At 43.2% G+C, this 288358-nt stretch overlaps 5 protein-coding genes and 1 long non-coding RNA gene across 16 annotated transcripts in view; 3 read left to right on the forward strand and 3 right to left on the reverse strand.

Moving 5' to 3' along the window:
* CACNA1B (calcium voltage-gated channel subunit alpha1 B) overlaps positions 1–68496 on the forward strand; it is a 353504-nt gene extending 285008 nt beyond the window's left edge. For 4 of the 9 annotated variants that reach the window (XM_067471870.1, XM_067471873.1, XM_067471874.1 and 1 more), the window contains 16 exons: positions 2804–2887; positions 18914–19030; positions 21618–21683; positions 23058–23149; positions 25828–25978; positions 27729–27856; positions 37755–37851; positions 47873–47981; positions 49840–49944; positions 50061–50173; positions 52555–52673; positions 52843–52984; positions 55142–55252; positions 58651–58852; positions 59459–59661; positions 66053–68496. In XM_067471870.1, the coding sequence (XP_067327971.1) occupies positions 2804–2887; positions 18914–19030; positions 21618–21683; positions 23058–23149; positions 25828–25978; positions 27729–27856; positions 37755–37851; positions 47873–47981; positions 49840–49944; positions 50061–50173; positions 52555–52673; positions 52843–52984; positions 55142–55252; positions 58651–58852; positions 59459–59661; positions 66053–66595 (2382 nt within the window). In that variant the 3' untranslated portion in view covers positions 66596–68496. Of the gene's footprint in view, positions 1–2803; positions 2888–18913; positions 19031–21617; positions 21684–23057; positions 23150–25827; positions 25979–27728; positions 27857–32739; positions 32837–37754; positions 37852–47872; positions 47982–49839; positions 49945–50060; positions 50174–52554; positions 52674–52842; positions 52985–55141; positions 55253–58650; positions 58853–59458; positions 59662–66052 lie in introns of all 9 variants that reach the window. The other 5 variants (XM_067471871.1, XM_067471877.1, XM_067471878.1 and 2 more) reach the window with 3 other exon arrangements.
* Positions 68497–72770: 4274 nt separating this feature from the next.
* Positions 72771–84636, reverse strand: LOC137097681 (keratin-associated protein 9-7-like). The gene is made up of 3 exons (XM_067472232.1): positions 84463–84636; positions 73098–73727; positions 72771–72812 (listed from the first exon to the last, which is right to left on the reverse strand). Exons 1-3 carry the CDS (start codon positions 84634–84636, stop codon positions 72771–72773), a joined length of 846 nt encoding a protein of 281 aa, XP_067328333.1.
* Positions 84637–88649: 4013 nt separating this feature from the next.
* NIBAN2 (niban apoptosis regulator 2) lies at positions 88650–214390 on the forward strand. The gene is made up of 14 exons (XM_060757337.2): positions 88650–88891; positions 151870–152000; positions 169713–169841; positions 171608–171713; positions 174111–174278; positions 186191–186306; positions 187007–187111; positions 188390–188552; positions 192277–192464; positions 199296–199451; positions 204446–204562; positions 206331–206438; positions 208902–209013; positions 210544–214390. The coding sequence occupies exons 1-14, from the start codon at positions 88837–88839 to the stop codon at positions 211239–211241; spliced, it is 2352 nt and encodes a 783-aa protein (XP_060613320.2). The 5' UTR covers positions 88650–88836; the 3' UTR covers positions 211242–214390.
* A 2106-nt stretch (positions 214391–216496) lies between these two features.
* SLC31A2 (solute carrier family 31 member 2) lies at positions 216497–235444 on the reverse strand. 2 transcript variants are annotated; one of them, XM_060757335.2, is made up of 4 exons: positions 235313–235444; positions 224121–224187; positions 219127–219316; positions 216497–217299 (listed from the first exon to the last, which is right to left on the reverse strand). In XM_060757335.2, the coding sequence occupies exons 1-4, from the start codon at positions 235319–235321 to the stop codon at positions 217131–217133; spliced, it is 435 nt and encodes a 144-aa protein (XP_060613318.2). In that variant the 5' UTR covers positions 235322–235444; the 3' UTR covers positions 216497–217130. The 2 variants fall into 2 exon arrangements, with proteins under 2 accessions (XP_060613318.2, XP_067327980.1); XM_067471879.1 differs by lacking the exons at positions 224121–224187; positions 235313–235444 and adding an exon at positions 222746–222813.
* LOC137097663 (uncharacterized) lies at positions 217752–218700 on the reverse strand. Its single transcript, XR_010910335.1, has 2 exons — positions 218083–218700; positions 217752–217972 (listed from the first exon to the last, which is right to left on the reverse strand). It is a non-coding gene; the product is annotated as an uncharacterized lncRNA (long non-coding RNA).
* Positions 235445–243189: 7745 nt separating the features above from the next.
* Positions 243190–288358, forward strand: part of LOC132763657 (syntaxin-binding protein 1) — a 75342-nt gene continuing 30173 nt past the window's right edge. The window contains exons 1-10 of one of the 2 annotated variants that reach the window (XM_060757333.2): positions 243190–243361; positions 268732–268781; positions 268918–268999; positions 271810–271886; positions 274141–274219; positions 275952–276055; positions 281593–281741; positions 283100–283184; positions 287792–287922; positions 288066–288173. In XM_060757333.2, coding sequence (XP_060613316.2) covers positions 243325–243361; positions 268732–268781; positions 268918–268999; positions 271810–271886; positions 274141–274219; positions 275952–276055; positions 281593–281741; positions 283100–283184; positions 287792–287922; positions 288066–288173 — 902 coding nt within the window. In that variant the 5' untranslated portion in view covers positions 243190–243324. The remainder of the gene's footprint in view (positions 243362–268731; positions 268782–268917; positions 269000–271809; positions 271887–274140; positions 274220–275951; positions 276056–281592; positions 281742–283099; positions 283185–287791; positions 287923–288065; positions 288174–288358) is intronic. The other variant, XM_060757334.2, reaches the window with a different exon arrangement.

The following is a 288358-nucleotide window of genomic DNA, read 5'->3' on the forward strand; positions in this document are numbered from 1 at the left end:
GCAGGAGACAAGATGGAACTGTCCCTTGCCCCCCCTCTCTTCACTCAGGCCCAGAGCAGCAGGTGGTGCTGGAGGGAGGTGTCCCCAGGTGATGACATAGGCAGGAGACAAGATGGAACTGTCCCTTGCCCCCTCTCTCTTCACTCTGGCCCAGAGCAGCATGTGGTGCTGGAGGGAGGTGTCCCCAGGTGATGACATAGGCAGGAGACAAGATGGAACTGTCCCTTGCCCCCTCTCTCTTCACTCTGGCCCAGAGCAGCAGTTGGTGCTGGAGGGAGGTGTCCCCAGGTGATGACATAGGCAGGAGACAAGATGGAACTGTCCCTTGCCCCCTCTCTCTTCACTCTGGCCCAGAGCAGCATGTGGTGCTGGAGGGAGGTGTCCCCAGGTGATGACATAGGCAGGAGACAAGATGGAACTGTCCCTTGCCCCCTCTCTCTTCACTCTGGCCCAGAGCAGCAGGTGGTGCTGGAGGGAGGTGTCCCCAGGTGATGACATGGGCAGGAGACAAGATGGAACTGTCCCTTGCCCCCTCTCTCTTCACTCTGGCCCAGAGCAGCAGGTGGTGCTGGAGGGAGGTGTCCCCAGGTGATGACATGGGCAGGAGACAAGATGGAACTGTCCCTTGCCCCCTCTCTCTTCACTCTGGCCCAGAGCAGCAGGTGGTGCTGGAGGGAGGTGTCCCCAGGTGATGACATAGGCAGGAGACAAGATGGAACTGTCCCTTGCCCCCTCTCTCTTCACTCTGGCCCAGAGCAGCATGTGGTGCTGGAGGGAGGTGTCCCCAGGTGATGACATAGGCAGGAGACAAGATGGAACTGTCCCTTGCCCCCTCTCTCTTCACTCTGGCCCAGAGCAGCAGGTGGTGCTGGAGGGAGGTGTCCCCAGGTGATGACATAGGCAGGAGACAAGATGGAACTGTCCCTTGCCCCCCCTCTCTTCACTCAGGCCCAGAGCAGCAGGTGGTGCTGGAGGGAGGTGTCCCCAGGTGATGACATAGGCAGGAGACAAGATGGAACTGTCCCTTGCCCCCTCTCTCTTCACTCTGGCCCAGAGCAGCATGTGGTGCTGGAGGGAGGTGTCCCCAGGTGATGACATAGGCAGGAGACAAGATGGAACTGTCCCTTGCCCCCTCTCTCTTCACTCTGGCCCAGAGCAGCAGGTGGTGCTGGAGGGAGGTGTCCCCAGGTGATGACATGGGCAGGAGACAAGATGGAACTGTCCCTTGCCCCCTCTCTCTTCACTCTGGCCCAGAGCAGCAGGTGGTGCTGGAGGGAGGTGTCCCCAGGTGATGACATGGGCAGGAGACAAGATGGAACTGTCCCTTGCCCCCTCTCTCTTCACTCTGGCCCAGAGCAGCAGGTGGTGCTGGAGGGAGGTGTCCCCAGGTGATGACATAGGCAGGAGACAAGATGGAACTGTCCCTTGCCCCCTCTCTCTTCACTCTGGCCCAGAGCAGCAGGTGGTGCTGGAGGGAGGTGTCCCCAGGTGATGACATGGGCAGGAGACAAGATGGAACTGTCCCTTGCCCCCTCTCTCTTCATTCGGGCCCAGAGCGGCAGTTGGTGCTGGAGGGAGGTGTCCCCAGCTGGTGACATATGCCGGAGATAAGATGGAACTGTCCCCTGGCCCCCTCTCTCTTCACTCGGGCCCAAAGCAGCAGTTGGTGCTGGGGATAGGTGTCCCCAGCTGATGACATAAACAGGAGACAAGATGGAACTGTCCCCTGGCCCCCTCTATCTTCACTCTGGCCAGAGCAGCAGTTGGTGCTGGGGAGAGGGTTCCCCATCTGATGAAATAAGCAGGAGACAAAATGGAACTGTCCCCTGGCTACACATACACTCTTGGAGTGTGTTGAAGTGTGTTGAAGGGCATGCATGGTGGAGTATGCAGGCAGACATGGAGCACACTTGCATCTGAACACTTCTTACTCTAGAGTAAAAGACACTCAGCTGCAGGCACTGCAAGGCATGTGCATTTTCCAGGCCTGCCTGCACGCCCTGCCACACACACACTCCCTTTCCAAGGAGAGTGCATGTGTGGCAGGGCATGCAGGCAGGCCTGGAAAGTACATATGCCTGGCAGCGTCTGCAGCTGAGAGCCTCTTACTCTAGAGTAGAAATAGCACGTTCCAGGTAAGAAGAACATACGCCAGAAAGGAGAGCCAGTGGGTGGGAAGCGTCCCCCCATCATGGTTCGATTTTCAGGCCCCGGAAGAACTGAAAACGACCCTTCCAATTTCGAGAGGCTTACAAAAAATGGATTGGGGCCCCCAGTGAAAGCTGGGACATGAAATGGGACAAGGTTTCCCCAGATGCACATGTCTAATATGGATATGGACCTAGGACCAAAGAACTACCACTCCAGCGTCCCCCCAGCAACAGCAAGGGTATCCCTCTGGGCAGCTAGATCAGGGTCTTTCTCCAGGGGCAAACCAAGAATGGGCAACTTGGAAGTCCCCAAACAGACTCAGAAGTGGAGTGGGCAGATCAAAAGACAACCTGGCAAAATGGCACTACCTAAAAGAATCCCTCACCTTATGTGACTGTGGAGCAGAACAGACAACTCTGCATCAGTATGCTTATCCACTGCGCCCTGCCTCATGTACAGAAGAAGAATTGTTGGAGGCTGCAGACAATGCCGTTGCTGTTGCCCATTTTTGGTGAAAAGATATTTAGCCACCTGCGCTCCTTCTATTTTTATCAGTTTTATACTAATTTATGCAATGCTTTTGATACAAAATAAATAACCAAAATGATTTTGGTCCCATTGAATGATTCAAGACGTTGTGCTTCTCTTCCAGAATTATTTCCGTGATGCCTGGAACATCTTTGATTTTGTCACAGTCTTGGGAAGTATTACTGATATTTTAGTAACAGAGATTGCGGTGAGTACAGATAGGGCTAGTCTGGTTTCTTTTCTTTCTGTCTTTTGCAATTTTTTGTCTGCGCTTTGGAGACTCCTCGGTCCAAATTAAGCTGACCTATTTCCCCCCAAAATCACAATTACTTGATGTCTCTCTCTCTCTGGAAATTATTAGTATGAAGCTAATTGGAAGGTTCACATTCTGTTGGTTGGGATGTCAATTCAGGATCAATATTAGAAGCAACTCTCTTGTTAAGCACTGTCTAATAAGCTCCTTATGGGATACTTGTCTACTATAGGGAATGTTTGGATATAACATAAAATAGGCTTTAATTAGAGTAAGGAAAAGAAGTAGCCTGTGGATTCACCCGCACTATACATATAATGCAGTTTGACACTACTTGAACTATCCTGGCACAATGCTATAGAATCATGGGACTTGTAGTTTGACAAAGTATGTGTGAAAAAGATCTTGGAGTCCTTGTGGGCAACAAGTTAAACATGAGCCAACAATGTGATGTGGCAGCAAAAGAAGCCAATGGGATTTTGGCCTGCATCAATAGGAGCATAGTGTCTAGATCTAGGGAAGTCATGCTCCCCATGCTCTATTCCGCTTTGGTTAGACCACACCTGGAATATTGTGTCCAATTCTGGGCAGCACAATTCAAGAGAGATATTGACAAGCTGGAATGTGTCCAGGGGAGGGTGACTAAAACAGTCAAGGGTCTGGAGAACAAGCCCTATGAGGAGTGGCTTAAGGAGCTGGGCATGTTTAGCCTGAAGAAGAGAAGGCTGAGAGGAGATATGATAGCCATGTATAAATATGTGAGAGGAAGCCACAGGGAGGAGGGAGCAAGCTTGTTTTCTGCTTCCCTGGAGACTAGGACGCCGAACAATGGCTTCAAACTACAAGAGAGGAGACTCCATCTGAACATGAGGAAGAACTTCCTGACTTTGAGAGCCGTTCAGCAGTGGAACTCTCTGCCTCGGAGTGTGGTGGAGGCTCCTTCTTTGGAAGCTTTTAAGCAGAGGCTGGATGACCAACTGTCAGGGATGATTTGAATGCAATGTTCTTGCTTTTTGGCAGAATGGGGTTGGACTGGATGGCCCATGAGGTCTCTTCCAACTCTTTGATTCTTTGATTCTATGAAAGTCAATAATAATAATAATAATAATAATAATAATAATAATAATAATAATGGCTACCTTACTTGGATCTGCACGCATCATTCGAAAATGCATCACACAGTCCTAGACGCTTGAGAAGTGTTCGACTTGTGATTTTGTGATACAAAATCCAGCATATCGATCTCATTTGCTGTGACATACTGTGCTTTTGTGTCAGAATAATAATAATTCACATTTATATTCCTCTCTAACTCCTCGAGGGTACTCAGAGTGAATTACAGGCTGTGCTTGACTCAGCCATGAGGAGGAACTGCCATTTATTATGAAATTTTGAGAGTTTTGTTAGAGTTCTGAAATTTTCACCACCAGAACTTTAGTTTTGTAAGTACTTTAGAACCATTTAGAACCATGGATTGCCCAAGCCTAATGCTGGAATCTCAACCATGACAGCCTTTGGTTGGCTGATTGTAGCTCCTATTTCATGAGTTGGTGATTTGCTATGGGTCATAGTCTGAACAAGATGGGTTTACCATTTATTTTGGGAGACGGTGTGACATCAGATATTGAGACTAAGCCACAGAATGGATTCACAGAACCTACAGTCATGGGAATGCCTAGATGGGGTGTTCTATACCAGTCTTGAGAATTTCTTCTAGAGATGGTCAAAACTTAGCTCAAAACCTATGCTTTGTATGAATTGTGAGATGCATAACTGTTGGATGGGATTTGGGGTGGATTTGTAAACATTGCTGATTATTAAAAAATATTGTGTTTGCTGGTATGCCATTGTGCCAAGCTTTTTACAGGGACGTCAACCATTTTTGGAGATCTGCTTTGGCCAACTTGAGACCAATGAAACTGGTTCTTCTTCCCCCAGTGTGCATTTTCTAGAGCTCAAACCTCCCTCTCTTTTTCTCAACCTCAAGAATTTTGTCTTGATTTTAAAAAGATTAGCTTTTCTAGACGACTAACCACCGTATCGTAAGAGGCTCAGCAACCAGAAAAAGTATAAAGGGGGAAATGTGTTAACAAACTGGCTTTTGTTCTTACTTCATAGTTGTGTCGTACGTAATTTCCTGTTGTGGATGCTTTGAATATGTTCTTCCTCTCTTTTTTATTTCTCTAGACAAAAATGTGTATGTCAGTTTTCAAAGTGGGTTTTCAAAGCTAAGATTCATCAGCTCATTAATTACTTTTTGAGCTGGTTCCTCGGTGGCACTAAATCTTAATTCATAGGAAATCATGTTCATCAATTGAGACTTTGCAGGCTTGTGTCTACTTTGCTAGTGTCACAAGGCAAAGGAAATGTGTTCAAGATGAGTTCCCCTTCTTCCAGTTAGCAATAACTTTGGGTTATTAGGCTGTAAGTCCTCTTACATGTTCTTCTGTATCCTCAAAGAATCAACAAAGGCAAGGTTTTAGTGCCAGACATGTTCATTTAAAATGCATTGAGTCATTACAGTGATTAATTAATTACAAGTAGATGATCATTTAGTGCAAAAGCTTTTTAACTATTGATGGATCGTCCATCAACGTTGCCTCCACTCATACCTTAGTTTTCATCCCAAAGACCAAATCAAAACATATTTTGGAAATCAAAATAGTCCCCATGGCAAGTGTGCTATTAGTGCAAATATTGTCCTACTCCAACATGGGAACCAACACAGTAATAGTCTCCCTAAGGCAGTGTTTCTCAACCTGGTGGTCGGGACCCTGAGGGGGTCGTGAGGGGGTGTCAGAGGGGTTACCAAAGACCATCGGAAAACACAGTATTTTTTGGGTTGTTGTAGTTTTTTCTGGGCTATATGGCCATGTTCTGGAGGCATTTTCTCCTGACGTTTCACCTCCAGAAAATGCCTCCAGAACATGGCCGTATAGCCCGGAAAAACCTACAACAACCCAGTGATTCCGGCCATGAAAGCCTTCGACAATAGAGTATTTTTTGTTGGGCATTGGGGTTCTGTGTGGGAAGTTTGGCCCAATTCTATCATTTCTGGGGTTCAGAATGCTCTTTGATTGTAGGTGAACTATAAATCCCAGCAACTACAACTCCCAAATGTCAAGGTTTGTTTTCCCCAAACTCCACCAGTGTTCACATTTGGGCATATTGAGTATTCATGCCAAGTTTGGTTCAGATTTACCATTGTTTGAGTCCACAAACTACAATTCCAAAACTCATAATTAATGCCCACCAAACCTTTCCAGTATTTTCTGTTGGTCATGGGAGTTCTGTGTGCCAAGTTTGGTTCAATTCCATCATTGGTGGAGTTCAGAATGCTGTTTGATTGTAGGTGAACTACAAATCCCAGCAACTATAACTTCCAAATGACAAAATAAACCCCTCCCCAACCCCACCAATATTCAAATTTGGACATATCGGGCATTTGTGCCAAATTTGGTCTGGTGAATGAAAATACATCCTGCATATCATATATTTACATTATGATTCATAACAGTAGCATAGTTACAGTTATGAAGTAGCACAAAAATAAGTTTATGGTTGGGGGTCACCACAACATGGGAAACTGTATTAAGGGGCTGCGGCATTAAGAAGGTTGAGAACCACTGCCCTAAGGGGACTCAGAGCAAATTGCAGCATATAAACAGTCACAGGCAAACATTCAGTGCCTTGTTACAACAAAATACAATGAAACACAAATAGACAGACAAAGGCAAAGGCTTCTGCTTTCATTTCCGGCTCTGGAGACAGTGCTCAACTCCGGCTCTGGGGGAGGTACTCTTTCTCCATTTCCAAGCTGAGGAGGCCATGTCCCCAGACACCTCCTGGTTACTGCTTCGAGCATTTTTTTGCCTTTTCCTGCTTAAGTGGTACCTATTGATCTACTCACATTTGCATGTTTTTGAACTACTAGGTTTGCAGGAGCTAGGGCTAACAGGGATAGCCAAATAGAATTATATAGAACTATACATAGTTAAAACCAATATTTATTTATTTATCGTGTCATCAGCAACCAGACATTTGTATTACATTTTTAACAAAAACAAAACAAACAAGCAGACAAAACACAGAATTTGCAAGCTTGGTAGTTGATTAAATGTCCTTTGACCAGTATCTGGCCACTTGGAGTGCCTCCGGTGTTGCTGCAAGAAGGTCCTCCATTGTGCATGTGGCAGGGCTCAGGGTGCATTGCAGCAGGGGGTCAGTGGTTTGCTCTTCTCCACACTCTCATGTCGTGGATTCCACTTTGTAGCCCCATTTCTTGAGCTTGGCTCTGCATCTCGTGGTGCCAGAGCGCAGTCTGTTCAGCACCTTCCAAGTCACCCAGTCTTCTGTGTGCCCAGGGGGGAGTCTCTAATTTGGTATCAGCCATTGATTTAGGTTCTCAGTTTGAGCCCGCTACTTTTGGACTCTCTCTTGCTGGGGTGTTCCAGCGAGTGTCTCTGTAGATCTTAGAAAACTATTTATTGATTTAAGTCATTGACGTGCTGGCTGATACCCAAACAGGGGATGAGCTGGAGATGTCTCTGCCTTGGTCCTTTCACTATTGGCTGCTACTTCCCGGCAAATGTCAGGTGGTGCGATACCGGCTAGACAGTGTAATTTCTCCAGTGGTGCAGGGCGCAGACACCCAGTAATAATGCAGCATGTCTCATTAAGAGCCACAACCACCGTTTTAGCGTGGTGATATGTGTTCCACACTGGGCATGCATACTCAGCAGCAGAGTAGCATAGCACAAGGGCAGATGTCTTCACTGTGTCTGGTTGTGATCCCCAGGTTGTGCCAGTCAGCTTTCGTATGATAATGTTTCTAGCACCCACTTTTTGCTTGATGTTCAGGCAGTGCTTTTTGTAGGTCAGAGCACGGTCCAGAGTGACTCCCAGGTATTTGGGTGCGCTGCAATGCTCCAGTGGGATTCCTTCCCAGGTGATCCTTAGAGCTTGGGATGCTTGTCTCTTCTTAAGGTGAAAGGCACATGTCTGTGTTTTAGATGGATTAGGGATCAGCTGGTTTTCCCTGTAATAGGCAGTAAGAGCACCTAGAGCTTCGGAGAGCTTCTGTTCAACCATCTCAAAGCTCCCTGCTTGAGCAGTAAACCAATAAGACCATTAAAAACACTACTATACTATTTCAAGTCATCAGTTAAGCAGAAAACGGTTTAACCCATTGTGCCACCACAGCCCCTTATGTTACCCACTTCCCTTCATGGACCACTATGGAAAAATCTGGTGTTTTAGTTTTCATTCGCCATTTTTACAAACAAAACTTGAATACTTTCTATCCTGAAATCTGCAAGCGCTAATCCTTCTTATTATGTTTTTGAGACAGATGCAGGAAGCAACTGTCTTGTCAAATCAAGGGACTGTGAAAAATGCCTATGACAGGGTCATTTCCCGAGATACCACTTCCGAAACTGACATCTCTACTTTTGTTTGAGAATAAAAAATATATATATCTCTATACAGATATTGACAATTAAAGGTGTTTGTGAAGTGTCTTTAAATTTGCATTGCACTATGAAATGCAAATACTTGACTGCACTGTGTTTCCTTCCAGGTATGATCATTGTTACACAAGAAGTGATTTATTTTTTTGTATACGCATCTAATGTTTCTCCCCCAGTACAATATATAGTGCTTTTGTTCTTTGCTTGTCCTGATGACTCATTTTTCTCTTTTTGTTTTTGTTTTCTGTTTTTTCTTTCATTCATTGACCCCTCTTCCCTTCCTGCTGAATCACGTCATCCAATCAACATACAATGCGAACAAAATATATACATATCCATGTCTCCGTCTGTATGTTGCGTCCCTGCTGGTCCAAACCAAAACCAAATGCAAAATTGCCTAAACTCAAAACTTGTAAATAACCTTGCCAATATTCATCCATGAAAACATCACATATAGGACACGGTTGGTTCCATTGATTTTTCTCCCCAAATATCTATTTATCTATTTTGATTTTTTTTCTTTGCTTTTTTCCCCTTCCTGACTTGTTTTGCTTCACTTCTCTTTTAACCTTGTTTGAGATTTCTGACTGCACCAAGTGGGGAAAAATCAAATGCTTCTCTGTCTGTCTTTCTGCACTGTGGCTCTGACCGGATTTGCTTGTCCCTCGTCTTTCAGTTGGCTACTTGGTAATTGGATGCCAACCCACCGTTGCCAGTAGTCTCCTTCATTTTTTGTCTCTCTGTCTTCAAGGAGAGGGGAAACTCACATCTGCATTCTGGAGTTCACAATGAAGAGATTGTGGGTGTTTTTGAGCTTGGAACATATGGATTTAATTACACTATATAACACAACTTTTGTTCCTGAGCTATACATGTCATTTCCTAATTGGTCCTATCATAAAAACATGGACAAAGTTTACTAAACTGCAAAAACTTTTTTTGTTTTTGCAGCACCTTTTGCTCTAGTTTTTCAGTGAGTATCTCATAGAGTCTCAACCAATCCAACCTAGTTTGTGGCAGCCACAAAAATGAAATTTCTGGAGTAGGACAACTATTTTCAAAGTAAGGCCTGCACAGTTTAACAGAAAATAACATTTTCAAACAAAGAACATATTTTTTCAAATTTTGTTACATAGTGTTATTTGCAAAATTGCAGAATATCTGGATCCTCCTATGCAAAACCCCTTCCACAGGAAGTGCAATGGAAAAGCAAACAACCAATTTATCATGGATGAAATTTAAATATTGTCACTCAATATTAATGGCCTATCATCTCCTGTCAAAAAGTATAATCTCTGTAGATTGTAGGGCTGGGCGGTTTCGTTTCGTTAATTCGTAATTCGTTAATAATTCGTTAATTTTTTCAATTACAAAACGATAACGAACCATTCTGGAGCAATTATTAAAAAAAACGAATTTTCAAAAACGTTTTGTAAATGCTTCGTATTTCGATATTGTATTCGTTTCGTTATTGTTTTGAGGTCGTTTCATTATTATTTCCGCATGTCTGGGCCAGTTTTATGGTTTAATTAGTGAAAAAAAATTATAATATCACACCAACAGTCAAGAACAGAGGGAGAGGGAAGCTTCAGAAGGTTTTGGAGGTTTTTTAGAGTATTTCGCGGTTGCGTCCGCCATTAACGAATCGATTCGTTATTGTTTCGGAAATCGATTCGTTAATTTTTTACCATTTACGAAATTTCGTAAATATCGAACTTTTTAAAAGGAAAATTTTGTAATTATTTTAAATATCGAAACAAAAAAACCCCCCAAATACAAATCGATTTTAGAAACAATTTTTTCCGTTGTTACCCAGGCCTAGTAGATTGTTACTAGATCAGCCCATTGATATATGTATAATTCAGGAGACTCACCAAAAAAAAAAGGATAAGATGAAATTGTTGAACTTAAAAAGTTGGGACCTACAATACGAATTGAGAGGACCAAACAAGTCTAGAGGCGTGGCAATTATAATAAAGGATACTAATAGATTTAAGTTAGAGAAGATATCAGACAAGGAAGGTAGACTCATAATGATAAGAGGGAAACTAAACAACAGGTTTTTTAAATGTCAGGAGTGACTTGAGAAACTGCAAGTCACTTCTGGTGTGAGAGAATTGGCCGTCTGCAAGGACATTGCCCAGGGGACGGCTAAATGTTTTACCATCCTGTGGAAACTTCTCTCATGTCCATGCATGGGTAACTAGAGCTGACAGACAGGAGCTCACCCTGCTTGTTGGATTTGAACCGCTGACCTTTTGGTCAGCAGTCCTGCTGGCACAAGGGTTTAACCCATTGGACCACTGAGGGCTTCACTAAACAACAGTGATATTTCCAGAGCAAGTGTTTATGCTCCAAACAAAAATAAAGATTCATAAACAGACCATTTGCCAAAACTGAAAAACATGCAAAGGGTGATGTAAATATTGGAAGAGATTTAAATATGGAGCTATACATAAAGAGAAGAAGCTTGGGAATTAACCCCACAGAGCTAGAATCTAAAATCAGCTTTTAAAAAGGAAACTCAATTGAGGCCCATAATAGAATAGGTGAAAAAGGTATGATACTAAGGTATGATACTAAGACTAAGGTATGATATTAAGTCTAATTGTGTCCAACTCTGGGGGGTAGTGCTCCTTTCCATTTCTAAGCCGAAGAACCGGTGTTGTCCGTAGACGCCTCCTAGGTCATGTGGCTGGCATGACTGCATGGACTGCTGTTACCTACCCGCAGAAGCGGTACCTATTGATCTATTCAAATTTGAATGTTTTTGAACTGCTAGGTTGGCAGTGAAAAAAGAGTATTCTCTTGTACATTCCACAAATATATAAACCTCACTTGCTTAGTTGCCAACAGACCTCAAAACCTCTGAGGATGCCTGCCATAGATGTAGGTGAAACGTCAGGAGAGAATGCTTCTGGAACATGGCCGGACAGCCCAGAAAACTCACAGCAACCCAAAAAGGGTATTGTTTAATTTAATTTTTAAGAGACAAAATTCTAACAAATGCAAAAACCTATTTTGACATACATGATTTTCAATGCTGTTGAATGCAAGAAATGCAGATGTGTTGAGTTTCCCCCTCTCCGTGCATGCTGCCAACTCCCTGGGTCCTTTGGCTGGGAGATGGATGGGGATGGTCCGTGTATCGGTCTTTGTCAGCTGTTTCTGTTGCTCGTGCATATTCAAGCCGAGGATGGTCCTTCTGGAGTTTTCTCAATGTTTTCCAACATTAATTTTCCAAGGCTGCATTTTAGATCTAGTGTTGGGTGTGGTCTGGACAACATTTTGTGGAAAGGAGTGATATATTTCGGTCAACTGATGGTCTGGAGTTAGAGCAGTGGCTCCCAACCTTTGGTCTTCCAGATGTTTTGGACTTCAACTCCCAAAAACCTCAGGCAGCTTACCAGTTGTTAGGAATTGTGGGAGCAGAAATCCAAAACACCTGGAGGACTAAAGTTTGGGAACCATTGGATTAGAGCAGTGGTTCCCAACCTTTGGTCTTCCAGATGTTTTGGACTTCAACTCCCAGAAACTTCAGGAAGCTTACCAATTGTTAGGAATTGTGGGAACAGAAATCCAAAACACCTGGAGGACTAAAGTTTGGGAACCATTGGGTTAGAGTAGTGGTTCCCAACCTTTGGTCTTCCAGATGTTTTGGACTTCAACTCCCAGAAACCTCAGGAAGCTTACCAGTTGTTAGGAATTGTGGGAGAAGAAATCCAAAACACCTGGAGGACCAAAGTTTGGAACCATTTTGTTAGAGCAGTTGTTCTCAACCTGTGGATCCCCAGGTGTTTTGGCCCACAACTTCCAGAAATCCTAGCCAGTTTACCAGCTGTTAGGATTTCTGGGAGTTGAAGGACAAAACATCTAGGAACCCACAGGTTGAGATCCACTGGGTTAGAGGGATTTGTTGGAGTCTCCTTCTCTGGAGAATGGCTATCTTTCCAGAGAGGTTTTTCAATGGCAGAATGGGGTGAGACTGGATGGACCTTGTGGTCTCTTCCAACTCTGGGATTCTATGATGTTATGAAGTTCTAACTGCTCAACCAATAGAATCTTGCACAAAATCCTGTGGCATCAATTGCATCCTTTAGGCCAGTGGTTCTCAACCTGGGGTCCCCAGATGTTTTTGGCCTACAACTCCCAGAAATCCTAACAGCTGGTAAACTAGCTGGGATTTCTGGGAGTTGTAGGCCAAAAACATCTGGGGACCCCAGGTTGAGAACCACTGCTTTAGGCGATGCCAAGGATGCCACAAGCATATACTAATGATACTAATACCAATACTAAAACTAATCCTAAAACTAATCCTAAAACTAATCCTAAAACTGATACTACTAACAATAGATCTTGCATGGCAGGGGGTTGAACTGGATGGTAGGTTTGGTCTCTTCTGTGATTCTATAATTCCCTCTGCTTTCTCTGTTTCCCTCCTCTTTGCATTCTCCTCCTCCTCTTCTTCCTCTTTCTGTTTCTCTTCCTTCCTCTTCCTCCACCTCCACCATCCCACCGGCCTGATATTTTAATATCTTGCACACTGATCATTACATGTATATTCTGTTGATATTCAGCCATGAAGAATCTTCCTCATTGAGGCTACGTCTTTGCTCTGCTTTAATTTTTGGTCCAAGGACTTGATCCCCAGAGTTTTAGTTCCAACCTTGAAACAAAACACTTGTAGAGCTTTTCTAGTTTTAATCTATCTAGATCAGTGGTTCCCAACCTTCTTTTGACCAGGGACCACTCTCCAACATTAGTACCAAAATCAGTTTGTGGTCAACTTTAGATTCGGTTTGGTTATTTGGGGTGCTGATTCAGAAAATTGCATTGTATAGACCACATGAGCTCTAGTTTCTGATACAGAACATATGCCATCCAGTAGTCACCATCTGCATGCCAACAAAAAACCAAATTTAAGATTTAAGATCATCTGGAGAGGCCCTGCTCTCGATCCCACCGACCTCACAAACGCGACTGGTGGGGAGGATGGAGAGGGCCTTCTCTGCAGTGGCCCCCATCTGCGGAACTCCCTCTCCAAGGACATCAGATTGGCCACAGAAAACCATGTTTAACAAACCTCGTAAATAAAAAGGGTTTTCGCGAGACCAGTCACTCTTGTTGCAACGGTGAGACCCGGACCATATTTTAGTACTTGCGGACCACTCATGGTCCACAGAACACAGGTTGGGAACCACTGATCTAGATGCTAATCAGGTGATAATTTAAAGTTATGCAATATGTAAACTCATGAATAAAAAGGTAGATTTGCCGTGGCGTAAATTTAGAAATTCAATCCAGTCCAGACTATATATTTATCTTCTTTCCTGAAGGTTGTCTTTCAGTAGAAATTAATTGAATTCATTTAAAAACAAGGACAGAAAGACCGTATTTCAGAGAAAGGTATAATAATAATAATAATAATAATAATAATAATAATTAATAATAATAATAATAATACAACAGCAATAAGAAAAGCTTACATGATACGAGGATTTCAAGATTGAACAGTCATGGTGGTCCCAGTGGTGATTGGCACACTGGGTGCAGTGCCTAAAGGCCTTGGCCTGCACTTAAAAACAATCAGTGTTGACAAAATTACAATCTACCAGCTGCAAAAGGCCACCCTACTCATATCTGCATGCATTATTCACAGATACATTATGCAGTCCTAGACACTTGGGAAGCCCCCGGTGGCGCAGTGGGTTACACCCCTGTGCCGGCAGGACTGCAGACTGACAGGTCGCAGGTTCAAATCCGGGGAGAGGCGGATGAGCTCCCTCTATCAGCTCCAGCTCCTCATGGGGGGACATGAGAGAAGCCTCCCACAAGGATGATAAAAACATCAAATCATCTGGGCGTCCCCTGGGCAACGTCCTTGCAGACGACCAATTCTCTCACACCAGAAGTGACTTGCAGTTTCTCAAGTCGCTCCTGACACGACCAAAAAAAAAAAACTTGGGAAGTGTCCAGCGTGTGATGAAATACAAAAGCCAGCATAGTGATCTTGTTTGCTGTCTACTAATCTTGTTGTATATCAAATAATAATAATAATAATATCAACAATAATAATTAATTTGTAGATCATACTATTTCCCCAAAACAACTCAGGGTGATTTCCAACACATGTGGCAAACATTCAGTGCCTACAAAGTACATATTCACAAATTACATCAAAACAAGATAAATCAAACAATATACAAGCAACCTAACTATAAGCTTAATACCAAATTAAAAAATTAACCAAAAAATACGGCTTAAATAACTCATTGACAAAATTACCTAGGAAAATCTTATAAAATTCATAGCGTCATTATAGATTGAGGATGGATTGTATATTAAACACACCAAGAAATGAGTATTGTGTTGATGTTAATGCTGTTTGGGGGTTCTCTGCTACTGTGAAGCTGTACAACAATAGGGCAGGCAACTTGTTGAACTACGTCTCCCATCATCCCTTGATGTCACCTAAGACTGATGGGAGGTACGGTCCAATACTACTTAGGAGGACCCAAGTTGCCCATCTTTATTGTTGGTAAGCAATTGGGATATGATTTCAAGAGAAAGCCAACGCAGGACCCACACTCCTTAATGCATTTCCCAAAGTAGCCCTGGAAAATTTCTGTTCATCGATTTGCCTTGCTTGGTGTCGTTTCCTTGTTTGGTAGACATCTTTTTGCTTTTCTCTTCCTGTGAAGGTTCAGTCTCAAGGAGGTATGGGATGAACGCCCCGATCTGAGCACTGCTTGCATCTTTATTTATTTTTTGAAAGGAAAAGCCAGCCAAGCTCAATGCATGTCAGCAGTTGAGTTTTGATAGTAGTGATGGAATGGCGCGTTGCTGGCACAATATCTGGCTGGCTGGCATCGGATGAAGCCACGGACCTCATGTGTTTGGATTAGCAAGGCGCCCAAAGAGTGGCTTTCCTCTTGGCAGGCATCTGTTAGTTTCTTTAAAATGGCTGGGTGGGAACAAGCAAGATTGCTTTGTCTGTCTTATAAGGCCTCTCTCTGAATGTGACACCTCCCTCTCCCCACTTCTCAAGGAAATGTCAAACTTGTAATGGAGCTTTCGACAAAGAAAAGGCTCTCACATTTCCGGCTCAGGTGAATTGGCTTCCCAAGCCACAAGGCGGTTTGATCAATCGATGCAGTGGACAGGTTCTCTAACAGGATTTTTAGACTTTAAAAAAAATCAAGAGACATAAAAATACAGAACCAACCGTGAAAGATTGGGAGAAGTGGTGACCATCCAACAAGTGGCGAAATATCAAAGCTCACCTTTAACATAGCTTTGAACTATGAGCTTTGAAAGAGCTATAGATGTTCCCAACTTGTTGTGAAGTTGTCTCGACCTTCTACAAGACTATTTACTAAAAGTCTCCCATGAATTTCCAAGGATATTTCTGAGAAATATCAAAGCTCACCTTTAAGATACTATTGAACGATGAGTTTTGAAAGGGCTATAGATGTTCCCAACTTGTTGTGAAGTTGTCTTGATCTTCTACAAGACCATTTACTAAAAGTCTCCCATGAATTTCCAAAATATTTCTGAGAAATATCAAAGCTCACCTTTAAGATACCGTTGAACGATGAGTTTTGAAAGAGCTATAGATGTTCCCAACTTGTTGTGAAGTTGTCTTGACCTTCTACAAAAACCATTTACTAAAAGTCTCCCATGAATTTCCAAGGATATTTCCAAGAAATATCAAATCTCACCTTTAAGATACCGTTGAACAATGAGTTTTGAAAGATCTATAGATGTTCCCAACTTGTTGTGAAGTTGTCTTGACCTTCTACAAGAACAATTTACTAAAAATCTCCCATGAATTTCCAAGGATATTTCCAAGAAATATCAAATCTCACCTTTAAGATACCGTTGAACAATGAGTTTTGAAAGATCTATAGATGTTCCCAACTTGTTGTGAAGTTGTCTTGACCTTCTACAAGAACAATTTACTAAAAATCTCCCATGAATTTCCAAGGATATTTCCAAGAAATATCAAAGCTTGCCTTTAACCTGACTTTGATCTATGAGCTTTGAAAGAGCTATAGATGTTCCCAACTTCTTGTGAAGTTTTCTTGACCTTCTACAAGAACCATTTACTAGAAGTCTCCCATGAATTTCCAAGGATATTTCCAAGAAATATCAAAGCTCACCTTTAAGATACCGTTGAACGATGAGTTTTGAAAGAGCTATAGATGTTCCCAACTTGTTGTGAAGTTGTCTTGACCTTCTACAAGATGACTTCACAACCTCTGAGGATGCGAGATGACCTCACAACCTCTGAGGATGCTTGCTATAGATGCAGGCTCAATATCAGGAGAGAATGCCTCTAGAAAATGGCCGTACAGCCCAAAAAAAACCTACAACAAATAAATGGCCTTTAACATAGCTTTGAACTATGAGCTTTGAAGATAGCGTTGCACTATGAAGTTGTCTTGACCTTCTACAGGAACCATTTACTAGAAGTCTCCCATGAATTTGCAAGGATATTTCCAAGAAATATCAAAGCTCGCCTTTAACATAGCTTTGAACTATGAACTTCAAAAGAGCTATAGATGTTGTGAAGTTGTCTTGACCTTCTACAAGAACCATTTACTAAAAGTCTCCCATGAATTTCCAAGGCCTTCATATCCAGGCCTTGTCTTGGGTGCTTATCAGCATTCACCAAAGAGGACGAGTTAAAGTTGTGGCTAACGTTATAGCTCTGCCTACCTACCTACCTAGGCTCCTTCTATTCTGCCCTTATATTTCAGGGAGTGTCCAGACAATATCTTTATCCCAGGAGCTTCTGCAGCAAACAGGAGGGTGGCCAGACGCCATTCCTTATAAATGCGGAAGAAATCACTACAAACGGCAAAAATGTGAGATTTTCAGGTGCGGGAATATCCCGGTTCTGTGCCAAAAATCCGCATCTTCAAATGCCTGTATTTGGAAATCGCAGGATTTTTTATTTGTTTTTGTTCCTGGGTTTTAGATACTTGTTCCTGATTGTTCAGTTCCTAACAAGAAAGTGACAGTTGAGTAAAATGCAAAAACTTTGTTTGTGTGTCAGAGACTTCATGAAATGTGTGGAGAGCACATTTTCTCTCACCAGGACAAAGTTGTCAACATTGTACATCTTTTCACAATAAGAGCAATCAAGAACAGACATGTATAACCCAGGAACAGCACCCTGTTTGTACAGATGGCCCGGCAACTTATATAACCCAGGAATTGAATTTATACAGTGATTCGGGTCTTCACATATTTTCATCTTAAGTTTTTTTTAAATTAAAAACCCATTGAAATTTCCAATGGAAGTCTTGCGGTGGACATCTTGGAAGCCTCTAAATCATGCAATGAAGGAGTAAGTATGGATGATGGAGGAGAAATCCCAGAATGAATAGGTCTGTATATGGACCTCTTCTGAAGTCCCGAGATTTTTTGCCCCTGATTAAAACCCCTTGATTTGCTGCTGTCCGGAAGTTCCCTCAGGATCTGATCCCAGATTATCTGTTTATCCCAGGTTATCTGGAAGTGGGAGCTCATATAATCCAGTTTAAAATGGATAATCTGGGATGAGATCCTGGGATATAGGGTTCCAGGATTTCATCTCATATTATCTGCTTAGGGATTGAAAGATGTCCATCCACCAGTCCCTAAGTTCAAGGATACAGCAATGAAAGTCTTGCTTGAAAAAGTAACCTATGAAAGTCTACTCCCAAAGGCAAGGAGTCAGTCACAGTGCTACACAAACTTCTGAAAGCTCTAATCAACAATGTTGCTTGTTGCTGAAGGTCCTACAACCTATTTAATAGATCAATGGTGCTCCTTTGGAAGGAGGCACTTCATGGCCAGGTTCTGTCCAGAAGATGTAGGACTGCAGAAAGAGATTTATGGAGTTGCTTATGCTTTCCATCCATTTTTATGGGAGCACAACACATTGGTGTCTTCTCAGACTACTCCATGAAGTTATGAGGGTCTCCTGTAAGACAACCAGTGCGTTGAAACTAATGTTCCCTGCAGACAATATGGAGAAATTGGGATTGGAGCCCCTTCCAGCTCCCTCGGTTCCCAAAAACTCCTCTTTGATGAAGGTCTGTAGAGGATGTTCATTTCCTCCTCCAAATTAAGATGTTTGAAGGAAGTCCAAAGATGGAAGGAGCTCATGGCTGACCCCTCTTGCCATTGTTTTGGCAGGTTAAAGCCTCGGTGCATGTTTCTCTCAGTGTAGAACCCACCAGCCTTCCTTACTAGATAATGTAGGGTTCTCTGTCTTCGCCCCCCCCCCCTTTTTGCCATCTTACCCATAGCTGAGGGAGGGACTCTCATGGAGAGAGGTTTTCTCAAAACGTGCTGCATGTGGAGAGTGACCTGCACTGACAAATGTTTCTTTTGGAAGGTTTTCTGGTGGCCGATTTGCTGCTTAGAACGCAAAGCCGGTAATTTTCTTTTCTTTTTTGCGGGCTGCGGCTTCCGATTCCATCCGTGTCTGAAGGACACAAAACCCTTTTCCTCTTTGCAGGACAATTTCATCAACCTCAGCTTCCTCCGGCTCTTCCGGGCGGCCAGGCTGATCAAGCTCCTTCGCCAGGGATATACCATCCGGATCCTGCTCTGGACCTTCGTACAGTCTTTCAAGGTAAGGCAAAGACGAGCCCAAGAGCCTCTTCTCAGGTTGATATGATTGTAGAAGATGCCCTTGACCGCCGACACCTTGCCTCACTCCTCCTTCCACAATCCCAGGATCAATTTCGTAACTGTTATGAAAAACTATACTTTCCCCTTAAGACGGGAATGCATTACACCATGTAACAAACTTAGGAAAAAAAATGCTCTTTGAGAGCATTTTTGAGACTAGTTGTCCTTATTAAAGAACATAGCCTTTTAGAGAAGAGCCAAAAGAGCAGGATCTCCTCAAATATAATTATGCTAGGCAATGGGTTCAATTGTTAGACTGAATAACCTGACATCTCTGATCTGTCAGGAAGACAGAGATTTGCCAGTGCGTAAGAACAGCAGGGCTTTAGAGGTGTTCTCTTTTTCAGTGCCCCAAAAGGTACTCTCCCATAAAACAACTTGTTTCATATCATCCACTCAAGAGACAAAAATGAAGTAAACTTTCATGGAAATAACATATTTGATTTACTCACAACTTTCATGTGTTCAGCATACACAGGTACTAGGCTTGGTTGATCTGGCTCGGAAGTTTCTAAAATCGGAATGAATTCGTATTTAAATGACTTTTAAAACAATTTCGAGCCATGCTGGAATAGTGTGAGGAGTAATAACGAATTGAAACAATTTACCCATTTTTCGGAATTATTTTCGTATGTCTGGTCAAGGTTTACAATCTCGTAGTTTCCCTGGCACCCCTGGCGACAAACAGCGATGCGGAAGGGTGAGGTGGGTGTGGCCATGCCCAGCTCTTCCTGAAGGCCATGCCCCCAGTGGCCGTCAAGAAGAGCTGGACGTAGCCACACCCACCTCATTCCCCTGCCTGCCATCCATCGCCCTTTGCAGTCACACGGAGAAGGGAAACTGCAGGCAGGGGAATGAGGTGGGAGTGGCTACGCCCAGGTGACTGCAAAGGACCGATGGATGGCAGAGGGAGGAGGTGGGTGTGGCCATGCCCAGCTCTTCTTGACGGCCACTGGGGGAAACCGCATCACCGCTTGTCGCCAGGGAGGCCAGGGAAACTGCGAGATTTTAAACGAACGGGGCAGGGCACCTTCCATTAACGAAGTAAATGAAGCTATTCAGATTTTTGCTATTTCCGATCTTTTTCTCAAGAAAATTTGAGAAATAATTTTAAAATCGAAACGCCAGCGCCCCCTATATACGAAACGAGTTTAGAACCATTTTTTTCTTGATCAACCAAGCCTAACAGGTACAAAAACTTATTAGTCCAGTTTCAAATATCTTTGAGATTGTTCCCTGTGCCAGCTCGCCAGGGTAACAAAACAGCTATCAACAGTTCACATAGTCAAAAGGAGAGAGAGAGAGAAAAAGCACGTGATAGTAGCCCCTCTTATAACTTCTCGGAAACCATAGAACAAAGGAAGCTGCATAGCAGAACATACATACAAGATGTTGCACCCTAGCACTGAGGCACCCATTCACCCAGAATCACACCAGAAGCCAGTAGTCCAGTCATAAAATGTTTACTGAAAAAATAATATAAATATAAATGGGGGGGGGGGGAGTCAAATCCAAAAAGAGACAGTCAGGATATAAATGTAGTATTCGAAATAAGCCAGAGTTCAATAGCAATAATTCAAAGATGCCAGGGGAAAATATCAGAACCAAGAAATTCCAAAATATAGAAATAATCCAAGGTAATTTCCATGAATATGAACACAAGAATCTGTCTCAGGTAAACTTCTCAAAGGTATATAGGCAAAGAAAGGAACATGAAACAGGAATCTTGACAATTTAGGAACCAGGAACTTGGAAACATGAACAGGAGAATGTTTCCCTTCTAGCAATGTTATCGCCTCTGAAATGCTTGAAGCCAAGCCACTTAATTTAAGTTTGTTCAGATTCCCATGAAATCATGTCTAAGGCACCTGGATTTCAGAGCCTTATCTCAGATGTGCTGGGAAGACCTAGTTTGCCTATTTTTCACACCCTTTGTTCTAAGATCTAATCTAAACTCCCTTGAAACCTCCTCAACCTCCTTGTCATCCCAAGGCCTTTCACTTCCCCTAGTTGCCTGGTAACAATCTAAAGGATAGAAAGCATCGGCTGGGAGAGCCTGACCTTCTGCAATTCTCCCTTCTTCATTTTGTAACTCCTCATCCTCAGAATGCTCTGGTGCTTGCCAGACTACAACACAGGAAACAGTAAGCAACAAGATCATAGACAAACAGATTGCTAGAGAAGGCTTGATGAAGGTTGTCATTTCCAACAGTCCTCCTTCAGAAACTTTGTTTTTGTGGCTGGCACAAACTAGGTTGCATTGGCTGTGACTTGATGAGAGATTAATTGAAAAACTAAAATGTGGTGCAGGATGTCCCTCCCACAAAGACAAAGTTGTTGCAGTTTAATTTAAAAAATTCCACATTTTAAGATAGATCCAATTAGGAAATGATATTTATTACTCAGGAGCAAAAATCATGTTGCATAGTGTTATTTATGGATCTTTGTCCAGGTATAACCATGTAGAAAATGTGTTGTGCGAGCTATTGTCAACATCTATCTTTTTTTCCCCTTTTCCTCTCTTGCAGGCCTTGCCATATGTCTGCCTCCTCATTGCCATGCTCTTCTTCATTTACGCGATTATTGGCATGCAGGTAAATTCCATTCCATTGTTGGTGGAGTTCAGAATGCTCTTTGATTGTAGGTTAACTACAAATCCCAGCAACTACAACTCCCAAATGACAAAATCAACCCCCTCCCATGCCCACCAGTATTCAAATTTGGGCCAGTGAATGAAAATACATCCTGTATCACAGATATTTACATGACGATTCATAACAGTAGCAAAATTACAGTTATGAAGTAACTGTCAGCGGAAGGATTGCTAGATCAGCAGACATTGTGTTTCAGAAATCAGGACTCTGCAGACTTTCAGTTACAATAGAACACTAAGTTTACTAAGTACATCTATACATGTCTATTCATAGCAAGCATCAGACAGTAACTACAAAGCACAACACAACAGTTTCTGAACATGTGCTTATCTGACTTCTGGCTGAGACCAGATCCTCCCTCTTCTTCCCAGCCAAAGAACACGTTATCTCATTTCTGTCAAGGTTACATTTTCTCTGCCTCAGCCAGCATGTTTAATACACAAAAGAGTAAAATAGAATCCATCTTGAAATACAACTTAATCCATCTTGAATGACATAGAAACACATTGAAAAACACACATGCATAACTCAATAATCCTGACAGTAGCAATGAAAATAGTGTTGTGGTTGGGGATCACCACAACATGAGGAATTGTGTTAAGGGGTTGCGCCATTAGGAAGGTTGAGAAACCTTCCTATCCGATGCCATATATCAGTCGCCATTTGCTCACCCATAGAAAACAATGATAACCGTATCTAAGAAACTAGAGCCAATGCTGGAATTTTCTGAAACATTGTCCCAAATAACCTGGAAACAACTTATAAACCAAGACATAAATATTTTATTTTGTTGAGCTGCGTTGTAATTGTCATTGTTGCTATTATTGTTCACTGTCACATGGATGACACCAGCCACTAGGAACAAAGGAAGCTTTGATTCACGGAATAAGTTCCCCATTACAGCATTTACTGCACAGAAAAGGTTTTTCAGCACAGAAAACAATATTTTCGATTCTGTTTTCTGTGCAAATTAAGCATGTGTGAATTTTTCACAGAATCTAACTCAAATTGTGAAAATTCTCATTAGGCCACAGTTCTTCTGGTCAGATTGTCATGACTCTTGAAAAATACGTTTTTCAATATTTTTTTCAAATATTTTCAAATGTTCATTCTAACTCTATATGGACATTGTAATCCAGCACATTTGGAGGTGCCTTGTTGGACCATGTCGGTATAAATGAGTACTTCCTGTTCCATGCCTTTCCCATCCTTGGGACCACCGCCAACACATATTCCTTCCCTTTTAATGTTGACTTCTCATGATGACAAACAACCTTTCTCATAATCTCATTTTGTCTCCTTTTGCAATCCCAGGTATTTGGAAACATCGCTTTAGATGACGACGGTGCCATCAATCGACACAACAACTTTCAAACTTTTTTGCAAGCCTTGATGCTTCTTTTCCGGTAAATGAGATGTAATGTAATGAACTGCTCCAACTTTTATGAGGGTGGAGAATTAGAGAAAGCTTAATTCATTCTCATAGTTGGAGTTCTCTAGTACTTCATGTGTTTTTTGATTTTTTGTTGTTGTTTTTGGTCTGAAATATGGAGGAAAATGAACATTTGGCTCAGTTCTTCTAGAACATAGAACTGAAACAATCTTGGTCACCTTAATGGAACCTGACAGGGGGAGTGTGTTCCTGTTGGTTCTCCTGGACCTCTCAGCAGTCTTCGATACTGTAGACTATAGCATCCTTCTGAGACACCTTTTGGGAATGGGGCTTGGAGTATTTATTTGTCTGTGTTTTAGATGGATTAGGGATCAGCTGGTTATTACAGGGAAAACCAGCTGATCCCTAATCCATCTTAAACACAGACAGTAAGAGCACCTAGAGCTTCGGAAAGCTTCTGTTCCACCATCTCAAAGCTCCCTGCTTGAGCAGTAATGGCACGATCATCAGCATAGATGAAACTCTCTGTCCCTTCTGGCAGTGGCTGGTCATTTGTGTAGATGTTGAACATGGATGGAGCAAGCACGCTCCCCTGAGGCAGGCCGTTCTTCTGTTTCCACCATCTGCTTCTCTGGCCCTAGAACTCAACAAAAAAGCTCCTGTTTTGTAGCAGGTTTCCTATGAGGCAGGTGAGGTGGTAGTCCTTTATGATATTATACATTTTTCTCAGGAGGAGGCGGTGGTTCACAGCATCATAGGCTACTGACAGGTCTATGAAGGCAGCTCCTGTGATCTGCTGCCTTTCAAAGCCATCTTCTATGTGCTGAGTCAGGTTCAGCACTTGCGATGTGCATCCTTTGCCTTTCCTGAAGCCAGCTTGCTGTGGGATCAGACATGGGTTTATTTTTTCCATAATTCTATGCAAAATAAGTCTCTCCAGAACTTGGAGTTTCTGTTCTACAGTTTCTCTGGTCCTCCCTGGAGGGCTGTTCTCAGAAGGTGTTGTTGGGTTAGGGTTAGGGGACCCCACAGGCTTTGTCCTGTGGGGTCCCACAGAGTTCAGTATTGTCCCCATATTATTTAACATCTACACAAAGCCACTGGAAGAGAGCATCCGGAGTTTTGGAGTTCGATGCCATCTGTACACAGATGACATCCAGCTCTATCACTCCTTTCCAACTGCTGCTAAGGAGGCTGTCCAGGTCCTGAACTGGTGCTTGTCAACTGTGATGGTTTGGATAAAGGTGAATAAATTGAAATTGAATCCAGACAAGATGGAGGTACTCCTGGTTAGTCGCAAGGCCAAACAGGGTATAGGATTACTGTTGAAGCTGTTTGCAATTTATAATGTAGATTTCAAAGTATGCATGTATGTTTAAAATGCAGTAGCTATGTGCTGAGTGTAATGTATTCCTGTGTGGAAAGAGTTAACTGAACCATGGAGGGAACGGCATTCCTAGAGAGGCCATAAATCAAGTGTGTAGAGCAAATGGACGTGGCATCATACATCATACGTCACTCTGGAATGCAGGAGGTGTGGACTAGTACTGATAACAGTTGAAGTGTTCCCGATGTTACGATCTACGATCAGACTGTAAAGAAGCAAGTTTACGATGTGCTGAGTGTTAAGTAGCTTCTTATCTATATAGCTGTAAAATAAAGTAGTTTATAGCCTAGGTGGCTGTGATTGATCTGTTCCTGTCTTGCTGTGCTGCCGATGTCACTGACAGTTACAGCAGTGTTGAACGGGGTTACACTCCCCCTGAAGACACAGGTTCACACTTCGGAGTGATCGTGAACTTCTCGCTGAGCCTGGAACCCCAGGTTTCAACGGTGGCCAGGGGAGCTTTCGCACAACTAAAACTTGTGCGCCTGCTGTGCCCCTACCTTGGGAAGTGAGACTTGGCCACAGTTGTCCTTGTTCTCATTACTTCCTGAATATAATACTGCAAGGCACTCTACATGGGGTTGCCTTTGAAGAGTGTTTGGAAGCTTCAAATGGTCCAAGGGGCAGCAATCAGATTTCTCCCCAGAGCGGCATACAGGGAGCATACAACCCCACTGTTACGTCAGCTCCGCTAGCTGCCAGTTTGCTATGGAGCACAATTCAAAGTGCTAGCTTTAGCCCATAAAGCTCTCAACAATTCCAGCCAGCTTACCTGTCTGAATGTATCTCCCCCTATGAACCATCTTCTGAGGGGGCCCTGCTATCGGTCTCTCCTCCTTTGCAGGCGCGACTGGTGGGAACGAGGGACAGGGCCTTCTAAGTGGTGGCCCCTCAACTATGGAGATCCCTAGTGAAATCAGAACAGCTCCTTCCCTCCTGGTCTTTAGAAAGAAAGTAAAAACATGGCCGTGGGACCAAGACTTTGGATAATAATGTAGTGCAATAAATGGAAATGGACTATGTGCAATGGTGACTGGAATGGTTCCAGACTACGATATTGGATTGTGTGCTTTTAATAATTGGTTTGATGTTTAGATGTTTCAATTCTTTGGTTTTGATGTAAATGTTTATTTTAATTGTATGTCTGTTTTATGTGGCATTAAATTGTTGCCTACTTGTAAGGCTGCTTTAAGTCCCCCTCGGGGTGAGAAGAGCAGGGTATAAATATGGTAAATAAATAATAAATAAAATCTGAAAGTCAGTGTTGACCTTATTGAGCTTACATGTGCCCTTTGTGCCCACAGGAGCGCAACCGGAGAAGCCTGGCATGAAATCATGCTTGCGTGCCTAAGCAACCGGGCCTGCGACAAGCTCTCCAACCTCAACAAAAACGAATGTGGCAGTGATTTTGCCTATTTTTACTTTGTCTCCTTCATCTTCCTCTGCTCCTTTCTGGTGAGTTAGTCCATCCGCTTGAGCTCAGCTTACCTTTGCAGCGATGAACCTTCCACATTCCCATTCATGGAATCATAGAGTTGGAAGAGACCTTGTGGGCCATCCAGTCCAACCCCATTCTGCCAAGAAGGAGGAAAATCGCATTCAAAGCACCCCCGACGGATGGCCATCCAGCCTCTGTTTAAAAACCTCCAAAGAAGGAGCCTCCACCACACTTGGTTCCTCTGCGTAGAGGTCAAGGAAATCATAAAACCCTAGGAATATCCATAATTGTTTGATGTATATACGCTCCGGGATTCAGTAGAAGTTAATTGTGGGGCTGAGAAAGAAATGGATGGGATTGAAGAAGTTTTATCTCCACAGTCAAGTCTTAGGAGAAGCACCAATGTTTCTTGTTCAGTCAACTAATGGGTTCATTTGTTGTTGACCCTACAATCCTAATCTTCCTTAATAGAGAAATGGAAGTTCCTCAAAGTACAAATCCAAGTTTGGCAAGAGCTACTCTTGGTTTTCCAGGAGATATCCAAAGTTCTCAACTCTCTAGTGCAGTGATTCTCAACCTGGGGGTCAGGACCCCTATGGGGGTCACGAGGGGGTGTCAGAGAGGTCGCCAAAGACCATCAGAAAGCAGTATTTTCTGTTGGTCATGGGGGTTCTGTGTGGGAAGTTTGGACCAATTCTATCGTTAGTGGGGTTTGGAATGCTCTTAGGTTGTAGGTGAACTATAAATCCCAGAACTACAACTCCCAAATGTCAAGGTCTATTCCCCCTAAACTCCACCAGTGTTCACATTGGGGCATATTGAGTATTCATGCCAGGGTTGGACCAGATCTATCATTGTTTGAGTCCATGGTGCTCTCTGAATGTAGGTGAACTACAACTCTAAAACCAAAGGTCAATACCTACCAAACCCTTCCAGTATTTTCTGTTGGTCATGGGGGTTCTGTGTGGGAAGTTTGGCCCAATTCTATCGTTAGTGGGGTTCAGAATGCTCCATCACTGATGAAGTTCAGAAGGCTCTTTGATTTAAGTTGAACTATAAATCCCAACAACTACAACTCCAAAATGGCAAGGTCTATTTTCTCCAAACTCTACAAGTGTTCACATTTGGGCAGATTGAGTATTTGTGCCAAGTTTGATCCAGATCCATCATCGCTTGTGTCCATAGTGCTCTTTGGATGTGGGTGAACTACAACTCCCAAACTCAAGGTCAATACCCACCAAACCCTTCTAGTGTTTTCTAGAAGTCTGGATATAGGTGAACTACAACTCCAAAAACTCAAGATCAATGTCCACCAGACCTTCCCAATATTTTCTCTTGGTCATGGGAATTCTGTGTGCCATGTTTGATTCAATTCCATCATTGGTGGAGTTCAGAAGGCTCTTTGATGTAAGGTGAACTATAAATCCCAGCAACTCCAGCATTACCAAATGACAAAATCAATACCCCCCAACCCCACTAGTATTCAAATTTTGGGCGTATCGGGTATTTGTGCCAAATTTGGTCCAGTGACTGAAAATACATCCTGCATCTCAGATATTTACATGACGATTCATAACAGTAGCAAAATTACAGTTATGAAGTAACAACAAAAATAACATTATGGTTGGGGGTCACCACAACATGAGGACCTGTACTAAGGGGTCGCGGCGTTAGGAAGATTGAGAACCACTGCTATAAGGAGTTAATGTCTTTCTTCCTCCCTCCTCTCCGTCCGATCTCATCTTCCTCACTCCATCCCCTTTGCAGATGTTGAACCTCTTTGTGGCTGTGATCATGGACAACTTTGAGTACTTGACACGCGACTCTTCCATCCTAGGACCCCACCATCTTGATGAGTTTATTCGAGTGTGGGCAGAATATGACCCAGCTGCCTGGTAGGTATATTCTCTTCCCTATAACCTATCACCTTCAAAAAAAACTAGCTCTAGAGTAATGCATCTACTTCTTATTCCAGGTGCCCTTTGTCCAATCCCATCCATACTCAACTAGTGAGACTTTTAGGCATTTCTAGGATTTCAGTGCTCACTTATTCCCTCTGAAGGCTTTATTTGGTTATGTTTTGTTGGAATTTGTAAATTTCAGCCAGCGTTGACATTAGGCAAAGTGGGTGTTGCTGCCCAAACAAGAACTCAGATGCCATAAACGTTGAACGTATTGCTATTTGCTTTGCCTTTGTTATATTTTTCCTTGTTTCCTGTCTTGTATGCCAAATAACTTGGATGATGGACATCATTATCCAAGCCAATGGTGGGGTACCAGGTTTGGGGCAGGTTACCTTTTTACTTCTATGGCTTAGCAGGAATGCTCTGTAGATATATATGGCAATAATATTATAATGTAATGCAATATAATGCAATATAATACTAATAACAATAATAATAATAATATGTAATGCAATATAATCTATATAAATAAAAATGTAATGTTCGTTTGTGGTATTCACAGAACTCAAAAACCACTGGGGCAATTGGCACCAAATTTGGACATGATACCCCTAACAACCCAATGTATGTTCTCCACTCAAAAAAAACCACGAAAACAAAAAGCATTTAACTCCCTCCCTCCCTCCCTCTCTTTCTCTCCTATTAACATCCAGACCCGGTGGTAGCTGCCTCTGCCACACACCACTCCTTCTCTCCCTCACTCCCTTCCCTTCTTTACTCCCTTTCTTTCCTTTTCTTCCTTCCTCTTCCTTTCCTTCCCCCTCCTTCCTTCCTGTCCCTCGCTCCTTCCTTCCCTTCCTTCTCCTTCCTTTCCTTCTTTCCCTCCTTCCCTTCCTTCCTGTCTCTTCTTCATTTCCTTCCTCCCGTCCTTTCCTCCTTCTTTCCCTTTCTTCATTCCCTTCCCCTTAATTTCCTTCCCTCCCTCCTTTCTTCATCCCCCCTTCCTTTCCCTCTTCCTTCCTTCCTCCTTCCTTCCTTTTCCCTTCCTTCCTGTTCCTCCTTCTTTCCTTTCCATCCTTCCCTTCGTTCCCTCCTCCCTTCCCTCCCTAACCTTTTCCTTTCTTCCATCTTCCTTTCCTTCTTTCTATGTAAGATATAAATACAATATTTTATATATTGTTATATTCATTACTATATAATATGTTAGTATTATATATTATTACATAATACAAATTGAATATCCTTACAGAATAGAGTTGGAAAGGACAGTCGAGAAGTAACGAGAGAAGGAGGGAAAGAGGGAAGGAATGAAGGCGGGAAAGGGGGAAAGACAGAAGGAGGGAGGGAAAGAGGGAAGGAAAGAAAGAAAGAAAGAAAGAAAGGTAGAGAAGCAAGAAAGGAGAGAAGGAAATAAAATAGTGAAAGGAAAAATACAGGGAAGGAAGGATGTAACCAAAAAACAAACAAAGGGAGGAAAGAAACAGGTAGAGATGGAAGAAAGAAGAAGATAAATAGGAAGGGAAAGAAAAAGAGGAAAGGAAGGAGAGAAAGAGGGAGGGAAGGTTGGCCACAGCAACGCATGGCGGGTACACCTAGTAGTAGTAATAATAATAATAATAATAATACTGTACTACACCATTATAGTGTAATATTATAAGTAATATTACATGTAATATAAATATAGTAATGTTACATGAAATATAAATATATAATTATAATATCATATTATTATATTTATATTACATGTAATATTACTAATAATATTACAATATAATGGTATAGTACAATATAGTAATATATAATACTGATATTGCACCACCTGTAGTTATATTACAGGCGGTGCAATGCTGGCTAAACAGTAATAATATTACAATATAATGGTATAGTACAATATAGCAATATATAATACTGATACTGTACTATGCTAATAATATACTATATTGTATGTTTATATATCTTGTAAACCACTCTGAGTCCCCTTCGGGGTGAGGAAGGCAGCATAAATAAATAATAAATAATAAATATTATTATTATTATATTTATTATTTTAGGCTATTTATTATTATTACATTTATTATTTTACTATATATTTTTACTATATTTTACTATATTTTATAGGCCGCCCTTCTCACCCCGAAGGGGGCTCAGGGCGGCTTACAAGTTATATATACGTACAATATATTCTATTATTAGCATAGTACAATATCAGTATTAAATATGGAGCCCCCGGTGGCGGATGAGCTCCCTCTATCAGCTACAGCTCCTCATGCGAGGACATGAGAGAAGCCTCCCACAAGGATAATAAAAACATCAAAATTATCCGGGCATCCCCTGGGCAACGTCCTTGCAGATGGCCAATTCTCTCACACCAGAAGCGACTTGCAGTTTCTCAAGTTGCTCCTGATACGACAAAACAAAGTATTAAATATTAATATATTGTACTATAGCATTATATTGGAATATTATCAGTAATATTACATGTAATATAAATATATAATTTTAATATCATATTATTAGTAATATTATATTGCATTACATTATAATATTATAAATAATATATGTATATACAATATATTATATTACATTATAATATATATTTAGCATAGCACAGAAGACAAGATGGAACTGTCCCCTGGCCCCCTCTCTCTTTGCTCTGGCCCAGAGCGGCAGTTGGTGCTGGGGGGAGGGGTCCCCAGCTGATGACATATGCAGGAGACAAGGTGGAACTGTCCCCTGGCCCCCTCTATCTTCACTCTGGCCCAGAGCGGCAGTTGGTGCTGCGGGGAGGAGTCCCCAGCTGATGACATAAGAAGGAGACAAGATGTAACTGTCCCCTGGCCCCCTCTCTCTCCACTCTGGCCCAGAGCGGCAGTTGGTGCTTGGGGGAGTGGTCCCCAGCTGATGACATATGCAGGAGACAAGATGGAACTGCCCCCTGCCCCCTTTCTCTTCACTCTGGCCCAGAGCGGCAGTTGGTGCTGCGGGGAGGGGTCCCCAGCTGATGACATATACAGAAGACAAGATGGAACTGCCCCCTGCCCCCTTTCTCTTCACTCTGGCCCAGAGCGGCAGTTGGTGCTACGGGGAGGGGTCCCCAGCTGATGACATATACAGAAGACAAGATGGAACTGCCCCCTGCCCCCTTTCTCTTCACTCTGGCCCAGAGCGGCAGTTGGTGCTGCGGGGAGGGGTCCCCAGCTGATGACATATACAGAAGACAAGATGGAACTGCCCCCTGCCCCCTTTCTCTTCACTCTGGCCCAGAGCGGCAGTTGGTGCTGCGGGGAGGAGTCCCCAGCTGATGACATAAGAAGGAGACAAGATGTAACTGTCCCCTGGCCCCCTCTCTCTCCACTCTGGCCCAGAGCGGCAGTTGGTGCTTGGGGGAGTGGTCCCCAGCTGATGACATATGCAGGAGACAAGATGGAACTGCCCCCTGCCCCCTTTCTCTTCACTCTGGCCCAGAGCGGCAGTTGGTGCTGCGGGGAGGGGTCCCCAGCTGATGACATATACAGAAGACAAGATGGAACTGCCCCCTGCCCCCTTTCTCTTCACTCTGGCCCAGAGCGGCAGTTGGTGCTACGGGGAGGGGTCCCCAGCTGATGACATATACAGAAGACAAGATGGAACTGCCCCCTGCCCCCTTTCTCTTCACTCTGGCCCAGAGCGGCAGTTGGTGCTGCGGGGAGGGGTCCCCAGCTGATGACATATGCAGGAGACAAGATGGAACTGTCCCCTGGACCCCTGTCTCTTCATTCTGGCCCAGAGTGGCAGTTGATGCTGTGGGGAGGGGTCCCCAACTGATGACATATGCAGGAGACAAGATGGAACTGTCCCCTGGCCCCCTCTCTCTTCACTCTGGCCCAGAGCGGCAGTTGGTGCTTGGGGGAGGGGTCCCCATCTGATGACATATGCAGGAGACAAGATGGAACTGTCCCCTGGACCCCTTTCTCTTCGCTCTGGCCCAGAGCGGCAGTTGGTGCTGCGGGGAGGGGTCCCCAGCTGATGACATATGCAGGAAACAAGGTGGAACTGTCCCCTGGCCCCCTCTATCTTCACTCTGGCCCAGAGCGGCAGTTGGTGCTGCGGGGAGGAGTCCCCAGCTGATGACATAAGAAGGAGACAAGATGTAACTGTCCCCTGGCCCCCTCTCTCTCCACTCTGGCCCAGAGCGGCAGTTGGTGCTTGGGGGAGGGGTTCCCAGCTAATGACATATGCAGGAGACAAGATGGAACTGTCCCCTGGTCCCCTCTCTCTTTACTCTGGCCCAGAGCAGCAGTTAGTGCTTGGGGGAGTGGTCCCCAGCTGATGACATATGCAGGAGACAAGATGGAACTGCCCCCTGCCCCCTTTCTCTTCACTCTGGCCCAGAGCGGCAGTTGGTGCTGCGGGGAGGGGTCCCCAGCTGATGACATATACAGAAGACAAGATGGAACTGCCCCCTGCCCCCTTTCTCTTCACTCTGGCCCAGAGCGGCAGTTTGTGCTGCAGGGAGGGGTCCCCAGCAGATGACATATGCAGGAGACAAGATGGAACTGTCCCCTGGCCCCCTCTCTTTTTACTCTGGCCCAGAGCAGCAGTTGGTGCTGGGGAGAGGGGTCCCCAGCTAATGACATATGCAGGAGACAAGATGGAACTGTCCCCTGCCCCCCCCCCTCTCTTCTCTCCAGCCCAGAGCAGCAATTGGTGCTGGGGGGAGAGGTCCCCAGCTGATGACATAGGCAGGAGACATGATGGAACTGTCCCCTTTTCTCCTTTTCATTTGGTTGTGTGTGTGTGTGTTTTAGGGGGATTACAATCTAACCCATTGAGAAGGCTCTCTTTCTCCTCACCTGTTGTGACACCACTTAATAACATGTTTTTTCCCTTTTCAGTTGCCGGATACACTATAAGGAAATGTACAATTTATTGCGAGCTATCGCTCCACCTCTGGGCTTAGGAAAGCAGTGCCCTCACAGGGTGGCATACAAGGTTTGGCATTTCAGAAGGAAAAACAAAAAAAAAACCCTGTCCAGTATATGGTTTTTAAACATCTTTTTGCCTGGATTTAGACCTTTTTTGAGAAAATAAAAATCAAAAAGTCTGAATTGTTGAAGGCAAAGAAGAAGACCCATCCGGAATGTGAACTAACCCTTTGCCTGAACATGAATGATTGTCCCCACGTCCCTTTCCCCCCTTGATGCATCTCTATTCATGCACTCTTTTAATCCCATTGGTCTGGATGAGAGAGTCTTATGAGAGAGTCAGCTTCCAAAAGTATATTATTAATCCTGGGATTAGGAGTGGGAAGGAATGACAATGTGGAGCTGATATGGAAGCCACTAGCTGCTAAGGCGAGGTCTTGGAAGGGCAGCTGTGAAGGAACAACAACAATCAAGGTGGTCAGTTGAAACATTCACACCTAGCTCCAGTAGACAAGAGTCCTTTGTCCCACCCTGGTCATTCCACGGATATATAAACCCTTTTTCCTAGTCAGAAGCGGCCCTAGGTAATTTTCAACGGTAAGCAAACAGTATTTTGGCGCCCCCCCCCCCCAACCAATCATTGATATATATTTTCTGTTCATCGTGGGAGTTCTGTGTGCCATATTTGGTTCAATTCCATCATTGGTGGAGTTCAGAATGCTCTTTGATTGTAGGTGAACTATACATCCCAGTAACTACACTTGCCGCACTTGCTCCCTTGCCTGGCCTGCTTTGGGTCCGGAGGCATGCCTGAAGACCCCGGCATGTGCACCAAAAGTCACCTCTTCTCCTGGCTTTCTTCTCAGTCATTGGGACCGAGAGAGAGAGAGAGAGAGGTGGAGATGCCCACCTTTCCTGAAGGTAGGCGCAAAAACAAAGGAGGGAGCGGAGGTGGGAGATACCTCCAGCCGGAGGGGCTCTCTCTCTCTCTCTCTCGGTCCCAATGGCTGAAGAGAAAGTCAGAAGAAGAGGTGACTTTTGGTGCGCACACTGGGGTCTTCAGACAGGCCTCTGGACCCAAAGCGGGCCAGGTGCGGCGGCTCCACCCCTTGGCCCACCTGTGGATTGGGGAGAGGAGAGGAGGCGGGTGGAGCGCTGGGGGATCGGGAAAGGAAGCCGGTCATGGGGAAGGGATCAAAAGCGGAGAACGATTGAGCGCTGGCTCTGCTCGCTCACCCGGTGGCCAGGTGGAGCAGGAATGAGAGGGGCTAGGTGAGGCTCAAGGGCCCGGCCCCTTTGGGAAAAGATTCGCCTGGCAGCAAGGCAAGAAAGCCGAGGCTCCCCCCGGACTGCTAGGGCTGTTGTGAGCTGAGGGGGCGCTCCTCAAGTGGCGGTCGAGGGGCATTTACAGAGGCGCCTCTGCGCCCCTGGCAAAAAAAGTGTTCTGCGACTGCTTACTTTGCGTAATGGATGAGCCGCCCCTGTTCCTAGTTCCAACAGACCTCACTACCTCTGAGGATGCTTGCCATAGAAGCAGGCGAAACGTCAGGAGAGAATGCCTCTAGACCATGGCCATATAACCCGAAAAAAACTACAACAAGCCTTCAACAATACAACAACAACAATATTTATTACCCTCCATAGAACCATCAGTAAACAACAGTCATTTTAAATTCAGAACAGATAAGATCCAGCTGTGTATAGGTACATAATTGAGCGTTGGGAAGGCCCAAGCCATTGTATTTCCTATTTCTATGAAGAGCTAGACAATGAAGAAAGTGGGTCGTTGTACTTTTTTTCGGGCTATATGGCCATGTTCTAGAGGCATTCTCTCCTGACGTTTTTCCTGCATCTATGGCAAGCATCCTCAGAGGTAGTGAGGTCTGTTGGAACTAGGCAAATGGGTTTATATTGTCAGAGATTGACAATGGCCAGCGGAAGGAAGATCAAACAAATAAGGACTCTGTAAGCCAGTGGTTCTCAACCTGGGGGTCGGGACCCCTGGAAGGGGTCACGAGGGAATGTCAGAGGGGTCACTAAAGACCACCAGAAAACACAGTATTTTCTGTTGGTCATGGGTGTTCTATGTGGGAAGTTGGGCCAAATTTGCCATTAGTGGGGTTCAGAATGCTCTTTGATTGTAGGTGAACTACAAATCCCAGCAACTTCAACTCCCAAAATGTCAAGGACTATTTCCCCCCAACTCCACCAATGTTCACATTTGGGCATGTGAGTATTCGTGCCAAGTTTGGTCCAGATCCATCATCGTTTGAGTCCACATTGCTCTCTGGAGGTAGGCGAACTACAACTCCAAAACTCAAGGTCAATGCCCACCAAGCCCTTCCAATATTTTCTGTTTGCCATGGGAGTTCTGTGTGCCAAGTTTGGTTCAATTCAGTTGTTGGTAGAGTTCAGAATGCTCTTTGATTGCAGGTGAACTACAAATCCCAGCAACCACAAGTCCCAAATGACAAATCACCCCCCTCCCCCAAACCCACCAGTATTCAAATGTGGGCCTATCGGGTATTTGTGCTAAATAATAATAATCTTTATTTATACCCCGCCACCATCTCCCCAATGGAGACTCGGATTGGCTTACACGGGGCCAAGTCCAGACAACAAATTACAACAAAATAAAACCAGAGCATAAACAATAAACAACATCGGGGTTGTTGTAGGTTTTTTCGGGCTATATGGCCATGGTCTAGAGGCATTCTCTCCTGAGGTTTCGCCTGCATCTATGGCAAGCATCCTCAGAGGTAGTGAGGTCTGTTGGAACTAGGAAAAAGGGTTTATATATCTGTGGAATGACCAGGGTGGGACAAAGGACTCTTGTCTGCTGGAGCTAGGTGTGAATGTTTCAACTGACCACCTTGATTAGCATATAATGGCCTGACAACATCATCAAATTACATCAAGAAAAAAATTATAAACACAGTCATAAAATAACATGCCAATAAGCACAATCACAATAACAATGGGCGGGCCACATGTACAGGATAAAAATGATTCAAAGACTCTAATGGGATAAAAATAGGAGCAAGTTATCTGCAAGGAACTCTTAAAAACACACATAGTTGTGAAGCTAAACTTCCCATTTGGAGGGCGTGTATTCCAGTGGGAAGAGCATTGAGGGGTGCAGTGGTGTCATATTGTGCACCTACTCACCAAAGGCGCAGTGGAAGAGCCAGGTTTTAAGGTTCTTTTTGAACATAGACGGGCACCTACTTATTGTGTACATATTGTGCACCTACTGCCAAAGGCACAGCGGAAGAGCCAGGTTTTAAGGTTCTTTTTGAACATAGACAGGCACCTATTTATTGTGTACATATTGTGCACCTACTCACCAAAGGCACAGCGGAAGAGCCAGGTTTTAAGGTTCTTTTTGAACATAGACGGGCACCTACTTATTGTGTACATATTGTGCACCTACTACCAAAGGCACAGCGGAAGAGCCAGGTTTTAAGGTTCTTTTTGAACATAGACAGGCACCTATTTATTGTGTACATATTGTGCAACTACACACCAAAGACATAGCGGAAGAGCCAGGTTTTAAGGTTCTTTTTGAACATAGACGGGCATCTATTTATTGTGTACATATTGTGCACCTACTCGCCAAAGGCGCAGCGGAAGAGCCAGGTTTTAAGGCTCTTTTTGAACAAAGAGGGGCATCTATTTATTGTGTACATATTGTGCACCTACTTGCCAAAGGCGCAGCGGAAGAGCCAGGTTTTAAGGTTCTTTTTGAACAAAGAGGGGCATCTATTTATTGTGTACATATTGTGCACCTACTTGCCAAAGGCGCAGCGGAAGAGCCAGGTTTTAAGGTTCTTTTTGAACATAGACGGGCATCTATTTATTGTGTACATATTGTGCACCTACTCGCCAAAGATGTAGCAGAAGAGCCAGGTTTTAAGGTTCTTTTTGAACATAGACGGGTACCTACTTATTGTGTACATATTGTGCACCTATGCACCAAAGACGTAGCGGAAGAGCCAGGTTTTAAGGTTCTTTTTGAACATAGACGGGCATCTATTTATTGTGTACATATGGTGCACCTACTCGCCAAAGGCGTAGCGGAAGAGCCAGGTTTTAAGGTTCTTTTTGAACATAGACGGGCATCTATTTATTGTGTACATATGGTGCACCTACTCGCCAAAGGCGTAGCGGAAGAGCCAGGTTTTAAGGTTCTTTTTGAACATAGACGGGCATCTATTTATTGTGTACATATGGTGCACCTACTCGCCAAAGGCGTAGCGGAAGAGCCAGGTTTTAAGGTTCTTTTTGAACATCCAGGGCTACCGCTTTTCCTAGTTCATGTAACAAGGCAACTGGTTTTGTTTCTCCCGGTATTGGTCATGGATGAAAGGATCGCAATCACAGCAGCTTGTGTAGAAGAGAGACTTTTTAGAAACGCTTCCTAATTGTCAGTGCAAGGACTGGTCCAATCTAGATGACAACCTAATTTAGGGTGGGGATTTGAATGCTAAAAGCTTGAGGTAAGAAAACTGTTTCGCTTCCTTCTGAGCTGACTGCCTCATAATGCTCCCAACCAGCACTTTTTGGCATGACAAGGATGACCACTTGACAGATGCAAACAAAACGCGTGGAAGTGCAGACGTGCCCAGTTCTGACCTAATTCTGCCCCAGTTGTGGTTCCTTCCCATTCCTTGGCCCAGCGTCGGTCCTTTTGCCTTGCTACCGCAGGAGGATTCAACCCTCTTTATTTTTCATTTTTTTAGTTCCTTTATCAGATGGAACGAGATACCTAAAGAGATGAAACTGGAGAAACCATCTGACTGAACCCTCCTCTTTGCTTTCTGTTGAAAACAAACAAGCAAACCGATTAATTGATCTTTCTCTCTCCCTCCCTCCTTCCCCTTTGCATTTCACGTCCCCCTCGTTTTCTTTTTTTGGTTGAATTGTTTGTTTCCCTCCTTCCTCCTTTTGCTTCTTTCTCTCTTTCCCCTCCATCCGATTTCAAGTGGGCGCATCAGTTACACAGACATGTATGAGATGCTGAGACACATGTCTCCACCACTTGGACTGGGAAAGAAATGCCCAGCTCGGGTAGCCTATAAGGTTAGACCATCTTTCCGGGCCACCGGTGACATCCATGCGTCATGTGGCTAAGCTGAATGCCCTCTCTCTTTCTTCTTTCTCTCTGTGATGTTTGTGGTTTCCACTGGGCGCTTTCATCTGCTTTTCTCATCTAGTTCAGGGGTGTCCAACATTTTGAAGACCTCCACATTCCCAACACATTCCCGACACTCCTTTCGGAGGGGGAGCAATCTGTTGCAGGCCTGAGGACACCTATGACCACAACACCACAGAAGAGTCCAGAATATAAGCAAACAGTTAATTGTTTAAAATTATAGGGAAAAAAACAGAAATAAAGAAGGAAAATACATAATCCAAAAAGGTTTAGCAGTAGGTGATAATTCAACAGGAATCCAATAATAATAATAATAATAATAATAATAATAATAATAATAATCTTTATTTATACCCCGCTACCATCTCCCGCACGACTCGGTGCGGCTTGCAAGAGGCCGAGCCCAAATACATAAAAAAAACACGACAACAATACAACAATAAATAACTCATAAACAGGAGCCCCCGGTGGCACAGTGGGTTAAACCCTTGTGTGTTGGCAGGACTGAAGATTGACAGGTCGCAGGTTCGAATCCGGGGAGAGGTGGATGAGCTCCCTCTATCCAGCTTCTCATGTGGGGACATGAGAGAAGCCTCCCACAAGGATGATAAAACATCAAAAAATCATCCAGGCGTCCCCTGGGCAACGTCCTTGCAGATGGCCAATTCTCTCACACCAGAAGCGACTTGCAGTTTCTCAGGTCACTCCTGATACGACAAAAAAGTAGTAAATTTTATTCATTAGGCCTTAGGCCATATCACAGTACATTTTTTTCTAAAAACTAGAAGGGATGAGGCCTGCCTGACGTCACTGGGGAGGAAGTTCCACAGCCAAGGGGCCACCACTGAGAAGGCTCTGCCTCTCATCCCACCAATCACACTTGCATAGAGGGTGGGACTGACAGCAGAGCCTCCCCAGATGATCTTAAAGTTCTAGTAGGCTCATACAAGGAGATGCTACACACACACACTTAGCCAAAAGGCCAACAAGGAGATACATGAAATGCCATGAAAGCATTTCGTTTCCCATGAATTCTCTCCACAACTTTTCCACATAATCGCTCTGACATGTGATGCCTATTTTCTGCTCTGATCTGTAAACAAAGACCTTTGTTGATTTCTGTATCTCCAGTTTTTTTTTCTCCTGGGAGTCTTCTATATCACTTAATTCTACGCCCGACTCCTTATCTAATGCTGCAGTTTCTGGCTCCTCTGACTGACCTTGAAGCCCTGTGCTTTCCGAGTCAGATTTCTCACAGAGAGAAGCATCATTTCCCTGACTTGAATCTTCCCGCAGACAATCCCACAATCCTCTCTAAATCATCAGTGAACCCATCAGCCTCAGGAGCCTCAGACTGATCTGCAGCACAAACATTCCTGTGAATGTCATGCAATCATCATTCTTTCAGAAAGCAGGGATGGCCATTTGCCGTTTCGAGCATCCGAACGAAACGGATAAGCCAAGTGGTCAAAGGGACCAGCTAAAAATGGATCTGTGCACATGTCTACTCACCAGGTGTAACTCCCTGCTAATTAAAGCATTGTGATGCTTGGGCACCGCAATTCCCTGTCTTAACTGTCAGAGTGAGACCCTGGGCTCTACGCGCAGCAGAGATGAGGTTACTAGATCACACAGACACAAAACAGGACACTGCAGTCTGCCAGTCTTAGAAAATAACAAAGTTTACTTAGCACATCTTAATACACGTCTACTTCCAAGCGAGCTTAATCAGGAACTACAACAGGAACTACAAAGCACAACTATAGTACGGTTACAGAACATCTGCTTATCAGTTTCACTTTGGCTGTAAGCCGGCTACTCTCTAATTCTTCCCAGACAGAGAAAACTTATTATCTTACTTTTGCCAAGGTCTCTTCTCTCTCTACCCGTCTGTCTCACACAACAACAATTCCAGCGTACAATTGAACATAACTGAATCCATCTTGAATGCATATGAACACCATTGTTGAGCACATTGAAACACATTGAAAAAACATACATGCATACTTTCAATAATCCTGACATTAACCACAACACTAACTGTAGGACTGTAAGGTGAAAGAATAGGGCTGGGGGAAACAAGGGACTCTACACCTTTTTGGTGGGCATACATACATAAGAGTTTAGGAGAACCTCCAACTTCCTGAATCAGGGGACATCCCATCAGAGGGTTGAGGGTCATCATGTATTAAGGGTCATCATGGCACCCTTACTCGTTGCTCCTTATACACAACAGGAGAGGAAGGGACCATGTTGAATTGGTTTTACCTGTGTGGAAAATTGTGGATAGAGTCTCTTGATCAATGCAACCCTCTGATCCCTGGGAGTTTGGCACCCCTGTCCTAGTTCTCAGCATTCCACCCATCAGTCATTGCAGCTGTGGTGATGCCTTTCTAGCTACCTGAATCTCTCACACACATTTCTCTTGACTCCGATTACCTTTTCTCTTTTACCTGGCTCAGGTGATAGAGCATGAATCTGTGACTTGACCTGTGTTGACACAAACATTGAGCAGATCTATTATTGCAGTGGCAGCTGGTGGCTTCCATGACAGTGGGACCATGTAATGTTTTGGAGCTTTCCAAGGTGCTGGATCTTGTTGAAAGATAAGGTTCAGCACATTGGAGAGCTAAGGACCCAGTTGAAACTTGGAGTGGATTTCACGACAGAACTGACATGGGAGTCGCCAGCAACGACTACTCTGTGTCATAGAATTAGAACTGTAGAGTGGGTCATCGTGTTGAACCCTCTCCGTTGCAGGGATTCATAAGAAAAGCATATAGGAGGACAACAGGTGGGCCATTGCATCATCGATATAGATCCTTTAGTTCCTTTTCTCAATGAGACAACGTCTGCTTCCTATTTATTTCTTGAATTATATGAGTCCGCGTCGCAATCCCTTCCTCTCCATCCCCTCACCATTTCAGAGGAACTAGGCCACCAAGGAGGATTTCTCCGTCTCTCTTCCGCTAGCAACCCGCTTTCTGTGTCTACATGGCATTTCTCTTCCACAGCCTCCTTAAGGGATGCTTTCTCTCCGCTCCTGTCTTCCTGCTTGTTTGATCACCACATCCTTCTATAGGCACGTAGGGCTATGTGTCTGTGTGTCGGCATTCACCAGTCCTTGCCAAATTGTCGGTGCATGACCCTTTTCCTTGCTTGTTTCGAGTGCATGCATTATTATCTTGATGGCTTGATTCTGTAACAACATGGGAGAGCTATATCCCAAAGATGGGCTGGGGGGGAGGGGGCTTCCGAAGGACGGCTCTCTTTCCCAAAAATGGGGGATCATATGTGCATCCTGACTCCATCTGAATCTGGCGTGAACCAAAAAATATAGAAAGAAGACTTGCACATGTAGACTGATAGGCGAAATCCAAAACCATGTATGGTTGGAGGATCTCAATGATGTTTGAAGCCCCTGTTGACTTATTCCACGTTATCAGCTGTGTGGGGAGAGGCAGAGGATATATTCTGCAACAGCTGGCTTGACATATCTATTCCTTCATTTTCTATTGGAATATTTGTTCAAGTCCATAACTGTATTGAAATAAAAGCAATATCCTATGCTCCCCCTACCTCCTGGGATGGGATTCTCACTGATCCCTAGGATTAGAATGCTCTATTTAGTGTGAAACTATAAAAAAGCAAACTAATATTGGAGATGGGTACATTTGTTACAATAATAATACACTAGATAGATAGATAGATAGATAGATAGATAGATAGATATTAGGCTTGGGTAACCACGGAAAAATTTGGTTCTAAACTCGCTTCATTTTTAGGGGGGCCCTTGCGTTTCGTTTTTTTAAAGAATTCCGAAATTTTCCTTTAAAAAAGTTCGAAATATACGAAATTTCGTAAAATTACGAATCGATTCGTTAATGGCGGACGCGATTGCGCAATATGCTAAAAAACCCTCCAAATGGGACAGGGGGAACTTCTGAAGCTTCCCTCTCCCTCTGTTGTTGACTGTTGGTGTGATAATTTATTTTTTATCACTGATAAAACAAACAACAACCGTAAAACTTGCACCAGACATACGGAAAAAATTACGAAACAATTACGAAACAATTTTGAAACAATTTTGAACCAATTACGAAACAATACAAAATAAATTGGAAAAATTGTTTCGATTTTTAATTACTCCTCACAGTAGTCCTGCGTGGCTCAATATTGGATCGTAAGCTAATTTAAATACGAATTAATAACGAATTACGAAATTAACGAATGAAACCGCCAAGCCTAATAGATATGGTTTGGTTGATCCAGTTCGTTAATTTCTTAATTTGTTATTAATTCGTTAAATAATTATCTTTAGAAGCGATATCGACGCATTTTGGCAACCCGGAAGTGTTTTTGCCATATCGAAGCCGCGCCCCCATCTTCCTTACGACTTCGACCAGTGAATCGTAAATGCTGGGGGCATGGCCTTTAGGAACAGCTGTTCTTACCCATGCCCACCTCCTTCCTCTTTGCAACAGCGGCTTTGCGAGGTGGGCGTGACTACCTCCCTGGCGACAAGTGGCGATGTGGAAGAGCTGGCCGTAGCCTCGCCCACCTCGCAAAGCCACCGATGCAAAGAGGAAGGAGGTGGGCATGGCCAAGCACAGCACTCCTCGCTCCGAGGAGGGCTGTGCTTGGCCATGCCCACCTCTCCCTTCTGCCGCAAGGGAAGGAAGGGAAACTGTGAGATTTTAATGGTTCTGGAGGGAGGGAAGGGCACCTTCCATTAACGAAACAAAGGAAACGATTCGTATTTCCTGATAATTTTGATCTTTTTTCAAAGAAAATTTCGGAAATAATTTAAAAATCGAACCTCCAGCGCCCCCTACATATGAAACGAGTTTAGAACCATTTTTTTCTTGATCAACCAAGCCTAATATATATATATTCCGCCTGTCTTAAACCAGAGCAGGAACACCTCTGATCTTAAACACCACACTAGCTTGGTAAAATCAGCACACGGTTTATTGAAGAATATATGTATGTATTTATTTATTTCCAGTATTTATATTCCGTTCTTCTCACCCTGCAGGGGATTCAGGAATGATTACAATGTACATATACATGGCAAACATTCAGTGCCATAGACACACAACATATATAGACAGACACAGAGGCAATTTAACATTCCAACTTTTCATGAGGGTATTCTGGCCACCAGGGGAGCTGTCGCTTCACCGTCCATTGGTGACACTGATGGAATACTTCCTCATTTTTTGCATGTTTGCTGGAGATTTTTATGGCATTGTAAATTAGTTAAATTAGCCTCCCCGCATAAGCGGTACCTAAATTTCCTACTTGACAGATGCAACTGTCTTTCGGCCTGCAAAGGTTGACAGCAAGCTACACAAATTGGTTGGACACTCAATCATCTCTCTAATCTGTCAAGATCGTTTTGAATCCTGCTCCTGTCATCTGGAGTATTGGCTATTCCCCCCCCCCCCCCAATTTGGTGTCGTCTGCAAACTTGATGATCATGCCTTCTAACCCTTCATCTAAGTCATTAATAAAGATCCTGAACAGGACCGGGCCCAGGACGGAACCCTGCGGCACTCCGCTCATCACTTCTTTCCATGATGAAGAGTAAACATTGGGGAGAATCGCCTTCTGGGTTTGTCCATTTAATCAATTACAGATCCACCTCACCGTAGTTTTGCCTAGCCCACATTGGACTAGTTTCCTTGCCAGAAGGTCATGGGGGACCTTGTCGAAGGCCTTACTGAAATCCAGGTACGCTACATCCACGGCATTCTCCGCATCTACCCAGCTTGTAACTCTATCGAAAAAAGAGATCAGATTAGTCTGGCATGATTTGTTTTTGACAAATCCGTGTTGACTATTAGTGATGACCGCATTTGTTTCTAAGTGTTTGCAGACCACTTACAAATAGATTTTACAAAGAATGCTCAACTGAATGGAGATGGCGTTCTGCAGCCCGCATATTACAGATCAAGAAACCGGAGGAGGTTAGTCATAAATTCATTATATCCCAAAATGTGACGGTTTTGTCTCTGTGAGTCATACTCCAGTATTTCATTCTGCCTCTTATCTGGACCGACTCCTTCCTAGAATTGCCAAGGTTGCATTAAGAAATCATCACATTCACACTGCCCCCCAGCCCGTGCTTAGCTTTCCCTCCAAGCTCAGAATGCCTTTTGACTGCAGAAATATCCACAGGCTTGCTGTCACCGTGACAAAAGTTGCGCCGTGCTGCCTTGCCTCTGGCTTTCTCCTGCTCCGAAAATGAAATGTCAGTGAAACAGCCTAATTGGAAGCAAGGGACTTGGGCACTCTCGACTGAAGAGTCTCTAATCATCTTCTCATGTAGATAGTACTACTCCAAAACGACTACTCTAGGGCGCTCGTGTCACATGGCAACTCTTGGCCTATTTTTCTGGCTGCTAGTTCAGTACATTGGAGGCCATCAGGAGCAGGCAGAACTCAAAAGCAACTGCAAAAGCTCTTCTACATTTCGTCCTAGTTCTCCCTCCAACTTCGCCGGAGGCTACTTTAACTGGCATGGTTCAATGCCATGTGGTCAGTGGGACTTGGGGACCTTCTCTGCCAAAGAATGTTGATACCGCACCAACGCACAGCCTTGAAGATGCCATACTATTGAGCTGTGGTAGTTAAAGTGGAATCAAACTACATCAGTTCTACAATGCTGATGCTCCTGGAGAGGATAAGCATAACAACAACAACAACAACAACAAGCCATCAGAACAAATGCATCAAAGCTGTGCTGGTACAGCTGTACCAGGAGCTCCAATTTTATTTGCTTTGTATTGTTTGCTTGCAGTCCAAGGTTTCAGAGTCTGCAGAAAGGTGGCTTCCTTTGGTTGCAGTCATAGGGCAAGTCACCTCTCCATCATCGTTAAGTTTTAGTTCCGCCCCTTGCTCAGGGCAATTGGGAAGGGAGCCATTTTTAGTTAGTCTCAGCAAGGAAAGCTAATGTACAGGACGTGTACAAGCTTCTCCTGTACAAAAGCTTCAACCCTTAAGACTTTCCGGGGGAGAACAGTCTTAAGAGTCTCCAAAGATTTCCAGGGAAACAGCCCTAAACCAAAGAACTCCAGCTGGAGAATCTACTAACCTTACTGGTAGGTCCACTCGGCGTTCGAGACGCAATTCGACCCGGTAGCGGAGCCCACATCAGTAAGAATTAAGATTACAGTCAGCCTGGGAGAAGTTAAAAAGGGGATTTTCCTTTAAAGCAAAGAATTAATTACTGAAGACAATTGCCTGTCCTTTGTGGACAAGATTAGGAAGCCACCAGTTACATAAAAGCCTGGAATCATTTGTTTATCTTTACTGAAGACAAGAGAAGTTTCTGTTTGATTATTCATTAATAAAGGACTTTGTTATACTTCACAAGCCATCTAAAGACCATTTGTGGTGGAAAACCTCTGAGAACTTCTCTTCGGGGGGTCCCTGGCTTCCCGCTGGGCTCAAGTCGCATGTCCTATTTAAAGACAATTATTTACAGGCCCAGAGCGCGACAGAACAAAAGCCAAAATTGAAAAGTCAACGACAGATCCCAAGTATAAACTCTGCAAGGAAGCAGATGAAACGATAGATGACATCCTCAGCTGCTGCAAGAAGATCGCACAGACAGACTACAAGCAGAAGCATAACAACATTGCTCAGATGATCCATTGGAACTTGTGCCACAAATAACATCTGCCTGCGACGAAGAACTGATGGGATCACAAGCCGGAAAAGGTTACAGAGAATGAAAATGTCAAGCTACTCTGGGACTTCAGGATACAGACAGTGAGAGTTTTGGAGCACAATACTCCTGACCTCACAATCGTGTTAAAAAACTAAGTATGGATCGTCGATTTTGCCATCCCAAGTGACAGCAGGATTGAAGGGAAACAACTGAAAAAGCTTACATGATATGAGGGTTTAAAGACTGAACTGCAAACACTCTGGCACAAGCCGGTAAAGGTGGTCCCAGTGGTGATCGGCACACTGAGAGCAGTGCCTAAAGGCCTTGACCTGCAGTTAAACACAATTGGCACTGACAAAATTACCATCTGTCAGCTGCAAAAGGCCACCCTACTGGGATCTGCACGCATTATTTGCCGATACATCACATAGTCTTAGACACTTGGGAAGTGTCCGATGTGTGATCCAATACAACAGCCAGCAGAGTGATCTTGTTTGCTGTGTACTCATCTTGTTTTGTTTCAAATAATAATAATAATAACACTTTATTTATATTCCACCCCATCTCTCCAAGGAGACTCAGAGGGGGGGTCACAGTACACATACATGTTGTTTTGGACAGACAGGACAGAGACAAGACAGAACAGAAAGGAGGTCTGTTGTGTTGCAGTCCAGCTTTTTGGCTCCTTGGAGGTTGTGCACGAATCCAGCCACAGGCGGGTGCTGCGGCTCCATCCTCTATGACGAAGAGCCATCAGGGCTTCCTCCCTCCTTTTGGTCCCTGGCATTTTCTGGTCTTTTCCTTTTATGGTGTCATAAAATACCTTCCCTGCTTGTTTAGCGGTACCTAATTTCTCTACTTACAGCTCTAACATGTTTTTGAACTGCTTAGGTAAACAGTGAGCTGGGCTGACAGTCAGGAGCTCACGACAACCTGGGGATTCGAACTAGCAACCTTTTGTTTGGTAGATCTTATCATTGCTGGTGATTTACCAGCTGTGCTAAAGCCCAGCCCAACAACAACTTTATTTATATTCCACCCTTCTCCCTGAAGGGACTCAAACGGATTACAGCATATAAACAGACACAGGTTAAACTGCTGAGCTGCTGAACTTGCTGACTGAAAGGTCAACAGTTCAAATCAGGGGAGCAAGGGGAGCTCCCACAGTTAGACCCAGCTTCTGCCAACCTAGCAGTTCAAAAACATGCAAATGTGAGTAGATCAATAGGTACCGCTTCAAGGGGAAGGTAACGGCGCTCCATGCAGTCATGCTGGCCACATGACCTTGGAGGTGTCTATGGACAACACTGGCTCTTCGGCTTAGAAATGGAGATGAGCACCACTCCCCAGAGTTGGACATGACTAGACTTAATGTCAAGGGGGAACCTTTATATATACCTTAAACAGACACAGGTAAACATTCAATGCCTTGTTACAGTGAAACACAATGAGACACACAAACACAGACAAAGGTAAAGGCTTCTCCTTTCATTTCCGGCTCATCTCCAGCTCTGGAGGAGGTGCTTGTTTCTATTTCCAAGCTAAGGAACCTGGGTTGTCTGTAGACCTCCTTGCATCACGTGAGAAGACCACGGAGGAGGTCCAAATGGGGGAAACCAAATGGGAAAGATAGTGACTTTCGAGTAATGGTCAGACATGTCAATCGTGTGGATGGCATCTTAAATTATCTATATATTTGGCACTGGTTCTCCAACTAGGATAGAGCTCTCCTAGCAGAACCGTTCCCTGCTTGCTTTTCACTGCTATGCATCTTCCTCTCTCTTTTTTTTTCTTGCTCCACTCTTCCTTTCTTGCTTGAAATGGTTTCGGTGGGACCCTCTGAGTAAGTCTGAACTATTCAGTTGGACTACTTAGTTGCATATATCTGTGTTGCTAATTTTTCCTGTACTGACGGTAGGGAACTCAGCTGGAATAGCTTCTTTTTGAGAGGAGAACCGTTCCTGATAGGTGCTATTCCTGGCTTTGGACAAGGAATGAGAAACATGCATGGGTATATACATGCATGTTGTTCACTTATTCTACCTGTTGTGAAAAAATGTAGGAAGCCAAGCACAGGGAGATAAGCCCAGGTTGTGTTTGAGGGGCTGGAAAGAGTTGCGGGCCTTATTCTTGGTCCATTGAGTCAGTACAGGAAAGATTCGTACTCTACAGGCTCTTGGTAGTCATTCTGTTGATCTTCTGGGTGGAAGTGGAGTTTGGGAGGGAAGTGGCGTTGGCCGATCTTGATAGAGAACCTGTCTCTTTCTCAGCGCTTGGTAAGAATGAACATGCCCATTTCAAACGACGACTTAAGTGTCCACTTCACATCCACGTTGATGGCCTTGATCCGGACGGCTCTGGAGATCAAACTTGCATCAGGTGAGAAGACCACAGAGAAGGTCCAAATGGGGGGAACCAAATGGGAAATATAGTGACCTTCTAGTAATGGTCAGACATGTCCATTGTTTGTTATCCTAACTTCAATTGTTGATTCTATGAGGGTTGAATGAAAAGTAATGCTTCCACCTTCGTAACTCCTCAACAGATGGCAGTACTGGTATGCGACAGGTACTGGCTTGTTCAGTAGACTCTCCTCTACAGTTCCATTTTGGCAGGAAGCCTTAACATTGAACGGTTGTGGTGTTAAAGTGCAAAGTATGGAACCCTGTGCAGATGGTTGGTCAATGCAACTTAAGCAACGTGCAGTCAGGCCTGTAGCCACCCCCCCCCCCCAATTTTTCAGGTTAAAAAAAATAAACCTGGTTTACTCATGAATTTTAACTGGTTAACCAAATCCCCATGCTAAGTCTATGAGATGCAAAAAATTAAGAGTTCCTCCAGAAAATAATAATAATAATAATAATAATAATAATAATAATCCTTTATTTATACCCTGCTAACATCTCCCGAAGGACTCAGTGCGGCTTACAAAAGGCCAAGGCCCAATACATCAATAAAACAACAGCATAACAAATACTGAAATGGCAGGGGAAAGGGTTTGAGGAAAGGAGACACAAAGAGAGGTCTTGGAGGTCTGAAAAGCACGGATTTATTTATCCAGCTGGGGCCCTGGAGTGGACTAGTGCCCAAAAGCAAACCAGAGCAAATTATAGAGGCATTGACTGTGCCTTTTATAGTTTCCAATCGGAGTCAAACAAAGAAACATGCTACTACATACATTAATGTAATTCCTACGTCATCTTAGCATCATAAGAATATCAAGTTCTACCTTCCAACATGCAAAAAGGTATGTCTGTGTATTTCTAGGAGCAGCCTGCATCCATCAGTCAAGAGGCCCACTTTGAGTTGTCAGGAGGGAGGGGAGATTGGCTCCTTCCTTAGAGCCTAGTTGTACCAGCTAGGACGGGGTTATCTCCTGGAATGTAGAGATAACATGCCCCCCTTCTCCTCCCTCCTGCCATGCCTTGGACACAGCTTGCTTGTCCTGTTAGCTTGAGTTTCTTTCTATACACACAGAGAGCCTGGTTTGACTATGCATTTCAGTGTTTGTAAAGTACTTACAATTTTATGCATAAATCAATACATATCTATATTTCCAATATCTCCTCATTAATACAACAATAAATAAACTCATAAAACAAAACAATACACATTAAACAATAGCAATAAACATTAGACAATAACACCACGACGCATTTAAAAACTAAGTCCGGGCCAAATGTCTAGCAAATATCTCAAGCAAATATTGACAATTTATTTACACTGTCATTACTTGCAGCAATAGCCGAAGTAGTGAAGCAACCAAGTTGGGAGGGGGGGTGTTGAATGCTCTCATTAAGGAGGCCTGACTTGTTGGAAGTGGTTGAGAGGGGCGGAGCTGCAGGCTTCAACCCCCCCCCCCCCAATTTTCAACCCTCCCCGAAAAATTTTTCTGGCTACGGCCCTGCGTGCAGTCATTGAATTCTTGACAGCAGAAAGTGTCACCCCAGAGGAGATTCATCAGAGAATGCAAGCTGTTTATGGTGATTATGTTGGTGTGGGTACTGTGCATCGTTGGGCAATTAAGTTTAAAGATGTTGAGGTGCAAACATTTGACTTGCGTGATGAACAAAGTGTTGCATAATGTAATAATAATTGTATTTGGGAGTTGGGGAGATTGTGGGCCCTGGCAGGAGAGCTGCAGAAGTGGGATGCATTGGCCTGCACCATGGATTAGTCTGCTCAAACTGTGTCTTCCTTCTGAATTCTTGTCTGAGATGTTCTTCATCCTCATCAGGAGTCCTGCAACACCAGTGTGATGCTGAGTTAAGGAAGGAGATCTCGCTTGTGTGGCCCAATCTGTCCCCAAAGACCTTGGATCTGTTGGTACCACCTCATAAAGGTGAATGTCCATTTTCCTTCAGTCCGGGCAATAGTTCTGTTTCTTTTCCCATTTTAGTCATTCGTCCTTTCTGTTCTCACCCTCTCGGCTCTATTAATATCTTTTTCCCCTTCCAGCAGAAGCAATGACCGTGGGCAAAGTCTATGCAGCCCTCATGATCTTTGACTTCTATAAACAGAATAAAAACACACGGGACCCTGCACACCCAGCCTCGGGAGGTCTTCGCCAGGTAAATCCTTCTCTCTTGCCTCCCACCCCACCATCAAAACACAGCAGAGCCTACGTTTGAGGTCTCCATTCCTGCTTGTGTTGCATAAAACTATTCCAGTGTAGCCCTGTTACATGAAATCAAGCGGTATAATGGTCTGAAACCCACTGACTGGCCATGGGTGAGACATACACTCTCTGCCTCAGAAAACTATGCTATAAGGTTGCTTTAGGGTTGCCATGGTAGAGTTGCCATAAATGGTAAGATTGCCTTAAGGTTGCCAAGCATGGTAGAGCTGTTTTAGTTGCCTTAGAGTTATGATAAGTTGTAGGGTTCCTGTAAGTGGCAGGATTATCTTTGGCTTGCCATGAATTATAGAGTTGCTTTAGAGTTGCCTTAGGGTTGCCATAAATTTATTTATTTACTTCATTTATATACCACTTTTCTCAGCCCTCAGACGACTCAAAGCGGTTAACAACAGCAAAATTCAATGCTAAACATCATAAAACAATTAAGGGACAGTTAAAACAATAGCATCATCAACAATTAAACATCAATATAAAAGATCATTAGCGTCTCATCAGTAAAATCAAAATCCAATCTCATAATCCGTTATTCCATTTTCCTATATTCTTTACACTGCTTAATCGAATGCCTGTTCGAACAGCCAGGTCTTCCCTTTCCTCCGAAATGCCAATAGGGAGGGGGCCGATCTGATATCTGTAGGAAGGACGTTCCACAGCCAAGGTGCCACCACTGAGAAGGCCCTGTCTCTCGTTCCGGCCAGGCATGCCTGTGATGCAGGCGGGACTGAGAGCAGGGCCTCCCCAGATGATCTTAAATGGTAGGGTAGCATAAGTTGTAGGGTTGCCTTATGGTTGCCATGAATGGTAGAGTTGCTTAGAGTTTCCTTGGGGTTGCCATGAATTGTCATGAATTGTAGAGTTGCTTTTGAGTTGCCTTAGGATTGTCATGAATGGTAGAGTTGCTTTAGAATTGCCTTAGGGTTGCCATAAGTGGTAGGGTTGCCCTACGGTTGCCATGAATGGTAGAGTTGCTTTAGAGTTGCCTTAGGGTAGCCATAAGTGGTAGGGTTGCCCTAGGGTTGCCATAAATGGTAGCGTTGCTTTAGAGTTGCCTCAGGGTTCCCTTAAGTGGTAGGGTTATCTTAGGGTTGTTATGAATGGTAGAGTTGCTTTAGAGTTGCCTTAGGGTTGCCATAAGTGGTAGGGTTGTTTTAGGGTTTTCATGAATGGTAGAGTTGCTTTAGAATTGCTTTAGGGTTCCCTTAAGTGGTAGGGTTATCTTAGGGTTGTCATGAATGGTAGAGTTGCTTTAGAGTCGCCTTAGGATTCTCATGAATGGTAGAGTTGCTTTAGAGTTGCCTTAGGGTTGTCATAAGTGGTAGGGTTGTTTTAGGGTTGTCATGAATGGTAGAGTTGCTTTAGAGTTGCCTTAGGGTTGCCATAAGTGGTTGGGTTGTTTTAGGGTTGTCATGAATGGTAGAGTTGCTTTAGAGTTGCCTTAGGGTTGCCATAAGTGATAGGGTTATCTTAGGGTTGTTATGAATGGTAGAGTTGCTTTAGAGTTGCCTTAGGATTCTCATGAATGGTAGAGTTGCTTTAGAGTTGCCTTAGGGTTCCCTTAAGTGGTAGGGTTATCTTAGGATTCTCATGAATGGTAGAGTTGCTTTAGAGTTGCCTTAGGGTTGCCATAAGTGGTAGGGTTGTTTTAGGGTTGTCATGAATTATGCTTGCCATAGATGCAGGCGAAACATCAGGAGAAATGCCTCTAGAACATGGCCATATAGCCCGAAAAAACCCACAAGAACCTAATGGTAGAGTTGCTTTAGAGTTGCCTTAGGGTAGCCATAAGTGGTAGGGTTATCTTAGGGTTGTTATGAATGGTAGAGTTGCTTTAGTCGCCTTAGGATTCTCATGAATGGTAGAGTTGCTTTAGAGTTGCCTTAGGGTTGCCATAAGTGGCAGGGTTGTCTTAGGGTTGTCATGAATGGTAGAGTTGCTTTAGAGTTCTTTAGGATTGCCATGAATGATAGAGTTGCTTTAGAGTTGCTTTAGGGTTGCCATAATTAGTAGGGTTGTCTTAGCATTGCCATGAATGCTAGAGTTGCTTTGGAGTTGCCTTCGGGTTGCCATAAGTAGTAAGTTTGTCTTAGGCTTGCAATCCCTCTCCCCAAACCTCCAAAAATGGCAAAACCTCTAACTCAGATCTTGTTCACATTGCATGTTTATAGCAGTAGTATTCCACTTGAAGTTCTATAGCAACATCCTATGGGATTCTGCAGTCTATAGTTTGATGATGCCCTAGAACTCTCTTGCAAAGAATTCTCCATGCTCTATAGTATGCATGATAACACCATGTTTCTCTTTGTTTTCTTGCAGACTGGGACAGTTTCTCTCTTCCAGCCATTGAAAGCAGCCCTTGAGCAAAGCCAACCAGTGTTCCCCAATGCTTTCCTTCGGCAGAAGAGCTCGGCTTCGCTAAACAATGGAGGTGCACTGTGAGTAGGCAGAAATATCTTTTTCTTGCCCTCATATAAGACCATAAGTTAGGGCTAGAGCTATCCCAGGAAGTGAGGAGACTCATCCATTTCTCCATTCACAAATTCTATAGAATTATATGTATCTCAGGAATCCTAATATTTCTGCTATGTCTCTCTTTTCTAACAGGCCAACGCCAGAGGTAGGAGGCATCAAAGAATCTGTCTCGTGGGGCACTCAGCGGACCCAGGATGTGTTTTATGAAACAAGGACACCAGCTTTTGAGCGTGGCCGTTCTGAAGAAAGTTCCATCCAACCGAAAAGCAAACAGGTGAACATTCAGCAGGACAGGAAGAAGAAAACTCTCCTAGAAGAGGGTTCTTGCTTCAAACCTTCCAACCGTTTCAGTTGGGCAGGGAAGATCCAAATAAATTCCCTGTCATCCCATTCTTGGAGCTGCTTTTAAAATGCCCCAGTTTAGGGATACCATGTCAGGACCGTCTTAGATCTTTAAATTTCAGGGCCATCACCTGAATCCTAGAGACTAGGGTTGTGCATTCAGGGTAAACCTTGACCTGTTTCATGTCTGGCTTTCGGTGGGGGCCCTGATCAATTTTTTGGGAGCCTCCTGAAATTGGGAGGACAGATATCAGTTTTCACTCTGAGGTGCCAAAAGATTTGTTTTCTATTGGTCTATTATAAAAGGGGCTTCCCTGGAGCCCCCTTCCCATCATTTTAGGCATTTAAACTGTTTTACTCTAGAGGAGAGGCGCTCAGCTGCAGGCAGGTGTGTGCTGTAAGGAGGCTTCTTACCTGTTTTTTACTCTAGAGGAGGCGCTTGGCTACAGGCAGGCACTCACGCTTTCTGGGCTTGCACACACTGTCTAAGGCAAGGAGGCAGGGGCGGCCCAACCCATTACGCAAAGTAAGCATTTGCAGTATAGTTGATTTTGCCCAGGGGCGCTCTTGAGGCGCTCTTGGGGGAAAATAGACCTTGACATATGCGAGTTGTAGTTACTGGGATGTATAGTTCACTTACAATCAAAGAGCATTCAGAACTCTGCCAATGATGTAATTGAACCAAATATGGCACACAGAACACCCACGACAAACAGAATATATATATATCAGTGATTGGTTGGTAGGGGGGGGGGGGGCAAAATACTGTTTGCTTACCATTGAAAATTACCTAGGGCCGCCTCTGCAAGGAGGCAAGTTCTCATTCTTACTCTAGAGGAGGCACATGACTGCAGGCAGGTGCACATGGTTTCTGGACCTGCACGCCTCACACACAATCTTTCCAAGGCAAAGAGGCATGGAACACCACATGCTAATGAAAAGCAGGCAAGGAGCCGGGATCGGCTCCCACTTGCTTTCGTCATGATCTGATTTTCGTACCGGGAGGGGCTTTCCCAAAGGTAACGAAAGAATGGATGAAACAAAGGAAAACAGTTCCACACACAACCCTACTAGAGACAAGCTCTTGTAACATCCCAGAAGCCAAACCCTGGTGATAGCTCCTCATGATCCCATTAAGCACAAGATTTTGAACAGATTTATGTATTTATTTCATATCAAAAGCATTGCATAAATTAGTATATAACTGATAAAAATAGGAGCGCAGGTGGCTAAATGTCTTTTGACCAAAAACCAGTAACAGCAATGGCATTGTCTGTAGCCTCCAACAATTCCTCCTCTGTATATGAGGCAAGGCATAGTGGACAAGCATACAGATGCGAAGTTGTCTATACTGCTCCATAGTAACACATATTTTTTAATATGATTTTATTTTGCATACATCTACATATAAAATACAGAACAAAACACAAAGCAGATACATACACCTACATACATCTACATATAAATATACAGGATAGTTACAGGAGGGTAAAAATGGGTGGGGAGGGGTGGGTGGGAGAGGGTATTGTGGAGGGGAGAGGAGAGTATGGGGCAGGGTTAGATAGACGAGGGAGTGTTGGCACTTCCAGGTACATCCAGAAAGATCTAAATCTTTTTATTTTTACATACATCACACATTTTTAGAGAGACAAAAAGAGACAGAGCACAGATGCCGTTCAGCCAGAATAGCTGCTAAAAACGCTGAGCTAATTGGGAGATACCCTTGCACCTCCTGCATAGGGAATTCAGGGCTATAAATCAGAGGCAGTAGTCAGCTTTCACTGGTAACAACGACCCTGATACTGCTGTTTCCCCGCCTATGGAATCTGCTTTGTGTCTGCTGCTAAGAACTTAGTTCATCATCCATTGTCTGATGGAAGACTGGTGTTTCTTTTGGGACTTTGTAAGAGACTTCAATTTGTGTCTGGATTAAGACTTCCTTGTTTTCTTTGTGCACTTTTCAATTGCATTTGCTTATCCTTTGTGTTTGCTGGAGTAAAGCATTTTTCTTTTACTTTCAAAATTGTTTAAAGGCTGTTTTTTTGAAGGGCAACTCAGGACACTATGCTTCTGCTCCTGTTCCTCTTAGGGAGTTGAAATGCGAGAGATCAGCCCGACTCAGGTCAATGGAGAACACCAACTTGGCCTGGAGAGCCAGGGGCGGGCAGCTTCCATGCCACGCTTGGCGGCCGAAACTCAGGTGAGTGTGGGAGGCTTAACTGGCCATGGGGGACCGACAGGAAGTCATCAATTCAGCCCAGCTTCCTTTCCAAATGTTGCATCAATAAGGTATTTACTTGGGACAGATGTGTTTTGCAATGGGCGACTTGGTTCATAGCAATCCTCCTAGGTGTTGTTGCTGTGCAGCCTTGCCTCATGTTCAAGGGATTTCGGGTTGGGGAGATGCACAGCAGTATTAGTACTTGATGGATCATCCCACCTCTCCCTCCATTTCCTTGTTCTAGAGATATTTGGGTAAATCTCATCTGATATCGAACCATGCAAGTGTTTGGATTGTCGCTCTTGGGCTTCCACCTTGTTCCATGGATAACATTGCACTAACATCCATTTCTGTCTCTTGTCTCCATCCACCCTCCTCCCCTTGGCTTGTCTGATTGCTCTTGTTTCCTCACCCCTCTTTCCTTCCCGTTCTCACCGTTGGCCCCTTCTCACTTCCGTCATCATCATCATCATCGTCTTCTGGCAATGGCTGTACTGACTGGGGATGCTTCCCATCTTGTTTCTGTCCGGATTGCTTCCAGAGGAGCAAAACGCGGTCACCGGGGCGTTACCTGGCAGTATGTAGCCTGCTTGAACTCAGTTGCGTCTTCTAAAGTGGGCTTAAGGAGTCATTTGTCCAACTGTCATTCCTAATCCTTTGACTTGTTTGTTTGCGCCCACATCTTGGACTGCAAGACTTCCAAAGAATCTGTGTTGGAAATACAGTTGCCATGATTCACAGGGCACACTCCTAAGGCCGTGTTTCTCAACCTTCCTAATGCCGCGACCCCTTAATCCAGTTCCTCATGTTGTGGTGACACCCAACCATAACATTATTTTTGTTGCACCTTCATAACTGTAATGTTACTACTGTTATGAATATATCTGATACTAGCCATTAGGCTTGGGCAATCCATGGTTCTAAATAGTTCTAAAGTACTTACAAAACTAAAGTTCTGGTGGTGAAAATTTCAGAACTCTAACAAAACTTTCAAAATTTAATTATTATTTCATTATTGGTGATTTTAATGACAGAACCAATTAGGAACTGCCATTTATTATGAAATTTGAGAGTTTTGTTAGAGTTCTGAAATTTTCACCACCAGAACTTTAGTTTTGTAAGTACTTTAGAACCATTTAGAACCATGGATTGCCCAAGCCTACTAGCCATCCCCTGCCATGCGTTGCTCTCGCCCATTCTGGTGGTCATGGGGGTTCTGTGTGGGAGGTTTGGCCCAATTCTATCATTGGTGGGGTTGAGAATGCTCTTGGATTGTAGGTGAACTATAAATCCCAGCAACTACAACTCCCAAATGTCAAGATTCTATTTTCCCCAAACTCCACTAGTGTTCACATTTGGGCATGTTGAGTATTCGTAGAATTTGGTCCAGATCCATCAATGTTTGAGCCCACAGTGCTCTCTGGATGTAGGTGAACTACAACTCCAAAACAAAAGGACACTGCCCACCAAACCTTTCCAGTACTTTCTGTTGGTCATGGGAGAACTGTGTGCCAAGTTTGGTTCAATTCCATCGTTGGTGGGGTTCAGAATGCTCTTTGATTGTAGGTGAACTATAAATCCCAGCAACTACAATGCCCAAATGACAAAATCAATTTTTTGAGTGAAGGACATACATTGGGCTGTTTGGTACCTTGTGTCCAAATTTGGTGTCAATTCGTCCAGTGGTTTTTGAGTTCTGTTAATCCCACAAATGAACATTACATTTATATATATATAGATGCAAGATGTATTTTCATTCACTGGACCAAATTTGGCACACGTTCTTAATATGCCCAAATTTGAATACTGGTCAAATTGTGGGGTGGATTGATTTTGTCATTTGGGAGTTGTAGTTGCTAGGATTTATAGTACAATCTAAGACCATTCTGAACTCCACCAACGATAGAATTAGGCCAAACTTGGCACACAGAACTAGCATGACCAGCAGAAAATACTGGAAGGGTTTGGTTGGTACTGACCTTGAATTTTGGAGTTGTAGTTCACCTACATCCAGAGAGCACTGTGGACTCAAACAATGATGGATCTGGACCAAACATGGCATGAATACTCAATATGTCCAAATGTGAAAACTGGTGGAGTTTGGGGAAAATAGACCTTGACATTTGGGAATTGTAGTTGCTGGGATTGATAGTTCACCTACAATCAAACAGCATTCTGAACCCCACCAATGGGAGAATTTGGCCAAACTTCCTACACAGAACCCTCATGATTAACATAAAATACTGTGTTTTCAACCCCTCACAACCCCCCCCCCCCATGGGTCTCGACCCCCAGGTTGAGAAACACTGTCCTAAGGGATCTTTAACAACTGTGGCACCATCAGAATATATCCGGGGGTGGGGTGGGGGAAGTTAGTTCTTTCTATTTAACCAAGATATAAGATCCATAATTTCCACTGGGATCCTTCCCTTCCAGGAATTTGCTCAGAACTATCCACTCAATTAGTTTGAGTTCCACAGTTTAATGATTTATTTATTTATGGTATTTCTACCCCGTCTCTTCTCTACTCAGGACAGCTTACATTTAGTCACGGTACAGTGCCGCTACATGACAATTACAATAATATAATATAGCCACAATTAAATACAAAACAATCCTCAAAACAGTACATTCAACATTAATTAAAAACAGTATCCTCAGTCGTGTCGCCACTCTAGCCAATGTCCCGGTAAAGTGCTAATTATGTCTGCAGACCGAAATCCTGGTCCCAAAACCACAATTTTAATTTCTTCCTGAAGTCTAGGCGGGATGGAATCGATTGTATTTCATTTGGGAGCACGTTCCACAGGCGGGGGTCACAGCTGAGAAGGCCCCGTCTTTTGTCCCCGTCAAACACATTTGCAATGTTGATGGGAGTGAGAGCAGGGCCTCCCCAGATGATCTTAGATTATGAGGCAGATGCATTCAGACAAGTAAGCTGGGCCAGAACCGTATGATGCACTGTATCTTTCCTACTGCCCTTCTGAGGATGGGGAGAAGTGTTAGGTGTGATCAGGGGCGGCTCAACCCATTACGCAAAGTAAGCATTTGCAGTATAGTTGATTTTGCCCAGGGGCGCTCTTGATGCGCTCTTGGTAGGAAAATAGACCTTGACATATGCAAGTTGTAGTTACTGGGATGTATAGTTCACCAACAATCAAAGAGCATTCTGAACTCCAGCAATGATGGAATTGAACCAAATATGGCACACAGAACTCCCATGACAAACAGAAAATATATATCAGTGATTGGTTTGGGGGGGGGGGCACCAAAATACTATTTGCTTACCGTTGAAAATTACCTAGGGCCTCTGGGTGTGATTGGATCCTGCATCCACTGAACCTCCTCTCCTCTTTCCACCCCACATTTATCTGCAGCCCATCCCGGACACAAGTCCCATGAAGCGTTCCATCTCCACGTTGAACCCGCAGCGTCCCCATGCCACGCACCTCTATGAACATTCCCGACCAGCTGAACACACTCACCACCATCACCACCATCGCTGCCACCGAAGGAAAGAAAGGAAACAAAAGTCTGTGGACAAGCCGCCCAACCACATGGCTGACGGCGATGCTCCTGGTGAGTGAAATGTGTTGTTTCCCTCCTTCTCCAAGCCACACTCTCCCACAATAACACTGTGAGAATGATATCGAGCTCTTTTGTGAGGGGTCTTCCCAAAGGGAGATCCCTGAGGACCGAGCCAAAAAGGGTCCTGGAAACCTTGGTGAGAGCCAGCGGGAGCCAATTTCAGCAATAAAATAATTAAAATCAATAACCCTCATCAAAGTGGAAGAAGTTTTTCAAGCAATCGAGGTGTCTTTATTAGCGATTCAGCTGAGATCGGATGCATTGCAGGGATCATTCCACCACAAGCATAAAGCTAGGCATGTTACAAGCATTTTTATAGACGAAAATTCAAAGGAAAAGGTTTCAAAATTCCCGCCCACCCCCTTGCCGGCCGGCTTTTTGCTGATTGGCTGATGGCCGAACAGCTGGGAGGAGGCTTGGCAGCCCGCCCCGCTTCCGAGCCAATCAGCGCACTTCTCCGCCTCTAGAGGGACAATCACCGCATTCCTCTCGCTCCTAGAAATGGACGAATCAGGAGAGGGGAAGCGGGACAATCTCAAAACAATGGGGAAATGATGGGATGGTGTCACTCAGTGGGTTTCCTTTTGGTCCTTCCAGGAGCTGATCCTGCATCCAAAGTGAAGAAGCAAGAGCGGGGTCGGTCCCAAGAACGGAAGCTTCACTCCTCTTCTTCCTCCGAAAAGCAGCGCTTCTACTCCTGCGACCGATATGGAAGCCGAGAGCACTCTCAGCCCAAGCCGTCGGAGCGCAGTCGGCCAACCTCCCCCAATGGCGGGCAGGAGCATGAGACACAGAAACAGGTGAGAATCCAAGGCCAATCTGCACTAGCCTTGAAAGAGACCTTGTGCCTACTTCCCATGGATGCCTAGGTGGCCCTTCAACCAAGAGAGTTCAGAATCTGGAAGAGCCTTTCCCAGCTTGGGTCCCTTAGGAGGTTGTTGGACTCCATCACCCATCATTCATCCTGAGGTGCCTCCTGTCCGGACTGAAGAAGGTTGCCTTTTGTTGTCAGTGAAGTGGAGAGCATCAAGAAGCAATCCCATGATGGGTTGGAGGACTTGGTGTCTCAGAGTCTTTTCTAATATGGGGAGGAGGGCATATGTTCTGGACTACAGTCTCCATCAACTCAAAGATCCAGTATAGCGAGACAGGCAGTGCGGAAATACCAGAGTGGCCTCATAATACTTGACTAACACAGTGGCAGATAATCTGGTGCCTTTGACATATTTGGGCACAGAGTGACCATTGCTCAACACAAGCAGAGATTCGTATCAAAATAGGAGATAGGAGTGTCTGCTTGTGTTGCCTGCCCCTAATCCCGCAGATCAAATTTGTAATCCAACCAGTTGGAATACGGTGAAGGACAAAGTTGTGGTCCTTTTCACACTATACAATGATGACCTCATGATTTTAATGGCCAGGATTCCTATGGAATCTGGGGGTTGCCTACTAGGAAGATGCACCTTCAAAATGAGGTCGTATATTTTCAGGGAAATAGGGTATTATCTTGACATTTTCCCCAACTTCGGCGTCCTGGAGGTGGTGCTTGATTCCGGCCACAGGGGGTGCTGTCGCTCCATCCGCTATGGTGAAGAGCCTTGATCACAGACTTCCTCCTTCCTTTGATCACCGGAATTTTTTGGTATTTCTAGTAAAGGTTTTCCCCGACATTAAGTCCAGTCGTGTCCGACTCTGGGGGTTGGTGCTCATCTCCATTTCTAAGCTGAAGAGCCGGCGTTGTCCATAGACACCTCCAAGGTCATGTGGCCGGCATGACTGTATGGATCACCATTACCATCCCACTGTTACCTTCCCAGTACCTATTGTTTCTGAACTGCTAGGTTGGCAGAAGCTGGGGCTAAAAGCGGGAGCTCACGCCGCTACCCGATTTCTTTTTATGGTGCCGTACAATACCTCCCTGCTTAAGCGGTGCCTAATTTCTCTACTCACAACTCACAACCATTTTCGAACAACTTAGGTGGATAGTAAACTAGGCAGAAAGTCCCAAGCTTCAAACTACCAGTCTTTCGATTAGTAAGATCTATTCCTGCTGGTGATTAACCAGGTATGCTAAAGCCCGGCTCATTGAATCTGAAACCACATAGGTTGTCTTTCAGAGGCACAAACAGGTAAAACTCAGAAGGTGCCAAATCATAAACATTCTTTAAGCGACGATGCATTTCCTTAGGTTCACAACCTTCTTTTGCCAGAAATTCAATGACGACTCTCTTTTAGTTTCAGATTCATGGTTTTAATCAGTCAATCAGAAAACGAAAAAAACGGTATCAGTAGAGTAAGGTTACTTCTATCATATCATGCATAGATAGTAGCTGTGAAAGAAAGAAAGGTTAGAGCAATGGAGGCAATACTTTTTCACCCACCATTACCTTGAAATATATAGATCTTGTTTTGGGTTGTTGTAGGCTTTTTCGGGCTATATGGACATGTTCTAGAGGCATTCTCTCCTGACCTTTCGCCTGCATCTATGGCAAGCATCCTCAGAGGTAGTGAGGTCTGTTGGAACTAGGACAATTGGGTTTATATATCTGTGGAAAGACCAGGGTGGGACAAAGGACTCTTGTCTGTTAGAGCTAGGTGTGAATGTTTCAACTGACCACCTTGATTAGCATTTGATAGCCTGGAAGTGCCTGGAGCAATCTTTTGTTGAGAGGTGATTAGATGTCCCTGATTGTTTTCCCTCTGCTGTTTTGATGTTTTAATTTTAGAGTTTTTTAATACTGGTAGCCAGGTGTGGTGTCTGCGACCGGGACCATGGTAAATAGAGACACCACATCGAAGCTGATCAGTTGAATGAACAAAATGAATAAAATCTGGCTACCAGTATTAAAAAAACTCTAAAATTAAAACAGCAAAACAGCAGAGGGAAAACCATCAGAGAGGTCAACCCTAATGTTTAAGGAGCTCCATTGGCTGCCATTCATTTTCCAGGCCCAATTCAAGGTGCAGGCGCTTACCTACAAAGCCCTAAATGGTTTGGGACCCATCTACCTTCGCGTCCGCATTTCTGTATACAAACCCACACGATCTCTTCGCTCATCTGGTGAGGCCCTGCTCATGATCCCACCTGCCTGACAGGCGCGATTGGTGGGAACGAGGGACAGGACCTTCTTGGTGGTGGCCCCGTGACTCTGGAACTCCCTTCCCAAAGACATCAGGCAGGCCCCAACATTGGCAGTCTGTAGAAGGAGCTTGAAAGCGTGAATGTTCCAGTGTGCCTTCCCAGAATAAGGAACCCTAAGCGATATGTCCTCAATGCACTTTATGAGAGATTTAGAACTATCTGCACGTCTACCTTTCCCAAAATATTCCTCCTATCCCCTTTAAAATTCCCAGCTTTTAACTTTTAAAACCTTTACATTTGGCCCGCCTCATGTTTTTAAAATGTGTTGTGTTATTATTGCATTGTTCTTGCTTTTTATGAGTTATTTATTGTTTTGTTGTTGCTGTTTTCATGATGTTGTTGGGCTTGGCCTCTTGTAAGCCGCACCGAGTCCTGCGGGAGATGGTAGCGGGGTATAAGAACAACAAATAAATAAATAAACAAGGACATCTAATCCCCTCTCAACAAAAGATTGCTCCAGGCACTTCCAGGTTATCAAATGCTAATCAAGCTGGTCAGTTGAAACATTCACACCTAGCTCCAGCAGACAAGAGTCCTTTGTCCCACCTTGGTCTTTCCACAATATAAACCCTTTTGCCTAGTTCCAACAGACCTCACTACCTCTGAGGATGCTTGCCATAGATGCAGGTGAAACGTCAGAAGAGAATGCCTCTAGAACAGGCATGGGGAACCTTCGGCTCTCCAGGTGTGGTGGACTTCAACTCCCACAATTCCTTGAGGCCAAGGTAAGCCTTTGGGGTAAATGCCGAGCCTCAAGGAATTGTGGGAGTTGAAGTCCACCACACCTGGAGAGCCGAAGGTTCCTGACCCCTGCTCTAGAACATGGCCATATAGCCCGAAAAAACCTACAACAACCCAGTGATTCCGGCCATGAAAGCCTTCGACAATACAGATCTTGTTTTGTTTGCTTGCTTGCTTGGATGACATACTGTGGCTCATGCTTGATGTCTCATTCCAATGACATCATCAGTGGTCCCAGCCTTGGAATTACATGGTCTGGAATGGTACTGCCATAGTTCTGTCCCATTTTCATGTTACATGTCGAAGTGTTTTTGAAAGATTAGGATGAGCAAGCAACAGTGGTATCCTATCCCCCAAATAGGGCCAGAACCATGGATAGCTCTTTAAAACCCTGAGTAGATTCACCACTCTACTCACATGGAAATTGTCAGCCACAATAACTTCCAGTTGATGGCATGTAGCTCTTTGGGGTCTTTCAGCTTCCTATGTCCCTATGCTTCTATGTTCTTCTATTTTCCCTGTCTTTGGTTTCCTGGGTCTAGATCAGCGTTTCTCAACCTGGGGGTCGGGACCCCTGGGGGGTCGCGAGGGGGAATCCAGAGGGGTCACCAAAGACCATCAGAAAACACAGTATTTTCTGTTTGGATTTATAATTCACCTAGAATCAAAGAGCATTCTGAACTCCACCAATGATGGAATTGAAAATGACCAACAGAAAATACTGAAAGGGTATGGTGACCATTGACCTTTACTTTTGGAGTTGTAGTTCACTTACATCCAAAGAGCACTGAGGGATCAAACAATGATGGATCTGGACCAATCTTCCCAAATGTGAACACTGGTGGAGTTTGGAGGAAATACACCTTGACATTTGGGAGTTGTAGTTGCTGGGATTTATAGTTCACCTACAATCAAAGAGCATTCTAAACTTCACCAATGATGGAATTGAACTAATCTTGCCACACAGAACTCACATGACCAAATACTGGAAGGGTTTGGTGGGCATTGACCTTGAGTTTTGGAGTTGTAGTTCAGATACATAGATAGATAGATAGATAGATAGATAGATAGATAGATAGATAGATAGAGTTGTAGTTGCTGGGATTTATAGTTCACCTACAATCAAATAGCATTATAGAATAGAATCAACTGGGGCATACAGGACTCCCATGACCAACAGAAAACACTAGAAGGGTTTGGTGGGCATTGACCTTGAGTTTTGGAGTTGTAGTTCACCTACACCCAGAGAGCACTGTGGGATCGAACAATGATGGATCTGGACCAAACTTGGCACGGATACGCAATCTTCCCAAATGTGAACACTGGTGGGGTTTGGAGGAAATTGACCTTCACATTTAGGAGTTGTAGTCGCTGGGATTTATAGTTCACCTACAATCAAAGAGCATTCTGAACTTCACCAATGATGGAATTGAACCTATCTTGGCACACAGAACTCACGTGACCAAGAGAAAATACTGGAAGGGTTTGGTGGGCATTGACCTTGAGTTTTGGAGTTGTAGTTCACCTACACCCAGAGAGCACTGTGGGATCAAACAATGAAGGATCTGGACCAAACTTGGCATGGATACACAATCTTCCCAACTGTGAACACTGGTGGAGTTTGGAGGAAATTGACCTTCACATTTAGGAGTTGTAGTTGCTGGGATTTATAGTTCACCTACAATCAAAGAGTATTCTGAACCCCACCAGTGATAGAATTGGGCTAAACTTCCCACACATAACCCCTATGCCAGTGGTTCTCAATCTTTCTAATGCCGTGACCCCTAAATAAAGTTCCTCATGTTTTGGTGACCCCCAACCATATTTTCGTTGCTACTTCATAATGGTAATTTTGCTACTCTTATGATGCATAATGGAAATATCTGATATGCAGGATTATTTTCATTGTTACAAATTTAACATCATTAAAGCATAGCGATTGATCACAAAAACAATATGCTCAGGGAGTATGGACAATGGATGATGGGATTTGCAGTACCTTCAACAGATTCGGCTCTGACTTCCACAGACCACTGAGACCCCCACAAATTATAGCCCTGGAACAAACTTGGCACACAGAACTCCCATGACCAACAGAAAATACTGGAGGAATTTGGGAGGAATTGACTCTGATTTACGGGATATGTAGTTCACCTATATACGGAGAGCACTGTGAACCCAAATAACTGCATTTGGACCAAACTTGGCACAAATACTCAATATGCCCAAATTTGAACACTGGTGGAGTTGGGGGAAAACAGACCTCGACATTTGGGAGTTGCAGTTGCTGAAAATGGCAGCCCTCCGCCTCCCCCCTGCACTCCTCCCAGCTGGAAAAGGCGCGGGGGTCGGGCAGAAAGGCTGCCCAAACGGCAGGGCCATGAGGGCAACCATCCGCCTGGCCCCCGCGCCTTGCTCTAGTGGCAAGGTGAACCTTCTTCCCACTCGCACCTTTTCCTGCAAGCTCCTCCTCTTGGCACCACACAGCCCTGTGGGAAGAGCAGGAGGATGAGCTAATCAGGAGTCCTAGCTTTTTGGCTGGTGCAGGGGGTTGGCAGCCATTTCAGAGGGGGGCGGGGCCATCCAAGGCACCTTCGCGACCCCCCAAAAATGGCCCAACGACCCCTCCTGGGGTCGCGACCCTCAGGTTGAGAACCACTGCCCTATGCCTTGTTAGGACTTGCTGGCGTGAGCTTCCCTCCAGCCTCGCACGCTCTCCTTCACACACACATGCTCACCACCCTGCCATGCGCTGAGCATGCCTGCTCTCCCCTCCTTGCTTGGGGTCTCAGAAACAGCTGTCCCCTTCTGAGAGGCCAGCTGAGAGACTGACCAATCACAGTAGTAGTGGGAAGATTCGCCGTCTGTTTCCAAAAAGGAAGAGAAGGACAGGCGGAGAGACCTTGTATCTTCCCTACCAAAGGGGCTCCTAAGACCATCAGAAATATATGTTTTCTGATAGTCTTTGGTGACCCCTCTGAAACCTGCTCACAACCCTTCAGTGGTCCCAACCCCCAGGTTGGGAAATGCTGGTCTAGATTGTTCCTTAACCACCTCCTCCCCTCATTCCCTGATTGTGCCCGTCTAAACTCTCTCCTTTGCTTTTTCTTTCATCTTCTGACATGCCCTTCCATTCATGTCACTTGTTCTTCTGTTGTTTGGTTGCCCCCTACCTACCCACCCACCTACCCACTCTACCATGTGCCTTCGTGTTTGTCCGGTATGTTTTCTTTTGCCTTTTCCCCACCCCGGTTATTATTTTTTTCCCGTTCTTTTTGTTCATTTGCTTTGTTCCAATTTTCATGTAGGGCAGTGGCTCAGTTAATGGGAGCCCCTTGCTGTCGACCTCTGGTGCTAGCACCCCGTGCCGTGGCCGGAGACAGCTGCCGCAGACGCCGCTGACCCCGCGCCCCAGCATCACGTACAAGACCGCCAATTCCTCGCCAGTGCACTTCTCGGGTTACCAGACTGGCCTGCCGACCTTCTCCCCGGGACGCCTGAGCCGGGGCCTCTCTGAGCACAACGCTTTGCTGCATGGTGACTCCCAGGGCCCTTCCTCGCAGACCCTGGTGGCGCGGATCGGTTCGGACCCTTACCTGGTCCATCGGGAGGACAGCGACAGCCCCTACCATGTGGTGCCTGAGGACACGCTCACCTTCGAGGAGGCCCTTGCCACGAATTCAGGAAGGTCCTCTCGGACATCTTACGTCTCCTCGCTGACGTCCCAATCCCATCAAATCCGTAGAGTCCCCAACGGATTCCACTATACCTTGGGTCTCAGCGCTGGCCCGGGGGGAAGCACTCGGGCGCGTAGCTATTACCACGAACGAGACGAAGATGATTGGTGCTAGCAGGAACCAACCCATTCTCTGCGCACTGGGAATTGATGAGTTTTATCATCGAGGAAGCTCCGTGTCTGTGCTTGCACGCATGCTCAGCCCCATGGTATCTGGGCTGGAAGGGGAAAGAGGAGGCGACAAGTCCCTCCTTGTGGGAAACCCACACACACCAAGACGACTGCCCTACGATGCACCTACGAGACCATGGGAGATGACACCTGCCTCTCTGGTAGCACCTCATCTCTTTTTGGGCACTAGAGAGCGCTTGATCAAATTGGAGGAGGAAAGTCCATTCCTTGGAAGGCCAAGGTGGGAGGAGCTGGCTCCCACTTTGCTCCATCTTTGCCTCATTGAGGTCAACTTCTTCCCTTGCCTGCCCACCCAGATGACAAACCTGTCATGAAAGCAAAGAACCAAGAGGGAGGAAGCCCAAACTTGGTTCTGTGGACCTTCCTGGTAGTAGAACCTCTTCACAGCTGGTGGGAAGGAGAAGACACTTGCACCCAAACTCCAGAAGCTAGTTTCTCTTCTCCACTCTTTCTCAGTAGGGAGGTTGCTCACCTAGACATGTGGGCTTCTTCCTTGCTGACCAACAATCCTTTTCAATGGAGCCAGAAACACAACAAGAAGCACCAAGTTGCCATTCATGATCCGTTGGATTCCTTTGTTTCATTTTCACATTGAGGTCAACGTGTTGGGACGTTCCCAAGGGGAGCAGTTTTGGGAGCAAGGACAGCTTCCAAGCTGCTGCTCCCTGCGGCTAACTTATTTGAGATCTCCTCTGTGTGAACACAAGATGACTCTTTGATCACTTCATCTTGTTTACAAATCCGTGTTTGTGCGAAGACAAGAGGGGGGAAAACCAGGAGAGGGAAAGCAGGGGAGTGGCAGGCGAAGGCAATGTAACGCAGGTTTTCTATCGAGCGATTAGATAAACTTTAACTTTCCATTGTGTGCATTCTTTTTGGTAAAACGTGCAGTCAAAGAAGAAGCAAACGAAACAAACAAAAAAACACAGTCCTCCACTGTAGAGAACTAATCCGGTTGTCATTCCAGCCCTACCGTTGTTGTTTTTTCTTACTGGAGGCGCCAGTTCTTCACTTCTTAAGTGCCTAACCTTGAGAATCTCTCACAGTGACGATGCAGTCTAACGTTGAGGACGCATCATTGAGGACATGAGAAGAGAGGCAGGGAAGATAATGTCCCACATTATGGGGTGGGGAAGCTGTTTTGGTAGGGCTCTGAGCTCGATTCGGAGCGGAGTGAATCTTTTTGTTGTACCAGGTTGGAAAGCTATCAGCAGGGAGGGTCAAAACGTTGAGATGTAGTCGTAACCAGAGATTTTCGGGTCAAACAACCATACTTTTGCGAGAAAGTGGGACCCTTTTGCGCTGGATTTGCTCTTCACTTGGTTGCAGACTAGGCTCCGAATGTTATTCATATCAAGGGCAATTGGAGGGGGACCTTCAGCTCTGTGAGAGAGGTGAGATAGAGAAAGGAGGGAACCCAATTCCGATTCTCAGGGATGAGATTTCTGTTTTGGTTTTGTTTCTCTTTTTCTTTGATCCGTGTGCGTGTGTGCATGCATGTGTGTGTTGGCTTTTTTCTTTGGTGTATGTGTGTATTTCTGTATATGCACATGCTCGTCGCAAACCTGGGGATGATATTATTAATGAAACAAAGATGTTCAGAGGCCTGTCCCATCATTGTGGGTAGAGATTCAACCTGAAAGGGGCATTACAGTAGAGTGTCGCTTATCCGACCTTCACTTATCCGACATTTTGTCTTATCCGCCGTTCTCATCTGACACCCTCCTTTTCCTCCAGCATTTCCCCTTCAATTAAAGGAGTGCTCCCCAACTCTCTCTCCATTCCCAATAAGCAAAAAAAGCAAGACAAGGAGGAGGAGGAGGAGGAGGAGGAGGAGGAGGAGGAGGAGGAGGAGGAGGAGGAGGAGGAGGGAGGAAAGGAGGAAAAGAGGAAAAGAGGCAGGACCGGAAGTGGAAGCTTCCTCCCTCCTTCCCTCCCTCTTCCACATCTGGGCACGTCCTGCTGGGCCACTCTAGCCCTGAGGCGTTGCCTTGCTTTAACTCTTTGATTCCCTGTTGTTAGTATTCTAGGTATCTAGCGCCGCGTCGAATGAGTAACAGTTCAAGTTTCCATATTATCCGACATTGTCATTTATACGACATACTGCTGGCCTATTTATGTTGGATAAGCGAGACTCTACTGCATAACTATGCTTGGAGACTGAACAGATGAGAGAGAGGCGGTAGTGACAAAATGGACTTGTAAGAAAAATGTGGTGAAAAGTTCTATGAGAAGTTATAATTTTCGGAGGATGTAATGTATTGGTGCCCAAAAAACATCTGTGTTAATATAGGGATCATAGGGTTGTTGTAGGTTTTTTCAGGCTATATGGCCATGTTCTGGAAGCATTCTCTCCTGACGTTTCACCTGCATCTATGGCAAGAATCCTCAGAGGTAGTGAGGATGCTTGTCGTAGATGCAGGCGAAACTTCAGGAGAGAATGCCTCTAGAACATGGCCATATAGCCCAAAAAAACCTACAACAACCCAGTGATTCCGGCCATGACAATATAGGGATCATACATTGTGTGGTCAAGGAGTTGGGACTGAGTATACACCTGAAAGGCCTGTGGGCAGACAACCCGCGGGCCGCATACAGCACCGCAAAAGGTTTCGGGTTACCCCAAAAGGCTGCCACTCTCTCACCAGTTCCCCGCATGTTGTTCCCCTTTAAGGAAAGAAGAAGCTCTGAGCATTGATGTCTCAGCCATGCTAAGTGCATGTTCTATGCTAAGAGGTGTAAGGGTATCCTAATGATATAATACAGGGCAGGGGAGAGCACTTGTCGGAGTTGCATACTGCTGTTTTCTATTACAGCAGCCTTGTCTATCCATCATATTTTGAAAGCTTAAAAAAATCCCTATTAATCTTCTCTGGGGTGATTTCCGTACCCCACCTGCACCCCCATGTTTTAGGTCCAGGAAGAGGTTTTATAACCGAACCAGAGTCTATAAATAGATGCAACATTTGCCCTCTTCCAATCTGTTTGGACTTCTCCTGCCCTCTAGACCAATGCTTCCCAACCTGTGGTCCTCAGACCACCAGTGGTCTGCAAGAACTAAAAACTAAATTACGGACTACACCCTTCCTCATAGCCATGCGTTCATGGCGAAGAGGTGAAAGAAAGCTGTTAGAGAAAGTTTCTTGGATCTCACGTTCCACTTTTTCAACCTCAGCCCCCCTCTTTTTTCTTTACACAAGTGTTAACAAAATCCACAGAGAATAACACAGCCCAACCAAAAAAAATATATTTTTTTCTTGGTGTTTTCATTTTTAGGCCTGTTCCCGAGGTTATTTGGGGTGCTGGTTCAGAATATCGCATTATAGTTTTGTTTTTTCCTATGAGAGCAATTGGGATGAGTTAGTTGCAAAAGCTATCCCTGTTTATTTTTCGAAAAGTTGGTGCTTTATATGGACACTAGGTGTTGCTGCAGGGCTTTTTATTGAGCAAAAATGATTCAGAATCAGAACTGCTAGTGGAAAGAAGAGGGGGGGGGGGGAAGCATCCAAAGCTACTTCTGAAAGCTTGTATAGCAGGCATGGGCAAACCCAGGCCCAGAGGCCGGATGTGGCCCCTTGGGCTCTTTTCTCAGGCCCTCCTCTGTCTCAACATCCTTTCCTTCCTTCTCTCTTTCCTTCCTCCTTCCCTCCCTCTTTCTCCCTCCATCCTTCCTTCACTTACACTCTTTTGTCCTTCCTTCCTTGCCTCTTTCCGTCTCCTTCCCTCTTTCTCCTTCCTTCCTTCCATCCTCCCTTTCTTCCCTTTTGTCTTCTCCCTTCCCTCCCTCTTTCTTCCTCCCTCCCTCCCTCCATTTCCTTCTTTCCTTCCTTCTCTCTTTCCTTCTTTCTTCCCTACCTTCCAGCCACTCTTCTTCCTTTTCTTCACTCTTTCATTCCTTCTTCCCTTCCTTTCTTCCACCTTTTCATCAGTCCTTCGTTTCGCTTTGTCTTTTCTTCCTTCTCTAATTTCTTCCGATTTCCCTCCCTCACGTCCTTATTTCCCTCTTTGTCCTTCCTTCCTTCCCTTCCACACTTCCATCCATCTTTCCTTCTTTCTCCTTCCTTTGTTCCTTCCTTCTTTCCTTCCCTTTTGTCTTTACTTCCTTCCCTCTTTCTCCCTCCCTCCATTCCCTTCCACCTTTTTGTCCTTCCTTCCTTCTTTCTTTTCTTCCTCCTTCCCTTCTTCCTTCCATCCTTCCCTTCCTCCCTTTCGTTCTTCCTTCTCTCTTTCCTTCCTCCTTTCCTTCCTTCCTTCCATTCTTCCCTTCCACACTTTTGTCCTTCCTTCCTTCTCTCTTTCCTTCCTCCCTACCTCCCTCCTTCCCTCTCTCCCTCTTTCTCTGTCCATCCTTCCCTTCCTCCCTTTCACCCTTCTTTCTCTTTTTCCCTCCTCCTTCCCTTCCTTCCTTCCATCCTTCCAAATTTTTGTCCTTCCTTCCTTTTTTGTCCTTTGTTCCTTATCTCTTTCCTTCCTTCTTACCTTCCTCCCTCTTTCTCTGTCCATTATTACTTTCCTCCCTTTCATTTTTCCTTCCTTCCCTCTTTCCTTCCTCCTTCCCTTCCTCCCTTCAATTATTTATTTGTTTGTTTGTTTATTTACTATATTTGTATACTGCCCTTCTCAGCCCTTAGGCGACTCAGGGCGGTTTACAATGGCAATCCTTCCCTTCCACATTTTGGTTTGCCCATACCCGTTATATAGACTTTGAGGAGGTCCTTGATATGATTTGAGAATCCCAAATTGTAATATCAAAATACCTATAGGTATGACTTTGAAGTGAATAGGAGAACGCATCCGTTTTGAGATTGAGTGCAAACTTTAAGGTTCCAAGAGATGCTCTTTCCGCAATACAAGCGGAAGCAGAGCAAGGCAACGGAAGGCCATACACACACATTCCAAATGTGTTTTCTTTATTTCTGTCCTCCAATTGATCTCATCCCTATGCTTTGAACATCCTCTTGCTGCTCCCTTTTCTCTTTCTAAGGAATCCACATAGGACTTTCAGTGTGGAAATTTGGGATCTGCCGAGGGATCTTCTCTCTTTGAAGCTCTCTCTGCTTGTGAGGCTGGGATTGAAAGCAATCTTAGGGGTCCCAGGAATGGGGAAGCCTTGGTTCCTTGTAGTGGCCCATTGGGCACAAAGGTTCATTGGGTTGGAAGACATTCTATCCAAATCATGAGTGGACAACCGCATGGAAGCTTGGCAATCCTCCCCTTTGTGCATTGCAACCCCAACAGTGGCCCTAGATACACTCCTGTGTCCAACCAAGTCCTTCTCAAAATGGCAACCGGATGTGAGATCGCATTTGGGTGCCATGTTGAGAAGGATTCAAACACAAATAGAAGTATGAAGTTGAATGGTTTGAATGCTTTCTGGGGCTCTGGAACTGCATGTGGCCCACACCCTGTACTTTTTACAGGTCTGATGTTAGTCATTATTTATGCATTTGCATCTCGACATATGAAATGGCGTATGCAAAGTGATGCAAATTGGTGTCCTCTTCCAGGACAGGGCAAGTTTGTGAAGCCAGGAGGATCTGTTGTTTATGGATTGTGGATGTGATTTCTTTTTTTGTTCTTCTCGAAACCACCAACAACAATGTTGTAGGGCTATGCAACAGGAAGAAGCTTTTTCACAAATGGAAACCAATCCGAGCGGGCAAGTTGGGAGGGAAGAGAGGCCAATGAGCAAAAAAAGTAGATACAGACTCCTCGTCATCCATTCTGGAGCTTTCCCTGCTGGGTTCTCCCCCTCCTGTTTCAGGCGACAGCATGACCGTGACCAAATGTTTTCTACATTTTACTCTGTCAAAGGCACAATAACTTTTCTTGGGGGGAATTTTTTTAAAAAAACAGGAAAACCTTTTCTAAGACGATTCCATTCGACTCCAGGAGATCGTGGGGTGGAAACACTCCTCCGACCGTGCATGCAATCAATACGAGATGAAGGCAAATGGCTTTTTTTTCTCTTCGTAATGGTCTCTCGATTAATTCCAGTCTCTCCTCCCCATCTTTGTATGTGTCCGTTTAATGTGACAGACCCACTGAAAGGGATGGGGTTCGTAGCCACAAAGCAAGCCCCCATCTACACTGGCCATTTAACGCACTTCAGAGCTAGCTAGTTGGAAGCGAGCTTCGAGCTATGCGATAAGAAAATGAACTTCCATTACAGGAAGGAAGGAAAAATTAGGGAAGGCAAAAAAGAAAGAAAAAAGAAGGAAGGAAGGCAGGAAAGAATGAAAAGGAAGAAGGGAGAAGAAAATTATGGAAGGAAAGAAGCAAGAAACGCATGGCAAGGCAGACAGCCAGGCAAGAAGGCAGGTGAGCAAGAAAGCTGGCAAGCAGGCAAATAGGTAGGTAGGAAGCTGGTAAGCAAGCAGGCAAACAGGCAAGCAGGTAGGTTGGCAAGCTGGTAAGCAACAGGCCGGCAAACAGGCAGGCAGGTTGGAAAGCTGGTAAGCAACAAGCAGGCAAACAGGCAGGCAGGTAGGTTGGCAAGCTGGTAAGCAACAAGCAGGCAAACAGGTAGGTTGGCAAGCTGGTAAGCAGCAAACAGGCAGGCAGATTGGCAAGCTGGTAAGCAACACGCAGGCAAACAGGTAGGTTGGCAAGCTGGTAAGCAGCAAACAGGCAGGCAGATTGGCAAGCTGGTAAGCAACACGCAGGCAGGCAGGCAGGTTGGCAAGCTGGTAAGCAACAAGCAGGTAAACAGGCAAGCAGGTAGGTTGGCAAGCTGGTAAGCAACAAGCAGGCAAACAGGCAGTCAGGTTGGCAAGCTGGTAAGCAACAAGCAGGCAAACAGGCAGGCAGGTTGGCAAGCTGGTAAGCAACAAGCTGGCAAACAGGCAGGCAGGTTGGCAAGCTGGTAAGCAACAAGCAGGCAAACAGGCAGGTAGGTTGGCAAGCTGGTAAGCAACAAGCAGGCAAACAGGCAGGCAGGTAGGTTGGCAAGCTGGTAAGCAACAAGAAAGCAAACAGGCAGGCAGGTAGGTTGGCAAGCTGGTAAGCAAACAAGCTGGCAAGCAAGCAAACAGGCAAGTAGCTATGCTGGCAATCTAATAAGCAAGCAAGCTGACAGGAAGGTAAGCAAGCAGGCAAGCAAGCAGGAAGGCATGCAAACAGGCAGGCAGGCAGGCAATTTGGCAAACTAAAGACAGGCAACCTGGCAAGCAAGCAGGAAAGCAGGCTGGCAAGCTGATAAGCAAGCAGGAAAGCATGCAGGTAGGCAATAGACTTGGGTGCGGAATTCGTTTCTTCTATTTCCCTCATTTCTTTTGGTAGCTTCGGTACTTCAGGAGCCCATAACTGTCAGGGCCCTCCCAATAGAAAAACCTGTCTGACACTAATAATAATAATAATAATAATAATAATAATAATAATAATAATAGCAACAAGTGGGAGCCGATCTTGGCTCCTCCACTGCTTTTCGGCATCACAGTTTAATCTTTTTTATTAATCTCCCAGCAAACAAAAGGAAAACCCTCATTCCCTGAAAACTACTACCAGTTACCTCTCCTCTTCCAGGAGGTCATCACTCTTCCTTACCTGGAAGTGGGAAGCCTCCTTAAAGGAAAAAGTGGAAAGAGTGTGTGGTGCAGCCCGGGAGAGAAAGTATGTGCACATGCCAGCACCTCTCCTCTAGAATAGACAACTTTAAGAACGAGACGCTTCCTTAAAGTGTGCATGCCTGTCTGCAGCCAAGCATCTCTTCTCTAGAGTAAGAAACAGAGTTGGAAGAGACCTCATGGGGCATCCAGTCCAACCCCCTGCCAAGAAGCAGGAATATTGCATTCAAATCACCCCTCACAGATGGCCATCCAGCCTCTGTTTAAAAGCTTCCAAAGAAGGAGCCTCCACCACACTCGAGGGCAGAGAGTTCCACTGCTGAACGCCTCTCACAGTCAGGAAGTTCTTCCTCATGTTCAGATGGAATCTCCTTTCTTGTAGTTTGAAGCCATTGTTCTGCATCCTAGTCTCCAGGGAAGCAGAAAACAAGCTTGCTCCCTCCTCCCTGTGGCTTCCTCTCACATATTTATACATGGCTATCATGTCTCCTCTCAGCCTTCTCTTCTTCAGGCTAAACATGAGAAGCACAGGTAGGAAAGAAGGAAGGCAGGGAAGAAGGAAGAAAGAAAAAGGAGGAAGTGGGGGGAGAGCAAGGAAGGAAGAATTGCAGCAAGAAGAAAGTGGGGAAATGGGGAGAGGGAGCAAGGAAGGAAGGAAGGAAGGAAGGAAGGAAGGAAGGAAGGAAGGAAGGAAGGAAGGAAGGAAGGAAGAGGACGGGTGGGCGGGCAGGCAGACAGGCAAGGAGCAAGGAAGGAAGAATGGGGAGAGAGAACAGAGAAGGAAAGTGGAAGAAAAGAAAGGAAAGAAGAAAGAAAAGGTAGCAACCCGATTGGCAAGACCACCTCACCAAAGGTGAGGAACGCTGGGAGTTGCATCCCAGCAGCAACGTTATGGAAGGTCAGTAAGTAGATAGTAGGAGAAGAAAGATATCAGGAAGGAAGAAAAGGAAGGAAGGAAGAGGACGGGTGGGCGGCATCCCAGCAGCAATGTTATGGAAGGTCAATAAGTAGATAGTAGGAGAAGAAAGAGGTCAGGAAGGAAGAAAAGGAAGGAAGGAAGGAAGAAAGGAAGGATGGAAGGAAGGAAGGAAGGAAGGAAGGAAGGAAGGAAGGAAGGAAGAGGACAGGTGGGCGGGCAGGCAGACAGGCAAGGAAGGAAGAATGGGGAGAGAGACCAGAGAAGGAAAGTGGAAGAAAAGAAAGGAAAGAAGAAAGACAAGGTAGCAACCCGATTGGCAAGACCACCTCACCAAAGATGAGGAACGCTGGGAGTTGCATTCCAGCAGCAACGTTATGGAAGGTCAGTAAGTAGATAGTAGAAGAAAGAGGTCAGGAAGGAAGGAAGGAAGGAAGGAAGGAAGGAAGGAAGGAAGGAAGGAAGAGGACGGGTGGGTGGGCAGGCAGACAGGCAAGGAGCAAGGAAGGAAGAATGGGGAGAGAGACCAGAGAAGGAAAGTAGAAGAAAAGAAAGGAAAGAAGAAAGAAAAGGTAGCAATCCAATTGGCAAGACCACCTCTTCAAAGGTGAGGAACGCTGGGAGTTGCATCCCAGCAGCAACGTTATGGAAGGTCAGTAAGTAGATAGTAGGAGAAGAAAGATGTCAAGAAGGAAGAAAAGGAAGGAAGGAATGCAACTCTCAGCAGCAACGTTATGGAAGGTCAGTGGGTAGATAGTAGGAGAAGAAAGATGTCAGGAAGGAAGAAAAGGAAGGAAGGAAGGAAGGAAGGAAGGAAGGAAGGAAGGAAGGAAGGAAGGAAGGGGACGGGTGGGCGGGTGGGCAGGCAAACAGGCAAGGAGCAAGGAAGGAAGAATGGGGAGAGAGACCAGAGAAGGAAAGTGGAAGAAGAGAAAGGAAAGAAGAAATAAAAGGTAGCAATCCAATTGGCAAGACCACCTCACCAAAGGTGAGGAACGCTGGGAGTTGCATCCCAGCAGCAACGTTATGGAAGGTCAGTAAGTAGATAGTAGGAGAAGAAAGAGGTCAGTGCCCTTCTCCGATGGCGGGGGAGATGAATGCTTGGTGTATGAACAGCCTTAACGTCGTCTTTCTCTGTCAATGCACAGCCAAGGCTCTGTTGCAGTTAAAGTTCTTTCACGACTATGTCTCATCCAAAGCACAGCGGTGCCTTCGAGGTACTCGATTGGGGTCCCGCTCCGTCAAAGGATTGCATTTGAAACCAAAAAAAATCCGATTTGGAAGACCAATTTTCTTCCCAGGTCCCAGTTTTTTTTTAAGAAAAACACAACTGAATATGGAGTCTGTAGTTGAAAACCACGACATTTTTGCACAACGGAGACCGAGTCGTCAATGAGGCTTGAATGAGTCCTGACTTGAATGTTCTCTGGGTTCAATGGGACATAGTTTGTACTAACTTTAGCTCCATCAAGGCCCAAATATCTCCCAATTGCCAAAACTTGAAGTACAACACTCCCATTTTCTGCATCCCAAATTCAATCTAGTGGTGGCTGTATTTTGAACAAGTAATGTTTGCATGTAAAAAAAATTATATATACATATGATATAAATATATACATACTATATATATATATAGTATATATATAAATACAAAAAAAACTGTGCATGGGAAAATGTTTATCTTCATACTTTTTGATACCATGTATTCTTCGGTTGTTAATTTTTAATTATATTTGATATCAACTTCGGGGGTTTGTTGCAAAACTTTATATTGAAAACCAATAAAACAGTGTTATAAAAAAAATACAAGAAAAGAAAATGGAAAGAAAACCCGGAAAGGTTCCAAACATGCAACACAATCGGAACTTCACGGGGCGGGAAATGAGTTCTGTGATCGACAATTTGAGGAATATTTACCTGCTGCCTGAGTTATATTTATCAGCCAAACTTTGAATTCTGCTGTCATTTCTAAAATTACATTTTGTATGAAGCAAAGTTCCTTGAATTAAAATAAAACCTTAGGGGGAAAAAAATAATCCATCGAATGTGATGTGTGATAAACACTGATGTGATTGTGCAATGTGCGCTTTCTCTCTCTCTCTCTAGATCTATCTATCTATCTATCTATCTGCTCTGTGCATTATGAGTGCCTTAAAAACAAAAGAACCAATGAACGAAATCACACCAAATTTGGCAACAAAACATCTCACTACACAAAGAGTGACCATCACTCAAAAAATTATGATTTTGTCATTTGGGAGTTGTAGCTGCTGGGATTTATAGTTCGCCTAAAATCAAAGATCATTCTGAACTCCATCAACAATGGAATTGAACCAAACTTGGCACACAGAACTCCCTTGACCAACAGAAAATACTGGAAGGGTTTGGTGGGCATTGAGCTTGAGTTTGGGAGTTGTAGTTCACCTACATCCAGAGAACACTGTGGACTCAAACAATGATGGACCAAACTTGGCTCGAATATTCCATATGCCCAAATATGAACACAGATGGAGTTTGGGGGAAATAGACCTTGACATTTGGGAGTTGTAGTTACTGGGATTCATAGTTCACCTACAATCAAAGAGCATTCTGAACCCCACCAACGACAGAATTGGGGCAACAGGTAAACAGTTCAGCAGCACAAGGGTTTAGACCAGGGGTCCTCAAACTAAGACTCGAGGGCCGAATATGGCCCTCAAAGGTCATTTACCCAGCCCTCACTCAGGGTCAACCTAAGTCTGAATTTTTTTTTGTCATGTCAGAAGCAACTTGAGAACCTGCAAGTCGCTTCTGGTGTGAGAGAATTGGCCGTCTGCAAGGACGTTGCCCAGGGGACACCTGGATGATTTGATGTTTTTATCATCCTTGTGGGAGGGTTCTCTCATGTCCCTGCATGAGGAGCTGGAGCTGATAGAGGGAGCTCATCCGCCTCCCCCCGGATTCGAACCTGCGACCTATTAATCTTCAGTCCTGCTGGCACAGGGATTTAACCCACTGCACCAACAAGGGCTCCTTATACTCCACAATTTCTGCTTTGTACTGGATTGTATGTCAGTGTCGACTTAGGGCCCTTTCTTACAGCCGGATAACTCAGAACATCAAGGCAGGTCATCTGCAATGTCTGCTTTGAACTGGGTTATCTGAATCCAGATTGCCGTGTATCCCAGTTCAATGTGGATCGTATACAGGTGTGTGGAATAAACTACACTCAAAGAAAGACACAGGGTGCCCAAAGGAGCCCCAATGAAGTAAATAATAAACATACAGCAGCATTCCCGTGGGTGGGGATGGCATTGGAGGAGGAATGGAGGGAGGGAGGGCTGCCACTCTCAGATGAGACAATGATTGACAGCAAGGGCTTATTAAAGGAGAGGGTGCTATGAAGTTAAGGAAACCCAATTCAGGGGGTCGTGATGCGCATGCCTTTGCAGCCAAATAAACACACAGAGCCCAAGAGGCCTAGCACATTCCCTCTTCCTCGGGCGCAACCGGACTGAGGCAGAGAAACAGTGTTAAGGGGGGAAAGCGAAGGCACGACCCCGAGGCCCACCCCGCCGCACACCCTTGTGCAATCCCACCTCCTTCAGGGCAGAGCGATCAGCACTGATGCGAAGAAGGACAACAATAAACTACACTCAAGAAGTGAATGCTAAGGTAAACAACACAACTCAATTCCAATGCAATGTCACACAAAACAATTCCATCTAAATGAAACTAAATCTATTTAACAATGCCTTCAGAAACATTTAAATGGAATCGTAAAATACGTAGTATAATGTGTGTTGCTTTGACGTCCAACAGATGGCACTGTTTTTCCAAAAACTATATCTTTACCTGTCACAGGTGTGACATGTATATAGTAGTAGGTATGTAAAAGCATAAAAACATGCGACTATTCGAATGCTATGTTGCGTCCAAATTTCAAAGCAATCGGTGGTGAATTTTGGGAGATTTGAGATTTTGAACAAACTAACATTTACATTTTTATTTATATCGATATCTATATTGATACTAGTGTATATACCCAGCATTGCATGGGTGTCGTTGAGACCGCTGCCAGTCTACTTTCTCCTTTCTTCAGCTCTGAGACAGCCTACTTTCTTCCCTTCTTTCTTTCCTCGCTTCCCTTCATGTCTTCCCCTTCCTTCCTTCCTTCCTTCCTTCCTTCCTTCCTTCCTTCCTTCCTTCCTTCCTTCTTTTTCTCTTCCTTCTTTTCCCTTCCTTTTCTATTGTTCCTCCCTTCCCTTGCCCTTCCTTCCTTCCTTTCTTTCTTTCTTTCTTTCTTTCTTTCTTTCTTTCTTTCTTTCTTCCTTTCCACCCCTCATACCTTTTTCTCTTTTCTTTCTGTTTCTCAATAATAATAATAATAATAATAATAATAATAATAATAATGCTGACAGGATATGAGGATTTAAAGATCGAACTGCAAAGACTCTGGCACAAACCAGTAAAGGTGGTCCCAGTGGTGATCGGCACACTGGGTGCAGAGCCTAAAGACCTTGGCCTGCACTTAAACACAATCAGCGCTGACAAGATTACCATCTGCCAGCTGCAGAAGGCTACCTTACTGGGATCTGCACGCATTATTCGCTGATAATTCACACAATCCTAGACACTTGGGAAGTGTCCGACATGTGATCCAATACAACAGCCAGCAGAGTGTCTGCTGTGGACTCATCTTGTTGTGTTTCAAATAATAATAATAATAATAATAATAATAATAATAATAATAATAATAATGACAACAACAACAACAACAATAATAATTAATAATAATAATATACTTTATTTATATTCTGCCATTCTCCCCTAGGAAACTCAGAACAGATTCCAGCATTTACATAATATCCAAACATTCAATGCCTTTACAATAATACACAATGAGACACACAAACAAAGGCAGAGGCTTCTCCTTTCATTTCCGGCTTCTGGAGGCAGTGCTCATTTCTGGTTCTGGGAAAGTGCTTTCTCCATTCTCAAGCCAACGTGCCTATGTTGTCACCTCCTGGTTGTGTGACCAGCAAGATTTCTTCCCCTTTTCTGCTGAAGCGGTACCTATTTATCTACTCACATTTGCATATTTTTGAACTGCTAGTTTGGCAGGAGCTGGAGCTGGCAGATAGGAGCTCACCCCATCTCAGGGAGTCGAGCTGCCGACCTTCAGGTCAGTAGTTCACCCAACCTTCAGGTCAACAGTCCAGCAGCACAAGGTTTTAAACCAGGGGTCCTCAAACTTTTTAAACAGAGGGCCAGGTCACAGTCCTTCAAACTGTTGGAGGGCCAGATTATAATTTGAAAAAAAACATGAATGAATTCCTTTGCACACTGCACATATCCATCTGAACATGAGGAAGAACTTCCTGACTTTGAGAGCCGTTCAGCAGTGGAACTCTCTGCCCCAGCGTGTGGTGGAGGCTCCTTCTTTGGAAGCTTTTAAACAGAGGCTGGATGGCCATCTGTCAGGGGTGATTTGAATGCAATATTCCTGCTTCTGGGCAGAATGGGGTTGGACTGGATGGCCCATGAGGTCTCTTCCAACTCTTTGATTCTATGATTTGTAGTGCAAAAAAACCCACTTAAAAACAATACAACAATTAAAATGAACAGTTTTAACAAATATAAACTTATTCGTATTTCAATGGAAAGTGTGCTTTTGGCTGATGAGATAGGATTGTTGTTGTTGTGTGCTTTCAAGTCATTTCAGATTTAGGTTGACCCTGAGCGAGGGCCGGGTAAATGGCCTTGGAGGGCCGTATGCGGCCCGCGGGCCTTAGTTTGAGGACCTATTCTTTTTCATTTCCCTCCTTTCAGCCTTCGTTTTTCCCATACACATCTCCCTTAGTAGCAGCCAATCTACTTCATCCCTTTCTTTCCCAAAAGGGAAGGAAAATACCAATGCACTCTGCAGAGTTCCATCAATTCAAATTCAGAAATGGTTGGAAAAGTTTCACCTGGCACATTCGGCAGAATATTCCACTGCTCTGTCTGCCAAGGAAAGCAATGCCAGGGAGAAGAGACAGTGTACTTCGTGTGCTGGGCAGCCATGCATCAGACCACAGCATCCCACCCGTATGCCAATGGGGCCGGCGCTTGGTAAACATTCCCACTGGGTTTGGAGAAAAAGAGCCTTCACAGCATCCTGGAGAACTTTCTCACATTCTCCTCCTTTGCTCTTTGGCCACTGTCTCAGACCAGGTCAAAGCATTTGTTGTGGTGGAGCAGTGGTTCTCAACCTTCCTAATTCCGCGACCCCTTCATACCGTTCCTCATGTTGTGGTGACCCCCCAACCCTAAAATTGTTTTCGTTGCTACTTCATAACTGGAATTTTGCTGCTGTTATGAATCGACATGTAAATATCTGATAGACAAGATGTATTTTCATTCTTGGGAGCTTGGGAGTTGTAGTTGCTGGGATTTATAGTTCACCTACAATCAATCCATCTCTGAATTCCACCAGAGATGGAATTCACCCAAACTTGGCACACAGAACGCCCATGATTAGCAAAAAATAATGAAAGGGATAGGTAAGCATTGGCCTTGAGCTTGGGAGTTGTAGTTCACCTATATCCAGAAAGCACAGTGGACTCAAACAATGATGTAAATATCTGATAGGCAGGATGTATTTTCATTCTCTGGACCTTGGGAGTTGTAGTTGCTGGGATTTATAGTTCACCTACAATCAATCCATCTCTGAACTCCACCAGAGATGGAATTGGCCCAAACTTGGCACACAGAATGCCCATGACTAGCAAAAAATATTGAAAGGGGTAGGTAAGCATTGGCCTTGAGCTTGGGAGTTGTAGTTCACCTATATCCAGAAAGCACTATGGACTCAAACAATGATAGATCTTGACTAAACTTGGTACGAATGCTCAATATGCCCAAATGTGAACACTGGTCGAGTTTGGGGAAAATAGACCTTGACATTTGGAAGTTGTAGTTGCTGGGATTTATAGTTCACCAACAATCAGAGACCATTCTGAACCCCACCAACAATAGAATTGGGCCAGACTTCCCACACAGAACTCCCATGACTAGCAGAAAATACTGTGTATCCTGATGGTCTTTGGCGACCCCTCCGACACCCCCTCGCGACCCCCCTAGGGGTCCCGACCCCCAGGTTGAGAAACACTGTGGTGGAGGAACAGTGCTTTTCCCTTGTCCTGCCCTATGCTTGGATCAAACATTGTCATAGCACAAGCATGGGCAAACTTCAGCACTCCCAGGTGTTTTGGACTTCAACTCCCACAATTCTAGGAGTGGGAAGTCTGAAGCAAGATCTCCCTCACTTCCAAGGTTTTTGAGCATTGAGCTATAGCAGTTCAAGTGGTGTCAACGTGCATTAATTCTACAGTATAGGTTTTATTATTTATTTATTGACATTTATATGCCGCCCTTCTCACCCCGAAGGGGACTCAGAGCAGCTTACAAGATATATATACATAGTATATGTTATATTATTAGCATAAGACAATTATATATTACTATATTGTACTACACCATTATATTGTAATATTATTAGTAATATTACATGTAATATAAAATATATAATTATAATATTGCATTATTATTATTTGTATTATATTGTATTACGTTATAATGGATGGATGGTATCCTTGAAGTGACTGGATTGACCTTGAAGGAGCTGGGGGTGGTGATGACTGACAGGGAGCTCTGGTGTGGACTGGTCCATGAAGTCACGAAGAGTCAGAAACGACTGAACAAATGAACAACAACAAACATTATAATATATTTCAGTATATTCTAGATGACTCATAAGAGCGGACAAGAGCAGCCTCGAGGCCCAGCACTATGAGGGGTGTTAAAGATTTCCCCTGAGTCCCCGGTGACGCAGTGGGTTAAACCCTTGTGCCAGCAGGACTGAAGACTGACAGGTCGCAGGGTCGAATCTGGGGAGAGTTTGGATGAGCTCCCTCTGTCAGCTCCAGCTCTCCATGCGGGAACATGAAAGAAGCCTCCCACAAAGATGGTAGAACATCAAAAACATCCGGGCAATGTCCCCTGGGCAACGTCCTTGCAGATGGCCAATTCTCTCACACCAGAAGCGATTTGCAGTTTCTCAAGTTGCTTCTGACACGGAAAAAAAAACTCTTAAGAGAGGGCATGAGCAGCCTTGAGGCACAACACTATGTTACTTAGGCAATCCCTCGTACTCCAAGGATGATGGTCCTCCGAGTGTAGTATCCTGGCGGTGGGTCCGTAGGTGACTATGGAGTCCTATTCTTGATCTGCATCTTCTCCCATAGTGAGGGCATCCGTTTCCAGGTGGAAGGTGGTCACGGTCAGGGTTGGCTTGACGCGCTTTCCTCTTGGCACATTTCTCTCTTTTACCCTCCATTCGTGCCTCTTCAAATTCTGGAGCACTGCTGGTCACAGCTGATCTCCAACTGGAGTGCTCAAAGGCCAGGGCTTTCCAGTTCTCAGTGTCTGTGCCAGAGTTTTTAAGGTTGGCTTTGAGCTCAAAGCCAGCACTATGAGGGGTGTTCATTAAAGATTTCCCCTGACCCACTTCCTGTGGACTGTGAGCAATGAAACTTGCCACAGTTATTAGTCATTCTCTCCATGAGTGCCACCTAGGGACACACATCTTTTCAAGCAACTGTAAACACCTTGCTTGTAGAAGTTGACAGGTTGCTCCAAAAGCCACCTCGTGACTGCAGAAATCAGAGTCTCCTCATCTGAAAAATGCTTACCCTTCAAAAAACAATGCTTGCCCTTGTTGGAAAGAAGTGGAAGTCCAATGGTGCGAGGTCAGGTGAATAAAGGGGATGCAATAGAATTGCAAAGTTACAGAAGCATGCTTTTTCCATTTGGGCAACAAGTGAGTTGTGAATGGGTGCATTGTCTTGCAGAAGGCAGACACCTTGGTGAGCAAGCCATGTCTCTTGGTTTGGATGGTCTTCCACAATCCCTGGAGCAATGAAGCCTAGTCTGCTCCAGTGATCATGCTCCCCTTTGCTAGGAAATCCATCAGTACTACTCCATGCTGGTCCCAAAATACTGTTGAGTATCAGAGTTGGACACGTGCCTTCTTTGGAGGAAGTGAGTCAGGATGCTTCCATTGTGTTGACTGGACTTTAGTCTTAGGATCAGAGTGATGGACCCAGCTTTCCTCCTGTGTGATCAGTCTATTGACAAAGTGGCCACTTTTGATGAGCATGCCACATTGTTTCTTGGTTGGATGGCCTCCCACAATGTCCACAGCAGTGAAGCCTAGACTGCCCCAGTGATCAGGGTCCCCTTTGTTAGGAAATCCATCCATCCTCCTCCGTGCTGGTCCCAAAATACTGTGAGCATGACCTTGCCTTCCGAGAGCTGGGCACGTGCCTTCTTTGGAGGTGGTGAGTCAGGATGCTTCCATTGTGTTGACTGGACTTTAGTCTTAGGATCAGAGTGATGGACCCAGCTTTCCTCCTGTGTGATCAGTCTGCTGACAAAGTACTCCTGGTTTCCATGGCACATCACTGTCAAGAGATCTTGAGAGTATTTGACTCATTCCTGCTTCCGGAAAGGTGTGAGCCTCCAGGGGACCCAGTGAGTGGATACCTTATGCATGAGAAGATGGGTGATTTTTTCCACGGACCACACACTCATCTTGACATTTTGGGCTAGGTGGCGAATGGTTACGTGGTGATTTTCTAAAATGGTGCCCTCCACTTGCTGGATGGTGTGTTCATCAATAGCAGAGAGGAGTCACCCTGGAATGGGAGATGTTTCCACCAAAGTCCAACCACACTGGAATGGACAATGCCAGTTCTTGACTCTATCATATGATGAGGAATCATCACCATAATCCTCTTTCATCTCATCGAACGTCTCCTTTGGTGTGCAGACTTTCGAGTAAAGGAACTTGAGGACTGCTCTGTATTCCACTGGATCCATTTTCAAACCTCACTCCACTTCAGCACCTGTAACATCAAGACCGTTATCAGTTCTGAGTTGTAAATCGGCACGTAACATATAGAGACTGATATCATGACACATGTGCAGTTTCAGCATCCTGTGATAAACAGAAGTGGGTCAGGGGACATCTTTAATTAATTCCCCTCGTACATGTCACCCAACCCATCTCTAGTTTGCTGCAAATAGGACATCGCCATTTATCTGCACTACCTACTTCATAATGGAAATATTTGGAGAAAGAAGAGAGGAATTCACAAGTTAATATGTAAGATATGTGTACTTATTGCTTATATGTATGTGAAAAGCGAACATGAGTTTCAGATTGTTGTCCCGGGCAGACGGAGAAGATGGAGTTGTCGAAGGCTTTCATGGCTGGAATCACTGGGTTGTCGTGAGTCTTCCTTGGTGGAGGCTCCTTCTTTGGAAGCTTTTAAACAGAGGCTGGATGGCCATCTGTCAGGGGTGATTTGAATGCAATATTCCTGCTTCTTGGCAGAATGGGGTTGTACTGGATGGCCCATGAGGTCTCTTCCAACTCTAGGATTCAATGATTCTATGACTCTATGATTCTATGATTCCGGGCTGTCTGGCCACGTTCCAGAAGCATTCTCTCCTGACGTTTCACCCACATCTATGGCAGGCATCCTCAGAGGTTGGGAGGTCTATTGGAAATGAGGCAAATGAGGAGAAGATGGAGCTGTAAGGCTGCCAGAAATCTCTCTGCACTTCCATCCCCAAATCCTCCTCCACCTTCCCTCAGATCTTCGCTGGGGCTTTGGTTCCCATCCGCCTACCTCTTTTTTGCTTTCTGTTCCATATCCGATCTCAGCAAGACACACCTGGAGATTAGGCAGGGACAAAACTGAGCTGGCACTACAGGTTTCACGGAGAGAATGACTCCAGGCGGGCTGGGATGGGCGTCTCTCAAAATCACAACCGAAGCCAAGCCAGTGCCAAAAAGGCATCGCCAGCATCAGCCACGGAGACGGGCAGAGCTGCAAAGGCCCTTCTTATGGCTGTGCCAGAGAAGGCTGTGAGTCGCAAAGAAGAGCCATGTTTACCCTATGTGGCATTGAGCATCAGCATCCAAGTTGCGTCTTGGTTAAATAATTTAGGGTCATCTACACTCTAGGCCCCCTGGTGGTGCAGCGGGTTAAACTGCTGAGCTGCTGAACTTGCTGATTGAAAGGTCGCAGGTTCGAATCTGGGGAGTGGCATGAGCTCCCGCTGTTAGCCCCAGCTTCTGCCAACCTAGCAGTTCGAAAACATGCAAATGTAAGTAGATCCAATAGACCTCACAACCTCTGCCATGCCTGCCATAGATGTGGGCAAAACATCAGGAGAGAATGCTTCTGGCGCATGGCCAGACAGACCGGAAAACTCACAGCAACTCAGTGATTCCGGCCATGAAAGCCTTGGACAACACAAAGTGTGTAATAGATAGATAGAATCATAGAATCCTAGAGTTGGAAGAGACCTTGTGGGCCATCCAGTCCAACCCCATACTTCCAAGAAGCAGCAAAATCACATTCAAAGCACTCCCGACAGATGGCCATCTAGCCTCTGTTTAAAAGCCTCCAAAGAAGGAACCTCCACCACATGCAGGGGCAGAGAGTTACACTGCTGAACAACTCTCACAGTCAGGAAGTTCTTCCTAATGTTCAAATGGAATCCCCTTTCTTGTAGTTTGATGGGGAGAGAGAGGGGGGGGAGGGAGAGGGGAGGGAGAGAGAGGGAGAGAGAGGGGGAGGGAGAGGGGGAGGGGAGAGAGGGATGGAGAGGGAAGGAAAGGGGGAGAGGGAGGGAGACATAGGGAGACGTAGAGAGAGGGAGAGTGGGGGGAGGGAGGGAGAGAGAGAGGGAGAGAGGGGGGAAAGGGTGGGGTAGGGAGAGGTAGGGAGAGAGAGAGAGGGAAGGGGAGGGGGAGGGAGAGAGGGAGGGAAAGAGAGGGAGGAGTAGGGAGAGAGGGAGGGTGTGGGAGGGAAAGGGAGAAAGGGGGGAGATAGAGGGAGAGAGAGAAAAAGAGGGAGGGAGGGGTAGGGAGATGTAGGGAGAGGGAGAAAGGGGGGAGGGAGGAGAGATGGAGGGGAGGGAGGGAGAGAAAGAGAGAGAGGGAGGAGGGGTAGGGAGAGGGAGCGAGAGGGGGATGGAGAGAGAGAAAAAGCTAGAGAGGGAGTCAGGGAGACAGAGAGAGGGAGAGCTGGGGAGGGAGAGAGAGAGGGAGATGGAGAGAGAGGGGGGAGAGGGAGGGAGAAAGAGAGAGGGGGAGAGGGAGGGAGAAAGAGAGAGAGGGAGATGGAGAGAGAGGGGGGAGAGGGAGGGAGAAAGAGAGAGGGGGAGAGGGAGGGAGAAAGAGAGAGAGGGAGATGGAGAGAGAGGGGGGAGAGGGAGGGAGAAAGAGAGAGGGGGAGAGGGAGGGAGAAAGAGAGAGAGGGAGATGGAGAGAGAGGGGGAGAGGGAGGGAGAAAGAGAGAGGGGGAGAGGGAGGGAGGGAGAGAGAGAGGGAGATGGAGAGAGAGGGGGGAGAGGGAGGGAGAAAGAGAGAGGGGGAGAGGGAGGGAGAAAGAGAGAGAGGGAGATGGAGAGAGAGGGGGGAGAGGGAGGGAGAAAGAGAGAGGGGGAGAGGGAGGGAGAAAGAGAGAGAGGGAGATGGAGAGAGAGGGGGAGAGGGAGGGAGAAAGAGAGAGGGGGAGAGGGAGGGAGAAAGAGAGAGAGGGAGATGGAGAGAGAGGGGGGAGAGGGAGGGAGAAAGAGAGAGGGGGAGAGGGAGGGAGAAAGAGAGAGAGGGAGATGGAGAGAGAGGGGGATAGGGAGGGAGAAAGAGAGGGAGGGAGGGAGAGGGGGAGAGGGAGGGGTAGGGAGAGAGAAAGAGGGGAGGGGGAGAAGGAGGGAGAGAGGGAGGGAAAGAGGGGGAGAGGGAGAGGTAGGGAAAGAGGGAGGGTGAGGGAGGGAAAGGGAGAGGAAGAAAGGGAGGGAGAGAGAGGGAGGGAGAGGGAAAGAGGGAGAGAGAGAAAAAAAGAGGGAGGGAAAGAGGGGGAGAGGGAGAGAAGGGGGAGGGAGAGGGGGGAAGATGGAGGGAGGGAGAGGGAGAAAGAGAGAGAGGAAGGGAGGGGTAGAGAGGGAGAGGGAGTGAGAAGGCAAGGGTGGGAGAGAAGGGGAGGGTGGGAGAGGGAGGGAGGGAGAGAGAGAGAGAGAGAGAGGGATGGTGGGGGAGGGGAAGGAGGGTGGGAGAAAGGGAGAGGGGGAGGGAGGGACAGAGGGAGAGAGGGAGGGAGAGAGAGAAAAGAGAGGGAGGGATAGGGGGAGAGAGGTGGAGATGGAGGGAGGGAGGGAGAGGGTGAAGGGGAGAGAGAGAAATCAACTTTGGAACTTCAATCCTTCCTGGAACCCAAGCCGGGAAAGGAAGAAGGCAAAGGAGGGGAGGGGAGGGGGAATCTGGATTTGCAAAAAGGGGAGGAGAAAGTGAGCCTCCGAGAAAGGCGTCTCCTTCCTGAGAAGAGGAGGAGGAAGGAAGGAAAGAAGGGAGGGAGGGAGAAGGGGGAGGAGGGAAGCGGGAGGGCGAGGCGCTGAGAGAGAGAGAGAGAGAGAGAGGGAGGGAGGGGGGCTCTCTTCTTTGGGCGAGCAGCTTGTTCCTTCTCCTGGCCAGTGAGCGGCTGATGGCCAAGCCCCGCCAGGCCTGGCCCCCTGCCCTTCTCCGCTAGCCAGAGAGACTCTTTCCTTCCTTCCCTCCTCGCCTGGGTCTCTGCCTCTTCCTCCGCCATGGGAGACGTCCTCTCGGCACACCTGGACGAGAGCCGCCGGCAATTCATCGCAGGTGAGTGAGGGAGCGAGGCAGCCTTTGCAAACGCCGAAGGGAAGGAAGCGTGGGAGGGGTCCTGTGGGGTCCCCTGTGGCCTCCACTCCCAGCTCAAGTGTTGCTTCCTGCACTAGATGCCTCCCCAAGGGCCCCCCTTGCCCCCACTCTCTCCTTAGGGACCGAGAAGAGGGGCTGCATGGGTTCAAAGGGGTCCCCCCCCCCATAGAGAGGGGCCAGCCTGGGTGGCTTTGACACATGGGGGACACTGATGCTTGCCCACAGTCTCTTGGAGTCCATAGGTTGCTTGCATCAGCATTGGGACCTTAGGCTGGAGCTACACTTCCCTATATCCCAGGATCTGAACCCATATGATGTGCTTTGAACCGGATTATAGGAGTCTCCACTGCCAAATAATCTGGGATAAGTGGATAACACTATGTCCCCTTCCACACTGCCCCTATAAACCAGGATCTGATCCCAGATTATCTGCTTTGAACCAGATTGCAGGTGTCTCCACTGCCAGATAATCTGGGATAAGCGGGTAACACTATGTCCCCTTCCACACTGCCCCTATAAACCAGGATCTGATCCCAGATTATCTGCTTTGAACCAGATTGCAGGTGTCTCCACTGCCAGATAATCTGGGATAAGCGGGTAACACTATGTCCCCTTCCACACTGCCCCTATAAACCAGGATCTGATCCCAGATTATCTGCTTTGAACCAGATTGCAGGTGTCTCCACTGCCAGATAATCTGGGATAAGCGGGTAACACTATGTCCCCTTCCACACTGCCCCTATAAACCAGGATCTGATCCCAGATTATCTGCTTTGAACCAGATTGCAGGTGTCTCCACTGCCAGATAATCTGGGATAAGCGGGTAACACTATGTCCCCTTCCACACTGCCCCTATAAACCAGGATCTGATCCCAGATTATCTGCTTTGAACCAGATTGCAGGTGTCTCCACTGCCAGATAATCTGGGATAAGCGGGTAACACTATGTCCCCTTCCACACTGCCCCTATAAACCAGGATCTCATCCTGTAGTATCAGTTTTGAACTGAATTATATGAGTCTCCACTGCCAAATAATCTGGGATAAGTGGATAACACTATGACCCCATCCACACTGCCCTATATGCCAGGATCTGATCCTGGATGATCAGTTTTGAACCGGATTATAGAACTCTCCACTGCCAGATAATCTGGGATAAGTGAGTAACACTATGTCCCCTCCCACACTACCACTATATCCCAGGATCCGATCTCAGATGATCTGATTTGAGGAAGAACTTCTTGACTGTGAGAGCTGTTCAGCAGTGGAACTCTCTGCCCCAGAGTGTGGTGGAGGAGGCTCCTTCTTTGGAAGCTTTTAAACAGAGGCTGGATGGCCATCTGTCAGGGGTGATTTGAATGCAATATTCCTGCTTCTTGGCAGAATGGGGTTGGACTGGATGGCCCAGGAGGTCTCTTCCAACTCTAGGATTCTATGATTCTATGAACCGGATTATGTGAGTCTACACTACCAGATAATCTGGGATAAGTGGGTAACACTATATCCCCTTCTACACTGCCACGATATCCCAGGATCCGATTCCAGATGATTGGCGTTGAACTGGATTATAGGAGTCCATACTACCAAATAATCTGGGTTAAACAGAAAACCTGGGATCGGATCCTGGGATATAGAGCAGTGTAGACGGCGCCTTGGATCGCTTTTCTCCAGCCTTGTGACATGGGAGCCCAACCTATGGATATGCAGATCCTATTGGGAACCGCCCTAGGGGTTATTATCATTAATATTAATAGTCATATCTGAATTTTGGAATGCTCCCATAGCCAAAATGATCCACCTGGGTGGCCGAGATGGTGACATGGTTGCTTTGTGGTGAATCGTTGGGCGTAGATGTGAAACTTTGTCTCGGGTACAAAATATTGTGTATCAAATGGTCTTTTTTGTGTGTGTGTGACCAGTCTCTCTTGTTGCAACAGTGTAGGCCTTGGACTATATTTTTTTACGAAATGTTAGGAGGGAGCCGATCTAATATCCACAGCCGAGGGGCCACCACCGAGAAGGCCCTGTCTCTTGTCCCCGCCAAGGTCGTCCCATAGATCTCATATTTGCCTGTTACACTGGATTTGCAAATGCTTGCTCAGGTTTTAACTTTTTTTACGAAATGTTAGGAGGGAGGGAGCCGATCTAATATCCACAGCTGAAGGGCCACCACCGAGAAGGCCCTGTCTCTCGTCCCTGCCAAACACACCTGCGAAGAAGGCAGGACCGAGAGTAGGGCCTCCTCAGACGATCTTAAGATGGTTCATAAGGAGAGATACGTTCGGACAGGTAAGCAGTACCAACCAATATAAACCCTTTTTCCTAGTTCCAACAGACCTCACTACCTCTGAGGATGCTTGTCATAGATGCAGGCGAAATGTCAGGAGAGAATGCCTCTAGACTATGGCCATACAGCCCAAAAAAACCTACAACTCAGTACCAACATCAACAATCAGATACACCTGTGACACTAAGATGCACCCAGTTTTAAGAGAGATTTTTAAAATATTTAAATATTTTAATTTTTATTGGCATCTTAAGAATGGAAGAAATATAGTATTGGGTTGATGTGAGTTTTAGGGCTGTCTGGCCATGCTCCAGAAGCATTCTTTCCTGGCGTTTCGCCCACATCTATGGCAGGCATCCTCAGAGGTTGTAAGGTCTGTTGGAAACAAGGCAAGAGGGGGTTATATTTATTATTATTATTATTATTATTATTAATAATAATAATAATAATAATAATAATTTATATACCACCTTCCTCAGCCTCCAGGCAACCCGAAGCGGTCAACAATAGCAAAATTAAATGCTCAACATCACAAAAAGAGTCAAAAAACAGTGAAAAACAATGACACAATAAACAATCAGTTACACACAATTGCAACATCTCACCAGCATCCCATAGGCACAATCAAGATCCAATCTCATAATCTGTCGTTCCATAATAATAATAATAATTATAATTATAATTATTATTATTATATATCTGGAAAAAATGTCCAAAGTGGGAGAAAGAGCTCTTATCTGTTTGAGGCAAGTGTGAATGTTGCAATTGGCCACCTGAATAGCCTTGCAGCCTCAAAGCCTGGCTGCTTCCTGCCCGGGGGAATACTTTGTTGCAAGATTTTATTTATTTATTTATTTAGACGTTTTATATACTGGTCTTCTCACCTCCAAGGAGGGACTCAGGCCGGTTCACAACATGTGTTCATATACAGTAATATACAAAACAGCACAATGCATCATAATTACACATTAAAATATAAGTACAATAAAAACAACATCATCACATTACACAAGCCAAGTCGTCAATACAATCACAATTCATCATCATCCTTCCATGTGGACGCGGGTTATTGACTCAATCCTCAAATACCATATTCCAAAGCCAGGTTTTTGTTAGTTTTCTAAAGGTCAGGAGGGAGGGAGCAGATCTAATCTCTTGTGGGAGGGAATTCCAAAGCCGAGGAGCCACCACCGAGAAGGCCCTGTCCCTCGTTCCCACCAAACGCGATTGCTGTTTGGTGGGAATGTTAGCTGGCCCTGATTGTTTCCTGCCTGGAATTCCCCTGGTTTTTTTTTTGTGTGTGTTCTTTATTTACTGTTTTGCCATAAGGGACAGAGAATTTCATCTACGCTGATGATTGTGCCATCACCACCCAAGCAGGGAGCTTTGAAATGGTTGAACAGATGCTCTCTGAAGCTTTAGGTGCTCTTACTGCCTATTACAGGGAAAACCAGCTGATTCCTAAATCCATCTAAAATGCAGATGTGTATGAAAGAGCAGCATCTTGAGCTCTGAGGATTACCTGGGAAGGAATCCCACTGCAGCATTGCAGCACACCAAAATATCTTTTTATCCTTGCTATCAGCCCTGCTCACTGTGATTTATTTTCTGTGCTTAATTATTGTGATTTTACATTGCTTGATGTGCTTATTTATACTTATTTTTACTTTTTTTACTGTTGTTATATGTTGTTTATTTGCATTGCTGTATTGTTGGGCTTGGCCTCCTGTAAGCCGCCCTAAGTCCCCTTGGGGAGATGGTGGCAGGACATAAATAAAGATTATTATTATTATTATTATTATTATTATTATTATTATTATATCTGGGAGTTACCATGGACCATCAGTTTGAGGCAAGTGTGAATGTTGCCATTGGCCAGCTTGGTTAGCATTGGATTGTTGTAGGTTTTTTCGGGCTGTATGGCCATGGTCTAGAGGCATTCTCTCCTGACGTTTCACCTGCATCTATGGCAAGCATCCTCAGAGGTAGTGAGGACGCTTGCCATAGATGCAGGCGAAACATCAGGAGAGAATGCCTTGTCTAGAACATGGCCATATAGCCCGAAAAAACCTACAACAACCCAGTGATTCCGGCCATGAAAGCCTTCGACAATTCATTGGTTAACATTGAATAACCTTGCAGCTTCAAAGCCTGGCTGCTTCCTGCCTGGGGGAATCCTTTGTTGGGAGGTGTTTTATATATAGTATCAACAATGTTGTATTGTTAGTGGTATTCATCGCTGCCATTCTGAAGCATTGCGCACTGTTGCTGCAATTATTATTCTCGGTTTGGAGGGACGTTTAGAAAAATGAGCCAAAAGTAAAAGGCTCCCTGAAACCTACAACTCACCTCCTTTAAATAAATTTATTATAAATTTATTTGTTTATTTACGACATTTATATGCCTCCCATCTCACCCCAAAGGGGAGTCAGAATGGCTTACAAGATATATATACATGCAATATATTATATTGAATTGTTGTAGGTCAGGGGTCCTCAAACTAAGGCCCGGGGCCGGATACGGCCCTCCGAGGTCATTTACCCGGCCCTCGCTCAAGGTCAACCTAATTCTGAAACGACTTGAAAGCACACAATAACAACAACAATAATCCTATCTCATCAGCCAAAAGCAGGCCCACACTTCATTTTAATTATTGTATCGTTTTTAAGTGTTTTTTGCACTACAAATAAGACATGTGCAGTGTGCATAGAAATTCATTCATGTTTTTTTCAAATTATAATCCGGCCCTCCAACAGTTTGAGGGACTGTGACCTGGCCCTCTCTTTAAAAAGTTTGATGATCCCTGTTGTAGGTTTTTGGGGGCTATATGGTCATGTTCTAGAGGCATTCTCTCCTGATGTTTCGCCTGCATCTATGGCAAGCATCCTCAGAGGTAGTGAGGTCTGTTGGAACTAGGAAAAGAGGTTTATATCTGTGGAAAGACCAGAGTGGGACAAAGGACTCTTGTCTGCTGGAGCTAGGTATGAATGTTTCAACTGACCACCTTAATTAGCATTTGATGGCCTGGAAGTGCCTGGAGCAATCTTTTGTTGAGAGGTGATTAGCTGTCCCTGATTGTATTCCCTCTGCTGTTTTGCTGTTTTAATTTCAGTTGGTCAGTTGAAACATTCACACCTCGCTCCAGCAGACAAGAGCATTCTGAACTCCACCAGCGATGGAATTGAACCAAACTTGGCACAAAGAGCTCCAATGACCAACAGAAAACACTGGAAGGGTTTGGTGGACATTGACTTTGAATTTTGGAAGTTGTAGTTCACCTATATCCGGAGAGCACTGTAGACTCATGCAATGATGGATCTGGACCAAACTTGGCACGAATACTCAATAAGCCCAAATCTAAACACTAGTGGGGTTTGAGGGAAAATAGACCTTGACATTTGAGAGTTGTAAGCAATGCGTGGCGGGTACAGCTAGTCTATATAAATAAAAATGTAATGTAAGTTTGTGGGATTAACAGAACTCAAAAACCACTGGACCCATTGACACCAAATTTGGACTCAAGACACCTAACAACCCAATGTATGTCCTTCACTTAAAAAAAAATGATTTTGTCACTTGGGAGTTGTAGTTGCTGGGATTTATAGTTCACCTACAATCAAAGAGCATTCTGAACCCTACCAACGATTGAATTGGGCTAAACTTCCCACACTGAATCTCCATGACCAATAGAAAATATTGTGTTTTCTGGTGGTCTTTGGTGACCCCTCTGACACCCCCTCGCGACCCCTCCAGGGGTCCCAACACCCAGTTTGAGAACCACTGGACTATGCCATTATATTGTAATATTATTAGTAATATTACATGGAATATTAAAATATATAATTATAATATTATTATTATTATAAATATTCTATTGCATTACATTATAATATAAATATTACGTGTATATACAATATATTATAATTATAGAGTGGGACTTTTCCAGGTTTGCTTTGCTTGGAAGGAGGCTTTTCCTCCAGCCCTTCCTCCTCTTTTCCTCTCCACGTTGCAAGACTCCTCTCAAATGGAAATCCTCCCCCCTTTTTCCCTCCTCCTTGCCTCTGCCTCTCCTTGTTGCTTCTGGAGAAGGAGGGAAGGGGCTTGGCCTGCCAAAGCAAGTCTGGGCAAAGAGCTCTTTCACTGGGGTGAAGGGAAGGGGGGAAAGAGTGGGAAAGGAGGAGTGAAAGAGAGAGAGAGAGAGAGAGAGAGAGAGAGAGAGATCTGCCTTTCCTTCCTTTGGCACTTTGCCTCTCCAGTTACACCTACTTATGGCAGGCGCCTGTTGGCACCCGTCTTCACCTTCCTGGCAACGTGGTGCCTTTTCAGAGTTGTTCCTTTGGGTTCGAGTGTTGGACGAAAGGTGCGTCTACATTGCGGAATTAATGCGGTTTGATACCACTTTAATTGTGCTGTGGAATCATAAAAGTTTGACAAGCACTGTTGACCTTCTCTGCCAAAGAAGGCCAACCTTTCTCAAAATTTCTTCCATAAAACCTACCTTTTCCATTCATTCTGTTGTCGAAAGCTTTCCTGGCTTGCTGTCAGTTTTCTGGGCTGTCTGGCTACGTTCCAGAAGCATTCTCTCCTGACATTTCACCCACATCTGTGGCAGGCATCCTCACAACCAGGGGCGGCTCAACCATTACGCAAAGTAAGCGTTTGCAGTATAGTTGATTTTGCCCAGGGGGGCTCTTGAGGCACTCTTGGGGGAAAATAGACCTTGACATATGCGAGTTGTAGTTACTGGGATGTATAGTTCACCTACAATCAAAGAGCATTCTGAACTCCACCAGTGATGGAATTGAACCAAATATGGCACACAGAACTCCCATGACGAATAGAAAATATATATCAGTGATTGGTTTGGGGGGGGGGGGGGGGCGGGGATACTGTTTGCTTACCATAGAAAATTACCTAGGGCGGCCTCTGCTCACAACCTCTGGCATAGATGTGTTTTTGTTGGGTTTTTTTTGTCGTGTCAAGAGCAACTTGAGAAACTGCAAGTCACTTCTGGTGTGAGAGAATTGGCCGTCTGCAAGGTCGTTGCCCAGGGGATGGCCAGATGTTTTGATGTTTTTACCATCCTTGTGGGAGGCTCCTCTCATGTCCCTGCATGAGGAGCTGGAGCTGATAGAGGGAGCTTATCCACGGTCTCCCCGGATTCGAACCTGCGACCTGTCGGTATTGATGTTTGAGCCCCTGGTGGTGCAGTGGGTTAAACCCCTGTGCTGGCAGGACTGAAGACCGACAGATACAGGTTCGAATCCGGGGAGAGGCGGATGAGCTCCCTCTATCAGCTCCAGCTCCTCATGCGAGGACATGAGAGAAGCCTTCCACAAGTCTGATAGATGTGGGTGAAACTTCAGGAGAGAATGCTTCTGGGAATCCCGGAAAACTAACAGCAATCCAATAGTATTATAATTAACTAGCCGTCTCCTGCCACGCATTGCTGTGGCCCAGTCTGCGTATATGTTTTTTGTGTGTTTATATTTGTGTATATGTGTATATATGTGTGTTTGTTTTATATATGTGTGTGTGTGTGTGTGTATGTGTGTATATATATATATATATATATATATATATATCTCAAACACTTATCTACGCAAATATATACTCACAAAAAACATAAAAATTACAACGTATGCGCAAAACAACAAAAATTACAATGCATGCACAAAACCATATATATATATGTGTGTGTGTGTGTGTGTGTGTGTGTGTGTGGTTTTGCGCGTGTGTTGTAATTTATTTGTGTTTTTTAGCTTTTAAAGTCCCTTCCACTGTGTTTTTCAGTGTTTTTATGAGTGATGGTCACTTGTTGGCCTGAGAGGAATCTTGTGTCCAAATTTGGTGTCAATGTCAGGAGAGAGTGCTTCTGGAAGATGGCCAGACAGCCCGGAAAACTCACAGCAAACCTAATGCATTCATTAGTCCAAATAAAGTAAGCCTGAGAAGGAGAGAGAGTTAGAGTAACCAAAAGTCACCCAATGAGATTGACTTCTAGGCACAGAGGGAACCTTGATCTAACCGGCTTCCTGTTCATTTCACTTCCATATCAACAAAAGTCACGAAGTCCTTTTATATAGAGTATAAGGGAACATGTGCAGACCAGATTTGTCTGGGCGGTTCGCTAAGAAGAACTTCAGCAATGTAAAGTTATATGTGCATTTGATGGTTCCGGACGGTTTTCCCACCTCCCTTCAATTTCATCTCATCAGTATTATTTAGCTTGAGTCTTCAAATTCTACAGCACTGCTGGTCACAGCTGACCTCCAGTTGGAGCATTCAAGGGCCAGGACTTCCCAGTTCTCAGTGTCTATTCCAGAGTTTTTAAGGTTGGCTTTGAGCCCATCTTTGAATCTCTTTTCTGTTTTCCGTTATTGAGATCGGAATAGAGCAACTGCTTTGGGAGTCGGTGGTCAGGCATCCGGACAATGTGGTCGGTCAACATTGATGGCAGAGGAGCATCGCTTCAGTGCTGGTGGTCTTTGCTTCTTCCAGCATGCTGACATTTGTCCGTTTGTCTTCCCAAGAGATTTGCAGGATTTTCTGGCACTGATGGAATTGTTCCAGGAGTTGCATGTGACGTCTGTAGACAGTCTACGTTTCGTAGGCATATAGCAAGGTTGGGAGGACAATAGCTTTATAGACAAGCACCTTGGTATCCCTACGGATGTCCCGGTCCTCAAACACTCTCTGCTTCATTTGGAAAAAAGCTGCACTCGCAGAGCTCAGGCGGTGTTGAATTTCAGTGTCAATGTTGACTTTTGTGGAGAGGTGGCTGCCAAGGGAACTGTATTTCTGGCATTGGAGAGGGATTGGCTTTGGAATGAATGCAATTTGACACAACCTTTGGAAATGGCCGTGGAATCATGAGAGTTGTTGCTTACAGAGACTTCGTAAACATATAACCCCCACGATTCCATATCATTATGCCCTTAAAGTTCAAGTGCTTCCAAACTGCATTCATTTTACAGTGCAGACGGCTAGACGCACCCAAGGAGCTTGGGAGCACATTTATCTGCTAATTGCTGAAGGTTGTTACGCACAGACACACATAGTCACACTTTCCTTCTGCAACAAGTCCAGAAGTCTAAAAGAAATGCCACTCCCTGGTTTTACGGTCAGAGTGTCCTACGTTTACAAATACTGCCCTCTGCACAATAGCCATTTTGCTCTATGATGATGATTGTTATTATTAGATACACAACAGGATTAGTACACAGTAAACAAGATCACTAAGTTGGCTTTTGTGTTTGAGCACACATCGGACCCTTCCCAAGTGTCTAGGACTGTGTGATGTATTGGCGAATAAGGCATGCAGATACCAGTAGGGTGGCCTTTTGCAGCTGACAGATGGTAATTTTGTCAGTGCCGATTGTTATTAAGTGCAGGCCAAGGTCTTGAGGTACTGCACCCAGTGTGCCGATCACCACTGGGACCACCTTAATTGGCTTGTGTTGTTGTTGTTATTGTTGTTTGATACATAACGAGATTAATACACAGCAAACATGATCACTATGCTGGCTCTTGCATTTGGGAAAGGTCCATACACATTGGACCTTTCCCAAGTGTCTAGGAATCTGTGATGTATTGGCGAATAATGCGTGCAGATCCAAGTAGGGTGGTCTTTTGCTGCTGACAGACGGCAAGTTTGTCAGCACAAATTGTTTTTAAGTGCAGGCCAAGACCTTGAAGCACTGCACCCAGTGTGCCGATCACCACTGGGACCAGGTTGACTGGCTTGTGCCAGAGTCTTGGCAGTTTATCTTTAAATCCTCATAATAATAATCCTCATAATAATAATAATAATAGTAATAATAATAATAATAATAATATCCTCATAATAATAATAATAATAATTATTATTATTATTATTATTATTATTTGAAACATAACAAGATTAGTACACAGCAAACAAGATCACTATGTTGGGTTTTGCATTTGTTTATTGATGTGCTGGGGACTTGGCCTCATGTAAGCCGCACCGAGTCCCTTGGGGAGATGGTAGCGGGGTACAAATAAAGTATTATTATTATTATTATTATTATTAATTATTTGACCACACGTTGGACCTTTCCCAAGCTTCTAGGACTGTGTGATGTATCAGTGAATAATGCATGCAGATCCGTGTAGGGTGGCCTTTTGCTGCTGACAGATGGCGAGTTTTTCATCACAGATTGTTTTTAAGTGTAGACCAAGGTCTTGAGGCACTGCACCCAGTGTGCTGATCACCACTGGGACCAGCTTGGCTGACTTGTGCCAGAGTTTTTGCAGCTCTATCTTTAAATCCTCATAATAATAATAATAATAATAATAATAATACATCACACAGTCCTAAATGCTTGGGAAGTGTTCGACTTGTGATTTTGTGATATGAAATCCAACATATAGATCTCATTTGCTGTGACATACTGTGTTTTTGTGTCAGTAAAAAAATTTGAAACATAACAAGATTAGTACACAGCAAACAAGATCACAGTGCTGGTTGTTGTATCGGATCACATATCAGACACTTCCCAAGTGACTAGGACTATGTAATGCGTCTGTGAATAATGCGTGCAGATCTGAGTAGAGTGGCTTTTTACAGCTGACAGATGGTAATTTTGTCAGTGCCGATTGTTTTTAAGTGCAGGCCATGGTCTTGAGGTACTGCACCCAGTGTGTCGATCACCACTGGGACCACCTTGACTGGTTTGTGCCAGAGTCTTGGCAGTCTATCTTTAAATCCTCATAATAATAATAATAATAATAATAATAATAATAAATATATTATTATTATTATTATCATTTGAAACATTTGAAACATAACAAGATTAGTACACAGCAAACAAGATCACTATGTTGGCTTTTGCATTTGACCACACATTGGACCTTTCTCAAGCGTCTAGGACTGTCTGATGTATTGGCAAATAAAGCATGCAGATAGGGTGACCTTCCACTGCTGACAGATGGCGAGTTTGTCAGCACGAATTGTTTTTAAGTGTAGACCAAGGTCTTGAGGCACTCCACCCAGTGTCCCGATCACCACTGGGACCACCTTGACTGGTTTGTGGCAGAGTCTTTGCAGTTGATCTTTAAATTCTAGTAATAATAATGTTATTTGAAACACAACAAGAGTAGTACACAGTACCGATTGTTTTTAAGTGCAGGCCAAGGTCTTGAGGTACAGCACCCAGTGTGCCGATCACCAGTGGGACCACCTTGACTGGCTTGTGCCAGAGTCTTTGCAGTCTATCTGTAAATCCTAATAATAATAATAATAATAATAATAATAATACTATGGCAGGGCATTTGGGAGGCCTGGCTAATGGTTGCCTGCAGTCACTGGGCTGACCCTAAAGCAGAGGATGCTATCTGTACTTCTTCCCAGTCCCTTTGTTGCTGTCTGTCTCCTTCCCTGTCCCTCTTCGATGGCCCCAGACGCTCCGTCATTGCCGTCCATCCCTTTGCCTTGACCTCTCGCCTTTATAGGCTCGACTTCCCACTTCTTAAGTCGGTGGAGGGTCATTGGAGGAATGCAGGGCTTAAATGGACAAATGGGGAAGCATAGAGTGGCCGTCCTTAGTGGAAGCCCTCAAATTGGACTCGGATCTCACACCTTCCCTGGTGGTGGTGGTGGTGGTGGTGGGGGGGGGGGGATTGGGAGTTATAGTTGCTGGGATTTATAGTTCACCTACAATCAAAGATCACTTTGAACTCCACCAATGATAGAACTTGGCACACAGAACTTGAATGACCAACAGAAAATACTGGAAGGGTTTGGTGGGCATTGACCTTGAATTTGGGAGATGTAGTTCACCTACATCCAGAGAGCACCGTGGACTCAGACAATGATGGATCTGGACCAAACATGGCATAAATACTCAATATGCCAAAATTTGATAACTAGAGGAGTTTGGGGGAAACTTACTTTTTTTTTCTGGGAGTTGTAGTTCATCCACAACCAGAGAAACTGTGACTTCCACCGATGATGGAACTGGACCGAACTTGGCACACAGAACCTCAATGTCTAGATCAACCTACTGGAGTTGTTGTTGTTGCTATTATTATTATTATTATTTGAAACACAACAAGATGAATATACAGCAAACAAGGTCACTATGCTGGTTGTTGTATTGGATCACATGTCGGACACTTCCCGAGTGTCTAGGACTATGTGATGTATTGACAAATAATGCGTGCAGATGGCCTTTTGCTGCTGGCAGATGATAATTTTGTCGGCACTGATTGTGCTTAAGTGCAGGCCAAGGTCTTGAGGCACTGCACCCAGTGTCATGATCAATGGAAAATACTGAAAGGGTTAGGTTGGCACAAATATTTAACCCAATACGCCCAAATTTGAATACTGGTGGGGTTGGGGGGGGGGGATTGCTTTTGTCATTTGAGAGTTGTAGTTGCTGGGATTTACAGTTCACCTACAAAGAGCATTCTGAACTCCACCAATGAGAGAACTTGGCACACAGAACTTGAATGACTAACAGGAAATACTGGAAGGGTTTGGTGGGCATTGACCTTGAGTTTGGGAGATGTAGTTCACCTATATCCAGAGAGCACTGTGGACTCAAACAATGATGGATCAGGACCAAACTTGGCACAAATACTGCCCAGAGTCCCCCCTCTGGGATTGAAAGGGTAGGATAGGAATATTGGAGATGTGTGTGTGTGTGTGTGTGTGTATATATATGCTCTGTGTGTAATGAGTACCTTAAAAACAAAATTACTACTGGGCCAAATGACCCCAAATTTGGCAACAAACTCCTCACAATCCAAGGAGTGACCATCACTGAAAAAAAACCCCACAAAAATACCTTTAAATTCAAAATATTACTATATTAAATAGACTCCTAGAATAGAGTTAGAAGGGACTCCACATAGTATTGCAAGAGAACAGACAGGAAGGAAGGAGAGAAGAAAGGAGGGAGGGAAAAGGGAAGGAATGACGGAGGGAAAGGGGGAAGGAAGGAAGGAAAGAGAGAAGGAGGGAGGGAAAGAAGGAAAGAGGGAAGGAAAGGAGAGAAGGAAGGAAGGAAGGAAGGAAAGAGATACCGAAGGAAGGAAGAATACAAAGTAGAAAGGAAAGAAAAAGGGGAGGAAAGGCAGGAAAGAGGTAAAGAAGGAAGGAAGGAGAAATAAAAAGTGAAAGAAGGAAGGAAATGGAGGGAAGAAAGGAAAGAAAGGAAGAAGTAGAGAAAGGACGAAGGAAGGAAGAGAAGAGAGAAGGAGGGAGGGAAAGAAGGAAGGAGAGAAGGAAAAAGGGAAGGAAGGGAGAGAAGGAAGTAAAGAAAGAGGCATCAAAGGAAGGAAGAATACAAAGTAGAAAGGAAAGAAAAAGGGGAGGAAAGGCAGGAAAGAGGTAAAGAAGGAAGGAAGGAGAAATAAAAAGTGAAAGAAGGAAGGAAACGGAGGGAAGAAAGGAAGAAGTAGAGAAAGGGCGAAGGAAGGAAGGGAAGAGAGAAGGAGGGAGGGAAAGAAGGAAGGAGAGAAGGAAAAAGGGAAGGAAGGGAGAGAAGGAAGGAAAGAAAGAGGCATCGAAGGAAGGAAGAATACAAAGTAGAAAGGAAAGAAAAAGGGGAGGAAAGGCAGGAAAGAGGTAAAGAAGGAAGGAAGGAGAAATAAAAAGTGAAAGAAGGAAGGAAACAGAGGGAAGAAAGGAAGAAGTAGAGAAAGGGCGGAGGAAGGAAGGGAAGAGAGAAGGAGGGAGGGAAAGAAGGAAGGAGAGAAGGAAAAAGGGAAGGAAGGGAGAGAAGGAAGGAAAGAAAGAGGTATCGAAGGAAGGAAGAATACAAAGTAGAAAGGAAAGGAAAGGGGGAGGAAAGGCAGGAAAGAGGTAAAGAAGGAAGGAAGGAAGGAGAAATAAAAAGTGTAAGAAGGAAGGAAACAGGGAGGGAAGAAAGGAGAGAAAGGAAGAAGTAGAGAAAGGGAGAAGGAAGGAAGGAAAGAGAGAAGGAAGGATGAAACCAAAGAGCAAAAGAAGGAATGAAAAAAGAAGTAGAGAAGGTGGGACAAAGGACTTTTGTCTGCTGTTTCAACTGACCACCTTAATTAGCATTTAATGGCTTGGAAGTGCCTGGGGGGAATCTTTCGTTGAGAGTGATTTGATGTGCCTGATTATTTACTCTCTGTTGTTTTGCTGTTGTAATTTTTGAGTTTTTTAGTCAGTTGAAACATTCACACCTAGCTCCAGCAGACAAGAGTCCTTTGTCTCACCCTGGTCATTCCACAGATATATAAACCCATTTTCCTACTTCCAACAGACCTCACTACCTCTGAGGATGCTTGCCATAGATGCAGGCGAAATGTCAGGAGAAAATGCCTCTAGAACATGGCCATATAGCCCGGAGAAACCTACAACAACCCAGAATTAATATAGTTTGGCCCCACTTTGACTTCCATGGCTCTGGATGCCCCAGTTCTGTCCCCAGTTCAACTATAGCATTTAGGTAGACCCACTTCGAGGTAATAATACCATGCTGGCTCTCTTTTAGCGTGTTATTTTTGAAATTAATATTTTCCTATGTTTTTCCCCGCTTTGTCCTTGGTGCCATGGTTATTTTCAATGATTTCTGGCCCCGGGGTGACTTTTAGCCTGTAGTTAGTTATACGAGCAAGCTGTTACAGAAAGTGTATTTACCGCAACAATTTTGGTCTTTCGTGCAATTTGAACCTGTTATTATTTGAAAATGTATTTACGGCACTTGTTTCCGGCCCCGGTGCATGAAATGCATATTTGGCTCCTCCGTGACGGCTGTTTATGGAACACAGAAAGCACACCTTTGCCACAAAGGCAGGAGCAGCCCTTGCGTGAATGAGATCATACCTATTTGGGGCTGAAGGTGACTCTGATTCATCCCATGCTCCATTCATCGATGCTACCCAACCAGTTCCTACTTTCCTCCCTGCATCTAAATGCAGGGAAATAGTAGCCAAAAAATGGGGCTACCCACTATGTTTCACTTTTCTGTGGGTCATATCAAAATCAAACCTGCCCTTGACATATATTTATTTAGTAAAAGTAAAAAGTTAAGTCCAGTTGTGTCCGACTCTAAGAGTTGGTGCTCATCTCCATTTCTAAGCCAAAGAGCCGGCGTTGTCCATAGACACCTCCAAGGTCATGTGGCCGGCATGACTGCATGGCGTACCCTTACCTCCCTGCCAGAGCAATACCTAGTGATCTGCTCACATTTGCATGTTTTCGAACGGCTAAATTGGCAGAAGCTGGGGCTAACAGCAGGAGCTCACGCAGCTCCTCGGATTCGAACCTGTGAATATTTATTTGTTTACCACTCCGAAGGGGACTCAATATATTTATTTATTTATTTATTTAGAACATTTATATACCGGTCTTCTCAACCTCCGCAGAGGGACTCAGGCCGGTTTACAACAAAAGATTTATTTATTATTATTTACTAGCTGCCCCCTGCCACGCGTTGCTGTGGCCCAGTCTGGTGATCTAGAAAATAAAGTAATGAGAAAGTGTTGGTTTGTAATAGATGTAATTCCTTTATGCTTGTGAGTAAACACTACTTCTTGTTGTTTCTTTGTCAGTGTTGATGTGGAGAGTGTCTGGTTTGCCTACTCTGGAATATGCAACATATCATAGTCCTTCTTTAAGGGCCTCTTTCAAATCTATGATACTATATCTGTGTGTGTGAGAGAGAATCATATCTATCTATCTATCTATCTATCTCTATCTATATTTATGACTGTAGGTAAACTACAACTCCCAAACTCAAGGTCAATGCCCACCAAACCCTTCCAGTGTGTTCTGTTGGTCATGGAAGTCCTGTATGCCATGTTTGGTTCAGTTCCATCATTGGTGGAATTCAGAATGCTCTTTGATTGTAGGTGAACTATAAATCCCAGCAACTACAACTCCCAAATGACAAAATCATAATTTTTAAAGTGATGGTCACTCCTTGTGTTGTGAGACTCCTCTGGATATAGGTGGACCACAACTCCCAAACTCAAGGTCAATGCCCACCAAATCCTTCCAGTGTGTTCTGTTGGTCATGGAAGTCCTGTATGCCATGTTTGGTTCAATTCCATCATTGGTGGAGTTCAGAATGCCCTTTGATTGTAGGTGAACTATAAATCCCAATAAATACAAATCCTAAATGTCAAGGTCTATTTCCTCCAAATTCCATCTGTGTTCATATTTGGGCATATGGAATATTTGTGTCAAGTTTGGTCCAGATCCATCATTGTTTGAGTCCTCAGTGCTCTCTAGATGTAGGTGAACTAGAACTCCAAAACCCAAGGTCAATGCTCACCAAACCCTTCTAGTATTTTCTGTTGGTCAGGGGAGTCCTGTGTGCCAAGTTTGGTTCAATTCGATTGCTGGTGGAGTTCAGAATGCTCTTTGATTATAGGTGAACTATAAATCCCAGCGGGAGCCCCCGGTGGCGCAGTGGGTTAAAGCACTGAGTTACTGAGCTTGTTGATCGAAAGGTCGCAGGTTCGATTCCAGGGAGCGGCATGAGCTTCCGCTGTCAGCCCTAGCTTCTGCCAACCTAGCAGTTCGAAAACATGCAAATGTGAGTAGATCAATAGGTACCGCTCTGGCTCCATGCAGTCATGCCGGCCACATGACCTTGGAGGTGTCTACGGACAACGCCGGCTCTTCGGCTTAGAAATGGAGATGAGCACCATACCCCAGAGTCGGACATGACTGGACAATGTCAGGGGACTACCTTTACCTTTACCTTATAAATCCCAGCAACTACAACTCCCAAATGACAAAAATCATAATTTTTAAAGTGATGGTCACTCCTTGTGTTGTGAGACGTTTTGCTGCCAAATTTGGTGTGATTTCGTTCATTGGTTCTTTTGTTTTTAAGGTACTCATTATGCACAGAGCATTTATATATAGAGAGAGAGATAATAGATAATGCGGACACTAGCAAAAGTTGCTCCCGATCCCTGACATGTCTGTGATGCTGATGCCCAACTGCGTCGACCCTGATGATGCCCAACTTCCAGAAAAGTATGAATCACCCTCTGCAAAGGGGAAGGAATGGGGGAGAGTCTGAAATGGTTCTCATTCCTTTTCCCACTAAGTGGACGACTCATCTGTTCCACTCGGTCACATGAAGACAGAGCATCTTGAGTCATGGAGAGGATGGACCCTTTCTTGTGAATCAGCCCCATTGCTTTGACCAAAGAAACACACACCCCCAACACACCAACATCACAGCTGGCTTAGATATCCATGGAAAGAAGGAGTGCATTCTGAACATGCTCAGAAACACCTCAAAGAGAGGGAGTAAGTGCCTTTGTTGATCTTTTTGCAGCAGCTGAGGATGTGATCTTTTGTTTCACCTGATTTCTTGCAGACAGGGGCGGCTCGTCCATTACGCGAAGTAAGCGGTCGCAGAACACTTTTTTTTTTGCCAGGGGCGCAGAGGCACCTCTGTAAATGCCCCTCGACTGCCACTTGAGGAGCGGCCCTCGACTGCCACTTGAGGAGCGCCCCCTCAGCTCACAACAGCCCTAGCAGTCCGGGGGGGGGAGCCTCGGCTTTCTTGCCTCGCTGCCGGGCGATCCTCTTCCCAAAGGAGCCTCGCCTCACCCCTCTCGTTCCTGCTCCACATGGCCACCAGGTGCGCGAGCAGAGCCGGCGCTCAATCGTTCTCCACGTTCGATCCCTTCCCCATGACCGGCTCCCTTTCCCGATCCCCCGGCGCTCCACCCGCCTCCTCTCCTCTCCTCTCCCAAATCCGCGGGTGGGCCAAGGGGTGGAGCCACCGCATCTGGCCCGCTTCGGGTCCGGAGGCGTGTCTGAAGACCCCAGCGTGCGCACCAAAAGTCACCTCTTCTCCTGACTTTCTCTTCAGCCATTGGCACCAAGAGAGAGAGAGAGAGAGCCCCTCCGGCTAGAGGTATCTCCCACCTCCGCTCCCTCCTTTGTTTTTGCACCTACTGCTGACCTTTGTCCACCTGTCTTGCCAAGAGATTTGCTGTATTTTTTTGGAGGCAATGCTGATGGAAGCATTCCAAGAGCTTAGTGTGATGTCTGTAGACAGTTCACGCTTTGCAGGTATAGAACAGGGTTGGGGGGACAATAGGTTTGTAAACAAGCAGTTTGGATGTCCCGGTCCTCAAACACTCTCTGCTTCATTTGGAAAAATGCTGCACTTGCAGAGCTCAGGTGGTGTTGTATTTCAGTGTCAGTGTTGACTTTTGTAGAGCAGTGGCTGCCAAGATAGCAGAAATGGTCAACATTTTCTAACTTCACACCATTAAGCTGTATTTCTGGCATTGCAGAAGGACTGGCTGGTGCTTGCTGGAAGATCACTTTGATTTTCTCAATGTTCAATGAGAGGCCGAGGTGTTTAGAGCGGCTTGTAGGTCTTCTTCTGAATGTGCACAGACTGTTATCATCGGCATATTGGAGTTCTATAACATATGTTGTTGTGCCCTGATGGTACAATAATATGGAAAACATGCATGCATGCTTGGAGTCAATCAACCCAAAGGTCTTAGCAGATAGCCACTTTTTTACTTAGTGCTGAAATCAAACCAGAGTTGGTGCTGTTGGCACTTCTTCCAGCATGCTGCATTTGTTCGCCTGTCTTCCCAAGAGATTTGCAGGATTTTTCGGAGACAACTCTGATGGAATCGTTCCAGGAGTTTTTTATGACATCTATAGACAGTCCACGTTTCACAGGCTTATAGCAGGGTTGGGAGGACAATGGCTTTATAAGTACCACTGTACTGCAATATTATTAGTAATATTACATGTAATATATAATATACAATTATTATATTGTATTATTACTAGTAGTTTGAGTGTTCGGCTACAACTGTGGAGACCAGGATTCAAATCCCTGCTCAGCCATGAAAAGCCAAAAGGTGACCCTTGCCCAAGTCACATATTCTCAGCCCCAGAAAACCTTGCAATAGGTTGGTGTACATTGCAAACCACAGCAACAAGACAGGCCTGTGGAGCTGGTATGCAAAAACCTTTGACTCCTCTGTTTTGCTACTTTGCGACTCCAGCTCCTTCCTAGATGGTACATGTATATTCATTAGCAGTTGCAAACTTATGGAAGCACAAGGCATTTCGATAGATAGGATACACAACCTGTTGATTTACTTACTTAGGCAATCCCTCGTAGCTCGAGGGTGATTGTCTTTTCAGATGTGGTGTCTTGGCGGTGGTTCCGTAGGTGGCCGTGAAGCCCTATTTTTGATCCACATGTTCTCCCGCAGTGAGGATATCCGTTTCCAGATGGAATGCGTCCCTGGTCAGGGTTGGCTTGACATGACATCCTCTTGGCACGTTTCTCCCTTTCACCCTCCATTCATACCTCTTTGAATTCTGCAGCACTGCTGGTCACAGCTGACCTCCAGTTAGAGCACTCAAGGGCTAGGGCTTCCCAGTTCTCGGTGTTTATGCCACAGTTTTTGAGTTTGGCTTTAATAGCATCCTCTTGGCACATTTCTACCTTTCACCCTCCATTCACGCCTCTTTGAATTCTGCAGCACTGCTGGTCACAGCTGACCTCCAGTTAGAACGCTCAAGCATCAGGCCTTCCCAGTTCTCAGTGTCTATGCCACAGTTTTTGAGTTTGGCTTTAATCCCATCTTTCAATCCCTTTTCCTGCCCACCACAATTCCATTTTCCATTTTTGAGTTCGGAGTAGAGCAACTGCTTTGGGAGACGGTAGTCGGGCATCCGGACAACGTGGCCGGTCCAGCGGAGTTGATGGCAGAGGACCATCGCTTCAATCCTGGTGGTCTTTGCTTCTTCCAGCACGCTGACATTTGCCTGCCTGCCTTGCCAAGAGATTTGCGGATTTTTCAGAGACAGCGCTAATGAAATCGTTCCAGGAGTTGTGTATGTCTATAGACAGTCCACGTATAACAGGGTTGGGAGGACAATCTATATAAATAAAAATGTACTGTTCGTTTGTGGGATTAACAGAACTCAAAACAAATTGACACCAAATTTGGGCACAATACATCTATCAGGCCAACAAGTGACCATCACTCATAAAAACCCTGAAAAACACAGCAGAAGAGCCCTGGCTCTTGTGCGATCTAACTGGAGGTCAGCTGTGACCAGCAGTGCTGTGAAATTCAAAGAGGCATGAGAACCGTGCCAAGAGGATGGCATGTCAAGCCAACCCTGACCGGGATCGTCTTTCGTCTGGAAACAGATGCCCTCACCGCGGGAGAACATGCGTACTAAAAAAAAAAATTGATTTTGTCATTTGGTAGTTGTAGCTGCTGGGATTTATAGTTCCCCTACAATCAAAGAGCATTCTGAACCCCACCAATGATGGACCAACAGAAAATACTGGAAGGGTTTGGTGGGCAGTGTCCTTTGGTTTTGGAGTTGTAGTTCACCTACATCCAGAGATCACTGTGGACACAAACAATGATGGATCTGGACCAAACTCTATAAGAATACTCAATATGTCCAAATGTAAACAATGGTGGAATTTGGGGAAAATAGAATCTTGACATTGGGGGGGTTGTAGTTGCTGGGATTTATAGTTCACCTACAATCAAAGAGCATTCTGAACCCCACCAATGATGGACCAACAGAAAATACTGGAAGGGTTTGGTGGGCAGTGTCCTTTGGTTTTGGAGTTGTAGTTGACCTACATCCAGAGATCACTGTGGACTCAAACAATGATGGATCTGGACCAACCTCTATAAGAATACTCAGTATGTCCACATGTAAACACAGAACTCCCATGACGAACAGAAAATACTGGAAGGGTATGATGGGCATTGACCTTGAGTTTTGGCATTGTAGTTCACCTACATCCAGAGATCACTGTGGACTCAAACAATGATGGATCTGGACCAAACTCTATAAGAATACCCAATATGTCCAAAAGTGAACACTGGTGGAGTTTGGGGAAAATAGAATCTTGACATTTGGGAGTTGTAGTTGCTGGGATTTATAGTTCACCTACAATCGCAGAGCATTCTGACCCCCACCAACAATAGAATTGGGCCAGATTCCCACACAGAACCTCCATGTGGGCCACAGCAACGCGTGGAACGGGTTTTATAAACAAGCCCCTTGGTCTACCTATCAATGTCCTAGTCCTCAAACACTTTTTGCTTCATTCGGAAGAATGCTGCACTTGCAGAGCTCAGGCAGTGTTGTATTTCGGTTGTTGATTTGATTAACATTCCTAAATGTTAACAAAAGTAAACCCGGCCCAATTCAGACATTTAATATTGAAGGTTTTGCGATGATGAAAATGGCCACGGATGCTTCCTCGCTCTTGTCGGAGGAAATCTGGACTCAAAATAAAGTAGAGTAGAAGACCTCTTTCTTTCTGGCTGGTCACATTCTCCTCCAACTTTGGATCTTTCAATGTTTTGGACTTCAGCTCCCAGATTTCCCGCTGGCATGGGGATATTGGAAGCTGAAGTCCAAAATGACTCCAGGGCTGGAAAGCCTTGCTCTGTAGGAATGTGATTGATCGCCCCTTTGCGCCAGCTTCCTCTTTGCAAGGGCACACCTAATGCAACCCTGTGCCAAAAACACCAAACAAAACAGGTTTGCAGGCATAGTTGCCATTGTAGGTGGATTCGTAATGAACCTGCGTGGATTTGCATGCAAAATGTGAGGTATGGCCCCAACTTAGGAGTCAGGATAATTACTCGTTAGTATTGCTAGAGTGCCTCGTCAGGTTAATGCCAGTGCTTAAAATAAAGCACAGTTTTCGCCCGGAGGCTGAAGCCCAGATCAGCCACCCTGTAAATGTATATTGTTTACTGCAGGACTGCAAACCCCATCATTTCTTACAATTGCAGGACTGAATTGGGTGGAGGCATTGTACCACCCAGCTGGCAGACTGGCTTTAAACGTGGTGATTGAATTGAGAAGGCTTTGGTCTCTAAATATCTTCCAGTGCTATTGACCATGTTAGGCGATCCCTCATAGTCCGAGGATGATAGTCCTCCAAGTTCGGTGTTCTGGTGGTGGGTCCATAGGTGACTGTGGAGCCCGATTTTTGCATCTTCTCCCACAGTGTGGGCATTGGTTTCCAGATGGAAGGCGGTCTCGGTCGGGGTTGGCTTGACGTACCTTCCTCTTGGCATGTTTCTCTCTTTCACCCTCCATTCGTACCTCTTCAAATTCTGCAGCACTGTTGGTCACAGCTGACCTCCAACTAGAGCACTCAAGAGCCAGGTCTTCCCAGTTCTCGGTGTCTATGCCAGAGTTTTTAAGTTTGGCTTTGAGGCCATCTTTCAATCTCTTTTCCTGCCCACCAACATTCCCTTTTCCGTTCTTGACTTTGGAATAGAGCAACTGCTTTGGGAGACGGTGGTCGGGCATCCGGATAACATGGCCAGTCTAGAGGAGTTGATGGCGGAGGACCATCGCTCCAATGCTGGTGGTCTTTGCTTCTTCCAGCACGCTGACATTTGTCTGCTTTTCTTTCCAAGAGATTTGGAGGATTTTTCAGAGGCAGCGCTGATGGAATTGTTCCAGGAGTTGCGTGTGATGTCTGTAGACAGTCCACGTCTCGCAGGTGTATAGCAGGATTGGGAGGACAGTGTCTTTATAGACAAGCACCTTGGTCTACCTATGGATGTCCTAGTCCTCAAACACTCTCTGCTTCATTCAGAAAACAAGCACCTTTGTATCCCTTCGGATGTCCCGGTCCTCAAACACTCTCTGCTTCATTCGGAAAAATGCTGCACTCGCAGAGCTCAGGCGGTGTTGAATTTCAGTGTCAATGTTGACTTTTGTGGAGAGGTGGCTGCCAAGGTAGCGGAAATGGTCAACATTTTAGAATGTTACACCATTAAGCTGTATTTCTGGCATTGGAGAGGGATTGCCTGGTGACTGCTGGAAGAGCACTTTGGTTTTCTCGATGTTCAATGACAGGCCGAGCTTCTCTTACGCTTTTGTGAAGGTGTTTAGAGTGGCTTGTAGGTCTCCTTCTGACCATGGTCTCCTTTTGGCTCAACTTTCTGGAATGGGTCTTGGGGACACTGCTCTGCAATGACTCCACTCCTTCTTGGAGAATCAGACCCAGGTGGTGATGCTGGGGACACCTACTCAGACCCCTGGCCATTGACCTGTGGCGTCCTACAAGATTATATTATTTTCCCTATGCTTTTAAACATCAGTATCAGCATTTAAACATCAGTATCAGCTGGTCAGAATCCCTCTGGGGGTTGTGAGGTGGTTTCAGAGGGGTTGCCAAAGACCATCAGAAAACATATATTTCTGGTGGTCTTAGGAACCCCTTTGGCAGAGAAGGCTGAAGATCTCTTCTTCTGTCCCCTTAATACAGTTCCTCATGTTGTGGTGACCCCCAACCATAAAATTATGGTTGGGGGTGAGAAGGGCGGCATATAAATGTCGTAAATAAATAAATGAAATATATGTTTTCTGATGGTCTTTGGCGACCCCTCTGAAACCCCTCGCAACCCCACCCCCCCCGAGGTCCCGATCCCCAGGTTGAGAAATGCTGGTGTAGATGCATCCTGAGCCTTTATGTCTCTGTGATCGGTGAACTTGAATGGGGAAGGACACATCTTCATGGGGTAAAATCCCTTTTCATAATAGGCATTCTCACCCATTCTGGGCGAGCTGGCTTCTATTGGTTTGTTAGCTGTCTCCAACTATTCCCTGGATTATTTTAACCTACTTGGATGTTGATATTCTGTGGATTTTGGTCTGCTGCTTTGCAGCCAGAGGGCTGATTCCAGCAGTCCGCTTCCAGCTCCGAGCAGAAATACTTGCGGAGGAATGCGATGAAGCGGTTCTGCTTTTAATTTTGATTAAGTTGAGTCTCGGTGCCAAACTGGCTTTGGTTTGGGAGGAAAATCACTGTGAAGTAAGGGGAGAAAGGAATGACTCTCTTGGCTGCAAATTCAACAAACGAACATAGGAAATTCTCCTCTATTTCTTTTGTCCTAGGATCTTGCTCCTTGTCGGCAGTCCCAAATGGCCAAGGACACTGGTCAAAACCTTATATCAATCTGTGCTTGTTGTAGCACGGTTTTGAAATCCTAAAGCTGAGTGCCTTTCTCCCACTGAGGGCTCTCTCAGACTGAGGCCTTTCTCCCACTGAGGCTTTCTTATACTGAGAGCTGGAGCCCTTAGTGGCACAGTGGGTTAAACCCCTGTGCTGGCAGGACTGAAGACCGACAGGTCACAGGTTCATATCTGGGGAGAGTGCGAATGTTACACACCAAAGTTACACAGAAGCTTCACACACTTTTTACCCACTGAAGCTTCACACACGATGGCCTTCAACCTGGGGCTTCCTCTCACTAAAGCTTCTCACACCAGGCCTTCTCATACTGAGGCCTACTAAAGCTGTCCTACCTAAAACTGAGTGCCTTTCTCCCACTGAGGGCTCTCTCAGACTGAGGCCTTTCTCCCACTGAGGCTTTCTCACACTGAGAGCTGGAGCCCTTAGTGGCACAGTGGGTTAAACCCCTGTGCTGGTAGGACTGAAGATTGACAGGTCACAGGTTCGTATCCGGGGAGAGTGCGAATATTACACACCAAAGTTACACAGGAGCTTCACGCAGTAGTCTTTTTACACACGGAAGCTTCACATACAATGGCCTTCAACCTGGAGCTTCCTCTCACCGAAACTTCTCACACCAGGCCTTCTCATACTGAGGCCTACTAAAACTGAGTCCTACCTAAAACTGAGTGCCTTTCTCCCACTGAGGCTCTCTCAGACTGAGGCCTTTCTCCCACTGAGGCCTACTCATACTGAGGCTTTCTCACACTGAGAGTTGGAGCCCTTAGTGGCACAGTGGGTTAAACCCCTGTGCTGGCATTACTGGACGGACAGGTTGCAGATTCGAATCCGAGGAGAGTGCAAATGTTACACACCAAAGTTACACAGGAGCTTCACACAGTAGTTTTTTTACACACAGCAGCCTTCACACTGAAGCTTCACACATGATGGTCTTCAACTTGAGGCTTCCTCTCACCGAAGCTTCTCACACCAGGCATTCTCATATTGAGGCCTACTAAAATTGAATCCTTTCTCCCACTGAGAGCTCTCTCAGACTGAGGCCTTTCTCCCACTGAGGCCTACTCCCACTGAGGCTTTCTCACACTGAGAGCTGGAGCCCTTAGTGGCACAGTGGGTTAAACCCCTGTGCTGGCAGGACTGAAGACTGACAGGTCGCAGGTTCGAATCCGGGGAGAGCGCAGATGTTACACACCGAAGTTACACACAGTAGTCTTTTTACACACAGCAGCCTTCACACTGAATCTTCACACATGATGGCCTTCAACCTGGGGCTTCCTCTCACCGAAGCTTCTCACACCAGGCCTTCTCATATTGAGGCCTACTAAAACTGAGTCCTACCTAAAACTGAGTGCCTTTCTCCCACTGAGGGCTCTCTCAAACTGAGACCTTTCTCCCACTGAGGCCTACTCACACTGAGAGCTGGAGCCCTTAGTAGCACAGTGGGTTAAACCCCTGTGCTGGCAGGACTGAAGACCGACAGGTCGCAGGTTCGAATCCGGGGGGAGCGCGAATGTTATATACAGTATTTACGGTATATAAATACTGCAAATAATAATAGTAATAATAATAATAATAATAGTAATAATAATAATAATAATAATAATAATAATAATAATAAAACAGGCTGGGTCAATGCATTGCCATAAGTTGTGTGATCTTCTTCCTCTTGCTGCTCACTGATCCAACGCTTGGTCCCATCACCAGTTCTTGATTTTCCTTCTCAAAGACAAGAGGGAAGTGGCCAATCTAATATTTTTAGGGAGGGCGTTCCATAGGCGGGGGGCCACTGCTGAGAAGGCCCTGTCTCTCATCCCCATCATCCGCGTTTGTGATAGTGGTGGGATCGAGAGCAGGGCCTCTCCTGAAGAACTTAAACTTTGTGATGTGTTTTCTGATGGTCTTTGGTGACCCCTTTGAAACCCCCTCCGATCCCCCCAGGGGTCTCAACCCACAGGTTGACAAACACTATACCATATGTTATTTGCCTGGAGATCCTGTTCTCCTCAGCTTTGGCTGATGAGAGTTGCCATTTAAAAAGCTCTACCTGGTTGCCTCCCTGACCTTGGCTGCCTTAAGTGCCCTCCGACCAATACTTAATTACAGTATCTCTTTTACATCCCATTTTTCTCTAAATGGTAATTGTCCAAATTTTAACTGGCAACTGGCTATGGCTAGAGCAGGTCATTAAGACCCATATACTTTACAAAAGACCTCTAGGGAGCCATGAAAAATGGCTAAAGAATTGGTTTGTTTGTGGGTACCCACCTATTTGCCTGCGTATATTTGGTTTCTTCTCCAAATGTGGCTGACCCTGCTCTTTCCACTTCCCAAATAAGTAATAATTATCTATCTATACATATAATAAAAGTGAAAATATGTATGTGTGCATGTGGCAAGCTTCTGCCTCCATAAACAGCCATAGCTCCTACTACTCAGGAGACACCAATGGCCCTCCCTCCAATGACATTGCAGGTGATAGTGAGCACCTTGCACATGTCCAAGAGCCCTGCCAATGTCCTCCACCAACACAACGTTGCCCACCACCCAAGTGAAGGCTTTCATACAGGAACAATTTCATCCTAGATTTTATCTGTTTCCTCCACCACAGGCATCCCAGTGTTTCTGACTCTCTCCATTGGTGTGGAATTTGCATGATCCCACCCACTGCCTCTCCCTTAACCTTTTCCTATTCTTTTCTATGGCACAAAACAAACAGAGGATTTGATCAGTAACTGAACATACTAGAGAGGTTTGGGGAGAATTCACCATGATTTATAGCAGTTGTAGGTACTGGGATCTATAGTTCACCTGCAATCTAAGAACTGCACTTTGAACTCCACCAGCGATGGACCTTGAACTAAATTGGCACACAGACCCACATGACCAACAAAACATACTGGAGGTCTTTGGATGGATTTATAGGAATTGTAGTTCACCTACATCTTGAGCACGCTATGAACCCAAACAAGGATGGATCTGGAGCAAACTTGGCATGCATACCCGATATGCCCAAATTTGACTACTGGTGGGTTTTGAGGGGAATTGGCCTGGACATTATGGTGGTTTCGGTACTGGGATTTATAGTCCAACTGCAATCAATGAGCACTTTGAAATCCACCAAAGATAGAATTGGACCCAACTTGGCACACAGAGCGCCCAAAAACAGCAAAAAATATTGGAGGCCTTTGGGGAAAGTTCACCTTGATTTGGGGGAGTTGTAGTTCATCTACATCCAGTGAGCATTGTGAACCCAAACACCGATGGATCTGGGCCAAACTTCACATGCATACCCGATATGCCAAAATTTGAATACTGGTGGGTTTTGAGGAGAATTTTGATGGTTTAGGTACTGGGATTTATAGTCCACCTGCAATCAATGAGCACTTTGAACTCCACCGAAGATGGAATTGGATCCAACTTGGCACACAGAGTCCCCATAACCAGCAATAAAATATTGAAGGTCTTTGGGGGAAAATTCACCTTGATTTGGGGGAGTTGTAGTTCACCTACATCCCCAAACAGTGAACCCAAACCCAAACAGTGATGGATCTGGGCCAAACTTCACATGCATACCTGATATGCCCAAATTTGAATATTGGTGGGTTTGAAGGGGAATTGACCTGGTTTTCTGTGTTTTCTGATCGTCTTTGGGGGGCCTTCTGAAACTCCCTCGTGACCCCCCCCCCCAGACATCCCGACTTCCAGGTTGTCCTAGAGGGTGGGACTAGATGGCCCGTGGTCTCTTCCAATTGTATGATTCTCAAGCTGTGATTCCTCCTCCTTGTTCCAAACAAGGACTGGAGAAGAGCAGGCCAGGCCCTGAAATGTCGGAAGCCTGATGTTGCAATTTGCAGCCATGTGCCTACATTGATCACTGCCTGGGAAAAGTTTGCTGGCTTCGAGAAAGAAGGGCGAGAATGAGTGGTTTGGGGCAGAGCTGCTGGCACAAGGAGCAGACATGCGATGCCAGGCTGGAAAGCCAGCAGGTGAAGGAAGAGCTCTGTCCGAACCACAAAGAGAAAACAGCTCAGCCCTTCAGCCTTTCCCGAAAGCCTGCCAGGAGGGAGAGAAAGGAAAGAATGGGGCTGATTCTCCTCCCTTCCAGAGTCCAGACTGGAGAGCGTGTGGGAGGGGGAACCAAAGCAAATAGTCTGGCCGCGCTCAAAGGGCAATGCTTCTGGCATCTCGGCTCTCCTCCTCGCAAGGGACAAAAGACGGAGTGTTTGAGACGAAGGAGAATTCCACTCCCCTTGCAAAAATATGATGGCGCTCCAAGGCAAAGCAAAAAGGGAGTCCCTCTGTTGAACAAAGCAAGGCATGCATTTATTATGATTACTAGCTTGGCATTGCCAGGGTTATTTGAAAATGTCAGTTTTCTAATTGTACTCCCAAAGAGTAAATGCTTTGGGAGATGGTGTTTGGACATTTGGACAACATGGCATTCAATCCAGCCGGGTTCAATTCCACAGCACTGCTGGTTACAGCTGACCTCCAGTTAGAGAGCTCAAGAGCCAGGGCTTCCCAGTTCTCTCTTGGTGTCAATGCCACAGAGAGAACTTGTTTTTTTAGACACTCTTGTTACATTCCGTATAGACTACTGCAACGCTCTCTACGTGGGGTGGCCTTTGAAGACTGTCTGGAAGCTGTTCCGGGCCTGTTCAACATCTTTATTAATGACTTGGATGAAGAGTTAGAAGGCATGATCATCAAGTTTCAGATGACACCAAATTGGGAGGGATAGCCAATACTCCAGAGGACAGGAGCAGGATTCAAAACGATCTTGACAGATTAGAAAGATGATTGGCCAAAACTAACAAAATGAGGTTCAGCGGGGACAAATGCAAGATACTCCACTTAGGCAGAAAAAATGAAATGCAAAGATACAGAATGGGGGGCAATGCCTGGCTCGAGAGCAGTACGTGTGAAAAAGATCTTGGAGTCCTCGTGGACAACAAGTTAAACATGAGCCAGCAATGTGATGTGGCGGCAAAAAAAGCCAATGGGATTTTGGCCTGCATCAATAGGAGCATAGTGTCTAGGTCCAGGGAAATAATGCTACCCCTCTATTCCGCTTTGGTTAGACCACACCTGGAATATTGTGTCCAATTCTGGGCACCACAATTCAAGAGAGATATTGACAAGCTGGAATGTGTCCAGAGGAGGGCGACTAAAATGATCAAGGGTCTGGAGAACAAGCCCTATGAGGAGCGGCTTAAGGAGCTGGGCATGTTTAGCCTGAAGAAGAGAAGGTTGAGAGGAGATATGATAGCCATGTATAAATATGTGAGAGGAAGCCACAGGGAGGAGGGAGCAAGCTTGTTTTCTGCTTCCTTGCAGACTAGGACGCGGAACAATGGCTTCAAACTACAAGAGAGGAGATTCCATCTGAACATTAGGAAGATCTTCCTGACTGTGAGAGCCGTTCAGCAGTGGAACTCTCTGCCCCGGAGTGTGGTGGAGGCTCCTTCTTTGGAAGCTTTTAAACAGAGGTTGGATGGCCATCTGTCAGGGGTGCTTTGAATGCAATATTCCTGCTTCTTGGCAGGGGGTTGGAATGGATGGCCCATGAGGTCTCCAGTCCAACAAGTTCTCTCTTTGATTCTGTGATTCTAGGTTGACCCTGAGTGAGGTCCGGGTAAATGACCTTGGAGGGCCGTATCCAGCCTCCGGGTCTTAGTTTGAGGACCCCTGGTTTAGAGCTTTATAGGCTAAAGCAAACACTTTTAATTGTGCCCAGTAGCAAACTGGCAGCCAGTGGAGCTGGCAGAACAGAGGAATTGTACGCTCCCTGAGCGCCGCTCCTGTTAGTAACCTGGCTGCCAACTGTTGGACCATTTGAAGCTTCTGGACAATCTTTAAAGGCAACCCCACATAGAGAGCAGTGCAGTAGTCTATATGGAATGTAACAAGAGCATCCAAAAAACAAGTTCTCTCTGTGGCATTGACACCAAGAGAAAACTGGGAAGCCCTGGCTCTTGAGCTCTCTAACTGAAGGTCAGCTGTAACCAGCAGTGCTGTGGAAATGATCAAGGGTTCTGCAGACCCTTGATCATTTTAGTCGTCCTCCTTTGGACACATTCCAGCTTGTCAATAGCTCTCTTCAATTGTGGTGCCCAGAATTGGACACAATATTCCAGATGTGGTCTAACCAAGGCAGAATAGAGGGGTTGCACGACTTCCCTGAATCTAGGCACCAGACTCCTATTGATGCCGACCAAAACCTCATTGGCTTTTTTTGCTGCCGCATCACATTGTTGGCTCATGTTTAACTTGTTGTCTATGAGGACTCCCAAGATCTTTTTCACACGTCCTGCTCTCGAGCCACGCGTCCCCCATTCTGTCTCTTTGCATTTTGTTTTTTCTGCCTAAGCGAAGTAGGCACTTCTCCACTTAGGTATTTCCTTTCTTTAGTTTTCTTTTCCTTTTTCCTTTCCTTTTTATAGAATCACACAGTTGGAAGAAACCACAAGGGTCATCTAGTCCAACCCTTCCCTTCTATATCTCTATCTCCTCCCTCTTTCTTTCTTTCTTTCTTTCTTTCTTTCTTTCTTTCTTTCTTTCTTTCCGAAAGGGCCCAGTGGAGAACAAGATAAATTCTTCCCTTGTCAGCGAGAGCAATCTGTGTAACGGTTAATCCCTGCGGATAGGGCTCCAGGATTTGTGTGGTTTGTGCGAAAGGCGTATCTGCCCAGCTTTGGGAAAATAATGGCCTCTGCCTTGGCTCTGTTGTTTGCTTCCGGATGTTTTGGCATGTTTCTTGCGGCTGGGGAAACAGTTGAGACCTGTCCTTGTGACTGACAGGGTGGTATCGCTCAATCCGAGAACCAGGAAGAGACCTGTTGGCATTGTCAAGGGGTTAGGTTTGTGTTTTCTTGGCTTGGCCTCCATGCATTGACTCAGGAATGTTTTCCCTTCCTCACCGAACTCTCCATTTGCATTTTCACAACTTTCTGGGGAGTTTAGGGACCTCATCACAGTAGAGAATGAATTGACTTTAAATCCGGTTTCTGCCTTTAACAGCCTCACTAAACTACAAATCCCAGAATTCTGTATGAGGCAGAAACCAGATTTAAAGTGGATTCATTATCTAGTGTGATTTATTTATCGTGTCAGGAGTATTACATTTTTAACAAAACAAACAAACAAACAGACAGACAAAACACAAAGTTTGCAAGCTTGGTAGTTGATTAAATGTCCTTTGACCAGTATCTGGCCACTTGGAGTGCCTCTGGTGTTGCCGCAAGAAGGTCCTCCATCGTGCATGTGGCAGGGCTCAGGGTGCATTGCAGCAGGTGGTGAGTGGTTTGCTCTTCTCCGCACTCACATGTCGTGGATTCCACTTTGTAGCCCCATTTCTTAAGATTGGCTCTGCATCTCGTGGTGCCAGAGCGCAGTCTGTTCAGCGCCTTCCAAGTCATCCAGGGGAGAGTCATTTGGTATCAGCCATTGATTGAGGTTCTGGGTTTGAGCCTGCCACTTTTGGACTCTCGCTTGCTGAGGTGTTCCAGCGAGTGTCTCTGTAGATCTTAGAAAACTATTTCTTGATTTAAGTCGTTGACATGCTGGCTGATACCCAAACAAGGGATGAGCTGGAGATGTCACTGCCTTGGTCCTTTCACTATTGGCTGCTACTTCCGGGCGGATGTCAGGTGGTGCAATACCGGCTAAACAGTGTAATTTCTCTAATGGTGTAGGGCGCAGACACCCCGTGATAATGCGGCATGTCTCATTAAGAGCCACATCCACTGTTTTAGTGTGGTGAGATGTGTTCCACACCGGGCATGCATACTCAACAGCAGAGTAGCATAGCGCAAGGGCAGATGTCTTCACTGTATCTGGTTGCGATCCCCAGGTTGTGCCAATCAGCTTTCGTATGATATTGTTTCTGGCACCCACTTTTTGTTTGATGTTCAGGCAGGGCTTCTTGTAGGTAAGAGCACGGTCCAGAGTGACTCACAGGTATTTGGGTGCGCTGCAATGCTCCAGTGGGATTCCTTCCCAGGTAATCCTCACAGCTTGGGATGCTTGTCTGTTCTTAAGGTGAAAAGCACATGTATGTGTTTTAGATGGATTAGGGATCAGCTGGTTTTCCCTGTAGTAGGCAGTAAGGGCACCTAGAGCTTCGGAGAGCTTCTTTTCAACCATCTCAAAGCTCCCTGCTTGAGCGGTGATGGCACAGTCATCAGCATAGATGAAGCTCTCTGTCCCTTCTGGCAGTGGCTGGTCATTTGTGTAAATGTTGAATATCTAGTGTGATGAACATGTAGGATGTTGTCTCTGCCTTTAAAGAGATATAGCAGAGGATGATGTGTCTTAATATGTTCCTTCTCTGCAAAAGAGTGCTGCTACCTGACCAAACAACAAATCCCATGATCCCATAGCTTTCAGCCATGGCTGTTCAAGCGGTATCAAACTGTATTAATTCTACAGTGTGGATGTACCCTAGGATGTCCATTCTAGTCCTTCTAGGAGAGAAAGATTGCCCACCATAGGGATAAATTAATATAATATAATATAATATAATATTGTATATACATATATACATATAATATTTATAATATTATAATGTAATGCAATATAATACTACTAATTATAATATATTATAATTACTAGCTTGGGGACCCGGCACTGCTCGGGTTATTAGAGAAAGAGGGTAATGGCCAAGTTTGGTCTTTATTGGTCACTGGATGACAGTTGCATTGTTTTCAGGAAGTCCCATCATCCATGGTCCATCCTCCTCCAAACTGCAGCAGGATGTAGAGTGGGTCATGGGGGCTCTGTTTGCCAAGTATGGTCTTGATCAGTCATGGGATGAGGGTCACAGTGGTTTCAGTAAGTGAGTGAAGGTACTGCAAGTCCCATCATCCATGGCCCACCGCCTTAGAACTGCATCAGGTTGTAGAGTGGGCCATGAGTACTCTGTGTGCCAAGTTTGGACCTGGTCTGTGATTTGTAGGGGCTACAATGTTCTGTGAGATGAATCAGGTGAAGGTACTGCAAATCCTATCATTCGTGGCCCATCCTGCCCTAAACCGCACCAGGTTTAAAATGAGCCATTGGGCCTCTGTGTGCCAAGTTTGGTCCTGATGCATCATTGGTGTGGGCCACAGTGCTCTAAGGAAGTGAGTTAAAGTACTGCAAGACCCGTCATCCATGGTCCATCCTCGCTCAAACTGTACCAGAATGTAGAGTGGGTCTTGGGGGGGGGGGTCTGTGTGCAAGGTTTGGTCTTGTTCTGTCATTGTTGGGGGCCGCCAGGTGCTTTGGACTTCAACTCCAACCATTCCTGACAGCTTCAGGCTCCTTTCCTATTCCCTCTGCTACCTCGGAATGTTGAGGTTGACCAATCAGAGACCATATGCAAATTGTACCACGGTAGTAGCCAATCAGAAAGCTGCCACATACACCTCCCGTCCTCCCTCCGCATACAAACACTGACTTTTATTATATACATAGATAGATATATTTATATTACATGTAATATTACTAATAATATTACAATATAATGGTATAGTACAATATTTAATACTGATATTGTACTATGCTAATAATATAATGTATTGTATGTACATATATTTAGTAAGTTGCTCTGAGTCCCCTTTGGAGTGAGAACGGCGGCGTATAAATGTCGTAAATAAATAAATGTCTGCATTTCTTTTGGTCCTGTTTGCAAATACTCTGAATTCAATGTAACCTCTCTTTTCCTATCTTTGTGTTTGTTTCCATATTGGCCTTAAGCCATTACGCGAGTATCAAAACATGCAACACTGTATAGGAACTTGGAGGCATCTTGCAAAAGCTATCCCAATCCGAAATTTGTTCTGATAGCAATTCGTAGCTTATTTTCCAAGCCAAGCAAGGTTTAGATAACAGTAGATGCAGAAGTTGGGATTTGGTTTTTGCGCCTCTAAATAAATTGGAATTTGCAATTTAAAGAGTCAGCCAATTTTCCTAACTTATCGTCAACAGCAGGGAGGAATGATGGGAAGGAATGGTATCCTAAACATAATAATAATAATAATAATAATAATAATAGTAATAATACTCCGGCACAAACCAATCAAAGTGGTCCCAGTGGTGATCAGCATACTGGGCGCAGTGTCTAAAGACCTTGGCCTGCACTTAAACACAATCTGCGCTGACAAGATTACCATCTGACAGCTGCAGAAGGCCACCTTACTGGGATCTGCAAGCATTATTCACCGATATATTACACAATGTCTGACGTGTGATCTGATACAACAGTCAGTAGAGTGTCTGCTGTGGACTCATCTTGTTGTGTTTCAAATAATAATAATAATAATAATAATAATAATAATAATAGTAATAATATTAATAATAATGTATTGTCGAAGGTTTTCAGGGCCAGAATCACTGGGTTGCTGTGAGTTTTCCATGCTGTATGGCTATGTTCCAGAAGCATTCTCTCCTGACATTCACTTGCATTTGTGACAGGCATCTTCAGAGGTTGTGAGGTCTGCTTGAAACTAGAAAAGTGGGGTTTGTACATCTGTGTAATGTCCAGGGTGGGAGAAAGAACTCTTTGTCTGTTTGAGGTAGGTGTGAATGTTGCAATTGGCCTTAGCATTGCAGATTCAAAGCTTGGCTGCTTCCTGCCTGGGGCAGTCCTTTGTTGGGAGGTGATTAGCTGGCCCTAACAACACTCCAAAATGGGAATTTCAGACAAGAAACAATTCCTTCAAGACATGGGTTTCTGTGTGGGAAGTTTGGCCCAATTCTGATCTGACAACAGTGGTCCACACTCTTGTCACATCCTGAATAGATTACTGCAACGTGCTCTATGTGGGGCGGCCTTTGAAGACTGTTTGGAAACTTCAATTAGTCCAACGGGCGGCAGCCAGATTACTAACTGGAGCATCATACAGGGAGCATATCAACCCCGTGTTATATCAGCTCCACTGGCTGCCAATCTCCTTCTACATCCCAAGTTTAAGATCTACTGGGGAGGCCCTGCTCTTGGTCCCACCTTTGTCTCAAACATGCTCGGTGGGGATGAGGGACAGGGCCTTCTCGGTGGTATTTATTGTGGCATCGAATTGCTACTGATTGGAAGCCACCCTGAGCCCCCCCCCCCAGGGGGTTGAGAAGGGTGGGGTACACATGTTCAGAATAAATAAACAAATTGTGGGGTTCAGAATGCTCTTTGATTGTGGGTGAACTATAAATCCCAGCAACTAAAACTCCCAAATGTCAAAGTCTATTTTCTCCAAACTCCACCAGTGTTCACATCTGAGCATATTGAATATTCGTACCAAGTTTGGTCCAGATCCATCATTGTTTGAGTCCACAGTGCTCTCTAGATGTAGGTGAACTATAACTCCCAAACTCAAGGTCAGTGCCCACCATACCCTTGCAGTTTTTTCTGTTGGTCACGAGAATCCTGTGTGCCAGGTTTGGTTCAAATCCATCGTTGGTGGAGTTCAGAATGCTCTTTGATTGTAGGTGAACTATAAATCCCAGCAACTACAACTCCTAAATGTTAAGGTCTGTTTTCTCCAAACTCCACCAGTAATCACATCTGGGCATATTGAATATTCGTACCAAGTTTGATCCAGATCCATCATTGTTTGAGTCCACAGTGCTCTCTGGATGTAGGTGAACTACAACTCCCAAACTCAAGGTCAGTGCCCACCAAACCCAGTATTTTCTGTAGGTCATGGGGGTCTTGTGGGCCAAGTTTGGTTAAATTCTATCATTGGTGGAGTTCACAATGCTCTTTGATTGTAGGTGAACTATAAGTCCCAGCAACTACAACTCCCAAATGACAATATCATTACCCCCAACCCCACCAGTATTCAAATTTGGGCATATCGGGTATTTGTTCTAAGTTGGTCCAGTGAATGAAAATACATCCTGCATATCAGATGTTAACATTACGATTCAGAACAGGTTGTTATCTGTTACTATAGATGCAATTCTAAATTGAATGTGCATTTCTCATTATGTAAAAGTCGTCTGATTCATTTATATGCTTTGGAAGACAACCTTGGAAGGCTAGGAGCAGCCACTCTATATCCCTGAGTCGGGAGGCCACACACACTTCTCGTCAGTTGCAAAAGCAGAGCAGTGATCCATCTGGCATTAATGACGTAATATGCGTTACGTTATGCCTCCGTTGTGCAAAGCAGTTAATTACGAGCATCTTGATACATGTTTGGGTTCAACTCTCGACAAATTTGCATCAGTAATAGCACTCGATCTGCACAGCAATTGTCTATCAGAGGGGCCAAAATAGTCAAAGGTCTGTACATAGAGCCCTATATAAGGAACGGATGAGGGAGCTGGGTGTGTTTACCTTGGAGATGAGACGGTGCATGATCACCATGTTGAAATATTGGAAAGGATGTCCCATTGAGGAGAAAGGGGCAAGTCTTTTTTTTTCCTGCTGACCAGGACACAAGGGAGGAATGGATTCAGGTTGCAGGAAAAGAAATGCCACTGGAACATTAGGAAGAACCTCAGATATGTTTTAAAGTGGGAAAAGGTCCTTCTCTGGAGGTTTTTCAGTAGAGATTGGATGACCATCTGTTGGGAGGACTTGGATTGTGTCCTACTGCCTGGCAGCAGAAGGGGGTTGTACTTGATGGCCTTTGGGGTACCCTTCCACCTGTAGGTGAACTCTCTATCTTTCTCTCTATCTATCTATCTATCTATCTATCTATCTATCTATCTAATATCCTAATCATATCTGTGGCTGGATGGCCATCTGTCTGGAGGTCTTGGATTGTGTCCTGCTGCGTGGCAGCAGAAGGTTTAGACTTGATGGCCTTAGGGGCACCCTTCCACCTGTAGGTGATCTATCTATCTATCTATCTATCTATCTCCTAATAATTTCTGTGGCTGGATGGCCATCTGTCTGGAGGGCTTGGATTGTGTCTTCCTGCCTGGCAGCATAAGGGAGTTGGACTTGATGGCCTTTGGGGCACCCTTCCACCTCTAGGTGATAGTTCTATCTGCTTTTCAGTCTGTCTATCGATCTATCTATCTATCTAATCTCTAATGGCTGGATGGCCATCTGTCTGGAGGTTTTGGATTGTGCCTTCCTACCTGGCAGCAGAAGGGGGTTGGACTTGATGGCCTTTGGGGCACCCTTCCATCTGTAGGTGATTGGTCTCTCTATCTAATCTCCCAATTATATCTGTGGCTGGATGGACATCTGTCTGGAGGTCTTGGATTGTGTCCTGCTACCTGGCAGCAGAAGGTTTAGACTTGATGGCCTTAGGGGCACTCTTCCACCTGTAGGTGATCTGTCTGTCTGTCTGCCTGCCAGCCTACCTACCTATCTATCTAATCTCCTAATCATATATGTGGCTGGATAGCCATCTGTCTGGAGGACTTGGATTATGTCCTACTGCCTTGCAGCAGAAGGGGGTTGGACTTGTTGGCCTTTGGGGCACCCTTCCACCTCTAGGTGATCGATCTATCTATCTATCTCTCTATCAATCATATATGTGGCTGGATGGCCATCTGTCTGGAGGACTTGGATTGTGTCCTACTGCCTGGCAGCAGAAGGGGTTTAGACTTGATGGCCTTTGGGGCACCCTTCCACCTGTAGGTGATCTGTCTGTCTGTCTATCCGTCCGTCCATCCATCCATCCATCCATCCATCCATCCATCCATCCATCTAATCTTCTAATAATATCTGTGGCTGGATCGCCACCTGTATGGAGGACTTGGATTGTGTCCTACTGCCTGGCAGCAGAAGGGGTTTAGACTTGATGGCCTTTGGGGCACCCTTCCACCTAGAGGTGATCTGTCTGTCTGTCTATCCGTCCGTCCATCCATCCATCCATCCATCCATCCATCCATCCATCCATCCATCTAATCTTCTAATAATATCTGTGGCTGGATCGCCACCTGTATGGAGGACTTGGATTGTGTCCTACTGCCTGGCAGCAGAAGGGGTTTAGACTTGATGGCCTTTGGGGCACCCTTCCACCTAGAGGTGATCTGTCTGTCTGTCTATCCGTCCATCCATCCATCCATCCATCCATCTAATCTTCTAATAATATCTGTGGCTGGATCGCCACCTGTATGGAGGGCTTGGATTGTGTCCTACTGCCTGGCAGCAGAAGGGGATTGGACTTGATGGCCTTTGGGGCACCCTTCCACCTCTACGTGATCTGTCTGTCTGTCTGTCCATCCATCCGTCCGTCCATCCATCCATCCATCCGTCCATCCATCCATCCATCTAATCTTCTAATCATATCTGTGGCTGGATGGCCACCTGTATGGAGGGCTTGGATTGTGTCCTACTGCCTGGCAGCAGAAGTTGGTTGGACTGGATGTCCTTTGGGGTGTCTTCCAACTCTAGGAGTCTATGAAAAGAATGCCAAAAGCATATTGGTGTCGACGGTAATCCCTCCACTGGGTGCCCCTTGGGGTCCCTTCCAACTCTGGGATTCAGTGATTTTGTGGGTGCCTTAAATGACTCGAGAGAGGTTAAGGTTGGGACATTGGGCAACCTCCCAATTTCGTTCTTAGTGAGTCATGACAGGTATGTCAGCGGAGAAGACAGGCTTGCCCTGCCCCTGCCAAACTGGTTTGGGTGCCCTTATCTTGTCTCGATTGCCATCCCTTGCCCTGTGGCACCTGTCTGCCTGTGTGAGAAGAGTCTTCCAGCTTGCATTGTGGTCCCAGCACCCTCTGCTTGGCTGAGAAATGGGCATAAATACCCACTTTGACTCGAGTCTCATGCGCCATCAAATCTAATGCACACCCCAATGTCTAAAGCCTTGAAACCAAAAGAAGTATTTGCTGCTGAATGTAATACACACAGCATGAAAAGGTACATTCTTGATTTGGCCCCAAAAGGTGCGCATTACGGTTGCAGCCTGCTTAAGGCTCCTTAGAACACCAAAGCTGCCACCAATGGAAAAGGAAGTCCTTGAGGTGCGCCTATGCTGCCGCGTAAGAGGACCATATTATTTTATTTTTATTCATTTACAACATTTATATTCTGCCTTTCTCACCCCGAAGGGGACCCAGAGTGGGACCCAGATATATATACATACAATATATTATATTATTAGCATAGTACAATATCAGTATTAAATATTGTTATATTGTACTATACCAGTGTTTCTCAATCTCGGGGTCGGGACCCCTGAGGGGGTCACGAGTGGGTTTCAGAGGGGTCACCAAAGTCCATCAGAAGGCTAAAGATCTCTCCATTTGCCCTTCTCTTCCTTTTTGGTGTTGGTGAACTACAACTCCCAGAATTCAAGAATAGCCCCCCACCCCCACCCCACCCCACCAGTATTCAATGTTGGCCATGTAGGTAGTGTGCTATGTTTGGTGCAGATCCATTGTGGGCTGTGTTCAGAGTGCTCTTTGATTGTAGATGAGCTTTAAATCCCAAATGTCAAAGTCTCTATTCCCCAAACTCCACCAGTGTTCACATTTGGGCATATTGAGTATTCATGCCAAGTTTGGTCCAGTTCCATCACTGTTTGAGTCCACTGTTTGAGTCCACAGTGCTCTCTGGATGTAGATGAACTACAACTCCAAAACTCAAGGACAATGCCCACCAAACCCTTCCAGTATTTTCTGTTGGTCGTGGAAGTTCTGTGTGCCAAGATTGGTTTAATTTCATCATTGGTGGAGTTCAGAATGCTCTCTGATTGTAGGTGAACGATAAATCCCAGCAACTACAACTCCCAAATGTCAAGTTCCATTTTCCCCAATCTCCACCAGTGTTCACATTTGGGCATATTGAGGATTCATGCCAAGTTTGGTCCAAATCCATCATTGTTTGAGTCCACAGTGCTCTACCTGGATATAGATGAACTACAACTTCAAAACTCAAGGTCAATGCCCACCAAACCCTTCCAGTATTTTCTCTTGGTCATGGGAGTTCTGAGTGCCAAGTGTGGTTCAGTTCCATCATTGGTGGAGTTCAGAATGCTTTTTGATTGTCGGTGAACTATAAATCCCAGCAACTACAACTCCCAAATGACAAAATCAATCCTCCCCCAACCCCACTAGGATTCAAATGTGGGCGTATTGGGTATTCGTGCCAGATTTGGTCCAGTGAATGAAAATTCATCCTGCATATCGGATATTTACATTAAGATTCATAACAGTAGTGAAACGACAGTTACGAAGTAGCAACGAAAATAATGTTATGGTTGGGGGTCACCACAACATGAGGAAGTGTATTGAGGGGTCGTGGCATTAGGAAGGCTGAGAAACACTGTACTATACCATTATATTGTAATATTATTAGCAATATAAATATGTAATTATAATGTCATATTATTATTAGTATTATATTGCATTACATTATAATAGTCTAAATATTATATCAATATAATATTATCAGAGGCGGCCCTAGGTAATTTTCAACGGTAAGCAAACAGTATCCCCCCCCCCCCCCCAACCAATCACTGATATATATTTTCTGTTCGTCGTGGGAGTTCTGTGTACCAGATTTAGTTCAATTCCATCATTGGTGGAGTTCAGAATGCGCTTTGATTGTAGGTGAACTATACATCCCAGTAACTACAACTCGCATATGTCAAGGTCTGTTTTCTCCTAAGAGTGCCCCTGGGCAAAATCAACTATTACTTTGCGTAATGGGTTGAGCCGCCCCTGAATATTATGCAAATCTAATGCGCACCCCAGTTTTAGGAAGGTAATTCATCCCAAAAAGGTGAGCATTAGATTTGAGTAAATACAGTACATCTTCTGAGATGTAAAGAAAGTGGCACTTGGCACTTCTTTTGGAGGCCCACCTTGACCATAAAGTTCACCTCTCCCTATCTATCCATGCACATAATAAAAGTGAAAATATGTATGTGTCCACTTCCACAGACCAGCTCCCACTTCCACAAACAGCAATCGCTCCCACTACTCAGGAGACACCAATGGCCCTCCATCCAATGACATTGCAGGTGATAGTGAGCACCATGCACATGTCCAAGAGCCCTGCCAATGTCCTCCACCAACACAACACTGCCCACCACCCAAGTGAGGGCTTTCATATGGGGACAATTGAATTCTAGATTTTATGTGTTTCTTCCACCACAGACATCCCAGTGTTTCTGACTCTCCATTGTTGTGGAATTTGCATGATCCCGCCCACTGCCTCTCTCTTAACCCTTTCCTATTCTTTTCTATGGCACACAGCAAACAGAAGAATTGATCAGCAACTGAACACACTAGAGAGGTTTGGAGGGAATTCACCGTGATTTATAGGAGTTGTAGTGACTGGGATGTATAGTTCACCTGCAATGTAAGAACTGCACTCTGAACTCCACCCAGGGGCGGCTCAACCCATTACGCAAAGTAAGCATTTGCAGTATAGTTGATTTTGCCCAGGGGCGCTCTTGAGGCGCTCTTGGGGGAAAATAGACCTTGACATATGCGAGTTGTAGTTACTGGGATGTATAGTTCACCTACAATCAAAGAGCATTCTGAACTCCACCAATGATGGAATTGAACCAAATATGGCACACAGACCTCCCAGGACGAACAGAAAATATATATCAGTGATTGGTTTGGCGGGGGAGGGGGTGCTAATACTGTTTGCTTACCGTTGAAAATTACCTAGGGCCGCCTCTGACTCCGCCAACGATGGACCTGGAATTGACTTGGCAAACAGAACCCCCATAACCAAGAAAAAATACTAGAGGTATTTGGATGGATTTCTATGAGTTGTAGTTCACCTACATCCAGAGCGCACTATGAACCCAAACAATGGTGAATGTGGACCAAACTTGGCCTGCATACCCAATATGCCAAATTTGAATTCTGGTGGATTTTGAGGGAAATTGGCCTGGACATTTTGGAGTTGGGATTTATAGTTTATCTGCAATCAGTGAGCACTCTGAACTCCTCCAAAGATAGAACTGGACCAAACTTTGCACATAGAGCCATGGCTAACCCAACCTATTAGAGGGGTTGGAGAGGACTGACTCACCATAGTAGGAGTTGTAGTTTACCCTACAGCCAGAGAGCACACTGAACACCACCGATGATGCATCTAGAGCAAACTTGCCCAACATAACAAACTTTAAGTACTGATGGGAGTTTTTTGGTGTTAACTTGGCAAGATGTTAAGCCACAGGGAGGAGGGAGCAAGCTTGTTTTCTGCTTCCTTGGAGACTAGGACGCAGAACAATGGCTTCAAACTACAAGAGAGGAGATTCCATCTGAACATTAGGAAGAACTTCCTGACTGTGAGAGCCGTTCAGCAGTGGAACTCTCTGCCCCGGAGTGTGGTGGAGGCTCCTTCTTTGGAAGCTTTTAAGCAGAGGCTGGATGGCCATCTGTCAGGGGTGATTTGAATGCAATATTCCTGCTTCTTGGCAGGGGGTTGGACTGGATGGCCCATGAGGTCTCTTCCAACTCTTTGATTCTATGATTCTATGTGAGTTGTAGTTCACCCACAACCATAGGCATTTGTGCAATTAAAATTACTGAGCAACGCTGGGTACCCAAGGTAGTAAAACATAACCAGTGGTTCTGGCCCAACTTACCTGTCCAAATGCATCTCCCCTTATGAACCAGCTAGGACTTTAAGATCGTCTGGGGAGGCCTTGCTGGCGCCACAAACATGTCTGGTGGGGACGAGAGACAGGGCCTTCTCAGTGGTGGCCCCTCTGGTGGCCTTCCTAGGGACATTAGAGTGGCCCACTCCCTTTTAGCATTCCGGAGGAAAGTTAAGACTTGGTTGTTTGAGCAAGCGTTTGATAATGCAGTGTAACAGACATAGGAATATGGAACGATTGGATGATGATTTTGGACTGTGTTTTTAACTAAGAGATATTTATGATTTATGTTTTAATTGATCTTGTTAAGGTGTTTCAAAATGTTTTATGCTGTTGTTGGCATTAAATTATTGCTTCTTTTGACCGCCCTGAGTCGCCTGCGGGCTGAGAAGGGTGGTATATAAATATAGTAAATAAATAAATGGTGCATTCTGCAGTTTGAATTGATCCAGTTATTTCCGTGTGAAACCGGCATGATCTCTGCAACACAGTGTGTAAAGCTCAAAGGGCTTGGCCACTTGTATTGGCTCGTATTGTGTCTGAGCAATCTGCTTCCATCTTTTCATAAAGCCAGCGCTGTGTGTAAACTGATGCATGGGAGTGGCATTCGTTTCCAGAAAAAGGAGGCCGATCCACTGGAATTGAAGCTCGGAAAGGTGGCTCGGGGAGTCTTTTGCACATTCACGCTTCCTCCTCTTTGTCTCTTTGCTGCGGCAATTCCTTTTCCTCAGTCCGAGATTGGAGCAGAGCTAAACATTGACTTGAATTATAGATTAACCACGTCTCGATAGGGACTGCCTTTCAAGTTCTGATTTGGGTGTTTCCCCTCCCCCCCCCCCTTCTTTGACTTCAACTTTGCCATTTCCGTAAGCAAAGGTGCCCTTGGAGCTGGGCCGTTCGGTTTCGAATTAATTCAGAAGTCAGCTCCCTTGCAATCATTGCTTTCACAATTCAAGAAAAGGAACACAATGGGTCACCTACTTGCTGGTGTGATTTGTTCTCTCACGTTCAGCTGTCCCTTATTGCCATTTTTAAAACCCGTCAGATAATATCCCATTTATTATTTATTTATTGATTTATTTGCATTATTTCTATCCCGCCCATTTCAGCCCGAAGGCAACTCAGGGCGGTATACACAGTCGGCACAATACGATGCAGAAACAAAATACATACATTGATAAAGCAAAAACATTAAGTGCAATTAAACATAAACGACAGTGCATAATAACAATTTAAAAAGAAACTATGTCCTCTGTTCAAATCTTCATCCGTTACATTGTCTTGGCCGTTCCTGGGTCAATTTCCAACTCTAGTTTCTCTGTTTAGTATGGGGTTTCGAATGTTTGCTCGAAGAGCCAGGTTTTTACTCTTTTTCGGAAAGTCAGGAGGGAGGGGACTGATCTAATATCTCTGGGGAGGGAGTTCCACAGCCGGGGGCCACCACAGAGAAGGTCCTGTCTCTTGTCCCCGCCAGACGTGCCTGCGAAGTAGGTGGGATCGAGAGCAGGGCCTCCCCAGATGATCCTAGGTTCCTGGAGGGTTCGTAGGGAGAGATGCGTTCAGATAGATCCAACCAAGAAACAATGTGGCATGCTCATCAAAAGTGGCCACATTCTGCAAGACAGTGCACCAGTTCCCAACTCAGATAGAATCATAGAATCATAGAATCAAAGAGTTGGAAGAGACCTCATGGGCCATCCAGTCCAACCCCCTGCCAAGAAGCAGGAATATTGCATTCAAATCACCCCTGACAGATGGCCATCCGATGTTGCCCAAATGGAAGAAGCATCCTCCCGCATCTCCCTGATTCACCTGACTTCGCACCACCAGACTTATTTATTTATTTATTTATTTATTTCACAGTTTTGTATACCGAGCTTCTCAACCTCGTCGAGGGACTCAGCCCGGTTTACAGCCATAAAAACATATACACTCATTAAAATATCATATATCACAAATTACAAAACAACTTTAAAAACACTAAATATAAAACTACAATGGTCAGTCGTCCTAATAAGATGGATCTATATCCACTTCCATCCAGGGTCCTATGGTGTTGTCTCATTCCTCGAAGGCCTGACTCCACAGCCACGTCTTCACCCGTTTCCTAAATGTTAGGATGGATGGGGCGGTTCTGGCCTCCAGAGGGAGAGAGTTCCAGAGTCGTGGGGCCACCACCGAGAAGGCCCTGTCCCTCGTCCCCACCAGCTGCGCTTGCGAGGCTGGTGGGACCGAGAGCAGGGCCTCTCCAGATGATCTTAGTAATCTTGATGGTTCGTAGGGGAGAATACGTTCGGAGAGGTAAACAGGGCCGGAGTCGTTTAGGGCTTTATAGGTCAACACCAGCACTTTGAATTGTGCTCGGAAGCAACTTGGCAGCCAGTGGAGCTGGCCTAACACGGAGTGGTGTGCTCCCTGTACCCAGCCCCCGTTAGTAATCTGGCTGCCACGTGTTGGACTTGCTGCAGCTTCTGGGCAGTCTTCAAAGGCAGCCCCACGTAGAGAGCGTTGCAGTAATCTAAGCGGGATGTAACCAAGGCGTGTACTACCGTGGCCAAGTCAGCCCTCCCAAGGTACGGACGCAGCTGGCGCACAAGTTTTAATTGTGCGAAAGCTCCCCTGACCACCGCTGAGACCTGGGGTCCACCTCTTTCCAACAAGGAAGTTATTTTGGAAGGGGAGGCCTTTTTCAGATGATGAGACTCTGATTTCTAAAGTCACAACTTGGCTTTTGGAGCAACCTGTTGACTTCTACAAGCGGGTTGTTGACAGTTGCTTCAAAAGATGGGATGAGCGTGTGTCCCTAGATTGTGGCACCGATGGAGAGAAGGACTCAGAACTGGGCCAAGTTGCATTGCTCTCAGTCCACAGGAAGTGGGTCAGGGGAAATCTTTCACACATGCCCCTCGTATTCTTCCAGTTCACCAGAAAAGATTTGAATCTAAAGCATTTTGTAATCGGAAACTCTCGTCTGGCTCGGGGCTCTTCTTCACCTGTCCGGTCGTCTTTGGGCACACTACAAATGAGTTTCGACCCCTAAGCAAATATTGACCTTTGGAAATTATATATTATGTCTCTGTGTGTTTTCCTCCAGCCGTCAGTGGGGGTTGTTGTATCGCCCTGTTTGTGGAGACATTCCACGCTAGGCAGGGGGAAAGGAAGCCGGAAATACTGCAAATAGCTGAAGTCTGAAGCAGGAGGAAAGCCTTTTTTTGCCACCGGGTTTCCACCTCCCCCTTTGGCCTGATGGAATCCAACTTGCGTGTTTGCTTCCTTCCGTTGGAGTAAAAAAAAATACTAGAAGGAGATCAGTTTTTGTTTCATTTGGAAAAACTTCCTCCATGGCAAAATCGAAAGCTTTGCATGCGCCTGGCTCTTTTCCCCATTCACTCCCAATGGGGTTCTGCGCATGCTTCTAACAGCTCCATCCTTCTTTGGCTGGATCCACACTGCCATATAATGACTGTAAGGGTCGGTCAGCAATGGAACTGTCAGCCTTGGAGTGTGGTGGAGGCTGATTCCATCTGAACATAATGACTGTAAGGGCTATTCAGCAGTGGAACTCTCTGCCCCGGAGTGTGGTGGAGGCTCCTTCTTTGGAAGCTTTTAAGCAGAGGCTGGATGGCCATCTGTCAGGGGGGCTTTGAATGCAATATTCCTGCTTCTTGGCAGGGCGTTGGATTGGATGGCCCATGAGGTTTCTTCAAACTCTAGGATTCTATGATTCTATGATGGAAGCTCCTTCTTTGGTGGTTTTGAAACAGGCTGGATGGCCATCTGCCAGGGGGGCTTTGAATTCAAGAGAGATATTGACAAGCTGGAATGTGTCCAGAGAAGAGCGACTAAAATGATAAAAGGTCTGGAGAACAAGCCCTATGAGGAGCGGCTTAAGGAGCTGGGCATGTTTAGCCTGAAGAAGAGAAGGCTGAGAGGGGATATGATAGCCATGTATAAATATGTGAGAGGAAGCCACAGGGAGGAGGGAGCAAGCTTGTTTTCTGCTTCCCTGGAGACTAGGACGCGGAACAATGGCTTCAAACTACAGGAAAGGAGATTCCATCTGAACATGAGGAAGAACTTCCTGACTGTGAGAGCCGTTCAGCAGTGGAACTCTCTGCCCCAGAGTGTGGTGGAGGCTCCTTCTTTGGAAGCTTTGAAACAGAGGCTGGATGGCCATCTGTCAGGGGTGATTTGAATGCAATATTCCTGCTTCTTGGCAAAATGGGGTTGGACTGGATGGCCCATGAGGTCTCTTCCAACTCTTTGATTCTATGATTCTATGATTCTATGAATGCAATATTCCTGCTTCTTGGCAGGGCGTTGGATTGGATGGCCCATGAGGTCTCTTCCAACTCTAGGATTCTATGATTCTGTGATAGAAGCTCCTTCTTTGGTGGCTTTGAAACAGGCTGGATGGCCATCTGTCAGGGGGACTTTGTGCTTTTTGCATGGAAGAGGATGGGTGGAATGGCCTATGTGGCAGATAAAGTGGTGCATTTTGACGCTACTTTAACTGCCAGGGCTCAATGCTACTGAGTCATGGGAATTGTAGTTTGGCGCAATCCTAGCACTGTGTGACATTGAAGGCTCTCAAGAGCAGAACATCCCCAGCTCCTTTGTCTTTTCATTGCTTGAGTTTTCCTAAAGACATATACACATAAAGAAAGTGAAATTATGCATGTGTGTGTGGCAGGGTTGTCCACTTACACAAACAAGCTTATTATTATTATTATTATTATTTATTATTATTATTATTATTATTATTATTATTATTATTATTATTATTATCTTTATTTGTACCCCGCTAGCATCTCCCGAAGGACTCGATGTGGCTTACATAGGCCAAGGCCTCAAAACACAACACAACAATACAACACCTAAAGCAAATTAAAAACAGTTAAAGCAATATTAACAACAAGCAATAAACAATAGATCAAGACACTATAAACACTGGGCCGGGCCAGAGTAATGGGTACAAGATTAAAAGTGCTGATGTGACAGGAAGTATGTAGGATTATAGGGTAAGTGCAGTGTGCGGTGTGCAGCAATCTTAGTTCTACTAAAGTGCTTCTGGGACTTGTTATTGGAGATGCCTAATCTGGAAAGGCACATCGAAACAGCCAGGTCTTCAAGTTCTTTCTAAAGACTGCCAACGTAGGGGCCTGTCTAAGATCTTTTGGGAGGGTGTTCCAGAGTCGGGGGGCCACCACAGAAAAGGCCCTGTCTCGTGTCCCCACCAAGCGCGCCTGCGACGCAAGCGGAATCACGTGCAGGGCCTCTCCGGATGAACGAAGTGAATGTGTGGGTTCATAGACGGAGATGCGGTCACGCAGGTAGGATGGTCCCAAACCGTTTAGGGCTTTGAAAGTAAGCACCTCCACCTTAAATTGGGCTCGGAAAATAAACGGCAGCCAGTGGAGCTCCTTGAACAGGAGGGTTGACCTCTCTCTGTAAGGGGCACCTGTTAACAACCTGGCTGCTGCCCGTTGGACCAGTTGGAATTTCCGAGCTGTTTTCAAGGGCAGCCCCACGTAGAGCGCATTGCAGTAATCCAATCTAGAGGTGACCAAGGCATGGACCACCCCGGCCAGATCAGCCTTCGTGAGGTACGGTCGCAGCTGGCGCACGAGTCTCAATTGTGCAAAAGCCCTCCCGAACACCGCCAACGCCTGAGCCCCAAGCGTAAGCGATGAATCCAAGAGGACTCCCAAACTGCGGACCTGTGGCTTCACAAATAGCTATAACTTTATGTTCCAGTATGCAAAACACTACACCATCTGTGCTCCAGACGGTGTAGCCTACAACCGCATTGGCCTTCATAGTATTATTATCTACCTTTCTTAGCATTTCTGCCTAAGGCAGTGGTTCTCAATCTTCCCAAGAGAAGGATAGGCGGCGAGATCTTCAGTCTTCTTTGTCAATGGGCTTCCTAAAACCATCAGAAATATATGTTTTCTGATGCTCTTTGGCGACCCCTCTGAAACCTCCTTGCGACCCCACCCCACCCTGGGGGGGTCCTGACCCCCAGGTTGGGCTTCATAGGCCATACCCAGCACTTTGAATTGTGCCCCAAATGGCCAACGAAGCTGTTGCCACCCGAATGCTCAAAACCCAGCTGGACTGGCTGCCCAATGTTCTTGGTCACGGGACAAGTTGCTCCATGGCACACGTCTCTTATCCCCCATCCTCTGAATGTAACCACTCCATTTTGCCTCTGTTTCTGGGGGCTAAAGGAGAAGCCAGGAAAGACATAGGTAGAAACAGAAGGAGAGGGTGAGAGTTCAAATGTCTCCGGTATCACCCGCCGACATGAGAGCTGTCGATACTACTCTTCAGATAATTATCATCTATCATCACTCAACATAGAGATGAAGCTCCACCGGCGAGACGTAGAGGCACAACATATCCCTCTTAACCTTCCCATATTTCCTAAGGGTAAAAAGGAGAGGGAAAACACACCAAAGCAAGAACCAGCAACCAATGATAATAACAACATGTAACATGATTGGGTTATTGTAGGTTTCTTCGGGCTATATGACCATGTTCTAGAGGCATTCCTTTCCTCGCGTTTCGCCTGCCTCTATGGCAAGCATCCTCAGAGATAGTGAGGTCTGTTGGAACTAGGAAAATTGGGTTTATGTATCTGTGGAATGACTAGGGTGAGACAAAGGACTCTTGTCTGCTGGAGCTAGATGTGAGTGTTTCAACTGACCACCTTGATTAGTAGGCCTGTCGGTTTTAGTTCGTTAATTCGTTTTTCGGAATTTATTCGTTATTTTTAGCATATCCGACGCGATTTCAAAACATATTTTGAAACCCGGAAGGGTTTAAAAATATCGAAACAGCAGCCCCATTTTTTTACGAGCTTCAGCTCGTCTCGTTAATGGGATGGAGGCTGCTGTGCTGCTGGTGCCTGGGAGCCCTTTCCCTTTCCCTGCTTCACCTACGGAAAGCCTGAAGGGACATACTTTCTTCCTCAAAAAAAATAAATACGTATTTGAATACTTGCTTGCTTGGTCTGTGAAGCTTGGTTGGCAGGTTGAGGCGTGTGTGGGGAGGGAAACTGATGGTCAAGGCGAAGGCAGGGGAGAAGGGCGCGCGCGAAAGGGAGGGAGATGTGATTGGCCGGCGGGGCAGATGATTGACAGAAACAGGAGAAGGTCGTTGCAGCCAAGCGAAGAGAGAGAGAGGAGGGCGCAGCAGCCGGAGCCGATCGGATGGCGCGCGCGCTCCTGCGCCCTCCTCCTCCTGAGGAGAAAGTCGTTGCAGCCAAGCGAAGAGAGAGAGGAGGGCGCAGCAGCTGGAGCCGATCGGATGGCGCGCGCGCTCCTGCGCCCTCCTCCTCCTGAGGAGAAGGTCGTTGCAGCCAAGCGAAGAGAGAGAGGAGGGCGCAGCAGCTGGAGCCGATCGGATGGCGCGCGCGCTCCTGCGCCCTCCTCCTCCTGAGGAGAAGGTCGTTGCAGCCAAGCGAAGAGAGAGAGGAGGGCGCAGCAGCTGGAGCCGATCGGATGGCGCGCGCGCTCCTGCGCCCTCCTCCTCCTCCTCCTGATTGGCTCCAGCTGCTGCGCCCTCCTCTCTCTCTTCGCTTGGCTGCAACGACCTTCTCCTGTTTCTGTCAATCATCTGCCCCGCCGGCCAATCACATCTCCCTCCCTTTCGCGCGCGCCCTTCTCCCCTGCCTTCGCCTTGACCATCAGTTTCCCTCCCCACACACGCCTCAACCTGCCAACCAAGCTTCACAGACCAAGCAAGTATTCAAATACGTATTTATTTTTTTTGAGGAAGAAAGTATGTCCCTTCAGGCTTTCCGTAGGTGAAGCAGGGAAAGGGATTGCTCACGCCGTCGAGCAGTAAAGATGGCGGCGCCCAGGAGAGCAAAGTGATAGCGTTCTGGAGGGGGATCTTTTGGCCAAGCAGGTAGGTGGCTCCTTATAGTTACTCAGGCTATTTATTATTTAGGCCTGTTTGATCAAGAAAAAATTTGTTTCTAAAATGTTTTGTAAATATTTACGAAATTTCGTAAATAACAAAACATTTTTTTGGAAAGTTTTGTAAATATTTTAAATATCGAAACAAAAAAACACCCCAATTACAAATCGATTTTAGAAACAAATTTTTTCTTGATCAAACAGGCCTATTGATTAGCATTTGATGGCCTGGCAGTGCCTGGGGCAATCTTTTGTTGAGAGGTGATTAGCTTTCCCTGATTGTTTCCTCTCTGTTGTTTTGCTGTTGTAATTTTAGAGTTTTTTAAATACTGGTAGCCTGATTTTGTTCATTTTCATGGTTTCCTCCTTTCTGTTGAAATTGTCCACATACTTGTGGATTTCAATGGCTTCTCTGTATAGTAGTCTGACATGGTGGTTGTGAGAGTGGTCCAGCATTTCTGTGTTCTCAAATAATATGCTGTGTCCAGGTTGGCTCATCAGGTGCTCTGATTTGGCTGACTTCTCTGGTTGGAGTAGTCTGCAGTGCCTTTCATCTTCCTTGATTCGTGTCTGGGCAATGCTGCGTTTGGTGGTCCCTCTGTAGACTTGTCCACAGCTGCATGGTGTACGGTAGACTCCTGCAGAAGTGAGAGGATCCCTCTTGTCCTTTGCTGAACGTAGCATTTGTTGGATTTTCCTGGTGGGTCTGTAGATAGTTTGTATGTTGTGTTTCCTCATCAGCTTCCCTATGTGGTCAGTGGTTCCCTTGATGGCAAGAATACTTTTCCTCTGGGTGGATCTTCATCTTTACTCTCGTGGTTTGTTTTCCGTCTTGCATCTCTTCTGATGTCTGAGGTGGAGTCTCCATTGTGGAGACTCCACCTCCTCCAGGTGGAGCCCAATAGAGGTGGTTCAGTTCATCTTGGAGGAGGTGGGGTTCGCAGGTTCTTTTTGCACGGTCTGCCAAGGCTTTAATGGTGCTTCTTGCATGCTGGTCGCTTATGTGGCGAGAGAATCAGCCGTCTACGAAGACGTTGCCCAGGGGATGCCCGGATGTCTTGCAATCCTGCGAGGAGGCTTCTCTCATGTCCCCTGGGTGCTCTTACTGCCTATTACAGGGAAAACCAGCTGATCCCCAACCCATCCAAAACACAGACATGTGCCTTTCATCTCAAGAACAGAGAAGCATCCCGAGCTTTGAAGATCACCTGGGAAGGAATCCCACTGGAGCATTGCAGCGCACCCAAATACCTGGGAGTCACTTTGGACCGTGCTCTGACCTACAAGAAGCACTGCCTGAACATCAAGCAAAAAGTGGGTGCTAGAAACAATATCATACGAAAGCTGACTGGCACAACCTGGGGATCACAACCAGATACAGTGAAGACATCTGCCCTTGCGCTGTGCTACTCTGCTGCTGAGTACGCATGCCCAGTGTGGAACACATCTCACCACACTAAAACAGTGGATGTGGCTCTTAATGAGACATACCGCATTATCACGGGGTGTCTGTGCCCTACACCACTGGAGAAATTACACTGCTTAGCCGGTATTGCACCACCTGACATCCACCGGGAAGTAGCAGCCAATAGTGAAAGGACCAAGGCAGAGACATCTCCAGCTCATCCCCTGTTTGGGTATCAGCCAGCACATCAACGACTTAAATCTAGAAATAGTTTTCTAAGATCTACAGCAAGCGAGAGTCCAGAAGTGGCAGGCTCAAACCTAGAACCTCAATCAATGGCTGATACCAAATGAGAGACTCCCCCCTGGGCACACGGAAGACAGGGCGACTTGGAAGGCGCTGAACAGACTGCGCTCTGGCACCACGAGATGCAGAGGCAACCTTCAGAAATGGGGCTACAAAGTGGAATCCTCAACATGCGAGTGCAGAGAAGAGCAAACCACTGACCACTTGACAGCTGATACCGCTCAATTAGGAACTGCGCCTGTCCCACTCCATTGTGAGTGAGGATAGGCCTCTCTTTCCTCCGTTTTCTGCTGATGGGGCCTCGAGATGCTTGGCTCACGTGGCTCCCGAACCCAGAGAGAGACCAGACGGACAGGTTTGGAAGCCAGGGACGGCAGCCAGGAGAAGGAAGGAGAAATCGCAGCCGCCCCTTTCTTTTCTCTCTCTTTGAAAAAAAAATCATGTGAAAATGAATGCATTCTCGAAATAGCCTCCAAAGTGGTGGAGTGCAGTCAGCTGATCCAGCAGAGAGAGGAGAGAACGAGAACAGGGCTTGCAAAAATGTGCCCTGGAAAACAGAGAGCTGGAGCTACATTATCGGAAGCCAGTGCAGTAAATGGAGCCGTCTCTCTGCTTTCCATTGTTTTATGTGCCCAGCTTTTATGGGAGGAAAGACCACTTTTGTGCCATAAGGCAGTGTTTCTCAACCTGGGGGTCGGGACCCCTAGGTGGTTCATGAGGGGATGTCAGAGAGGTCACCAAAGACCATCAGAAAACACAGTATTTTCCGTTGGTCATGGGGGTTCTCTGTGGGAAGTTTGGCCAAATTCTATCATTGGTGGGGTTCAGAATGCTCTTGATTGTAAGTGAACTATAAATCCCAGCAACTACAACTCCCAAATGTCAAGATCTATTTCCCCCAAATTCCACCTATGTTCACCTTTCTGCATATTTAGTATTTGTGCCAAGTTGGGTCCAGATGCATCATTGTTTGAGTCTACAGTGCTCTCTGGATATAGGTGAACTACAACTCCAAAACTCAAGGCCACTACCAACCAAACCTTCCCAATATTTTTTGATGTTTATGGAAGTTCTGTTTGCCAAGTTTGGTTCAATGTCATCATTGGTGGAGTTCATAATCGTCTTGGATTGTAGGTGAACTATAAATCCCAGCAACTACAGTGCAACTCCCAAATGTCAAGGTCTATTTTCCCCAAACTCCAACAGTGTTCACATTTGGAAATATTGAGTATTTCTGCCAAGTTTGGTCCAGATCCATCATTGTTTGAGTCTACAGTGCTCTCTGGATATAGGTGAACTACAACTCCAAAACTCAAGGCCACTACCAACCAAACCTTCCCAGTATTTTTTGATGTTTATGAATGTTCTGTTTGCCAAGTTTGGTTCAATGTCATCATTGGTGGAGTTCATAATCCTCTTGGATTGTAGGTGAACTATAAATCCCAGCAACTACAACTCCCAAATAACAAACTCAATCCCCCTTCCCACCCCACCAGTATTCAAATTTGGGTGTATCTCGCATTTCTGCCAAATTTGGTCCAGTGAATGAACATACGTCCTGCAAATCAGATATTTACATGACGATTGATAACAGGAGCAAAATGACTGTTATGAAGTAGCAACAAAAATAATTTTATGGTTGGGGGTCACCACAACATGAGGAAATGTATTAAGGGGTCATTAGGAAGTTTGCGAAGCACTGCCATAAGGGAAAGTCCAAACCCCTTTAGATTTTTAGACATTGTGGTGGATAAATTGGACAAGTTACATGGAATTCGTACTTTGTGTTTGTACAAAACGTCCCCGAGTTACAATCATCAGACTTACAAAAGACTCCAAGTTAAGAACAGAGGTGAGACAACAGGAAGTGAGAGGAACCTACCCCTCAAAAGGAAGCGAAATTCACTCCTGAAAGAGTTATTATCATAGGGGAAAGGGGTCTCCACTGAAGCTTTAGCACAGTGTTCCTCGTGTTGTGGTGACCCCCAACCATTAAATTATTTTCGTTCCTACTTCATAACTGTAATCTTGCTACTGTAAATAATGTAAATATCTGATATGCAGGATGTATTTTCATTCACTGGACCAAACTTGGCCCAGATACCCGCTACGTCCAAATTGGGGTTGGAGGGGGATTGATTTTGCCATTTGGGAGTTCTAGTTGCCGGGATTTACAGTTCACCTACAACCAAAGAGCGTTCTGAACTTCACTAATGATGGAATTGAACTAAACTTGGCACACAGAACTCCCATGACCAACCAAAATACTGAAAAGGTTTGGTTGCTGGGATTTATAGTTCACCTACAATCAAAGAGCATTCTGAACTCCAAGAATGATAGAATTGAACCAACTTGGCACACAAGACCCCCAGGACCTACAGAAAATACTGGAAGGGTTTGGTGGGCACTGACCTTGAGTTTTGGAGTTGTAGTTCACCTAAATCCAGAGGGCACTGTGGACTTAAATGACGATGGATCTGGACCAAGCTTGATACGGAGACTCAGTATGCCCAAATGTGAACACTGGTGGGGTTTGAAGAAAATAGACCTTGACATTTGGGCGTTGTAGTTTCTGGGATTGATAGTTCACCTACAATCAAAGAGCGTTCAGATGGAATTCCAATGATGGAATTGAACCAAACTTGGCACACAGAACTCCCATGACCAACAGAAAATACTGGAAAGGGGTTGGTGGGCATTAACCTTGAGTTTTGGAGTTGTAGTTCACCTACATCCAGATATCACTGTGGACTCAAACAGTGATTGATCTGGACCAAACTTAGCACTGATATTCAATATGCTCAAATGTGAACACTGGTGGAGCTTGAGGAAAATAGACCTTGACATTTGGGAATTATAGTTTCTGGGATTGATAGTTCACCTACAATCAAAGAGCATTCTGAACTCCACCAATGATGGAATTGAACCAAACTTGGCACACGGAACTCCCATGACCAACAGAAAATACTGGAAAGGGGTTGGTGGGCATTAACCTTGAGTTTTGGAGTTGTAGTTCACCTAAATCCAGATATCACTGTGGACTCAAACAGTGATGGATCTGGACCAAACTTAGCACTGATACTCAATATGCTCAAATGTGAACACTGGTGGAGCTTGAGGAAAATAGACCTTGACATTTGGGAATTATAGTTTCTGGGATTGATAGTTCATCAATAATGGAATTGAACCAAACTTGGCATGCAGAACTCCTATGACCAACAGAAAATACAGGAAGGCATTGGTGGGCATTGTCCTTGAGTTTGGGAGTTGCAGTTCACCTACATCCAGAGAGCACTGCGGACTCAAACAATGCTGGATCGGGACCAAACTTGGAAGGAATACTCAATATGCCCAAATGCGAACAGTGGTGGAGTTTGGGGGGGAAACAGACCTTGACATTTGGGAGTTGTAGTTGCTGGGATTTATAGTTCACCTCCAATCAAAGAGCATTCCAAACCCCACCAATGATAGAATTGGGCCAAACTTCCCATACAGAACTCCCATGCCTTGAAGGGACTCGCTAGTATGATCCTCCCTCTAGCCTCACACGCTCTCCCTCGCCTGTACATGCGCACCATGCTGCCATGCGCCGAGCACGCCTGCTCTCCCCTTCCTGCTTGGAGTCTCAGAAACAGCCCTCCCCTTGGCTGAGTGGCTGGTGGATTTGCTGTCTTTTTCCAAAAAGGAAGAGAAGGACAGGCGGAGAGATCTTCAGCCTTCTCTGCCAAAGGGGTTCCTAAGACCATCATATGTTTCCTGACAGTCTTTGGTGACCCCTCTGAAACCCCTTCGCGATGCCCCCAGAGGTCCCGACCCCACAGGTTGAGAAACGCTGCTATGGTGAAGCTGGGAGATGCCTGCTCGAACCCCTGGCCTTTGACCTGTGGGGTCCCGCAAGGCTCTATTTTGTCTCCCATGCTCTTTAACATCTTCATGAAACCGCTGGGAGAGGTCATCCGGAGTTTTGGAGTTAGGTGCCACCTCTATGCAGATGACACACAACTCTACTACTCATTTCCACCCAATTCCAAGGAGGCCTCTTGGGTGCTGGACGAGTGCCTGGCCGCTGTGTCTATCTGGATGAGGAGGAACAAGCTGAAGATCAATCCCAACAAGACAGAGGTTCTCCTGGTCGATCGTAAACCTGACCGGGGTGTAGGGTGGCAACCTGTGCTGAACGGGGTTACACTCCCCTTGAAGCCACAGGTCCGCAGTTTGGGAGTCTTCTTGGATTCATCACTCATGTTTGAGGCTCAGGCGTCGGCGGTGTCTGGGAGGGCTTTCGCACAATTGAGACTCGTGCGCCAACTGCGACCGTACCTCGCGAAGGCTGATCTGGCCGGAGTGGTCCATGCCTTGGTCACCTCTAGGTTGGATTACTGCAATGCGCTCTATGTGGGGCTGCCCTTGAAAATGGCTCAGAAATTTCAACTGGTCCAATGGGCAGCGGCCAGGATGTTAACTGGTGCTCCTTACAGAGAGAGGTCAACCCTCCTGTTCAAGGAGCTCCACTGGCTGCCGTTTATTTTCCGAGCCCAATTTAAGGTGCAGGTGCTTACCTACAAAGCCCTGAACTGTTTGGGACCAGTCTACCTGCGTGACCGCATCTCTGTTTATGAACCCACGCGTGCACTTCGTTCATCCAGAGAGGCCCTGCTTGTGATTCCGCCCGCATCGCAAGCGTGTTTGGTGGGGACACGAGACAGGGCCTTTTCTGTGGTGGCCCCCAACTCTGGAACACCCTCCCCAAAGATCTTAGACAGGCCCCTACATTGGCAGTCTTCAGAAAGAACTTGAAGACCTGGCTGTTCCGATGTGCCTTTCCAGAATAGGAAAACTCCAATACCAAGTCCCAGAAGCACTTAATTAGAATTAAGATTGCCGCACGCTGCACTTACCCCATAATCCTTACATATCATCTGTCACATCAGCACTTTTAATTCTGTACCCATTACTCTGGCCCGGCCCAGTTTTATTGTGTTAGTGTATTGTTTATTGTTTGTTGTTTATATTGCTTTAATTGTTTTTAATTTGCTTTAAGTTTTGTATTGTTATGTTGTGTTTTGAGGCCTTGGCCTTTGTAAGCCGCATCGAGTCCTTCGGGAGATGCTAGCGGGGTACAAATAAAGTTAATAATAATTATAATTATAATTATAATGGAGGAAGACCCCATTCAACTAGGGCTGGTCAATTCGTTTCGTTAATTCGTAATTCGTTAAAAAATTCGTTAATTTTTGAATTACGAAACGATTACAAAACATTTTTTTTTAACCTGGAAGTGTTTTTAAATATCGAAACGGCAGGCACCAAAAATTTTTGTATTTCCGTCCATTTCGGAAATACGTAAGATGGCCACCTGCCGATGCTTGCTGAGAGGGGCGAGCAAGAGGGGCGAGCGAGCGGCGAGCGAGAGGGGCGAGCGAGCGGCGAGCGAGAGGGGCGGAAGCACTCTCTCCTGACATTTCACCCACATCTATGGCAGGCATCCTCAGAGGTTGAGGTCTGTTGGAAACTAGGCAAGTGGGGTTGATGTGGAATAATGTTCAGGGTGGGAGGAAGAACTCTTGTCTGCTGGAGCGAGAGGGGCGAGCGAGCGGCGAGCGAGAGGGGCGAGCGAGCGGCGAGCGAGCGAGAGGGGCGGAAGCACTCTCTCCTGACATTTCACCCACATCTATGGCAGGCATCATCAGAGGTTGTGAGGTCTGTTGGAAACTAGGCAAGTGTGTGGAATAATGTTCAGGGTGGGAGGAAGAACTCTTGTCTGCTGGAGCGAGAGGGGCGAGCGAGCGGCGAGCGAGAGGGCCCGCCAGAGTGAGTGCCTGCCTTCCCTCCTTAATAATAATTAATAATAATTAATCCCTATTCTACTAAATTAATAATTAAATTTAAAAATATTTTAAAAATATTGAAAAAAAAAAGGGCGCCATCTTTACAAAATGTTTTGTAAATATTTACGAAATTTCGTAAATACCGAAACTTTTTTTTGGGAAAGTTTTGTAATTATTTTAAATATCGAAACAAAAAAAACCCCAATTACAAATCAATTTTAGAAACAAATTTTTGCGTTGTTACCCAGGCCTACATTCAACCTCTCCCAACAGCCTTTGTTTGAAGAGCTCCAGAGAAGGAGACTCCACCACACTCCAAGGAAGCCTATTCCAGATGTGTTCTCTCCTCTGACGCTTTTGTTTTGCCTTACCCGTCTTGGAAAAAGCTAAAGGTTTCCCTTTGGCCTTTTTTTTTTCTATACCCTGCTGCGTGCTCTGCAGTTTTGGGCTCTGAATCACTCGCCTGCTTTGAGGAGAAAAGTCACCGCTAGGCTTCACCCACCCACACCGCTGAGCCATGCAATCCGGTGACTAAGCCAGTAAGCAACTGGGATCCCCGTAAAGCCCAAGGCATTGTGTTTTTTTTCAAGATGACCTTTTGTAGAGTTGTGGTTTCATTTATTTTTCCTATGATGTTCCTGTTAGGATTGTTCAGGGGCTCTTTGACTATACTATATGACAAAATGGGAAAAATCAAATCTGTTCCTGGTTTGAAAGTGTTGTTTCCCATTTCATTGTGCGGTCCTGACTTTGAAAGTCGTGGTTCTACTCCCGAAACTTTGTTTTTGTGGCTGTTCTATCACGTGCTGGGCCTGTAATAATTGACTTTGAATAGGACGTGCACTTTGTGCCCAGCAGGAAGCCAGGGTGCCTCGAAGAGAGGCCCTCAAGGGTTTTCCTGTAGAAATGGTCTTAGAGTCTTTATTTATTTATTTATTTGCTTACTTTATTTCTATACCGCTTTTCTCAGCCCTCAGGCGACTCAAAGCGGTGAACAACATCAGTACAAAATATCACAAAACAAGTATAGGGCAATTAAAAACAATTATCACATAAATCAATAACATCGGTATAACAATCATTAGCGCCTCAACAGTAAAATCAGAATCCAGTCTCGTCATCCATTATTCCGTATTCCTATGTTCAATTACACTGTTTAATCAAATGCTTGTTCAAACAGCCAGGTCTTCACTTTCCTCCGAAACACCAGCAGGGAGTGGGCCAATCTGATATCTGCAGGCAGGGCCGAGGGGCCACCACTGAGAAGGCCCTGTCTCTCGTCCCCGCCAAGCGCGCCTGTAATGCAGGCGGGACAGAGAGCAGGGCCTCCCCAGATGATCTTAGTGTCCTAGCTGATTCATAGGAGGAGATGCGTTCGGAGAGGTAAGCAGGGCCAGAACTGTTTAGGGCTTTATAGGCTAAAGCCAGCACTTTGAATTGTGCCTGGTAGCAAACTGGCAGCCAGTGGAGCTGGCGCAACACAGGAGTAGTATGCTCCCTGAGTGCCGCTCCTATTAGCATCCTGGCTGCCGATCGTTGGACCATTTGAAGCTTCCGAGCAGTCTTCAGAGGCAACCCCACGTAGAGAGCATTGCAGTAGTCTATACGGGATGTGACTAGAGCGTGGACTACCGTGACCAAGTCAGACTTCTGCAATGTCATGTTCTTTTGTGGGATTAACATAACTCAAAAACCACTGGACGAATTGACACGAAATTTGGACACAATACACCAGTCAGGCCAACAAGTGACCATCACTCATAAAAACACTGGAAAACACCGCAGAAGAGAATTTAAAAACCAAAAAACAAAAAATACATTACAGCGCATGCACAAAACCACATATGTACACAAACACACATATACACAAATATATACAGAAATATATACACACACATATATGCAGACGCAAAACACATACAAAGAAAGGGGGAGGAAGGGAGGAGAGAAGGAGGGAGAAAGAGGGAGAGAAGGAAAGAAAGGTAGAGAAGGAAGGAGAAATAAAGTGAAAGGGGGAAGGAAGGAGAGAAGAAACAAAAGAGAGAAAGAAGGAAGGAAGGAAGGAAGGAAGGAAGGAAGGAAGGAAGGAAGGAAGGAGAGAGACAAGGAAGGATGGAACCAAAGAGCAAAGGAAGTGAGAAAAGAAACAGGTAGAGAAGGAAGAAAGAAGAAGGGAAAGAAAAAGAGGGAAGGAAGGAAAGAGGGAGGGAAGGAAGGAGGGAAAGAAAGAAGGGGAGAAAGAGGGAGTGAAGGATGGCCACAGCAACGCGTGGCGGAGAAAGCTAGTGTATATATGTGTGTGTGTGTGTGTGTGTGTGTGTGTATATATATATATGCTTTGTTAATTTTATTTTTATGTTGTTTACTCTATATGTATTGATGATGTTACTTGGAAACCGTTCTCAGTCCCCTTGCGGAGATAGAGCAGTGTATAAATAAAGTGTCGTTGTTTGTTGTTGTTTGTTGTTGACTCACTGAAAAACTAGAGGAAAATATGCTGAAGGATGTCCCTCCCCCACAAAACAAAAGTTTTTGCAGTTCAATATACTTTTTCCCCATGTTTTTATGATAGAACCAATTAGGAAATGACATTTATAATCCAGGAACACAAACTGTGTTATGTAGTTATTATATGAGGGCTAGAAAAAGCATTGTATTGTGCTTTGCGTCACAACCTAGAGGGACTGAAACGGCCGTGTCTATGTCAGAGTCTGGCATATTGTGATCTCTTTGAATGCTGTCTGGGCAGCAAAATTAAGCTGTTGACCTTTGCGATAGGGAAGGGAAAGGACATTCTCCCAGGATCACCACGTTGCAACTATTTTAAGGGAAACAGTGCTTTAATTTTCCAGTTTGGCACTGAGATTGGCAAGAGTAGTTTTTGCTCGAAGTGGGCTGGTTTCGAGTATTGAACTTTAGGCTTAAAACCCACATTCAGACTTCATATAACACTATGTAACACAATATTTGTCCCTGGGTTGTAAATGTCATTTACAGGGGATTACAATGTGCATTGTAATCCAGGGCAGATTACAATGCACATATACATGGCAAATATTCAATGCCATTAGACATACAACATATATAGATAGACACAGAGGCAATTTAACATATCAGCTTTCCGGCTTCATGAGGCTATGCTCAACTCCAACCACAGGGGGAGCTGCCACTTCACCGTCCACTTGTGACACCGAGTCCTTGAACAAGCCCTATGAGGAGCGGCTTAAGGAGCTAGGCATGTTTAGCCTGAAGAAGAGAAGGATGAATCATAGAATCATAGAATCAAAGAGTTGGAAGAGACCTCATGGGCCATCCAGTCCAACCCCATTCTGCCAAGAAGCAGGAATATTGCATTCAAATCACCCCTGACAGATGGCCATCCAGCCTCTGTTTCAAAGCTTCCAAAGAAGGAGCCTCCACCACATTCCGGGGCAGAGAGTTCCACTGCTGAACAGCTCTCACAGTCAGGAAGTTCTTCCTCATGTTCAGATGGAATCTCCTCTCTTGTAGTTTGAAGCCATTGTTCTGCGTCCTAGTCTCCGGGGAAGCAGAAAACAAGCTTGCTCCCTCCTCCCTGTGGCTTCCTCTCACATATTTATACATGGCTATCATATCCCCTCTCAGCCTTCTCTTCTTCAGGCTAAACATGCCCAGCTCCTTAAGCCGCTCCTCATAGGGCTTGTTCTCCAGACCTTTTATCATTTTAGTCGCTCTCCTCTGGACACATCCCAGCTTGTCAATATCTCTCTTGAATTGTGGTGCCCAGGACTGGACACAATATTCCAGATGTGGTCTAACCAAAACAGAATAGAGGGGTAGCATTATTTCCCTAGATCTAGACACTATGCTCCTATTGATGCAGGCCAAAATCCCATTGGCTTTTTTTGCCGCCACATCACATGAGAGGAGATATGATAGCCATGTATAAATATGTGAGAGGAAGCCACAGGGAGGAGGGAGCAAGCTTGTTTACTGCTTCCATGGAGACTAGGACGCAATGGAACAATGGCTTCAAACTACAAGAGAGGAGATTCCACCTGAACATGAGGAAGAACTTCCTGTGAGAGCCGTTCAGCAGTGGAACTCTCTGCCCTGGAGTGTGGTGGAGGCTCCTTCTTTGGAAGCTTTTAAACAGAGGCTGGATGGCCATCTATCAGGGGTGATTTGAATGCAATATTCCTGCTTCTTGGCAGAATGGGGTTGGACTGGATGGCCCATGAGGTCTCTTCCAACTCTTTGATTCTATGATTCTATTTATTTATTTATTTATTTGTCGTATCAGGGCAACCAGTCAATTATATTACATTATATTACATTTCTATGATTCTATGGAGTACGCCCTCGTTCTTACGAATGCTGCTGGAAGGTTTTTGTGGTGTTGTAAATTAGTTAACTTAGCCTCCCCACATAAAGCAGTACCTAAATTTCCTACTTGACAGATGCAGCTGTCTTTCGGGCTGCATAGGTCAACAGCAAGCTAGACTATTAATGATCGGGAGCTCACTCCAACCCGGGCTAGCTTTGAATTCATGACCTCTTGGTCAGTAGTGATTTAATGCTGCTGGCTACTAACTAGCGGCGCCACAGCCCAGATGTGAAGCCTCATCTCCCAGAGTTCCTAGTCCCAACCACTACAACCCGCTGCTTCTCTATACCTACCTTGTCTGTTTTATTTTTGTTTTCCAGACAAAACAAACAAGGTCCTTGCCGACTTCTGCCGCTTCTACGAGGAGCAATTTGGTGTCGCGCTCTTCAACAGCGTCCGGTATGAGATTGAAGGCGGCGGGGGACCCCAGGCTCAGCTTCTCCATCGAAAGGTAAGGTTGGCCATGGATGTCCTTGAGGGTCAGTTAAAGGGTTGTTTGGGAAGCCAGATGAGACTCCTTGTTGTGCGTTGGTTGTGTCTGTGAGTCCCAAATTCAGCCTACATGCCTTTTGGGCAATGCCAGCAATGGGCCACAGTCATTAAATTTTTAAAAATGTATTTCAAGGCAGCACAATGTAGCGTTTTAGTGTTTGTTGGAAATAACAACCTTCTCAAGCCTCAAATTGTTGTTTGTTATGTGTATAGATTGCTTACTGTATTGTATATGTGTGTATTGGTGAGCAATTTGACTTCAACTCTTTGTTGTGGGAGGGGCTGCAGACCATGTGATCAGGTCTGGGCTTGTTCAGGGCTCAGACTCCATTGTTTACACTTTAGTAGAGAAGTGTGCTTAGAGATTTCAGCAGAAACAGATGCATGATTAGAAGTTAGTTGGAACAGACTATAAAGACTCTATTGGACTCTCAGAACAGAGAGATGCTTTCGACTTCGTACTATAGGTTCTAAGAAAGATGCCCTGTGTTACCTACACGGAGAAACTACTTAAAATCCTATTGTAACTGGACTATTTATCATAGTTATGTGTTTAGTTAGATAGTTTACTGTATTGTATATGTGTGTATTGGTATGCCATTTGACATTAACTCCTTGTTGTGGGAGAGGCCCCAGACCATGTGATCAGGTCTGGGCTTGTTCAGGGCTCAGACTCCATTGCTTACACTTTAGTAGAGAAGTGTGCTTAGAGACTTCAGTAGAAACGGATGTATACTTAGACGTTAGTTGGAACAGACTATAAAGACTCTATTGGACTCTCAGAACAGAGAGATGCTTTCGACTTCGGACTATTGATTCTAAGAAAGATGCCCCGTGTTACCTACATGTACAAATGACTTAAAATCCTATTGTAACTGGACTATTTGGCATAGTTTGTTATGTGTATAATTAGATAGCTTACTGTATTGTATATGTGTGTATTGGTTTGCAATTTGACTTTAACTCTTTGTTGTGGAAGGGGCCCCAGACCATGTGATCAGGTCTGGGCTTGTTCAGGACTCAGACTCCATTGCTTACACTTAGAGAAGAGAAGTGTGCTTAGAGACTTCAGTAGAAACAGATGTATGCTTAGAAGTTAGTTGGAACAGACTATAAAGACTCTATTGGACTCTCAGAACAGAGATATGCTTTCGACTTCGGACTATTGATTCTAAGAAAGATGCCCTGTGTTACCTACACGGAGAAACTACTTAAAATCCTATTGTAACTGGACTATTTATCATAGTTTGTTATGTGTTTAGTTAGATAGTTTACTGTATTGTATATGTGTGTATTGGTATGCCATTTGACATTAACTCCTTGTTGTGGGAGAGGCCCCAGACCATGTGATCAGGTCTGGGCTTGTTCAGGGCTCAGACTCCATTGCTTACACTTTAGTAGAGAAGTGTGCTTAGAGACTTCAGTAGAAACGGATGTATGCTTAGACGTTAGTTGGAACAGACTATAAAGACTCTATTGGACTCTCAGAACAGAGATATGCTTTCGACTTCGGACTATTGATTCTAAGAAAGATGCCCCGTGTTACCTACATGTACAAACGACTTAAAATCCTATTGTAACTGGACTATTTGGCATAGTTTGTTATGTGTATAATTAGATAGCTTACTGTATTGTATATGTGTGTATTGGTTTGCAATTTGACTTTAACTCTTTGTTGTGGAAGGGGCTGCAGACCATGTGATCAGGTCTGGGCTTGTTCAGGACTCAGACTCCATTGCTTACACTTCAATAGAGAAGTGTGCTTAGAGACTTCAGTAGAAACAGATGTATGCTTAAGAAGCTAGTTGGAACAGACTATAAAGACTCTATTGGACTCTCAGAACAGAGAGATGCTTTCGACTTCAGACTATTGATTCTAAGAAAGATGCCCTGTGTTACCTACACAGAGAAACTACTTAAAATCCTATTGTAACTGGACTATATGACATAGTTTGTTATGTGTATAGTTAGATAGTTTACTGTATTGTATATGTGTGTATTGGTCTGCCATTTGACATTAACTCTTTGTTATGGGAGGGGCTGCAGACCATCTGATCAGGTCTGGGCTTGTTCAGGGCTCAGACTCCATTGCTTACACTTCAGAAGAGAAGTGTGCTTAGAGACTTCAGTAGAAACGGATGTATGCTTAGAAGTTAGTTGGAACAGATTACAAAGACTCTATTGGATTCTCAGAACAGAGAGATGTTTCGACTTCGGACTATTGATTCTAAGAAAGATGCCTTGTGTTACTTACACATATAAACTACTTAAAATCCTATTGTAACTGGACTATTTGACATAGTTTGTTATGTGTAAACTGTATTGTATATGTGTGTATTGATATGCAATTTGACTTTAACTCTTTGTTGTGGGAGGGGCTGCAGATCATGTGATCAGGTCTGGGCTTGTTCAGGGCTCAGACTCCATTGCTTACACTTTAGTAGAGAAGTATGCATAGAGACTTCAGTAGAAACAGATGTATGCTTAGAAGTTAGTTGGAACAGATTACAAAGACTCTATTGGATTCTCAGAAGAGAGAGATGCTTTGGACTATGGATTATTGATTCTAAGAAATATACCTTGTGTTACCTATACATAGAAACGACTTAAAATCCTATTGTAACTGAACTATTTAACATAGTTTGTTATGTGTATACTGTATTGTATATGTGTATAATTGTATGCCATTTGACTTTAACTCTGTTGTGGGAGGGGCCACCGAACATGTGATCAGGTCTGGGCTTGTTCAGGGCTCAGACTCCATTGCTTACACTTTAGTAGAGAAGTGTGCTTAGAGACTTCAGTAGAAATGGATGAATGCTTAGAAGTTAGTTGGAACAGACTATAAAGACTCTATTGGACTATCAGAACAGAGAGATGCTTTGGACTATGGATTATTGATTCTAAAAAATATGCCTTGTGTTACCTACACATAGGGGGTTGGTGCTCATCTCCATTTCTAAGTCGAAGAGCCAGCGTTGTCCATAGATACCTCCAAGGTCATGTGGACAGCATGACTGCATGGAGCACCGTTACTTTCCCACTGGAGCGGTACCTATTGATCTACTCACATTTGCATGTTTTCAAACTGCTAGGTTGGCAGAAGCTGGGGCTAACAGCGGGAGCTCACTCCACTCCCCGAATTCGAACCTGTGGCCTTTCGATTACCAAATTCAGCAGCTCAGCGGTTTAACCTGCTGCACCACCAGAGTGTAAATGACCCTAAATTATTTAACCAAGATACATCTTGGATGCTGATGCTCAATGTTCCAGGTAACTTTACTACTTCATCACACTAGATAATGAATCCACTCTAAATTTGGTTGCTGCTTCCTGCAGAATTCTGGGGTTTGCAGTTTAGGGAGGAGCCTTCAACAGCCTCGCTAAACTACAAACCCCAGAATTCTGCAGGAAACAGAAACCGGATTTAAATCGGATTCATTCTCTAGTGTGATGAAGTCCTTAGCCTTAGTGGCACAGCATTCCCAACAACTGGAGAGGTGGTTACAGGGGCTTTCCTTATGGCCTTATCGTATCCCTAGGAATGTCAAGGGGAGGTATCTTGGTTTCTTGGCCCTTTGGTCCTCCTGGTTTTCAATTCCCGCTTCCTTTTCCTTCTGCTTTCTCTCTCACTGAGCTTGGAAGGAGTCATTGTGTACTGAAGAGCCCTCGAGTTGAGTTTCATGTGAGGCCTCTCCAGAGACCACTTGGCCAGGAAAGTGTGTGTGTGTGTGTGTGTGTGTGTGTGTGTGTGTGTTTGGAGAGACCCAAACACACCTGAGCTCCCACATCTTCAGTACCCTTTGTAAGCAACAGACATTTTTTTCAGATTTTATTAAATACTAGCTTGGGGACTTGGCATTTTGTGCCAAGGTTGGTCTTTATTAGTTATTTATGCGGTTCGCAGTGCTCTCAGGAAGTTAGTGAAGGTACTGCGAGTCCCATCGTCCATGGTGCATCGTTCTCCAGACACCACCAAGATGTAGAGTGGGTCATGGGGGCTCTGTGTACCAAGTTTGCTCTTGATCAGTCATTGGATGAGGTTCACAGCAGTCTCAGGAAGTGAGTGGAGGTACTTCAAGTCTCATCATCCATGGTCCATCGTTCTCCAGACACCACCAGGGTGTAGAGTGGGTCATGGGGGCTCTGTGTACCAAGTTTGCTCTTGATCAGTCATTGGATGAGGTTCACAGCAGTCTCGGGAAGTGAGTGGAGGTACTTCAAGTCCCATCATCCATGATCCATCGTTCTCCAGACACCACCAGGATGTAGAGTGGGTCATGGGGGCTCTGTGTACTAAGTTTGCTCTTGATCAGTCATTGGATGAGGTTCACAGTAGTCTCGGGAAGTGAGTGGAGGTACTTCAAGTCCCATCATCCATGGTGCATCATTCTCCAGACACCACCAGGATGTAGAGTGGGTCATGGGGGCTCTGTGTACCAAGTTTGCTCTTGATTAGTTATTGGATGAGGTTCACAGCGGTCTCGGGAAGTGAGTGGAGGTACTTCAAGTCCCATCATCCATGGTCCATCGTTCTCCAGACACCACCAGGATGTAGAGTGGGTCATGGGGGCTCTGTGTACCAAGTTTGCTTTTGATCAGTCATTGGATGAGGTTCACAGTGGTCTCGGGAAGTGAGTGGAGGTACTTCAAGTCCCATCATCCGTGGTCCATCCTCCTCCAATCTGCAGTAGGATGTAGAGTGGGTCATGGGGGCTCTGTGTGCCAAGTTTGGTTTTTATCAGTCTTTGTTGGGGGCCACAGTGGTCTGTGAGAATCAAAGGGTTTAAAGTACTACAAATCCCATCATCCTTTGTATTATTTTGCATATGTGGAAACTGCTCTGAGTCCCCTAGGGGAGATCAGGTGGTATATAAATAAAGTTTATTATTATTATTATTATTATTATTATTGACACAAAAACACAGTATATCGCAGCAAATGAGATCTATATGCTGGATTTCGTATCACAAAATCACAAGTTGAACATTTCCCAAGTGTCTAGGACTGTGTGATGTGTGATTATTATTATTATTATTATTATTATTATTATTATTATTATCTGACACAAAAACACAGTATGTCACAGCAAACGTGATCTATATGCTGGATTTTGTATCACAAAATCATAAGTCGAATATTTCGCAATTGTCTAGGACTGTGTGATGATGATGATTACTACTACTACTACTACTACTACTATTATTATTATTATGCTGACACAAAAATACAGTATTTCACAGCAAATGAGATCTATATGCTGGATTTCGTATTACAAAATCACAAGTTGAACACTTCCCAAGTGTCTAGGACTGTGTGATGTGTTGTTATTATTATTATTATTATTATTTACTGACACAGAAACACAGTATGTTACAGCAAATGAGATCTATATGCTGGATTTTGTATCACAAAATCATAAGTCGAACACTTCCCAAGCGTCTAGGACTGTGTGATGTGTGATTATTATTATTATTATTATTATTATTATTATTATTATTATCTGACACAAAAGCACAGTATGTCACAGCAAATGAGATCTATATGCTGGATTTTGTATTACAAAATCATAAGTTGAACACTTCCCAAGCGTCTAGGACTGTGTGATGATGATGATGATGATGATGATGATTTGATACACAACAAGATTAGTCCACAGCAGACAAGATCTCTCTTCTGGCTGTTGTATTGGATTACACGTCAGACACTTCCTAAGTGTCTAGGACTGTGTGATAAGTGATTGTTGTTGTTGTTGTTGTTGTTGTTGTTGTTGTTATTATTATTATTATTTTACTGACACAAAAACACAGTATATCACAGCAAATGAGATCTATATGCTGTATGATGATGATGATGATGATGATGATGATGATGATGATGATTAGAAACACAAGATGGCAATTTTGTCAGCGCCGATTGTGTTTAAGTGCAGGCCAAGGTCTTTAGGCACTGTATTTGTGCCAGTCAGCACTGGGACCACCTGGCTCGTGCCAGAGTCTTTGCAGTTCGATCTTTAAATCCTCATATCGTGTCATCTTTTCCAGTTGTTTCTCTTCAATCCTGCTGTCACCTGGGATTGCAACATCAACAATCCCAGGTGACAGCAGGGATTGTTTTTACATGATTGCGAGGTCAGGAGTCTTGTGCTCCAAAACTCTGTCAGTCTGAATCCAGAAGTCCCAGAGTAATTTAGAATCATAGAATCGGAGAGTTGGAAGAGACCTCATGGGCCATCCCCCTGCCAAGAAGCAGGAATATTGTATTCAAAGCAACCCTGACAGTTGGCCATCCAGCCTCTCTTTAAAAGCTTGATGTGTTCATTCTCTGTAACTTTTTCTGGCTTGCGATCCTACCAGTTCTTTATCACAGGCAGATCGTGTTTGAGGCACAAGTTCCAATGAATTATCTGAGCAACGGTGTTGTGCCTCTGCTTGTAGTCTGTCTGCACGATCTTCTTGCAGCAGCTGACAATGTGATCTATTGTTTCATCTGCTTCCTTGCAGAGTCTACATTTGGGATCTGTCATTGGCTTTTCAATTATTATTATTATTATTAGTAGTAGTAGTAGTAGTAGTCCATACTTCAAGAAATAAAGCCTGACTCCTAATTAGAGGGAAGAATAGTAGAGGCCAAGATGAAGTACTTTGGCCACATCATGAGAAGAAAGGAAAGCTTAGAGAAGACAATAATGCTGGGGAAAATGGAAGAAAAAAGGAAGAGGGGCCGACCAAGGACAAGATGGATGGAAGGTATCCTTGAAGTGATTGGATTGACCTTGAAGGAGCTGGGGGTGGTGATGACCGACAGGGAGCTCTGGCGTGGACTGGTCCATGAAGTCACGAAGAGTCGGAAACAACTGAACGAATGAACAACAACAACAAAGTAGTAGTAGTAATAGTATTATGTTAGCCCTAGTTTATGCCAAACTAGCTGTTCGAAAACATGCAAATGTGAGTAGATCAATAGGTACCACTCTGGCGGGAAGGTAAGGGCACTCCAAGCAGTCATGCTAGCCACATGACCTTGGAGGTGTCTATGGAAAATGCCACTCTTTGGCTTAGAAATGGAGATGAGCAACAACCCCCGGAGTTGGACACAACTAGACTTAATGTCAGGGGAAATCCTAATGGAAGAGTTAGCGGTGATGCTCAAGCCTGGATGCGGGAGGAGTAGCACACTATTATCCCAATGGGACTTCTACTACTGGGAAATGTACATGTTTGTCTTGCGTGCGGCTTGCTTTTTCCTCTCACCCTGAATAATAATCCAGATGGAAAGCGAGATCTTGTATGATTTGGAACTGATTTCGCAAGAGGAAGGAGGCGACGGCATGCTTCAGATAAGCATCGGAGGTGTTGCTTGAAGATGGGCTGGGAAAGGCTTCCTTTGGAGGCTTAGGACAGGTGTGCAGAGACACCAACTCAGGGTTGCCATATCATATCTTCAGGCTGGGGAGGGATCGGATTCAGTGAATTCCTCAGCCAAGTGCAAATGCCTAGGGTTGGCTGCTCTTTTAAGACGTGCCGAAGTGTTGCGGTGAAACCGTTTTCCGCCCACCCCAACGTACAATAAAATTGCTGCTGTCTCCTAACCTGTTTTCCCTTGCAAGGGGAAACCCAGACTGGTGAGAATCTTTGCAGTTTGGCCCTCATTTGGCACCAAACATACCCATGGATTGTCTATTTTGGAGAGGTAGCATTTTGTAGGCATCTTCTGCACAGAAAAGTATAGGTTGGCATGGAAATATTACACATTACCTTGGGGAGCCTGCAGTGCCTGGGTTATTTGAAAAGGGCATTTGGTGGCTGGGTTATTTCTTGGCTGGGTTCAGTGCTCTCTGGAGAAGGATGAAGTACAACTCCCATAGACCAAGGTCAATCGTTGTTTGTTTTGGGAAGTTTGGTAATATCCGTTTGTTAATGTGTAATGCTATTTATTAGGAGGGGGGAAAGCCAGTCTTTGTTTTTGTTTTGTATTAGAAATTACATAAGGATGTGGGTGAACTACAATTCCCAGATTATCAGGGCAATCACCTCCAAACCCTGCCAGTATGCACAGTTTGCCATGTTGGGTCTGCGTGCCAAGTTCAGTCCAGATCTGTCGTCGACTGGGTTCATTGTTCTCTGAAGAAGGGTGAACTACAATTCCCAGATTCCCAGGGCAATCACTCCCAAACTCTGCCAGGATTCGAAGCTTCTCATGTTGGGTCCGTGTGCCAAGTTTGGTCCAGATCTGTCATAGAATGGGTTCAGTGTTCTCTGGAGAAGAGTAAACTACAATTCCCAGATTCCCAAGGCAATTACCCCCAATCCTTGCCAGGATTAGCAGTTGCTCATGTTGGGTCCGTGTGCCAAGTTTGGTTCAGATCCATCGTCGACTGGGTTCAGTGTTCTCTGGAGAAGGATGAACTACGATTCCCAGCTTCCCAGGGCAATCACCTCCAAACTCTACCAGGATTCACAGTTGCCCATGTTGGGTCTGTGTGCCAAGTTTGGTCCAGATCTGTCATCGATTGGGTTCAGTGTTCTCTGGATAAGGGTGAACTACAATTGCCAGCTTCCCAGAGCAATCACCCCCAAACCCTGCCAGGATTCGTAGTTGGTCATGTTGGGTCTACGTGCCAAGTTTGGTCCTGATCCATCGTCAACTGGGATCAGTGTTCTATGGATAAGGGTGAACTACAATTCCCAGATTCCATCACCCCCAAACTCTGCCAGGATTCACAGTTGGTCATGTTGGGTCTGTGTGTCAAGTTTGGTGCAGATCCGTTGTCGACTGGGTTCAGTATTCTCTGGATAAGGGTGAACTACAACTCCCAGATTCCCAGGGCAATCACCTCCAAACCCTACCAGGATTCAAAGTTGGTCATGTTGGTTCTTTTTGCCAAGTTTGGTCCAGATCCGTCGTCGACTGGGATCAGTGTTCTATGGATAAGGGTGAACTACAATTCCCAGATTCCATCATCCCCTAACCCTGCCAGGATTCACAGTTGGTCAGTATTTTCTGGATAAGTGTGAACTACAACTCCCAGATTCCCAGGGCAATCACCTCCAAACCCTACCAGGATTCACAGTTGGTCATGTTGGTTCTGTGTGCCAAGTTTGATCCAGATCTATCGTTGACTGGGTTCAGTGTTCTCTGGATAAGGATGAACTACAATTCCCAGATTCCATCATCCCCAAACCCTGCCAGGATTCACAGTTGCCCATGTTGGTTCTTTTTGCCAAGTTTGGTCCAGATCTGTCGTCGACTGGGATCAGTGTTCTATGGATAAGGGTGAACTACAATTCCCAGATTCCATCACCCCCAAACCCTGCCAGGATTCACAGTTGGTCAGTATTTTCTGGATAAGTGTGAACTATAACTCCCAGATTCCCAGGGCAATCACCTCCAAACCCTGCCAGGATTCACAGTTGCCCATGTTGGTTATGTGTGCCAAGTTTGATCCAGATCTATCGTCGACTGAGTTCAGTGTTCTCTGGATAAGGGTGAACTACAATTCCCAGATTCCATCACCCCCAAACCCTGCCAGGATTCACAGTTGGTCAGTATTTTCTGGATAAGTGTGAACTACAACTCCCAGATTCCCAGGGCAATCACCTCCAAACCCTACCAGGATTCACAGTTGGTCATGTTGGTTCTGTGTGCCAAGTTTGATCCAGATCTATTGTCGACTGGGTTCAGTGTTCTCTGGATAAGGGTGAACTACAATTCCCAGATTCCATCATCCCCAAACCCTGCCAGGATTCACAGTTGCCCATGTTGGTTCTATGTGTCAAGTTTGGTCCAGATCCATCATCGACTGGGTTCAGTGTTCGCTGGATAAGGGTGAACTACAATTCCCAGATTCCATCATCCCCAAACCCTGCCAGGATTCACAGTTGCCTATGTTGGGGTCCGTGTGCCCAGTTCCCTCATTGGTGGACTTCAGAATGCTCTTTGAATGTAGATGAACTATAAATCCCAGCAACTACAACTCCCAAATGTCAAGATCTATTTTCTCCAAACTGCACTGCACTTTGACACTGAAAAAGCTTCAGAATGTTTTGTTTAGGTTGCTTACCAGGAAGGTGACCTATGTAAACGCATACGCATTGTGGACTAGTAACTTCTGATTTGGGCTGGATCCCTCCAGACGCGCTCTGCTGCAGGAACAGTCCCTCTATTGTGTGCAGGTCTGTGATGGGGCTTTGCTGAAACCGGAGAAAGTTCCTAACAAACTATTGTTCTGTTCTTTGCATGGTTGGGTTCTCTTTGCTCTTTCTTTGCTCCCTTGAAGCAAGAGCCAGCGACGACGACGTTTCCCTCCAGCTGATCTTCTCTCCGTTTTTCCAAGTGTAAACACGCCAAGTGCTTAATTGCAGCGCTGTCTGTCTGCCGAGGGCCAAAAGGCGCCTGGGTGCAGACAAGGGCATGCAGTGTGTTGTCTGCTTTGCGCCTTTGATCCAAGCGGATCCTGCAAATATTCGGGATCCTGTTGCCCTCCTTGAGACTTGGTGGGTGGCAGGGAGGAGGCCTCCTTTTTCTCCTGTCTTCTTTTATGGCTTGGAAACAGTTCGTGTGAAAGGGACTTAGGAGTCTTAGGAGACAACAAGTTGAACACGAGTCAATGGTGTGATGCAGCAGCTCAAAAGGCCAATGCAATTGTAGGCTCCACCGTCTGGAACACAGAGGATAAAGTATTTTGCATAACTACACTGGAACACAAAGAACTAATTATTATTATTATTACTACTACTACTAGCCGTCCCCTGCCACATGTTGCTGTGGCCCACATGGGGGTTCTGTGTGGGAGGTTTGGTCGAATTCTATTGTTGGGGTTCAGAATGCTCTGTGATTGGAGGGGAACTATAAATCCCAGCAACTACACCTCCCAAATGTCAAGATTATATTTTCCCCAAACTCCATCAGTGTTCACATTCGGGCGTATTGAGTATTCATGTAGAGTTTGGTCCAGATCCATCATTGTTTGAGTCCATAGTGATCTCTGGATGTAGGTGAACTACAATTCCAAAACTCAAGGTCAATGCCCACCAAACCCTTCCAGTATTTTCTGTTGGTCATGGGAGAACTGTGCCAAGTTTGGTTCAATTCCATCGTTGGTGAGGTTCAGAATGCTCTTTGATTTTAGGTGAACTATAAATCCCAGCAACTACAACTCCCAACTGTCAATGTCTATTTTCCCGAAATGCCACCAGTGTTCACACTTGGGCATATTGAGTATTCATGCCAAGTTTGGTCCAGATCCATCATTGTTTGAGTCCCCAGTGCTCTCTGGATGGAGGTGAACTACAATGCCAAAACTCAAGGTCAATGCCCACCAAACCCTTCCAGTATTTTCTGTTGGTCATGGGAGAACTGTGCCAAGTTTGGTTCAATTCCATCGTTGGTGAGGTTCAGAATGCTCTTTGATTGTAGGTGAACTATAAATGAAAGCAACTACAACTCCCAAATGACATAATCAATCCCGCACCCAATCCCAGTAGTATTCAAATTTGGGTGTTTTGGGTATTTGTGCCAAATTTGGTCCAGTGAATGAAAATACATCCTGCATATTGGATACAGTTACAGTTCATAACAGTAGCAAAATTACTGTTATGAAGCAGCAATGAAAATAATGTTATGGTTGGGGGTCACCACAACATGAGAAAGTGTATTAAGGGGTCACGGCATTAGGAAGGTTGAGAAATACTGATCTAGAGCACTGAGGATAAAGTGTTTTGCATAACTACACTGGAACATAAAGAACATATTATTATTATTATTATTATTATTATTATTATTATTATTATTATTATTTACAGTATTTATATTCCGCCCTTCTCACCCTGCAGGGGACTCGAGGCGGATTACAATGTACATATACATAGCAGTCATTCAATGCCATAGACACACAACATAAATAGACAGGCACACAGAGGCTATTTAACATTCCAGCTTTTTTATGAGGGTATTCTGGCCATCAGGGGTGCTGTCACTTCACCGGCCATTTGTGACACTGATGAAGAGCGTCCTCATTCTTTGCATGCTTGCTAGAGATTTTTATGGCATCGTAAATTAGCGGTACCTAAATTTCCTACTTGACAGATGCAACTGTCTTTCGGGTTGCAAAGGTCGACAGCAAGCTACACAAACTGGTCAGAAACTCACTGGCTTCGAACTTATGACCTTTTGGTCAGTAGTGAACTTAATGATGACTTAATCTTAGTGATCTTACCTACAAAGCCCTAAACTTTTTGGGACCCGCCTACCTGCGTGACCGCATTTCCATGTACGAACCCACACGATCTCTTCGATCATCTGGAGAGGCCCTGCTCGCACTCCCACCTCCATCGCAGGCGTGATTGGTGGGGACGAGGGAGAGGGCCTTTTCGGTGGTGGCCCCTCGACTCTGGAACTCACTCCCCAAGGACATCAGGCATGCCCCAACTCTGGCAGTCTTTAGGAGGACCCTGAAAACATGGTTGTTCCAGTGTGCCTTCCCAGAATAAGGAAACTCCCTGCATTATGCCCCTGAATGCACTTTATTAGTGATCTAGGATTGTCTGCATACCCTATTCCTCTCCTAGTTATATTTCACCTGGTCATGAAATTGTAATTATTACATTTGGCCCAGCCATAGGTTTTTGCTCTCCATGCTCTATTCTGCCTTGGTTAAAACACATTTGGAATATTGTGTCCAGTTCTGGGCACCACAATTGAAGAGAGATATTGACAAGCTGGAATGTGTCCAGAGGAGGGCGACTCAAATGATCAAGGGTCTGGAGAAAAGGCCCTATGAGGAGCGGCCTAAAGAGCTGGGCATGTTTAGCCTGGAGAAGGCTGAGAGGAGACATGATAGCCATGCATAAATATGTGAGAGGAAGTCATAGGGAGGAGGGAGCAAACTTGTTTTCTGCTGCCCTGGAGACTAGAATGCGGAACAATGGCTTCAAACTACAAGAAAGGAGATTCCATCTGAACATGAGGAAGAACTTCCTTACTTAAGAACCGTTCAGCAGTGGACCTTCCTGCCCCGGAGTGTGGCAGAGGCTACTTCTTTGGAAGCTTTTAAGCAATCTGGATGGCCATCTGTCGGGGGTGCTTTGAATGCAATTTTCCTGCTTCTTGGCAGAATGGGGTTGGACTGGATGACCCATGAGGTCTCTTCCGACTATGATTCTGTGATTGGGGCCACCACAGGAATCCAGGACACAAAAGTGGTCAAGGTTTACCTGGATTGCACAAGCCTAGTAAACAAGCCTTCTGCCTTGACTCTTTACATCTCTCTGCCCTTTTCAGCAGATTCTTCTCTTTTGGTTTGCTGCTGTTTCAACCCTGAGTTATAATGTGTCGCTGTCTGCTTAGGATCCTGCTTCTCGAAGGGAGAGGATGCTTTTTAAATTCTGAATTGCGGCTTAAAGCCTGTCCTTGGCTGATTTTGTGTACCGTGGGACACCCACAGCAAGTAAACATCTAGAATTTAATAAGCGCCTTCTAGATGCCCTGCCCTTGTGGTTAAGCCCAGCCTTGATCAATGAGGAAGGACACTGGCTGGCTTGTTACCGGATACTTCTCTCTGTGTGTGTCATACAAACACACACACGCATCTGTATGGAAGCGAGGCTTTCCCTCGTGTTGCTTTATTTGCAGTTTCCCGGCATTGCTTTTTGCAACCCAGATTTCCCAAAGTGACCTGCAGATAGGAGTGAGGAAAGGAAAACATCTCTGTGCTGAAAGAGCATCTGCTTTGGTTGATTAAAACCACAAAGCAACACAGAGGAGTTCGTCACATTGAAGCAGCGAAGTGTTTGGTAGAGTATGTTTATCATACTGCTCAGTTATACTCCGTTTTGAAATGAAATCGATGATTTTCCTACCTTCATCAAACAGTTAAATACACCTGTGTTACTCATATTGAGTATTAGTGCCAAGTTTGGTCCAGATCTATCATTGTTTGAGTCTACAGTGCTTTCTGGATGTGGGTGAACTACAACTCCCAAACTCAAGGTCAAGACCCACCAAACCCCTTCCAGTATTTTCTCTTGGTTATGAGAGTTCTTTGTGCCAAGTTTGGTTCAATTCCATTGTTGGTGGAGTTCAGAATGCTCTTTGATTGTAAATGAACTATAAATCCCAGCAACTACAACTCCCAAATGACAAAATCAATTCTCTCCCCAACCCCACCAGTATTCAAATTTAGGCATATTGGGTATTTGTGCCAAATTTGGTCCAGTGAATGAAAATGCATCCTGCATATCAGATATCAGAGGATATAGCTCTTTTTTGTCTAAATGCACTTAATTGTTTTTGCTTTTGTATTGTATTGATGGCATCGAATTGTGCCGATATGTAGACCGCCCTGAGTCGCCTGCGGGCTGATATGGGCGGGATATAAGTGATGTAAATAAATAATAAATAAATAAATAAATAAATAATATTTACATTACGATTCATAACAGGAGCAAAATGATAGTTATGAAGTAGCAATGAAACTAATGTTATGGTTAATAGTCACCACAACACGAGGAATTGTAGTAAGGCATTAGGAAGATTGAGAACCACTGCATAATTATTATTATTACCTTTATTTGTACCCCGCTAGCATCTCCCGAAGGACTCGATGCGGCTTACAAAGGCCAAGGCCTCAAAACACAACATAACAATACACAACCTAAAGCAAATTACAAACAGTTAAAGCAATATTAAACAACAAGCAATAAAACAATACACCAGGACACAATAAAACTGGGCCGGGCCAGAGTAATGGGTACGGATTAAAAGTGCTGATGTGACAGGTGATATGTAAGGATTATAGGGTAATTTCTAATAAAGTGCTTCTGAGACTTGTTGTTGGAGTTTCCTATTCTGGAAAGGCACATCGGAACAGCCAGGTCTTCAAGTTCTTTCTAAAAACTGCCAACATAGGGGCCTGTCTAAGATCTTTGGGGAGGGTGTTCCAAAGTCGGGGGGCCACCACAGAAAAGGCCCTGTCTCGCATCCCCACCAAACGTGCCTGCAACGCAGGCGGGAACGCGAGCAGGGCCTCTTTGGATGAATGAAGTGAACGTGTGGGTTCATAAACGGAGATGCGGTCATACAGGTAGGATGGTCCCAAACCGTTCAGGGCTTTGTAGGTAAGCATCTGCACCTTAAATTGAGCTCAGAAGATAAATGGCAGCCAGTGGAGCTCCTTGAACAGGAGGGTTGACCTCTGTCTATAAGGAGCACCAGTTAACATCCTGGCCGCGGCCCGTTGGACCAGTTGGAATTTCCAAGCCGTTTTCAAGGGCAGCCCCACGTAGAGCGCATTACAGTAGTCCAATCTAGAGGTGACCAAGGCATGGACGGTCACAGTTGGCGCACGAGCCTCAATTGTGCAAAAACCCTCCCGGACACCTCCGACGCCTGAGCCTCAAGCGTAAGCGATGAATCCAAGAGGACTCCCAAACTGCGGACCTGTTACACTCCCCCTGGATTCAGGGGGAGTGTAACCCCGTCCAACATAGGTTGCCACCCTATACCCCAGTCAGGTTTGCGATCGACCAGAAGGACCTCTGTCTTGTCGGGATTGATCTTCAGCTTGTTCCTGCTCATCCAGATAGACACAGCAGCCAGGCACTCGTCCAGCACCCGAGAGGCCTCCTTGGAATTGGGTGGAAAAGAGTAGTAGAGTTGTGTGTCATCTGCATAGAGGTGGCACCTAACTCAAAAACTCCGGATGACCTCTCCCAGCGGTTTCATGTAGACATTGAAAAGCATGGGAGACAGAATAGAGCCTTGCGGGACCCCACAGGTCAAAGGCCAGGGGTCCGAGCAGGCGTCTCCCAGCTTCACCATCTGGGTTCGTCCCTCCAGGAAGGACCGAAGCCATGACAGAACCGTGCCCCCGAGACCCATCCCAGAGAGGCAACCCAGAAGGATACCCTGATCGATGGTATCAAAAGCCGCTGAGATGTCCAAGAGAACCAACAAGGTCACACTCCCCCTGTCCAACTCTCTACGGAGGTCATCCACCAAGGTGACCAAGGCTGTCTCGGTGCCGTGACCAGGCCTGAAACCAGACTGTGACTGATCTAGGTAGGAGAGGTGGAGCTGATAGAGGGAGCTCATCCGCGCTCTCCCTGGATTCGAACCTGCGACCTGTCAGTCTTCAGTCCTGCCAGCACTGGGGTTTAACCCACTGCGTCACCAGGGGCTCCATATCCCACTGTTAAATCTATCTGTGTTACTCATATTGAGTATTCGTGACAAGTTTGGTCCAGATCCATCATTGTTTGAGTCCACAGCGCAGGTGTCTTGTGTCCAAATTTGGTGTCAATTCGCCCAGTGGTTTTGGAGTTTTGTTAATCCCACAAACGAACATTACATTTTTATTTATATAAATATTCATGCTTTGTGTGTTAAAAAAATCTTGTAACTTTACTTTCCGGATGACTCTCGTCCTTTATTTGTAACCCGCCCTATCTCCCCGAGGAGACTCAACAAAAAATGGCAAATATTCCGTTCTCATCCTTATTTGTTTACTTGGTTATTTAATCTTTGCCTTGCTTTTGGGATGGCGTGTCACAATGTTTGCCCACAAGACAAGCGTCTGGGGTGGAGAGGGAAACTCTGCTTGTTCCTGTTTATGGACCTCGGTGACACGAACGAGCTCAGGAAGCAAGTGTTCTTGACTCATAAGGAGGTCTGGGTGGGGAGACTCCTAAAATGGCGAAAGATTGGTCCGTGACCATAATAAAGAAATGTTTGAGAGGTTCAAGACTGCCTGAGTCAGCAAGAAGGAGAAGGGAGGGTGTGCTGTCGCGCGCTGGGCCTATAGCAATTGGCTTTTGAACAGGACGTCCTCTTTGTGCCCAGCGGGAAGCCGGGGTGCCTCAGCTGAGAGGCTGTAAGGATTTTCCTATACAAAAGTCTTTAGATTGAAAAGTTTAACAAGGTCCTTTATTATTGCTTAGGTCTTCAACAAAACAAACAAATACTTCTCAGATCTTCAACAAATCAAACCAATGCTTCTTAACTTGTCTACAAAGGACAGGCACCTTGCTTGGAGAACTATTTCTTTCTTTAACAAGGAAAACCCGTTTTAACCCCTCCTTGGGCAATCTACTTTCTAAACTTTGGTGGTGTGGGCTCTACTCCCGGCTCCAAACTGCTTCTTGGGCCCTGAGTAGACCTACCAGTGAAGGCTTTGTAGATTCTCCAGCTGGAGTCCTTTGGAACTGTTTTCCCCCGGAATTTCGTAAGAAACGAAGTTTCTCTGCAGGTGGAGCTGATTCACGTCCTGTAGCTAAGCTTTCCACTGTAAGACTGAGCTAAAATGGCTCCCTTTACTTCCTGAACCCTGGGGAAAGGGGCGGAACTAAAGAACATAATGATGATAGGCAGGTGGCAGGCCCCATAACTGCAGCCTAAAAGGAACCAACCACCTGCAAAAGGCATGGACAAATCAAACCCAAGCAATTAACCATGCAAAGAAAGGAAATTTGAGCTTCTGATACAGCCGTACCAGCACAGAGGGCTCCTGGGGAAAGACCCAAGAGGGTTCTGGTGTCACCGGAATTCACCGCATTTCTGATGTCATTGGGGATGAACCAACACAGAAAGTTTGTGGGGGTGGAAATGGAGGCTCAACCTGTTGGAATTCAACCTCTTTCCCATCTCATGAGTCTTTCTCTCTCTCTGCTTCTAGGTCCCGTTGGAGGAATGCACCATTTTCTCCGGGAACCTCTTCCAATACTTGGAGGAGAACAAGAAGTGGAGGAACCGCTTCAGCCTCGTGCCCCACAACTATGGGCTGGTGCTCTACGAGAACAAGCTGGTGAGGAGGACTTCGTTGTGGAGCAAAAGAGGTCCCAGTCATGAAGAGAAGCTTTTACTTTCCCCCTAAACCAATGTTTCTCACCCTGAGGGTCAGGACCCCTGAAGGGGTTGCAAGGGGGTGTCAGAGGGTTCGCCAAAGACCAACAGAAAACACAGTATTTTCTGTTTGTCCCAATTGTCAAGGTCTATTTTCCGCAAACTCCACCGAATTCACATTTAGGCATATTGAGTATTTGTGCCAAGTTTGGTTCAGATACATCATTGTTTGTGCCCACAGTGCTCTCTGGATGTAGGTGAACTACATCTCCCAAACTCAAGGTCAGTACCCACCAAACCCTTCCAGTATTTTCTGTTGGTCATTCAATAATAAATTGAAGGCCAAGCCCAACAAGGCAGTATGATAAAATAAAATTGAAACACAAAACAACAGCAAATAAAATACATAAAACATAAAAATATAGTAAACAATACAAAATTACAATAAAATCCTTCAATTCAAGTTCAGTGTGCCAAGTTCTGTCATTGGTGAAATTCAGAATGCTCTTTGATTGAAGGTCCCAAATGTCAAGATCTATTTTCCCCAAACTCCACCAGTGTCCACATTTGGGCATATTGAGTATTCGTGCCATGTTTGGTCCAGATCCATCATTTTTTGAGTCCACTGGATGTAGGTGAACTACAACTCCCAAACTCAATGTCAATTCCCATAAGACCCTTCCAGTATTTTCTGTTGGTCGTGGGAGTCCTGTGTGCCAAGTTTGGTTCAATTCCATTGTTGGTTGAGTTCAAAATGCTCTTTGATTGTAGGTGAACTATAAATCCCAGCAACAACTCCCAAATGTCAAGGTCTATTTCCCCCAAACTCCACCAGTGTCCACATTTGGGCATATTGAGTATTCGTGCCAAGTTTGGTCCAGATCCATCATTGTTGGAATCCACCGGATGTAGGTGAACTACAACTCCCAAACTCAAGGTCAATTCCCATTAGACCATTCGAGTATTTTCTGTTGATCATGGGAGTTCTGCATGTCAAGTTTGGTTCAATTCCATTGTTGGTGGAGTTCAGAATGCTGTTTGATTGTAAGTGAACTATAAATCCCAGCAACTACAACTCCCAAATGTCAAGGTTTATTTCCCCCAAACTCCAGCAGTGTCCACATTTGGGCATATTGAGTATTTGGTCCAGATCCATCGTTTTTTGAGTCCACTGGATGTAGGTGAGCCTGTTGTCTGTAGACATCTCCTAGTCATGTTTACCGGCATGGCTGCATGGGTACCTTTATTACCTTCCTGCCAAAGTGGTACCCATTGATCTACTCACATCTGTATGTTTTCAAACTGCTAGGTTGGCTTGAGCTAGAGCTAACAGCGGGAGCTCACTCTGACTCGTGGCTTCGAACTACCAACTTTTAGGTCAGCAGATTAAACAGTTCAATGGTTTAACCCGTTGTACCACATTGGTTAAACCCTTGTGCCGGCAGGACCGAAGACTGACAGGTCGGAGGTTCAAATCCGGGAAGAGCACGGATGAGCTCCCTCTGTCAGCTCCAGCTTCCCATGCGGCGACATGGGAGAAGTATCCCACAAGGATGGGAAAACACCAAAACATCCGAGCAAGGTCCCTTGAGCAACGTCCTTGCAGACGGCCAATCTTCTCACACCAGAAGCGACTTGTAGTTTCTCAAGTCGCACCGGACTCGGAAAAAAATAATCCCTGGTATGCAATGTTTTTGACTAAATGTGTCTTCTTCTCCCTTCTCGTAGGCCTTTGAGAGGGGGCTTCAGCCTCGCATCCTGATCAACAGCGCCGGCTACAAGATCCTCACCTCCCTGGAACAGTACCTGGAGCTGCTCAATAGCAACCTGCCAGGTGAGTCTCCAAATTGCTCTGTCGTTCTGGAGGAGAGCAGCACAAGGAAGCCATCCAGATGCTTGGCCTTCCCATTTTTCCTGACCTCTGGGGAATTTGCCGTCAGCGATTGAATCCAGAAGTGGCAGATGGGCCCCAGATTTGCTTAGCCTCAAGGGGAGGACGGCAGACAGAGCGAGGCTTTCCACTTCCTGCTGCAAGAAGATGATTCCAGTTATCTTTGCCTGCTGTCGCTTTGCATCTCTGTTTCATTTGCAGCATTTGAATTAAGCCTCTTTTTCCTAGTGCCTTGTGACTCCATGGATGCCACAAAGTTGTCTGAAATGTTTGTGGCTTCTGAAATATAAGCTGAAAATATTATCATATATACTTGAGTATAAGCCGAGTTTTTCAGCCCTTTTTTAAGCTGAAAAAGCCCCCTTCAGTTTAAAGTTATTTATTATTTTACTCCGATATTATTATTATATTACATTTATTCTTGTACTCTAATTATTATTATTATTATTATTATTATTAAAGTTATTATTTTACTCTATTATTATTAAATTTATTATTTTACTCTATTTTTATTATTGCATTTACCATTTTACTCTATTATTATTGTTATTATTCCATTTACATTATTTTACTCTATTATTATTATTATTTGAAACACAACAAAATAAGTCCACATTAGGCACTCTTATTATTATTATATTTATTATTTTATTCTATTTTTATTATTACATTTATTATTTTACTCTACTATTATTATATTTATTATTTTATTCTATTATTATTATATGTATTATTCCACTTTATTATTATTATTACATTTATTATTTTACTCTACTATTATTACATTTATTATTTTATTCTATTATTATATGTATTATTCCTCTTTATTATTATTATTACATTTATTATTTTACTCTATTTTTATTATTACATTTATTATTTTACTCTATTATTATATTTATTATTTTATTCTATTATTATTTGTATTATTCCACTTTATTATTATTACATTTATTATTTTACTCTATTTTATTATTATATTTATTATTTTATTGTATTATTATTATATGTATTATTCCTCTTTATTATTATTACATTTATTATTTTACTCTATTTTTATTATTACATTTACTATTTTACTCTATTATTATTACATTTATTATTTTACTCTGTTATTATTACATTTATTATGTTACTCTATTATTATTATATGTATTATTCCTCTTTATTATTATTATTACATTTATTATTTTACTCTATTATTTTTATACTTATTATTTTATTCTATTATTATATGTATTATTCCACTTTATTATTATTCCATTTATTATTTTACTCTATTTTTATTATTACATTTACTATTTTACTCTATTATTATTACATTTATTCTTTTACTCTATTATTATTATTACATTTATTATTTTATTCTATTGTTATATTTATTATTTTATTCTATTATTATATGTATTATTCCACTTTATTATTATTGTTATTTATTATTTTACTCTATTTTGATTATTACATTTATTATTTTACTCTATTATTATTATATTTATTATTTTATTCTATTTTTATTACTACATTTATTATGTTACCCTATTATTATTATATGTATTATTCCACTTTATTATTATTATTATTACATTTTTTTATTTTACTCTATTTTTATTATTACATTAACCATTTTACTCTATTATTATTGTTGCTATTCCATTTACATTATTTTACTCTTATTACTATTTTATTTCATTTATTATTTTATTCTAACATGATATATATTATTCCACTTTATTTTTATTATTCCATTTATTATTTTACTTTATTATTATTGTGATTATTCCATTTATATTATTTTACTCTATTATTATTACATTTATTATTTTATTTTATTATTATATTTTTATTCTACTTTATTTTTATTATTACATTTTTTATTTTACTCTATTATTATTGCTATTATTTCATTTACGTTATTTTACTGTATTATTATTTTTATTACATTTATTATTTTATTCTCAATATATTTATTATTCTACTTTACTATTATTGTTATTACATTTATTATTTTACTTTCATTATTATTAGAAGGATGCATAAACGCATTTACGTTGAAGAAGGTTGGAGAGGCTTATCTTAAATTACAGTTTCATGTAAATATTCATAAACATTGAACCTATTGATGAATCAATTCATGTAATTTATTAGTATCTATTTTTATTTTGAAATTGACCCGTAGCTGCTGCATTTCCCACTCTTGGCTTATAGTCGAGTCAATACATTTTCTCAGGTTTTGTGGTCAAATTATGTGTCTCGGCTTATATCTGGGTCAACTTATACTTGAGTATATATGGGTACATGCAGTTGAAGAAACCCATCATCCTTCCTTTTGGTTTGCTTTAGGCCCCACGCCCAAATCGGGCAATGCCTCCATCCTGAAATGCCCCACCGAGTTCCCGCTCATCCTTTGGCACCCGTACGCTCGGCATTACTACTTCTGCGTCATGACCGGCAAGGAGCAAGAGAAGTGGCGAGCTGTCTTCCAAGATTGTGTGCGACACTGTAACAATGGTAAGCCTCGCTATTATTATTATTATTATTACTATTATTATTATTATTATTATTATTTGAAACACAACAAGACGAGTCCACATCAAACAAGATCATTCTGCTGGCTGTTGTATTGGATCACACGGTGGACCCTTCTCAAATATCTAGGACTGTGATCTGAGAAGGGTGGCCTTTTGCAGCTGACAGGTGGTAATTTTGTCAGTGCTGATTGTTTTTAAGTGCAGGCCAAGGTCTTGAGGCACTGCACCCAGTGTGCCGATCACCACTGGGACCACCTTGACTGGCTTGTACCAGAGTCTTTGCAGTTCGATCTTTAAAACCTTGTATCGTATAAGCTTTTCCGGTTGCTTCTCATCAATTCTGCGGTCGCCTGGGTTTGCAACATCGATTATCCATACTTTGTTCTTCCCCACAACCGTCAGGTCTGGTGTAGTGTGCTCCAAAACTATTATTATTATTATTATTATTATTATTATTATTATTATTATTACAAAGATTGGATGTCCTTTGCTGCTATTATTATTATTATTATTATTATTATTATTATTATTATTATTACTTGAAACACAACAAGATGAGTCCACAGCAGACACTCTGCTGGCTGTTGTATTGGATCACACGTCAGACACTTCCCAAGTGTCTAGGACTGTGAGATGTATCGGCAAATAATGCGTGCAGATCCCAGTAAGGTGGCCTTTTGCAGTTAGCAGATGGTAATCTTGTCAGCGCCGATTGTGTTTAAGTGCAGGCCAAGGTCTTTAGGCACTGCACCCAGTGTGCCGATCACCACTGTCCTCATAATGTGTCAGCTTTTCCAATTTTTTTCTCTTCAATCCTGTTGTTGCCTGGGATTGCAACGTCAATTATCCATACTTTGTTTATCCCCACAATCGTCAGGTCTGGTGTATTGTGCTCCAGAACTCTTATTGTTATTACAAAGACTGGATGGCCTTTGCTATTATTATTATTATTATTATTATTATTATTATTCTGACACAAAAGCACAGTATGCCACAGCAAACGAGATCTATATGCTGGGTTTCGTATCACAAAATCACAAGTCGAACACTTCCCAAGCATCTAGGACTGTGTGATGTATTTTGGAATGATGCGCGCAGATCCAAGTCAGGTGGCCTTTTGCAGTTGACAATTATTATTATTATTATTATTATTATTATTATTATTATTATTATTAGACCAGGCTTTTGGACAGCAGACTTAATTAGCACTTTGGTTGGAAATTGACTGGAATGGCGTGACAGCTGATGATACTGTTTATTGTTTTAATTCACGCTTTATGTACTGTTTTTAATTAATTGCTTTATATATTTTAATGGTTGTTGTATTATTGTAATTGTTGATTTGTAGTGGCATCGAAGCGCTGCCAAAATGTAAGTCATCCTGAGTTCCCCTTTCGGAAGTAGAGAAGAGACAGGGTAGAAATACCAGATATAATAATAATAATCATTATTATTATTATTATTATTCTGACACAAAAGCACAGTATGTCACAGCAAACGATATCTATATGCTGGATTTCATATTACAAAATCACAAGTCGAACACTTCCCAAGCGCCTAGGACTGTGTGATTTATTATTATTATTATTATTATTATTATTATTATTATTATTATTATTTGAAACACAACAAGATAAGTCCACAGCAGACACTCTGCTGGCTGTCATATTGGATCACAAATCGGACACTTCCCAAGTGTCTAGGACTGTGTGATGTATTATTATTATTATTATTATTATTATTATTATTATTACTATTATTTGAAACATCACAAGATGAGTCCACAGCAGACAAGATCACTCTGTTGGCTGTTGTATTGGATCACACGTGGGGCACTTCTCAAGTGTCTAGGGCTGTGTGATATTATTATTATTATTATTATTATTATTATTATTATTATTATTATTTGAAACACAACAAGATGAGTCCACAGCAGACACTCTGCTGGCTGTTGTATTGGATCACACGTCGGACACTTCCCAAGTGTCTAGGGCTGTGTGATGTATCGGCGAATGATGCGTGCAGATCCCAGTAAGGTGGCCTTCTCCAGCTGGCAGATGGTAATTTTATCAGCGCTGATTGTGTTTAAGTGCAGGCCAAGGTCTTTAGGCACTGCACCCAGTGTGCTGATCACCACTGGGACCACCTTTACTGGCTTGTTGTTGCTGCTGTTGCTGTTGTTGTTGTTGTTATTGTTGTTGTTATTATTATGCTATGTAACACAGTTTCTGTTCCTGGGTTATCAGTGTCATTTCCTAATGGGTTCTATCATAAAGACATAGGAAAAGTTTATTAAACTGCAAAAACTTTGTTTTTGCGGGAGGGACATCATTTGGCAGGTTTGGACGTAGCAGTTGAAGTGAAAGCAACATGCTACCTTTGTGTAGCATGGAAGGGCCCCAGGTGAAGCAATGCAGTGTTTTTCCATGGCAGCTCTTGTGAACACATGCCAGGTTGCTTGGAAGGAAGACTGTTTTGGAGAGGAGTTTCCAAATGTGCCTCTACTGGCTTGAAATCGTGCCTCTGTCTCAGTTACTTCCCAGTTGTGATTTTGTAGTAATAGTAAGCAAGGAGACAATACCACTAGAAAAGGCATAGTATACCCCTTGAACACAATACAAGTGGAGAATGAAGTATGTGTGCTCCAGACCAGGGAGCCTACAATCGCATTGGCCTTTTGAGCTGCTGCATCACACCACTGACTCTTGTTCAGCTTGCAGTCCACGAAGACACCCAAGTCCCTTTCACATGAACAGTTTCCAAGCTATGAAACAATTGTTCTCAACCTTTCTAACACCGTGAACCCTAAATATGCTTCCTCGTGTTGTGGTGACCCCCAACCATAAAATTATTTTCGTTGCTCCTTTATAACTCTAATTTTGCTACTGTTACGAATCGTAATGGAAATATCTGATAGGCAGGATGTGTTTTCATTGTTACAAATTCAACATAATTGGCCACAGTAGTCCACGCTCTGGTTACATCACGCCTAGACTACTGCAATGCTCTCTACTTGGGGTTGCCCTTGAAGACGGCCCGGAAGCTTCAATTAGTCCAACGTGCAGCAGCTATGATTCTAACAGGAGCGGAACGCAGGGAGCATACGACCCCCCCCCCCTGTTGCGCCAGCTCCACTGGCTGCCGATTTGCTACCGGGCCCAATTCAACGTGCTGGCGTTGGCCTATAAAGCCTTAAACGGTTCCGGCCCAAGCTACATATCTGACCGCATCTGGGCCTATGAACCCACCAGGACTTTGAGATCTTCCGGGGAGGCCCTGCTCTCGATCCCGCCTGCTTCTCAAGCACGGCTGGCGGGGACGAGAGATAGGGCCTTCTCGGTGGTGGCTCCTCAGCTGTGGAACGCCCTTCCCACAGACATTAGACTAGCACCATCGCTAAAGATATTTCGCAAAAAAGTGAAGACCTGGCTGTTTGTGCAGGCGTTCGAATAATTAGTGCAATGATTGGTAAATGAACATAGGAATGGAACAATGGATGACGAATCTGGATTAGGTTTTGATGATGATATGATAGTGATTGGATATTGTAGTAATTGTTTATTAACTATGTAATGTTAACTATGTAATGTGTTGCGTTGTTAGCTGTTTTTACACTGTTGCATTGAATTTTTGCTGTCCTTATTGGTTGTGAACCGCCGTGAGTCGCCTTCGGACTGAGAACAGTGGTATATAAGCAAAGTAAATAAATAAATAAATAAAGCATTGGGATTAATCAGAAAAAATATGTTTGGGGGAATATGGAAAACAGATGATGGGATGTGCAGTATCTTCAACCGATTCAGCTCTGACTTTCACAGACCACTGAGACCTCCACACAGAACTCCCATGTCAAACAAAAAATACTGGAGGGGTTTGGGAGGAACTGACAGTGATTTAGGGGAGATGTAGTTCACCTACATCTGGAGAGCATTGTGAACCCAAACAACTATGGATTTGGATCAAACATTGCACAAATACTCAATATACCCAAATTTGAACACCGGTGGAGTTTGGGGGAAATAGACCCTGACATTTGGGAGTTGCAGTTGCTTGGATGTATAGTTCACCTGCCATCAAAGAGCATTCTGAACTTCACCAACAATTGAATTGAACTAAACTTGGCATACAAGTCTCCCATGACCAACAAAAAATACTGGAGACATTTGGGGGAAATAGACCCTGACATTTGGGAGTTGCAGTTGCTTGGAAATATAGTTCTCCTGTCATTAAAGAGCATTCTGAACTCCAACAATGATGGAATTGATCCAAACCTGGCATACAGAACTCCGATGACCAACATAAAATACTGGAGAAGTTTGGGGAAAATATACATACCTTGACATTTGGGAGTTGCTGTTGCTTGGTGCATTCTGGAGTCTGGGCCCAGATCCGGCAGGGAGGCTCGTACCTCCGGCAAGCCCGGCAGGCAGTGAGAGCCGGGCACGGGAGGATCCCCCACGCGGTTTGAGAGGGCGAGGGAGGCCTCTCGCAAGGGGCCCTCGCCTGCCCCATGGCATTGCCAGCCAGCCAGTGTGCGAGGGAGGCGAGGGAGGCCTCGCACAGCCATTTTGAGGAGGTGGAGGGCACCTTTGAGACCCCCAGGAAATGGCCCAGCGACCCCCCTGGGGGTCGTGACCCCCAGGTTGAGAACCGCTGCTATAAAAGAAGACATTGCCTTGTCTGCACCCTGGTGTTTTTTGGCGCCCCGTAAACAGTGCTGCCATTAAGCACTTAGCATGTTTACACTTGGAAAAAGGAGAGAAGATCAGCTGGATGGAAACGTCTCTGGAGAAAAGAAACAGAGAAGGAAGTCCAACGATGCAAGGAACTGAACAACACGTGTTATCAAAGGCTTTCATGGCCGGAATCACTGGGTTGCCAAGTTTTCCAGGCTGTCTGGCCATGTTCCAGAAGCATTCTCTCCTGATGTTCCACCCATGAGGGCTTTGAGGTGGCAGAAAGAAAGGGGGTTGGACTGGGTGACCTTTGGGGTTCCCTTCCAAGTGTAGGATTCTAAGCCAACGCCCCCATCCCATGCTATGCTAGCTGGGAGTTTCAACCTGCCCTGGGGCGAGGAGGCGTCGTTGGCACAGTGGCAGATTTATAATAAATGTTGGTATTTGGTGGTCCCCACCCATCCTGCTCGGTCCCTTGGCTTGGCAGCTTCCCTGCTTTCAGACTGGTGTGTGTGTGTGTGTGTTTGCAGAATATATATGGGTTGGAGAGAGTAAAGAAATAGCTCAGAGAAGGAGCCAAAAGGCGATTTGTAAACATACCCTGCCAGGCTCCCATGGGTGGTGCTTCCCCTCCCTGTTGGCATTTTGAACTGGGCACGGACTGCTGCCCTCGACACAATAGCCGCCCTTGTCTTCCCTTCCATCCTTCGTTTCTTTCTTTCTTTAAGCTGTCATATTTGAGTGTTTTATTTTTATTCTTGCTGCTGCGGTATGTCTGCTTGTTTGGGTGTGTGTGTGTTTTTCTGTCATTGCCTTCGAGGTTAACTTACACAATGATTTTTGTTCCTGGACACACACTCCTCCCATCTTTTGAAGCAACTGTAAATACCTCGCTTAACAGGTCAACAGGTTGCTCCAAAAGCCACGTTGTGACTTTGGAAATTTGAGTGTCATCATCTGAAAAATGCGTGCCCTTCCAAAATAATGTCATTGTTGGAAAGAGATGGAAGTCCGATGCTGCGAGGTTGGGTGAATAATAATAATAATCATCATAATCATCTTTATTTATACCCCGCCACCATCTCCCCAAAGTGCATGCTTTATCAATGTTCTTGCTCCATCAATGTTCAACATTTACACAAATGACTGGCCACGGCCAGAAGGAACACAGAGTTTCATCTATGCTGACGATCGTGCCATCATCACTCAAGCAGGGACCTTTGAGATGGTTGAACAGAAGCTCTCCGAAGCTCTAGGTGCTCTTACTGCCTATTACAGGGAAAACCAACTGATCCCTAATCCATCTAAAACACAGACATGTGCTTTTCACCTTAAGAACAGACAAGCATCCCGAGCTCTGAGGATGACCTGGAAAGGAATCCCACTGGAGCATTGCAGCACACCCAAATACCTGGCAGTCACTCTGGACCGTGCTCTGACCTTCAAGCACTGCCTGAATATCAAGTAAAAAGTGGGTGCTAGAAACAATATCATACGAAAGCTGACTGGCACAACCTGGGGATCACAACCAGACACAGTGAAGGCATCTGCCCTTGTGCTATGCTACTCTGCTGCTGAATACGCATGCCCAGTGTGGAACACATATCACCACGATAAAGCAGTAGATGTGGCTCTTAATGCCGTATTATCATGGGGTGTCTGCGCCCTACACCATTGGAGAAATTACACTGGTATTGCACCACCTCACATCCGCTGGGAAGTAGCAACCAATAGTGAAAGGACCAAGGCAGTGACATCTCCAGCCCATCCCTTGTTTGGGAATCAGCCAGCACGTCAATGACTCAAATCAAGAAATAGTTTTCTAAGATCTACAGAGACACTCGCTGGAACACCCCAGCAAGTGAGAGTCCAAAAGTGGCAGGCTCAAACCCAGAACCTCAATCAGTGGCTGATACCAAATGAGAGACTCCCCCCTGGGCACACAGAAGACTGGGCGACTTGGAAGGCGCTGAACAGACTGCGCTCTGGAGCTCATAGAGGACTGAACAGTGGAATTAGACTTTCAGTAAGGTGGGGGAAAGTGAAATATGAGAGAAGCCGTGTAAATGAAACAACAGGACTGGAATATATGGTCACTCTCCAAAGGCATATCAGAAAAACCAAGTTTTTAGATCTTTCTTAAAGGCTGCTAGTGTGGGGGCTTACCTAATCTTACCAGGTAGTGAATTCCATAGCCGGGGGGCCACAGCGGAGAAGGCTCTCTCCCTCGTAAGGGGGATGTGGTTGAATTTCAATGCCACAGGAGCACGCCTCTTCCATTTGGGCAATATATTAGTTGTGAATTGGCACATTGTCTTGCAGAAGGTGGGCGTTTTTGGTGAGCATGTCACATTGTCTCTTGGTTTGGATGATCTCCCCGCCATTTCCACAGCAGTGAAGCCTAGTCTGCTCCAATGATCAAGGTCCCCTTTGCTAGGAAATCCATCCATACTCCTCCGTGCTGGTCCCAAAATACAGTGAGCATGACCTTGCCTTCCGAGAGTTGGGCATGTGCCTTTTTTTGGAGGCGGTGAGTAATGATGCTTCCATTGCATCGACTGGACTTTTCGTCTCAGGATCAGAGTGATGGACCCAGCTTTCCTCCTGTGTGATCAGTCCTCCTGGTTTCCATGGCACATCATCGTCAAGAGAGCCTGAGAGTGTTCGACTCATTCCTGCTTCTGGAAAGGTGTGAGCAGCCAGGGGACCCAGCGAGCAGATACCTTATGCATGGGAAGATGGTCTTGGGTGATTTTTTCCACAAATCCCACACTCATCTTGACATTTTGGGCTAGGTGATGAATGGTTACGTGCCGATTGTCCAAAATGGCGACCTCCACTTACTGGATGGTGTGTTCATCAATAGCAGAGTGGGATCACCCTGGAATTGGAGCTCTTTCCACTGAAGTCCGGCCACATTGGAATGGACGATGCCAGTTCTTGACTCCATCATATGATGGGGAATCCTCACCAGAAACCTCTTTCAACTCATTGAATGTCTCCTTTGGTGTGCGGACTTTCGAGTAAAGGAACTTGAGGACTGCTCTGTATTCCACTGGGTCTATTTTCAAACTTCACACCACTTCAGCACCTGTAACATCAAGATCATTGGGTTGTTGTAGGTTTTTTTCAGGCTGTATGGCCATGTTCTAGAGGCATTCTCTCCTGACGTTTCGCCTGCATCTATGGCAAGCATCCTCAGAGGTTGTGAGGTCTGTCGGAACTAGGAAAAAGGGTTTATATATATGTGGAATGACCAGGGTGGGACAAAGGACTCTTGTCTGCTGGAGCTAGGTTTGAATGTTTCAGCTGACCACCTTGAGGAGGGAGCAAGCTTGTTTTCCGCTTCCCTGGAGACTAGGATGCGGAACAATGGCTTCAAACTACAAGAGAGGAGATTCCATCTGAACATGAGGAAGAACTTCCTGACTGTGAGAGCCGTTCAGCAGTGGAACTCTCTGCCCCGGAGTGTGGTGGAGGCTCCTTCTTTGGAAGCATTTAAGCAGAGGCTGGATGGCCATCTGTCAGGGGTGATTTGAATGCAATATTCCTGCTTCTTGGCAGGGGGTTGGACTGGATGGCCCATGAGGTCTCTTCCAACTCTCTGATTCTATGATTCTATGATTCTATGATTAGCATATAATGGCCTGGCAGTGCCTGGAGCAATCTTTTGTTGAGAGGTGATTAGAGGTCCTTTGTCCCACCCTGGTCATTCCTTATGTATGTATGTATGTATGTATAAACCTTTTTTCCTAGTTCCAACAGACCTCACTACCTCTGAGGATGCTTGCCATAGATGCAGGCGAAATGTCAGGAGAGTATGCTTCTAGAACATGGCCATATAGCCCGAAAAAACCTACAACAACCCAGTGATTCCGGCCATGAAAGCCTTCGACAATACATCAAGACCATTATCAGTTCTGAGTTGTAAATCGGCACGTAACATATAGAGACTTATACACATGTGCAGTTTCAGCATCCTGTGATTAATAGAAGTGGATCAGGGGAAATCTTTCTTGAACGCCACTCGTACGTTGTCATTTCTTAATTTGTTCTATCAGAAAAACATGGAAATTTTTATTAGACTGAAAAAACTTTGGGATATCCTGCAACACGTTTTGTTCTAGTTTTCCAATGAATATCTCGTCATAGAGTCTCAACCAATTCAACCCGGTTTGTGGCACAATAACTTTCAAAGTGAGCACAACACAATGAAACAGGGATAATAAGACTTTCAAACCAGGAACGAATTTTATTTTCAAATATTGTGACACAGTGCTATTTTTAGTCACTTCCCCCCCCCCCTCTCCCCACATCCCTCCGTGGACTTTGCCAAAATGGGGCAATTTCCTTTGGGAGACTCCACTTCCGCCGGTCTGCCCCTCCGGACATACCTCCTCCTTTGGCGGATTTAGCCCTGGTTTCCTGAGCCGGCACAGATGCAACTCAAGGCTCATATTTTTAACTTTTTTTCCCCCTTGGCTTTTCCTGAGCTCAGTCCGGCCCTTATTTCAAATGCTTCCTCCTTGGCTTGGTCCTTGGAAACCTGTGAATGTTGGGATTGGAAAACAAATGACGAAGGCGGTGCGGTGAACGTATCGCACCTGGTCACCATTATTACTATTATTATTATTATTATTATTATTATTATTATTTGATACACAAGATTAGTACACAGCAAACAAGATCATTATGCTGACTGTTGTATTGGATCACACGTCGGATACTTCCCAAGTGTCTAGGACTGTGTGATGTGTCGGCGAATAATACGTGCAGATCCCAGTAGCGTGGCCTTTTGCAGCTGACAGATGATGATTGTTTTTAAGTGCAGGCCAAGGTCTTTAGGCACTGCACCCAGGCACCACCATGAGAATTTAGGGGGGGGGGGGCTGTAGCCCCTCAGCCCCCCCCCCCCCCCACTACATGCCTGGATCCTAGTAAGGTGGCCTTCTGCAACTGGCAGATGGTAATTTTGTCAGTGCCAATTGTGTTTAAGTGCAGGCCAAGGTCTTTAGGCACTGCACCCAGGCACCACCATGAGAATTTAGGGGGGGGGGCTGTAGCCCCTCAGCCCCCCCCCCCCCCCCACTACATGCCTGGATCCTAGTAAGGTGGCCTTCTGCAGCTGGCAGATGGTAATTTTGTCAGTGCCAATTGTGTTTAAGTGCAGGCCAAGGTCTTTAGTCACTGCACCCAGGCACCACCATGAGAATGGGGGGGGGGGGCTGTAGCCCCTCAAGCCCCTCCCCCCCCCCCCCCCCGCTACATGCGTGGATCCTAGTAAGGTGGCCTTCTGCAGCTGGCAGATGGTAATTTTTTCAGTGCCAATTGTGTTTAAGTGCAGGCCAAGGTCTTTAGTCACTGCACCCAGGCACCACCATGAGAATAGGGGGGGGGGGGGGGGTGTAGCCCCTCAAGCCCCCCCCCCCCCGCTACATGCGTGGATCCTAGTAAGGTGGTCTTCTGCAACTGGCAGATGGTAATTTTGTCAGTGCCAATTGTGTTTAAGTGCAGGCCAAGGTCTTTAGGCACTGCACCCAGGCACCACCATGAGAATTGGGGGGGGGGGGCTGTAGCCCCTCAAGCCCCTCCCCCCCCCCCCCCCCCCCCCGCTACATGCGTGGATCCTAGTAAGGTGGCCTTCTGCAGCTGGCAGATGGTAATTTTGTCAGTGCCAATTGTGTTTAAGTGCAGGCCAAGGTCTTTAGTCACTGCACCCAGTGTGCCGATCACTACTGGGACCACCTTGACTGACTTGTGCCAGACTCTTTGCAGTTTAAATCCTCATATTGTGTCGGATTTTCTAGTTGCTTCTTGTCAATCATTATCATCATCATCATCATCATCATTATTATTATTACATCCCACTTTTATCTCTTGATTTTACATGTTAGTCCAAGTAAACCCTTGGATCCCCTGTCAAGATGCATTTCATTACTCTCTCACCCAGTGTTTTTCAACTTTTAATCTCTGCAACCGGCAATGCCCACTGTGATCAACTTTCTGTGTTCAAATATTGTGATTCTATATTGTTCTGATGCGCTTATTTATACTGTTTCTTGTGTTTTATCTTATTTTCTTATGTTTTATTGTTGCGTTTTTATGTTGTATACTTGCATTGTTGTATTGCTGGGCTTGGCCTCATGTAAGCCGCCCTGAGTCCCCTTGGGGAGATGGTGGCGGTGTATAAATAAATTATTATTATTATTATTATTATTATTATTATTATTATTATTATTATTGGGAAGCAATATCCCGAAGATCTGGTGGGTATCTCAATGCAAGTGAACCATGCTGCATTCATGTTTACAAGGGAAATCAAACCTTTCTGGTTTTATTCTTTTGCTTTTTTGACTGAGGTTCCTTCATGACAACAAATATTTCTGACAGTCAAATATGTAGGTGAAAGTTCAGGAGAGAATGCTTCTGGAACATGGTCATATGGCCTGGAAAACTCATAGCAGCCCATGAAAGCCCTCAACAACACAAGAAGAGTGTTCTTGATGCTCAGGCTTAAGTCAAAGGGCTAAGAAGGGTTTGTTGTTGTTGTTGTTGTTGTTGTTGTTGTTTGAGGGGAGGGGCATTAATGTCCATTCCTTTCCTACCTCGATGAAACAATTCAAAGTTCTGGCTTTAGCCTATAAAGCCCTAAATGGTTCTGGCCCAGCTTATCTATCCGAACGCATCTCTTCTTACGAACCCACCAGGAACCTGAGATCATCGGAGGAGGCCCTGCTCTCAATCCCGCCTGCTTCGCAAGCATATTTGGCGGGCACGAGAGACAGGGCCTTCTCTGTGGCGGTCCCTTGGCTGTGGAACTCCCTGCCTAGGGATATTAGATCAGCCCCCTCCCTCCTGACCTTTCGAAAAAGAGTGAAAACTTGGCTCTTCGAGCAAGCATTCGGAACCTCAGGAGAAACAGACAAACTTGAATCAGAAAATGACCCAGGAATGGCCAAGACGATTCAACGGATGAGGATTTGAACGAGAGGACATAGTTTTAATTTTTTTATTATGTTTCTAAATGTACTGTAATGTTTCTCTTTGGCTTTTTATCAATGTATGTATTTTATATATGGCATCGAATTGTGCCAACTTTATATGCTGCCCTGAGTCGCCTTCGGGCTGATATGGGCAGGATAGAAATAGTGTAAATAAATAAGTAAATAAACAAGTGAATTTATCTGACCCTTTGCCACTTTTCGTTGCTTTCCAGGAATCCCAGAGGACTCCAAAGTCGAAGCCCCTGCCTTCACAGATGCCGTCCGCATGTATCGCCAGTCAAAGGAACAATATGGCACTTGGGACATGCTCTGTGGCAACGAGGCACAGGTGAGTCTGGAAGGGGAGCCGTCCTTTCTTTCTTTTTCAAACACAATCTATAAATCTACAAATAGGTTAATACCATTGCAAATCATACGACGCACGGTATTTCTCCAGAATTGACATCTAATTCAACCAAGTGCATTCTTCCACAACAAGAGCACGATTGCTTCAGGCTTGGTCTGTGGGCGGATTTCACTATACTGTCAGTGGCATCGGCAGCACAGCAAGGCAGGAACAGATCAATCACAACCACCTTAGGCTATAAACTACTTTATTTTACAGCTATATACATTAGAAGCTACTTAACACTCAGCACATCGTAAACTTGCTTCTTTCCCGTCCGATCGTAACATTGCTCACTAACTGTTATCAGTACTAGTCCACACCTCTTGCATTCCAAAGTGACGTATGACGTATGATGCACGACACTGCGTCCATTTGTTCTATACATTTGATTTATGACCTCTCTAGGAATGCCGTTCCCTCCATTGTTCAGTTAACTCTTTCCACTCAGGAATACATTAAATTCGGCACATAGCTACTGCATTTTAAACATACATACATACTTTGAAATCTACATTATAAATTGCAAACAGCTTCAACATATACAACAGTTTCTTGGGGAGATCGAGTGAAGACGAAAAGAGCCATGCAGGCTGCATTGCAGGATAAACTCACAGGAAAAGCGTTTCTCTTCTCCTTCCAGGTTTTGTGCAACTTGGTGATGGAGGAACTCCTTCCTGAGCTCAAGAATATGATTGGCCCTCGACTGAAGGGCAAAGCCCAGGAGAGGCACCGAGTGTGGATCCAGGTGAGCAGCCTTTCCAATGCTCCTCTGAATATGTTTATGAATAAATTGTCCACATCTGGACCTACGTAGATAGACACTACTGGAATAAGACCAATTTTCTTCTGGCTCTCTCTTCCAACTCTATGGTTCTATGATTCTATTTTGTTTTGTCTGATTTGAGGGAACATATCTCCAGGTGTCCCTCAGTCATCCAGTGCACCTTTCTAGGAATGTAGAAGTCCTCTCATTTGACTCAACGGTCAACCTCTGATGGAAGTTGACCAGTGTCACATAGGAGGGTATAACGATCCAAACCGCTGTACCAAATATAACAATCACAGCAGCCGAGTGGTAGTAGAGATTTTAAAATTGGTTTATCAGGCGGGAAAATATAGAGAAAAAAAAATCCCAACTCCACACTGCTCAGCCAAATTATAACGAGGCACACCTCCACTACTGGCTAGCTCCCCAAAATATAGAGGGAGTATGGTTGTTGATAAACAAGCTGTATATTTATACGCTAGGAACTGGGAACCACTGGGACTGAGAGACTTGAAATGATTCTTCAAAAGATTTCTGCTGCCACCATATTAACAAAAAACAGGCTGAGGTATTCTTGAGAGGTTGTTCAGTAACACACTCTGTAAAACTATAGTGTTCTTAGAGGCTGCTGAAATCTGACTGGAATAATGTTTTGACCACAAAGGTATTCACACAGAGGCTTATGCAAGTTGATAAAAATAACAAGAATGTTTATTGAACAGACTTGAATATTTCAGGTACAAATGCGTATTGGTTTCAGTAAAATACTAGTACAAGAAGCTTGTGGTTACGTTTGAGCAAAGATCTTTAAAAGTCCTGGGTTTCAAGTCTTAAAAGTTACAACACATAAAAGTTACAACACATTACTTCAGGAAATGAATCTCTGAAAGTAACTCCCAAAATTCCCCTTAGGAATCTAGCCAAACACCTGACCTAGCTTTCCTTAAGGAAAGAACAGACCACTAAAGGGTGCTGCTCCACACAGTATTCTAGCTATATTTCTCTATAGCTATTCCTGAATACTCTACAAAAGATTGTCCCCAAACTGTTTCTTCAAAAACCCAAACTGCTCTTGCCAAGGTAAGGGATTCATTACAGAGGGCCTACAGATTTTGAGATTCCTAGGGAGCCCAGGTGTATTCCAGGTGGGGCCTGACCAAAGCAGAAGTGAGTGGGACGCTGAGCTCTTCCAACAATACTTCCAACAAGAGTTCTCTCCCTTCCTAAACCCTAAACTTCTCCACCTCTTTTTGGTAGGTCTCCGATGCTGTGTACAAGATGGTCTATGATCAGACGAAGGCTCGTTACGACGCGATGGTGACCACGTGCGAGCTTCAGGTCCCCAAGCTGAAGGGCACCATCCGCACAGACATGGATCAGATTATCCAGTCCAAAGAGCACTTGGCCAGCAAAATCAGAGGTAGGTAACTGGGCACCATCTTTGCGTTGCGTGGCCCCATACAGGTTTAGAACCTCGGACGAATCCTAAGAGCTTGACTCAGTAAAACAAAATTAAAATGCCATTCCCAATATGCATAGGGCTTTTGCACAACTGAGACTTGTGCGCCAACTGCGACCGTACCTCGCGAAGGCGGATCTGGCCGGAGTGGTCCATGCCTTGGTCACCTCCAGATTGGATTATTGCAATGCGCTCTACGTAGGGCTGCCCTTGAAGACGGCTCGGAAGCTCCAACTGGTCCAACGATCAGCAGCCAAGATGCTAACGGGGGCCCCTGACAGAGAGAGGTCAACCCTCCTGTTTAAGGAACTCCACTGGCTGCAGTTCATATTCCGAGCCCAATTCAAGGTGGAGGTGCTTACCTACAAAGCCCTGAACGGTTTGGGACCAGCCTACCTGCGTGACCGCATTTCCATCTACGAACCCACGCGTTCTCTTTGGTCATCTGGGGAGGCCCTGCTCGTGATCCCACCAGCGTCGCAAGCGCGCTTGGTGGGGACGCGGGACAGGGCCTTCTCTGTAGTGGCCCCCCAACTCTGGAACACCCTCCCCAAAGACCTTAGACAGGCCCCTTCATTGGCTATCTTCAGAAATAACTTTGGGTTTGTTAAGGGCAGGCAAATGTCTGACTTGGTCCGCAGACTGATAAATATTATAGAGAACGCAAAAAACGAGAAAGCTCAAGTAGGCATTATTGCATTAGATATATATAAAGCCTTTGACTCAGTGGGTTGGACAGTGTTGAAATCATTAATTAAAAAATATGGTTTTGGAGACGGGTTCCAACATATAATAGAGCAAATATATTCGGAAAATAGGGCTAAAGTTATAATTAATGACTCAAGTACTGAACCCTTTAGTATCATGCAAGGAGTAAAGCAGGGCTGCCCTCTTTCTCCGGTACTATTTATATTAGTTATGGAATTATTAGCCTCTGCAATCAGGAAGGATAAAGAAATACAGGGAATAGGAGTGGACAACAAAATCAAAATTAGCTTATTTGCAGACGACACACTTTTGACGGTCAGAAATCCAGATAGGGCACTAGACCGGATAAACCTACATTTAAAACAGTTTGGAAATATAACAGGCCTAATAATTAATTGGAAGAAAACGGAGGTAATGGCAATAAATCTGGAGAGAAAAGACAAAGAGAAAATAATTAATCAATTTAAAGTCAAGATTAGAAACAAAATTAAGTATTTGGGAGTTACAATATCTGTCGATTACTCAGAGTTAAAAAAATTAAATTTTGATAGACTATTTAGGGAAATTCAAGAAAGGCTACTAGAATACAAAAAATTCAATCTCTCATGGTTCGGCAGAATTGCAATCTTTAAAATGAAAATATTATCTAAATTTAACTTCCTCTGTAACATGTTACCTATTAAACTGCCAGAGGCTGATCTTAAAAAATGGCAGAAATTAGTCAATGAATTTTGTAATGGAAGTAGAAGATCTAGGCTACCGAGAAGCTTATGGTATATTTCTCAGAAATTAGGGGGACTAGGAATACCAGAACTAAAAACCTACCATCAGACACATATAATAAAAGGAGTGTTTAGGCTGCTTTCGGAACCTAAATTAATCTGGCGGGAAGTGGAAGGAAAATGCTGGCACAGAGATTATGGGGAAATGTTTTTTAGGTCAAAAATAGGCAAAGAAATTAAGGGGTGTAAAAATAACCTGGCTAAAGATGTTATGGAGACATGGGTTAAGTTAAAAAATAAGATATTTCCAGGAGTTTCCCCCCTAACTCCAATAGTGGTACTGGAAAACTTCCCAGAAGACCTAAGAATTAAACTTAAACATAAAAAATTAGTGGAGGGGGAAACTGCTCTTTCCTGGAAGGAATGGATACAAAACTCGATGGGCAAGTTTAATAAATTAGAAGAACAAGGTGCCTTGAATTGGTTTGAGAGGCAACAGCTGTATAATTGGAGAAAGGACTGGTTAGGTAAAAATCCCGGATGTAGAGCACTGAATAAATATGAGGAATGGTTAAGCAAGCTTAAAAACAAAGAAATAATGGGGAAAGGATTAATTGGGAAAATATATAAGGGATTAATTGGCGAAGAAATAGGGCTGAAGCAGTTAGAAAACGTATGGGAAGGAGACCTAGGGCCTCTGACAGATTTTGATTGGAAAGGAGTCCTGAAGTGGAGAGTGGCCAAGAACCTATCAATAAGATTAAAAGAAAATGTATACAAAGTTATATGGAGATGGTATACTACGCCAGTCAAACAACATCAGATGGATAGCAAGCAAAGTAACCTCTGCTGGAGATGTGGCAAACACAAAGGGACATATTTTCATCTATGGTGGGAATGCCCCCAAGTGAAGAATTTTTGGAAGGATATATTTATCGAAATTAACAACATTATAGGATTAAACATTATGCCGGATGCTAGGTTAGCATTATTAATGGACACCACGAAGCTGAATGTAGAAATAACTAAGAAAGAATTGGTGACTATTTTGCTCACAGTGGGAAGAATTATAATAGCAAAGAACTGGAAAATAGTAACCAATCTAACACTGGATGCATGGTACAGGGAAGTTTGGAATGTAGCTTTAAACGATAAACTAACAATGGAAATGAGGGTATTCAGGGGGGAAATTAACAGGTCGGATTTTGAGACATACTGGTCGGTCTTTATTAAATATGTCTTAGAGAGCGAAAATGGAAAACAACAGAATTTGGTTGGTCAGGAATTTTGGAGATGACATTTGATTAATGGCTGATTTATAAATACATGGTGAAGGAAATTATACTTGTTCAGGCCTTGGTGGTGGGGTTATGTGTTTGTAAAATGTTCACTGTTTTGGGTTTTGTCTATTTTGTAAGTTGTTATTGTATTTAAATAAAATCTTAAAAAAAAAAATAACTTAAAAACCCGGCTTTTCCGATGCACCTTCCCAGATTAGGAAATCGCCACTACCGAGTCCCACAAGCACTTTACCAGAACCAATGATTGCTGCACATCGCACATCGCACTTGCCCTAGAAACCCTTTATACACCTCCTGCCTAATCAGCACTCTTAACCCTTGTACCCACCTTTTGGCCCGGCCCAGTTTTACTGTGTTTTAATGTACTGTGCTTGTTGTTTATTTTTGCTTTAATTTGTTTTAATTGTTTGATTTGCTTGATTGTATTGTTATGTTGTATTGTTGTGGCCTCAGCCTGTTGTAAGCCGCATCGAATCCTCTGGGAGATGCTAGCGGGGTACAAATAAAGTTTAATAATAATAATAATAATAATAATAATAATAATAATCCTCTCGGTTCCACCTCCATTTCAAGTGCAGTTGGTGAGGATGAGAGAGAAGGCCTTCTCGGTGGTTGCCCCTCGGCTTTGGAACACCTTCGCCAGAGAAATTAGGCTTGCCCCCACGCAGAAAAACCTGAAAACATGTTTTATATACTTTTTAACATATATATTTTATGTAAATTAACACCGTTATATGTAACTTACAGTGTATTTTGTGGCACTACTACGTGTTTTTATAACCCCCCCCCCCCCCCAAGTCCGTTTCGGGAGGTGGCGACGGGATATAAATAAAGATTCTTCATCATCATCATCATGAGGTTCTGAGAGTATGGGTTGAAACTTTATACCACTGATACCTGTCCACCTGTTTCAGTCTTAACATTGTTGTTGTTTCCTCCCCCCCCCCCCCCCAGCATCTGTCTTCTCCAAAGCCGAGATCTGTGTCCGGAACCACGTCCAACCGTACATCGCTTCCATCCTGGAGGCACTGATGATCCCCACCAGCCAGGGCTTTGCTGAGGTCCGAGAGGTCTTCTTCAAAGAGGTCACCGACATGAACTTAAACATTGTCAATGAAGGAGGAACGGAGAAGCTTGGGGAGGTAAGATGGAGGAGATGGTAATGGGCGAGGAAAGGAAAAGGTAGCCCATATTGACTTGAATCTAATGCTCACCTTTTTTGGCTAAATGACCTCTCCACGGGGGGTCAGACTAGATGATCTTTATAGGGCGTCCCCTCTTTTGATTTTGTTTGTTTCTTTATGCCTCAAAAACAACATTGACCTAATTTTTAGTAAACGATAAAGGGAGAAAATCTTGGCTTCTCTCTTTTATTGATTTTAAATGGGAAGTTTGCATAATGCAAGGCTTCTTGATAGCCATCAGTTTCCCTAAGAAAACCCTAAATATGAGAGAAATATATTATTATTATTATTATTATTATTATTATTATTATTATTAGGCAAAGATTAAGGGTTTCCCCTGACATTAAGTCCAGTCATCTCTGACTCTGTGGTCCTTATCTCCATTTCTAAGCCGAAGAGCCGGCGTTGTCCGTAGACACCTCCAAGGTCATGTGGCCAGCATGACTGCATGGAGCACTGTACTATATTATATTGAATATTATATTACATTAGTATATGAGTCCGTTATTATTATTATTATTATTATTATTATTATTATTATTAGGTTCTTGTGGGTTTTTTCGGGCTATAGAGCCATGTTCTAGAGGCATTTCTCCTGACGTTTCGCCTGCATCTATGGCAAGCATCCTCAGAGGTTGTGAGGTCACAACCTCTGAGGATGCTTGCCATAGATGTAGGCGAAACGTCAGGAGAAATGCCTCTAGAACATGGCTCTATAGCCCGAAAAAACCCACAAGAACCTAGTGATTCCAGCCATGAAAGCCTTCGACAATACATTATTATTATTATTATTATTATTATTATTATTATTATTATTATTATTTGAAACACAAGATGAATCCACAGCAGACAAGATCACTCTGCTGGCTATTGTTTTGGATCACACGTCGGACCCTTCCCAAGTGTCTACGACTGTCCGATGTATCGGCGAATAATGTGTGCGGATTCCAGTAAGGTGGCCGATGGTAATTTTGTCACCGCCAATTGTGTTTAAGTGCAGGCCAAGGTCTTTTTTTTTTTATATTAATTTTTATTAATTTTGCAATATAAAATGTACAAAACAAAGAGACATACATATGACATATGTGTTGGGGAGGGGGAGGACAGGGGAGTGACATTGGTTACAATACAAGAGGATAGACATACAGACTAACTAACAGATATAACTAGAGCCCCTACTCCCCCTCCCCCCCTCCCTATAAACCACCCCTTCCCGGACTACTCCCCTTAACCCCCCTACGTCATAGTTTAAAATCGACTTCCTCTCATCTCATCCACTTTCTAATATGTATCTTCTTTCTGCATTTGTATTAACAATTTTTTTTTCTCCTCACATTCTATCCAATGCTGGTTTTATTTCAGTATATTTCATTCTCTATATAGTTTTTGAGCAGGCTCCAATCCGTCGCAGTGATTCCTTTTCCGTTGTGTTGTTTAATCCAAAAGGTCAGCTCGTCCATCTCCTGTACATCCAAAACTTTTTCCAGCCAATCTGCTCTTGAGGGTATTACGTCTTGTTTCCATTTTCTAGCAAAGGTCATCCTGGCTGCAGTTACAAAAAAAGTAAACAACTTCTCTGTATTTTTATCAGAAAATATTTGGAATCGTACATTCCTAGTAAATATATTTCTGGATGCATCGGTATATTTTTCCCTAGAATTTTCCTACATTCTTTATTTATCATCTCCCAGTACTTCTTCACTTTGGGGCATGACCACCATAGATGGAAAAAAGTGCCCTCTTTCTCTTTACATTTCCAACACCTATTATCCACTTGCCTGTACATGTTAGCTATTTTCTGTGGGGTTAAATACCAGCGGTGTGCCATTTTCAACCAGTTCTCTTTCATATCAGAAGCGTAAGTGTATTTAAGTTTTTCCCTCCATATCGTCTCCCATTCCTTTAACTGAATGCTTCTGCCTATATTTTTAGCCCAGGCTATCATTGAGTTCTTGATTAATTCTTTTTCTGTGTCCCACCCCAGTAAGTGCTTATATAGAATAGTTATTATTTTCTTTTTGCTCTTTTGAATTCTCTCCCATAAGTCATCTTCCTCTCCAAATCCCAACTTTTTGTCCTCTTTGTAGCTTTCCTTTATCTGAGCGTATTGGAACCATGAGATGTTTCTAAAGTTTTTCGCTAACTCCTTTTGAGATCTGAGTTCCATAGACCCGTTCTTTTTAAGGAGGATTTCTCTATAGGAGGGCCATTGAATCCATCCTAGGAGTCTGCGCTGGTTTGCCTCTAAGGGCGACACCCATAATGGTGTTCTAAGGAAGAGATATCTTTTGTATCTTTCCCAGACTCTTATTAATGCGGATCTCACGAAGTGATTACCGAAATTCCCTTCCTTTCTAACTCCCCCGTACCAAAGGTACGCATGCCACCCTTTTCGAAGGTTAAAACCCTCAATGGTCAAGATCTTGATATTATTTAGTTTTGTCCAGTCCCTGACCCATGTGAGTGCGCACGCATCATGGTATAACTGCATGTTGGGTAGTCCGAACCCACCTTTTTCTAGTGGCATTGTCATAATAGTCTGCTTGATTCTGGGTCTTTTATTTCTCCAGATGAATTTAGATATCGCGCTGTTCCATTCCTTAAAGATTCTATTGTTCCTAATAATAGGTAGGTTTTGGAAGAGAAATAGCAGCTTGGGTAATACGCTCATTTTTATAGTTGCTACTCTGCCTAGGAGTGAGATGTTCAGCTTATTCCATGCTTCTAGATCCTTCTTAATTTCCTTCCATTTCTCAGTATAGTTGTTTTTGAGGAGATGGAGGTTCCTTGATGTGATCCATATTCCTAGGTATTTGATTTTGCTTGCTGTTTTAATTCCCGCTATCTCTTCTAATATCTTTTGATTGGGTTTCGTGATGTTCTTGGGTAAGAGCATTGTTTTTTTCTTGTTTATTCTGAAGCCCATCATCTCACCAAATTTTTCTATTTTTTCTAGCCATTTTGTTATATTTTCTCTGGGATTTTCAATTATGCAGATGATATCATCGGCAAACGCTCTTAGCTTAAGTTCTTGTTTGTCAATTGTAAGGCCTTTGAGTGTTTTATCTTCCCTTATTTCTCTTAGTAAAATCTCCAATGCGAAAATGAATATTAGTGGGGATAGGGGACATCCCTGCCTCGTTCCCTTTTCTATTTGGAACTCTTCTGAGGTGTTGCCGTTTATTACCAGCTTTGCTCTCTGATCTTTATAAATGGCTTCTATTGCGTTTCTAAAGTGAAAGCCAAAGTCCATTTCTTGAAATAGGGATTTAAAAAATGCCCAGTTAACGTTATCAAACGCTTTTTCAGCGTCTACTGCGAGCAATGCTGCTTCTTTCTGATGGTGGTGTTCATAATACTCTATGGTGTCTATGATGGATCTTATGTTGTCTTTAATACTTCTATTGGGAAGAAAGCCATTCTGGTCGTCTCCAATCCACTCTGTTAGAAAGTTTTTAAATCTATTCGCCATTATATTTGAGAAGATTTTATAGTCGTTGTTTAGCAGGGATATTGGGCGGTAATTCCTGATGTCCTCCTTATCCGTACCCTCTTTATGTATTAATACTATCTCTGCTAATTTCCAAGATTCTGGAATTTCACCTTCTTGTAGTGCCTTGTTCATGACCTCCTTCAGGGTGTTTGCGATTTCTTCCTGCATGGTTTTATATAGACATGCCGTATACCCATCCGGGCCCGGCGCCTTGTTGTTTTTGAGGTTCTTAATTGCTGTTTTGACTTCCTCTAGAGATATTTCTTTATTCAGATTTTGCCTCTGTTCTTCTGTAATTTTTCCTAGATTTTGTTTACATATGTATTTCATTATTTCTTCTTCGTTGGCTTCATTTTTCCTGTATAGCTTTTTAAAGAAGTTTTGAAATTCTTCTGTTATTTCATTATCTTTTACCAGTACTTTATCCTTCGTCTTGATTTTGGTTATCTGTTCTGATTTGTTCTTTCTCCTGATTTTCCATGCCAGTAAATTTCCTATTTTATTTGCGTTTTCGAATTCTCTCTGGCGTACATATTTTAGTTGTTTTGCTGTCTGTTCTAGTTCCAGTCTATGTTTTTCCTTTTTGAGTAACTCTAGCTTCTCTTTTATTGCCTGGTTTTCTGGTTTGTTCTTCAATTCTTTTTCTGTTGTCTTTATCTTTTTTTCTATTATGTCTTTTTGATAGTTTCTGATTTTATTTCTAATTGCATTTTGCTGAATTAAATGACCCCTTAGTACAGCTTTGTAGGCATCCCAAAGTATTTGGACCTTGGTTTCCTCTTTGGTGTTTAACTCAAAATATTCTTTTGTTTTTTCCTTATGTTTCTTAATATCTTCTTCGAATTTGAGTAAATTATCGTTTAGACGCCATTTTCGGGTGTTCTGTTTATGATTTATTACCATTGTTATTGGGCAGTGGTCAGAATAATCTCGTGGGAGTATGTTTATTTTGTCTATCTTCGCTGTTATCGCTCTTGTGGTCCATATCATGTCGATTCTTGACCATACGTAATGCCTGTTTGAGTAGTATGTGTAGTCTTTTACTTCGTTGTTATGGATCCTCCAGGCATCATCTAGATTGTACTCCTCCTTCCACTTGAGCAAGGTTTTAGGCAGCATCCCAGTATTATTTATTTTCCCCTTCTTCTGTTTTTTAGACTTATCTAGTGTATAATTTATGATTCCATTAAAGTCACCCAGTATTATCATATGGTCATATTTTGCTGCTGAGATTTTCTCTGTTAATGCTTTGACGAATTTCCCTTTCGGGCCGTTAGGGGCGTAGATGTTACAGATGAGGATGGTGTCTATCCCTATTGCTATTTTAACTGCTAGTAGTCTACCTTCCTCATCTTTAAATACAAGTTCTGAGTGTATTTTGTCATCTATGTATAATGCTACCCCTTTTTTCTTATCAGGAGCTGAGGAGTAGTATAGTTTACCTATTCTTGGGCATACTAGGTGTGGGGTATGTCGCTGCGCGATATGTGTTTCTTGTAAAGCTATTACATTGTATCTTCCCCGTTTCAGTTGGTTAAATATGGCTTTCCTTTTATTCGGGGAGTTTAGACCGTTCACATTATTAGAGTAGAATTTTACCTGATGTATAAGATTATCCATTTGTTTCATTTTTTCCCTCTTGTTCCAAGTCGTCGTCATCCAATTCCTCCATGTCTTTCTCGTTGTAGTTTTGACGGTCCGAGGTCATATCACCGGTTTCTGGAGATTTGCTTCTTTTTCTCTTGGATTTCTTCCTTTTTCCCTCCGGTCTTTGTGGTGTTCTGATTTTGCATTCTTTTTCTAGCCTTTTGTAAAAGTCTTTAGCTTTTTCCTCTGAGGTGAGCCAATATCTTTCACCTTTATATGTAGCCATTATTCCCTCTTGTTTCTCCCATCGGAATCTGATATTTAATTTTTTTAATTCATCTGTTAGAAAGAAGTACTTCCGCCTCTTGCTCAGGGTGTCCGATGGGAATTCTTTTAATACTGTTATTTTAGAATCTTTAAAGTATATTGGCTTCTGGTGGTTTAATTTCAGTATGTCATCCCTGGTCTTTTTCTAACAAAATTTACAACTATATCTCTCGGGACCTTATTTTTTTTCGCGTAATTGGTCTGAATTCTATATATCCTGTCCATGCCATTATCGATTTCCTGTGGTGTCAGCTCTAGTAGTTTAGCCAGGAGAGTTATCATAATTTCCCTGATGTTTTCTTTTTCTGTTTCTACTACATTCCTGAAACGTAGTTGGAATTCAGAGTCGTTCTGTTCTATCCTTTCCTGAATTTTCCCTAATTTCTTTGTTTGTTTTTCAATGTCTTCCACTTTTCCTTGTAGACCTAATTGTGTTTTTTCCAGTTTTGTGTTGCTGGCTTTTACTTCCTTTAGTTCTTGTATTGCCCTAGTTATTTCCCCTTTCATTAAATTCATATCCTCTTTAAATTCTCTTTTAATTTCTGAAACCTCTGCTTGAAGGACTTTTTGCTGGGCATCTTGTTTTTCTGCCCTCGCTTGAAAATCGGCTTGCAATTTATCTTGTTTTGCTGATAGACCCTTTAGCTCATTTTGTATTTCCATTAATATTTCTTTTAGACCTGGTTCTTCTGTTGTTGGTACTGGAGTTGGTGGTCCAGCAACTGAGTGTCTTCTAGGGGTTCCTTTAAGATCTTTTAGCTCTTTTAGATCTTTCATTTCTTTCTCTGTTTTTGTCTTTGTGTTAGACATCTCTATTCTTAAGTGGTTTTAATAGAGATGGAAAGTTTACCTCTTTTTATATATATATTATTATTATTTTATTTTATTTTATTAATTATATAGTAGTATATATATTATTATTGTTTATTTATTTCTTAATTTTTACTTTATTTTATTTTCAAGAGTCAATCAGCAATAGAATTTACCAGCTGTGTCTTATTTTCTTAGTCCCTTTTCTTTAGTTAATATTATGCAATGCTTGTTAATTTTATGACTACGGGGATGTCTTGAGGCACTGCGCCCAGTGTGCCGATCACCACTGGGACCACTTTGACTGGCTTGTGCCAGAATCTTTGCAGTTCGATCTTTAAATCCTCATATCATGTTGGCTTTTCCAGTCTTGTTCAAGGAGTTTTCAACAAACTCCAACTTCCCAAATCCACAAAACAACTATACCTTTGTGAAATTGTACTCCTTGGAAGGTGGAGATTGGTCTCGTTCAAGACTCTTGGATACATATATATCTATACACTGCTTGGTGTGCAATGGGGCTTATCCTGTCTGACTTCTCTTTTTCTGTCTCCTCCTTTCCTCCCCAAAAGTACATGGCGAAACTTTCGCAGCTGGCTTTCCACCCAGTGAAGATGCAGCCCTGCTATGAGAAGATGGACCAGCTGAAATTAGAAGGGCTGCAGCAGAGGTTTGATGTGTCCAGCGCTTCGGTGTTCAAGCAAAGGGCCCAGATCCTGATGAGACAGGTAAGCAAGCAACAAAACTTTAGCTAGGTATGGAACCGGTGGCCTTCCACATGTCATCCATATCCAGGTTTCTGGAGCATAATAACTACTTTCAAAGTAAGGACCACTAAATGTCCTTTGACCAGAAGCTGTCCACCTGGAGTGCCTCTGGTGTCGCTGTGAGAAAGTCCTCCATTGTGCATGTGGCAGGGCTCAGACCGCATTGTAGTCAGTGGTCTGTGGTTTGCTCTTCTCCACACTCGCATGTCATTGACTACACTTTGTAGCCCCATTTCTGAAGGTTGGCTCTGCATCTCGTGGTCCCAGAGCACAGTCTGTTCTGTGCCTTCCAAGTCACCCAGTCTTCTGTGTGCCCAGAAGGGAGTCTCTCGTCCGGGCTCAGCCACTGATTGAAGTTTTGGGTTTTAGCCTGCCACTTTTGGACTCTCGCTTGCTGAGGTGTTCCTGGAAGTCTCTCTGTAGATCCTAGGAAGCTGTTTCTTGACTGATGTCGTTGACATGCTGGCTGATATCCGAATAGAGGATAGGCCAGAGATATCAATGTCTTGGTCCTTTCATTACAAGCTGCTACTTCCCAACAGATGCCAGGTGGTGCGATACCGCCTAACAGTGTAATTTCTCCAGCGGTGTAGGGCGTAGACATCCTGTGATAGTGCGGCATGTCTCCTTAAGAGTCCCATCCACTGTTTTAACATGGTGAGATGTATTCCACACTGGGCATTCATATTCAGCAGCTTACTTTTACTTAGGCGATCCCTCGTTGGACGAGTAAGATGGTCTTCCTTGATTACTATTTTTGTGGGTTTGTAGGTGGCTGTGGAGCCCTATTCTTGACCCACATCTTCTCCCACAGTGAAGGCATTGGTTTCCAGGTGGAAGGCGGTCCCAGTCGGGGTTGGCTTGACGCGCCTTCCTCCTGGCACGTTTCTCTCTTTCACCCTCCACTCGTGCCTCCTCGAATTCTGCAGCACTGCTGGTCACAGCTGACCTCCAGCTGGAGCGGTCAAGGGCCAGGGCTTCCCAGTTCTCAGTGTCTACGTCAGAGTTTTTAAGGTTGGCTTTGAGGCCATCTTTCAATCTCTTTTCCTGCCCACCAACATTCCCTTTTCCGTTCTTAAGTTCAGAGTAGAGCAACTGCTGTGGGAGACGGTGTTCAGGCATCCGGACAACGTGGCCGGTCCAGCGGAGTTGATGGCAGAGGACCTTCACTCCAATGCTGGTGGTCTTTGCTTCCTCCACCACGCTGACGTTTGTCCGCTTGTCTTCCCAAGAGATTTGCAGGATTTTCCGGAGGCAGCGCTGATGGAATCGTTCCAGGAGTTGCATGTGGCGTCTGTAGACAGTCCACGTTTCGCAGGCGTATAGCAGGGTTGGGAGGACAATAGCTTTATAGACAAGCACCTTGGTATCCCTACGGCAGCAGAGAAGCAAAGCAACAGGGCAGATGTCTTCACTGTGTCTGGTTGTGATCCCGAGGTTGTACCAGTCAGCTTTTGTATGATATTATTTCTAGCACCCACTTTTGGCTTGATATTCAAGCAGTGCTTCTTATAAGTCAGAGCATGGTTTTTAAGCAACTTTTAATGTGAATATAAGTGATTTTTTGTTTGTATGTATTTATGGTTTTATGTCCCGGCATTCAATGTTTGTCATATACATGTTGTGCTCTGCGTGGGTCTCCTGCAAGGTGAGAAGGGTGGAATATAAAAGTTTTAAATACATACATACATACATACATAATGGTCCAGGGTCACTCCCGGGTATTTGGATGTGCTGCAATGCTCCAGTGGGATTGCTTCCCAGGTAATCCTCAGAGTTTGAGATGCTTGTCTGTTCTTAAGATGGAAAGCACAAGTCATAATAAATATTATAATTTTAAAAAACAGAAAAGAAAGCAAAATAGAAAGAAGAAAATGTCCTCAAAATTGAATAGCAGCACCCTCTAGCGCTGGGAGAGTGTTTGTGCACATTCTATGTAAAGCCTATTCTTTGCGTTGCATATTCTCTTCCCTCTGTTCTTTGGTGGGTTGAATCTGCAAAGAGTGTGTGAACACTCTGTTGGAGCAGAAGACGGAGTCGAAGAGGCTGCTGAACCAAATCACACTATGTAACACAATTTGTGTTCCTGGGTTATGCCATTTCCTAATTTATTTATTTGTCGTGTCAGAGCAACCAGTCCATTATACATTACATTTCTAACAGAACAAAGCAAACAGACAGAAAAATACACAACTTGTGAGTTTGGTAGTTGGTTAAATGTCCTTTGACCAGTATCTGGCCACTTGGAGTGCTTCTGGTGTTTCTGCAAGAAGGTCCTCCATTGTGCATGTGGCAGGGCTCAGGTTGCATTGCAGCAGGTGGTCAGTGGTTTGCTCTTCTCAGCACTCGCATGCCGAGGATTCCACTTTGTAGCCCCATTTCTCAAGGTTGGCTCTGCATCTCGTGGTGCCAGAGCGCAGTCTGCTCAGCGCCTTCCAAGTCGCCCAGTCTTCTGTGTGCCCAGGAGGGAGTCTCTCATTTGGTATCAGCCATTGGTTGAGGTGCTGGGTTTGGGCCTGCCACTTTTGGACTCTCGCTTGCTGAGGTGTTCCAGCGAGTGTCTCTGTAGATTTTAGAAAACTATGTCTAGATTTAAGTCGTTGGCGTGCTGGCTGATGCCCAAACAGGGGATGAGCAGGAGATGTCTCTGCCTTGGTCCTTTCACTATTGGCTGCTACTTCCCGGCGGATGTCAGGTGGTGCAATGCCGGCTAAGCAGTGTAATTTCTCCAGTGGTGTAGGGCGCAGACACCCCGTGATGATGCGGCATGTCTCATTAAGAGCCACATCCACTGTTTTAGTATGGTGAGATGTGTTCCACACTGGGCATGCGTACTCAGCAGCAGAGTAGCACAGCGCAAGGGCAGATGTCTTCACTGTATCTGGTTGTGATCCCCAGGTTGTGCCAGTCAGCTTTCGTATGATATTGTTTCTAGCACCCACTTTTTGCTTGATGTTCAGGCAGCGCTTCTTGTAGGTAAGAGCATGGTCCAGAGTGACTCCCAGGTATTTGGGTGTGTTGCAATGCTCCAGTGGGATTCCTTCCCAGGTGATCTTCAGAGCTCGGGATGCTTCTCTGTTCTTAAGGTGAAAGGCACATGTCTGTGTTTCAGATGGGTTGGGGATCAGCTGGTTTTCCCTGTAATAGGCAGTAAGAGCACCTAGAGCTTTGGAGAGCTTCTGTTCTACAGTCTCAAAGCTCCCTGCTTGATCAGTAAGCGACCAGCATTTCCTAATTGATTCTATCACAAAAATACATGGGAAAAGTTTATTAAACTGCCAAAACTTAGTTTGTGCAGGAAGAACATGCAGCAATTGCACATTTTGCTCTAGTTTTTCAATGACTATCTCATCATAGAGTCTCAACCAATTCAACACAGTTAGTATTGCATCCTGTGCACAGTTACCCTCTTGGCATTAGAACAATTTGTTTGTTTGTTTGTTTACTATATGTATACCCCGCTTTCTCTCCCTGCAAGGGGCACTCAGATTGGTTTACAACATGGCAATATTCAATTTATTTATTATTTACTTATTTACAGCTTTTATATTCCGCCCTTCTCACCCCACAGGGGACTCAGGGTGGATTACAGTGTACACATATGTGGCAAACATTCAATGCCAATTTTTGACATACAAACGTATACAGACATACATACACAGAGGCTATTTAACTTTTTTTCTGGCCACCAGGGGAGCTGTCGCTTTCATCGTCCATCTGCGATGCTGATGAAGCACTTCCGCATTCCCCGCATGCTTCCCCGCTGGGATGCTTTGCTTGAGTCTTCTTTATGGCCTCATAAATCAGTTAATTTAGCCTCCCCACACTTTTTAATTTTCCTACTTGACAGATGCAACTGTCTTTCGGGTTGCAAAGGTCGACAACAGGCTACACACAATTGGTTGGAAACCCACTCCAACCCGGGCTGGCTTCGAACTCATGACCTTTTGGTCAGAGTGATCTTCATACAGCTGACACTCAGCCAGCTGCGCCACAATCCCAGTGCAATGCCACATATTATTTACTTAGACAATCCCTTGTAGCTCGAGGATGATTGTCTTCCAGATGTGGTGTCCATAGGAGACTGTGGAGCCCGATTCTTGATCTGCATGTTCTCCCGCATGTTCTGATTCCAGACAGAAGGTGGTCCTGGTCAGGGTTGGCTTGATATGCTTCTCTCTTGGCACGTTTCTCCCTTCACTCTCCATTCGTGCCTTTTTGAATAATGCAGCACTGCTGGTCACAGCTGACCTCCACTTAGAGCACTCAAGGGCCAAGGCTTCCCAGTTCTCAGTGTCTATGCCAGAGATTTTAAGGTTGGCTTTGAGTCCATCTTTAAATCTCTTTTTCTGTCCAACAACATTACGTTATCTGTTCTTGAGTTCAGAGTAGAGTAACTGCTTTGGGAGACGGTGCCACATATAGTGTCAGATAGAAAGCAATACATCTTATACAAAAATGCAATGAAAAACATATAAACAACCATCAAACGAATTAAAAGCCATGATACCAAACTCAAGGGACATTTTCATTGATACAGTTTTGCCAATTCTCTGTTGCACTACCCAATGGCTATCCAAACGTCTCATTCCATAACTAGGTTTTCACTCTAAAGACTAGGAGGGAAGGGGCCAAACTGATATCCCTGGGGAGTTCCATAGCCAAGGGGCCACCACTGAGAAGGCCCTGTCTCTTGTCCCCACCAGTTGCACTTGTAATGGGGGTGGTGGGACCGAGAGCAGTGCCTCCCCCGTTGACCTTAGCTCTCTAACCAGTTCATAGAGAGAGATACATTTGGATAGGTAAGTTGGGCCGGAGCCATTCTGAGCTTTATAGGCTAATGCCAGCACTTTGAATTGTGCTCAGTAGCAGACCAGCAACCAGTGGAACTGACGTAACAGGGGAGTTGTATTCTCTATGTGTGTTTTGTTTGTTTCTGTCTTCTCACGATGCAGCAAATGGATGACACCATCTACACCTTTGAGACACTCCTTCATCAGGAGCTGGGGAAGTCGCTCAGCAAAGACGAGTTGTGCAAAACCATCCAACGCATCCTGGAGCGTGTGCTCAAGGTAGGGCTGCTTCGCTGGAACCAGTTGCCAAATTGGGGCCCCACTAAGCTGCCTAGTATATTTCCCTGTGTAGTGTAGGCGTCTTTCTGGAGAAATAACATGCACTAGAACCAGCCTCGCCGTCAACACAGGGTAAAATAATAATAATAATAATAATAATAATAATAATAATAATAATATCAACTGCAAAGACTCTGGCACAAGCCAGTAAAGATGGTCCCAGAGGTGATCAGCACAGTGTATGTGCCCCTCTGGAGAAATAACATGCACTAGAACCATCCTCGCTGCCAACACAGGGTAATATAATAATAATAATAATAATAATAATAATAATAATAATAATAATTGCAAAGACTCTGGCACAAGCCAGTAAAGGTGGTCCCAGTGGTGATCGGCACAGTGTATGTGCCCCTCTGGAGAAATAACATGCACTAGAACCATGCTCACTGTCAACACAGGGTAATAATAATAATAATAATAATAATAATAATAATAATAATAATTGCAAAGACTCTGGCACAAGCCAGTAAAGGAGGTCCCAGAGGTGATCGGCACAGTGTATGTGCCCCTCTGGAGAAATGACATGTACCAGAACCATCCCCACTGTCAACACAGGGTAATATAATAATAATAATAATAATAATAATAATGGGTTGTTGTAGGTTTTTTCGGGCTATATGGCCATGGTCTAGAGGCATTCTCTCCTGACGTTTCGCCTGCATCTATGGCAAGCATCCTCAAAGGTAGTGAGGTCTGTTGGAACTAGGAAAAAGGGTTTATATATCTGTGAAATGACCAGGATGGGACAAAGGACTCTTGTCTGCTGGAGCTAGGTGTGAATAATAATATCAAATGCAAAGACTCTGGCACAAGCCAGTAAAGGTGGTCCCAGAGGCGATTGGCACAGTGTATGTGCCCCTCTGGAGAAATAACATGCAATAGAACCATACTCGCTGTCAACGCGGGGTAATATAATAATAATAATAATAATAATAATAATAATAATAATTGCAAAGACTCTGGCACAAGCCAGTAAAGGTGGTCCCAGTGGTGATCGGCACACTGGGTGCAGTGCCTAAAGACCTTGGCCTGCACTTAAACACAATCAGCGGTGACAAGATTACCATCTGCCAGCTGCAAAAGGCCACCTTACTGGGATATATCACACAGCCCTAGACACTTGGGAAGTGTCCGACGTGTGATCCAATACAACAGCCAGCAGAGTGTCTGCTGTGGACTCGTTGTGTTTCAAATAATAACAACAACAACAACAACAACAACAATAATAATAATAATAATAGGACAAGGGAATGGGATAAGTGCAGAGCTCTAATGGAAAGAGGGCATGAGATGAAGTGCAAGGCTGTGTATCTATTCCGCAGGACAACTAGGGACAAGGCATTCTCAAAAGCTTGTTGGAAGAGCCAGGTCTTCAGGTTCCTACAGAAGGAGGACAGTGTGGATGCTAGCCTAATAATCCTGGGAAGGGTGTTCTGAAGTCAGAGGGCCACCACCAAGAAGGTTGTCTCCCTTGTTCCCACCAACTGTGCTTTGACGGTGGTGGGACCAAGAGGAGGGCCTTCTTGGCAGATCTTCGAGCCCACCTTGGTTCATAGGGGGAGATGCTGTCACAAAGATAGATTGGACTTGAACCATTTTCCATTACAGAGTATAGGCTGTGCCTTGTTTTCATTCTGGATTTTCTTATCTCTCTTTTTCCCCCTTGATAATGTAATGTTTCTTCCTTTGTCTCCTCCTTCCTCGCCAGAAATACGACTACGACAGCAGCACGGTGAGGAAGAAGTTCTTCCGGGAGGCCCTCCTGCAGATCACAATTCCCTTCCTGCTGAAGAAACTGGCTCCCACCTGCAAAGGGGTAAGCAAGGGAGAGACCCCGAAAGCTTGAAAGTGATCACATTCTTGGCCCATGACTCCCAGAATCCTCTAGTAGCTGGAAGATTCAGACAGTTGTAAGAAGAAGTTATCTACTGGGTTCAAAATGGCCTGGAAGGACCGAAACATAGAACCAAGAGGTCATGAATTCAAAGCTAGCCCGGGTTGGAGTGAGCTCCCGATTATTAATAGTCTAGCTTGCTGTTGACCTATGCAGCCCGAAAGACAGTTGCATCTGTCAAGTAGGAAATTTAGGTACCGCTTTATGTGGGGAGGCTAAGTTAACTAATTTACAACACCACAAAAACCTTCCAGCAGCGTTCGTAAGAACGAGGAAGTACTCCATTATTATTATTATTATTATTATTATTATTATTAACTTTATTTGTACCCCGCGAGCATCTCCCGAAGGACTCGATGCGGCTTACACAGGCCGAAGCCACAAAACACAATACAATAGAAAACATAACATAGCAATAACAAAGCAAATCAACAATTAAGCAAAACAGCAAAACAGCAATGACAATACATAGAATCATAGAAATGTTATATAATGTAATATAATGTAATATAATTGACTGGTTGCCCTGATACGACAAATAAATAAATAAATAGAATCATAGAATCAAAGAGTTGGAAGACACCTCATGGGCCACCCAGTCCAACCCCATTCTGCCAAGAAGCAGGAAAATCGCATTCAAAGCACCCTCAACAGATGGCCATCCAGCCTCTGTTTAAACTCTTCCAAAGAAGGAGCCTCCACCACACTCCGGGGCAGAGAGTTCCACTGCTGAATGGCTCTCACAGTTAGGAAGTTCTTCCTAATGTTCAGATGGAATCTCCTTTCTTGTAGTTTGAAGCCATTCTTCCGCATCCTAGTCTCCAGGGCAGCAGAAAACAAGTTTGCTCCCTCCTCCCTGTGACTTCCTCTCACATATTTATACATGGCTATCATATCTCCTCTCAGCCTTCTCTTCTTCAGGCTAAACATGCCCAGCTCCTTAAGCCGCTCCTCATCGGGCTTGTTCTCCAGACCCTTGATCATTTTAGTCGCCCTCCTCTGGACACATTCCAGCTTGTCAACATCTCTCTTGAATTGTGGTGCCCAGAATTGGACACAATATTCCAGATGTGGTCTAACCAAAGCAGAATAGAGGGGTAGCATTACTTCCTTAGATCTAGACATTATGCTCCTATTGATGCAGGCCACAACCCCATTGGCTTTTTTTGCCGCCACATCACATTGTTGGCTCATGTTTAACTTGTTGTCCACGAGGACTCCAAGATCTTTTTCACACGTACTGCTCTCGAGCCAGGCATTGTCCCCCATTCTGTATCTTTGCATTTCGTTTTTCCTGCCTAAGTGGAGTATCTTGCATTTGTCCCTGTTGAACTTCATTTTGTTAGTTTTGGCCAATCATCTCTCTAATCTGTCAAGATCGTTTTGAATTCTGCTCCTGTCCTCTGGACTATTGGCTATCCCTCCCAATTTGGTGTCATCTGCAAACTTGATGATCCTGCCTTCTGGCAAGGAAATGTCTCATACACCTCCTAAAGCAGTGGTTCCCAACCTTTTTTTGACCAGGGACCACATGACCAGGGACCACTCTCCAACATTAGTACCAAAAGGTTTATAAATCGGTTTTTGGTCAACTTTAGATTCGGATTGGTTATTTACAGTAGAAACATAGAGTTAGAAGAGACCTCATGGGCCACCCAGTCCAACCCCATTCTGCCAAGAAGCAGGAAAATCGCATTCAAAGCACCCTCAACAGATGGCCATCCAGCCTCTGTTTAAACTCTTCCAAAGAAGGAGCCCCCACCACACTCTAGGGCAGAGAGTTCCACTGCTGAATGGCTCTCACAGTTAGGAAGTTCTTCCTCATGTTCAGATGGAATCTCCTCTCTTGTAGTTTGAAGCCATTCTTCCACATCCTAGTCTCCAAGGCAGCAGAAAACAAGTTTGCTCCCTCCTCCCTATGACTTCCTCTCACATATTTATGCATGGCTATCATGTCTCCTCTCATCCTTCTCTTCTTCAGGTTAAACATGCCCAGCTCTTTAAGCCGCTCCTCATAGGGCTTGTTCTCCAGACCCTTGATTATTTGAGTCGCCCTCCTCTGGACATATTCCAATATCTCTCTTCAATTGTGGTGCCCAGAATTGGACACAATATTCCAGCTGTGGTCTAACTAAGGCATTTGGAGTGCCAATTCAGAATATTGCACTGGATAGACCACATCAGCTCTATTTTTGAGACAGAACGTATGCCACCCAGTAGTCTCCATCTGCTCGCCCACAAAAAACCATATTTAATAAGCCTCAGCACTATAAGAGGGCCATATTTTAGTTCTTGTGGACCACTGGTGGATTACTTAGGGACCATTTCTTCATGCCTGCCCCTTGTAATCCTTGGCTTTTTTAACGACACCTTTTCTCCCAACAGGATCTGGGAAGATTCCAGGAGCTGATATTTGAGGACTTTGCCCGCTTCATCCTGGTGGAGAACACCTACGAAGAGGTGGTGCTCCAGTCTGTCATGAAGGACATTATGATGGGTGAGAAGGAAGTCCCTTTTTGCTGTGGCCCACATGGGGAATTCTGTGTGGGAGGTTTGGCCCAATTCTATCATTGGTGGGCTTCAGAAAGCTCTGTGATTGTAGCTGAACTATAAATCCCAGCAACTACAACTCCCAAATGTCAAGATTGTATTTCCCCCAAACTCCACCAGTGTTCACATTTGGGCATATTGAGTATTCTTGTAGAGTTTGGTCCAGATCCATCATTGTTTGAGTCCACAGTGATCTCTGGATGTAGGTGAACTACAACTTCAAAACCAAAGGACATTGCCCACCAAACCCTTCCAGTATTTTCTGTTGGTCATGGGAGAACTGTGTGCCAAGTTTGGTTCAATTCCATCATTGGTGGGGTTCAGAACGCTCTTTGATTGTAGGTGAACTATAAATCGCAGCAACTACAACTCCCAAATGACAAAATCAATCTTTTTTTGAGTTAAGGACATACATTGGATTGTTAGGAGTCTTGTGTCCAAATTTGGTGTCAATTCGTCCAGTGGTTTTTGAGTTCTGTTAATCCCACAAACGAACATTACATTTTTATTTATATAGACTGGCTGTACCCGCCACGAGTTGCTGTGGCCAACCTTGCCTCCCTCTTTCTTTCCTTCTTTCTTTCTCCCCTTCCTTCTCTCCCTCTTTCCTTCCTTCCCTCTTTTTCTTTCCCTTCTTCTTTCTTCCTTCTCTACCTGTTTCTTTTCTCGCTTCCTTTGCTCTTTGGTTCCATCATTCCTTGTCTCTTTCTTTCCTTCCCTCCCTCTTTCTCTCTTTCGTTCCTCCTCTCCTTCCTTCCCTCTTTCACTTTTTTATTTCATTCTCTTCCTCCTTCTTTCCTTCCTTCCTCCTCTACCCTTCTTTCTTTCCTTCTTTCCCTCCTTCTTTCCCTTTCTCTCCCTCCTTCTTTCCTTACTTCCTTCTCTACCTTTCTTTCTTTCCTTCTCACTTTCCCTCCTTCCTTCTCTACCCTTCTTTCTTTCCTTCTTTATCTCCTTTCCTCCTTCTTTCCCTTCTTCTCCCTTCCTTCTTTCTCTACCCTTCTTTCTTTCCTTCCTTCTCTCCTTCCCTCTTTCTCTCCCTCCTTCTTTCCTTCCTTCCTTCTCTACCTTTTTTCCTTCTTTCTCTTCTTCCCTCCTTCTTTCCCTTCTTCTCTCCCTCCTTCCCTCCCCTTTTCTTTCTTACCTTCTCTCCTTCCCTTCTTCTCTCCCTCCTCCTTTCCTTCCTCCTTTCTGTGTATGTGTTTTGTGCATATATGTGCACGTGCGTTGTAATGTATTGTTTTGTGTTATTTGTGTCCCTTCTGCTGTGTTTTTCAGTGTTTTTGTGAGTGATGGTCACTCGTTGGCCTGAGAGGTGCCTTGTGTCCAAATTTAGTGTCAATTGGTCCAGTGGTTTTTGAGTTATGTTAATCCCACAAACGAACATTACATTTTTATTTATATAGATTATTATTATTATTATTATTATTATTATTATTATTAATTGAGGGAACACTCTTTATTTCATTCATTTCAGCTGTGAAGGAGGCAGCCGTGCAGCGGAAGCACAACCTGTATCGTGACAGCATTGTGATGCACAACAGCGACCCCAACCTGCATTTGCTAGGGGAGGATGCGCCCATCAATTGGGGGGAAGAATTCGGTGAGGCTGACTCGGACCCGTCGGACGAGAAGCAACGCCGGGCCAAGCAAGTGGTGTCCGTCATCCACACGGATGAAGGGAGCCCGCCTTATGATGTCACCTCCTTGGAGAGGTCACCGGATGCACCAGAGCCGGAGGAATTGGAAAGCAGCCCGACCCCAGGCTCCCCCAACAGCCTGAAGGAGCTGCGTACGATGTTGGTGAAGGAGTTCCAAGTGGAGTCTCCCGTCGCTGTTGCTGGGAAAGCTGAGGAACAGCTAAGCAATGGCACCGTTGTCCAAGAGAGCAAGGTTGTTGCAGAGCCGAGGGAAAAGGAGGAGGAGAAAGCAGGTGAAGCTGAGCAAGTGACCGGTGACCATCTCCCAGAAGGTTCTTCTGAACGTCAAGGAAATAAACCAGAAGCCACAGACACATCTGAAGCTGAACCACCTTCCCGAGGAGAGCACCCTGAATCGGGCGACAAGGAAACAGGAGAAGTGGCTGCTTTGGTCCAGGAGGTCAAAGCAGAGCCGTCCTCGGAGAACAGCCCTGGGGTCACAGACAACAGCGAGGGGGTACAGACTCAATTCTAGGAATAATGACCCTCGCTTGCTCACGAGAGAGGTTTTCTCTTGACTACCTAAACATCAAGAGGCTGACACTGCAAAATAGGGGGCGGGGAGGTGAGGGAGGTAAGTGCCCGTAGATTGGTCCCATAACACCCTTCCTTTGTATGCACTGGGTCCCTTCGGAGGACATTGCCTCCTTGTTGGATTGGAGAAAGGACGGAGTGAAGCATCTGCCTCTTGGAAGCAGGGTTGAACTTTCTAGGCCTTTGGAGCCACGACTTGAGTCGCTCCCCCAGCCCTTGTCCTTTGCACCTTTTCTCAGTCTGTCTTTCACAATGGGAGGGTGGTGGGTTTGGGTGTTGGTTCTCCCCTGTTTTGTTTTGTTTTTACTGGAGAGACACTTTATCTGGGATGCTAAGAAATGGAGCACCGGAACAAAGGATGTCAGCTGGAATTCTTTCCTCACATCTGTTCTGAGCTAACTTCTGGTCCTCCAGTTTGTTTTTTTGTTGAAGCTCTCTAGGTGCCTTCACCCAACTTCGTTCCTCCAGTAGATGTGAGAATTTGATTCTTTTCCATCTCGGTTTAACTATTACAGGTTGGCTGATGTCATCCTCGTCTACCGTTATTTGGGCAGATGGTGAGATGTGTCCCCATCTCAAATCTCCACCATATCCTAACGTTTAGGTGGCAAAGAAAGGATTCCTTCTTTCCCTATATCCTGGATTCCTTCTTTCCCTATATCCTACAATTCTGAAGTGAGTTTCAGTTGCAGGATCCTTGTAGGTCAGTGGTTCTCAACCCGTGGGTCCCCAGATGTTCTGGCCTTCAACTCCCAGAAATCCTAACAGCTGGTAAACTGGCTCGGATTTCTGGGAGTTGTAGGCCAAAACACTTGGGGACCCACAGGTTGAGAATCACTGTTGTAGGTGAAGAGTGGCTATGAGTCTTGGGTTGAGAATGGAGATGTCCACATAGACCAGAGAAGATCCTATACTGGAGAGACCGTTAAACCTATGAAATGGAGAATAGAGGGTGGGAGCAAATCTCCTTTGGCCATCCAGATAACAGAAAGGCATGGAAGAAGGGTTGTCGGCATTCAGAATTAAATATTTTAGGCCAGTGGTTCTCAACTTGTGGGTCCCCAGGTGTTTTGGACTACAACTCCCAGAAATCCCAGCCAGTTTATCCGCTGTTAGGATTTCTGGGAGTGGAAGGCCAAAACATCTGGGGACTCACAGGTTGAGAACCACTGTCTTAGAGAATAACGTCAGGTATGTTCAGTTTCATTTTGTCATACATTGGATGTGGGATAGTACTCATTGGATATTGTCTATTCCAAAGGAATCCAGTCACTCAGAATCCTGGTTCTGCAAATCCACTTGGGTTGCCCTCTTCAGTCTTTGTTTGACCAGTGGCCAAGGTTGCCTTTTCCTGTGACAGCAACATGGTTTAGGAAGTCGGCATGTGTCTTATTGGGGTTTGTCAATTTAGTCTTACAGGAAGTCAGCTGTAGAGTGAAGTTAAATGGAGAAACACAACATGTTGAGGAATGATAGGAGTTGGGAGTCTAGCAACATCTAGAGCAGTGGTTCTCAACCTGAGGTCCCCAGATATTTTTGGACTACAACTCCCAGAAATTTCAGCCAGCTTACCAGCTGTTAGGAATTCGGGGAGTTGAAGTCCATAAACATCTGGGGACCCCAGATTGAGAACCACTGATCTAGAGGGCCTTTGTGATTCCTCATTATGTGGGAGGAATAGGAGTTGTAGTCTAGCAACATCTAGGACAGTAGTTCCTGACCTTTGGACCTCCAGATGTTCTGGACTTCAGGTCCTAGCTGGTAAGCTGCCTGGGATTTCTGGAAGTTGAAGTACTAAACACCTGGAGGCCCAAAGGTTGGGAACTGCTGATCTAGGAAGTCTCTGTGATTCCAGAGGAATCCAGTCACTCAGGATCCTGGTTCTGCAAATCCACTTGGATTGCCCTCTTGGGTTTGTCTTTGAACAGTAACCAAGGTTGACTTTCCCTGTGACAGCAACATGGTTTGGGAAGCCAGCATGTGCCTTATTGGGGTTCATCACTTCTTGAAGTGGGTCTTACAGGAAGTCAGCTCTGAAGTTGAATGAAGAAACACAACATGTTGAGGGATGATGGGAGTTGGGAGTCTAGCAACATCTAGAGGGCCTTTGTGATTCCTCATTAGCTGAAGAACCATAAGAGTTGGAGTCTAGCAACATCTAGAGGGCCTTCGCGATTTCTTCATTACATGAAGAATCATAAAGAGTTGGAGTCTAGCAACATCTAGAGGGCCTTTGTGATTCCTCATTAGGTGGTGAACTGTAAGAGTTGGACTCTAGCAACATCTAGAGGGCCTTTGTGATTCCTCATTAGGTGGAGAACTATAAGAGTTGGAGTCTAGCAACATCTAGAGGGCCTTTGTGATTCTTCATTATGTGGAGAACCATAAGAGTTGGAGTCTAGCAACATCTAGAGGGCCTTCATGATTTCTCATTAGGTGGAGAACCATAAGAGTTGGAGTCTCTCTAGAGGGCCTTCATAATTCCTCATTAGGTGGAAAACCGTAAGAATTGGAGTCTAGCAACATCTAGGAAGTCTTCATGATCCATCATCTAGGCGTAGTGTTACTTTCTCCAGGTTCATGGCTGTTTATATGGATAGAAGACATAAATGCAATGTATGTGTGTACGTGAGCGTATGTATGGTTAGCTAAATAGATTTGGTGTGGGTGGAAGTGGAATGTCTTTCATGATGGAGGCATCTTTGAGTCAGGGATAGGATAGAAAAATCCTATAGAAGAGTGTTGTGTACCTTCAGATTGGTCCTGTTGAACAGGTGGGTTGAAGGACATCCAAGAGGGAAAGAGCCCTGACCTGAACTCCAAACGTCCTTCTTAGCTGCAGCAATAACATTCCAGTTTTTCCATGTGCCTCTTAAATATTTTTATGATAATTCCTGTTATGTGATGGGTGGGGAGAATTTGCCCTGTTGGGTTCTGCTGTTTTGTTTCTAAAGTGCCTTAATCTATGGGAACCAAAGCCTGTCTTTCCTGTCTCCCTCGAGATAGTTTATTGCAAATCTTATACCAAATGTTTAAGGAAAATGTGCTTATATAAATATATATTAATAATAAAAATCCTGCTTTATTTAAGGTCCGCACGACCGGTCTTGTTCTTTGCCATAAGGTGGGCTGTCGCTTAACACAAAGATGAGTTGACATCTCTCCACCAGAGAAGGTGGGTGAAAAGTCACATTGGGTTGTGGTTGGGTGTCTCCAAGAGTTGGTCTACACCAGGAAAAGTTCAAAGGGAAAAGGCGGGCAGCAGCAGCCCCGATGATGAAGACGCACTTATACTGGCCATAGCACCTGATGCTCTTTATTTGGGGGGGGGGGGGGGATGAAAAGCCTTGAAATAACACCAGAAGCTGGTGAGATGATGGTGCCAACTGGAGAGGAGGCTACCAGGCCTCTCTTGCCTTTGTTTACCCTGGTTTCTGGGGAGAGGAAAAGAGGGAGACGGAAAGAAGGGAGAGAAAAAGGAAGAGGGAGGGAGATGGAAGGAAAGAGGGAAGGAAGGGGTAGGAAAAGAAGAGGGAAATGAAAGAAAGGGAGAGGAAAGGAAGAGGGAGGGAGATGGAAGAAAGGAAGGGAGAGGAAAAGGGGAGAGGAAAATAAAGAAGGAACAGAGGTAGGAAAAGAGTGAAATGAAGGAAAGAAGGAAGAGGGAGAAAAGAGGGTGGGGATGGAAGGAAAGGAAGGAAGAGGGGAGGGAAAAGGGAGGGAGATCGAAAGAAAGAAGTAAGAGGAAGGAAGATGGAAGGAAAAGATGGAGATGGAAAGAAGGGAGAGAAAAAGAAAGAGGGAAAATGGGTGGAAGGAAGAAGGAGGGAGATGGAAGGAAGCGACAGGAAAAGAGGAGGGAAATGGAAGAAAGGAAGGTAGATGGAAGCAAATAAGGAAGGGAGAGGAAAAGAGGGAAGGAGAGGAAAAGAGGGAGGGAGATGCAAGGAAAGGAAGAGGGGAGGGAAAAAGGGAGGGAGATGGTAAGAAAGAAGTAAGAGGAAGGAAGATGGAAGGAAAAGATGGAGATGGAAAGAAGGGAGAGAAGAAGAAAGAGGGAAATGGAAGGAAGACGGAGGGAGATGGAAGGAAGCGACAGGAAAAGAGGAGGGAAATGAAAGGAAGGAAGGAAGATGGAAGGAAAAGATGGAGATGGAAGGAAATAAGGAAGGGAGAGGAAAAGAGGGGGGAGATGCAAGGAAAGAAGGAAGGAAGGGAGAGGAAAAGAGGGAGAGGGAAGTAAAGAATGAACAAAGAGGGAGGAAAAGAGCAAAATGAAGGGAAGGAAGGAAGAGGGGAGGAAAGAAGGGATGGAGATGGAAAGAAAGAAGGAAGAGGGAGGAAAAGAGCGAAATGGAAGGAAGGAAAGAAGGGAGAGGAAAAGAGGGAGGGAGAAGTAAAGAAGGAAGGAAGAGAGGGAAAAGAGCGAAATGGAAGGGAAGAAGGAAGATGGATTAAAGAGGGGAGAGATGGAAGGAAAGAAGGAAGGAAGGGAGAGTGAGAGAAAGAAGGTAGAAAAGAATGAAGGGAGGGAGAAAAGGGTGGAGGGCAGGGAAAGAAAGAGACAAGAAAGAAGGAAGACGTACTGGGAGGAAGAATGTAAGAAAAAGTAGAAAAGGGGGAAGTACGGAAGAGGAAGCGAGGAAGATAGGAAGAAAGGGTGGGAGGAAGAATGTAAGAAAGGTAGAAAAGAAAGGGGGAAGGAAGGATGGGAAAGAAAGGAGGTAAAGGAAAGGAGAAAAAAGAAAGAAGGCAGAGGGAGGGAGGAAGGATGGAGAAGGGGGTGGAAGGAAGAACATAAAAAAGTAGAAAAGGGGGGATGAAGGATGGAAAGGGAGGGAAAGAAGGAAGGAGGAAAAAGAGGAAGACAGAAAGGTGGGAAAAAGAGAGGAAAGAAGGAAGAAAAGAGGAAAGGAGATGTCATGAGCAAGGGAAAATGCATTCACACTTGTGTAATTTCCTCTGGGGTGAATCCAACATGGAAACCTAGAATTGGAAGAGACCTCGAGGGTTACCCAGTCCAACCCCATTCTGCCAAGAAGCAGGAAAATCACATTCAAAGCACCCCCGACAGATAGCCACCCAGCCTCTGTTTACAAGCCTCCAAAGGAGAAGCCTCCACCACATTTTCCTTCCTCTTCTTCTTCCCTCTCTGCCTTTTTCTTTTTTCGTTCTTCTCATCAGCAGAAACCACACTTTTAAAATCGAATTATTTTAATAATTTACAAAGCAATCAAGCGTTTTCCAATACATTGCTGTTTAAGGCACGGAAATCCATAGCATAGGTCCCTTTTACACTGCTATTTAAAATCCAGATTATCTGCTTTGATCTGGCAGTGTAGACCTCATATAATCCAGTTCAAATGTGGATAATCTGGATTATATGGCAGTGTAGAAAGCCATAGAGTCCTAGAGTTGGAAGAGACCACAAGGGCCAATTCTGTGCCTTGCAGGAACACACCGTCAAAGCCCTCCTGACAGATGGCCATCCCATCTCTACTATAGCAGGTCAAGCTATGGTTGCAAACACACAACAGTAGCTTCACAGAGACATAAACATTGTGTGAGACGTTGGAGGTTCGGTGTGAATGCCAGCTTTCCTGGCAATGGCAACGATGCAATCGACGGTCTTCGGTTCTATGTTCAAAGGCACTTAAGGATCACAAACACTAGAAACAAAAATATTCCCAGAGAAGAAGCAATCAGAAGTCATCAGTCTTGATGCAGAGATAAAATTAGTCTTGGAATTGCCGTTGAGTTGGCCTCCATCGACCAACAATTGACACGTCCTTATGGGTCCGTCTGATTCTCAAAGTTGACCACGTCACTGCTATCGGATGCTGATCAAAGGATATGTCACGTAGTAGCCAATAGCGGAGCCCACAATGACGCCGATGAAGACCCACGAGTTGTACGACATCACAGCCAGCATCACCATGTATCCAAGGACGACCTGGACCACATGGATCAAGGTTTGGGCCACGTGCCAAGGGAAAGGGCTTTGGCCAAAGACAAAGAAAGCAGACCAAAGAGTGAGTCAGATCGGCAGTTTAGCATTTGCGGGTTTACAGTTTCCGACTCCAATCCTGGAATATGTAACTCATAGAATCAGAGTATTGCAAGGGATCCGCAAAGGCCATCCAATCCACCCCCAATATGCCTGGCAGGAACACAACACTCAAAACACTCCTGACAGAAGACAATAAACAAACCTGTTACATACTGTTATGGTTGTCGGAAATATTCAATATTAACTAGATACTTTTAATGACAACAATGTGAGTCAAGCACTGAAAGGATTAAATGGATGCAATGACTCAGAAAAAGCTGCAATTCAATATAAGCAGGTGTGCCTGTAGCTTAGTAGCCCCCAGTCTGTGAGTGGTCTCAGTGGGAGAACGACCTCAGTGTGTTAGTAGGCCTCAGTATGAGTAGGCCTCAGTGTTAGTTACCACAGTGGGAGAACGACCTCAGTGTCTTAGTAGGCCTCAGTGTTAGTTCACCACAGTGGGAGAACGACCTCAGTGTGTTAGTAGGCCTCAGTGTTAGTTACCACAGTGGGAGAACGACCTCAGTGTCTTAGTAGGCCTCAGTGTTAGTTCACCACAGTGGGAGAACGACCTCAGTGTGTTAGTAGGCCTCAGTGTTAGTTCACCACAGTGGGAGAACGACCTCAGTGTCTTAGTAGGCCTCATGGTGCCAGTGTGAGTTCATCACAGTGGGAGAACGACCTCAGTGTGTTAGTAGGCCTCAGTATGAGTAGGCCTCAGTGTGAGAACGACCTCAGTGTGTTAGTAGGCCTCAGTATGAGTAGGCCTCAGTGTTAGTTCACCACAGTGGGAGGACGACCTCAGTGTGTTAGTAGGCCTCAGTATGAGTAGGCCTCAGTGTTAGTTCACCACAGTGGGAGAACGACCTCAGTGTGTTAGTAGGCCTCAGTATGAGTAGGCCTCAGTGTTAGTTCACCACAGTGGGAGGACGACCTCAGTGTGTTAGTAGGCCTCAGTATGAGTAGACCTCAGTGTTAGTTCACCACAGTGGGAGGACGACCTCAGTGTGTTAGTAGGCCTCAGTATGAGTAGGCCTCAGTGTTAGTTCACCACAGTGGGAGAACAACCTCAGTGTGTTAGTAGGCCTCAGTATGAGCAGGCCTCAGTGTTAGTTCACCACAGTGGGAGAACAACCTCAGTGTGTTAGTAGGCCTCAGTATGAGCAGGCCTCAGTGTTAGTTCACCACAGTGGGAGAACGACCTCAGTGTGTTAGTAGGCCTCAGTATGAGTAGGCCTCAGTGTTAGTTCACCACAGTGGGAGAACGACCTCAGTGTGTTAGTAGGCCTCAGTATGAGTAGGCCTCAGTTTTAGTTCACCACAGTGGGGGAACGACCTCAGTGTATTAGTAGGCCTCAGTATAAGTAGACCTCAGTGTTAGTTCACCACAGTGGGAGAACGACCTCAGTGTGTTAGTAGGCCTCAGTATAAGTAGGCCTCAGTGTTAGTTCACCACAGTGGGAGAACGACCTCAGTGTGTTAGTAGGCCTCAGTATGAGTAGGCCTCAGTGTTAGTTCACCACAGTGGGAGAACGACCTCAGTGTGTTAGTAGGCCTCAGTATGAGTAGGCCTCAGTGTTAGTTCACCACAGTGGGAGAAAGGCCTCAGTGTGAGAGAGCTCTCAGTGTTTGTTTGTTTTTCTGTCGTGTTAGGGGCGACTTGAGAAACTGCAAGAACTTTGTGTTATGGAAACCTTGTTCTTGTAAATAGTGCGGCCATATCTAGGGGATGCCCAAGCTTATTCCGTCTTATTCCCTACCTCCCCCATTTACTTACAATTTTGAGGTGCTCGTTAGCTGGGCTGTTCCCGCGTTAATAGACGTGATCTCTGGTTCTCCTAAGGCCTCCTGGCTGATGCTGGGGGGCACCACCGTCATGGCAATCTGAATCAGCTTCAACTTGCCCACTTTGATGGCTTCGTAGAGCACCGCCAGCAGCAGGATGATCACCACCGTGAGCACCATCCCTGTCAATAGAAGAACGACAACAACAAGAAGAGTTGCAGTTGGGACAGAGTCGGGCCATCATCTCACACCTCTGTGTAAATATGGTCAGGGTAGTATGGCAGGAGATTGGAATTGCTGTGATTTGAAAGTCCCTTCTCCAAATCTAAGACTGGAATTCCCAGCCTAACCAGAAGTTGCACCCAAAAAGCCTGAAAGACAGCCAGTTGTCACATAGTGTAATGAAAGGGTGGCAGCATGGATGTTATCTATGCACATAATAAAAGGGAAAATATGTATATGTGGCTGGGGTGTCCACTTACACAGACGGGCTCCTGCATCCACAAACAGATATAGCTCCCACGACTCAGCCCGAAAGACAGTTGCATCTGTCAAGTAGGAAATTTAGGTACCACGTACCGTATATACTCGAGTATAAGCCGACCCGAATATCAGCCGAGCCACTTAATTTTATCACAAAACACTGGGAAAACGGATTGACTCGAGTATGCGCCGAGGGTGAGAAATGCAGCCGCTATGGGTACATTTCAAAATGAAAATATTTACCAATAAAATTATATTAATTGAGGCATCAGTAGGTTAAATGTTTTTGAATATTTACATAATTTAAGATTTTTTTATTTATCGTGTCATCAGCAACCAGACATTTGTATTGCATTTTTAACAAACAGACAAAACACAAAGTTTGCAAGCTTGGTATTCTTTTAAATGTCCTTTGACCAGTATCTGGCCCCTTGGAGTGCCTCTGGTGTTGCCGCAAGAAGGTCCTCCATTGTGTATGTGGCATGGCTCAGGTTGCATTGCAGCAGGTGGTCTGTCGTTTGCTCTTTTCCACACTCGCATGTCGTGGATTCCACTTTGTGGCCCCATTTCTGAAGGTTGGCTCTGCATCTCATGGTGCCAGAGCGTCTTCCAAGTCGCCCAGTCCTCTGTGTGCCCAGCGGGGAGTCTCTTATTCGGTATCTGCCATTGGTTGAGGTTCTGGGTTTGAGCCTGCCACTTTTGGACTCTCGCTTGCTGGGGTGTTCCAGCAAGTGTCTCTGTAGAGCTTAGAAAACTATTTCTTGATTGAAGTCGTTGACGTGCTGGCTGATACCCAAACAGGGGATGAGCTGGCGATGTCTCTGCCTTGGTCCTTTCACTATTGGTTGCTACTTCCCGGCGGATGTCAGGTGGTGCGTTACTGGCTAAGCAGTGTAATTTCTCCAATGATGTATGGCACAGACATCCCGTAATAATGCGGCATGTCTCATTAAGAGCCACATTCACTGTTTTAGTGTGATGAGATGTGTTCCACACTGGGCATGCATACTCAGCAGCAGAGTAGCATAGCGCAAGGGCAGATGTCTTCACTGTGTCTGGTTGTGATCTCCAGGTTGTGCCAGTCAGTTTTTGTATATTGTTTCTAGCGCCCACTTTTTGTTTGATGTTCAGGCAGTGCTTCTTGTAGGTCAGAGCACGGTCCAAAGTGACTCCCAGGTATTTGGGTGCGCTGCAATGCTCCAGTGGGATTCCTTCCCAGGTCATCCTCAGAGCTCGGGATGCTTGTCTGTTCTTAAGGTAAAAGGCACATGTCTGTGTTTTAGATGGGTTGGGGATCAGCTGGTTTCCCTGTAATAGGCAGTAAGGGCACCTGGAGCTTTGGAGAGCTTCTGTTCAACCATCTCAAAGCTCCCTGCTTGAGCTGTAATGGCACGATCATCAGCATAGATGAAGCTCTCTGTCCCTTCTGGAATTTAAGATAAGACTGTCCAGTTCTGATTAAACCATTATTCTAACCTTCTTCAGTGTAAATGTGCTTATGTATCCTTCTAATAATAATAAAGACAGTAAAATAATAAATGTAACAATAATAGAGTGAAATAATAAATATAATATCAACAATAAATAGGGTAAAATAAATGTAATAATTATAAAATAAAATAATAAATGTAATAATAATAGAGTGAAATAATAAATATAATAATAGCAACAATAAATAGGGTAAAATAATAAATGTAATGATAACAATTACAAAATAAAATAATAAATGTAATGAAACTAATAAAGTAAAATGATAAATATTATATCAATAATAATAGAGTAAAATAATAAATGTAATAATAATAGTGAAATGATAAATATAATAATAACAACAATAAATAGGGCAAAATAAATGGAATTATAACAATTATAAAATAAAATAAAAATGTAATAATAGAATGAAATAATAAATATAATAATAACAATAAATAGGGTAAAATAATAATGTAATGATAACAATTATAAAATAAAAAATAAATGTAATGATAATAGTAAAGTAAAATGATAAATATTATAATATCAATAATAATAAATAGAGTAAAATAATAAATGTAATAATAATAGAGTGAAATTAAAAATATAATAATAACAATAAATAGGGTAAAATAATAAATATAATAATAACAACAATAAATAGGGCAAAATAAATGGAATGATAACAATTATAAAATAAAAAAATGTAATAATAGTGAAATATTAAATATAATAATAACAATAAATAGGGTAAAATAATAAATGTAATGATAACAATTATAATTATAAAATAAAAAATAAATGTAATGATAATAGTAAGTAAAATGATAAATATTATAATATCAATAATAATAAATAGAGTAAAATAATAAATGTAATAATCATGATGACAGAGTAAAATAATAAATAACCTTGACTTAAATATAAGCCAAGGGGGACATTTTCAGTCTAAAATAAGGGTTGAAAAACTAGGCTTATACTCGAGCATATACAGTATGTGGGGAGGCTAATTTAACTAATTTACGAGGCCATAAAAATCTACAGCAAGCATACAAAGAATGAGGAAGTACTTCATCAGTGTCACAAATGGACGGTGAAGCGACAGCTCCCCTGGTGGCCAGAATACCCTCATGAAAAAGCTGGAATGTTAAATAGCCTCTGTGTCTGTCTATATATGTTGTGTTTCTATGGCACTGACTGTTTTCCATGTATATGTACATTGTAATCTGCCCTGAGTCCCCTGCGGGGTGAGAAGGACGGAATATAAATACTGTAAAATACTGTAAATAAATAAATACACCAAAGGCCCTCCCTCCAATGACATTACAGGTTATAGTGAGTGCTATGGAGACGCCCAAGAGCCCTGCCAATGTCCTCCACCAACACCATACTACCCACCACCCAAGTGAAGGCTTTCATAGGGGGACAATTTCATCCTAGATTTTATGTTTTTCCTCCACCAGACATCCCAGTGTTTCCCCATTGATGTGGAATTTGCATAACTCCGCCCACTGCCTCTCCCTTTACCCTTTCCTATTCTTTTCTATGGAACGCAGCAAACAAAGGAATTGATCAGCAACTGAAAATACTAGACAGATTTGGGAAGAATTCACCATGATTTATAGGAATTGTAAGTCCTGGGATGTATAGCTCACCTGAAATCTAAGAACTGCACTCTGAACTCCACCAACGATGGACCTGGAACTAACTTGGCACACAGAACCCCTATAAACCACAATAGGTCTTTGGAGGGATTCAAAGGAGTTGTAGTTCACCTACATCCAAAGCGCACTATGAACCCAAACAATGATGGATCTGGACCAAACTTGGCACACATACCTGATATGCCCAACTTTGAATACTGGGGAGTTTTGAGGGGAATTGGCCTGGACATTTTGGAGTTGTAGGGATGCATAGTTCACCTGCAGTCAATGAGCACTCTGAATTCCACCAAAGATGAACCAAATTTGGCACACAGAGACCCCATGGCCATCAAAAAATACTGGAGGTCTTTGGGGGAAAATTCACCTTAATTTGGGGGAGTTGTAGTTCAAATACATCCAGAGAGCACTGTGAACCCAAACACAGATGGATCTGGACCAAACTTGGCACATATAATTGATAACTGGAGGAGTTTGGGAGGGGTGTGTGTGACATTTTTCTGGGAGTTATAGTTCACCCACAACCAGAGAAACTGTGACCTCCACCGATGATGGACCTGGACCAAACTTGGCACACAGAACCTCAATGCCTAGATTAACCTACTGGAGTTATTGTTGGCGCTATTATTATTATTATTATTATTATTACGATTTGAAACACAACAAGATGAGTACACAGCAAACAAGATCACGATGCTGGTTGTTGTATTGGATCACACATCGGACACTTCCCAAGTGTCTAGGGCTGTGTGATGTATTGGCGAATAATGCGTACAGATCCCAGTAGGATGGTCTTTTCCAGCAGACAGATGATAATTTTTCAGCGCCAATTGTGCTTAAGTGCAGGCCAAGGTCTTTAGGCACTGCACCCAGTGTGCCGATCACCACTGGGACCACCTTTACTGGCTTGTGCCAGGGTCTTTGCAATTTTTCTTATTATCTTTATTATTATTATCTTTATTATTATTATTATCTTTATTATTATCTTTACTATTATGGGAACAAGGAACTTCTATCATTTTAAAGAAATGAAATGAGTGCTTTCATAACTAACCAACACCCAACCTCTCTGTTTAAATGCTGAAATAGTCAAAAACTATGTGCAAATGGGCTTAGGAGGGCCTTGTTCCTTTAAGCAACCTGTGTACCCAACCTTCCCATTTTGGCCCCAGACAAGATTATGAAGCAAAGCAGTCTAAGGAAGGCTGTTATCTGAAAAAGAGCTAAGCAGAGTCATCTTTCATAACCACCTTCTGTCTTCTCTGCAGCTCCGGTTTCCTTTAGTCTCCTTAGTCCTCTAGCTTCCCTCCTGCTTGGCTCACCAACCCATATTTCGACTTAAGATAAGAGTATTTTTTTGTTCTCGTACCTGCTGGGGTGTGGACGTTCCAGAAGTCAAACAGAAGGACGACTTTGTCCGAGAAATAAAAATGCATCTGCAGCAGATGGTCAAAGGATTGAGAGAGAGAGAGAAAAACAATTTTAGGTACAGGAATCCATGGCTATAACAATATATTCTCTCCTCACATCACCCCCGTACTATGTGGGATAACACTATGTAACATGGTCTTTGTTCCTGGGTCATAAACTTCATTTCCTATTTGGATCTCTTATAAAAACACACAAAACGTTGATGAAATTGCAAAAAACTTTGGTTTTTGTGGGAAGGACATCCTGTAGAAGATTTTGCTCTACTTTGTCAATGAATGAATGGTTTATTGTACGAGCCATAGGCCATGACAAATGATATACAACCTTCAAAACAGTGTTTCTCAACCTGTGGGGGTCGCAAGGGGGTTTCATAGGGGTTGCCAAAGACCATCTTAGAAACCCCTTTGGCAGAGAAAGCTGAAGATCTCTCCACCTTAACTCTCTCCCTTTTTGGAAACAGATGGCGAATCCTCCCACCAAAAGCCTTCCTCCTGCTCTCTGGATGTAGGTGAACTACAAAACTCAAGGTCAATGCCTACCAAACCCTTCCAGTATTTTCTGTCGGTCATGAGGGTTCTGTGTGGGAAGTTTGGCCCAATTCTATCGTTGGTGGAGTTCAGAATGCTCTTTGATTGAAGGTGAACTATAAATCCCAGAAACTACAACTCCCAAATGTGAAGGTCAATTTTCCCCAAACTCTACCACTTTCAAATTTGGGCATATTAAGTATTTGTGCCAAATTTGGTCCACATCCATCATTGTTTGAGTCCAGAGTGCTCTCTGAATGTAGGTGAACTACATCTCCAAAACTCAAGGTCAATGCTCACCAAACCGTTCCAGTATTTTCTGTTGGTCTTGAGGGTTCTCTGTGTCAAGTATGGTTCAATTCCATCATTGGTGGAGTTCAGAATGCTCTTTGATTGTAGGTGAACAATAAATCCCAGCAACTGCAACTCCCAAAGGACAAAATCAATCCCCCCTCCAACCCTACCAGTATCCAAATTTGGGTGTAATGGGTGTTAGTGCCAAATTTGGTCCAGTGAATGATAATGCATCCTGCATATCAGATATTTACACAACGATGCATAACAGTAGCAAAATTAGAGTTATGAAGTAGCAATGAAAATAATGTTACGTTTGGGAGTCACCACAACATGAGGAAGTGTATTAAGGGGTCGTGGCATTAGTAAGGTTGAGAACCACTTCCCTAAACAATTCTTCCTCTGTGCATGAGGCAGGGAATTGTGGACAAGAATACAGATGCAGAGTTGTTTGTTCTGCTCCACAGTTGCACAAGACGAAGGGTTCTTCTAGGTTGTGCCATTTTGCCAGGTTGTCTTTTGATCTGCCAACTCTACTTCTGAGTCTGTTTAGGGACTTCCAAGTGGCCCATTCTTGGATTGCCCTGGAGGAAGACCCTCATGGAGAGCATCCATTTGGGATTTCCTGGTTCAGCTTCCCAGAGGTAGTAGTGTAATAAAGGTCAAGGGACGGGTTAATTCATGATCCTTGTGGGCCGCATGTTTGTGTACCCAAGATAGTGGCTTGGTGAATCCATTCTGGATTTTGGAGACCTTGCAAGGAGCTGTCCAAGGTGCTGAACGACCACTTCACTATCGCTCCAGCACCTTGGACAGCTCTTCTAAAGCATGAATTCCAATCAAAACTGTTGGCTGGGGAAGGTAGAGATTGCAGGCACTTCTGGGAATGATACCTGTCCCAAAATGTTCCGTAGCCTCTCCCTATTCTTGGCAGGATATCCCTTGCACAACATGGGGCTGATCCGGCACGAAGAAGGACGTCATCACGTGCTGTTTTCTTCCCACCAAAGCCTATAATTAATTATTCCCCGCCTTAATCCTTCTAACTGATGCCTTCTGTTCGGCTTAACGCTGGAGCTTCAAAACAAGGTTGTAAACAAGATTGGCATCTTCCGAATCCCTGGTTCGTGGGGGTCAAGACACAATCGCACTTGTTTGTGGGTTTGGAAGGGTTGCCTCTCCAAGCGGAAACTCATTTGAAAACTAAAGTGGAAACCCCAAACAAATGCTCAACCACTGTATTTGAATGTGGGGTTAAATCTGACTTATGCTATTTGAAAATTCAACCACAGAGTTGCTGCTGTTGTTGTTAGGATTGTTTACACCCTGCTTTTCCTCTCCACCAGACTTCAAGGCAGTGAGTTCCCCTGATGAACAGCTCTCACAGTCAGGAAGTTCTTCCTAATGTTCAGACGGAATCTCCTTTAATAGAATCATAGAATCAAAGAGTTGGAAGAGACCTCATGGGCCATCCAGTCCAACCCCATTCTGCCAAGAAGCAGGAATATTGTATTCAAATCACCCCTGACAGATGGCCATCCAGCCTCTGCTTAAAAGCCTCCAAAGAAGGAGCCTCCACCACACCCCGGGGCAGAGAGTTCCACTGCTGAACGGCTTGTAGTTTGAAGCCATTGTTCTGTGTCCTAGTCTCCAGAGCAGCAGAAAACAAGTTTGCTCCCTCCTCCCTATGACTTCCTGTCATGTATTTATACATGTCTCCTCTCAACCTTCTCTTCTGCAGGCTAAACATGCCCACCTCTTTAAGCCGCTCCTCATAGGGTTTATTCTCTTAGTTTTTCCATAAAATCATGCGTAGATCATGTTTGCCCAGTGTACACACTGCCTTGCCAGAGGAAAAAAAATGCTACCCAGATGAATAGTAAAGAACAAGTAGTTTACTCTTCTTAATTCTGAACAACATATTTATAATCATGTGGTAAGTCGCATTAACTCACATAATGTCCTTTTATGAGAGACTAGTCGTCACCTGCCACGCGTTGCTGTGGCCCAGTCTGTGTATATGTGTTTTGTGTGTGTATATATTTGTGTATATGTGTGTTTGTGTGTATATGTGGTTTTGCGCATGCGTTGTAATATAATGTCGTTGTTTTTTGGCTTAAGTCTCTTCTGTGTTTTTCAGTGTTTTTATGAGTGACTAGCCGTCCCCTGCCAGACATTGCTGTGGCCGAGTCTGTGTATATGTGTTTTGTGTGTGTATATATGTGGTTTTGCACATGCATTGTAATGTGGGTTTTTTTGGCTTTTGAAATCTCTTTTGCTATGTTTTTCGGTGTTTTATGAGTGATGGTCACTCGTTGGCCTGATAAGTATATTGTGTCCAAATTTGGTGTCAATTTGTCCAGTCGTTTTTGAGTTATGTTAGTCCCACAAACGAATATTACATTTTTATTTATATAGACTAGATGCCCCCTGCCACGCGTTGCTGTGGCCCAGTCTGGTGACCTGGAAAATAGTGTTGGCCTGTGGGTAAACAGTGTTTCTTGTCACTGTTGATATAGAGATTGTCTGGTTTGCTTACTCTGGAACATGCAACATATCATTGTCCTTCTTTAGGGGTCCCTTTGAAATCTAGGAGACTATATCTGGCATATCCGTGTGTGTGAGAGAGAGCATAATATCTAGTTATTTATATCTAGGCTGGATGGCTCTTTCTCAGGAGGGTTTTGATTATGTTTTCTTGCCCTAGTGAAGGTAGTTGGACTGGATGGCCTTTAGGCAGCATTTCTCAACCTGGGGGTCAGGACCCCTGGGGGAGGGTTGTGAAGGGGTGTCAGAAGTGTCTCAGAAGACCACCAGAAATCACAATATTTTCTGTTGGTCATGGGGGTTCTGTATGGAAAGTTTGGCCCAATTCTCTCGTTGGTGGTGTTCAGAATGCTCTTTGATTGTAGGTGAACTATAAATCCCAGCAAATACAACTCTCAAATGTCAAGGTCTATTTTCCTCAAACTCCACCAATGTTTACACTTGAGTATTCATGCCAAGTTTGATACAGATCCATCATTGTTTGAGTCCACAGTGCTCTCTGGATGTAGGTGAACTACAACTCCAAAACTCAAGGTCAAGCCCACCAAACCCTTCCAGTATTTTCTGTTGTATGTGCCAAGTTTGGTTCTATTCAGTCGTTGGAGGAGTTCAGAGTGTTCTTTAATTTTAGGTGAACTATAAATCCCAGCAACTACAACTCCGAAATGACAAAATCAATTTTTTTGAGTGAAGGACATACATTGGGTTGTTAGGTGTCTTGTGTCCAAATTTGGTGTCAATTTGCCCAGTGGTTTTTGAGTTATGTTAATCCCACAAACGAGTATTACATTTTTATTCATATAGATTTATATGTCTTTCCTTGTCCATGTGGATAATCTCCTTCAGCAGCTCATGAAGCAAGAGCATACTCCAAACTCCAAACTGTCTCTTTGTCTGCTACTCTGCAAGCATCTGCATTGGTTGAGCTATGCCCGGGAGCTGGCTGAGCCTGGGACTTTTGGGTACTGTTACATTTATCAGGCTTAAATGTAACAGTACCCAAAAGTCCCAGGCTCAGCTAGCTCCCGGGCATAGCTCAACCAATCAGCTTCATGCATCTTATTTTACAATTGACACACACACTAATTGATTTCTTACATGCTCCAACAAAGGAGACTCAAGAGTTACAGATCTACAGTCCATTAAGGGCCCATCTACACTGTAGAATGCATGTCATTTGGCACCGCTTGAACTCTAATGGCTCCTACTTGGTTCCATCATACAAAGATGCTTTGCCGGGAGGGACACCCTGCAGCACATTTTGCTCTAGTTTTTCAATGAATGTCTTATTACAGCAGTGTTTCTCAACCTGGGGGTCGGGACCCCTGGAGGGGTCATGAGGGGGTGTCAGAGGGGTCGCCAAAGACCACCAGAAAACACAGCATTTTCTGTTGGTCATGGGGGTTCTGTGTGGGAAGCTTGGCCCAATTCGAACCGTGGTGGAGTTCAGAATGCTCTTTGATTGTAGGTGAACTATAAATCCCATCAACTACAACTCCCAAATATCAAGTCTATTTTCCCTAAACTCCACCAGAGTCCACATTTGGACATACTGATTTTCATGCCAAGTTTGGTCCAGATCCATCATTGTTTTGAGTCTACAATCCTCTCGGGACGTAGGTGAACTACAACTCCAAAACTCTAGGTCAGTGTTTCTCAACCTGGGGGTCGGGACCCCTGGGGGGTCGTGAGGGGGTCGCCAAAGATCATCAGAAAACACCATATTCTGCTGCTTGCCATAGATGCAGGCGAAATGTCAGGAGAGGATGCCTCTACACCATGGCCATGTAGCCCGAAAAAACCTACAACAACCCACCGTATTGTCTGTTGGTATTGGGGATCATGTGTGTGAAGTTTGGCCCAATTCTATCATTGGTGGGACAGAGACTGTTCTTTGATTGTAGGTGAACTATAAATCCCAGCAACTAGAACTCCCAAATGTCAAGGTCTATTTCCCCCAAACTCTACCAGTGTTCACATTTGGGCATATTGAGTATTCATGCCAAGTTTGGTCCAGATCCATCATTGATTGAGTCCACAGTGCTCTCTGGAGATAGGTGAACTACAACTCCCAAACTCAAGATCAATGCCCACCAAACCCTTCCAGTATTTTCTGTTGGTCATGGGAAATACATCCAGCATATCAGATATTTACATTACAATTCGTAACAGTTGCAAAATTACAGTAGTAATGAAAATAATGTTATGGTTGGGGGTCACCACAACATGAGGAACTGTATTAAGGGGTCGCGGCATTTGGAAAGTTGAGAAACACTGTATTACAGTCTCAACCAATTCAACCTAGTTTGTGGCAGCCACTACCAGGAGAAGGAGTTGCAGGTGTACCTAATGCAAGACTAGGCTTGCTAAGGTGTGGTTCCCAATGAGTGATGGGCCGGGAATGGGAAAACAATAGGAGGCTCCTGGTTTGCAAAAGTTCCAAGATGGAAACACACTGAGGTTTGATTGGTTGAGGAATTAAATTGCAAACAGTACAAAAACAGGAGCTGTCTTAATAGACCTGTCAGCAGCCTATGATACCGTAAACCACCGCCTCCTCCTGAGAAAAATGTATAATATCACAAAGGACGACCACCTCACCCGCCTCATAGGAAACCTGCTACAAAACAGGAGCTTTTTTGTTGAGTTCCAGGGCCAGAGAAGAAGATGGCGGAAACAGAAGAACGGCCTGCCTCAGGAGAGCGTGCTTGCTCCATCCATGTTCAACATCGACACAAATGACCAGCCACTGCCAGAAGGGACAGAGAGCTTCATCTATGCTGATGATTGTGCCATTACTGCTCAAGCAGGGAGCTTTGAGACGGTAGAACAGAAGCTCTCCGAAGCTCTAGGTGCTCTTACTGCCTATTACCGCTGATCCCCAACCCATCTAAAACACAGACATGTGCCTTTCATCTCAAGAACAGAGAAGCATCCCGAGCACTGAGGATCACCTGGGAAGGAATCCCATTGGAGCATTGCAGGGCACCCAAATACCTGGGAGTCACTCTGGACCGTGCTCTTACCTACTGCCTGAACATTAAGCAAAAAGTGGGTGCCAGAAACAATATCATACGAAAGCTGACTGGCACAACCTGGGGATCACAACCAGACACAGTGAAGACATCTGCCCTTGCGCTGTGCTACTCTGCTGCTGAGTACGCATGCCCAGTGTGGAATACATCTCACCACACTAAAACAGTGGATGTGGCTCTGAATGAGACATGCCGCATTATCACGGGGTGTCTGCGCCCTACATCACTGGAGAAATTACACTGCTTAGCCGGTATTGCACCACCTGACATCCGCTGGGAAGTAGCAGCCAATAGTGAAAGGACCAAGGCATCTCCTGCTCATCCCCTGTTTGGCTATCGGGCAGCACATCAACGACTTAAATCAAGACATAGTTTTCTAAGATCTACAGAGACACTCTCTGGAACACCTCAGCAAGCGAGAGTCCAAAAGTGGCAGGCTCAAACCCAAAACCTCAACCAATGGCTGATACCAAATGAGAGACTCCCCCCTGGGCACACAGAAGACTGGGCGACTTGGAAGGCGCTGAACAGACTGCGCTCTGGCACCACGAGATGCAGAGCCAACCTTCAGAAATGGGGCCACAAAGTGAAATCCACGACATGCGAATGTTGAGAGGAGCAAACCACTGACCACCTGCTGCAATGCAACCTGAGCCCTGCCACATGCACAATGAAGGACATTCTTGCAGCAACACCAGAGGCACTCCAAGTGGCCAGATACTGGTCAAAGGACATTTAACCAACTACCAAACTCACAAGTTTTGTACTTGTCTGTTTGTTTGCTTTGTTCTGTTAGAAATGTAATATAATGGACTGGTTGCTCTGACACGACAAATAAATAAAACCCTGTAGAACTGGGTTGTGGGTCTGAGCTGTTGCCACTAAACATTGCCATTTCCCAACTAGGCTGTGCCGAATGCAATGGCATATGTCTATCTGCTGACTGTCTGTGTCAAGTTCCACTGACTCACGCCCGACACGGGGCTTTCCTTTCCAGCCAAACCAATGGCAGCGGTTTCCTAAAGGGAAGCGAGACCTGTTTTTGAGTTTTTGCAGAACTCACTCCCACGTAAAGGCATCTACACCATGCCTAGTGTGATACCACTTTGTATCTGACAGGATGGGAATCCCGCAGCTCTCCTGCAGCTCCCAGAGTCCCTCACCACCGGCCTTGCTGGGTTGGGGGCTGATGGGAGTTATAGTCCAATTGCATTCGGAGGACCACGTGATGCTCAAGCCTGGCTGAAAACCCAATACGTGCCTTTATCTCACTAGGTTTTCCCCTGACGTTAAGTCTGACTCTGGGGATTAGTGCTCATCTCTATCTCTAAGCCAAAGAGGCGGTGTTGTCCATAGACACCTCCAAGGTCATGTGGCCAGCACGACTGCATGGAGTGCCCTTATCTTCTCATTCTAAGGTAAAGGTTTTCCTCTGACATTAACTCCAGTCGTGTCCAACTCTGGGGTTTAGTGGCCATCTCTATCTCTAAGCAAAAGAGCCGGCGTTGTCCATAGACACCTCCAAAGTCATGTGGCCAGCATGACTGCATGGAGCGCCCTTACCTTCTCATTCAAAGGTAAAGGTTTTCCCCTGACGTTAAGTCCAGTCATGTCCAACTCTGAGGGTTAGTGGCCATCTCCATTTCTAAGCCAAAGAGCTGGCGTTGTCCGTAGACACCTCCAAGATCATGTGGTCATGGAGGTGACTGCATGGAGCGCCCTTACATTCCTGCCAGAGCAGTACCTATTGATCGACTCACATTTGCATGTTTTCACACTGCTAGGTTGGCAGAAGCTGGGACTAACAGCGGGAGCTCACCCCACTCCCCAGATTCGAAACTGCAACAAGTTCAGCAGTTTAACCAAGTGCGCCAGCAAGAGCTCCACTATGTAACCATGGTTTTTTTTTTCTGTTCCTGATTTGAAAGTGTTATTTCCTGTTTCACTGCATGGTCTTTACTGTGAAAGGACCAGAAACTTCATTTTTGTGGCTGCCGCAAACTAGGTTGAATCGGTTGAGGCTCAACAATGAGAGAGTCACTGAAAAACTAGAGCAAAATGTGCCATGGCAGGATGTCCCTCCTGCAAAGCCGAAGTTTTCGTACTCTAATAAACTTTCATTTATTTATTTTCTTATTTCTATCCTGTTTTACCATCCTTGTGGGAGGCTTCTCTCATGTCCCCGCATGGTGTAGATCTAGGGAAGTCATGCTACCCTAGACCACACCTGGAATATTGTGTCTAATTCTGGGCACCACAATTCGAGAGAGATATTGACAAGGTGGAGTGTGTCCAGAGGAGGGCGACTAAAATGATCAAGGGTCTGGAGAACAAGCCCTATGAGGAGCGGCTTAAGGAGCTGGGCATGTTTAGCCTGAAGAAGAGAAGGCTGAGAGGAGATATGATAGCCATGTATAAATATGTGAGAGTAAGTTACAGAGAGGAGGGAGCAAGCTTGTTTTCTGCTTCCTTGGAGATTAGGACACGAAACAATGGCTTCAAACTACAAGAGAGGAGATTCCATCTGAACATGAGGAAGAACTTCCTGACTGTGAGAGCCGTTCAGCAGTGGAACTCTCTGCCCCGGAGTGTGGTGGAGGCTCCTTCTTTGGAGGCTGGATGGCCATCTGTCAGGGGTGATTTGAATGCAATATTCCTGCTTCTTGGCAGGGGGTTGGACTGGATGGCCCATGAGGTCTCTTCCAACTCTATGATTCTATGGGGAGGTGGAGCTGACATAAGGAGCTCATCTGCGCTCTCCCAGGAGTCATACCTCCGACCTGTCGATCTTCATTCCTGCCAGCACAAGGGTTTAACCCATTGCGCCACCGTAGGCTCCGTGTAATTTAAGGTAACACTGTCTAACGCCAATTAAATCATTATTCTAACCTTCTTCAATGTAAATGTGCTTATGCATCCTTCCAATTGTCACAAATAGAGTAAAATAATAAATGTAATAGTAATAATGAAGGTTGAATAAAACAATGCAATAATAATAATAATAATAATAGAGAAAAATAATAAATGTAATAACAATAATAATAGAGTGAAATGGTAAATGTAATAATAATAATAATAAACTAAAATAATAAATGTAATAGTAATAATAATAATGATAGAGTAAAATAATAAATGTAATAATAAGAATGAAGGTTGAATAAAACAATAAATGTAATAATAATAAACAGAGTAAAATAATTAATGTAATAACAATAATAATAGAGTGAAATGGTAAATGTAATTATAATAATAATAATAAACTAAAATAATAAATGTAATAGTAATAATAATAATAGAGTATAATAATAAATGTAATAATAACAATAGAGACAACTAATAAATGTAATAACAACAATACTAAATAGAGTAAAATAATGAATGGAATAATAATAGTATCATAGTGAAATAATAAATGTAATAATGACAATAATAACAGAGCAAAATAATAAATGTAATAACAATATCAGAGTGAAATAATAAATGTAATAATAATAGAGTAAAATAATAAATGGAATAATAATAACAGAATAAAATAATAATGTAATAATACTAAGCAGAGTAAAATAATAAATGTAATAATAATAAAAGAGTGAAATGGTAAGTGTAATAATAATAATAATAATAATAATAGAGTAAAAAATATATGTAAAAATAACAAATAGAGTGAAATAATACATGGAATAATAATAAAGCGATAAATGTAGTAATAACGATAGAGAAAACTAATAAATGTAATAACAATAGAAACACAATAAAATAATAAATGTAATAACAATATCAGAGTGAAATAATAAATGTAATAATAATAGAGTAAAATAATAAATGGAATAATAACCGAGTAAAATAATAATGTAATTATGATAATAAATAGAGCAAAATAATAAATGTAGTAATAATAGCGAAAAATAATAGAAAAATAAAAGAAATAGAATAATAAATAGAATAAAATAATAAATGTAATAATAATAAATAGAGTGAAATAAATGTAATAAGAATAATAAATAGAGAAAAACAAAAAATGTAATAACAATAATAAATAGGGAAAAATAATAAAATGTAATAATAATAATAATAATAGAGTAAAATAATAAATGTAGTAATAACAATAAATAGGGAAAAATAATAAAATGTAATAATAATAATAATAATAATAGAGTAAAATAATAAATGTAGTAATAACAATAAATAGGGAAAAATAATAAAATGTAATAATAATAAGTGGGATAAAGAAAAACAATAAATGCAATAATAATAAAGGAGTAAAATAATAAAATGCAATAATAGCAATAAGAGAAAAATAATAAATGGAATAAATAATAATATTATAATAATAAATGTAAAATAATAAATGTATATGGTTGTCTGATTTTTCTTCACAGCTATTATTCTGTTATATGGTTCAAAACACATCCCAAAGCAGTTGCTTTGGAGTCGTTCCCAGCCTAGGCATCTACACTGTAAAATAAATGCGGTTTAGCACCGCATTGAACTTCCCTGGGCTCAATCTTTTGGGGTGCTGGGAGTTGCAGTTTTGCAAAGCCTCCTCTGCCCAAGGGGCCTCCCCAAAACACAACTCCCAAAGCAGTTAAAGTGGAAAGGGAAGTGGGGATCAAACTGGGTTAAGTCCACAGTGTAGATGCACCCTTAGCTGTTGCCATTAGGGCTTCCCAGTGTGAACTCCAATGTTGATCTCAACAATATAGTAAAATATGAATCTAATGACTTACAGGCATCATCTTGACTTTTTTCCTCCTCCTGATCCCAAAAGCAAACTTGAGCTCTGTTGCAAAGCCGCCTTCTCTCTCCAATCAGCAGGAAACGCCTCTCACCTGCCTTTGCTTAAGAAGCTCCCCAGTGGTCACATGATCGAGGGCTCGCGGGGCATCCTGGGATTTGTAGTCTGCAGGGGGAGATGTTGGGACTCCACTGGTGGAAGCTGCCTGGGTGCAATGCAATGCCCATGCAATGCAATGCAATGCAGTGCAATGCAAAATGCAAAATGCAAATGCAAATGCAATGATTCTTGCTTTCTCTGTCCACCTTCCCAAATTGCACCTCTATGATTCCATAGCAGCCAACCTGGTATCAAACCGGGTTAATTCCACCATGTAGATGCACCCTTTCTACTACAAAGAAGGCAATTCTTCCATCTAAAGGATCCCAGTGCTGGGAAAAAATACTATATATATAGTAATTACTAAAAATTATATATATATCTCTACTTTATGTACTTTATATATTTTATTTACTATAGATATGTTAATAAAAATTACTATATATATACTTTATGTACTTTATATATTTTAATTACTATATATATGTTAATAAAAATTACTATATATATATCTACTTTATATATTTTATTTACTATATATATATGTTAATAAAAATTACTATAAATATATCTACTTTATGTACTTTATATATTTTAATTACTATATATATATGTTAATAAAAATTACTATATCTATATATCTACTTTATGTACTTTATATATTTTCTTTACTATATATATGTTACTAAAAATTACTATATATATATATATATCTACTTTATGTACTTTATACATTTTATTTACTATATATATGTTAATAAAAATTACTATACATATATATACTTTATATATTTCATTTACTATAAATATGTTAATAAAATTACTATATATATATATATACTTTATGTACTTTATATATTTTATTTACTATATATATGTTTATAAAAATTACTATACATATATATATCTACTTTATATATTTTATTTACTATATATATGTTTATAAAATTACTATATATATACTTTATGTACTTTATATATTTTATTTACTATATATATCTTAATAAAAATTACTATACATATATATATATCTACTTTATATATTTTATTTACTATATATGTTAATAAAAATTACTATATATATAACTACTTTATGTACTTTATATATTTTATTTACTATAGATATGTTAATAAAAATTACTATACATATATATTACTTTATATATTTTATTTACTATATATATGTTAATAAAATTACTATATATATATCTACTTTATGTACTTATATATTTTAATTACTATATACATGTTAATAAAAATTACTATATATATGTGTGTGTGATATTAAAATATTATATTATCATTGTATTCTTGTATTATTATATATAATATATTATATTATATTTTTTATTTAATTCAATTTAATTTATTATTTATTTATATTTACGACATTTATATGTCGCCCTTCTCACCCCGAAAGGGCGGCTTACAAGTAATATGTAAATACGATATATTATATTATTACCTTCTCACCGTAGCACAATATTAGTATTTTATATTACTATACTGTACTATATCATTATTCTGTTATTATTAGTAATATTACGCGGATGATGTCCAACTCTGTCACTCCTTCCCACCTGCTACTAAGGAGGCTGTCCAGGTCCTGAACCAGTGCTTGGCCGCTGTGACGGTCTGGATGAGGGCGAACAAATTGAAATTGAATCCAGACAAGACAGAGGTCCTCCTGGTCAGTCGCAAGGCCGAACAGGGTATAGGGTTACAACCTGTGTTGGATGGGGCCGCCCTCCCCCTGAAGACGCAGGTTCACAGCTTGGGTGTGATCTTGGACTCATCGCTGAGCCTGGAACCCCAGGTTTCGGCGGTGACCAGGGGAGCATTTGCACAGTTAAAACTTGTGCGCCAGCTGCGCCCGTACCTTGGGAAGTCTGACTTGGCCACGGTAGTCCACGCTCTGGTTACATCCCGTTTAGACTACTGCAACGCTCTCTACGTGGGGTTGCCTTTGAAGACAGCTCGGAAGCTCCAACTAGTCCAACGCTCGGCAGCCATGATTTTAACAGGAGCGGAGCGCAGGGAGCATACAACCCCCCTGTTGCGCCAACTCCACTGGCTACCGATCTGCTACCGGGCTGAATTCAAAGTGCTGGCGTTGGCCTTTAAAGCCCTAAATGGTTCCGGCCCAAGCTACCTATCCGACCGCATCTCTGCCTATGAACCCACCAGGACTTTGAGATCTTCCGGGGAGGCCCTGTTCTCGATCCCGCCTGCTTCTCAAGCTCGGCTGGCGGGGACGAGAGATAGGGCCTTCTCGGTGGTGGCTCCTCGGCTGTGGAACGCCCTTCCTGCGGACATTAGACTAGCACCATCTCTAATGGTATTCCGCAAAAAGGTGAAGACCTGGATGTTTGTGCAGGCGTTTGAGTAATTTAGTGCAATCTGGTAATGGAACATAGGAATGGAACAATGGACGACGAACCTGGACTACGCTTGGATGATGAGAAGATTGGGTACGGTTGTTTTTTGTAATAATTGTGCATTGTAATGGCTTATTGGTAATTTATGGATAATGTGTTAAGTCAATTGTTATATGTTGCATGGAACCACTGCTGTTTCTACTGTTTTTACTGTTTGTGAACCGCCGTGAGTCGCCTTCGGGCTTGAGATACAGCGGTATAGAAGCAAAGTAAATAAATAAATAAATAAATAATATAAAATATATAATTATAATATCATATTATTAGTATTAGATTGTTTTACATTATATTATAAATATTATAATGTAATATTATTATATATAATATAATATATATAATATATATTATATATATTATATTATATTATATTATTATATAATATATTATATATATTCTATTGTTATGTTATTATTGTATTCTTTTATTATATTACATATTATATAATTAATGTATTATTATATTATATATTATATTATTATTGCATTATTTTATTTTATTATTAGATATATTATTAGATATATATATTGAAAGAGAGAGAGAATATTATTATATTATATTATTATTATTGTAGTTTATTGTTATTCTTATTATATTATATACACAACGTGAAAATATGTGTGTGTGTGTGTGTGTGTGGCTGGGGAGTCCATTTACACAGAGAAGCTTCTGCCTCCACAAACAGCAATACCTCCCACTACTCAAAAGACACCAAAGGCCCTCCCGCCAATGACATTGTAGGTTATGGTGAGTACCATGAACATGTCCAAAATCCCTGCCAATGTCCTCCCAAATACCACACTGCCCCCCACCCAAGTGAAGACTTTCATACAAGGATAATTTCATCCTAGATGTTCTGTTTTTCCTCCACCACAGACATCCCAGTGTTTCTGACTCTCTCTATTGGTGTGGAATTTGCATGACCCCGCCCACTGCCTCTCCCTTACCCCTTTCATACAACTCCGGAAAAACTCAGCCGTTATCAGGACATCAAAATTGAATAGCAAAGGCTCTGGCATAAACCAGTACAAGTGGTCCCAGTGGTCATCGGCACACTCTGTGCCGTGCCAAAAGATCTCAGATGGCATTTGGAAACAATAAACATCGACAAAATCACGATCTGTCAACTGCAAAAGGCCACCTGACTTGGATCTGGGCGCATCATTCGAAAATACATCACACAGTCCTAAACACTTGGGAAGTCATTCCACAGATCTATAAACCCATTGTCCTATTTCCAACAGACCTCACTACCTCTGAGGATGCTTGCCATAGATGCAGGCGAAACGTCAGGAGAGAATGCCTCTAGACCATGGCCATATAGCCTGTTTACTGTGTCATACTGTGTTTTTGTGTGAGTAAAATAATAATAATAATCTCAAATGCCATCTAGTCCAACTTTCTTTTTCCATGCAGGAAAAGCACAGTTAATTATATATATATACACATATTCCAATTATATATATATAGGCTTCCCTAGATATTATAATCCTGGGTTGTTGTAGGTTTTTTCGGGCTATATGGCGATGGTCTAGAGGCATTCTCTCCTGACGTTTCGCCTGCATCTATGGCAAGCATCCTCAGAGGTAGTGAGGTCTGTTGAAGTAGGAAAAGGGGTTTATATATCTGTGGAATGACCAGGGTGGGACAAAGGACTCTTGTCTGCTGGAGCTAGGTGTGAATGTTTCAACTGACCACCTTGATTAGCATATAATGGCCTGACAGTGCCTGGAGCAAACTTTTGTTGAGAGGTGATTAGATATCCTTGTTTGTTTCCTCTCTGTTGTTGTGCTGTTGTAATTTTAGAGTTTTTTAATACTAATAATAGGAATATTATATTCCTATTGATGCAGCATCAATCGTATTGGTCTTTTCCTCTGCCGCATCTCACTCTTGGCTCATGGCTTCCGCTAAGACTCCTAGACCCCTTTCAGATAATGCTGTTTCCAAGCCAGGTCTGCTTTTACATCTGTGTTTCGCCCACGCTTCACACATTCCCACGAGTATGTTTCCATACTAGGACACTAAGGGAGCGGTAGTTATTTCCGATCGGTTCCCAGAAGGTATTTGTTTGAGTGTGAAAGAGGAACGGTTGAGAGTGATGGAAATCAAGGACTAGCATTGCAGCAGCAAAAAGAGGAGGGCAACTGCATGATCCTAATGATGGTAATAATAATAATAATAATAATAATAATAATAATAATAACAATAACAAATATAATATTAATGTCAAACCTGTAGACTCTGCAAGGAAGCAGATGAAACAATAGATCACATCCTCAGCTGCTGCAAGGAGATCGCGCAGACAGACTACAAGCAGAGGCACAACACCATTGTGTTGTCGAAGGCTTTCGTGGCTGGAATCACTGGGTTGTTGTAGGTTTTTTCGGGCTATATGGCCATGTTCTAGAGGCATTCTCTCCTGACGTTTCGCCTGCATCTATGGCAAGCATCCTCTGAGGATGCTTGCTATAGATGCAGGCGAAACGTCAGGAGAGAATGCCTCTAGAACATGGCCATATAGCCCCAAAAAACCTACAACAACCCATTGGAACTTGTGCCACAAATACCATCTGCCTGCGACAAAGAACTGGTGGGATCACAAGCCGAAAAATGAACACGTCAAGCTACTCTTCTGAATTCAGACAGAGTTTTGGAGCACAACACTCCTGACCTCACAATCATGTTAAAAAACAAAGTATGGATCGTCGATGTTGCAATCCCAGGTGACAGAAGGATTGCAGAGAAACAACTGGAAAAGCTGACACGATATGAGGATTTAAAGATCGAACTGAAAAGACTCTGGCACAAACCAGTCAAGGTGGTCCCAATGGTGATTGGCATACTGAGTGCAGTGCCTAAAGACCTTGGCCTGCACTTAAACAAAACCGGCGCTGACAAAATTACCATTTGCCAGCTGCAAAAGGCCACCTTACTGGGATCTGCACACATTATTCACCTATACATTACACAGTCCTAGACACTTGGGAAGTGTCTGACGTGTGATCCAATTCAACAGCCAGCAGAGTGTCTGCTGTGGACTCATCTTGTTGTGTTTCAAATAATAATAATAATAATAATAATAATAATAATAATAATAATGCATTGTATTTATTTGGAATTTTATTTTTAATGTGGCCTGCTTTGCATCTCAGTTATGTCAAAGCAGGACATCATCGTCAGTGGCAAAGTTGGAAGGGACCTCAAAGGCCATCTAGTCCAACCCTGTTCTGCCATGTATTATATCTCTGTAGGTGAAAACTTTCCAAAATTTTCTTCTTTTTAGACTTGCATCATTTTGCAACACAGTAATTCAGCTTTACTAGAAAACCGGAGGCTAAACCAACCTGTTACGAGAGTTCCATACAATAAATATATATATTACATGGAATATAAAGACCTTGGCCTGAACTTAAACACAATCGGCACTGACAAAATTACCAGCTGCCAGCTGCAAAAGGCCACCCTGCTTGGATGGCCTTTTATTCGTCATATCTGAGCATAGAAAATGAACTATTGCTACTAGTACTACTACTACTATTATTAATATCATAATTAATCCATTTGGACTGCATAACCAATCTGGTGGTGAAATCTGAGCATAGAAAATGAATTACTGCTTGAGAGCAGTACGTGTGAAAAAGATCTTGGAGTCCTCGTGGACAACAAGTTAAACATGAGCCAGGAATGTGATGTGGCGGCAAAAAGAAGCCAATGGGATTTTGGCCTGCATCAATAGGAGCATAGTGTCTAGATCTAAGGAAGTAATGCTACCCCTCTATTCTGCTTTGGTTAGACCACACCTGGAATATTGTGTCCAATTCTGGGCACCACAATTCAAGAGAGATATTGACAAGCTGGAATGTGTCCAGAGGAGGGCGACTAAAATGATCAAGGGTCTGGAGAACAAGCCCTATGAGGAGCGGCTTAGGGAACTGGGCATGTTTAGCCTGAAGAAGAGAAGGCTGAGAGGAGATATGATAGCCGTGTATAAATATGTGAGAGGAAGCCACAGGGAGGAGGGAGCAAGCTTGTTTTCTGCTTCCTTGGAGACTAGGACGCGGAACAATGGCTTCAAACTACAAGAGAGGAGATTCCATCTGAACATTAGGAAGAACTTCCTGACTGTGAGAGCTGTTCAGCAGTGGAACTCTCTGCCCCGGAGTGTGGTGGAAGCTCCTTCTTTGGAAGCTTTTAAGCAGAGGTTGGATGGCCATCTGTCGGGGGTGATTTGAATGCAATATTCCTGCTTCTTGGCAGAATGGGGTTGGACTGGATGGCCCATGAGGTCTCTTCCAACTCTTTGATTCTATTAATAATAATAATAATAATAATATCATTATTAATCCATTCTGACTGCATAACCAATCTGGTGGTGAAATCTGAGCATAGAAAATGAATTATTATTAATATTAATATTATTATTATTTCATTTGGGCTGCAAAACCAATCTACTTTTTTGTCCATCTTTGAGCCTAGATGATTAGATGCTACCCCTCTATTCTGTTTTGGTTAGACCACACCTGGAATATTGTGTCCAATTCTGGGCACCACAATTCAAGAGAGAGATTGACAAGCTGGAATGTGTCCAGAGGAGGGCGACTAAAATGATCAAGGGTCTGGAGAACAAGCCCTATGAGGAGCGGCTTAGGGAACTGGGCATGTTTAGCCTGAAGAAGAGAAGGCTGAGAGGAGATATGATAGCCGTGTATAAATATGTGAGAGAAAGCCACAGGGTGGAGGGAGGGAGCTTGTTTTCCGCTTCCTTGGAGACTAGGACGCGGAACAATGGCTTCAAACTACAAGAGAGGAGATTCCAACTGAACATGAGGAAGAACTTCCTGACTGTGAGAGCCGTTCAGCAGTGGAACTCTCTGCCCCGGAGTGTGGTGGAGGCTCCTTCTTTAGAAGCTTTTAAACAGAGGCTGGATGGCCACCTGTCAGGGGTGATTTGAATGCAATATTCCTGCTTCTTGGCAGAATGGGGTTGGACTGGATGGCCCATGAGGTCTCTTCCAACTCTTTGATTCTATGATTCTATGATTAACAATAATAGGGATGCAATAATAGTAATAATACTAGCAATAGTCCCCAGTTTGGATGGGCCTTGGAGGCACACGCAGGGCACGTCCCTCCCCACCTGCCATTTTTCTTTGTCCCCTTTTTGTCCCAGGGAGGAGGATGCTGTGCGGGAGAGGGCGCGGATTGGCCGAGCGGGGCGTGACGTCAGCCCGGGCTCCTGCATCCCTCCCGCATCAGCATCACAATCCTGGACCGCCTCTGCCCAGCGCGAGGGCGCCCATTGGCTGGCCGCGGCCCGTGACGTCAAACCGGCCCCTCCCTCCCTCTCCCAGCCTCTCTCTGCAGTCAGCTGAGACAGCAGCCCAGGCGGAGGAGAAAAGCAACGGGAAGGAGTGGAAACCTTGAGCCAGGAGAAGGAAGGAAGGAAGGAAGGAAGAGCAGCACTACCATGGCCCCTGCTGGACTCAAAGCCGTCGTGGGAGAAAGTAAGGCCTTCTCTCATGAGTTGGGATATTTTTTTCTTATTGATTTTCCCCTATTGACATTATTTTAATCATTTATTTCTATTATTTTATTTAATTAGGATTTTTCTTATATTTTATTGACATTATTTTTGGATTTTTCTCATATTTTATTGACATTATTATCTTAATTTTTTAAATATTTTATTGGCAATATTTTTCTTATTTTCTTTGGATTTTTCTTATATTTTATTGACATTATTTTTGGATTTTTCAAATATTTTATTGACATTATTTTTTATATTTTATTGACAATATTTTTTCTTAATTTCTTTGGATTTTTCTTATATTTTATTGACATTTTTAACATTTTATTGACAATATTTTTTCTTATTTTCTCTGGATTTTTCTCATATTTTATTGACATTATTTTTATATTTTATTGACAATATTTTTTATTATTCTCTTTGGATTATTTCTTATATTTTATTGACATTATTTTCTTAATTTTTTAAATATTTTATTACACAACATTTCTTTTGTATTTTTCAAATATTTTGCTAACAATATTTTTTGAATTTTTTTATATTTTATTGGCATTATTTTTCTTATTTTTTGAATTTTTAAAATATTTAATTGACAATATTTTTTGGATTTTGTAAAGAAAAATTATTGGCAATATTTTTTTCTTATTTTTGGATTTTTAAACTATTTTATGAACAATATTTTTTCTTATTTTTTGGATTTTAATTTTTTATATTTTATTACTTTATTTATTTTATATGTTAATATTTTATTGGCAATATTTTTGGATTTTTCTTCTATTTTATTGACAGTATTCTTATTTTTTTTATTTTTCTTCTATTTTATTAACAATTTTTTTTTGGATTTTTCTTATTTTTTATTGACAATATTTTTCTTATTTTCATTAATTTTTTCTTATATTTTATTGACAATATTTTCTCATTTTTATGGATGTTTCATATTTTTCAGTAAATATTGTATTTCCATCCTTTTTCTAAAACATTAAATTATTATTATTATTATTTATTTCTCATCCCTGCATGCATGTGGGTATTTACATACATTGTGGCTTGTTTCCTGGTTTCTCGTGGCCTTGGCATAGGCAACCTGGCATCTAGCTCCCCATATTTTATATGATTTTAACGATTACATTGTTTTTCTATTTAAAGTATTTGTTTATTTTCAAATAACTACAGGTTTTTCCCTTGTTTTCCTCACCTGATGTCTCAAATGAGCAGAAATGTGTATTAAAGTTTATTATTGGTTGCTTCTAGGGCTTTTAGTTGCCCAAAATTTATATATATATATATATATATAGAGAGAGAGAGAGAGAGAGAGAGAGAGAGAGAGAGAGAGAGAGGGAGGGGGAGGGATACACACACATATACACACATATAGATACACACACATGTATTATATATGTATACATATACGTATACGTGTACATATATGTATTCTAGTTGTCCAGGAGTATACACACACACACATATAGATACACACACACACACACACACATGTATTATATAGTATATGTATACATATATGTATACGTGTACATATATGTATTCTAGTTGTCCGGGATATACACATGCACACACATATGTATACACACACACACAGATAGATACATACATACACATGTATTATATAGGCATATGTATACATGTATGTATACATGTATGTATACGTGTACATATATGTATTCTAGTTGTCTGGGATATACACATGCACACACATATGTATACACACACACACACACATATAGATACATACATACACATGTATTATATAGGCATATGTATACATGCATGTATACATATACATGTACATATATGTATTCTAGTTGTCTGGGATATACACACACACACATATATATATACACACACAGAGATACATACATACGCATGTATTATATATATATATATATATATATATATATATAATATTTAAATGTATGTATACATATACATATACGTGTACATATATATATTCTAGTTGTCCGATATATATATATATATATATATATATATATATATATATATACACATACACACACACACACACACTTATCCTGAGCAACTAGAATACATATACATACATACATACATACACATATACACACGCATCTATACACACACACATATACATACATATACACACATATGCAATATAATATTATAAAATTCTATGTATACGTATATGTATATGCATTCCAGTTGCCTGGGATATAGATACTGTATAGAGATAAAGATAGAGATAACTATAGATATCTAGATATATATCCACCCATCCCCCAGGCAGCTAGAATACATATACATAGATGTATACATATAATTTTCTGATATTATATTTCACACACACATATATGATACTATATTTCATATATATATATATATATATATATATATATATATATATGTAAAATTGTATATACAAATATGAAATATGTTATTATAAAATTTTATATGGTTTGGAGGCAGAGTTGGAAGAGACCACAAGGGCCATCCAGTCCAACCCAGTGTCGTGCAGGAAAATGCAACCAAAGCACCCCCAAGAGATGGCCATCTAGCTTCTGCTTGAGATACCTTCAGAGAACAAGACCCCCACCACAATCCAAGGCAGCATATTCCACTGTGGAATAGCTCCCACTGTCATTAAGTTCTTCCTAATGTTTAAGTGGAATCTCGTTTCCTGCAACTAAACATGGCTATCATGTCCCCTTCTCGGCCATCTTTCCTCCAAGTTGGACCTCCCCAGCTCAATAAGCCGCTCCTCACAGGGCTTGGCTTGCAAATCTTTGATCCTTTTGGTCACCCTTCTCTGGACACCTTCCAGCTTATCAATAGTCTTCTTGAAGACTATTGATAACAATCTTTCAGGTTTAAATAACTGTAAAATTCACATGAATCTTCAATTTTTATATATATGCATGTATATATATATACACACACACATACAAATAAAACACACACACATATATACATACATACACACAATTTTGTCATATTATATTTTATCCTTAATGTATTATATTTTATAACATACACACATATATATATCTGATATATTTCATATTTTAGTATATTCTATTCTATAAAATTATATTATATATATGTGTATGTATATATATGTGTGTGTGTGTGTATATATTTTATTTTATGATATATTTAATATTTTAGTCCATTATATTTAATACATATTTTATTATTTTAGGTTTGCTTAGTATATTATATTTTATGGCATGACATTTTACTCTCTATATATCTATATGTAATCATATATATTTTGCATTTGTTTTGTGGATTTAATACATATTTATTATTTAAAATATTATATTTTAGATTCGTTGAGTATATTATATTTTATGGCATTACATTTACTCTCTCTCTGTCTATATATATATATATATATACATACATATATACATATATATATATTTTGCATTTGTTTTATGGATTTAATACATATTTTATTATTTAAGATATTTTTTGTTTAGTATTTTATATTTTATGGCATTACATTTTACTCTCTCTAAATATATAATGGTATATATTTTGCATTTGCTTTGTGGATTTAATACATATTTATTATTTTAAATATTATATTTTAGATTTGTTGAGTATATTATATTTTATGGCATTGCATTTTACTCTCTCTCTGTATATATATATATACACACACACACACACACATATACATACACACACATATATTTTGCATTTGTTTTATGTATTTAATGCGTACGTTGTTATTTTAGGTATTATATTTTAGATTAGTTTAGTATATTATATTTTATGGCATGAGATTTGTTTAGTATATTATATTTTATGGCATTACATTTTACTCTATATATCTATATAGAAACATATATTTTGTATTTGTTTTGTGGATTTAATACATATTTATTATTTTAGATATTATATTTTAGATTTGTTGAGTATATTATATTTTATGGCATTGCATTTTACTCTCTCTCTCTGTGTATATAAATATATATATATACATACACACACATATTTTGCATTGTTTTATGTATTTAATGCGTACGTTGTTATTTTAGGTATTATATTTTAGATTAGTTTAGTATATTATATTTTATGGCATGCGATTTGTTTAGTATATTATATTTTATGGCATTACATTTTACTCTATATATCTATATATAAACATATATTTTGCATTTGTTTTGTGGATTTAATACATATTTATTATTTTAGATATTATATTTTAGATTTGTTGAGTATATTATATTTTATGGCATTACATTTTACTCTCTCTAAATATATAAACATATATATTTCGCATTTGTTTTTTGGATCTAATACATACGTTATTATTTTGGGTATTATATTTTAGATTTGTTGAGTAGATTATATTTTATGTAATGACATTTTACTCTCTCTCTCTATATATATCTATATAATAATATACATTTTGCATTTGCTTTGTGGATTTAATACATATTTTATTATTTTAGGTATTATATTTTAGATTTGTTGAGTATATTATATTTTATGTAATGACATTGTACTCATACACACACACTCTCTCTCTCTATATATATATCTAGATAATAATATACATTTAACATTTGTTTTGTGGATTTAATACATATTTATTATATTAAATATTAGATTTTAGATTTGTTGAGTATATTATATTTTATGGCATGACATTTTACTCTATATCTATCTATCTATCTATCTATCTATCTATATCTATCTATAATGATATATATTTTGCATTTGTTTTGTGGATAATATAATATAATATATATTTATTATGGTCGATGGCCGGCACCGTATTTATATTTTACGACGTTACATTTGATTTTATATCATGTTCTATTTTAGGATATTCTATTAGATCTGCAGGGAGGAAAGTAGAGAGAAAGAGAGAAATATATATAATAATTAATAATAATTAATAATAATTAATAATGAGGTCTGTGTCTTGCAAGCAGCTTTAAGGATTTGGGGCGTTTGGAAAGGAAGAGAAAGGAGGAAATGCAAATGGGGTGAAAATGCATTGTTTTCCCCTCCTATTCCCAATGATAAAAAAATATAGGAAATGGTATAGATGTTGTTTTTTTGGAATGCATTCGGAGATGCGGAAAAGGGAGGCAGATGGAGTTGCAGTTCATCAGAGCAGAAGCCAATGCAAAATGTGGGGATGGGAGCAAGCCATTCTCGCTCCTGCTGCTGCTGATGTTGTTGTCTTTGCAAGAGGGAGGCTCTGGGCATTTTCCTCTGCAGTCTGCGTCGGCGTCAAAGGGAAGAGAGGAAAAATAGCATTCGCTTTACCTTGGCTTTCTATAGAATAGAATAGAATCATTCCCTTCCAATGTTTGTGGGTTGTGGATTTTTTTTAATGGCATGACCTGCTTTGCGTCTCAGTCCAAGAGAAAAAAAATTATTATTATTAGTATTAGATGCAATATTATTAATGCTAATACCTGCTTTGCGTCTCAGTCCAAGAGAAAAAAGTATATTATTAGTATTAGATGAAATATTAATATTAGCAATATCATGATTGATTAGACTAATTATTTCTATTAATATTTATTATTAATAATAAGACCTGTTTTGCATCTCAGTCCAAGAGAAAAAAGGATATTATTATTAGTATTAGGTGTAATAATAATAATAATAATAATAATACCTGTTTTGCATCTCAGTCCAAGAGAAAAAAAGGATATTATTATTAGTATTAGGTGTAATAATAATAATAATACCTGCTTTGCATCTCAGTCCAAGAGAAAAAAAGGATATTATTATTAGTATTAGGTGTAATAATAATAATAATACCTGCTTTGCATCTCAGTCCAAGAGAAAAAAGGATATTATTATTAGTATTAGGTGTAATAATAATAATAATAATAATACCTGCTTTGCATCTCAGTCCAAGAGAAAAAAAGGATATTATTATTAGTATTAGGTGTAATAATAATAATAATACCTGTTTTGCATCTCAGTCCAAGAGAAAAAAGGATATTATTATTAGTATTAGGTGTAATAATAATAATAATAATAATACCTGCTTTGCATCTCAGTCCAAGAGAAAAAAAGGATATTATTATTAGTATTAGGTGTAATAATAATAATAATACCTGCTTTGCATCTCAGTCCAAGAGAAAAAAGGATATTATTATTAGTATTAGGTGTAATAATAATAATAATAATAATAATAATAATACCTGCTTTGCATCTCAGTCCAAGAGAAAAAAAGGATATTATTATTAGTATTAGGTGTAATAATAATAATAATACCTGCTTTGCATCTCAGTCCAAGAGAAAAAAAGGATATTATTATTAGTATTAGGTGTAATAATAATAATAATACCTGCTTTGCATCTCAGTCCAAGAGAAAAAAGGATATTATTATTAGTATTAGGTGTAATTTTCATAATAATAATAATAATAATAATAATACTTGCTTTGCGTCTCAGTCCAAGAGAAAAAAGTATATAATTATTAGTATTAGGTGTAATTTTCATAACAATAATAATAATAATAATAATAATAATAATAATACTTGCTTTGCGTTCAGTCCAAGAGAAAAAAGTATATAATTATTAGTATTAGGTGTAATTTTCATAATAATAATAATAATAATAATAATAATACTTGCTTTGCGTCTCAGTCCAAGAGAAAAAAGTATATAATTATTAGTATTAGGTGTAATTTTCATAATAATAATAATAATAATAATAATACTTGCTTTGCGTCTCAGTCCAAGAGAAAAAAGTATATTATTATTAGTATTAGGTGTAATTTTCATAATAATAATAATAATAATAATAATACCTGCTTTGCATCTCAATCCAAGAGAAAAAAGTATATTGTTAGTATTAGATGAAATATCTATATTATCAATATCATGATTTATTAGATTAATTATATTACTAATATTTATTATTAATAATAATACCTGCTTTGTGTCTCAGTCCAAGAGAAAAAAGTATATTATTATTAGTATTAGGTGTAATTTTAATAATAATAATAATAATAATAATAATACTTGCTTTGCGTCTCAGTCCAAGAAAAAAAGTATATTATTCGTATTAGATGAACTATTAATATTATCAATATCATGATTGATTGGATTAATTATACTATTAATATTTATTATTAATAGTAATAGCTGCTTTGTGTCTCAGTCCAAGAGAAAAAAGTATATTATTCATATTAGAGGAACTATTAATATTATCAATATCATGATTGATTGGATTAATTATGCTATTAATATTTATTATTAATAATAATACCTGCTTTGCATCTCAGTCCAAGAGAAAAACGTATATTATTATTAGCATTAGGTGTAATTTTCATACTACTACTACTACTACTAATAATAATACCTGCTTTGCATCTCAATCCAAGAAAAGAAGTATATTATTATTAGTATTAGATGTAATTTTAATAATAATCATCATCATCATCATCATCATTGCTTTGAGTCTCAATCGAAGAGAAAAAAGTATATTATTAGTATTAGATGCAATATTAATATTAGCAATATCATGATTGATTGGATTAATTATACTATTAATATTTATTATTAATAATAATACCTGCTTTATGTCTCAGTCCAAAGAGAAAAAAGTTTATTATTATTAGTATTAGGTGTAAATTTAGTAATATACTTGCTTTCCGTCTCAATCTAAGAGAAAAAAGTATATTATTAGTATTAAATGCAATATTAATATTATCAATATCATGATTGATTGGATTAATTATACTTTTAATATTTATTATTAATAGTAATACCTGCTTTGCATCTCAGTCCAAGAGAAAAAAGTATATTATTAGTAGTTTTAGATGTAATATTATTAATAATAATAATGCTTGCTTTGCATCTCAATCCCAAGAGAAAAAATATATTATTGGTATTAGATGCAAAATTAATATTATCAATATCATGACTGATTAGATTAATTATACTATTAATATTTATTATTAATAATACTAATACCTGCTTTGTGTCTCAGTCCAAGAGAAAATAGTATATTATTATTATTAGATGCAAAATTAATAATAATAATACCTGCTTTGTGTCTCAGTACCAAGAGAAAAAAGTATATTATTATTAGTATTAGGTGTAATTTTCATAATAATAATAATAATACCTGCTTTGCATCTCAATCCAAGAGAAAAAGTATATTATTGTTAGTATTAGGTGTAATTTTAATAATAATAATAATAATACTTGCTTTGCATCTCAGTCCAAGGGAAAAAAGTATATTACTAGTATTAGATGCAATATTAATATTATCAATATCATGACTGATTGGATTAATATTTAATAATACCTGTTTGTGGCTCAGTCCAAGAGAAAAAAGTATATTATTAGTATTAGATACAATATTAATATTATTGATAGTTTTATTAATTATAGTACTCCCACTATTAATAGCAATAATACCTGCTTTGCACCTCAGTCCAAGAGAAAATAGCATATTATTAGTACTAGTACTAGATGCAATGTTAATATTATTAATAATTTCATGAATTATATACATTGAACGTATTTCTGTAAAATATTGATTATATCATTATTAATATTGATACTAGTAATTATATTATACTATTGCAATATAATAATTCCATAATATAATATTATTAATAATATTGCTATGACTACTAACTCTATTAAATATATTATTATAATATAAGAATTACATAGTATAATAATATTGCTATGACTGCTAACTGTATTAATTATATTATTATTATATAATAATTCCATGATATAATAATTCCATGATATAATATAAAAATAAATTAATGTAGTAAAATATGAAATATATCTTATAAATATATGAAATATTAGAAATCTATAAAAACCCAGAATTTTAAATGATTTTCTCTTTTTCACAGATATTATAATATATAATATTAATAAATTTAAGTAATGTATTAAAAGTAATATATTAAATATTAATATATTTTAAATATTATCTATATAAATACATTAATGTAATTATATTTTATAAATATATGAAATATATATCTATAAAAACCCAGAATTTTAAATGATTTCCCCTCTTTCACAGATATTATAATATATAATATTAATACATAAAAGCAATATATTAAAAGTAATATATTAAATATTAATATATTTAAAATAATATTTTAAATATTATATATATAAAGAAATTAATGTAGTAAAAATATGAAATATATTTTTAAAATATATGAAATATGATATATCTATAAAAGCCAGAATTTTAAATCATTTTCCCTCTTTCACAGATATGAAAATATATAATATTCATAAATAAAAGTAATATATTAAATATTAATATATTTAAAATATTAATATATATATACAGAAATTAATGTAGTAAAATATGAAAGATATTTTATAAAAATATGAAATATTATATATCTATAAAAACCCAGCATTTTAAATGATTTTCCCTCTTTTACAGATATTATAATATATAATATTAATAAATAAAAGTAATATATTAAAAGTAATATACTATATATAAAGAAATTAATGTAGTAACATATGAAATATATTTTATAAATATATGAAATATTATATATTGATAAAAACCCAGCATTTTAATGATTTTCCCTCTTTCACAGATATTATAATATATAATATTAATAAATACAAGTAATATATTAAAAGTAATATATTAAAAATGTAAAATATATTGTTATAAATATATAAAATATTTTATATTCATTAAAAAACACCAGTAAAAATTATAATTAAACATACTAGAAAATTGTGTATCTTAAAAATAATAGAAAATTATATATAAGTACTAGAATATTATATAATTTTAAAATAATAGAAAATTATATATATCTTTAAAATAATGGACAATTATATATTTAGAAAACAATACTTGAAAATTGTATTCTTTGGAAAAATTATTTGAAAAAAATACAGATATGTGTGTGTGTGTGTGTACGTGTAAGGCCTGCTGGAGGTAAATAAATGGAATGTGAATTGCACCTTTAAAGCACGTAATGATGGAGATACGTTTGCAAAAACTGTCTTCCACTAGGAATTTCTAGTGCAAAAAAAAATCTGCAGTGTCAGTGCAATGCATTCCGGTTACGTTGCCCCCCTTCTTTTCCCCTCCCGCCTCCAATAATAACTCCTGTCTGCCTCTCTTCCCGCTCCCCAATACAATTCTGCAAAAGAGAGAAGGTTGGGCCCAAAACTGTTTAGTCATTGCAATGCAAACATCTCGTGCAACCTTTTGCAAATGCAATGGCTTTGCAATTGCTAGGATTTCAAGGAGAAAAGATGGAAAGTAGGGAGAGAAGATGTGTTGTCGAAGGCTTTCATAGCCGGAATCACTGGATCGCTATGAGTTTTCCAGACTGTATGTCCATATCTCAGAAGCATTCTCTCCTGACGTTTCGCCCACATCTATGGCAGGCATCCTCAGAGGTTGGGGGTCTTGTTGGAAACTAGACAAGTGGGGTTGATATACCTGTGGAATAATGTCCACGGTGGGAGAAAGAACTCTTGTCTGCTGGAGGCATTAGTGATATTGATCATATTAATATTATTGATTAATGATAGGTAGGTAGGTAGGTAGTCCCCTGACATTAAGTCCAGTCATGTCTGACTCTGGGGTGTGGTGCTCATCTCCATTTCTAAGCCGAAGAGCCAGCGTTGTCCACAGACACCTCCAAGGTTATGTGGCCGGCATGACTGCATGGAGCGCTGTTACCTTCCCGCCGGAGCGGTACCTATTGATCTACTCACATTTGCATGTTTTTGAACTGCTAGGTTGGCAGAAGCTAGGGCTGACAGCGGAAGCTCACGCTGCTTCCCGGAATCGAACCTGCGACCTTTCGATCAACAAGCTCAGCAGCTCAGTGCTTTAACCCACTGCGCCACCGGGGGCTCCTATTGATTAATGATATTGATCATATTAATATTACCTCAATCAAGTATATTATTAGAATAAGAAGTAATATTAATATGATTAATGATATTGATCATATTAATATTACTTCTTATTCTAATAATATACTTGATTGAGGTGAAAAGCAGGTATTATTATTATTAATAATAACACTAATATAATTTATAAAATTACTAATGATATTGATAATATTGATATGACTAATACTACTAATATTAATAAAACTAATGATAATGTTAACATTTCATCTAATACTAATAATATACTTTTTTCTCATATGGAAAGAACTCTTGTCTGCTTGAGGCAAGGGTGAGTGTTGCAATTGGCCACCTTGATTAGTATTTGATGACCTTGCAGCTTCAAAGCCTGGCTGCTTCCTATTATATACCACCCCTTAAAATCATAATAATATAAAATTATTGTGCATTATTAATATGAACAATAATATAAAATAATTATGATATACATCCCATAATAATATACAATTATAATTTTATACCATCCCTTAATAATACTATAAAATAATATATAATTATTATTATTATTATTATTATTATTATATAATATCCTTTAATAATAATACTGGCTGCTTCCTATGATATACCACCCCATAATATAATAATATAAAATTAAAATTATATTATTATATTTTATATTATAATAATTTTATATTATTATATTATGGGGTGGTATATCATAGGAAGCAGCCAGTATTATTATTAAAGGATATTATATAATAATAATAATAATAATAATAGTATATTATTATATATTGTTATTAAGGGGTATTATTATATACAACCCCTTAATAACAATATATAATAATATACAATTATTATTATTATTATTATTATTATTATATAAAAAATCTCTTAAAAATAATACTGGCTGCTTCCTATTATTTACCATCCCGTAAAATCATAATAATATAAAATTATTGTGCATTATTAATATGAATAATAATGTAAAATAATTATTATATACATCCCATAATAATAATAATACACAATTATAATTTTATACCATCCCTTAATAATACTATAAAGCAATATAGAATTATTATTATATACAACCCCTTAATAACAATATATAATAATATACAATTATTATTATTATTATATACCATCCCTTAATAATAATACTGGCTGCTTCCTATTATATGCCACCCTGTAAAATCATAATAATATAAAATTATTATGCATTATTAATATGAAAAATAATATAAAATAATTATTATATACATCCCATAATAATAATAATAATAATAATAATATACAATTATTATTATATACCATCCTTTGTTAATATATAATATACAATCATTATATACCATCCCTTAATAATAATACTATAAATAATATACAATTATTATTATATACCATTCCTTAATAATAATAATAATAATATTAGTTTGTCCAGTTCTATCATTTGTGGAGTTCAGAATGCTCTTTGATTGTAGGTGAATTATAAATCCTAGCAACTAGTTTGGTCCAGATTTAGCTCGGTTTCAGTCCACACTAATCTCTGGATGTAGGTGAACTACAACTCAAAAAATCAAGGTCAATGCCCATCAGACCCTTCTAGTATTTTATTTTTTTTGTCATGGGAGTTGCGTGTGCCAAGTTTGGTTCAATCCCATCGTAGGTGGAGTTCAGAATGCTCTTTGATTGTAGGTGAACTTTAAATCCCAGAAACTACAACTCCCAAATATCAAGGTCTATTTTCCCGAAATTCCACCTTTCTTCACATTTGGGCATATTGATTTTCCATGCAAAGTTTGGTCCAGATCCATCATTGTTTGAGTCCAGAGTGCTCTCTGGATGTAGGTGAACTACAACTCCAAAACTCAAGTTGAATCCCAGAAACTATAACTCCCAAATGTCAAGATCTATTTCCCACAAATTCCACCAGTGTTTACATTTGGGCATATTGGTCATCCATGCCAAGTTTGATCCAGATCCATCATTGTTTGAGTCCACAGTGCTCTGTGGATGTAGGTGAACTAGAAATCCAAAACTCGAGGCGAATCCCAGCAACTATAACTCCCAAATGTCAAGGTCTATTTTCCCGAAACTGCACTAGTCTTCAGATTTGGGTATATTGATTATCCATGTCAAGTTTGGTCCAGATCTATCACTGTTTGAGTCCACAGTTATCTCTGGATGTAGATGAACTACAACTCCAAAACTCAAGGCGAATCTCAGCAACTACAACTCCCAAATGTCAAAGTCTATTTCCCCCAAACTCCACCAGTGTTTACATTTGGGTATATTGAGTATCCATGCCAAGTTTGGTCCAGATCCATCATTGTTTGAGTCCACAGTGCTCTCTGGATGTAGGTGAACTACAACTCCAAAACTCAAGGTGAATCCTAGCAACTATAACTCCCAAATGTCAGCAATGGATGGAGTCATAGGATTGTAGACATGTTGGAACTCCCACCCTTCAGCTTTTGACTATTTGTGGTGATGCCACTCGCGTTGCGGCTTGATGTTGACTTTTGGAGATGTTTGGGTGCTCCTTCCGGTGTTTCTTGCGGCGCAACCTTGTCCGGAACCTGTGACACGTGAACTTCCTTTTCCTCAGGATATGCGGTTATTTCCTCCTTTTCAATGTCCTTTCTGTGCAACGCCTGGGCGTGATTATCAATGTATTGTCGTGGCCGTAATCATTGGGTTGTTGTAAGTTTTCTAGACTGTATGTCCATATTCCAGAAGCATTCTCGCCTGACGTTTCACCCACATCTATGGCAGGCATCCTCAGACAAGTGGGGTTTATATATAATGTCCAGGGCGGGAGAAAGAACTTTTGTCTTTTGGAGATAGGTGTACATGTTGCAATTGGCCGCCTTGATTAGCATTTGATGGCTTTGCAGCTTCAAAGCCTGGCTGCTTCCTAATGTTGTCTTCTTGTGCTTCCTAATGTTTACCACCCTGTAATCATAATAATATAAGCTGGAATGTGTACAGAGGAGGGCAACTAAAATGATCAAGGGTCCAGAGAACACGTCCTATGAGGAGCGGCTTAAGGAGCTGGGCATGTTTAGCCTGAAGAAGAGAAGGCCGAGAGGAGATATGATAGCCATGTATAAATATGTGAGAGGAAGCCACAGGGAGGAGGGAGCAAGCTTGTTTTCTGCTTCCTTGGAGACTAGGACGCAATGGAGCAATGGCTTCAAACTACAAGAGAGGAGATTCCATCTGAACATGAGGAAGAACTTCCTGACTGTGAGAGCCGTTCAGCAGTGGAACTCTCTGCCCCGGAGTGTGGTGGAGGCTCCTTCATTGGAATCTTTTAAACAGAGGCTGGATAGCCATCTGTCAGGGGTGATTTGAATGCAATATTCCTGCTTCTTTGCAGAATGGGGTTGGACTGGATGACCCATGAGGTCTCTTCCAAATCTAGGATTCTATGAAAATCATAATATAAAATTATTATTATTATTACATAATAATATAATAATATACAGTTATTATTATTATATACCATCCCTTAATAATACTATATAATAATAATATATTATTATTATTATTACGTATATCCAATAATAATAATAATAATAATAATAATGTTTCAATTGGCCACCTTCATTAGCATTTAATGGCCTAGCAGTTTCAAGGTGTGGCTACTTATTGTCTGGGGGAATCCTTTGTTGAGAGCCGATTAGCTGTCCCTGATAGTTTCTTGTCTGGAATTCCCATTTAATGGCCTAGTAGTTTTAAGGTTTAGCTTCTCACTGCCTGGGGGAATCCTTTGTTGAGAGGTGATTAGCTGTCCCTGATTGTTTCTTGCCTGGAATTCCCATTTAATGGCCTAGCAGTTTTAAGGTGTGGCTTCTCACTGCCTGGGGGAATCCTTTGTTGAGAGGCGATTAGCTGTCCCTGATTGTTTCTTGCCTGGAATTCCTATTTGATGGCCTAGCAGTTTTAAGGTGTGGCTTCTCACTGCCTGGGGGAATCCTTTGTTGAGAGGCGATTAGCTGTCCCTGATTGTTTCTTGCCTGGAATTCCTATTTGATGGCCTAGCAGTTTTAAGGTGTGGCTTCTCACTCCTGGGGGAATCCTTTGTTGAGAGGTGATTAGCTGTCCCTGATTGTTTCTTGCCTGGAATTCCCATTTAATGGCCTAGCAGTTTTAAGGTGTGGCTTCTCACTGCCTGGGGGAATCCTTTGTTGAGAGGCGATTAGCTGTCCCTGATTGTTTCTTGCCTGGAATTCCCATTTAATGGCCTAGCAGTTTTAAGGTTTAGCTTCTCACTGCCTGGGGGAATCCTTTGTTGAGAGGCGATTAGCTGTCCCTGATTGTTTCTTGCCTGGAATTCCCATTTAATGGCCTAGCAGTTTTAAGGTTTGGCTTCTCACTGCCTGGGGGAATCCTTTGTTGAGAGGCGATTAGCTGTCCCTGATTGTTTCTTGCCTGGAATTCCCATTTAATGGCCTAGCAGTTTTAAGGTGTGGCTTCTCACTGCCTGGGGGAATCCTTTGTTGAGAGGCGATTAGCTGTCCCTGATCGTTTCTTGCCTGGAATTCCCATTTAATGGCCTAGCAGTTTTAAGGTGTGGCTTCTCACTGCCTGGGGGAATCCTTTTTTGAGAGGTGATTAGCTGTCCCTGATTGTTTCTTGCCTGGAATTCCCATGTAATGGCCTAGCAGTTTTAAGGTGTGGCTTCTCACTGCCTGGGGGAATCCTTTGTTGAGAGGCGATTAGCTGTCCCTGATTGTTTCTTGCCTGGAATTCCCATTTAATGGCCTAGCAGTTTTAAGGTGTGGCTTCTCACTGCCTGCGGGAATCCTTTGTTGAGAGGCGATTAGCTGTCCCTGATTGTTTCTTGCCTGGAATTCCCATTTAATGGCCTAGCAGTTTCAAGGTGTGGCTTCTCACTGCCTGGGGGAATCCTTTGTTGAGAGGCGATTAGCTGTCCCTGATCGTTTCTTGCCTGGAATTCCCATTTAATGGCCTAGCAGTTTTAAGGTGTGGCTTCTCACTGCCTGGGGGAATCCTTTGTTGAGAGGCGATTAGCTGTCCCTGATTGTTTCTTGTCTGGAATTCCCATGTAATGGCCTAGCAGTTTTAAGGTGTGACTTCTCGCTGCCTGGGGGAATCCTTTGTTAAGAGATGATTAGCTGTCCCTGATCGTTTCTTGCCTGGAATTCCCATTTAATGGCCTAGCAGTTTCAAGGTGTAGCTTCTCATTGCCTGGGGGAATTCTTTGTTGAGAGGTGATTAGCTGTCCCTGATCGTTTCTGGCCTGGAATTCCCATTTAATGGCCTAGCAGTTTTAAGGTGTGGCTTCTCACTGCCTGGGGGAATCCTTTGTTGAGAGGCGATTAACTGTCCCTGATCGTTTCTTGCCTGGAATTCCCATTTAATGGCCTAGCAGTTTTAAGGTGTGGCTTCTCACTGCCTGGGGGAATCCTTTGTTGAGAGGCGATTAGCTGTCCCTGATCGTTTCTGGCCTGGAATTCCCATTTAATGGTCTAGCAGTTTTAAGGTGTGGCTTCTCACTGCCTGGGGGAATTCTTTGTTGAGAGGTGATTAGCTGTCCCTGATCGTTTCTGGCCTGGAATTCCCATTTAATGGTCTAGCAGTTTTAAGGTGTGGCTTCTCACTGCCTGGGGGAATTCTTTGTTGAGAGGTGATTAGCTGTCCCTGATCGTTTCTGGCCTGGAATTCCCATTTAATGGTCTAGCAGTTTTAAGGTGTGGCTTCTCACTGCCTGGGGGAATTCTTTGTTGAGAGGTGATTAGCTGTCCCTGATTGTTTCTTGCCTGGAATTCCCATTTAATGGCCTAGCAGTTTTAAGGTGTGGCTTCTCACTGCCTGGGGGAATCCTTTGTTGAGAGGCGATTAGCTGTCCCTGATTGTTTCTTGCCTGGAATTCCCATTTAATGGCCTAGCAGTTTTAAGGTTTAGCTTCTCACTGCCTGGGGGAATCCTTTGTTGAGAGGCGATTAGCTGTCCCTGATTGTTTCTTGCCTGGAATTCCCATTTAATGGCCTAGCAGTTTTAAGGTGTGGCTTCTCACTGCCTGGGGGAATCCTTTGTTGAGAGGCGATTAGCTGTCCCTGATTGTTTCTTGCCTGGAATTCCCATTTAATGGCCTAGCAGTTTTAAGGTTTAGCTTCTCACTGCCTGGGGGAATCCTTTGTTGAGAGGTGATTAGCTGTCCCTGATAGTTTCTTGCCTGGAATTCCCATTTAATGGCCCAGCAGTATTAAGGTTTGGCTTCTCACTGCCTGGGGGAATCCTTTGTTGAGAGGCGATTAGCTGTCCCTGATCGTTTCTTGCCTGGAATTCCTATTTGATGGACTAGCAGTTTTAAGGTGTGGCTTCTCACTGCCTGGGGGAATCCTTTGTTGAGAGGCGATTAGCTGTCCCTGATAGTTTCTTGCCTGGAATTCCTATTTGATGGCCTAGCAGTTTTAAGGTGTGGCTTCTCACTGCCTGAGGGAATCCTTTGTTGAGAGGGGATTAGCTGTCCCTGATTGTTTCTTGTCTGGAATTCCCATTTAATGGCCCAGCAGTTTTAAGGTGTGGCTTCTCACTGCCTGGGGGAATCCTTTGTTGAGAGGTGATTAGCTGTCCCTGATAGTTTCTTGCCTGGAATTCCTATTTGATGGCCTAGCAGTTTTAAGGTGTGGCTTCTCACTGCCTGAGGGAATCCTTTGTTGAGAGGGGATTAGCTGTCCCTGATTGTTTCTTGTCTGGAATTCCCATTTAATGGCCCAGCAGTTTTAAGGTGTGGCTTCTCACTGCCTGGGGGAATCCTTTGTTGAGAGGCGATTAGCTGTCCCTGATAGTTTCTTGCCTGGAATTCCTATTTGATGGCCTAGCAGTTTTAAGGTGTGGCTTCTCACTGCCTGAGGGAATCCTTTGTTGAGAGGGGATTAGCTGTCCCTGATTGTTTCTTGCCTGGAATTCCCATTTAATGGTCTAGCAGTTTTAAGGTTTAGCTTCTCACTGCCTGGGGGAATCCTTTGTTGAGAGGTGATTAGCTGTCCCTGATTTTTTCTTGCCTGGAATTCCCATTTAATGGCCTAGCAGTTTTAAGGTGTGGCTTCTCACTGCCTGGGGGAATCCTTTGTTGAGAGGCGATTAGCTGTCCCTGATTGTTTCTTGCCTGGAATTCCCATTTAATGGCCTAGCAGTTTTAAGGTGTAGCTTCTCACTGCCTGGGGGAATCCTTTGTTGAGAGGCGATTAGCTGTCCCTGATCGTTTCTTGCCTGGAATTCCTATTTGATGGCCTAGCAGTTTTAAGGTGTGGCTTCTCACTGCCTGAGGGAATCCTTTGTTGAGAGGGGATTAGCTGTCCCTGATTGTTTCTTGTCTGGAATTCCCATTTAATGGCCCAGCAGTTTTAAGGTGTGGCTTCTCACTGCCTGGGGGAATCCTTTTTTGAGAGGTGAGTATTAGCTGTCCCTGATTGTTTCTTGCCTGGAATTCCCATTCAATGGCCTAGCAGTTTCAAGGTGTGGCTTCTCACTGCCTGGGGGAATCCTTTGTTAAGGGATGATTAGCTGTCCCTGATCGTTTCTTGCCTGGAATTCCCATTTAATGGCCTAGCGGTTTTAAGGTGTGGCTTCTCACTGCCTGGGGGAATCCTTTGTTGAGAGGTGATTAGCTGTCCCTGATCGTTTCTTGCCTGGAATTCCCATTTAATGGCCTAGCAGTTTTAAGGTGTAGCTTCTCACTGCCTGGGGGAATCCTTTGTTGAGAGGTGATTAGCTGTCCCTGATTGTTTCTTGTCTGGAATTCCCCTTTGCCAGAGTCTCGGTGTTCCAACAACGTTCCAACAACGTTCCATCGCCATAATAGTGGTTTTAAAAATGCCTTTTCGTAACGCCGGCCTGTGATGCTGCAGTGCAGTCATGAGGCTCGACAGTGCAGCAGCCGACGGGCCAGACGGTGTTTGCTGCAGAACCGTTCTAAGATACCTGTCTGCTCCGTGTTTTGTCTCATTCTTCCGTCTCCCCAATTTTCCTCCGTCAGGTGCATTCGTATTTTAAGCCACTGCATCCTAAAGTTGACTTTGGTTGCTATGCTGTGGTGGTTGCATTGCTTCTATTTATTTCATTAAACTTCCAATCATGGGTTTCAATTGATATTCTATCGCTACTATATGCCCATTCTGTATCTGTGTTTGGTGCAAGGTGTGTGTGTGTTTGGGTGTGTATTATCTATATAAACAAAAATGTAATGTTCGTTTGTGGGACTAACATAAGTCAAAAACCACTAGGCAAATTGACACCAAATTTGGACACAATGCAGCTATCGGGCCAACGAGTGACCATCACTCATAAAAACGCGGAAAAACGCAACGGAAGAGACGTAAAAAGCCAAAACATTAAAAATACATTGCAGCGTATGCGCCAAACCACATATATACACATATACACAAATGTATACACACACATATACACATATATACACACACAAAATGCATATACACAGACTGGGCTACAGCAACACGTGGCAGGGGATGGCTAGTATATATATATTACACACATACACACATATACACAGACTGGGCTACAGCAACGCCTGGCAGAGGATGGCTAGTATACACACACACACATACATATACACACATATACACAGATTGGGTCACAGCAACACGTGGCAGGGGATGGCTAGTATATATATATTACACACATACACACATATACACAGACTGGGCTACAGCAACGCCTGGCAGGGGATGGCTAGTATACACACACACACATACATATACACACATATACACAGATTGGGTCACAGCAACACGTGGCAGGGGATGGCTAGTATATATATATTACACACATACACACATATACACAGACTGGGCCACAGCAACGCCTGGCGGGGGACGGCTAGTATACACACACACACACACATACACAAACTGGGCCACAGCAACACCTGGCAGGGGACGGCTAGCATATATATATATACACACACACACACACACACATATACACAGATATACACAAACTGGGCCACAGCAACACCTGGCAGGGGACGGCTAGTATGTGTGTGTATGTGTATATATATATATATACACACACACATATACACACACATATACACAGACTGGGCTACAGCAATGCATGGCAGGGGACGGCTAGTATATACACACACACACACACACACACACATACACAGACTGGGCCACAGCAATGCATGACAGGGGACAGCTAGTGTGTGTGTATATACACACACACACATATATACATACACACACACATATACACCCCAGTGGCATATGTGTTAAACCCTTGTGCCGGCAGGCCAAAAGGTTGTAGATTCAAATCCGGAGAGAGTGCGGATGAGCTCCCTCTGTCAGCTCCAGCTCCCCATGTGGGGAAATGAGAGAATGGATGGTAAAACATCAAAGCATCTGAGCATCCCCTGGGCAACATCCTTGCAGACGGCCTAGTCTCTCACATCAGAAGCAACTTGCAGTTCCTCAAGTCGCTCCTGTGTTCTTTTCCCTGGAATGTTGTGTACCCAAAGCCAGCCTGGGTTGGAATAAGCTCCCGACCATTTGTCTAGCTTGCTGTTGACCTTTGCAGCCCGAAAGACAGTTGCATCTGTCAAGTAGGAAATCTAGGTCCCACTTATGCAGGAAGGCTAATTTAACTAATTTACGACACCATAAAAATCTCCAGCTGTGTGCAAAAGAATGAGGAAGTACTCCATTTGTGTCAGAAGTGGACGGTGAAGCGACACTGCCTGTAGGGTAAACTACAACTCCCACTATGGTGAGTCAGTCCCCTAGAGTTAGTCCGGGGGGGGGGGGGGGGGTTCTGTGTGCCACATATGAAAACACATACCAAACACAGCTACAAATAGAGATCATACAATGCAAATCACAACTCAGGACTGAAAACTATACTGCTGATGGTGGTATCACCTCAGTTTACGTAAGCCGCCCAGAAACGGGAGGCGAAATGCGATTTGCTTGGGATTAGAAGGAGTCGCCTGAAGCCACTCACTCGTTGCTTCTATAAATGGGGCCGAGATGCCCGTCTTGGTGTCAGATTAGTGGCCTGGTTCTGAAGACGACGAGCAAAGATGGTGCTTTGAGATCGCGATATGACGCTATGATTTTTTGTCTCTGGGTTATCAATGTCATTTCCTAATTGGTTCTATCATAAACACATGGGAGAAGTTTATTAAACTGCTATATCTATATATATAAAAATGTAATGTTCGTTTGTAGGATTAACATAACTCAAGAACTAGTGGACAAATTGACACGAAATTTTGATACAATACGCCTAACAGCCCAACGAGTGTTCATCAACCCTAAAAATACAGCCCCCCCCCCCAGCAGAACAGACTTACAGACCCCAAATATGCATCATGTATGTATACATACACACACACACTCATATACATAAACACATGCACACATTCATACACATACTTATATATATATATATATATATACCCAAGCACACACAAATATACACACACATACATCTGCATACACACACATATACACAATATACAGTACATAAACACATATAAACACACAAATATATACACACATCTACATCTACACACACACATACCGAAGCACACACAAATGTACGCACACATACATCTGCGTACACACACATATACAAAATATACATATATAAATACACAAATATACACATCTACACACACATTTGCACACGCACACACACATATATATGCAAACACACATATATACAAACACATATAAATACATACATACACACACACACATGCACACATTCATATACATACGTATGTATGTATATATATATATATACACACACCCAAGCATACACAAATATATGCACACATACATCTGCATACACACACATATACACAATATACATATACACATATAAACACACAAATATACACACACATATATACACATCTACACACACACATATGCACACGCACATACACATATATATGCAAACACACATATATACACAGATACACAAATATACAAACACATATAAACACACATATATATACACACACACACACACACACAAATACATATATACAGACTGGGCCACAGCAATGCGTGGCAGGGAACAGCTAGTGTGTGTACGTGTGTATACACACACACACACACACATATACATAAACACATGCACACATTCATACACATACAAGCACACACAAATATACGCACACATACATACACACACATATACACAATATACATATACACATAAACACACAAATATATACACATATATACACATCTACACACACACACATGCACACATACACACATATATTTGCAAACACACATATATACACAGATACACAAATATACAAACACATATAAACACATGTACACACACACACACAAATACATATATACAGACTGGGCCACAGCAATGCGTGGCAGGGGACAGCTAGTGTGTGTGTGTGTGTATTATATATATATATATATATATATATATATATATATATATATATAATACACACACACACATACACACACACGCTCCCCTGAGGCAGGCCGTTCTTCTGTTTCCGCCATCTGCTTCTCTGGCCCTGGAACTCAACAAAAAAGCTCCTGTTTGGTAGCAGGTTTCCTGTGAGGCGGGTGAGGTGGTCATCCTTTGTGATATTATGCATTTTACTCAGGAGGAGGTGGTGGCTTACAACAATATAATAATAATAGTAATAATAATAACTTTATTTTAACTATATATATATTTGCAGGAAGGACATCCTGCAGGACAGTTTGCTATTGATTTACCAATCAGGTTGATTGATTTTCGATTTTGCAAAATCAAGAGGAAAGGTGCATCTACACCAGTGTTTCCCAACCTTCCTAACGCCGCAACCCCTTACTACTGCTGTGGGGACCCCCAACCATAACATTATTTTCGTTGCTATTTCACACCTTTAATTTTGCTCCTGTTATGAATCATCATGTAAATATCCGATATGCAGGATGTATTTTCATTCACTGGACCAAATTTGGCACAAAGTCCCGATACGCCCAAATTTGAATACTGGTGGGGTTTGGGGAGGATTGATTCTGTCATTTGGGAGTTGTAGTTGCTGGGATTTATAGTTCACCTACAATCAAAGAGCATTCTGAACCCCACTACCACCACCAACAACAATATTTATTTATTTATCATGTCAGGAGCGAACCAAACAGCTGTATTGCATTAAAAACAAACAAACAAAACACAAAGTTTGCAAACTTGGTAGTTGATTAAATGTCCTTTGACCAGTATCTGGCCACTTGGAGTGCCTCTGGTGTTGCCGCAAGAAGGTCCTCCATTGTGCATGTGGCAGGGCTCAGGTTGCATTGCAGCAGGTGGTCAGTGGTTTGCTCCTCTCCTCACTCGCATGTCGTGGATTCCACTTTGTGGCCCCATATCTGAAGGTTGGCTCTGCATCTCGTGGGGCCAGAGCGCAGTTTGTTCAGTGCCTTCCAAGTCGCCCAGTCTTCTGTGTGCCCAGGGGGGAGTCTCTCATTTGGTATCAGCCATTGATTGAGGTTCTGGGTTTGAGCCTGCCACTTTTGAACTCTCGCTTGCTGAGGTGTTCCAGCGAGTGTCTCTGTAGATCTTAGAAAACTATTTCTTCATTTAAGTCATTGACATGCTGGCTGACACCCAAACAGGGGATGAGCTGGAGATGTCTCTGCCTTGGTCCTTTCACTATTGGCTGCTACTTCCCGGCGGATGTCAGGTGGTGCAATACCGGCTAAGCAGTGTAATTTCTCCAGTGGTGTAGGGCGCAGACACCCCGTGATAATGCGGCATGTCTCATTAAGAGCTACATCCACTGTTTCAGCGTGGTGAGATGTGTTCCACACTGGGCATGCATACTTAGCAGCAGAGTAGCATAGTGCAAGGGCAGATGTCTTCATTGTGTCTGGTTGTGATCCCCAGGTTGTGCCAGTCAGCTTTCATATGATGTTGTTTCTAGCACCCACTTTTTGCTTGATGTTCAGGCAGTGCTTCTTGTAGGTCAGAGCACGGTCCTGAGTGACTCCCAGGTATTTGGGTGCACTGCAATGCTCCAGTGGGATTCCTTCCCAGGTAATCTCAGAGCTCGGGATGCTTGTCTGTTCTTAAGGTGAAAGGCACATGTCTGTGTTTTAGATGGATTAGGGATCAGTTGGTTTTCCCTGTAATAGGCAGTAAGGGCACCTAGAGCTTCGGAGAGCTTCTTTTCAGCCATCTCAAAGCTCCCTGCTTGAGCAGTAATGGCACGATCATCAGCATAGATGAAGCTCTCTGTCCCTTCTGGCAGTGGCTGGTCATTTGTGTAGATGTTGAACATGGAAGGATCGAGCACGCTCCCCTGAGGCAGGCCGTTCTTCTGTTTCCACCATCTGCTTCTCTGGCCCTGGAACTCAACAAAAAAGCTCCTGTTTGGTAGCAAGTTTCCTGTGAGGCGAGTGAGGTGGTCATCCTTTGTGATACTGTACATTTTTCCCAGGAGGAGGCGGTGGTTTACTACAATATAATAATAATAGTAATAATAATAATAACAACAACTTTATTGTATTGTTGAAGGCTTTAATGGCCGGAATCACTGGGTTGTTGTAGGTTTTTTCTGGGCTATATGGCCATGTTCTAGAGGCATTTCTCCTGACGTTTTGCCTGCATCTATGGCAAGCATCCTCAGAGGTTGAGGTCTGTTGAAACTAGGAAAAGGGGTTTATATATCTGTGGAATGACCAGGGTGTGACAAAGGACTCTTGTCTGCTGGAGCTAGGTGTGAATGTTTCAACTGACCACCTTGATTAGCATCTGAACATGAGGAAGAACTTCCTGACTGTGAGAGCCGTTCAGCAGTGGAACTCTCTGCCCCGGAGTGTGGTGGAGGCTCCTTCTTTGGAAGCTTTTAAACAGGGGCTGGATGGCCATCTGTCAGGGGTGATTTGAATGCAATATTCCTGTTTCTTGGCAGGGGGTTAGACTGGATGGCCCATGCGGTGTCTTCTACCTCTTTGATTCTATGATTGCCTGGCAGTGCCTGGAGCAATCTTTTGTTGAGAGGTGATTAGATGTCCTTGTTTGTTTCCTCTCTGTTGTTGTGCTGTTGTAATTTTAGAGTTTTTTAATACTGGTAGCCAGATTTTGTTCATAATAATAACAATAATAATAATAATAATAATAATAACAACTTTATTTTTAGACCCTGCCTCCATCTCCTCGAGCGGGAGCCAAGCCAAATCACATAGCAGATCAAAGTGCATCAACAGCAATTTAAAATATAATAATAATAATAATAATAATAATAATAATAGTAATAATAATAATATAACAACTTAATTTTTATACCCTGCCTCCATCTCCCCGAAGGGACGTGGAGCCTTAGAAACGGCCAAAGTGATGCCAAACTGCATTAATTCTACACTGTAAACGTAGCAATGTGAAAATACCACAAGAGGAGAGATTGCACCCATTGAAACTGAACGTTATTTTGCTCTGTTTTCCATTTTCTGTTACAGAAATTATGGCTGACGTGATAAAGAAGGTAAAGAAGAAGGGAGAATGGAAGGTGAGTGGCTTGAGCAAAATGGAAGGCGGGTTGGTCCACACTTAACACATGTCTGGATTCACTCCATAGTAATCAGGGGGGTGTATCTGTCTATACTGTATAACTAACGCAGTTTGACACCACTTCTCTCTCCCAGGTGTTGGTGGTGGATCAGCTCAGCATGCGCATGCTCTCTTCCTGCTGCAAAATGACCGACATCATGACCGAGGGGATCACAAGTGAGTGCAAAGTGTGAAAAAGAAAGAAAAGCTGAAACCCAGCCTTTCTCCATTTACTCTTTTACTCAGGAATGTAAGCCACACCGAGATAGCATTCGCTATCTCATAGTTCAAATTCCAATTCCACAATTGTCAGTCCTATTTGTCTGGTTGTCCTTGTCTAGTTGTCAGATTGCCCAAAGGCCTGGTCCCACAACCACATCTTTACCTTAGTCCTGAAGGAGAGGAGGGATGTTGATGCCCTAATTTCCCCCAGGAGTGAGTTCCACAGGTGGGGGGCCACCACTGAGAAGGCCCTGCTCCTTGTCCCCACCAGCCTCACTTGTGATAGTGGTGTGGTCGAGAGCAGCCCCCCTCCCAGATGATCTCAAATCATCTGGGTGGGATGTAGAGAGAGATACGTTCGGACAGATACACTGGACCGGAACCGTACAGGGTTTTGTAGGTCAAAACCAGCACCTTGAATTGTGCTTGGAACTGAACCGGCAGCCAGTGGAGCTGACACAGCAGGGGGGTGGTGTGCTCCCTGTATGTCGCTCCGGTGAGCAATCTGGCTGCTGCTCGCTGGACCAGTTGAAATTGCTGAACAGTCTTCAAGGGCAACCCCACGTAGAGTGTGTTGCAGTAGTCTTTTCGGGACGTATAGACTGAATAGACCACTGTTCAGACCACTGTGGCCAGATTAGACTTCCCAAGGTACGGGCGCAACACAAACATACAATTAACAAAGCAATATACACAAACATACAATTAACAAAGCAATATAAGCATAAAAAATCACAATAGCATATATATATTTAAAATAATCCTGTTCAAGATTAGTACACAGCAATTTTTGGCTTTTGTTGTTGATGATGCTATTATAGCTGTTTGTGGAGAGAAAAAGCAGGACACAAATAAACATAACAGCAACATTATTATTATTATTATTATTATTATTATTATTATTATTAGAAACACAACAAGATGTGTGTCCACAGCAGACAAGGTCACTCTGCTGGCTGTTGTATTGGATCACACGTCGGACACTTCTCAAGTAGCCTTTTGCAGCTGGCAGCTGGTAATTTTGTCAGTGCTGATTGTTTTTAAGTGCAGGCCAAGGTCTTTAGGCACTGCACCCAGTATGCCGATCACCACTGGGACCATCTTGACTGACTTGTGCCAGAGTTGTTGTTGTTGTTGTTGTTGTTATTATTATTATTATTATTATTTTACAGTTTGGCTTGTGCCAGAGTCTTTATTATTATTAAAATTATTATTATTATTATTATTATTATTATTATTATTATTTTACAGTTTGGTGTTATGGCTAAGACCTTAGATCAGTTACTTGACTACATAATATTTCTTGGCCCATCTTGCCAATTTTATTATCCTGCTCATTACCTGTAGAGGTAAAGGTTTTCCCCTGACATTAAGTCCAGTCGTGTCCAACTCTGGGGGTTGGTGCTCATCTCCATTTCTCAGCTGAAGAGCCTGCATTTTCCATAGACACCTCCAAGGTCATGCGGCCTGCATGACTGCATGGAGCGCCGTTACCTTCCCACCAGAGCAGTACCTATTGATCTACTCACATTTGCATGTATACAAGCTGCTAAGTTGTCAGAAGCTGGGCCTAACAGCAGGAGCTCACCTTGCTCCCTGGTCAGCAAGTTCAGCAGGTTTAAACCACTGCGCCAGTGGGGGCATCAGGTAGTAATGTAGTGCAATAAATGGATACGGAATATGTGCAATGAGTGGAATGGCTCTGGACTACATGAGGTTGACTTTGGATTGTATGGTTTTAACATTAATTGGTTTCATGTTTTCGAACTGCTAGGTTGGCAGAAGCTGGGGCTGACAGTGGTAGCTCACCTTGCTCCCTGGATTTGAACCGCCAACCTTTCGGTCAGCAAGTTCAGCAGCTCAGTGGTTTAACCCGCTGCGACATCAGAGGCTCCAGAAGACAACCTGCATTATTATTTATTATTTATTTAAAGCATTTATGTTCTGCTCTTCTCACCTCAATAGGGAGTCAGGGCGGAGCACAACATATATATGGCCAACATTCAATGCCGGAACGTAAAATAAACTATAAATATTCATAGATAAACACTAAAATCAGTCACGTCCACTTTGAAATCAGTTGTTTAAAACCATCTCAGATCAGCCAAACCGAATCCGGACACCAGGGTAAAGTTTCCAATTGTTGCCTTATTGCACTGTTCCAAAGGCTTGGTCCCACAGCCAAGTTTTTCCCATTTTTCCAAAGGACGGGAGGGAGGGGGCTGATCTCATCTCACCCGGGAGGGAGTTCCATAGCCGAGGGGCCATCACTGAGAAGGCCCTGTCTCTCGTCCCCCCAATTGTGCCTGTGATGGTGGTGGGACTGAGAGCAGGGCCTCCCCAGAAGATCTTAATCTCCGTGGTGGTTCATAAAGGGAGATACATTCGGACAGGTAAACTTGGCTGGGGCTGTTTAGGGCTTTGCAAGCCAAAGCCAGCACTTTGAATTGTGCTCGGTAGCAAACTGGCAACGAGTGGAGCTGACGCAACATGGGAGTTGTGTGCTCACTGTTATTAACCTGGCTGCCTCTCTTTGGACTATTTGAACCTTCCGAACAGTCTTCAAAGGCAACCCCACATAGAGTGCATTGCAGTAGTCTATCCTAGATGTGCTATATTTTACTTCTGCTGTAACTTGCAGAGGTTTTGACACAAAAAACGAGAAAAGTAGGATTTCCAAAATGTAATGGTATGTGTTTGTTTGTCTCTGCTGCATTTGTATGCACAATGGTTCCTTCAAAATGTCCTCTTTCTTCCTCATCTAGTTGTGGAAGACATCAACAAGCGCCGAGAGCCGCTGCCTAGCCTGGAGGCTGTTTATCTGATCACTCCTTCCGAGAAGGTGAGTTACTTCCAGGAACTGAGATTCGGGGATGAATGGAAGGGGATGAATGGAAGGATCAACTCTCCAAATGAGGACAGTTTCCCCAACCCATGTAGCACACTGAACCACGAAATATTCAAAATCCTTTTTGGCAAACGTGTAATCTCACATTTTTTGTGTTGTTTACATGTTACATGGTGTTGCCAGAGAAATTAGAAACAATGAATTAGGAGACTTTAGATCAGTGGTTTCGAATCTTTGGTCCTCCAAGAGTTTTTGGATTCCATCTCCCAGAATTCCTGGTCAATAGTCAAGCTGGCCAAGACTGCTGGGAGTTGGAGTCCCAAACACTTGAAGGACCAAAGGTTGGATACAGGGATGTGTTATTGCTCCAACTTTATTCTCCATCTTCATCGCTGTTGATGGGAAGCTTCTCACCGGAGTGGAAATCATATATGGGACAGATGGCAAGGTATTTAAACTCAGCAGACTGAAAGCGAAAACCAAGGTTACAACATCTGTTATAGAACTCCAGTATGCTGATGACAACGTTTTCTGTGCGCACTCAGAAGAAGACCTACAAGCCACTCTAAACACCTTCACAGAAGCATACGAGAAGCATGGCCTGTCATTGAACATTGAGAAAACCAAAGTGCTCTTTCAGTGATCACCAGGCAATCCCTCTCCAATGCCAGAAATACAACTCAATGGTGTAACATTAGAAAATGTTGACCATTTCCTCTACCTCTCCACAAAAGTCAACATTGGCACTGAAATTCAACACCGCCTGAGCTCTGCGAGTGCAGCATTTTTCTGAATGAAGCAGAGAGTGTTTGAGGACCGGGACATTTGTAGGGATACCAAGGTGCTTGTTTATAAAGCGATTGTCCTCCCAACCCTGCTTTACGCCTGCGAGACGTGGACAGTCTACAGACACCACATGCAACTCCTGGAATGATTCCATCAGCGCTACCTCTGGAAAATCCTGCAAATCTCTTGGGAAGACAAGTGGACAAATGTCAGCATGCTGGAAGAAGCAAAGACCACCAGCATTGAAGCAATGGTCCTCCTCAATCAACTCCACTGGACCGGCCACGTTGTCCGGATGCCCGATTACCGTCTCCCAAAGCAGTTGTTCTACTCTGAACTCAAGAACGGAAAACAGAACTTTGGTGGGCAGGAAAAGAGATTGAAAGATGGCCTCAAAGCCAACCTTAAAAACTCTGGCATAGACATTAAGAACTGGGAAGCCCTGGCCCTTGAGCGCTCCAGCTGGAGGTCAGCTGTGACCAGCAGTGCTGCAGAATTTGAGGAGGCACGAGTGGAGGGTGAAAGAGAGAAACGTGCCAGGAGGAAGCCAACCCCGACCGGGACCGCCTTCCACCTGGAAACCAATGCCTTCACTGTGGGAGAAGATGCGGGTCAAGAATAGGGCTCCACAGCCACCTACAAACCCACAAAAATAGTCATCGAGGAAGACCATCTTACTCGTCCAACGAGGGATCGCCTAAGTAAGTAAGTAAGAGTTGGAAGAGACTCCAGGCTAAATTAACTGATTTATGAGGCCATAAAGAAGACTCCAGCAAAGCATTCCCAGCGGGGAAGCATGCGGGGAATGCGGAAGTGCTTCATCAGCATCTCAGATGGCAGTGCTGTAGAATTTGAAGAGAGAAACGTGCCAAGAGGAAGGCATGTCAAGCCAACCCCAACTGGGACCGCCTTCCACCTGGAAACTGATGCCCTCACTGCGGGAGAAGATGCAAATCAAGAATAGGGCTCCACAGTCACCTGCGGACCCACCACCAGGACATTACACTTGGAGGACCATCATCTTCGGACAACGAGAGATCACCTAAGTAAGTAAGTACCATTGGTTCCGATGGCTTTAGGAGGCACTTCAGAGCACAAAATGTTTTGACATTCATAGAACGGTGACTTCAGGGCTGGCCAAATGTTTTGACTTTGGTTTCCATAAGATGCCACTCCATGGTCAACGGTACGTAGTGAAGGAAGTCCAGGACCATGTTGGCTGATGATTCCCGTGCCATTGAAGTCATGAATCTATCCCAAGGTTTTTCAACACAATGTTTAAAGGAGCTCTCCATGGTGCCGTTGGGGTTTAAGGCAATGGAGAGAGGTCCTTTTGCGCCCAGTTGATACTTGGAGTGGATTTCCAAATGTTGCCACATTTGATCCCAACTCTTGATAATACATAAACCTGAGTTGTACTGCCGTTACCAACCTCCTTGTCCTTTTTTCTTGATTCTCGTAGTCTGTGGAGTCTCTTATGGCCGACTTCAAGGAGCCCCCCAATGCCAAGTACAGAGCTGCCCACGTATTCTTCACTGACTGTAAGTTTTCTGGGGATTGGGCCCTGCTTTCGTTTTTTATTTCCAGTGCCGAATCGTTGGGGTTGTGTGCGTGTGAGACAGAAAGATGGGTTTCCGAGAGTTGTCCTAACAACACATGAAGGACCAAAGTTTGAGAACTACCAGAGTAGGTCACCTCCGTGATCCGTCCACCTGTCTTACTCTCATACATCAGATCCTTTTAGTTTTCTGTGTGGGTATATGTAAGAGACATTGTATGTTCCTTATGACCCAGACTCTAGTTCTCTGAGACTCTGACCATTCACCAATATTGAAAAGTTGAAGTCCAAAACACATGGAATCATAGAATCGTAGAGTTGGAAGAGACCTCATGGGCCATCCAGTCCAACCCCCTGCCAAGAAGCAGGAATATTGCATTCAAACCACCCCCGACAGATGGCCATCCAGCCTGTTTCAAAGCCTCCAAAGAAGGAGCCTCCACCACACTCCGGGGCAGAGAGTTCCACTGCTGAACAGCTCTCTCTCACTGTCAGGAAGATCTTCCTCATGTTCAGATAGAATCTCTTTTCTTGTAGTTTGAAGCCAATGTTTCGCGTCCTAGTCTCCAGGGCAGTGGAAAACAAGCTTGCTCCCTCCTCCCTATGACTTCCTCTCACATACTTATACATGGCTATCATGTCTCCTCTCAGCCTTCTCTTCTGATAAAATATAAATCCCTATGTTGTATTATTATTATTACTATTATAAACCCCTGTGCCGGCAGGACTGAAGACCGATAGGCCGCAGGTTCAAATCCGGGGAGAGGCGGATGAGCTCCCTCTATCAGCTCCAGCTCCTCATGCGGGGACATGAGAGAAGCCTCCCACAAGGATGATAAAACATCAAATCATCCGGGTGTCCCCTGGGCAATGTCCTTGCAAACGGCCAATTCTCTCACACCAGGAGCGACTTGCAGTTTCTCAGGTCGCTCCTGACACGACAAAATAAATAAATAAATATATTAACTGATTTTTTAAAATACCAATGATATTTAATCCTGTTTTAATGTTTGTATATTTTTGTATATTTTAAGTTGTGTTGAAATGCTTCTTCAGGCTAAACATGTCCAGCTCCTTAAGCCGCTCCTCATAGGGCTTTTTCTCCAGACCCTTGATCATTTTAGTCGCCCTCCTCTGGACACATTCCAGCTTGTCAATATCTCCCTTCAATTGTGGTGCCCAGAATTGGACACAATATTCCAGGTGTGGTCTAACCAAGGCAGAATAGTGCATGGGGAGCATGACTTCCCTGGATCTAGACACTAGGCTCCTCTTGATGCAGGCCAAAATCCCATTGGCTTTTTTTGCCGCCACATCACATTGTTGGCCCATGTTTAACTTGTCCACAAGGACTCCAAGATCTTTTTCACATGTACTGCTCTCGAGAGGGTTGGATGGGATGGCTAGATCATGGGTAGCATGACTTCCCTGGATCTAGATGCTAGAGTCCTATTGATGCAGGCCAAAATCCCATTGGATTTTTTTGCTACTGCATCATATTGTTGGATCATGTTTAATTTATTGTCCACAAGGACTCCGAGATCTTGTTCACATGTACTGCTCTCGAGCCACGCATCCTCCATTCTGTATCTTTGTATTTAATTTTTTCTGCCTAAGTGGAGTTCACTGTTGAACTTCATTTTGTTAGTTTTGGCCCATCTTGGTGTTTGTACATCAATTGTTGCATTCTCCTATCTCCTTCTCTCTCACGCTAGCCTGTCCTGATTCCTTGTTCAATGAGCTGGTTAAGTCTCGTGCGGCAAAAGTCATCAAGACCCTGACCGAAATCAACATTGCTTTTCTGCCCTATGAGTCGCAGGTAAGTCCAAAAAGAGCATGGTGGCCTTTTCTGTTTGGGTGTCATGGCTCCTTTGATTGTTTATTTACTTATTGTATCAGAAGCAAATGGAGAATACCGCTATATTGTGCAAAAAACCACAAACAAAGTTAAAAACATGCCATTATGCTAACTTTTTGTTTACCAGAAGCTGGCCACTTGCTGTAAGAAGGTTCTCCATTGTACACGTGGCAGGGCTCAGGCTGCATTGTAGTAAGTGGTCTGTGGTTTGCTGTTCTCCTCACTCGCATGTCATGGGCTCCACTTTGTAGCCCCATTTCTTAAGATGCCAGAGTGCAGTCTATTCAGTGCTTTCCAAGTCGCCCAGTCCTCTATGTGCCCAGGAGGAAGTTTCTCTTCTGGTCTCAGCCACTGATTGAGATTCCAGGTTTGAGCCTGCCGCTTTTGGACTCTTGCTTGCTGAGGTGTTCCTGCGAGTATCTCTGTAGATCTTAGGAAACTGTTTCTTGATTTAAGGCGTTGGCTCACTGGCTAATATCCGAACAGAGGATAGACTGGAGATGTAAATACCTTGGTCCTTTCATTATTAGCTGCTACTTCTCAGCGGATGTCAGATGGTGCAATACTGGCTAAGGAGTATGTCATTCTGTGTTTTTGTGTCAGCATAATAATAATAATAATAATAATAATAATAATAATAATAATAATAAAATACATCACACAGTCCTAGATGCTTGTGATTTTGTGATATGAAATCCAGCATATAGATCTCGTTTTCTGTGACATATGACATACTGTGTTTTTGTTCCAGTATAATAATAATAATAATAATAATAATAATAATAATACATCACACAGTCCTAGACGCTTGGGAAGTGTTCGACTTGTGATCTTGTGATACGAAATCCAGCATATAGATCTTGTTTGCTGTGACATACTGTGCTTTTGTGTCAATAATAATAATAATAATAATAATAATACATCACACAGTCCTAGACCCTTGGGAAGTGTTCGACTTGTGATTTTGTGATTCAAAATCCAGCAATAGAGATCTCGTTTGCTGTGACATACTGTGTTTTTGTCTCAGTAAAATAATAATAATAACAATAACAATAATAACAATAATAATAATACATCACACAATCCTAGACACTTGGGAAGCGTTCGACTTGTGATTTTGTGATATGAAATCCAGCATATAGATCTTGTTTGCTGTGACATACTGTGTTTTTGTGTCAGAATAATAATAATAATAAAATACATCACATAGTCCTAGACACTGGGGAAGTGTTCGACTTGTGATCTTGTGATACGAAATCCACCATATAGATCTTGTTTGCTGTGACATATTGTGTTTTTGTGTCAGTAAAATAATAATAATAATAATAATAATAATAATAATACATCACACAGTCCTAGACCCTTGGGAAGTGTTCGACTTGTGATTTTGTGATTCAAAATCCAGCAATATAGATCTCATTTGCTGTGACATACTGTGTTTTTGTCTCAGTAAAATAATAATAATAACAATAACAACAACAATAATAAAATACATCACACAGTCCTAGACGCTTGGGAAGTGTTCGACTTGTGATCTTGTGATACGAAATCCACCATATAGATCTCGTTTGCTGTGACATATTGTGTTTTCATGTCAGTAAAATAATAATAATAATAATAATAATAATAATAATAATAATAATAAAATACATCACACAATCCTAAACGCTTGGGAAGCGTTCGACTTGTGACTTTCTGATACAAAATCCAATATAAGATCTCATTTGCTGTGGCATACTGTGTTTTCGTGTCAGTAAAATAATAATAATAATAATAATAATAATAATAATAATAATAAATCACACAGTCCTAGATGCTTGGGAAGTGTTTGACTTGTGATCTTGTGATACGAAATCCAGCATATAGATCTTGTTTGCTGTGACATATTGTGTTTTTGTGTCAGTAAAATAATAATAATAATAATAATAATAATAATAATAAAATACACCACACAGTCCTAAATGCTTGTGATTTTGTGATAGGAAGTCCAGCATATAGATCTCGTTTGCTGTGACATACTGTGTTTTCGTGTCAGAATAATAATAATAATAATAATAATAATAAAATACATCACACAGTCCTAGATGCTTGTGATTTTGTGATACGAAATCCAGCATATAGATCTCGTTTGCTGTGACATACTGTGTTTTCATGTCAATAATAATAATAATAATAATAATAATAATATAATTGTACATCGGAAACGGCTTTGTTTCTCTGCACAGGAAAATGCAGTGAAGATTGCGTTATCTCCTAAACACCGTGTTTAATCCTCTAAGCCCTAACTGACGTCGTCGTCCTTTACGAGCTTCTGTATTTCTTGTTTGTGACTGTGTATTTTCTTGGAGAGCCTTAGTGGATGCAATCGAATGGTGGACAGATGGCTGTGGCGAAGGGTTGTGTGCTCCGTTTGCCGGCCCCAAGTTGCCTGCAGGAAAAAGGAGAGGATTATAAGGGTTATGTAACAGCTTGCAGTGGAGAGGCAACACGCTTAATATAACTATCGCTTTGTGGGAGAGGAAGTTGACTTTTTTCCCCGGCGAGATTTCCTGCCCTCTTGTGCTTATCTTCTTTCATGTGTTTCCTCTGTTGTGGGCTTTGCCCTCCTCCTCCTCTTCTTGCCCATCTCTCTGGTGTCCTCCACTGGAAGGTGGAGAAGAAAACCCTGTGGAAGGACCATCTGTTTAGAGAGCCATCCCTTCCTACTTTGGGGTGAGAGGTGGACAGGGAACAGATGGCCAGCCAGCGGTCAGAGATGTACATACAGAACAGCTTGGGGATTGGCTTTGTTTTTTGTTTTAAATAGATAACAAACATCCCTCGAATAAAAGCTGTTGTCCTTCCGGGAGTTGCTGGCCGAAAGAGAGATTCATTAACTCGATAATTGTGTCCAATTCTGGGCACCACAATTCAAGAGAGATATTGACAAGCTGGAATGTGTCCAGAGGAGGGCGACTAAAATGATCAAGGGTCTGGAGAACAAGCCCTATGAGGAGCGGCTTAGGGAACTGGGCATGTTTAGCCTGAAGAAGAGAAGGCTGAGAGGAGATATGATAGCCATGTATAAATATGTGAGAGGAAGCCACAGGGAGGAGGGAGCAAGCTTGTTTTCTGCTTCCTTGGAGACTAGGACGCGGAACAATGGCTTCAAACTACAAGAGAGGAGATTCCATCTGAATATTAGGAAGAACTTCCTGACTGTGAGAGCCGTTCAGCAGTGGAACTCTCTGCCCCGGAGTGTGGTGGAGGCTCCTTCTTTGGAAGCTTTTAAGCAGAGGCTGGATGGCCATTTGTCAGGGGTGATTTGAATGCAATATTCCTGCTTCTTGGCAGGGGGTTGGACTGGATGGCCCATGAGGTCTCTTCCAACTCTATGATTCTATGATTCTATGATTCTATGATAAAGCACCTTAGACCAGCGTTTATCAACCTTCTGAATGCCATGACTCCTAATAATAATAATAATAATAATAATAATAATAATAATTTATATAAATAAAATGTAATGTTAGTTTGTGGGATTTATTTATCGTGTCATCTGCAACCAGAACATTCTATTACATTTCTAACAGAACAAAACAAACAAACAGATAAGAAAAAAAAAAAACACAAATTTTGCAAACTTGGTAGCTGATTAAATGTCCTTTGACCAGTATCTGGCCACTTGGAGTGCTTCTAGTGTTGCCGCAATAAGGTCCTCCGTTGTGCATGTGGCAGGGCTCAGGGTGCATTGCAGCAGGTGGTCAGTGGTTTGCTCTTCTCCGCACTCGCATGTCGTGGATTCCACTTTGTAGCCCCATTTCTGAAGGTTGGCTCTGCATCTCGTGGTGCCAGAGCGCAGTCTGTTCAGCTCCTTCCAAGTCGCCCAGTCCTCTGTGTGCCCAGGGGGGAGTCTCTCATTTGGTATCAGCCATTGGTTGAGGTTCTGGGTTTGAGCCTGCCACTTTTGGACTCTCATTTGCTGAGGTGTTCCAGCTAGTGTTTCTGTAGATCTTATGAAACTATGTCTGGATTTAAGTTGTTGACGTGCTGGCTGATACCCAAACAGGGGATGAGCTGGAGATGTCTCTGCCTTGGTCCTTTCACTATTGGCTGCCACTTCCCGGCAGATATCAGGTGGTGCGATACTGGCTAGACAGTGTAATTTCTCCAGTGGTGTAGGACGCAGACACCCCGTGATAATGCGGCATGTCTCATTCAGAGCCACATCCACTGTTTTAGTGTGGTGTGATGTGTTCCACACTGTATATACATACTCAGCAGCGGAGTAGCACAGTGCAAGGGCAGATGTCTTCACTGTATCTGGTTGTGATCCCCAGGTTGTGCCAGTCAGCTTAGACCAGTACTTATCAACCTTCCTAATGCCATGACCCCTAATAATAATAATAATAAATATAATAATAAATATAAATAAAAATCTAATGCTCATTTGTGGGATTAACATAACGCAAAAACCACTGGATGAATTGCCGCCAAATTTGGCCACAGGACAGCTACTAACCCAAGGAGTGACCATCACTAAAAAAACATGATTTTGTCACAGCAGAAGGGACAAAAAAAGCAAAAAAAAACCCCCACAAAACATTACAATGCACACGCAAAACCACACATATATACACAAACACACATATACACACACATATGCATATACACACACAAAACAAATACACAGAAAGGAGGAAGGAAAGAAGGAGGGAGAGAAGAAGGGAAGGAGAGAAGGTAAGAAAGAAAAGGGTAGAGAAGGAGGGAGAGAAGAAGGGAAAGAAGGAGGGAAGAAGAGAAAGAAGGAAAAAAGAAGGGTAGAGAAGGAAGGAAGGAGAGAAGGAAGGAGAGAAAGAGGGAGAGAAAGGGAAGGAGAGAAGGAAGGAAAGAAAGGGTAGAGAAGAAAGGGAGAAGGAGGGAAAGAAAGAAAGAAAGAAGGAGAGAAAGAAGGAAAGAAAGAAGGGTAGAGAAGGAAGGAATGAGAGAAGGAAAGAAAGGTAGAGAAGGAAGGAAGGAGAGAAGGAGGGAGAGAAAGAGGGAAAGAAGGAGGGAAGGAGAGAAAGAAGGAAAGAAAGGGTAGAAAAGGAAGGAAGGAGAGAAGGAGGAAGAGAATGAAATAAAAAAGTGAAAGAAGGAAGGAAGGAGAGGAGGAACAAAAGAGAGAAAGAGGGAGGGAGGGAAGGAAGGAAGGAAGGAAGGAAGGAAGGAAGGAAGGAAGGAAAGAGACAAGGAATGATGGAACCAAAGAGCAAAGGAAGCGAGAAAAGAAACAGGTAGAGAAAGAAGGAAGAAGAAGGGAAAGAAAAAGAGGGAAGGAAGGAAAGAGGGAGGGAAGGAAGAAGAGAAAGAAAGAGAGAAGGAGAGAAAGAGGGAGGGAAGGTTGGCTACAGCAACGCGTGGTGAGTACAGCTAGTAGAAGACTTTATTTATACCTTGCCACCAAGTGTGGCCAAACTGCATTCGTTCCGCAATGTAGATGCACCCTGACTCAGCCGTATCGCCATGGCTTGTTGCAGGTTTACTCCCTGGACTCTGGCGACTCTTTCCAAAGCTTCTACAGTCCTCACAAGGCTCAGATGAAGAATCCCATCTTGGAGCGCCTGGCAGAGCAGATTGCAACCCTCTGTGCCACTTTGAAGGAATACCCAGCCGTTCGATACAGAGGGTGAGTTGGACATACTAAACACCGCTGGAAATGGGGATTTCACCATATAGATATGTGTGTATGTATGTATGTGTATACACACACTCACGCTATACCCACCATGCGTTGCTTTGGCCCAACCCTCTTTCTCTCCTTCTTTCCCCCCTTCCTTCACTCCTTCTTTCCTTCCTTCCTTCCCTTTTTTCTTTCCTTCCTTCTCTACCTCTTCCCTTCCTTCCCCTTTTTCTTTTTCTTTTCCTTTCTCTCCTTTCTTCCTTCTCTACCTCTTTCTTCCCTTCCTTCACTTTTGGCTTCCATACTTCTTTCTCTTTTTCCTTCTTTCCTTCTCTCCTTTCTTCCTTCTCTACCCCGTGATAATGTGGCATGTCTCATTAAGAGCCACATCCACTGTTTTAGAGTGGTAAGGTGTGTTCCACACTAGACATGCATACTCAGCAGCAGGGTAGAATAGCAGATGACTTCACTGTGTCTGGTTGTGATCCCCAGGTTGTGCCAGTCAGCTTTTGTATGATATTGTTTCTAGCACCCACTTTTTGCTTGATATTCAGGCAATGCTTCTTGTAGGTCAGAGAACAGTCCAGAGTGACTCCCAGGTATTTAGGTGTGCTGCAATTCTACAGTGGGATTCCTTCCCAGGTCATCCTCAGAGCTCGGGATGCTTGTCTGTTCTTAAAGTGAAAAGCACATGTCTGTGTTTTAGATGGGTTGGGGATCAGGTGGTTTTCCCTGTAATAGGCAGTAAGAGCACCTAGAGCTTTGGAGAGCTTCTGTTCAACCATCTCAAAGCTCCCTGCTTGAGCGGTGATGGCACGATCATCAGCATAGATGAAACTCTCCGTCCCTTCTGGCAGTGGCTGGTCATTTGTGTAGATGTTGAACATGGATGGAGCAAGCACGCTCCCCTGAAGCAGGCCGTTCTTCTGTTTCCGCCATCTGCTTCTCTGGCCCTGGAATTCAACAAAAAAGCTCCTGTTTTGTAGCAGGTTTCCTATGAGGCGGGTGAGGTGGTAGTCCTTTGTGATATTATACATTTTTCTCAGGAGGAGGCGGTGGTTCACAGTACCATAGGCTGCTGACAAGTCTATGAAGACAGCTCCTGTGATCTGCTGCCTTTCAAAGCCATCTTTTATGTGGAAATGTTGAACATAGATGGAGCAAGCATACTCCCCTGAGGCAGGTCGTTATTCTGTTTGGTGTCTGGTGATTGTGTGGAAAAGTGAATCATGGTAGTGAAAGAGCACATTCTAAGGATTATTTCTGCGTTTGATTTATTAAAATATTCCCATCCAAACCCAAGTAACGAAGGTGGAGGCATTACTTTTCATTCAACCCTCGTATTTTCCATCTCCTCTCTACAGGGATTACAAAGACAACGCCATGTTGGCCCAGCTGATCCAGGACAAACTGGACGCTTACAAAGCAGACGACCCCACAATGGGTGAGGTGAGTACAGTAGTTCCTCCAACGTAACAGAGAGAGGAGTCATGATTGGCTCCATCTATGTAGAGATGACCTGTGAGATGATCCTATACCGTCTGCCAGATGGCAATAATAATAATAATAATCCATAATGGAATGGGAATTACCGTATATACTTGAGTATAAGCCGACCGAATATAAGCCAAGGCACCCAATTTAACCACAAAAAACTGGGAAAACGTATTGATTCGAGTATAAGCCGAGGGTGGGAAAGGCAGCAGCTACGGGTACATTTCAAAATAAAAATAGATACCAATAAAATTACATTAATTGAGGCATCAGGAGGTGAAATGGTTTTGAATATTTACATAAAACTGTAATTTAAGATAAGACTGTCCAACTCTGATGAAACCATTATTCTAACCTTCTTCAATGTAAATGTGCATATGTATCCTTCCAATAATAATAGAGTGAAATAATAAATGTAATAATAATAGAGTAAAATAGTAAACATAATAATAATAGAGTAAAATCCTCAATGTAAGAATAATGGAGTAAAATCCTTAATGTAAGAATAATAGAGTAAAATGAATATAATAATAATAGAGTAAAATATTAAATGTAATAATAAATAGAGTAAAATAAATATTATAATAATAGAGTAAAATATTAAATGTAATAATAAATAGAGTCAAATAAATGTTATAATAATAGAGTAAAATATTAAATGTAATAATAGAGTCAAATAAATATTATAATAATAGAGTAAAATATTAAATGTAATAATAAATAGAGTCAAATGAATGTAATAATAATAATAATAAATAAAATATAAAATGTAATAATAATAAATAGAGTAATTTATTTATTTTATTTTATTTACTATATTTGTATACCGCCTTTCTCAGCCTATTAGCGACTCAAGGTGGTTTACAACAAGTCATTACAATATAATAGCCAAATACAGATTAAGCATTAAAACAATATAAAAACACAATAAAAACAAAAAAAGCAACAACATTATCATCAGCGTGTCCTAGTTAAAAATGTTGTCCAAATTCCATTGTCAGTGATTCCATATTATTACATTATTAAATGTAATAATAATAAAGAGTAAAATATTAAATGTAATAATAATAGAGTAAAATAAATATTATAATAATAGAGTAAAATATTAGATGTAATAATAAATAGATTAAAATGAATGTAATAATAATAAATAGAGTAAAATATTAAATGTAATAATAATAAATAGAGTAAAATATTAAATGCAATAATAATAATAGAGTAAAATAATAACTATAATAATAAATAGAATAAAATAATATAAATGTAATAATCATAATAATAAGAATAAAATAATAAATGTCATAATAATAATAATAATAATAATAATAATAACAAAATAATAAATAACCTTGACTCAAGTATAAGCTGAGTGGGGCTTTTGCAGCCTAAAAAAAGGGCTGAAAATCTCAGCTTATACTCAAGTAAATAGAATATACAGTTCTTCCATAGAGCGGAGAGGGCAGCCAATAATTCACTGTAGTAGTAACAACGTAATAATAGTCAATAGAGTAAAATATTAAATGCAATAATTATAGAGTAAAATAATATAAATGTAATAATAATAAATAGAATAAAATAATAAATGTAATAAAATAATAATATCAGAGTAAAATAATAAATAGCCTTGACTCAAGTATAAGCCGGGGGGGGGGGGGGGGGGGGGAGCTTTTGCAGCCTAAAAAACGGGCTGAAAAGCTCAGCTTATACTCAAGTAAATAGAGTATACAGTTCTTCCAAAGAGCAGAGAGGGCAGCCAATAATTCACTGTCGTAGTAACAACGTAATAATAGTCAATGGAGTAAAATATTAAATGTAATAATAATAGATTAAAATAATATAAATGTAATAATAATAGAGTAAAATAATATAAATGTAATAATAATAAATAGAATAAAATCATAAATGTAATAAAAATAATAATATCAGAGTAAAATAATAAATAACCTTGACTTGAGTATAAGCTGAGTGGGGCTTTTGCAGCCTAAAAAAAGGGCTGAAAAGCTTGGCTTATACTCAAGTAAATAGAGTATACAGTTCTTCTAAAGAGTGGAGAGGGCAACCAATAATTCACTGTAGTAGTAACAACATCTCCAGCAAAGGATCACCAGCAAAGGATCTCAACGTAATAATAGTCAATGGAGTAAAATATTAAATGTAATAATAATAATAATAATAATAAATAGAGTAAAATTATAAATGTAATGATAATAGAGTAAAATAATATAAAGTAATAATAATAATAATAATAATAATAATAAATAGGATAAAATAATAAATGTAATAAAAATAATAATATCAGAGTAAAATAACAAACACATAGCCAACACCTGTAGGGAAAAGGTCCGCAAGGCTAAAGCACAAAACGAGCTCAGGCTTGCCAGGGACATTAAAAACAATAAAAAGGGCTTCTATTCTTATGTCAGTAGAAAAAGGAAAAACAAGGAGGCAATAGGACCTCTTCGCGGAGAAGATGGGGCAATGCTGACAGGGGACAGGGAAAAGGCAGAACTACTTAATGCCTTCTTTGCCTCGGTCTTCTCACAAAAAGAGAGTCTTCAACCTCAGCAAGATGGAGTGGATGAGGGATTGGAGGACATCCAACCCCAAATTGGGAAAGAAGTCGTCCAGGAATACCTGGCCGCTCTTAATGAGTTCAAGTCCCCAGGGCCAGATCAACTACACCCCAGAGTACTGAAGGAACTAGCGGAAGTCATTTCGGAACCATTGGCAACCATCTTTGAGAGTTCTTGGAGAACGGGAGAAGTTCCAGCAGATTGGAGGAGGGCCAATGTGGTCCCAATCTTCAAGAAGGGAAAAAAGGATGACCCAAACAACTACCGTCCGGTCAGCCTCACGTCGATACCGGGCAAGATTCTGGAAAAGATTGTTAAGGAAGCGGTCTGCAAACACTTAGAAACAAATGCAGTCATCGCTAATAGTCAACATGGATTTATCAAAAACAAGTCATGCCAGACTAATCTGATCTCTTTCTTCGATAGAGCTACAAGCTGGGTAGATGCGGGGAATGCCGTGGATGTAGCGTACCTGGATTTCAGTAAGGCCTTCGACAAGGTCCCTCATGACCTTCTGGCAAGGAAACTAGTCCAATGTGGGCTAGGCAAAACTACGGTGAGGTGGATCTGGAATTGGTTAAGTGGACGAACACAGAGAGTGCTCACTAATGCTTCCTCTTCATCTTGGAAAGAAGTGACGAGCGGAGTGCCGCAGGGTTTTTCCGTCCTGGGCCCGGTCCTGTTCAACATCTTTATTAATGACTTAGATGAAGGGCTAGAAGGCAGGATCATCCAGTTTGCAGACGACACCAAATTGGGAGGGAGAGCCAATAGTCCAGAGGACAGGAGCAGAATTCAAAACGATCTTGACAGATTAGAGAGATGGGCCAAAACGAACAAAATGAAGTTCAACAGTGACAAATGCAAGATACTCCACTTTGGCAGAAAAAATGAAATGCAAAGATACAGAATGGGGGACAATGCCTGGCTCAAGAGCAGTACGTGTGAAAAAGATCTTGGAGTCCTCGTGGACAACAAGTTAAACATGAACCAACAATGTGATGTGGCGGCAAAAAAAGCCAATGGGATTTTGGCCTGCATCAAGAGGAGCATAGTGTCTAGATCTAAGGAAGTCAAGCTACCCCTCTATTCTGCTCTGGTTAGACCACACCTGGAATATTGTGTCCAATTCTGGGCACCACAATTCAAGAGAGATATTGACAAGCTGGAATGTGTCCAGAGGAGGGCGACTAAAATGATCAAGGGTCTGGAGAACAAGCCCTATGAGGAACGGCTTAGGGAACTGGGCATGTTTAGCCTGAAGAAGAGAAGGCTGAGAGGAGACATGATAGCCATGTATAAATATGTGAGAGGAAGCCACAGGGAGGAGGGAGCAAGCTTGTTTTCTGCTTCCTTGGAGACTAGGACGCGGAACAATGGCTTCAAACTACAAGAGAGGAGATTCCATCTGAACATTAGGAAGAACTTCCTCACTGTGAGAGCCGTTCAGCAGTGGAACTCTCTGCCCCGGAGTGTGGTGGAGGCTCCTTCTTTGGAAGCTTTTAAGCAGAGGCTGGATGTCCATTTGTCAGGGGTGATTTGAATGCAATATTCCTGCTTCTTGGCAGGGGGTTGGACTGGATGGCCCATGAGGTCTCTTCCAACTCTTTGATTCTATGATTCTATGATTCTATGAAAATGATAAATAACCTTGACTCAAGTATAAACCGAGGGGGGCTTTTTCAGACTTAAAAAAAGGCTGAAAAAATAGGCTTATACTCGAGCAAATAGGGTATACAGTTCTTCCAAAGAGCGAAGAGGGCAACCAATAATTCACTGTAGTAGTAACAACAACAATAGGATTTGAAGGGACCCTCAAAGGCCATCCAGTCTGGGCTGTAGTGGATGACCACTGCAGCCTGCCTATCTGTCACTGTGCCATTAGAACTTATACAGCTCATTTTGTAGCCAGTGGGGAAAAGAAGTTGTAATAATGTCTTAAGATGCTGAGGACGGTCTTGTTTGACGAGTGCTTCTTTCTCTCCTCAGGGTCCAGACAAAGCTCGCTCACAGCTCATCATCTTAGACCGTGGCTTTGACCCAAGCTCCCCGGTGCTCCACGAACTGACCTTCCAAGCCATGAGCTATGACCTCCTCCCCATTGAAAATGACGTCTACAAGTAAGGGTCCCTCGTTTTTGGGGCTCATTGACGCAGCCCCCAATCTGGTTGTTCTCTTTTCAGTTTCCCAAACTTCCAGCCTTAGGCTCAATGGTCCTTTCTTGACTTTTGATGAGGTCTTTTGTCTCTCTGTCTGTCTCCAGGTATGAGACCAGCGGCATCGGAGAAGCTCGGGTCAAGGAGGTTCTGCTGGATGAGGATGATGACCTCTGGGTTACTTTGCGCCACAAACACATTGCCGAAGTGTCCCAGTAAGAGGGAGCGCTCTAGTATTATTTCTATACTTTTATGTGTTTTTCTGGGAGGAAATGCAGGCTATGTGGACTGTAACAGGTCTTTGCTTGCAGCGCCATGCGCTCCTCGAATATTCCAAAATTAATTTTCCCCTAAGCCCTGAAATATTCCAAACATCCCAAGTATATAGACTAATAATATT

Source organism: Anolis sagrei, chromosome 11 (genome assembly GCF_037176765.1).
Source record: "Anolis sagrei isolate rAnoSag1 chromosome 11, rAnoSag1.mat, whole genome shotgun sequence".
Lineage (NCBI taxonomy): Eukaryota > Metazoa > Chordata > Lepidosauria > Squamata > Dactyloidae > Anolis > Anolis sagrei.

What these genes read in the sequence shown, in the direction of transcription:
- LOC137097681 (XM_067472232.1), bottom strand. Translation starts at nt 84,636, where the DNA reads ATGTGCCATGGAAACCAGGAGTACTTTGTCAGCAGACTGATCACACAG. An exon ending in AAGGCAAGGTCATGCTCACA is followed by an intron (nt 73,728 to 84,462) that starts GTATTTTGGGAC and finishes CTTGCTTATTAG; the next exon opens with ATTGCCAGCATAGCTACTTG. An exon ending in ACCTGCCTGCCTGTTTGCCG is followed by an intron (nt 72,813 to 73,097) that starts GCCTGTTGCTTA and finishes CTTATCGCATAG; the next exon opens with CTCGAAGCTCGCTTCCAACT.
- NIBAN2 (XM_060757337.2), top strand. Translation starts at nt 88,837, where the DNA reads ATGGGAGACGTCCTCTCGGCACACCTGGACGAGAGCCGCCGGCAATTC. An exon ending in TCTGTGGCAACGAGGCACAG is followed by an intron (nt 186,307 to 187,006) that starts GTGAGTCTGGAA and finishes TTCTCCTTCCAG; the next exon opens with GTTTTGTGCAACTTGGTGAT. An exon ending in GAACGGAGAAGCTTGGGGAG is followed by an intron (nt 192,465 to 199,295) that starts GTAAGATGGAGG and finishes CCTCCCCAAAAG; the next exon opens with TACATGGCGAAACTTTCGCA.
- SLC31A2 (XM_060757335.2), bottom strand. An exon ending in GAACGTCCACACCCCAGCAG is followed by an intron (nt 219,317 to 224,120) that starts GTACGAGAACAA and finishes TTCTATTGACAG; the next exon opens with GGATGGTGCTCACGGTGGTG. An exon ending in CTAACGAGCACCTCAAAATT is followed by an intron (nt 217,300 to 219,126) that starts GTAAGTAAATGG and finishes CTTTGGCCAAAG; the next exon opens with CCCTTTCCCTTGGCACGTGG.